The sequence below is a fragment of the Bos grunniens genome, chromosome 29 (assembly GCF_055505025.1).
Source record: "Bos grunniens cultivar Pamir isolate PY7600 chromosome 29, Bosgru_T2T1.0, whole genome shotgun sequence".
NCBI classification, from domain to species: Eukaryota; Metazoa; Chordata; class Mammalia; order Artiodactyla; family Bovidae; genus Bos; species Bos grunniens.
In genome coordinates this window covers 26,602,001-26,890,358 of record NC_141193.1, presented here as the reverse complement: position 1 = coordinate 26,890,358, position 288,358 = coordinate 26,602,001, and the positions used below count along the sequence as shown (strand labels likewise).

Here is a 288,358-nt window from a genome sequence, read left to right as displayed (position 1 = left end):
ATGTAAATTCCTCTCCTCCCGTTTACAGCACATTTGATCTTACACTTGAGGAAAAAACCCTCCTTGCACCCAACTACTAAACTCTGAGCACCTGTCGGCATGATTTGTAGTAGTCTCAGCCCCGCAGCAATTTCCCTAAAATTGACTTCGCATTATTCTCCCCTATCCGGCCCCACAGAACTTGCTTTGGCAAAAGGACACCAAAGCAGGAAGAACATAAGTACAACTTGCACAGAAAAAAGGAAAGAGGGAGAGAGAACAGGTCCTTTGCACCGCCACCTAAGTCACCCACAAATGCAAGGCTGTCCCGAGCTTTGGCCAGGTGCCTCACCATCCCTACACATCGCTTCAGGAAACGCTGAGATAATACTACACCCAAACCCTGCCCCGGGCTGGATTAGAGCGCCCCAGGAGAGGGGTCTTCAGAAGGAGGACTGGAGCAGAGGTCAAAGGGGACACTCACCATAGTGTCAAGTCCAAGAGTGAGGAGCATCAGGAAGAAGATGATGGCCCAGAAGGGAGACAGGGGCAGCCTGGTTAAGGCCTCTGGGTAAACCACAAATGCAATACCTGGCCCTGGAAAGAGCAAGACAGATGACCGCAGGCAGGTCCAGCTCCAAGACCCCTCTTCCCGGAAGCCCACAGGGTCCGTGGCAGTCCTGAGTCGTTTACAAGACAAGCTGCTCCTTCTGCGTCCTATATTTTTACTCCTCTTCATCCGTTTCCCCATTTAGACCTCAAACTAATTGAAGGGAAGGACCGGAGGAATTAGGTCCACATCTCAGGAAACTCATAGGAGAGGCTCAGAAACAGTGGCAAAGCAGAGACTCAGGGCCAGCCCAACACTACGGCCAGGCTGTGCCCCATGCAAATAAACACAAAAACCTCCGTGTCTATATTAATGGGTTGAGGAAGGATGTACTATTATCCTCTAGAACAGTGGAGATTTTGCTTCCCAGAGCATATATGGCAATATCTAGAAACATTTTTATTCTCATAACCAGGATTTTTGATTCTCATAACCAGGGTGTCTTGGAGGATGATTATTGGGGTCTGGTGTGTAGAGAGGCCAGATGCTGCTAAACATCCTTCAATGCACAGCCCCCACAGCAAAGATTTATCCAACCCAAAGGTCAAGCGTGATGAGATCCAGAAACCCTGCTATCAGGGTTAAACATTCCCAGAACGACATCATTTCCCCCTTTTGCTACCCTTCTTCTTAGTCACTCCTCCAGGCAAAGCCATTTACACAAAAGGTGAATCGTCTAATGCTTATCGGATCTTGCCCCACAAAGGCTTGGTAAACATGGGGCTGTATCAGTCCACAGGTAATTAGGTGGGGATGAGGGAAACACAAGAGTTGAGAGGGTTTGGTCTCTAATGCCTAGACAGTTCAGGGCCCAAATTCAGACTCCATGACTTGCTAACTGTGCAGCCCTAGAGAAGTCAATTTATTTCTATAAGCCTCAATCTTGCCTATCTGTAAAATGGGGATAACAACAGTTCTTCATAATAGGATAGTCATGACGAACAAACGAGGAAGTGCAGGGAAAGCACTGAGGCCAGTGCCTCACACGTCATCAACACTCTCAGAATATTAGCTCTTCTTAGGAGCAGACAAGAAACATGGAAATTAGCAGCTCTGATCTGGGTCTTCCCAAGAATATCGTGTGTGGTCTTGATAGAGGATGTCTGAGCTGCGTTTTTCTCTGCTAACATAAAACCCTACCAGCCATTCCTACCTGCCTCGTGGCCTCACTGGGAAGATGGTAAAAGACGCAGCAGTTGTGAATTTCCCTGTAAGTAGAAACCTACATGATAATGGGCAGAGACCAGGGAATGTTGGGGTAATCCACAGCCAGGGCACGTCTAGAAGCCAGAAATCGCAGCACCTGGAGTTTTTATAACTCAATCATAACAGCCCTTTTTTAAACTGGAATTTATCAGGTTGTTAGCTCCTAATGTTGCCTAGGGCTTTGGGTATTTAAAATATAAAGCCTGGAATGCCTAAGATACCCTCACCTGATACATTTATTGAACAGACGGTAGAAACAGCCTCTGAAGACTCCCTGAGTGAACCATAAAAGAAAACTCAATATTAAACTACAGTTCAAAATTGGTCCCAAATGCAGCACACCGAGGAAGCCAGTTCAGTGCCCTGAACACCAAGGAAGCCAGTTCAGTTTAGGCTCATAAAGTGGACAAGAAGGTCTTAAAATGGCCACTGCCAGAGGACCTCGGCTGATTGCTTTAACAGGATTCCAGCCATTTGGACATTACTGCTTTTTCAGGGTGGAGAAGGATTTCCAAATATCTGGCCTGTTTCTATTTTGGTGGCCTCCCTATAGTACACAGGGTAAAGGCATCATGTTCAGAAAACTCCGTTTATCCAAGATGGCTAGCAAGCGGATTTTTTAAATACATGTTTATAATATTTTGCAGAGTCCGGGAAGAGGGGCTGCCTGAGCCACGGCGGAGTTTTCCCTGGGTGAGGCCGATGTATCTGACAGAGGCTGAGTCCTGCCACTTTCAGCAAAGCCCAGGAGCTGGAGGGCAGCCTCCCCTGCCCCGGGGACCAGGAGACTCACTCTGCCTCTTTCTAGCTGCAGGACTTTAGATAAAACTTGGGTAAGACTCTGGACATACCTCAGTTTCCTTATCCATACAATGGGGATAAATAATAGTGCCTACCCTCAGGGATAGGGCTTCCCTTGTGGCTCAGCTGGTAAAGAATCCACCTGCAATGTGGGAGACCTGGGTTCGATCCCTGGGTTGGGAAGATCCCTGGGAGAAGGGAACGGCTATCCACTCCAGTATTCTGGCCTGGAGAATTCCATGGACTGTATGGTCCATGGGGGTCGCAGAGTCGGACGCAACTGAGCGACTTTCTCTTCACTCACCCTCAGGGAATCTCTGTAACGTTAAGTGTACTGATACTAGTGAAGGGCTCAGAATAATGGTCTGTGCTTACTGAGTTCTCTCCACAGCCAGGCACTATTCTGAGCCCTCCACTCAGGGCTCTTCCCGTGAAAGGGGCCCAAAGGGGCTCGGCAGGCCAGCGACTCGGCCAGGGCCCCAGAGACCTACAGTGACAGCCTCCTTGGTCCTAGAGAGCCGCTGCAGACAGAACCAGGGGCTCTGGAGCCAGCGTGGCCTGCAGCCCATGGGGAGTGCTCACTCTGCTGGTTTCCTACCACCCATGCATGCATTCTCAGAGGAGGCAGCCCTGAGCCCTGCGCCTTTGGAAGCACTGGCTTCCAGGGACAGACAGATGGTGGGACGGTCCCTTCATCTCGATCAGCAGGGTCTCTGTACTATGAGGGGGCGAGGGAGCCAGGGCGACACTTCCCAGTGGCCTGGTTACCTGGGAGTTACCACGCAGGCCCCGGAAATCTACATGCACTGTGTGTTCCCCTGCTATGTCTAATCCAGTCCTGTTGCAGGGGGGTCAGCATCTTGGTAGGGCCCTGGGTAGGATTCTGACAGTGAGTCAGCACTCCCCAGGTAGCCGTGAAGATGGCTGGGAGATGCCTCTAACAGGCTGACTTCCCAGGAAGCTGCTTTTTTGAAGTTGATGCCTGAGAAGACCATGCCCCCTTCCCTGTGCCCATCGTAAGAGCAGAAGATGGCCTGGTCTCATACCAATCCACCCTCAGTCACCCTCAGTCTGATACAGCCAAGATTTGAGGTAGTGACTTTGCTGCTGCTGCTGCTAAGTCACGTCAGTCGTGTCCGACTGTGCGACCCCATAAACGAAAGCCCACCAGGCTCCTCTGTCCCTGGGATTCTCCAGGCAAGAACACTGGAGTGGGTTGCCATTTCCTTCTCCAATGCATGAAAGTGAAAAGTGAAAGTGAAGTCGCTCAGTCATGTCCGACCCTCAGCGACCTCATGGACTACAGCCTACCAGGCTCCTCCGTCCATGGGATTTTCCAGGCAAGAGTACTGGAGTGGGGTGCCATCGCCTTCTCCGAGTGACTTTGAGCCTCTCTTAAAAGGGAGCTCTAAATAAAATGTACTAGTGTTAGGTTATTAAAGCGAACCAGCTTTGGACCGAATATCAAAGCACAGTCACTAATGCCGGATCAGCACAAATGAACTGAACGTTCACGTGCCAATGTCGCCTAGCGAGGAGGGCATGGGGCTGGCACCTAATGCAGGCCTGACCCCAAATCTCTGTCCTGTATTCTGCAGGGCCCCCATTATACCAGGGGAATCAGACAAGCCTGCAAATCACATACGATAAAGTATGTGAGTTCAAATGAGCAGGGTTAGCTGCCCGTGGGTCTGGGAGAAGACTCCAAGGGCCCCTGCCTCTCCCCAATGGGGGATGACACCCACTTCCGATGGGTCTGCTGGTGACGATGAGAAACTACCAAGTACCTGCTCCTTTAGCAACACAGGTTTGAACTGCGAGGCTCCATTCACACGTGGATTTTTCTCAGTAATAAATACAATACAAGACAGTCCACAGTTGGGCGAATCCATGAATGCAAAGCAATCTCAGATTCAGAGGAGCTGTACCTACAAAGGGCTGATTAATAAATTATAACTTGGACTTTTGACTGCTCGGAGGTTCGGCACCCCTAACCCCCCGTATCTGAGATCTGCGTTGTTCACGGGTCCACCGTATGAACACAACATGTTAGAATCCATGAGAAGAGCTTCTCTCCCTGTTAGAATCAGAGGAAATGAAAAAAATCTAGAAAGGGCAAATTCTAGAGGAAACCTGGACCATTTGTTTGATGCTTTGTACGTACAGGAAAATAAAAATTTAATTTGGGTTTTAGCAACTTGTGCCCCATATCCCTTTCCTGGGGTAGGAAAGCGCTTGAAAGAATAAATTAACATGGCCATGTCTCAGGAATCACTATCTCTGACCACTCAGCCACTGGTTCAACTGGTTCACCGGTTCACAGCTCAGTAATGTCTCAAGAATAACGAAACACCTCAGACCTGCCAGAAAGTGGGGTAGGACCCAGCTGCTCCAGGCACCCTGCTGGCAGGAAATACGGGCAGCTGGGTGTCACAGGCACCCTGGAGACAAAGCCTTCACTTCTCTCCCCACCCCCGAATCCCCCACCCCTGCCACCTCCCTCCTCCCCAGGAGTTTTAAACTCTCCAACCAGGGAAGGGCATTGGCTCAGCTCTGGGACCTTTAATTTAGTGCACTGCTGCAGGACCAAAATCCCTGGGGGTTCAACACTCTCTCCAGGGAGAGATAACTACCCCCCACCCCCCAGGAACAAGCTGGTTCTTTAACTCTTGGAGGCCCGCAGCATGCTATCAGCCCCGCTGAAGTGGTGACTACCTATCCACAGGGAGACGGCAGCCCACCAAGGAGGTGAGCTGAGGCTTAGTTCTCCCTGCGCTGCCGTCTGAGCCATTATCTGAGGTCTGCAGTGAGCTCCTTGAGGAAAGACAGCTGCACAGAGAAGCCACAAGACAGGCCCACAGTCTGGGTGGTCTAGAGCCCACAGACAGTCCCGTCCCCTCCGCCCCAGCCACAGCCCCAGCCACGGTCCTGACCCTGAGGCATCTCCTAAACGCCTGATTAGAGGGTGACCCTAGTGACAGACGATGCCACCATGAAATACCTTCATCACCAAAACCCGCTCAACACCCAAATCCTGTGTAGAATGAGGCAGGGTGGAAATACAAAGTTCAGTAAAAGTATTACATACTCTCTACAAGAGACTGTGCTAGAAATATGGATTAAATGAGCTTAAAAAATGATAGCCCTCTGTACACGCCAAAGAGACCACACAAGTGTTAGCCATTAACAGATGGATCACCTGGGCAGAGAGTAAACATTTATCCCACAGCCCTCCCTCCACCACCGTCCAACCTTTCCACCCGCCGGGGAAAACACCGCAGGTCTGCATTGCTAACTCAGCAGAAGGCCCTGAGAGCATGGCAGACCTTACGACCTGTGCTTTGTCAGCAGAAGGCCTCTCTCATTAATAAGCATTAGCTCAGTGCCTGCAGAGCCCTTGGCGAGGGATGCCACCCTGCGGCAGGCTGTGGCCACATCAGCTGCAGGAGCGCTGGTTGGCTTAGAGAATCCTCTACATATGCCTAACAGGTAGAGACCTTACATAGGCTGGAGCTTAGCTAAAACAGGAGAGGGACCAGGGACTTTCCTGGTGGCCTAGAGGTTACGAATCAGCCTGGCAATGCAGGGGACATGGGTTCAATCCCTGGTTGGAGAACTAAGATCCCACACGCCATGAGTCAACTAAGTCTGCATGGAATAATGAAGACCCCGCATACCACAATTGAGACCCGACACAGACAAATAAATAAATATTTTAAAGAGAGAGAGAGAGGAGAGGGTGGCAGGAAAGGGCTTTTATAGCCACCCCTCTAGGTAAGGACTGACCAGCTCTAACTCTGCAGGTGCTTCAATTGTTCTGGGCCCCTCCACAAAGGGGGACCGAGGCTGCCCCCTCTCCAGCCCGCCCCAGAAGGACAGCTTCCTAGCACAGCAGCACAAGTGAGAAGCTCAGGATGTGAAATGGAACCTGGCCTACAACAGCAGGGCGACGGCCGCACGGTACCTTGGTCGGCCACATTCTCGATGTTCACCTTGCGTTCGTTGGCCATGAAGCCGATGACTGAGAAGATGACGAAGCCGGCGAAGATGCTCGTGGCGCTGTTGGCGCAGGTGACAATTAGCGTGTCCCTGGGGGGAGGGACAGGTCATCAGCTGTGCTTTGTATGGAGGAAGGGACGGGAGGGACACACGAATGTGTTGGTGGACACGTGTGCGTACGCCCATTTCTAAACAGGTGCTCAGTGTAGGCTGGTCTTGTTCTCTCTTATTCACAAGGGAACAGCCTGACCACAGGCTCCCTTGGGCTGAGTGTATAAGCACCAGAACAAAGCTCTGCTATGAAAGCAGGTCTCCCCTCCTGGCTGTAGCAGAGTAAGTCTGTCCATCAGAGCAGAAATTGAAGGGATGGGGGCCTTTTGCAGAGCCTGGGACAGGAACCACATATGAGAGAAGGCAGCGGGACCACCCAATGCCCCCAAACCTTAGAACAGCCTGGGGTTCCTACACACAGGCTTAGATGGGCAAGCCTGGAGGGGAGGAGAGAGGCCAGCAACTCGGAGGCAGCGCCCTCTGCTGGCCATGCAGCTGCAATTCCCGGGCTGCCCTGTCCATCCTAGACCCAAGAGAACGGTCACAGCTAGATGGAGCCATGGGGACAAATTCCTGTCCTGGTTCTCTTCATGTTAGAGGCATGACCTTGACAAGGTCACTTTCTTTCCACTCCTATTTTAAATGGCGGCAATGACCCCACTCGCTCACAGCTTGTGAGGACAGAACCAGATGAGGCCTGAGCCACGTGCAAAGCCTGGCAGGGAGCAAGGGCTCAGGACACCATCTGCCTCGTCCAGCCCTTTGGTTTCAGTTCAGTCACTCAGTCGTGTCTGACTCTTTGTGACCCCATGGACTGCAGCACGCCAGGCTTCCCTGTCCCTCACCAACTCCCGGAGCTTGCTCAAACTCATGTCCATCCAGTTGGTGATGCCATCCAACCATCTCATCCTCTGTCATCCCCTTTTCCTCCCGCCTTCAATCTTTTCCAGTATCATGGTCTTTTACCAATGGGGAAACTGAGGCCCAGGGGAAGGTAATAGGCTCATCAACAGTAAGTTGAAGTTTGAACCCAGCTTTCCTGCCCCTCAGCCAGACCACACAGCCTCATTTCTAACATAACACAAAGCCACGCTTTCCCCTTTGAGGGTGCTCAGGTTGATTCTCGTGGGCCATAAGTCAATAAGCAGCTATGATCAAAGAAGCTCAGACTCCTTAGTCTGGCATACCAGCTGTTGTGGGCTGAACTGCGGGCCCCCAAATGTGTATGCAGAAATCACTATCCCCAGTTCTTCAGCATGTGACTGTATTTGAAAACAGGGTCTTTAAACAGGTACTTAGGGTAAGAGGAAGTCATGAGAGTGGGCGCTAATCCAATATGACTGAGGCCCAATAAGCGAGGAGATAAGGGTGCGCAGTGAGCAGGAGACCAGATGGGGACTCAGGGAGAAGACGGCCGGCCGCAAGCCAAGCAGGGAGGCCTCAGAAGACATCATCTTGGTGACGTCTTGATCTTGGACTTATGGCCTCCGGGTAATGGGGAAGTCAATTTCTATTGTTTAGGTCACTCACTCTGCACTGTTTGTTACAACAGGCCCCCAGAGACTAACACAAAGGCTCTCTCCTCAGCCGATTCTCAGGCCCCAGTTCCTTCCCATCCCCACAAGCCCACCCCTGCTGCAGTGCCGTCAGCCTGCTCCCCCCATATCTCCGTCACCCCCAGCCCCACTCAGCCCCGCCTGCAGACATGCCCTGCTCCCCTGCACCTGTTGAAATCTGGCCCGCAGAGACAGCACTTGTGTGAGGCCATTCCAGCCAACCTAGGCTACAGCTTACATGTAATCTCTTCCTCTTGGTTCATGAAAGATCTCATGCATGATTAAAAATAAGAATGATGGCTACCGCTGTTTACTGAGCTCCTACTGTGTGTAAAATATCGCCATGAGACTTTTGTATACATTATCTCTTATCCTCAACAAAATATTATAATCTGCATTTTACATATTAGAAAATGGAGATTCATGGAAGTGAAGTTTCTCACCCATGTCTTGGAGTCTTAATAAATGGTGAAGTCATAATATAAATGCAAGTCTGTCTGACTCCAAGCGTCTTTCCTTTTTTTTTTAATTAGCCCTTCAAGAGAACAAACCTTATCTTCCTACTGCTTGTCACAGACAGATTTAACTTTCAGATGTCACCTCCCCCAGGGGCTGTACGGACTCTCTCATGTCTTCAGGGTTCCGGAGCCCCCTAATATCACCCCATCCAAGTGCCACCCTGCACCAGGACCACCTGAGGATCCTGTCTGGAAATGTAGCTTCCCAATGCCCAACACTTCCTGGTTCTGTTTCTTAAACCTGGGAGGGGACTCAAAGTTTGCATGACTTTGGGTTTAACTGACAAATAAAATTGTAATATATTTTAACATATTTAAAGTATGTAATGTGATGATTTGATAAACATATGCATGAAACAGGGCTCCCACTATCGAGTTAATTAACACAGCCACCACCACGGTACTTCTTCAACTGTACCACACTGCGTTTCTCATAGGGCTCATTAGAAAAATGTCTATCAAGTGGGCGTATGACCATACTTCATCAACGACTGCCATACAGCTGTCTCCGTGGACTAGAGAGCTCACAAATGACTATGCCAGAACACAGCCAGTGGGACAGCACCTCCAGAGAAATTCAGGTCCATCCCAAGGGTCAGAATCAGGGTGCAAGTTGGGGGCCAGGCCAGGCCTTGGGGCCAGCAGCTCAGCCTTAGCAGGGGGTTTCCTCCACTCCAGAGACAACTGCCTGGCCCTATTTCAGGTGAAATGTGAGGTTGTGGCCTCAGGCACGTGATAACTCAGCCCAAGGTTCTGTCCCCAGGCCCTAGTCCCACTCACCAGCCACCTCTGGGGCTTGAAGTGCCTCCACATACCTGTAGCAGTTGTTGTGGAATTTGTTGTAAGAAGAGAGAGTGATCAGGCCTCCCCATGCAGCAGATAAAGAGAAGAAAATCTGAGTGGCAGCGTCTTTCCACACCTGGGAGGCAAGAAAGGGGAAGACTCAATGTCACTGGAGGAGGCTGGTCCGGGGGAGAGGAGGCTCCCAATGCACAGGGTCTGAGGCTTGGGAGGCGGGAGGCAATCAGGCCAGGATGACGCGGGCACCAACATAAATGGGAAACACACGCAGTTGTTTGCATTGGAAACCAAAGCGGCAGTGACTGACCTGGGAGACCCTAACTCCATTCTAATCAGAGGAGAGGAACTCAGTAAGCGATGTGCACATTTCATGCTGGCAAGCCCTACCACATAAAACCATACAGAAAGGAAAAGCCCTTTCTTCAGCTAGAAAACGTCTCAAAATAAAAAACAATTTGCAAAAGCAAAAATATTCATGGATACAAAAGCAAAATTGTTTACAGCTGACATTCTCACAGATTACAATTTACTAAAAATGTGAAATTCTGTAGCCCCCACCTTCGAAGGAAAGCATGCTCCATTGCCACCACACAGTGGATTTCACAGTGCCACCTCCGTGAACCTGCCTGACAGCACCTCTTGTTCGTCTTGGCAATTTAATCGTCCTCATAAAACTCCAGAAGGCAACTCAAGAGTTTGAGCTAGAGATTTATATGATTTGATAATGACTTCCTATCATTTTTATAAATTAAATCTGGCTTTTAAGTTGTGCTTAACATATGCAAGGTATGTGCTGGCAAAGTCTGTGCCTACCCCAACCTCTATTCTCTCACGCTCCTTGGTAACAAAGCTGTGGTTTTATTTAAAGGCAGCCATACATCCAGCCCGGAGAAGGCGATGGCAACCCACTCCAGTACTCTTGCCTGGAAAATCCCATGGACAGAGGAGCCTGGTAGGCTGCAATCCATGGGGTCATGAAGAGTCGAACACGACTGAGCAACTTCACTTTCACTTTTCACTTTCATGCATTGGAGAAGGAAATGGCAACCCACTCCAGTATTCTTGCCTGGAGAATCCCAGGGATGGGGGAGCCTGGTGGGCTGCTGTCTACGGGGTCGCAGAGTCGGACACGACTGAAGCGACTTAGCAGCAGCAGCATACATCCAGCCAAATGACCATCTCCAAGAATCAAGGGGAGGCACACCTGAGAGAGGATCATCTGACTTCGTTTCTGGCCAATGATGAGAAAAATCAAGTGTTATATGGAACTTCCAGGCTTTCTCTCTTTTAAAGAGAGAAGGAAGGTGTTCTCCCCCTTCTCTCACTATTTTGTGCTAATGCTGACATGATGGCTGGAGCCCTGGCAGCCAAATGGCAGCTATTCACTGAGGATGGTGGGGCAGAAAGGAGCCTGGGGCACTATGGAGCCACCCAACCAGTGTCTGACTATCTACCACTAGACTGCTGTAGTAGCTCCAAGTAAAATAAACTTTTGTTTAAGCTGCCATTATCTGGAGGTTTTTCTTTGTGTGCAAACTCAATTCTAGCTATGCTTTCTTAAAATCTTCTGGAAAAGCAGAATTTTCTTTACGGAGAGAAAATGCATTTCTTATTAAACAATCACCCCTTCACATGGAGTTCTAGGAGATTTTAGAGTAAGATATGCCTGTACTGGGAGAAGGCAAAGGCACCCCACTCCAGTACTCTTGCCTTGAAAATCCCATGGATGGAGGAGCCTGGTAGGCTGCAGTCCATGGGGTCGCTAAGAGTCAGACACGACTGAGCGACTTCACTTTCACTTTTCACTTTCATGCATTGGAAAAGGAAATGGCAACCCACTCCAGTGTTCTTGCCTGGAGAATCCCAGGGATGGGCTGCCATCTCTGGGGTCGCACAGAGTCGGACACGACTGAAGCAACTTAGCAGCAGCATGCCTGTACTGAATATGCCAACAGAAAGTATAAGTGTGTGCTGGCTCTTATAAATCTGTCTGAGCCCTTTAAATTATAACTGCTTGCAGTTTGTCTAAGTGCCTTTATTTTCCAACCGCAAAACCCATTTCCAACACACTATAATTAGCAACAGATAAGGGGCATGAGGCAACCCAAAGCTATTAAGGGAATTTCATTCTTCCTTTCAACTTCCACAGCAACCCCAGATGTAGGACAACTGTTCCAGCGATCTGAAACCCCCTGCTGCTCACTTCTCGTTTGTGGCGGATTCATTTTGATATTTGGCAAAACTAATACAATTATGTAAAGTTTAAAAAAAAAAAAACTTCCTGAGTACCGTAACATTTCAAAATCATCAGGAGCTTGTAAAGGCTAACAGTGAGCTGCCCTGGGAGAGGAGGTCTGACCTCTTCTGTTAAACTGAGTCCCAGAGTGGGACCCAACCCCATGTGCTGTTCCCCTGATAGGCGCTTGATGAATGAAATCGGAGGCCCACCGTGGCGTCTGTGAGTTTCTCCCACTTTGGCGTGATGAAGTACCAAATCCCAGCGCCAGCTCCAGGCAGGGTGACGCCTCGGATGAGAAGGATCACGAGCACGACGTACGGGAAGGTGGCCGTGAAGTACACCACCTGCAAAAACCACCACGCAGGGGCAGCAGTGAGCAGAGGCGCCGCAGAGAGGCAGAGTGCGATCTCCATCTGGACAAGGGCGCCTCATGGGCTATTTTCCCCTAAACTCTTCCAGGATGGGGGACGAGGTAAAGACACTGTGACCAAAGCTGAGTCAGTGAGAGCTAGAAATAAAGTCTCTAGGGGGATGTCCAAGGCTGTGAGGGTGATTCAGAAGTGGCTAACTCCCTGAGAACCAACTGAGCGAGAAATGTTATATGCCCTCTTCCTCCTGAACACCTAGCTCACCCTCAGCTTGAGGCCCCGAATCCCACCATCAGAGATTAATTTCTTTAGCTTAAGTTTTCCATCCTTATTTATGTACACTCACTAACTGAGGCAGCCCAGTGACACGAAAGAAGCATGATCTTAGAATTTGGTATATTTAGGTTCAAATGAAATTGGCCTTCTGGCACTGAGTAGCTATGAGACTTTAGACAAGCTATTCAGTTCTCTGAATCTTAATTTCTGCATCTGTAAATGGGATAATAGCACCTTTCTTAAAAAAAAAATAACTGTGAGGATTAAATGGGCCTCGAGCATAGCGCTTGATTAGTGACAGATGGTCATTAAATGCAGTTAAATTCAACAGGCATTTATCACGGGCCTACTATCAACTGGGAGTTGTGCCAAGTCCTAGATGCATAAAGATGAAGGAACTCAACCTGGGAGACCCAGAGCCAACGTCTGAATAATGGCTCAGCAGTTCCAAACAGGACACTGTGAAGTCCGGGGCAGGCACGGAGCCCCACCGGGAGCTCTGAGATGCATGGAGATGACACCCGCCTGGATCTTAGAGGCCAAGTGCAACATGAAGGAGGTGACGCCCAGTAGGAAGGCGAGGGAAGAAAGGGGGCAAGGCAGGGGTGAGGCGGGCCCTAAACTCACTGGGAGCACAGCACACAGCTGGGGCTAAGAGCCAAGGGGTGCTGGACACACGGACCAGGTCAGGGAGGCCCTGCGTCCCAGCCAACAGAGGCTCCTGGGCTCGGAACAAAGGGAAGAAGCAGAGCGAAGAAACATTTGGGAAATAATACCAACAGAACTTGGGGGCTGTGGTTGAACAGGGACAAAGAGGAAGCACCTTCCTTCTCTGTCGGTCAGACTTTGGAGTGGAGGACGGGCTTGGGACCAGGACCCAGTAGAAGAGAGCAGAGCGGGCTGGGAGAGCTCTGACTCTGCACTCCCTGAGCTCAAGTCCCAGCTGCACCACTTACGAGCTGGGCCGTCTGGTGAAGTGACTTAACCTCCCTGAGCCCGAGTGTCCACGTGGGCAAAATGGTGATAACGACTGCATATTCCTCATGGGGCTTTAGAAGAGCAGGGTGGGACAATCCAGACAACGCAGAACAGGCCTGGGGCCCTGGGAACAGAAGTGCCCCTTCCATCTTGCTCACGACTCACCAGTGCTGAATTTAATGACCCCGGCAACCCTCAGCTCATGAGCCGGTTACATCCCAAAGCGCATCAGACGACACTTGGAAGGATGAGGCTCAGCGCCCATCCCTGACCACCCAATCCTCACTCATCCATGACTGGGAGGAGGCACAGACTGAGCACTGTGGGCTCAGAGCCCCTCTGTGCCCACCCACAGTCTGCCTTCCTGGGCACCCCTGGCCTGCCCCCAGGAGGGAGACAGAGCCCCCCTCCTCACGCACTGGCTGCACAGACCCCAGGGCCTGGCAGGAGGCTCCAGCCTGGCAGCCACTGGGATTTCAGGGGACGAGACCAGACCCAAGGACTTCGGAAGGACGGCTTGGGAGACAGTTTCAGATGAAGATAAAACTCTTGTGGTTACTTAGTTCTTCAATAAATACACACACATGTGTACATTTGGACACATATTTTTGAGCATCTAATACATTCCAGGCACACGCTGGGGAGGTTGGCTGGGAACATGGCCATATTAAAGGGTGGACAGGGAAGACCTCTTTGAGAAGTTGCCCAGGACTTGAAGGAAGTGAGAGTGAGCCAACTGGATATCCGGAAGAACATTCCAGACAGAGGGAACCGCAGGAGTAAAGACCCTAAGAAGGCAGTGTGCTGACCTTCTAGGAGCAGCCAGGCAGCCAGTGTGGTGGGAATACCATGGGAGAGGAGGTCAGGGGAGGGGAGGCGGGCAGGGACAGGCCATACCTTGTAGGGCCTGGAGGCACGGGGGTGAAGACAGGGAGGATTGGGCAAAGGAATGACACAATCTAATATTTCAAGTGTCACCCGGTGGCTACGTTGAGTTTTTACTGCAGGGAGAGCAGTTAGGAGGTCATGGCTGCAATCTAGGCAGAGAACAGCAGTGGTTCCACCCAGGGCATTTCAGAGGAGCCGGGACAAATGGTCAGAAACCAGATACGCTGTGCAGCAGGACTTCCTGATCGATTTCATGTGGAGTGAGAGAGACAGGCAGGGAGGAGTTCAGGGTGACCCCAAAGGTTCTGGCCTCAGCAGCTGATGGGCAGAGGTGCCCTCAGCTAAATAGGACAGGCTGCAGGTCAAGGAAAGAAGAGGAGGTATTTCTTCCTCTAAACCCAATTCGATCCCTGGGTTGGGAAGATCCCCTGGAGAAGGGAAAGGCTATCCACTCCAGTATTCTGGCCTGGAGAATTCCATGGATTGTATAGTCCATGGGGTCGCAAAGAGTCGGACACGACTGAGCCACTTTCACTTTCTAAACCCAATTACTTGTCAAGGACAAAGTCTTCCTGTCTGTAGACCAGGCGTGGGCTGGTCTCCTTGTCTCCACACAGCTTCCACCACCCCCCAGGGGCCTCTTCCCTGCCCCCGTGACAGTGGTCCCTCCTCCGTCCTTGCCCCGAGGCACTGGCATTACCAGGGCCTGTGAGGGGGTGGCCTGCTCCCTCCTATCCCCACAGACTTGCTTCTCTCCTTCCCCTTCCACACACAGAGAGAAACCCAAAGGCATCTGATGTCTCAGGAGAAAATCACTCCCACAGGACGACCCAGGCTGTCCTCCCACCTGTCAGATGGGGCTGAGGGGAGGATCGCTACAGGGGCCAGCAGGGCCCTGAGCAGTCTGACCTCCCCACCCCACCAAGACAGCAGGGGCAGGGTGACAATTAAGGAGTATCCTTCTCACCTCCTGATCACATGGGGCCGGTGGGAGGTGCAGATGGGAGGGGGCGAGAGAGATGAGGCAAACAGTGGGGTCCGGCAGAAGAAGACCCCAAGAGTAGCACCAGTCTAACCACCTGAGATGCTGCTCCCACTTGACTGCTAGGGCTCGGACACAACCATTTCTGGAGCTTCCGCCATGGACCAGCTCTTTGCAGTCCCATTTTACAGAGGAGAAAACTGAGGCTTGGGTTAAGGCTCTCTCAAAGAGTTAAATATCTCACTCAAGGTCTTCCAGCTGGAGCCAAGATCCAGACTTGACATTTTCTAACTCCAAAACCTATCTCCTTCCTTTTAATGCCAGTCCTTGAGCCACCAGATCAGAGGCGGGGACTCAGGTGAGGCAAGGGACCACCCAGGTGCACAATTCAAGGAAGCACTCGTTCTCACCGGCCCACCCTGCACAGGCGGGAACCTGAGTGTGAACACTGCCTTAAATGTCACACCCTAGGCACTTGTCCGCCGCACCAGGTCTGGCCCTGGTGTGTGGAATGATGCACTCAGTTTGTTGATGGGGACTGCAGTGATCTGAAAGGGTGCACAGTTTCATGTCTAAATCCTGGGGATGCCTCCGGTGTGAGTCAGGTGTTTGTGGAGGTTTTATCACAGCTAGTTTTCCTGTGTCGTGTGGACTTCAGAACGCACCTGTTTCAGGATGGACTGTCAGAGGCATTAAACTTGAACAGTAATGAATTATACTTGGCCGGAGTGACAATGACGGGTTGATCCGAGCATGCTGGCTGACACCTGGCAGCATCGTCCTCACAATGGGAGCCCTGAACAGGTGGTAAGGCCACCTCCCTCCCAAGGCTGTGCCAGCTAATTAAGCAAGCTTTGTGTCCTTGCCATAACTCTCCAGCAGAGCAGCCCCAGAGGTCAGATGGGCTGCATTTGACCTTCGGGCTGCCTGCTGGTCGCACCAAACTCTGGAATTCTAGCTGCTCAAAGGGAGACTGAGGTCTCATAGAAGGCAACCAGCCACTGGTATCTCCTAGGACCCTGAACAAGAGGACCTGAGCTTATCTTGCTGCAAGAGAAGAAGGACATCTCTGTTGCTTAGAAATGACAGCCTTGGTGGAACTTCAATCACAAAGAAGCCTGCTATAATGAGGATCTGCAGCCGTGTTTCCAAACAAAGCTTCATGATTAATATCTGCACACCCCAGGGCAGGAAAATAAATCAGGACACATTATTTCTGGCAGTATTCCTCGTTTTAAAAAATTAATTACTGATCCCTAGTTGGAAATCTTTCTCAATGAAGCAGAAAGATAAGTTAGCAGACCTAAAAGAAATACTTACTTGCTGAAAGCTACTCAAAACTCATTTCAGAGAGAGAGTCCGTGATATCTGGCCCCAAGGATTAACGTCTACATCATGCCAACAACTGATTCTGACACCATCCCCCTAAAAATCAGACTGATTAACAAAGACCGGTCTAAGAGAAAATACACCTCAACCCTTGAATTTGCAGGTGTGGAAGAAGGGACAAAGTGCCTCCTGGGACTTGCCCAGCTGGCAATGAGAGCTGATGATGGCAGAACAGGGCAGGAGTGCAAGGGTCCTGATTCATAGTGGGGAGACTTTCATCCCCCCAGTGCAAACGATGAGTCTAGAATTCTGCACTTCCATATTCCTAACAGACTCTCCTTGGGAGAGGACATGTAGGGGAAAGAGTCTAGGCTTTAAAGGGAAACACCTGGGTTCAAAGCCCAGGGCTGCCTCTTAGCAGCTGTATGACCTCAGGCGACTTACTTTGATGTGCTTCAGCTTCTCCATCTGTAAAATGGGAAGAAATGTCCTGACCTAGCAGGGGGCTGGGCAGACTGAAGGCACTAACACAAGAGAAGTACACTGCCTGGCAACAAAGTTTCCTTTCTCTTCCCCTTTTCCCACCAGAGATGCTGCTTTCAAGATGTCAGTATGGCACAGTACCCACTCAATCCATCAATACCACAAAAATGAAAAGAGCTAGTGTTAATTAAGAGCTCCCTATATGCCAGGTATGCAACTTTCACCTAATCTTAGAACAGCTCTATGAGGGATGAACCATTATTCCCATTTTACAGATGAGGAAACTGAGGTTCCAACAGTTAAATAGCTCATCCACCGTTACACGATTAGAAAGTGATGAAGATGGGATTCGAACTCAGGCTGGTCTGAATCTACAGCCAGCAGGCCATCCTTCCTTGGGTCACCAAGAAGACGGTGTTATCCCCCTCACCATCACCTCTTCTCCCACCAGTCATACCTTCTAGCCTATCCTGCTAGAGACCTGTCTGGCCTTTGATTATGGTTGAAGTTGTCCTCTCTCCATTTCCAGCTATGAGTGATGGTCTTGCCAGTTCGATTTTGGCTGAGCAAAGGTGTGGTCACTCTTGCTAAGCAACCTCCTATCTGGCCCTTTATTCCCACTCGAAGCTCAGTTCCAAGTTGCAGAAGGTGAGGAGACCTGGAAACCCTTGGGACTCATGGGAAATTACTGTCAAGGTCATGTTAACATTTTCCCCATTTTCTTGTTGGCCTAGAAAAACAATTGCTCCAGTCTCATAATACTCATTCAGAGTCAGTGGGGTCCTCAGGGGTCACGTGATCCCAGCTCTCATTTTACGGAGGGGGAACTGAGGTCAGAGAGGAAAAGTGCCTGCGTCTCAGCCAGCAGGTGTTCTGACAGAATCATATTAGAGCCAGCGAGTCTTAGACATCACCCCGTCCAACTGCCTTCGCTTTGGAAATGAGAAAACCATTAGCTCCTGAAATAGCTAAGATAAAGAAAATCTGCTTTCCACTTATTGGCAAAGAGATAAATCAAAGCTAAGGGCAAATGTGAAGCCCAGACAGGTTTCATGGCCCAAGTGGAGATGTCCCTACACAGAAAACACCATGGGAAGGGCTGGGGGGCTAGAAACCCAGCCGGCTCTCTCCCCACCTGATATTCAAGGACCCCACCCGGCTCAAGTGATCCTGACCAAGCTGCCAGAATCCACCGTCCGGGCCCATGTGGAACCAGATTACACGGAGGGCACCAGAGGCCTCACAATCTTGTCCACGTGTCTGGGAGAAGACAGACCACTCCGTGTCGCTGATGGGTGTCACGTGGGGGCTTGGTGGGGGCTGGGAAGCATGCCCAGCAGGTGAAAGCTGGCACAGGCCCTCGGCCCTGTGAGGCCTGATCCTTCCAAAGTGGCTGCTTCTCATTGTGACCACACTAAGCCCTGATCCAGACAACTGGACCATGTCAAACTCCACAACCTATGGACTCAGAGACACCATCACATTCTATTCCTTAGGCCTTTGAGACAGTTTGGGTTTCACTCTGAAACATGCAAATGACTCTTAAGATAATTAAATATTATTGGTTGTCATCAAAGCGATTGGTTAGCCATTTAATGGTTTTTTCTTTTTTTCCCCCTAAAGCAGCAGGAAGATGAGGGGAAACATTGGGACCTTACTACAAGGTCCAGTGTGTCCTGAGGTTACCCACAGGCCCTGCGTGTTGTGCCCTGGAACTGAGCTTGGGGTAGGGGTTTCACCACCTCCAAAGGGCCAGCCAAGTGACTACCTAGCAAGAGGGGCCAAGCATGTGCTCGACAAAAAAAATATCCCGCTGGCAGGACCATCACCCTTTACTGCTGGGGGCACGTGGGGTGGGAGAGTGTTAGGCTCCAGACAGGAGAAAGGGTATGAAATGCGGAGGGGTCAGCAGCGAGGAGAAGGAATCCACTTTCAATTTTAATCTTATTCCAGCTCCTTGGGAGGAGCAGTGATTGAGTTGGCAGCCAGAACAAGATGCAAAAAGCCAAAGCAGTGATTCTAGAGTTTCGGGCGAGTGACTGAAGCATATCGGGGATTCCCATCTACTGAATGGAAAGCCCGAAAGGAAAGCAAGAAAACCCATCACTGAGCCCCCTGCCATCCCCTAGGAGCCCTGAGCACATCTGTTTCATTTAACCCTTAAAACCTCCTGGGCAGAAAGGCGCTATTATCCCATTTTACAGACAGGCATGAAGTCACTTGCCCAAGGCCCCCCAGCTACTCAGGGCCAGAAGGAGAATGACACCCATGACCCTGACTCTCTTCCCAGTGCCCTTCGGCTACTCCACCATACAACCTGCCCTGGGTGTCCCAGAGCTTCCTCTCGGGTAAATCCAGACTCTTACTTTTCCTGAAGTCTTGATTCCTTTTGCCAAGGAGGCATACACAATCACCCAAGCCAGGAAGAGGCAGAAGGCTAGTGGCCACCTGATCTCACCAGGATACTCAATCCCTGCAGAAATCTTCAGCACAAAGTACCTGCGAGTTGAAAGGAGAGAAGTGATGGGGGCAGGGTGGGTAGGGAGGGGAGCAGGGAAAGGAAGGAGGAGGTGGGGGAGGTGGCCGTCTGCAGGCTTTCTCTTCCTGCAGAGCCAGGGAGCATGGAACAAAATCCCAGCATCCCCCAGCCTCCCCACCAGGGGCCGGATTAGATCAGGTTGTGAGGGGTCTGCTGATCAGGGTTCCCGCCCACAGCTGTCTGCGGTGAGACCAACTGAATTTACTCTGCTTTTAATTAATTATGGCCCTAAATGACTTACTGTATAGCACAGGGAACTCAGTATTTTATAATAACCCATAAGGGAAAAGAATCTGAAAAAGAATATATATCTGTGTGTGTGTGTGTGTGTGTGTGTGTAACTGAATCGCTGTGTAGTACACCTGAAATTAACATGAGGTGGTAATACAACTATACTTCAACTTGAAAAAATTAATTATGGCCTTGGGCAGGCTCTGAACAAGACTACATCAGCTCCACCGTCATCAGCAGCTGCCCCAGAGCAGTGTAACAAATCCAACAGCCTTGGGGGTCCTGGTGCAGCCCCCCCTCCCCCAACAGGCATTACAGAGGTTGATTTTTTATATAAGAACACACCACTAACAGAAACTCTAAACTGCCAAGGATGATTTTGTATGTGCTTTTATATTGTTCTACTCTTTTATGAGAATGCATCCCAATAGATTTTTTATAACTTAAAAAAACAGTACAGAAAGAATAGAAAATGCTGCTGTGCATTTTAGTTCAGGTTGTGATGGGCCCGTCCTGGGGCTGAGGTTGGCTGAAATGGAAACACAGGGCTAGCTGGTCCTTACTCAAGGAACATATTCAAAGACAGATGACCAGCGGCAAATGGAAGGGAGCGGGCACTCATCTGTAGTGGCTGCTGGCCCCTAAAGCAGTCCCGGCCTGGTGACCCCTGAATCCCTGGACAGAGGGCAAACGGGCACCGTCATTCCTGGGGACAGGAGGCTGCATCAGGGACCATGAGTCACCATGACAGACAAGACGATCCCCTCGACTCTGCAACAAGCAAGTCACAGAGCCGTGGGCGGCGGCGGGGGCGGCGCGGGTCTTTCTGTGACCTGAACCAAGGGCCAGCCAGCATCCAGACTCTGCAGCAGGGGTTCCCAACCTCCAGAATCTAATGTCTGATGATCTGAGGTGGGGCTGATGTACCAACTATAGAAATGAAGTGCACGACAAATGTTATGCCCTTGAATCATCCTGATAGCCTGTGCAAAAACTGTCTCCCACAAAACTGGTCTCTGGCTCCAAAACAATGGGGGACCGCTGCTCTAGAGGGCTGCAGACTTGACAGCTGAGTGTCTGGACTTGCTTGGGGAAGCCAAGGGGCCAGCACCCCTCCTGGTCTAGCTGGGGCCCCCTGGGCACAAGGGTAGAGTAGAAGTCACCAAGCGTGGGACCAGCCTCGGCTCCCAAACCTCAGGGGCCGTACTTCCCAAGCACTGAAAAGGTCCCCCAGCCCCCAGGTCCCCACCCCGCAATGAGTAGGCCATCTAATCAATGATTCCACAGCCCCTTGGCCTTCTCAACCACTCCATGGTTTAATAAGGGATGTCGGACAGGCCCAGAGAAGCTCTTGATAACAGTCCCTCTGAGAAACTAAGATGGTCCCAGAGGATTTGCAAAGCCACCAAAAGCAGATGGCAACCCACTCCAGTATTCTTGCCTGGAAAATCCCACGGTCGGAGGAGCCTGGTAGGCTCCAGTCCACGGGGTCGCAAAGAGTCGGACGCTACTAAGCGACTAAACTTACTTTCTTTTCTTTTCTTTCTACAATACACATCACTTCCCAGGTGGCGCTAGAGGTAAAGAACCCGCCTGCCAATGGGTTTGATTCCTGGGTTGGGAAGATCCCCTGGAGGAGATCGACAATACACCTGACCACATGGATTATGTGATCAGATTTCAGCCAACCACAGGGTCAGGCTCCTATTTCAATGCTCAGGGTGAATCGAGGCCCACCCTCACTGATCGAGGTTATCTTTAGAGGGGATTTTTTTTTCTCATTCAGCCTAGCTGCCCCTTCTGTTCTACAGGGAATACTCATGTACCCTCAGAGTCCATACAGGAGAGGAAACTTGGAATAGGAATTCATGGTACTCGGGCAAACCAGCGGGGATATAATGGCCACTTCTTATTATCTAAGCAGAGGCTGCAAATAAGGGGCCCACTGACACATGCATCTTATTTGACATCAGTGTTTCACTTTAACTGATTTGCTAACATTTAAAATGAGAGCCATAAGAATTCGTATTTGATTTCCAGCGTCTCTTGTAAAATGGAAGCCCTGGTACACTGGCCCCATGGGCAAGGAGGGTGCAGAGAGAGGCAGCCCATCCGTCAAGTCCACAGGTTGGATATTCACTAATTTTCTGGGTTTCTCTCGGAAAGTGTTTTTTAAAAAATCTTACTTGAAATACTCTTCACTCCCACTGACGAATGTCTTATTGGCCTGGCTGGTGAAGTTAACCATTGTCAAGTTGGGATAGGCGGTCATGCAGAAAGTCGAGTTCTTGATCTGTATTTTGGGATGGTCATTGATCACACAGGAATCTGTTCAGGAGAGGACAGAATGAAAACACAGTGAAATATGTACAGAAAATAGACACTTGTCTTTCCAGCAACTTAAAGACAAAAGCTAAAATATTTCCTAAATATTGGACAGTCACTTTGGGAAGATATTAACTGAGCAAAGCTGGATGCAGATGAATCCCAAAATTGTGTGTTACTCATCCCAGAGCCCCTGGTACCCGCTTCAGCTGTGCCTGGTCCTGGTAACAACAGCGCTTCTTTCTGGAGCGCTCTCTATATGCTAAGCACTTTACATGTGTTATCTACCCTGAGGCTCACAGCAGCCTAGGCTGTGGGTACCACTGCCTCCATCTTTAAGATGAGGAAAAAGGCTCAAAGAGGGATATTAGGTGATTCTACCAAAATCACACAGCTAACGAGAAACAGAAGCAGGATTCAAACCAAGATCCTTATGATTCCACAAAGAATAAATGGCTTGTGGAAATGAATTTTAATCAGACATCAGCAAAGCTGAAGGGCTACTGCCACAGAAGACTCACTAATAAGTTCACCTTGAACCCACTGCCTGGCATGGCAGCCGACACACAGAGGTCCCCTAAATATGCATGCCACATGCTTCCTGCACACTAACATGAGCTCATGAGTCTGCAACAGGGCTTCTCAACTGGGGACAAATTTGTCCACCAGGGGGCACTTGGCAATGTCTGAGGACATAGTTGTCCCCGTTCAGGGAGCAGGGTGCTCCTGGCATCTAGTGGGCAGAGTCCAGGGATGCTGCTAATCATCAGCAACGCACGGGACAACCCCCACGACGGAGAATTATCCAGCCCCCCTTGTCAATAGTGCAGAGGCTGAGAACGCCTGACCTAGGCTGGGGTGGGGTCGGGGAACTAACCAGATGAGTCGGTGTGTCAGGCACCTTGCTGGAAGCTTTGCCAATTATTCTCTCATAAAAGCCTCCGAAAACCTGGGAGGTGCCTATGGTCATCTTCATTTTACATAGGAAGAAACTGAAGTCTTTCTGATCATGTTACAATATCTCTATGATCCCCTGATTGATATTTTAGATAGAGTCCACCAGGATTAATGCCAAAGGATATGTAATGTATAAAGATGCCAAAGTAACACTAACAACAACAACTAACACTTTCACAGCACTTAGTGAAAGTGAAAGTCGCCTAGTCGCGTCTGACTCTTTGTGACCCCGTGGACTACATGGTCCGTGGAATTCTCCAGGCCAGAATACTGGAGTGGGTAGCCTTTCCCTTCTCCAGGGGATCTTCCCGACCCAGGAATCAAACAGGGGTCTCCTGCAATACAGGCGGATTCTTTACCAACTGAGCTATCAGGGAAGCCCTCAGTTCAGTTCAGTTAGAACAACAACACTTACACAGCACTTCACCATGTACTATTTTAAATGTCTTATGTGTCTTAAATGTCTTAGATGATTTGACTTGCATCTGCAAATAAAGAAACTGGGCACAGAGAAGGGCAGTTGCTTGCCAAGGTCACACAGCAGAATCAGGAGGCAAACGGTCACTCTCTCTTTGGAGGCCATGCTCTTAGCCACTGTACTTGGAAGCAGAGAACAGGGAACATAAACTCAAACACCTTTAAGAGTCAGGCTGGTGACACAAATGAGAAAGATATAAAATGGAGGGTACAAAGTTATGATAAACAGAGAGCACGACAGAGGATGAGATGGCATCACCGACTCGATGGACATGAGTGTGAGTGAACTCCGGGAGTTGGTAATGGACAGGGAGGCCTGGCGTGCTGCAATTCATGGGGTTGCAAAGAGTCAGACGTGACTGAGCGACTGAACTGAACTGAAGCAGAGAGTATGATCTTCCCTGTGTATCTGCAGATTTAATATCCTCGGATTCAACCAACTGCAGACTGAAATGTCGATGGAGGTTGGCTGGATACAGTTTTTGTTGTCCTACACCATTTTATATCCTGCACTGGAACACCTGCAGACTTCAGTATCTGACAGGGCTCTGAACCAGTCCCATGAATATTGAGCGATGATTGCACCAGCCAATCCTGCCATGCTTTTCCAGGTGTTCCGATAAAAGATGCAGAAACCCTGGATATTTACATGAAGTCTCTCCATTTTAAAATATTGGAAATAAGGCCAAATTATCTTTAAACACTGTGGACCAAACAAACAAAAACCACGTGCAGCCTAGACATGGTGCATGGATTCCGAATGCATGTCCTCCATGGCACAGCAAAGCGGGAACTGTGGACTCAGGAATTCCACTAGCTCTGAGAGCTTGGACAAATTCCTTTATCTGGCCAAGCCTCCATTTTTCGGATCATAAAGAGTCTAGTGTGAAGGCTGTTCCGAGAACCAAATTACGTGAGATAGATCATGAATGAAACCATCTCATGCAACATCTAGCACACAGCTGGACCTGGTAAAATCTAGCCATAATGCAAATGTCATTGTTACACCTTTTCATGGGGTGAGCATCTCTGATCCTCAACATCGTCTCTCAATTCCACTTGCCAGCCATAAGGCATCTAATGCCTCCCACACAACCTCTCCAGAATATCTGAGAAAGCTGGATAAAATTTAAAGCTGTAATAATAAGAACCCCTTACCTCTGACTGGTTCTTTAGACCACAGGTTTTCTAAACAGCAGTACTACTGACACATGGGATCAGAAAATTCTCTTTGGTGGGGAGGCTGTGCTGAGTATTGCAAGGTATGAGCAACATCTCTGACCTCTGCCCACTACATGTCAGGAACATTTATCTTCCCCCTGCCCCACTTGTGACAACCAAAAATGTCTGTGAACATTGCAAAATGCCTCCCCCCAAGTCTCTGGGGTTTCAGAAGCACCGCTTTGGGAGTTCTCAAAACACCTTCTTACCCAATATTATCTTCTTTGATCAGATAACAGTTTCAGGGGGATTCTGAGCTCAAAACTATCAACTATTTACCGAGGAAGCATTTGTTTCCCCCTCGGGGACCAGAATGAAGTTAATTAAAGCACCACTCATGTCCCTTTCCTGTAAGCACAGAAGCTATTTCTCGCCCTCCTGCCAAAAAGTCCAGCCCTCTGTGACTGGAAGAGATCGCTAATGCACGGGCAAACTCCAAATCCCTTGCTTCCAAATCTGCCACAGAGGAACACGTGGGCAGCTTCCCTACAGAGCGTCTCTGGGAGTGTCTGGATTACCACTCACCGCCGCAGTGCAAGGTCACAGCGTCCCTGCGGCACTGCGGCCTCCTGCAATATCCCCTCTCACCACTGGGCGGCAGGAGCGCGCTTCCCAGTGCACTGCGCCTTCAGGTCCGCCAGCAAAGGAGCGACGGGCCCTGCCGTCAGCGAGCTCTGCGGCTCAGCAACCCTGAACAAAGAACCGTGATAAGGATCACGCTGAACTGGAAGCGGTTGGAAGGATTCTCTTTACTTGGGCAACTATGAATAAATGAGAGCACACCAAAGACTAGGTAGAAAAGGAATCGTTGAATTAAAGTTCTAATGCAAATTAAGCCATTCTAGAAATAGAAATGGTATTTATGCAATTCCTATTTTAGGTGACCCAGCTAGCTCCTAATTTCAAAAAACAGTCACTGGTCTCACTCAGCAAGCATGGATTAGCCCTTCAACATTACAAATACCCAGAGGGTTGAATGTCCTTAAGGAAAACAGCCTCTTTCACAATCTACACCTTAGAAATGTGTGGCAAGCTCTACCAGGGGACTGAGCCAGGGCAGTACCAGCGTCCTGGCATCTAGTGATGAGGGGGGGTCCCAGGCAGTGGTCCCTAGCAGAGCTCAGGGGCCATGGCATAAAGCTGTTCCTGCTGTAAGTGAAGGTCATAATGGCCAGGGAATCTATCCCGCTTTCCTGGGACCAGCTGCCTGCTATCACAGGGTAGGATGGTTATGAGGTTATAAGAGAGTGGATGAGCTTGGAAGGTCATTTGTGGAACACTGCACTAGGAGACGGAGTTTTTCCACTTCCTAAACAAGGACAGTGAAGCCTGGCATGCTGCCGCCCATGGGGTTGCAAAGAAACGGATACGACTTAGTGACTGAACAACAAAAACAAGCCTCTCTCAGAATGGCCATTTGGGAGGCAGCCTGGGACATCATTGTCTGGACTCGCTTTATTTTATTTTTTTGGTGACACTGTGCAGCATGCAGGATCTTAGTTCCCTGACCAGGGATCGAACCCGTGCCCCCTGCATAGGAGCATGGAGTCTTAGCCAGTGGATCAGCATAGAAGTCCTTGAACTCCCATCTTGTCCAGCAGAGAAATGGGGCTACAAAGTTGTCTATGTCTCTGCAAGTCATCCCCTTTTCTAAGTCACTTTAGGACCCCACAGGGTCAATACTTATGAAAAGGATAGCCTGTCCCTGGTCACGGAAAATGGTCAAGTTTACAAAGCCCAGCAAAGAACAGATGGAGGGGTTCCATTGAAAGAGGGGAAATTGAGACCTTCACTTTAAACAAACAAAAAATTTTAAACTACCGGCTAAGAATGAGATAAGATCTTCTAAGCCTGTCCACATGCTTCCAGGGAATAGAATGAAAAATGTTCATTTCTCTCTCTGCTCAGAGCTTGCATCATTTTTATGGTTTGTATCATAAGGTGCTTTGCTGTATAATGTCTTCGCTCTGCCTTTCACGTTCCCTGGGATATTATAAGCCAGAAAAAAAAATTCCACAAAACCAGCAATGCCTGCACCCACATGCCTGGCCCAGACAATGTGTTCAGGTTGCTGTAAAAACACACACACACGCTACATAAATGTATATGTACATATACATATGCATTCTCCAACCATAAAGTAAATGCATGTCCCTGATAGAAGATCTAGGGAAAGAGAAAAAAAAGAATGGCTCCAAATCTACCAGGCAATATGTGTGTGTCTCTTTCCTGTGTGTTCTACCAGCACCTTATTGTTAGTAAAAACATAATTATACTATAAATCTGTATCCTGCCTTTACATTTAACATGATGTGCTGATGATTTCCCTATGTTTTATGAATATTCATTTTTAAAGACTATGAAGCATTCTTTAGTCTTTAAAAATGCACTGTAACTTATTTGAACCATGGAATTATTGAATTTTTGTTACTGTTTCCCATGTTTTCCTAGACTATAAATGTGACTACAATGAACAATCTTGAATAGTCCTCACCTGTGTCTTTGATTTTCCTTTAACAGTAGATCCCCAGAAGTGGTATTACTAAGTCAAAACTACTGTTCAAATGAGCTTTCTTTTAAACTCCATAGAATCTCAGCTACAAACACCTAGACAGATGTCACTCTGCCGAGGCTGACAGAATAAAGCCTTCAGGGGCCCTGGATGAGCAGAGAATCAGGGGTCACTGAGACCCAAATCCTGGTGCTGGCTCTACCTAGAGACATGTGACTGGATATTTCCACCCTCTGAGGCTTTGAGTCCACTTTGTCACCTGCAACATAGTGACCATGTCATCTGCCCCTTGGGACTCATAGGGCTCTTATTAGGAATAGCAGAGACATCGTTTATGAAGCTGCTGAGTAGGCTAAGGAGCGGTTAGGACCACGGCCTTGGGAGGCAGGCAAACTTGGTATCCAATCCTAGGTCTACCACAGAGCTAGCTTATGAACTTGAGCTCTAGATTTTTCACCTATAAACTGGAAATAACAATTAAACCCATATGTTGGCTTGTTGTCCATCCTAACATTGGTAATATGAGTTATTAAAGAGTTTTAACATGGTGGTTGATGAGTAGTAAGTGATGCTTGCTATTACTGTTAAGGCTTACTGGGTTGCATAAATACTAATGGATATTGTTAGCAGAGGGAACAGCGTTTCTAAACTACCATCCCTCCCAAGGGACAGCTGCAAGACACTGATCACCATGACCCAAGAAGGCCCTGACGGAAGTGCCCAGGGAAGCTTCCCTGGAGGCTGGATCAAGGCAACAGCCCTCCCCGAGCGGGGCTCCTTCAGAAAGTGACTTCTGCCCCAGACACAATCCTGGATGGACAGTCTGGGCACTGGGATGACTTGAGGCTTTTCTCCACTCCAGACCCCAGGTCCTGGACAATGCACTTTGCCAAAATGGCAACCAGGTTCAGGAATCCATTCCAGCAGCAGATCGTCAGTGGTGAGGGGTTCTCTCAGCGGCTTTGCAAAGGTGGCTCTGAGCTGGTAGGGAGCACAGGGCAAGAAGGTGGGCACTCCATTCCAAACGTGGTTAAGGGAAGACTAATTAAGGGCTGTGGGCAAGCGCCAGCCTGGTGGTTCCTACTCCTGGGTGCGCCTGGGGAACTGTAAACATACAGTTTTACAGAGTACTAGGCTTCATCCCCGGAGAGTCCACTTTACTTGGTCTGGGCTCGACTCTAAGTGATGTCTTGATTTGCTAGTTCCCAGGTGATGCCCATGAGCAACAGCTTGGGCTGAGAACCACTGCTCCTAAATTTAGAGTTCATCCACATGGAGATTGTAAAGATGAAGGCACGGAAAGCCCAGAGAGTCTCGAGGGGCTCTCACTCCTGGTCATTCCGCGAGTGGGCCCCACACCAGCTGCTGTTCAGTCGCTAAGTAGTGTTGGGCTCTTTGGCACCCCATGGACTGCATCATGCCAGGCTTCCCTGTACTTCACCATCTCTCCGAGTTGTTCAAATTCATGTCCATGAAAGTCCCCACTCCAGGGAATCCACAAAGCCTCATTCTGAGCACTTCAGGTGCCCTGGGTTTGAATTTGATGAGCATGTCTCTCCAGTGTCAGTTCTCCTGCAACCTCGTCCAAAGGGCCGCCAGTTGGAGGCTGGGTGTGTTGTGGGCATCCACGCATGGGTGTGTAAAAGCACTCCAGTGTGAGTTCCCGCCTTTAGGAGTGTGCCTCTCTGGAGGGGGTGGGGTGGTTAGGGATGTGTCGTCTTTCTCTCTTACACACTCAAAGCATGTAAGTAACTTCCTTGTTCTGCAGCGTGCAGGCTGTCCAGGCAAAAGAGCTGGGTTGGGGGACCGACACTAAGAGACACAGGATTCTGACTGCTTAAAGGGAATAACAGACGTGCTGGGGAAAGAAGAAACTGCGTGCTAACTGGTGTTCATGAAAATGATCAGCACCTTCAAAGGCATCTGGTACTGGCACCTTCTATCTGTGTGCTTTCCAACTCGGATCACATCCTCCACTTCTTTTCTCCTTACAGCAATCCCGTGAGGTAAGCAGATGAAGAATGTTGTTAGCATTTCTGTTTTTCAAGTGAGGAAAACTGAGACCCAGAGAGAAGTTACCTGACGCAAATGCACATACCACCAGGGGCAAAACTTACACACCGGAAGCCTTGCAGCCACTCTGCCCTGCCCCTCCGCACTGCCACACTTTTGCCCTTGACCTAACAAACTGATGGTTCCCCCAAGCCCCCGAGCCCCAGAGTGTTTCAGGTCTGAACAAGTGCTCCCCAGGAACACTCCCCACCTCCCCAGATGGCCTTCCCTCTTCTAAGCACTTCGCTATGTTCCTTTCTATCAGAGGTCTGTAGGTCAAGCGTCTCATGTGTTTACCTCATGCTCTGGGCAGCATCGTGTGAAGTGTGGACCCAGGCTCACATGCCTCACTCTCCTAGACTCTAGACCTCATTGCTTTACAGACTGTACCACGTGCACGAGTCACCAGGGGACACCACTGTAGCCAAATCTAGTAAGTCAGACTACTTGGTGGACTTGTAATTCTACATTTTCAACAAAGACTCCAAGCTATTCATGAGCAAACAAGAATTTGACTACCCAGCCTAGGCCATGAGTCTCTTAAATATTAGAATTAACCATATTCAAGGGTGGTTTTCATCTCTGTACCCCCAGCATCTAGTATAGAGCCTGCAAACATAATAGGTGCTCAGTTCATCCTCCCCGAATGAATGAATGAATGAATGAACAATTCGCCTGCTGCAGGTATATCCAAACTTACCTAATAAAAGTTTGGTTTTGTCTTTGCATTCCGGCGTGTTCCAAGGGTTGTTGCAGGAGCCCCAGGGCAGCACAGACACAAAGGAGGCAAACAGGTAGAAAAGAGTGTAGCAAATAATCACATTGTAGTATATGGCTATTAGGACGGAGATGATCAGCATTGCGATGCCACAGCCTGTGGAAGCAAAAGGTTCAGGATTCGTTTCCCCCAGATCCTGTGGAATCCTTAACGGTTGGGCGCAGGGGAGGGGAATGTGGGTGCTGGCTCCCTCTTACAGACGGACACATTAATAGTGGAATAGACTCTGTGTCTACAGGGACATCAAGACATTCTGCCAGGAACAGGGTGATGCCAGAGATGATCTTGGGCCATTCTTCAGAGGGCCCCAGTGGTGAAACTGATCAAATAGAGAAGGAAGGAGTGGGTTCTCCCAATCACAGAAGCAGGTCTCACTCCCTGGGGCCCTTTGGTGCCAGAGAGGGCAGGGAAGGGCTGAGGCAGCTGGGAAGCAGGAAGCACTCACCTTGCAGGGCTGGGATGGCCTTCCACACAGACACCGGCCCCTGGCTGGCAAACTGGCCCAGGGACACCTCTAGGAAGAAGATGGGCAACCCTGCCAGAGCCAGCATCATTAGGTAAGGGATGAGGAAAGCACCTTGGAAAGAGAGAGTAGGAGGTGAGAGCTCAGAGAGGCCCAAGCGGGCAGGCTCCATCCTCCCCCTCAGGAGCGAGAGCTCCCTGCCTTCTCCAGGAAGCTTTTGATATTCCAGCTCAACCGAAGCACCCAGGGACATATAGGAACCATCCTCTAAACAATGCCAGGGTACCCTGCAACCAGACAATTTTTTTCAATTCCCCATTGGATGGGTCATTGAGGGTTGCATGCTGAGTGTGCTTTATTCTTTTCTTTTTCTTAGTCTAGTACTTCAACATTCTCAAATTAAGCCCTTCCTTCCAATGTTCAACAAATCCACACTTCTGATTCACTGCTGGACTCCATTTTGGTGAAATCTCATTGGCATCCCAGCTCTCCAAATCTGCTAAGCTAGACTGCAGGGGCCCTTGACTTGAGTCACCTGTATACCTTCTACCAACCAGATGGGTGGTAGGGACATCTTTCCCCCCTACCTCAGCCTTCACACAGATCTCCACTTCCTTCTCCATGTGAGAAGTCCCTTCCATCCTGCAAGGTCAGTCAGTGCAAATGCCTCCTCCTCCAGGAAGTCTCCCTTCTCTACTCTCCCACAGCACCTCCCCTCCCAACACCAGGTACTTGACAATATTTATGTGGGTGTCTTATCTAGACTGTGGGCTTCTGATGATGTTGATCCTTCCTTTCTGTTCTCTAGAACGCCCAGGCCAGGGCTCCGGGAGCTGGCAGGTCTCCAGAGACTGGCTGAGGGTTCCTGGGGGTTCTTCATCCTCAAGGTAGGAGCTTGGTAGGAGCTTGGGGAATAGCCATGATCTTTGAAAAGGTCTAGACCAGGGAGGGCTGTTGCACAGTCAGAACCAATTTGGGGACTCATGACAGAGTCCCAGAACACTGGGCTCCACAGAAGGAAAGCTGATCTTTCTCTTGTCAGTTCCTCCTGCTGGAAGGACCTTTCCTACCAGGGCCTCTCCAGAGGAGGAAGGCCAGGGACTGCTGGGGAGTAAAACCGGGGCTCTGGCTTTATCCTCTCCTGAATGGGTTTTTGAGAAAGATGTGGATCGTGCAACCCTTCTCTTTTGTTCCTGGGAGGGAGGAAGCAAGCGAGCCCTCCATCCCCTCCCCTCCATCTCCTTGAACGGGCTGGAGCCGCAGTGCTTGCAGAAGAGGTTGCCTCCCCTCCTGGTGGCCGGACTCAACTCCCCATGCAGCCGGGCACTTTGTTTTTCCCAGATCGTGGGCAAAGGGCGAGTAAAGCTCGTCCAGCAGAGCCTCTGGCTGCAAAGCTGCCGTGCTCCCTGGACTGGAACCCCCTCTCTCACCCACCCTGGCTGTCCGCCCCCTTTTCTGGCACTGGAAGCTTTATCACAGCACCCTGGTCTGGGGACTCCATGCAGAGAATGAGCGAAACACAGCTGGGGCGGCAGTCTTCGTGTAACCAGCGTGCTTCTTCTGTTTCCAGGGCACCCCTCCCTGATCGTAACCACCCTGCCCTCCTCATAAATACTTGTCAACAGTGTCCTAATTTGGAATCAGGGGGAGGGGTGTTAACATATTTTTCCGTTTTCATCATCACGTGGCTGCACCTGTCCCTCCTCCCTGTACCTGGAGAGCTCACCCAGAGACCAAAAAACAAAGAAAGAAAGAAACAAAACCCAAACCCTTAAGCTGCCTAACCCGATGGGGTGAGGGGCGCATTTCTTATCTCCTTGGTCCAGTTGAGAAGCTGTGAAAGAGAAACTGAGGCGCAAATTCCTATTTGTAAAGGGGGCTTGGCTTAGCCCCACCCTGTGGTGCCTCGGTGTGGCCAGGGCAAGCAAAGGGGACCCTGGATGTGCCGGGTCCCTCCTCAGTGGGTACAGGAGAGGCACAGTGGATCCTAGAGGCCTGGCAGCTGGCAAGTGAGTGACTGGCACCCACCCCATTTTAGAAACGGTTTTCCTTCCACCCAGTGAGGACAAATGCAACGGAAACCGTTTTTGCTAAAGTCAAAATTAGCCCTGCTTGCTCCCAAGAGGACGTATCTGTGTGAGCACTTCCACTGGATTCTCAAGAGCACAGCCCCTCGCCGCTCTGCACCCACCTCCTGGCTCACCTGCATCCTGTCCTCTGCACGACCCAAGTGCCCAGCAGGCTCAGATTTCCAGGTTACTATCTTACCATGTACTTAATTCGATGTCCGGGATGGCACAGCTCCTGGCTCTAAAACTATTCACGTGCGAGGAGGGCATCAGGTACCGAAATACTTGTGGGCTAAATTAGGATTTATTTGAACTCGCCTGCATCAGTGTTCACCTGAATCAGGACCCAGCCTCCCAAGTGGTCAATGGGGCCTCGTGGAAACCCATCTCTCCCCTGAGCTCCATCTCCAGATAAAAGCCTCCTGGATCTAGTACCAACCAGGTATGGTAGCTCCTGCTCTCCAGCTTCCCACAGATGCCTATAGGGGATGGAGCTGGAGTGTGAAGGGCCTGCCCAGAGCCTCCTCTCTCAGCCTGAGTCCCCAGATTTTGTATCTCCTGCTCTATGTCCCCCGCCAGCCCACAAGTGCCCGCCCAGCCTGGGGGAAAGAGCGGAAAAGCCATACCTCCCCCGTTCTGGAAGGCCAGGTAGGGAAACCTCCAGACATTGCCCAGCCCCACTGCGTACCCCACCATGGACAGGATGAAGTCCAGTTTGCTGGACCAGTTCCCTCGGGCCTTATTCTCATCCCCTTGCTCGTCCTCCTGGGGGCGGAAAAGCACATTGTCGGATCACAGCCCTAGGTAGGTCGGCAGGCAGGTCCCATTCCACCCCTCCATCCCTCCCCGCTCAAAGCTGAGGGTCCTTCCCAGCAAGCAGGCCCCCACTTTTCACACGAGGATGCATCGGCAGGCAGGGCCCTGACCCCTCAACCCTGCACGCTTTCAGCAGGCAGGCTCCCAATTCTGATGTGAAGATCCATTTCAAGAGACTCTTGAACCCCCTCTTTCCCCAAATCCCGCAGTCAAGTCACACCAGCAAGCAGCTTTCCCCAAACCTTGAACCTGTAGGTTGATTGCAAGCAGATCCCTCCATCCCTAACCCCTGACCAAGAGTTCCTTTGGCAAGCAGGCCCCAATATCATGCCTAGGGTCCCCAGCAAGCAGGTTCCTAAATAACCCCTACCTCCCCAAATTCCTCAACACACCCCTTTCTCTCTCTCTCTCTCTTTTTTTTTTGGACTCCATGCTAAGGCCAGAAAGAGAGCGGCAATTCCTGAAGCCAGCCAGAGCCCCTGCATCACTCTCTCCAAAGCCTACAGGCAGAAGCTGCCTCTCAGCTCATTAAAGGGGCGCCTTTCAGCTCTAGGGAAAGGGAGATGGGAAGGAGGGAGCTTTAGGGGTGAAACAAGAGGGGGACGGATAAAGACATGGAAAGAGACAGGACATCAAAAACCTTGAGTTCTGGTCTACACTTTATCCTACCCAGCTGGATAACCACAGGCAAGCCACTGGCTCTCTTGGAGCTTCTGTGTCCCCATCTGCAAACTGAGGGGTTCAGAATCACAGTCTTCTGAGGCACCCTCCCGCTCCTGCAGTCTATGGGTTTGAGGGTCTCACCTCTCCAAGCACACACTAAGATGCTCTATTTGGGCACTCCCTAGTTCTGGAATGCCTTACTGCAAAGCAGAAGGAAAAACTGCAAATAAACTCAGAAAGTGTTCAGGACACCCAGACATGACACAGAGCTTCCAGGGACCTGAGCCCTGGTCCTTCTCAGTCACGTTCTCCCTCCTCCGTTACCCTCCACCTCCTATTCTAGCATTCTGGCCTGTCCACATTGTTCCACAGGCCATGGAGGATAAAGAAGCAGCTGGCAAGATGGGAAGAAGATCTAGGGGAGAGAGGAGGAGGGGCAAGGTGGGTGGCAGAAAGACAAGAATCAGAAAGATGGGCAGAGCTGAAAATAGGTAAGGGCAGGGCTTGATCTACACTGCCCATCTTTAATATCCCCACTACACACCTCTCACACACATACCATCTCCAGCTCCCTCCCCCTTCAATTCTTCCAGGGCTAGAAAGGGTGGGAGTTCCGGCTCCTTTTGCCGCAGTGCGGAGGTTAAGCAAGACATGTGAGACAAATTTTCTGCCTCCACCTGGGGTCACACTCTTGGGCACATGCTGTCACAGGCAGTTAATGCAAACCCTCCAGAGGTTCACCCCAAGAGTAAGGGCGAGTGGGAAAGCCTAAGCTTACATCCATTTCTAGTTATTTCAACAGCTGAGCTCTTGCTGTGTGGATAAGCGTGTGTGTGTGTGTATGTGTGTGTGTGTGTGTGTGTATGAGTCTACAAACACTAGAATAACGAAGAAGGGCTACATAAACCCTAGATCTCACACAGGGAGGTGTGCAGGTTCAAGAACCCCCCCACTGGATACACAGGCTTAGCCCTTGAGCTAAAAGGAGAGGAGGCTGTGGAGAGGCACACAGTGGGAAAGGACGAGCTGAAGTCTATGAAACAGGATGGAGGGAAGAAATCAGAGAAGGAGGGGAGAGACTGGAGGGAGTGGGAGAAGACAAAAGCCCATATGGGAGGAGGGCCACCAGCAACAGCTGCCTCCTCCCCCACTCAGGACTGGGATTTGCTTTGTGGGTTTTTCATGCCTCTGGTTGAACCTAAAGGATCAAATGCACAGGTGAATCCAGGTTTGTAGGGCCTGGAGCTTATACAATTGAGAGGAGTACTCTAAGAAAAATATATACACGAAATTTGGTACAGGTTTTGGAAAAGATAGGCTCTGAGGCTTAAACTTCAGTAGCGGCCTCATATAAACTACTTATCAAAGGAGTTATCACGATTATTGTAACTTGCAGTACAAAGCCCACAGGACTAAACCATCATTCCTCCCTTCCCCTCGGCCCAGGTTTTTCTCTGCATTTTCTTCTCCTTTTTAAATTAATTAAAAAAAAGAAAGATCCAGTGGTTAGCAAGAAGGGGAGTCCTGTCTGCAGAAAGGGGTAGGAATCTAAATGCCTCAACTGCTTGATGAGTCTGCACCTGGATGGCCGCTACCACTGAGGCTGGGAAGGAGCAGATAATGGCAGCTCCCAAGGTTGCAAGCCCTCTGGCAGGGTTGCGGCAGCCCTCCTGCCCCTAACTAGCGACCCCTCAGCGCAGTGCGAGTTTCCGAAGCCCCAAAGCTGCCTCCCGCATCCATCACCTGGCACTGCCAACCGGTCTCCCCATCAGCACACGTGCACCCGCTTGGGCCTGGCTCGCCTCTCCTGCGGCTGGGGAGCAGGAGGCGGCGCGGCTCCAGCCCGACCTGCTTACCTGGGTGGCAGCGGTGGCCACGCTGCCCGGGAGCACGGACGTGATTCCATCCGTGCCCAGCACCACGGTGCTCTGGCTCATATTCACCCAGCCTACGGCCGGGGTATTGTTCCGCTCCAGGGTGCCCTTCCCCACACTCACATTCGCATCCCCCTCCAGGCCCCGCAGGGCCGTAATCTTACAAGGCAGCGCGTTGCCGGGCCCGGCTCCCCCTGAAGGAGGGGCGGTCTGCGCATCGTGCGCCTCGCTCCAATCCCGCAGAGCCGCCGAGGCCGCCGGCGACCGCAGGCTACTCAGTTTGCAAGCCCCCGCTCCTCCGGGCCGCTCGGCCTCGCAGGCTCGCGCGTCGGGGGCATGGAAAGTTTGTGCGCCGGTGGAAGCGGACCTGGGCACACGCGGCGGCGGCGCGGCGGCGGCCGCGGGAAGCTCCTGCTCCGGGCTCGTCCTGGGTGCGCACGGGCCATCGTGGTGGCCCGGGGGCACCGCCGCCTCCAGGCTGTTGGCTGGTTGTTTATTCATTTCCTTGGGAGCACTGCAATCCTGCGAACACAACGTGAAGTTCGTGCAAAACAAGTCACGGCAGCCTTAAAAAATACCTGTATCCACATATAGAGACGTTCACAACTCAGATCCAGACAGAAGATCCAGGGAACAAATTGGAATCTGGATTTTTTTTTTTTTTTCCCCTTCTCCAAGAAAAACTGTAATCAGTATTTCTCAATCTGTCTCCCTGATAACTAGATGACATAAGGAAGCTAATATTCTCCTCCCTGATAGAAGGTGAATTAAAAAAAGATGCAGAAGTGTTTTTTGGAAGGGGGGAGAAAAGGAGGGTGGAAATAGCCCTACAGCCATGAGCTCCTCGCCTTCTTTGGATTTCACATCATGGCTTTGGGTGCCCACAGTCCCCATCATCATTGTAGAAAGATTCTTTAATTTTCCGCCCCATTTCCTTTGTCATTCAACAATGGACATTTGCTGCTTCTTTTTTTTTTTTTAATAAGCGATAGACAAGCTGTGGCCACAAAAGCTGATGCCCTGGCACCTGCAAGTGTCTGAGCCCAAATCTGTTATGTGAATCCCAGCGATCCCAAAACTACCCACACCTGCCAGGTAGTAAAGGCAAGGATAAGGAAAACGACCAAACAGTAACAACAACCCCGCAAGAACAACAATAAGCCAGATTTAAAACACAAGACAGTAACCAGGTTTATTTTACACAGCCTACATTCACTTCCAGATTCCTAGATATGCAAAAGAACCTGAGAAGACTTTTGGTCCTCCCCACTCCCCAAGAATAGCTATTCACAAGAGTTTAATACGCATGCCCCTATACTGGCTTAGGAACTGAAACTCAGGACTACTGATTTTCACTTGCTTTCTCCCAATTGAGAATGAAAATAACTGCCAGCAATATATATATATATATATATATATATATATATATATATATATTTTATCCACTTTCTCTCTTCATGTTATCTTTCAGGGCTTCATAAATATTAGTACCACCAATTACTATTATACTGTAAGAATAATCATATTACCTTCACCTCAGCCATACCTAACCTTCTTGCACAAATGCACAGGTCAGAACTCTTTAATTTGCACCAAATTAAGTATCTCAGCTCCAGCCAGCATTCTTATCTCAGTAGCCTCTAGTACTCCGTGGCTCTCTTCAGTATTGGCACCTGGCTTTTCAGCACCAAGGACAGTTCCCAGAAGAGCGGGATTAGGAGACACTTCCAACCTCTTAGCTCCAGCGTCTCAGAAACCTCTTTCCCACCCCCAGGTGATGCTTACAACTATAATGTACCTATGGTTGTCTTCCCTTTGCCTTTCAGAATATATAGAACATTTCACAAAGAAATATCCAAAACGAATCTGCCCTTCCTACCCTCGCAGCCACCTCTCCTCTTAAAAGAACAAAAGCAAACACTCACCATGTCTGAAACGGGCAACAGAGTCAACGAGTAGCGAGTGAGACCAGCTATTGACAAGACTGGGTTTGGCTCCAGCAAGAGGCGCTTTCTATATCTCCTTGGGAAAGGCCGGGTTTGCGTCAGTGCAAAGCAAGGTGCCCTTCGTTTGACATTTTCTTGATAATACAAGTTTGATAAATCATTACCCCCTTGGATTCGAGTTTTAAAGGGACATCAGCTGAGAGTATGCTGGCCAGTTGTCATTCAGGCAGGAGGGGGCTGCGTGTTCGGCGTGACTCATGTGGGTCTGATTACTAAACCGAAGCCGGCGGGAGGAGATGACAGTTTTCCTCCTCCTAATTAAGGGAAACATGGGAGGGACACGTCCCACTGCACCCAAGCCGAGGCGCAGCCACCAATGGATCGGATTGGGCTGCTGAGGTGGGCGTAGGGGAAGGAGTTAAATCACTGTTGTGTTTCCTTCTTTCTCCTCGGCTATATCCCCTTGCCACCTCTCCAAACCTGCAGGAAGAAGATTCTGCAGTATTACGCTACAGAGATCGAAGATCAGCACGAAGCACCACAGACCTGCAATGGCTGTGCACAGGGCCCCTGCATTTAAAAGGCTGTACCAACCTTGTCTGTACCTGACTTCAGATTCCCAACCTCCCTGTCAATTGGTGTTGGGGGGATCCTTAAAAAATAGGTCTTCGCTTAAAAAATTGAGGTCCAGTGTTTGCATTTCTATGTTATCTCCATGAACACAATGAAGAGACATTCCTAAATAAAATTAGGATTATTCTCATTGCATGTTTTAAGCTCTTCTGACAATATTATAGAGAAATAAAAAAGAAATTATTCCCAGCACTGATCTGGTTCTTAGGTCACTTTCAAAGTCAAAGGAACTCCATTCTTTCTTCCTGTCCCTGTTGATAAAAATCCACCACAGGCAGGGAATGACGCACAAGGTGTAATAGACCCTCCAAATCACCATCCTCGGCAGCTGGGCAGCAGGGCTGGCCCTCCGGGTGCCAGCAGAGGACGTTCTACCATACTGAGGCTAGGGTGGCCGCGGTGAGAAAAAAAGACGGGCTTTCCTGTTGGTATAAAGCAATGACTGCAGTCATAAGACAGGAAAGACACCTTTACAAAAGGGATAGTTTGGAGACTGGCAGGGAGATCGTAGCAAACGCTCCCCGTCTGGCCGAACCGGTTCTGGGAGCTCCAGGCCTTGGAAACGGGGAGCTCCGCAAAGCATTCTGTCCCTACCCTGCTGCCTGCAGCCGTGCTCACTGCCTCGGGGTCGGCGGCGTCGCAGTCGACTGGGCTATCCCCACGCGGCGTGAGGACAATACCGCGGCGCCCGCTGGCGAGGCTGCGGCGGCAGATTGCGGTGGGCGCCCAGGGCCTTCCTGCCGGGTCCCTCCCGCCTCCTTCCGAGCCGCGCCAGTGCACGCGGATGCCTCAGCTCACTGGCTCTGCCCCTCCAAGAGCAGCCGGCTAGGGACCCACGGTCTGCAGGATGATGGAAGGGGGAGAGGTTCCCTGAAGTGCCATTCCTCCCCAAGTTTCCTGGGGGTGGGGGGAGCTTCAGGCCTCTTTCCATTGTAGTTTTGATTGAACATTTATTAAGATCTCAACACTGAACAATCGTTCAAGGGCTTTCCATGAATGGGCTTTTCCATTTAGCTTCAAAAACAGTTTTTGGGAAACTCCCAGTTAGAAAGCGGGAGACAGAGGTTCAGAAAGTCAGCTTCGAATCCTGGAGAGTCTTCCCAACCCTCCCACAAGGCCGTCTGGGGGCCCGATAGCGCTTTCCAGGAGGGAAACCCAGCTAGGTGGCAGAGAGGGGAAGAAGGCAAGTGGAGTGGGACTGTGGTGGGCTCTCGTTGCAGGAGGGTGAGAAGAGCAGGTGAGGCCAGGAATCCCACATGGGGCGCTTGCTTCGACCCTGGCGGGATCGTGGAAACACCCTGGACTCCCGGAGCCACAGGGAAATCCAATGGGCTCTGCCAGGCGCTTCTTCCCAAACAGTCCGCAAAGAGTCAAAGCCGGATTCGAGAACTTAGGTAAACGGCAGGCAAGGCAGCCCTGAATTTCTGCGCCAGGATGCGCACCCTTAGATCCGGGTAGGCCTTGCCCTCCCGGCCCTGGGCTGACTTCCAAAAGACAGTCACGACTTCTAAGTCAGTTTTCGCAATTTGCATTCGAGCCGCCCCCGCCAAGTGCCAGGTGCCAACGCATCGACGCTCCGGGGCGCACGGACGTCCCGGCCCGGGCGGGAGAGAGCAAAGTGCGCAGAGGCGGCGGCGTGCTGCTGTCCTGCCGCCCCGAGCCCTGGCTCAGCCCCCACCCCCGGGTCTGACGTTTCCTCCGCAGGCCCTCCCCGGCCAAGTGCGCACTCGGTTCCCCCGCGTGGGGCCCGACGTGCGTCAGGCCCTTTGGAGATGGTTGAAGCGGAGGCTGCAGGGCGTTAGCGGAGGCGCTGCTTTGGCTTCCCACCTCCTCCCCTTCCAGTGGCTAGATCCTGCAGAGGAGGGGCCGCGTGGAGAGGGGAGCGGGAGTGCGGAGCGGGGAGACCTAGATGGGTCGATCTGAAGTCGACTGGGGTGTGGAGTGGCGGGCATCAGCCTAGCAGCAGGGCAGGGGTGCAAGGGCTGGGGAGAGCGCGGGGCGGTGGAGGGGAGGCGAGGGAGAGGCGGGCAGCGCCGAGGAGGGAGCCGCAGTATTAAAATACGAGAAGGCTCCGGTCCTGCCATTGCGGGCCTCCATCCCCCGCCCTCTGCCGCCGCCTGTTTGGAGTGATAATCTGGCTCTGAGCACCGCCGCCGAGCAGGCCGTAAATCCGCATCCATCAACGCGCAGCCATTCGGTCGGAATTAGCCAGTCACTACGGCCTTAATTACTTTGTCAAAGATGAAAAATAGTAATTGATTTTGCCCTGGATCGCTCTGCTCCCCCTCCTCCTCTTGCAGTTAAGCAAATAAATAGCTATTTTTGAAAACTCGTGTCTCCCCGGCGGGATGTGGAGGTGGGGAAGGGGCAGAATTTAGTGAAAAAGAGGCCATCCAGTGGCAGCCCTGACGCCAGCGCTTGTATCAGTCGCAGGGGGCAAACTGGGACCCAGGCAGGGGAGGACTAGGAGCTCAGCCTTGCGCCTTCAGGATGCTGCCTTCAACCGCGCTAGAGGAGGAAAGAAACGGCAGAGGAAGCGGCGTGTAACAAGCCCTGGCTCTGGTGTTAGCCCGGCGCTTGCGGTGCCAGCTTCCTCGCGTCCGCAGGGCAGCAGGTGACAAACAGCTGCCCGGCCAGTTTGACAGAATGGCGAAGAAACTTGCCTAAGGTCAGAGCGCAGAGCCAGAATCTGGTCCATTGTCTGTATCTATGTTCAGATGATTTTGCTATGAGCCACAAAGACCTAAAACTTCTATAGATGACAGGTGCATGGACTCAGTGTGGGTTTCAGGTGACAGTGACAAAACAGTAGGAAAGCCATGCGGTATTTTTGTCCCTCTTATCTGCTACCGCGTTGTTCTACTGGAGTGTTGTTCTCGGTTAAGAATGTGGGCTCTGCCAGACACACTACACCACCTCCTGGCTCTGTGACCTTGGGGAGAAATTCTCAATCTGTAAAATGAGGATAATAAGAATATGTATTAACCTCCCTAAAGGGTTGTTTGTGGATTAAATGGAAGTATGCCTGTGAAGTACCTACACTGAGGCTGGATGCCTGGTATTCTTTCAATAAGCAATGGTTATTTTCCAGACTTCAAGAATTATCTGTTTGAAGCCCCTTAGATTTAACAAATAAATCTTTCTTTGTTTGAAGCTCCTTAGATTTAGCAAATAAATCCAGTTCTTTCTCCCTGGTCCAGAAGATTCACTGTTGGTAGACACGCACAGAATAGAAAGCCTAACAAGGGAGATAATCACTGTGCAACACTTGGCCGCCTCAGTTAGTGCTGTGGTCACGTGACAATCAAGTATTTGCCTCATTAAAAGACAATTGAGAGCATCCTGAGAAAGTACTCAAACACAGTGCCTGCTCTGCCAGGAGTGTGTCCTGCTTAGGTGAAGGCACATCTCAACGTACTCAGCAGAGCCTTAGATCTCTGTAATCAGCTTCACCGTCCAGTTCTCCCTTGAACCTTGGGTATCAGGGGGACACCAACTAATCAGGGCATGCCTCCCTCACCATAGCATTTCAGAGGAGTCTGTAAGTAACAAGTCTGTGTGTAAAATGTAGGTCCAAAATAACGAGACTCAGACAGGCAGGACGCTTGTTCCTGAGTCAGCAACAGTGGTCGTTTTCAGTTCACTGCCGCAAAACGCAGGACAGTGGGCGCAGGCGCAGAGGCAGAGGAGTTTAAAACGAGATGCAGAGGACGTTCAAGGTCATCTGTAGTCCCATATGTCTGCTTTACAGTGAGGAAACGGAGGCCCAGGGAGAAGTGAGTGTTCAAGGTCACTTGCAAATTAAGAAACAAAGTCTAGCATCATCTCTTTTTTTTTAAAGGATAAAAAAATCCACATTAGATCAAAAGTATGTCTAAGGCATGAAATGATTTTGTAGCCTTGAAAAGAATGGTTTAGAGCCATACAGTTGGTTTGGACAGATTCTCATGAGGTATTAAATAAGAATGGCAGATACACTAAAACGTGTATATCATTCCTGTGTGTGTGTGTGTGTCTGTCTGTCTGTCTATCTGTCTGTCTTCCAGTGAAATGTGGAAGCACACACACTATGTAGAACCTAGGATTACTGGTGGGCAGTGTGGGCATTGATGTGAACAGAGAGGAGAGGGCAAGAGGTGAAAAAAAAAGGAAGAAAAGGAAAGGACTATACTTTGGAAAAAATGGTTGTAATGATCACATGTGTAAATTTATGTTAAAATGTATATAAACAAGTTTTAAAAGAAAAAATTCAGTACTAAAACCTACTGCTTTAATTAATGAGACTATTCACCAGGCTACTTTCATTAGGAAGTATTAAGCCTACATCTATTTGACTGTCTTTCTCTGAGGAGTAGAACTCAGAAAAATGAATTCAGTTAATTAAGGATCTCAGCTACCGATATTTGGCTAATCCTCCTTCCTAAAGTCCTGCTGTTTGTCTCCTAGCTCTGCTGGGCTGGAACCAGGGTCTAATCAAAACCTTTAGGGGACATAGTTTTGGAAAATATGATGATTTTCTGCTCACCTACCCCCATTCTTGCAATGTCCATTAAGCTATAAGATAATTTAAACTCAAACAACACTAAACTGAAATTTTCTGATTTCTTATTCCATAGTGACATTGATATTTTCTGAACAACAACATATTCACTTCTTTCCCCTGCCTCCCCACACCCCCCCCTAATTTTTTAAATCATTCTTTTGGTAGACCTGCTTTGTGAAAAGTATGAAAGTGTTAGTCGCTCAGTCATGTCCAACTCTGTTCGATCCCATGGACTGTAGCCCAGCAAGCTCCACTGTCCATGGGATTTCCCAGGAAAGAATACTGGAGTGGGTAGCCATTCCCTTCTCCAGGGGATCTTCCTGACCCAGGGATCAAGCCTGGGTCTCCTACATTGCAGGCAGATACTTTACCTTCTGAGCCACCAGGGAAGCCCTAAGACCTACTTTAACGGTTGCATATGTTTGGGATAACTACTTAGTAATCAATATCCAAGTTTAAGTCTTCTGTGTTTATTCTGCTTTAAGTTCCCAACCAAATTTGGGGAAACACATTTTGAAAGAGATCAGGTCTCAAATATATTCACTATTAAAAAATGAAATTTTCTAATACATGCGGTGGGCTTCTCCGGTGGCTCAGACAGTAAAGAATCTGCCTGCAATGTGGGAGACTCAGGTTCAATTCCTGGGTCAGGAAGATCTTCTATAGAAGGAAATGGAAACCCACTCTAGTATTCTTGCCTGGAGAATTCCATGGACAGAGGAGTCGGGGGGCTACAGTCCATGGGTTGCAAAGAGTCAAACATGACTAGGCGACTAACATTTCACTTCAATGCATGGGGCAAGAGAACTGACATTTTATTAAATGCTAGTAAAGAAGAGTCTTTTTTCTTTCTCTCCTGAATGTCCCTAATTCCCCTGGCCTTCTGTTGCTGTCCTAATTAGTGGGGATGGGGGGAGGTGGTGAGATTTGAGTTCAATGTCATGCAAACCTAGCAGGAATTCCCACAAGTAGAGCAGAACAGATGTTGGGAAGCTTTACTGTATAGTCAGTTGATGGAGTTAACTCAAGGCTATTGAGTCAAATCTGAGCAAGGTTCAGAAAGATACGGTGGTGAGGACAGTGGCCCAGAAAGTGGGACGTTGAAAATTCAAGATCTTTTACACCAGTGGGAGCTGCCAGGCAGCATAGATAGGTTTCTGAACCTTAGATTTTGTCATTTGGTAGTGCCCTTGTAAATCAGGCCTAGGGGACATGGACATTGGCACTAAATTTGGTTCTATTGGTTCTAGTAATCTACAGCACTTGATATGGTATGAGATTATATCGAACAATGGTCTGGAAGAGCTTAGCTCAAAGAGTTCAGCTTTGATAGACAACTCAGAGTTCATTAATCATGACGGTAGTTGTCCCCTGGGATGTCACCATTAGGGCTTAGAAATGACCCATGATAGTTTAAAACTAAACTTGTGGAGTCTGCATTCCACTACAGAATGTTTCTATGTTCTATTTAAGCCTATTTCTGAGTGGAGTTAAACATGATATGCTCAATGGTGTCCGACCCCATGGACTGTAGCCTAGCTGGCTCCTCCGTCCATCCATGGGATTTTCCAGGCAAGAGTACTGGAATGGGTTGCCATTTCCTTCCCCAACCATGAAAATAGGGCTTTAGAATTAGCTGAGTCAGAAGTTTGAATCCCAGCTAAGCTACTTACTAGCTGTGTGCTCTTGGGCAGTTACTTATCCTTCAAGTCTTGCTTTCCTTTTTAATAAAATGTAGTAATTAAATGAGATTAAACATATGAAAGCTTGAGCTCTTCCTACTTTGAGATTGTGGGTTTTGATTGACACTACTTTAAGGGCCTAGATCTGATAGATAGAGTGCCTGATGAACTATGGACGGAGGTTCATGACATTGTACAGGAGACAGGGATCAAGACCATTCCCATAGAAAAGAAATGCAAAAAAGCAAAATGGCTGTCTGGGGAGGCCTTACAAATAGCTGTGAAAAGAAGAGAAGAGAAAAGCAAAGGAGAAAAGGAAAGATATAAACATCTGAATGCAGAGTTCCAAAGAATAGCAAGAAGTGATAAGAAAGCCTTCATCAGCGATCAATGCAAAGAAATAGAGGAAAACAACAGAATGGGAAAGACTAGGGATCTCTTCAAGAAAATCAGAGATACCAAAGGAACATTTCATGCAAAGATGGGCTGGATAAAAGACAGAAATGGTATGGACCTAACAGAAGCAGAAGATATTAAGAAGAGATGGCAAGAATACACAGAAGAACTGTACAAAAAAGATCTTAACGACCCAGATAATCACGATGGTGTGATCACTGACCTAGAGCCAGACATCCTGGAATGTGAAGTCAAGTGGGCCTTAGAAAGCATCACTATGAACAAAGCTAGTAGAGGTGATGGAATTCCAGTTGAGCTATTCCAAATCCTGAAAGATGATGCTGTGAAAGTGCTGCACTCAATATGCCAGCAAATTTGGAAAACTCAGCAGTGGCCACAGGACTGGAAAAGGTCAGTTTTCATTCCAATCCCAAAGAAAGGCAATGCCAAAGAATGCTCAAACTACCGCACAATTGCACTCATCTCACACGCTAGTAAAGTAATGCTCAAAATTCTCCAAGCCAGGCTTCAGCAATATGTGAACCGTGAACTTCCTGATGTTCAAACTGGTTTTAGAAAAGGCAGAGGAACCAGAGATCAAATTGCCAACATCCGCTGGAACATGGAAAAAGCAAGAGAGTTCCAGAAAAACATCTATTTCCGCTTTATTGACTATGCCAAAGCCTTTGACTGTGTGGATCACAATAAACTGTGGAAAATTCTGAAAGAGATGGGAATACCAGACCACCTGATCTGCCTCTTGAGAAATTTGTATGCAGGTCAGGAAGCAACAGTTAGAACTGGACATGGAACAACAGACTGGTTCCAAATAGGAAAAGGAGTTCATCAAGGCTGTACATTGTCACCCTGTTTATTTAACTTATATGCAGAGTACATCATGAGAAACGCTGGACTAGAAGAAACACAAGCTGGAATCAAGATTGCCCAGAGAAATATCAATCACCTCAGATATGCAGATGACACCACCCTTATGGCAGAAAGTGAAGAGGAACTAAAAAGCCTCTTGATGAAAGTGAAAGTGGAGAGTGAAAAAGCTGGCTTAAAGTCAACATTCAGAAAACGAAGATCATGGCATCTGGTCCCACCACTTCATGGGAAATAGATGGGGAAACAGTGGAAATAGTGTCAGACTTTATTTTTTTGGGCTCCAAAATCACTGCAGATGGTGACTGCAGCCATGAAATTAAAAGACGCTTACTCCTTGGAAGGAAAGTTATGACCAACCTAGATAGCATGTTCAAAAGCAGAGATATTACTTTGCCAACAAAGGTCCGTCTAGTCAAGGCTATGGTTTTTCCTGTGGTCATGTATGGATGTGAGAGTTGGACTGTGAAGGAGGCTGAGCGCTGAGGAATTGATGCTTTTGAACTGTGGTGTTGGAGAAGACTCTTGAGAGTCCCTTGGACTGCAAGGAGATCCAACCAGTCCATTCTGAAGGAGATCAGCCCTGGGATTTGTTTGGAAGGAATGATGCTAAAGCTGAAACTCCAGTACTTTGGCCACCTCATGCTAAGAGTTGACTCATTGGAAAAGACTCTGATGCTGGGAGGGATTGGGGGCAGGAGGAGAAGGGGTCGACAGAGGATGAGATGGCTGGATGGCATCACCGACTCGATGGACGTGAGTTTGAGTGAACTCCGGGAGTTGGTGATGGACAGGGAGGCCTGGCGTGCTGCGATTCATGGGGTCGCAAAGAGTCGGACAGGACTGAGCGACTGAACTGATCTGATTCCCCAAGAGATGTAACAAAAAGACTCCTTCTTCTAGAGCTTAATGTTACTGGATTTTTTGGTCAAATTGTATTTTCCCCATCCTTCTTAAGGGGACATGAGCTTTTTCTGGTGTTCTTTTCTGTTTTGCTTTGTTGTTTATTTTCTGAGCTTTTTCTGGTATCCTTTTTTTATTTGCTTTTTGTTTTCTGTCTTTCTCAAAAATGCCAGGCACAGTCATGACTCTATGCCTTTGCATCTGCAATATCCTTTGTCTGAAATTCTCTTCCCTTCAGAGTGAAATCCTAACTACACCTTTAGACTCATTGCCCAAAATGTATCTCCCCTCAGAGGCTGTTTATGAACAGAATATCTCCATGCTCTGTGCTTCTCTAGCACTGCTGCTGCTGCTAAGTCACTTCAGTCGTGTCCAACTCTGTGCGACCCCATAGACGGCAGCCCACCAGGCTCCCCTGTCCCTGGGATTCTCCAGGAAAGAACACTGGAGTGGGTTGCCATTTCCTTCTCCAATGCATGAAAGTGAAAAGTGAAAGTGAAGTCGCTCAGTCGTGTCCGACTCTTAGCGACCCCGTGGACTGCAGCCCACCAGCGTCCTCCACCCGTGGGATTTTCCAGGCGAGAGCGCTGGAGTGGGTGCCGTTGCCTTCTCCGTCTCTAGCACTAGTGTATTATAATTATTTCCATGTATGCCTTTTCTTCTATAGATGCCACTAGCCACATGTGGCTACATGCATTTAAATTAAAATTAAATATAAGATTCTATACCTCATTCACACTATTTATATTCTTAGTGCCGAATAGCTAATGTCCAATTGCATTGGACATTTCCATCATTTCAGAACATTCTATTGGACAGTGCTGTTCCAAATTGTAAAGCCTTCCAAGGCAGAAGAGCTTGATTTTTTCAAAGCCTCTACACTTCTACTTGTATGACATAGAGTAGGCCCTTAGTATTTTCGAATGAGTGACTTAAAAATCACAGGATAGCTCTTGATTTCTTATGTCACCTTACTGCATTCTCTAAATCATATTATTCTACCTTTTTGCTTTTTCATTTTGTTTTTCATATTATAAAGATAGCACAGGCTCATAACAGAAAATCTGGAAAAACCCAAAGAAGAACATGAAAGTATATATTCCCAACACCCCAAAATATAGCCTATTAATATTTTGGTATAAGGCCTTCTAGACTTTCATATTATAAAGTTTTTGTTTTCAGAAAATTGAGATCATGCTGTTCATGGCAAATAGGTGGAGAAAAAAATGGAAACAGTGACAGACTTTATTTTGGGAGCTCCAAAATCACTGTGGATGGTGACTGCAGCCATGAAATTAAAAGATGCTTACTTCTTGGGAGAAAAGCTATGACAAACCCAGAGAGTGTATTAAAAAAGCAGAGACAGCATTTTGCAACTAAGCTTGGTCCATATAGTCAAAACTATGTTTTTTCCCAGTATTCATGTATGGATATGCGAGTTGGACCATAAGGAAGGCTGAGCGCCGAGGAACTGGTGCTTTCCAACTGTGGTGTTGGAGAAGACTCTCTTGAGTGTCCCTTGGACTGTAAGGAGATCAAACCAGTCAGTCACAAAGGAAATCAACCCTGAATACTGATTGGAAGGACAGATGCTGAAACTCCAATACTTTGGCCACCTGATCCAAAGAACTGACTCACTGGAAAAGACCCAGATGCTGGGAAAGATTGAGGGCAGGAGGAGAAGGGGGAGACAGAGGATGAGATGGTTGGATGGCATCACTGAGTCAACAGACATGAGTTTGCACAAACTCTGGCAGATGATGAAGGACAGGGAAGCCTGGTGTGCTGCACTCCATGGGGTTGCAAAGAGTCGGACACAACTTAGCAACTGCCTTTTCTTTCACTTATGTTGTAGATTTAGCTCTGCCCCATTGCCATGAAATCTACATTATTTGTAATTGCTGCACAGATTTTCATGATATGAATACACTATAATTTAACTAAAAAGTAATTATTGTATATTAGAGTTTTTTCCAGTATTTATTATAAATACTACTGCATCATGTATCTATCTATATATCTTTGCTCACAGCTCTAATCTGGATTCTTAGCACAGATTTCTAAATATGGAATTATAGTTTAAAGGAATTACACATTTTTGAGAACCAGAACCATCTTATTTGGGCCAGTTTTGTTTCACTGATGCTTGCCTCAAGATACAGACATGGATCTGTGTATGAAAATGTAACCGTGCTCTGAGCAGAGGGCGACAGTACTCTGTGTTTTTCTCCATTCCTCTCCCCAGCAATACCCAGCAATCTGTGAACGCTTCTGGCTATAAAAAAGCCATAAGAACATAAAGCCTTAGTATGTTTCTGTAAAGACTAAACCAGCTTTCTCTTTAGCATAAAGGAATTTTTAAATGGAAAGAATATTACTTGGTAAATATAAATATTTGTAATTATCAGTATGCACAATATCCAGATTTTATTAATATAACTATTAGGACCAAACAAATAAGCCCATCTGTTTACACAGGATTTATAATGACTAAATAGTTGTGAGAAATAACACAAACATTGTTAAAACGTGCAGGATCAGTGAATGCTTGCTCTGCAGTGGAAATGCCTGGTTCAGGGCTCTCCCTGGATTCTGCAGATTACATGGATGATGACATGGTTTTCCAAGTCATTAACTAGGGCACAGCTTTGGGGCCAAATGAGAAGCAACATCCAAATCATTCTAAGAGTCGGGGCAATTGGTGGAGCTGACAAAGGAAACACCCTCTGTCATTCAGCACTGTGGGAGCATTTGGGGAGTGTGCTTGCCTGTGAAGACTCATGGTTCACTGAGTCCATTGTTTCACAAAGGCCTGGTTTCGCTGATACTAAGAGAAGAGGGTGAACTCTGCCCACACATGGGCTATTTAGGTAACACTGTCAAAGACATTTCCATTTTTTTTTTTCCTTAGAACCTTATTCTGCCGTTTTTTGGCATACCACACAACTTGAAGGATATCAGTTCCCCAATCAGGGACTGAACCCAAACCATGGTAGTGAAAGTGCTGAATCCTGACCACTAGACCACCAAGGAGCTCCCCTATTCTGCCCACTTTCCTTTTTTTTTTTTTTTAATAAAAAGCTTTTGTGTATTGCATTAAAGAAAAACATAAGCAAAAAGAATAAAATAAACATCACCCAACCAGGACTCTTTTGCTTGCAAGAGACAGAAACTCAATTCAAAACTAGTTGAAACTCAAGATAATTTATTGACTATGCCAAAGCCTTTGACTGTGTGGATCACAATAAACTGTGGAAAATTCTGAAAGAGATGGGAATACCAGACCACCTGATCTGCCTCTTGAGAAATTTGTATGCAGGTCAGGAAGCAACAGTTAGAACTGGACATGGAACAACAAACTGGTTCCAAATAGGAAAAGGAGTTCGTCAAGGCTGTATATTGTCACCCTGTTTATTTAACTTATATGCAGAGTATATCATGAGAAACGCTGGACTGGAAGAAACACAAGCTGGAATCAAGATTGCCCAGAGAAATATCAATCACCTCAGATATGCAGATGATACCACCCTTATGGCAGAAAGTGAAGAGGAACTCAAAAGCCTCTTGATGAAAGTGAAAGTGGAGAGTAAAAAAGTTGGCTTAAAAGCTCAACATTCAGAAAACGAAGATCATGGCATCTGGTCCCACCACTTCATGGGAAATAGATGGGGAAACAGTGGAAACAGTGTCAGACTTTATTTTTCTGGGCTCCAAAATCACTACAGATGGTGACTGCAGCCATGAAATTAAAAGATGCTTACTCCTTGGAAGGAAAGTTATGACCAACCTAGATAGCATATTCAAAAGCAGAGACATTACTTTGCCAACAAAGGTTCGTCTAGTCAAGGCTATGGTTTTTCCAGTGGTCATGTATGGATGTGAGAGTTGGACTGTGAAGAAGGCTGAGTGCCGAAGAATTGATGCTTTTGAACTGTGGTGTTGGAGAAGACTCTTGAGAGTCTCTTGGACTGCAAGGAGATCCAACCAGTCCATTCTGAAGGAGATCAGCCCTGGGATTTCTTTGGAAGGAATGATGCTACAGCTGAAACTCCAGTACTTTGGCCACCTCATGTGAAGAGTTGACTCATTGGAAAAGACTCTGATGCTGGGAGGGATTGGGGGCAGAAGGAAGAGGGGACGACAGAGGATGAGATGGCTGGATGGCATCACTGACTCAATGGACGTGAGTGTCAGTGAACTCCAGGAGTTGATGATGGACAGGGAGGCCTGGCGTGCTGCAATTCATGGGGTCGCAAAGAGTCGGACACGACTGAGCGACTGATCTGATCTGAATGTCTAGGTCAAGGTCAGAGTGGAGTTGACCTCAAGGTGGGCTGAATCCCGGGATGCTCACAGCATGAGGATTCTCTCTCTAAGTCTTGGACTCTGTTGGTCCATCTGTCACATGTTTTCAGACTCTCAGATTGCAGAAGTCATGCCACCAGAATTCTAGATTTCATGCTCATGGATTATCATCCAAGGGGAAAGAGATAGCTACATCTGTACCTCAGTTTGGGAAGTTTTGGGAACAGACCCTAATAGATTAGACCCTGAGACAAGGCTTTTGGTGCAGGTAGAGTATTTGGGAAAGGGTACAAGGGAGCACAGATGAGGGGGCAAAGAAATTTCACCAGATGGGAGAAGAGTCAACAGGGTGTTAATGAGTGAGTTACCACTGTGAGCAACTGGAGTGCAGGCCTGGTGGGTCCCTCAGGGGCACCATGTGGAACGTAGGTCAGAATTCTCCCACCAGGGGACAGGGAAGCCAGGAGGTGATTTGTCCACAGACTCTCATCCCTAATTGGCTGAGGATGGTCTCTGAGGGTGTCACTCCCCAGCACTTGTGAACACTCTGCACTTGGGTTGAGCCAGGTTTCTATAGCACTGGAAAAATGTCTGAGATAGAGAAACAAGAGTGACGTGGGTGTCGGAGGTGGGAAGCTGTCAGTGTCCTGGGAATGCCCAGCACTGCTGCAGGTGAGCTCCGAGAAGGGACAGAGCAGTGAGGGTGGGATATCAAGAGCACTTCAGTTTGCTGCACACTGAGACCGTCACGCCAGACACTGATTGGCCCAGGCTTGGTCACATGTCCATTTCTTGGGTACAGTGAGGCAGCATGCTGCGAATGGAAGCTCCATCCTGACCTCATGGAGAGGGAAGAAATTTCCCACCCAAAAAAGGAGGACAGTCAATTACAGTTATCAATATAAGTGCAGGAGAGATGATGGACATCATTATAATTATAAAAGATATTCACTTCCAAATTTTAATTATATTATAGGATTATAGCCATTGAATATCTTAGTAAATATCCTTCTAGATTGTATCTGTTTATGCATTTTTCTTTCTAAACCGGAAACATGTCATCTATGTACACCTTCGCTTTTTCTTAATAGGATGTAATCCTTTCAATATATAGTGAACACTTTTCTCTATATGAAGATATTGTAGAAATATAAAAAACATATCAGTCAATATATTAAAAAAAATTTGTACTAAATTATTTGATTAAAAGTGGAGTTGAAGGATGAATTACGAAATCCCATCCCCAGTAACCTCTCTGCCCAGATGAAGAAGTGTTAGTGAACTGAGGGTATCAGAGGAAGCAATGCTAAAAAAGCACCAATTTTGGAATTATAGGGCTTGGGGTTTGAAGTCTAATTTTTAATATGGCCTTGGTCAATGTATTTAACCTTACAAAACCTCATATCTTAATTTACACATAGTAAAGGCTAAGTATTTAGCCTTTATTAACTTCCCTAACTTTACTAACTTGGGGCTTCCCTGGTGGCTCAGAGAGTAAAGCATCTGCCTGCAGTGCAGGAGATCTGGGTTTGATCCCCAGGTCAGGAAGATCCCCTGGAGAAGGAAGTAGAAACCCACTCTAATACCCTTGCCTGGAAAATTCCATGGATGGAGGAACCTGGTAGGCTACAGTCCATCGGATCACAGAGTCGCATACAACTGAGCAACTTCACTTCTCAAAGGCTAAACAAAATGGCAGCTCTTACTATTATCATCTATAATATAAGGTCCATCACTTCTTACTGATAACATTGTTCTAAGGCTTGAATTAGGTCATTCAAATAATATGCCCAGGAGAGAGCTAGAGACATAGTGGGTCTTAATTAATGATAATATGATGCTGTGATCCCTTGATCTTACTTTAAGGCAGACTTTCCTGCCAGGAAAAAATTTTGGGCACCATAGCAATCAAAGGAGTTGTTGTTCAGTTGCTAAGTTGTGTCCGACTCTTTGTGACCCCATGGACTGCAGCACACCAGAGTTCCCTGTCCTTCACTATCGCCTGGCATTTGATCAGACTCACGTCCATTGAGTTGATAATGCCATCCAACCATCTCATCCTCTGTCACCCTCTTCTCCTCATGCCATCAGTCTTTCTCAGCATCAGGGTCTTTTCCAATGAGTCAACCCTTCACATCAGGTGGCCAAAGTATTAGAGCTTCAGCTTCAGCATCGGTCTTTCCAATAAATATTCAGGTTTGATTTCTTTTAGGATAGACTGGTTTGACCTCCTTGCAGTCCAAGAGCCTCTCAAGTCTTATCCAGCACCATAGTTTGAGAGCATCATTCTTTGGTGCTCAGCTTTCTTTATGGTCCATCTCTCACATCCGTACATGACCACTGGAAAAACCATAGCTTTGACTATACAGACCCTTATCGGTAAAAGGAGTGTGTTATGCCTAAAGAACCTTCCAAACTCAAAGATTGTTTACTTGGCTACTGACTCCCCTGAAATTCTACCAATTCAAAGTTCATTTAGGAGCATAACCAAGTTTTTTTTTTAAAAACTTTAACATACTCCATGAACAACTAATTACACATTCACATCCTGGTGTAAACTTTATTATATGGCTTTCCTCCTTACAGCTAGTTGACACCTTCTGTATCCATAAACAAAACCCTTGTTAACAAAGATAGGAGTGGACAGACAGTGTTGTACCTAAGCTATCGTAGTGGAGGCCCCAAACAGTAGGCATAGTTGTGCTGTCAGAAGAGAACATGATGTTTCTGATCCTGGTAGCTTTTGGAAGAGAGGTATCAGGAGGTGCAAAGATGCCTTAGAAAGGTTAAGTTTCTCTCTGGTTTTTCAACTACTTTCAATATGAGAAAGGTAAACTTTCTGTCTTGTCTTTCAACTATTGTCAATCCCCTAAAATTACTAATAAGAATGAATGAATTTGTTCCAATTGACTTGAGTTCCAATTTTCCATCTTTTCCCCTAGCTGTAGATGGAAATGCTCTAAATTAGGTATCAGATGCCCTGAGTCTAGCACCAATGAATTGTGCTGCCTTGGATAAATTACACATTTCTCTGAGACTCACTTTCTGCAGTTGGAAGGAGATAATAAATCTTGTTGTGCCTAACTCTCAAAGCTGAGGCAAAGATCAAATAAGATAATAGAATGGAGCAAGCTAGGTGATTATAAACTACCTTGCGATTGTGGGAATCTGAAGCTCTATATTCCAATATTTAAGGGCCTAATGCCCACACCTCTGGGCTGAATCACAAGGGTGTGTGTGTGTGTGTGTGTGTGTGTGTGTTTTGCAGGAGAAGAAAGTGAAGGTAAAAGTTGCTCAGTCATGTCTGATTGTTTGCGACCTCATAGACTGTATAATCTGTAGAATTCTCCAGGCCAGAATACTGGAGTTAGGCACAACAAGATTTATTATCTCCTTCCAACTGCAGAAAGTGAGTCTCAGAGAAATGTGTAATTTATCCCAGTGGGTAGCCTTTCCCTTCTCCAGGGGGTCTTCCCAACTCAGGGATCGAACCCAGGTCTCCCACACTGCAGGTGCATTCTTTACCAGCTGAGCCACAAGGGAAGCCCAAGAATACTGGAGTGGGTAGCCTATCCCTTCTCCTTACCTTCCCAACCCAGGAATTGAACTAGGGTCTCATGCATTGCAGGTAGATCCTTTACCAACTGAGCTATGAGGGAAGCAGGAGAAGCGTGTTTCTTAAAAAGGAGCATAATCAAGGTTACTTACCAAGGAATGGACCGTTGTCAGGCCCAGAATGAGAAAAAGATGCCATGAGCTGCATGAGGCAGTCTGCTAGATGTATTCCTCACTCTTCTTTTCCTATAATTGTTAAGTTTAGCTGGGCACATGGCAACCCAGCTAAAGATGACATATCTGAGGGACTTCCCTGGTGGGCCACTGGTTAAGAGTTTGCACTTCCAATGCAGAGAGCACGGGGAATTGGTCAGGGAACTAAGATCCCACACACCATGCAGTACAGCCAGAAAAACAACAACAAAAAGCCAACTATATCATGTGTTTGTATGACTGAATCCCTTTGCTGTCCACCTGAAACTGTCAGAACATTGTTAATAAGCTATACTCCAATAAAAAACAAAAAGTTAAAAATAAAAGAAATCCACCTGCCCCCCACCCAAACACAACAGCAACAACAAAAAAAGGATGTATCTACGCCTTCCTTATACTCGGTGGGCCCTTGTCACTAACTTCTGGCCAAATGAGATATAAGCTAATGATGGGTGAACTCAGGGTCTTAACTTAAAACCTTGAGCATACGCTCTCTGTTCCTGCGAGATAAGAGACGATGACCACCACTTTGCGCCTACAAGGAAGAAAGCCACATGTCAAGAACAGCGGGGCTGCCTATCAACTTAGCACCCCTTCTCTCATGTCTCTACTATGACATAAAGACAAATTCTTATCTAGTTTAAGGTACTGATATTTGGGGTCTGTTGGTTACAGCAGCTCAGACTTTACCCTAGCACACTGGACATTCCATACAACATCAACAGGCCCCTGCTCCCAGTGGGAGCAAAAGTCTTTTGTCAAATTGAGGCAGTGTCCATGCAACTGACTGAAGGATTCTTTGCCTCCTTGATTTACTGGAAGACTGATGAGACATTTTTCTTGAAAGCAATATCTGTCAGGATGGCCTGCCAAGGTCACATCCACGAGGCGAGCAGCATCTGCCTCAGATTGAAAGCAGAGCCTGAGTCGCCGCCTCTGCTCCTTTATTCTGTGCTGCTGTTGAGCTGGACTCCCAGGGGCAGAGTGGAGTATGTGTTCATTAATTGTATCCACCCATAATGATAATGCATCTCTGCATGCCTGCTAGCATCCAGACAGAGTTTGGTACTTTATATCCATATCATTCCCGGGTAGCTCAGCTGATAAAGAATCCACCTGCAATGCAGGAGACCCTGGTTTGATTCCTGGGTTGGGATGATCCCCTGGAGAAGGGATAGGCTACCCACTGCAGAATTCTTGGGCTTCCCTGGTAGCTTAGACCATAAAGAATCTGCAATGCAGGAGACATGGGTTTGATCCCTGGGTTGGGAAGATCCCCTGGAGAAGGGAACAGCTACCCACTCCAGTATTCTGGTCTAGAGAATCCCATGGACTGTAATTCATCATCATTTAAGCTTCCCTGGAGGCTCAGATGATAAAGAGTCTGCCTGCAATGTGGGAGACCCAAGTTCAATCTCTGGGTGGAGAAGATCCATAGAGAAGGAAATGGCAACCCACTCCAGTACTGTTGCCTGGAGAATTCCATGGACAGAGAAGCCTGGTGGGCTGCAGTCCATCAGGTCACAAAGAGTCAGACACAACTGAGTGACTAACACTTTTACTTTCATCCATAGCCTTAAGGTAAGTGATATTTTTTGGACCAAGAAACAGTCTCAGAGACGCTGAGTGAGTTCCCTGAGGCAACACAGAGCCTAGATGATGTCAAGGCAGATTGGACTCATTCTATAGCCTCTGCTTCTTCCACTCCATGGACTGCCTTCAGACAAGCTGTCTACTTCAAAACATGGTTTAAGGGTTGCTGAGCAAAGCTGGCCTCTTCCTATTGGGATAAGAATCCAGGGGTCTGGACGCCTTTTCTCACCATCATTCACTACCTGCTGCCCACAGTTTGGGCTTTGACCTTTTCAGAGGGTTTTAATCTTTGTGAGCATGTGTGCCTGGGCATGCATGAATGTGTATGCTGGACACTTCTGAGATCTGATGAAAGCTCTGAAAATATCCACAGCATTATGGATTGAATTGTGTCCCTCATCTCCCAAATATGTTGGAGTCCTAAGCCTCAGAATCGCAGAATGTGGTCTTACTGGAAGACAGGGTCTTGAACAGAAGTGATCAAGTTAAAATGAGGGTGGCCCTAACTTGATACGATCTGTATCCTTGTAAAATGGGGACATTTGGACACAGAGATAGACATACATACAGGGATGGTGCTGTGAGAGATGCAGCAAAGACAGCCATCTACAAGGAGGGCGGCCCAGGACAGACTCTTCCTACCCCACCAGCAGCGCTGTGCTGCTGCTGTCCTGGCAAATGAATGCATCACTCAGTTTATGTACATACACACCAAATATCACACACAAATTCTGGGGATTCATAATTCACCCCAGAATATCCACAGACCCTTATTGAAGGACCCTAGCAGAGTTCTCGGAGAAGGCGATGGCACCCCACTCCAGTACTCTTGCCTGGAAAATCCCATGGATGGAGGAGCCTGGTGGGCTGCAGTCCATGGGGTCACGAAGAGTTGGACACGACTGAGTGACTTCACTTTCACTTTTCATGCACTGGAGAACGAAATGGCAACCCACTCCAGTGTTCTTGCCTGGAGAATCCCAGGGACAGGGGAGCCTGGTGGGCTGCTGTCTATGGGGTCGCACAGAGTCAGAAACGACTGAAGCGACTTAGCAGCAGCAGCAGCAGAGTCCTATTTCCTGAAAACCTTCCAATGCCTACAATGATAATACTATCAAAAACAAACAAAAAGCATTTAGGCCTACCTTGATAATCCAGGATAATCTTTCCATCTCAAAACTCTCAATCATATCTGCAAAGTTCTCTGTCTCTCTCTCTCTCTCTCTCTCGTCATATGATAACATTCACAGTTTCCAGGAATTAGACAAGGGCATCTTTTAGGGGAACACCATTCAGTCTACTGTGATCTGTCTTCTGGGCTCCAAAGATGCATGCCTGTCCCACACAGGCAAAAGGCATTGACCCCCATCCCTACATTCCCCCAAATTTCAACCCATTAAAGCATCAGTGCATTGAAACTCCCATCTAAATATCATCAACTCAGACTTCCCTGGTGGGCCAGTGATTAAGAATCTGCCTGCCTGTGCAGCTAACATGAATTTGGTCCCTGATTCAGGTGGATCCCACATACTGTGGGGCAAGTGAGCCATGCACCATACATAACTATTGGGCCCCCATGCTCTAGAGCCTGTACTCTGCAACAAGTGACACCACGAGAAGCCACCGTGATGAGAAGCCCTCACACTGCAACTAGAGTAGCTCCTGCTCACTACAACCACAGAAAGTCCACATGCAGTCGCAGCAAAGACCCAGCGCAGCCAAAACTAAATACATACATAAGTTAATTAAAAAATAAATATCATCAGCTCAAAATCCCCAAATCTCATCGTTTAAATCATCTAAATCAAGCATGAGACTCTGTATGATAACATCCTAGGCCAGAATTCCCCTCTACCTGTGAACCTATGAAATTAGAAAGCCAGTCACCTGCTCCCAAAATGCTGGGGTGGGCAGTGACGGACATTCCCATTCCAAAGGGAGAAAAGGCAAAGAAGAAAGAGTCAAAACCCAGCAGGGCAAATTCCATTAGGTTTCAAGGCTTGGGGATGATCCTCTGGGTTGGAAGCTCTGTTCTCGGGGCCCATGACTTGAGGCAGGTGCTATTATTATGTTCACTTTACAGATAAGAGCAAGGAGGTGAGGAACCTGGAGAAGATCCTACAGCTAGGGACAGCGGACAGAGGAGATGTTACCAGCAGTCTGAGGACAGGGCCTCGGTCCACAGAGGTTCTCTGCGTTTACAGAGGGCCCCAGAAAGGCATGGGGAGTTTGGCTGTTGCAACTTACAAACATTTGCCTAGACATAGAAAATAGACTTGTGGGTGCAGTGGGGGAAGGAGAGGGTGGGACAAATTAAAAGAGTAGCGTGGAAACAGATACACTACCATATGTATAGAGAAGAGCCAGCCAGTGGGAATTTGCTATAGGGTGGGAAGTGGGAGGGAGTTTCAAGAGGGAGGGGACAAGTGTATACCTATGGCTGACTCATGCTGATGTGTGGCAGAAATCAACACAATATTGTGAAGCAATTATCCTTCAATTAAAAATATTTTTTTAAAACTTAAAAAAAAAAGCCCTGCCCAATTACATAGTCTTTAAAAATGTTTCTGAACTCAGCAAAGCATATGCGGAGCTGTACTTTGCCCTCTCTGCCTAAACACTTTCTTTGCGGCTATCATTTTGACCAAAACCAGGCTTCTCAAACCATGAGAACTTGAATGGGAGACCCCTGACAAAATGGAGGCAGTTTTGCAATCGTCCAGAAAACCTTCCCATACTGGTCATGCATGTTTTGAGTTTTCAGGCTGGTTGATATTGTAGGCTTTCGAGTCAGACCTAGTTTGGGGGTCTTAGCTCGTCTACTTTTTAGTTCCATGACCATAGGTAAGTTATTCTTAACCTCTCTCGGCTTTAGTTTCATTTTTTGAAAGTGAGGTAATAACAGAACCTACTTCTGGGTTTGCTGGCAATGAATAATGTAATGACATATGCAGTACTTAGCATGATCCTTAATAAACATGATCAATTGCTAATATTATTACTGCTGCTGTTGTTATTTCTCTGTTATGGAAAGATCTCTGGAGCTGACATCCTTCCAGAAGGATAGTTCAAAGTCTCTGGTCCAGAGACTAAAAATCTTTTTTAAATACTTTTTTTTTTCTTGTTTCTGGCCATGCTGCACACGTGGCATGGAAGACCTTAGTTCCCTGACCAAGGATGAACCCAAGCCCCTGCACTGGAAGAGCAGAGTTTTAACTGACATGGGCCTTGAGGGAAATCTCTAAAACAGATTTTTGAAAAAAACTCCCTCATGTAGCTTTAGCAGTGTATTATTCAAAATACCAAATCCCTGTGCCCTTTTCACATTCTTCCTGAAAAACAGCAACTAGAAATATTAAATAAATTCAATTTTCATACTTTTAGATTTCACGAAAATGTGTACTTTCCCCCTTCCTCTTCTCTTTCCCCCCTTCCTCTTCTCTTTTCCTTGGTTCTATGTGTGATAAGGAAAAACACTTTTAGTGAATAAAAAGTTAGCAGACTGGTAAACAGGTTTTCCAGTTACTGAGCTTCTATAATAACAACCAAAAAAGAAGCCATAATAGCTCAAGGTGAATGGAAAAGAGATAAGAAAGTAAATTATCATGAAGATCGATGATAGCAGCTTTCTGAAGACCCAGCTAGTACTTTTCCCATCTTACTTGTCAGCAGACATGAGGGAATAAAACTGCACACTCACCACAAAATACACACATGCAATCATTCTTGCGCTAGATCTTCCTTCACTGCTTTTACACAAACACACATACATACAAACACACACTACAAAGAATAGCTTGGTCAGGTGGTTCCAGCACAGGTGAAGGTTAAGGATGAACTGAAAGTTCCGAGAGTGGAAATGGCCCTGCTAACAGTGTGAGTGGCAAGAGGAAGCATCCTGAGTCAAAATGAAAGACGGAAGATCCTGGGGGAGTGATTATCTGGAATCAGCATGCTTTGATTCGTTGGTATTTCCCCCGTTCCGTCTTTGATTACAGACTCCATCTTCAGAAGGCCAGATCTGGACAAGGACAGGGAGAACGGCTAAGGCTCAGCACTGACTGCTGAATAGCTCTTGACGGCTCTACTGATTATCTTTTTGACTGAGTGAAGTTGGATAGCCAGGGGCTTTACGAGTACACGGGTATTTGTCCTTTGAGCCAACTATGGAAATTTTCCTGCAGTAGCCCTCTAGACTAGGTATGACCTAAATCAAATCCTTTATGATTATACACTAGAAGTTAGAAATAGATTAAAGGGACTAGATCTGATAGAGTGCCTGATGAACTATGGATGGAGGTTCATGACATTGTACCGGAAACAGGGATCAAGACCATCCCCATGGAAAAGAAATGCAAAAAAGCAAATTGGCTGTCTGAGGAAGCCTTACAAATAGCTGTGAAGAGAAGTGAAAAGCAAAGGAGAAAAGGAAAGATATAAGCATCTGAAGGCAGAGTTCCAAAGAATAGCAAGGAGAGATAAGAAAGCCTCCCTCAGCAATCAATGCAAAGAAATAGAGGAAAACAACAGAATGGGAAAGACTAGAGATCTCTTCAAGAAAATTAGAGATACCAAGGGAACATTTCATGCAAAGATGGGCTCGATAAAGGACAGAAGTGGTATGGACCTAACAGAAGCAGAAGATATTAAGAAGAGGTGGCAAGAATACACAGAAAAACTGTACAAAAAGAGCTTCACGTCCCAGATAATCACGATGGTGTGATCACTGACCTAGAGCCAGACATCCTGGAATGTGAAGTCAAGTGGGCCTTAGGAAGCATCACTACAAACAAAGCTAGTGGAGGTGATGGAATTCCAGTTGAGCTCTTTCAAATCCTGAAAGATGATGCTGTGAAAGTGCTGCACTCAATATGCCAGCAAATTTGGAAAACTCAGCAGTGGCCACAGGACTGGAAAAGGTCAGTTTTCATTCCAGTCTCAAAGAATGCTCAAACTACCACACAATTGCACTCATCTCACACGCTAGTAAAGTAATGCTCAAAATTCTCCAAGCCAGGCTTCAGCAATACATGAACCGTGAACTTCCTGATGTTCAAGCTGGTTTTAGAAAAGGCAGAGGAACCAGAGATCTAATTGCCAACATCCGCTGGATCATCAAAAAAGCAGGAGAGTTCCAGAAAAACATCTATTTCTGCTGTATTGACTATGCCAAAGCCTTTGACTGTGTGGATCACAATAAACTGTGGAAAATTCTGAAAGAGATGGGAATACCAGAACACCTGACCTGACTCTTGAGAAATTTGTTTGCAGGTCAGGAAGCGACAGTTAGAACTGGACATGGAACAACAGACTGGTTCCAAATAGGAAAAGGAGTACGTCAAGGCTGTATATTGTCACCCTGCTTATTTAACTTATATGCAGAGTACATCATGAGAAACACTGGGCTGGAAGAAGCACAAGCTGGAATCAAGATTGCCGGGAGAAATATCAATAACCTCAGATATGCAGATGACACCACCCTTATGGAAGAAAGTGAAGAGGAACTCAAAAGCCTCTTGATGAAAGTGAAAGAGGAGAGTGAAAAAGTTGGCTTAAAGCTCAACATTCAGAAAACGAAGATCATGGCATCTGGTCCCATCACTTCATGGGAAATAGATGGGGAAACAGTGTCAGACTTTATTTTTTTGGGCTCCAAAATCACTGCAGATGGTGACTGCAGTCATGAAATTAAAAGATGTTTACTTCTTGCAAGGAAAGTTATGACCTACCTAGATAGCATATTAAAAAGCAGAGACATTACTTTGCCAACAAAGTACCATCTAGTCAAGGCTATGGTTTTTCCAGTGGTCATGTATGGATGTGAGAGTTGGACTGTGAAGAAAGGTGAGCACCACAGAATTGATGCTTTTGAACTGTGGTGTTGGAGAAGACTCTTGAGAGTCCCTTGGACTGCAAGGAGATACAACCAGTCCATCCTAAAGGATATCAGTCCTGGGTTTTCATTGGAAGGGCTGATGCTAAAGCTGAAACTCCAATATTTTGGAAAGGACTGGGGGCAGGACAAGAGGATGACAGAGGATGAGATGGCTGGATGGCATCATCGACTCGAAGGACATGAGTTTGAGTAGGCTCTGGGATTTGGTGATGGACAGGGAGGCCTGGCGTGCTGTGATTCATGGGGTCGCAAAGAGTTGGACACGACTGAACGACTGAACTGAACTGAACTGAACTGAACTCCTCTCTTGGCCTCATGTTAAAAAGTGAAAGTGAAAGTGAAGTCACTCAGTCGTGTCCGACTCTTAGTGACCCCATGGACTGCAGCCAACCAGGCTCCTCTGTCCATGGGATTTTCCAGGCAAGAGTACTGGAGTGGGGTGCCATTGCCTTCACATGTTAAAAAAACCCATCCCAACTGGATTAATACTGCCCTCTTTTTTAAAATAGAAGGTAAGTGTTTCACAGTGTTGTGTTGTGTTGGTTTCTGGTGTACAACAAGGTGAATCAGCCATAAGTATATATACATTCCGTCCCTGTTGAGCCTCCCTGCCATTGAGAGAGTCAGGCAGGTTGATAAGAAGTCCGAGGTCCCTGAGGTGGAGAAAGGGGTCTGGGGCTCTTGAAGTGGAGTAGGGGTCTGGGGTTTTCAAGGAGAAGGAAAGGACAAACTTTTTTTTCCTTTACATTCCTTAGTCTTAGCCACATTTTCTTTAAGCCTGGAACTGATGATTATACAACAAACAACTCAGTTTAAACTCTGTACTAGGGATTATATAACAACAGTGTATCCTGCTTGAGGACAGTTTCTCCTTCCTGAAAACCTTCTGGCTAATCCTGTTACCTTAAAATGTATATTATGGGAGTGGGTCTAATAAGATCTTTACAACCTTGAGACATTCTTTTGATTTATTGTAATAACTAATTAAAACAGTATGTAACTCCCTTGCTAACACTAGTGAGGGGGCACTCTGCACCCCACTTCTGATGTCTGTGTCAGAAGCTTTCTCTGTCCCTTTTTATACTTTAATAAAACTCTGCTACACAGAAGCTCTTGAGTGATCAATCCTGGTCTCTGGTCCTGAAGTTAAACCTTCTTCGGAGGTCACAAACCCAATGCCATTCACCATAAGCTGCCACCACCCTGCCTCATCTCACACCTCTTTGACTTGGTTTACCTTCATACACAGTTCACTTTGTGTGACACATATTTATTCAGTAAATGTTACTGAATGCAGTGTTCCAGAGAATAGTAAGGAGAGATAAGGAAGCCTTCTTAAGTGAACAATGCAAAAAAAAAAGAAAACAATAGAATGGGAAAGACTAGAGATCTCTTCAAGAAAACTGGAAATACCAAGGGAATATTTCATGCAAAGATGGGCACAATAAAGGACAGGAATGGCAAGACTTAACATAAGCAGAACTATACAAAAAAGGTCTTTATGACCCAGATGACCATGGTGGTGTGATCACTCACCTAGAGCCAGACATCCTGGAGTGTGAAGTCAAGTGGGCCTTAGGAAGCATTACTATGAATAAAGCTAGTGGAGGTGATGGAATTCTAGCTGAGCTATTTCAAACCCTACATGATGATGCTGTTAAAGTGCTGCACTCACATGTCAGCAAATTCAGAAAACTCAGCAGTGGCCACAGGATTGGAGAAAGTCAGTTTTCTTTCCAATCTCAAAGGAGGCCAAGGCCAAAGAATGTTCAAACTACTGTACAACTGTGCTCATTTTACATGCTAGCAAGTTAACGCTCAAAATCCTTCAAGCCAGGCTTCAACAGTACGTGAACCAAGCACTTCCAGATGTACAAGCTGGATGTAGAAAAGGCAGAAGAACCAGAGATCAAATTGCCAACATTCACTGGATCACAGAGAAAGCAAGGGAATTCCAGAAAAAAATCTACTTCTGCTTCATTGACTAGGCTAAAGCCTTTCGTTGTTTGGATTGCAACAGACTGCAAAACTCTTAAAGAGATGGGAATACTAGGCAACCTTACCTGCCTTCTGAGAAACCTGGATGCAGGTCAAGAAGCAGTAGTTAGAACTGGACATGGAACAATGGATTGGTTCAAAATTGGGAAAGGAGTACATCCAGGCTGTATACTGTCACCCTGTTTATTTAACTAATATGCAGGACATCATGATAAATGCCGGGCTCGATGAATCACAAGCTAGAAGCAAGACTGCCAGGAGAAATAGCAACAACCTCAGATACGCAGATGATACTCGCTCTAGTGACAAAAAGGGAAGAGGAACTAAAGAGCCTCTCGATAAGGGTGAAAGAGGAAAGTGAAAAATATAGCTTTGAACTCAACATTCAAAAAACCAAGATCAGGGCATCCAGTCCCATCACTTGATGGCAAATAAAAGGGAGAAAAGAGGAAACAGTGACAGATTTTATCTTCTTGGACTCCAAAATCACTGCAGATGGTGACTGTAGCTATAAAACAAAAAGATACCTGCTCCTTGGAAGGAAAGCTATGACAAACGTAGACAGCATATTAAAAGCAGAGACATTACTTTGCCAACAAAGGTCTGTATAGTTAAAGCTATGGTTTTTCCAGTAGTCATGTACAGATGTGAGAGCTGGACAATAAAAAAGGCTGAGTGCCAAAGAGTTGATCCTTTGAACTGTGGTGCTGGAGAAGACTCTTGAGAGTCCCTTGGACTGCAAGGGGGTCAAACCAGTCAATCCTAAAGGAAATCAGTCCTGAATAGTCATTGGAAGGACTGATGCTGAAGCTGAAGCTCCAATAATTTGGTCATCTGATGAGAAGAGCCATTGGAAAAGACCCTGGTACTGAGAAAGACTGAGGGTAGGAGGAGAAGTGGGGGGTGGCAGAAGATGAGATGGTTGGATGGCATCACTGACTCAACGGACAAGAGTTTAAGCAAACTCCGGGAGATGGTGAAGGACAGGGAAGTCTGGTGTGCTGCAGTCCATGGGGTGGCAAAGAGTTGGACACAACTGAGCAACTGAACAACTCCTTTGATTGCTGTGGTGCCCAAAATCTTTTCCTGGCAGGAAAGTCTGCCTTAAAGTAAGATCAAGGGATCACATCAACATATTATCATTAATTAAGCACCTATTGTGCTGCAGTCCATGGGGTCTTGAAGAGTCAGACACAACTTAGCGACTGAACAAGAAAATATTACTGGGCAGTATCTCTAGGCAAAGTATCCCTGGGAATACAATAAACGTGACAGATGCCTCTCTTCATTCATTAACCTTATTCATACACTGAAGAAAATTCACTCATTAATCTCAGGGAAGATGACTCTTAGGCTATTGTAATACAGTATGATGAAGCTTGTATTAAAAATAACAAACATTAATTGAATGATTATCGGAAGACAGATACGAAGTATATTACATACATTAACTCATTTAACCCCTATGACAATTAGATGAAGTTTGTAACATTCTCACCCCTATTAAATAGATAAGGAAACTGAGGCAGAGAGAAGGCAAATAACTTGTCCAAGGTGACCAACTAGTAGGTAGGAGAGCTGGGCTCTGAACCTAGACAGCATGGCTTCAGAGCTGGTGCTTTTTCCATTATGTTAGTACATAGAGAAGCTCTAGGCGCACAGGGTCAGGGGACAGAGTGTTTCAATCTGGTTCAGGTGGTAACTTTGCTGAGTATGGTAGGATGAGCAAGATTTAGTTTGGGAAGGTAGGTATATCCAGAATAAATGCTTTAGGCTTTAAGAAATGCCCAGTGAACAGTGTCCTAAACAAAGAGGAGGTTATTTTTCAACATAACAAAATGTCTGGGAGTCAGGGGTTTCTGACATTGATGCGGAAGCTCTATGAAGTCTGGGTTCTAGTCACCTTCCCTCTCCTTTCTCCCACTGGTCAACAGCAGGTCCAGTTTCCAGGGAAGAAAGCTAAGAGAGCACGGAGTTGAGAGTTTTGACTGACATACCTTCCTCTTAGCAGGAAAGGAAAATCTTTCCATGTGTTCCATTGTGACTTCCTCTAATAAACATTGAGAATTAGCCAGAACTAGGTTACATGCCCACCCCTAGACCAGGGCTAAGGCTCATCTTCAAGGGGTCTTCAGGATTCTGTAGGCAAAAATCAAAGAGTTTTGAGTAGGCAACCAACAAAGTCTGCCAGAGGGAATCCAATATGCAAAAACTTGACAGAAAAGCAGAGCATGGCAAAAATGAGAGGTGGGAAGAGGCTCACTATCTGGAGATGAGCTTGACAGTGGGCAAGAGGTGAGTCTGGAGAGGTGAGAGCCCAGAGCATGAGGGACCACGTGTGCCATCCTATGGAGCTTACCCTTCGTCCTGTAGACAAAGGAGAATCAATAACCGATTTTAGACAGGGCCACGAACCCAGATGACTTGTTTAGAAAGATCATTCTGGGATCTCAGTGAAGATTAATGGAGGGGAAGAAGGAAGATGAGAGGCAGGGAAACTAGTTCAGAAGATGCTGCAGTGGTTCCGAAGAGCGACGGCATCCTGTGCTCTTGCAGGGGCATGGTGGTGGAGAGAGGTGGACTGCCGTGGTTAGGAAGTAGAATCAAAGATGACGACTGGATTTGGGAATGAGGGCCCAAGCAGCATGATGAGAGCTACTGATGAATACTGCTCCATTTCCACCAGTGAAAACAGCAGTCATGAAAAGACGAGATTGCTGAAACCAAGCCTGAGGATGCAAGTCCAGGATCGTGAGTTGGCAGTCACCACAGAAGGAAATCCAAAAGGTCCATTCATTTTTGTAAATCTGAATTTTATTTCTGTTACCCATACCCACAGCTCACATCGAGTATTTTCACCAGGTTTACAATAAGAAGCCTCAAGCCTTTGTCCCAACTCATCCCACCACCTTCAGAAGAACGCATTTGCTTCTTTAATGATATCACTTTATTCTTGAATACATCTGGTCCTTCTGGTCCAGTGTGGAGTGGTTATTCTCTCAGTCTGTGGATCAGTTACCTGTTTCTACATACTAAATCATCCTGACATTTAGTGGTTAAAAACAATAATCATTTGTTTAGCTCACAATTCTGCAGGTTGGATTTAGGCCTGAATTCAGCTGGATGGTCCTCCTGATCTCAGAAGGAGCTGAACTCCTTCAGGCATCCGTAGTTAACTGCAACTCTGCCCAGGGAAAGGCTGGGTAGCTGGCTATTGGACAGCATGCCTCATGGTCTCTTATCCTCTAGTAGGTTAGGCAAGACTTCATGGAGGAAATAAGGATCCAAGACAGAGAAAGGAAATATGCACGCCTTCTCGAGAGCAGGATTGCTCCTGGCTCATCACAACTCCTATCACATTTCATTGGCCAAACAAGTCACAAGATCAGAATCAAGAACAGAAATAGATCCCCCTTCTTGATGGAAGAATCTGAAAAGCCACTCTGCAAAGAAGATGGATACAGGAAGGTCATGAACTGGGGCCCTCAACTCAAGCGACCCACCAGTCTGATGCATAGCTATTGCCCTGGAATCTCCTGTCACTATTATCCTTGGAGTTCTTATTTTTTATTGTTGGATCCACCATATATCAGTCAGGCTTCAGAAGCCATACCAGTTATTTTATCTGTGTGTATGGGACGTGAAGGAGGTGGCTTAGCCAGTGCTGGTATCTCTAAAGGGCCATAGTAAAGTTGCTTCTGCAAGTGTTGGGAAAGCTGCAAACTGGACTCAACTGTTGCTACAGGAAGGAACTGGTTCTGCCGGGGTGAGGCCAGTGTGATTCTCTCAGGAACTACAAGCACACAGGAAGCAAACAGGAAGGAGCAAGTTCCTTCTTCCTTCTCCAGTCTCCCTCTAGTAACCGCTCCCCATTATCGAGCTTAACAGGGAGCTAGCTGGCCAAGGCAAAGAGGTTTTTAGAGCCTTGGCCTCAGCACCACACAGCACACTATAGAAGTGGGGTTGAAACTGAGGGTCAATAAGCTAATACCTGGCACACCTGTTCTCAGATTTCTAGGTCTTCCTCATCTCTTGTAACTCTGTAAGAAAGCATGCATGTAAGGTATATTTCCTCACATCTTTAATGTCTAAAATATGCTTAGTCTACCATCACAATTCTGGTTTGGCTAAGTATGGCACTCCAGTGTGCAAATTATTTCCACTCCTTATTTTGAAGGCATTGCTCCATTATTTTCCAGCATCTCCTGTGGCCACTAAGTCTGATGCCATGTGGATTTCTGAACTTTTGTATGTCACCTGTTTTCCTTCTTGTCTCTTGGATCTTTTCTCTGTGGAAGCTTTCAGGATTTTCTCTTTATCCTATCCCTGGTATCCTAATACCCTGGTATCCACTTCACAATGATTTGCCTTAGTTCTGTTCGTTTTTTTGTTTTTTTTTTTTTTTAATTCATCTGCAAAGTGCACTAGGTCTTTTCCAACTCATTTCCTTAAGTTCTGGAAATTTTTATTGAAATGTATTCAAGTCTTTGATAACCTCTTCACCTCCTTTTTTCTCTGTCTTCTTGTTCTTTGGAATTACTATTAATCAGTTGTTGCTGCTGCTGCTGCTGCTAAATCGCTTCAGTCGTGTCCGACTCTGTGCGACCCCATAGACAGCAGCTTACCAGGCTCCGCCGTCCCTGGGATTCTCCAGGCAAGAATACTGGAGTGGGTTGCCATTTCCTTCTCCAATGCATGAAAGTGAAAAGTGAAAGTGAAGTCGCTCAGTCGTGTCCGACTCTTAGCGACCACATGGACTGCAGCCTACCAGGCTCCTCCGTCCATGGGATTTTCCAGGCAAGAGTACTGGAGTGGGGTGCCATTGCCTTCTCCGTTAATCAGTTGTGGAATCATCTAATTTTCTCAGTGTCATCTGGCTTATCTCCCTGTTTTCAGTATGGTCCCCCTACCTTTAGCAATGCCTGATATCCCAATATAAGAATCTTTCCATTTTTACCTCTCCAGACTATCCCTCAATCCTGGGATATGGAAGAGTATTCAGTTGATCGTGTGGGGACAGCAATAAAGAAGGTCAAGACACTACCTCTTACACAGACTTTCAGCTTATTCTTCTGTTTTTAGTCACACTTGCACTCTGAATTTCAGATGCATTTGGTGCCTTCAATTTCTGAGTCTTTAGGATTCTATAGAATGAACCGGTCAGGCTTTGGTTTCCATTTTCTCTGATCTGCTAAGTTGGTCTTTCTTGCCCAACTTTTTTCTACTTTTCATCTCTTTTAATCTAGCTTTGACTGTCAGAAACACTGGGTAGCATCACCATTAAAAAGAGACAAGAGACATGATCATCTCAATTGGGGAAGATGGTATATGTGGTTCATAGCTTGTGGTAGACTGCTGCAGTAATGAACCAGAGTATCTGTGACCTTGTGTAGATCCCTCCCATATTGAGTCTGGGCTTGTTCCCTGAATCTGTGACTTGCTAATGGGATATTAGCAAATGTGAGGCACACAGAGGCTAGTATACTGAGTTTTATCCTCTGGTGAACTGGGTGGAGAAGCAAAAGCCAGCATCCTGGATGGTGAGACCACACGGAGGGAGAAGTCAAATCATCCCAGCAGAGCCCAGCACTCAGTCATACCAGCTCCCAGCTGACTGCAAATGTGTGAGCTAGTTAATTCCAACAGAAGATCCACTTACCTGAGCCTAGCCCAAATCACTGACTCACACATTTGTGAGCAAATAAAATGATACTTATTTTAAACTATTAAGTTTTGGGGTGGTTTGTTACAGACGTGATACTGAATCAGAGGTGTTACACTGAGGTTCTCTTTAGGTCCCTTTGCATTTGTAGGCTTCGCATATCAAGGCTGTGCTGCTTTTGTTCTATGGGTCCTTGCAGGTTAAGCCTTTTTTTAGCTCTGTAATACCACTTTAGTGTGGTTTGCTAAAGGAGTGGGCTTCTCCGATAGCTCAGTTGGTAAAGAATCCACCTGCAATGCAGAAGACCCCAGTCCATTTCCTGGGCTGGGAAGATCCCCTGGAGAAGGGATTACTCATATATGTAAATTATGCCACATTTAATTGGAAGTCTCCACTCCTACTTCATCAGCACAACAGGTTATTTATTGAGCATCTAGTAGGTATCAGCAGCAACAGGCACTTGTAATGTGACTCTCGCTTAATCTTTACAATAACATTCATTTGTCTCTGGTTTCTTCCTTAAACTGTTATGACCACGTCTCAAAATTAAGTGACTTGCTGGAAGTCAACAATTAGAAAGCATTGTTAGGATTTGTGCCCTCGGCTGAGTGTTGACAGAACTCCAATAGTTGCAGTAAACTCTGTTGATCTAGGAAATACACATTAGCAATGCACAGAGTGGGATGAACAGAAGACCCATCACTGAGTAGACCTGACCCACAGCTCATTAGATATCCTGGCTTCCCTTGTAGCTCAGTTGGTAAAGAATCTGCCTGCAGTGCAGGAGACCTGGGTTCAATTCCTAGGTAGGGAAGATTCCCCAGAGAAGGAAATGGCAACCTACTCCAATATTCTTGCCTGGAGAATCCCATGGACATATAAGACCCATCGTTGAGTAGACCCGACCCATAGCCAACTAGATATGAGAGATGATAGTAACAGTGTCTGTGATTCCAGCTCCTACAGATCTGCCTTTAACCCCATGATTGCTCAGGGACAGCACCGCCAACAAAATGTAACAACAGAGGCATGGACATCTTAATTGGGGAAGATGGGGGAATTTGCTTCTAAGGGGCTTTCTTGGGTCTTTCTCTCTGTTCTCCTCGGCATGTTCAGATGAAGGCCCCTCTGAGCATTGTCAGCATTGCTTGCGGTCTGCCCTTATTGGGGGAAGATTGGTTGGTGATACTTACAGGGCATTTTCCCAGGGTAAATGGTAGTTTCCGATCGAGCTCCTCAGTGGTGGGTGGGGAGCTAAGCCCTGTGAGGCTCAATATGGTTAATAGCTGTCGAATGGTTAAAACCCCAGGCGTTGCCTGGGAAGTATTCCCAGAAGGCCGCCAAAATGCCTTCAGTGCTCCATGTAAGGGAAATTAAGTGCCGAGAAAAGAGTGTTCAATTTAGATCCATCTGGTTTGTGTTGTTTCTTTTCCTTCTTTTTCTCCAGGAAAGAGACCTATTCAAAGATACTTGTGATCACTCTAATCTGCTAGGAAGCTAGGGTATTGCCAGCCCAGCAAAATGAAGAGCAGAGAGAGAAACTGCTCTGATTCCAGATTAGCAAGGAGACCTCTCTGAGTCGTAGGGGTGGGGTTTGAGCAGAGGGCAGTATCAAGCCTGTCTTGCTCACCACTCTAACCTAGTATCTAGCACCAGGTCTGGTCACATAATAGGAACTCCTAGGGGTTGATGTGGACTTCTGTAAGGGCATTTTTCAGTGTCACAGTGATTAGAGGCTGCTTCTGGAATTTAGTGGGCAGGGCACAAGAATGTTAGATATCCTACAGTGTCCAGGAAAGTCCCTCACAGTGAAGAATTATCCCATACCCAACACAGCTGTCATAGGTGCTACTGGACACAGGGAGCTGAAGAACTTGTTCATAGTTATCTGACTCTGGAATGTAGCTCTGCTTTAAATATGAACGCAGGACTTCCCTCTCCCAATGCAGGGGACGCGGGTTTGATCCCTGGTCTGGGAAGATTCTACATGCTGCCAGGCAACTAAGTCCATGTGCCACGATTACTGAGCCCACGCCCTAAAGCTCACCAGTTACCAAAGCCCAAGCACCCTAGCGCCTAGGCACCGCCAGAAGCCACTTCAGTCAGAAGCCCGTGCACCATGAGGGAGCAGCCCCGGCTCGCCACAACCAGAGGAAAGCTCGAGCGCGGCAACAGAGACCCAGTGCAGCCGAAAACCAACAAAAATAACCGCTGGGATTTAAAAATGAATCCATCTTTGAAAAATTAGGAACACAATTCATTTTTTCACAACCTGTACACACTTAATTTTTAAAAAACAGAATTACCATGTAAATCAAGGATAAAGTACACTTACAGTATGTAAATCATAACTATTTTTCTTTCTAATTGAAATATAGTTTCAATTAGAAAGAAAAATTAGAGAAACACAAAAGACTACATACTGTATGATTCTATGTGAAACTCTAAAAAATAAAAGAGAAGACAACTAAATTCATTCATTTTACATACTATAAAATCCACTCATTTTTAAAGAGTTAGCAATTCAGGCAAGTTTTTAATCAATTCAGTGATTTGGTAAAGTTGATAAGTTGGGCTACCATCACCAAAAGGCGATTTCAGAACATTTCCATCCTCCTAAAATGTTCTCTTTGGTCTCTTTACAGTTAATTTTCATGCCCACCTTCAGCCCCAGGAAGTCACTGATCTGATTACTGTCTCTATAGAGTTGTCTTCTTTTTTTTCCCCAAGTCGTCTTTTCTAAAATTTCACATAAATAGAATCATACAGTATATATGGTCTTTTGCGTTTCTCTTCTTTTACTGAGCATATTTTTTTTGAGGTTCATCCATACTGTGCCATGGATCATTATATATAAATAAGGATATAATAGTGATTTTTTAAGAATTATGTACACAGGTGAGTTTCACTTCAGGATTGTAAGGAGGGTATTATAAAGAAAGAGTTTCAGGACTGGTGATTTTAAGGACTTTGATACCTGTGAACTTTTAAATCCTGTCCTCAGAAAGGCTTAATTAGAAGGGTAACTGGTAATCCAGATTTGAAGCAAACAACAAATCTAAGCAATTGTCTTGCACCAGTTGCTTTGATCATCAGACTGTGGCCTAGATTCAGATTCAGGCCAGAGTCAGAGAGACAAAGAGGGATAAGCAAACCCATGAGAACCATCATGCAACTCACAGAAAGAGCTTCAGATTCTATAACTCAACCTGGGTTTCAGCGTGAATAACAGCTCAGACAGGCTGGTGCAAGAAGTCCAACCCTGAGAGACCCCTGTGGGGGTCTGTCTATATTCCACACATCAGAAAGGGAGGGCTGGAAGAGGAGTGGGGTTGGGGGGATGGACCAGCCCCACAGCCAGACCAGGTCTGGGGGCTCCAGGGGGGCCTGGTAATTAGATGCCTCTTCAGTCAGACATTCTGCAGTCATTTAGAGAAGAGTCTGAGCAGGAGACCCAGGTTTGATCCCTGGGTCGGGACGATCTCCAGGAGAAGGAAATGACCATCCACTCCAGTATTCTTGCCTGAAAAAGAAGCCCAGTGGGCTATACTCCATGAGGTCGCAAAGAGTCGGACATGACTTAGCAACAAAACCACTAACACTGAGCCATGTGGGGGATGGCTGAGATGGAGAACGCGGAGAGCAGAGCTGTGTCCCCTTCCTTCCTCAAGCAGCCCCAGCTCAGGCTTGCGTCTCCTCCAGTTAACCTGACCCACCTTTCCAGCCCAGAAGGCAACACTTATCTGCTGTTACTCTGGAAATGGTGTTAAGGTCTCCCCACCTGCACCCACTCTTGGTGATTTATCAGAGTATGCCTGTGTTCCTTTACCTCCATGGAGTCCTGGAAGAATATACAGAATGTTCTCCATTCCCTTAGGTTTACTGCTGCTTTCTGGGCACTCCTTGTTGCAGGGACTGGAGACAGTAGATTTGCCTTTTGACCTGGCTCTGTGCCCAGTCAGGCTCTTCTCTCTCCCAGCAGCCTCGACAGTTAAAGCAGAGATGAGCATTCATTAGAACAGTAAATCTGACTCTGAGGAGATCAGGCCATGCAACAAGGTAGGTCAAGGGTAGCCCTGGAACCCTCTCTCGACCACCCCTTAAATCTGTGGTAGACAAGGAGTCCCACGGCTGGGCTCAGCCCTTCCCGGGGGGGCCCTCACTGGAAGTGAGGTGTGTGGAGGGGCTGAAATCCAGTGCTCCAGGCTGTTTTGACATCCCAGATGACATCATGATGTAACTTCAGTTGTGGGGTTTTGGAATTTTTAGAAAACACAGACCTTGGCACTTCGTTCACATAACCTGTAGCTATCTTCAAAGGAGGCATCATTCCGAAGAGACCTCTGGTACCCAGAGCAGTCCATGGAGAGCCTGTGACTGTGGCTGCACAGAGATGCAGGCGAGGATGGGGCAGGATGGCAGACTCATCTCACCTGACAGACCGCCCACTGGGTGCAGACCCAGATACCTGTATGGAGCTGGCAGTTCCTGCCCAGGCTTGGGCACCGACCTTCCATATAGCCACAGCAAGCTCCAAAGCTGGACTGGAGTTAAAAGCAGACATGCAAGTCCTTTTGTGGGTTTAAGTCCTTTGTTGGGTTTAAGCTTTGGCCCCTGGGTGAGCAGCAAGAGGTGGGCGGAGAGGCAAGTGCCCTGCAGCCTGGGCTCTGATGCCAGGACAGCCCACGGCAAGGGCTGGCAGCACAATTCCTGTCTCCTGAGTCATTTTCCATGAGTCATTTTCCATGTGTTTATGATGGAGGAATCACTGGCTGTGGAACAGTCACTGTCTTGCAAACAAAGCATTATGTTTGGAGGTGAGAGGCAAAACAAATAGCACATTCCCAGAGTCATTTTCCATGTGTTTATGATGGAGGAATCACTGGCTGTGGAACAGTCACTGTCTTGCAAACAAAGCATTATGTTTGGAGGTGAGAGGCAAAACAAATAGCAGGCACTTTAAAATCTGGCTCTTGTAATGCATCTGTAGCAAACTTCCCAGGTATGGGGCAATTGGAGTTCCTGGAGCCCAGCAGGAAGCTGCTGGATTAAAGACATTTGCACAGGAAAGAGAACAGTCATCCTGGTTTAGATGAGCAGCACACATCTAGCTCTGGGAAGCCTGGAGCGTGTGCCTTGCAAGCAAACAGCAGTGCCTGTTTGAGCACCGAGAAAGCTGAATACAGGGCTTTTAAAAATGAAATGATCATACCCATTGCTTTCAAGAACTAGAGCAAGAAACAATAAGGTTATTTTTAACTCAGTTATTTGCTCACTGCTGATGAAGCACACGCTTCCCTGCACCCAGGTGGATGTAGACAGAAAGCAGTAGAGAGAAAGCTGGGCAGGATGGAGGGAGATTAGGACCATAGGCCTGGGACCACCGGTCAAGCTGTCTGCATTTGCATCTGACCCCTCAACTTTCTATCTTTGCAATCCTCTGATACTGTTTCTCATCTGAAGCCTCAAAGGGCTTTCGTGAGGATTAAATGAGATCCACAGAAAATGCTTGTGTGTGTTAGTCACTCAGTCATGTCTGACCCTTTGCAACCCCACAGATTGTAGCCTGCCAGTGTCCTCTGTCCATCAGAGTCTCCAGGCAAGAATACTGGAGTGGGTTGCCATGCCTCCACGAGGGGATCTTCCCAACCCAGGGATTGAACCTGGGTCTCCAGCATTGCAGGCAGATTCTTTACCATATGAGCGACCAGAAAATGCTTCAGTTCATTTCAGTCGCTCAGTCGTGTCTGACTCTTTGGGACCCCATGAACCACAGCAGGCCAGGCCTTCCTGTCCATCACCAACTCCCGGAGTCCACCCAAACCTATGGCCATTGAGTCGGTGATGCCATCCAACCATCACATCCTCTGTCGTCCCCTTCTCCTCCTGCCTTCAATCTTTCCCAGCATCAGGGTCTTTTCAAATGAGTCAGCTCCATCAAGTGGCCAAAGTATTGGAGTTTCAGCTTCAGCATCATTCCTTCCAATGAACACCCAGGACTGATCTCCTTTAGGATGGACTGGTTGGATCTCCTTGCAGTCCAAGGGACTCTCAAGAGTCTTCTCCAACACCACAGTTCAAAAGCATCAGTTCTTTGACACTTAGCTTTCTTCACAGTCCAACTCTCACATCCATACATGACCACTGGAAAAACCATAGCCTTGACTATACAGACCTTTGTTGGCAAAGTAACGTCTCTGCTTTTTAATATGATGTCTAGATTGGTCATAACTTTCCTTCCAAGGAGTAAGCGTCTTTTAATTTCATGGCTGCGGTCACCATCTGCAGTGATTTTGGAGCCCAAAAAAATAAAGTCTGACACTGTTTCCACTGTTTCCCCATCTATTTCCCATGAAGTGATGGGACCGGATGCCATGATCTTCGTTTTCTGAATGTTGAGCTTTAAGCCAACTTTTTCACTCTCCTCTTTCACTTTCATCAAGAGGCTTTTGAGTTCCTCTTCACTTTCTGCCATAAGGGTGGTGTCATCTGCATATCTGAGGTTACTGATATTTCTCCCAGCAATCTTGATTCCGGCTTGTGCTTCTTCCAGCCCAGCGTTTTTCATGATGTACTCTGCATATAAGTTAAATAAGCAGGGTGACAATATACAACCTTGACGTACTCCTTTTCCTATTTGGAACCAGTCTGTTGTTCCATGTCCAGTTCTAACTGTCGCTTCCTGACCTGCATACAGATTTCTCAAGAGGCAGATCAAGTGGTCTGGTATTCCCATCTCTTTCAGAATTTTCCACAGTTTATTGTGATCCACACAGTCAAAGGCTTTGGCATAGTCAATAAAGCAGAAATAGATGTTTTTCTGGAACTCTCTTGCTTTTTCCATGTTCCAGCGGATGTTGGCAATTTGATCTCTGGTTCCTCTGCCTTTTCTAAAACCAGCTTGAACATCAGGAAGTTCACAGTTCACGTATTGCTGAAGCCTGGCTTGGAGAATTTTGTGCATTACTTTACTAGCATGTGAGATGAGTGCAATTGTGCAGTAGTTTGAGCATTCTTTGGCATAGTCAATAAAGCATTCCAATCCCCTGTATTTGGGGTTGGAATGAAAACTGACCTTTTCCAGTCCTGTGGCCATTGCTGAGTTTTCCAAATTTGCTGGCATATTGAGTGCAGCACTTTCATAGCATCATCTTTCAGGATTTGAAAGAGTTCAACTGGAATTCCATCACCTCCACTAGCTTTGTTCGTAGTGATGCTTCCTAAGGCCCACTTGACTTCACATTCCAGGATGTCTGGCTCTAGGTGAGTGATCACATCATCGTGATTATCTGGGTCGTGAAGCTCTTTTTTGTACAGTTTTTCTGTGTATTCTTGCCACCTCTTCTTAATATCTTCTGCTTCTGTTAGGTCCATACCATTTCTGTCCTTTATCGAGCCCATCTTTGCATGAAATGTTCCCTTGGTATCTCTAATTTTCTTGAAGAGATCTCTAGTCTTTCCCATTCTGTTGTTTTCCTCTATTTCTTTGCATTGAACTCTGAGGAAGGCTTTCTTATCTCTTCTTGCTATTCTTTGGAACTCTGCATTCAGATGTTTATATCTTTCCTTTTCTCCTTTGCTTTTCTCTTCTCTTCTTTTCACAGCTATTTGTAAGCCCTCCCCAGACAGCCATTTTGCTATTTTTGCATTTCTTTTCCATGGGGATGGTCTTGATCCCTGTCCCCTGTACAATGTCATGAACCTCATTCCATTGTTCATCAGGCACTCTATCTATCAGATCTAGGCCCTTAAATCTATTTCTCACTTCCACTGTATAATCATAAGGGATTTGATTTAGGTCATACCTGAATGGTCTAGTCACCATGAAGCATTGGTGACTGTCAATCACGTGACCACTAATTTGTATACTTGGCAGCTAGCTTGTGAATTATCTAATGCTTACAGAGGTGGCATCCTGTCATGTACGCAGGTGAAGTTACCCACCCTTTCTCCCTTCTTGATGCATTCACATGGCCAGGGTCATTCTTTTCCAGTAGGGCCTGGCTCCATTCTAAGATGTGCTTCTCATCCAGAAAATGTTAAATTGGGCAAGATCCAAATGAATCATCATGTCCAGACCATTTAGTTTTTTAAATGTACAATTCAGTGGTTTTTAGTATATTTTCAGAGTTGATCAACTATTACCATAATCTAATTTTGAAACATTTTCATCACACCACCCCACAAAAATGGTACCTGGGAGCAGTCATTTTCTAGTTCCTCTCCTCACCAGCCCCCAGCCCTGGGCAACCACCCATCTACTTCTGTCCCTATAGATTTGCCTATTCTGAACACTTGATAAAAATAGAATCATATAATATGTAGTTTTTTGTCACTGACTTCTTCACTTAGCCTAATGCTTTCAAGAGTCATCGTCACTTTACACCCATCGGTTCGGTTCAGTTCAGTCACTCAGTCGTGTCTGACTCTTTGCGACCCCATGAATCGCAATAAAAAAGACAATAACAAGTGTTGGTGATGATGTGGAGAAATTGGGACATTCATACATTGCAAGTGTTAAGTAAAATGTCTCAGCCACTTTTGGAAAAGTTTGGAAGTTCCTCAAAGGATGAACGTAGAGTTACTATAAGCCCTAGCAGTTCCAATCCTGGTACCTAAGAGAAATGAAGACATACGTCCACACAGAATCTTGTACACGAATATTCACAGCAGCAATATTCATAATAGCCAAAAAGTAGAAACAACCAAATGTCCGTTGACAGACGACTACTCTTTTATTTTCTTGATGGTGTCCTTTGAAGCACAAAATTTTCAATTCAGATATAGTCCCAATTTCTCTTTTATCACTTACACACTTTTTGTCATATCTAAGAAATCATTGCCTAATCCAAGATCATGAAAATTTACTCCATTGTTTTCTTCTAGGAATTTTATAGTTTTAGCTTCAACTATTTAATTTAAACCAACAGGGAAACTAAGACCAAGTGAAGGTATGATTTGCTCCAAATTACATTGCTGCTGCTGCTGCTGCTGCTGCTAAGTCGCTTCAGTCGTGTCCGACTCTGTGCGACCCCATAGACGGCAGCCCACCAGGCTCCCCCGTCCCTGGGACTCTCCAGGCAAGAACACTGGAGTGGGTTGCCATTTCCTTCTCCAATGCATGAAAGTGAAAAGTGAAAGTGAAGTCACTCAGTCGTGTCCGACTCTGAGCGACCCCATAGACTGCAGCCTACCAGGGTCCTCTGTCCACGGGATTTTCCAGGCAAGAGTACTGGAGTGGGGTGCCATTGCCTTCTCCAAATTACATTGCTAATAAGTGTCAGATAAGTAATTTTAAAAAATAGTTTAATTTTGTACAATCTTAAATCAATATAACTTTAAGACCAAAGAGGGTCTCAAGTCATGTGAAAAAGAAAAAAAAAATCAGAGTCTAAAACCCAATTTATATTCACCCTTAAATAGAATCAACCTTTTATTTGAGGCCAATAATGATAAGAACATAACCCATTTCTTGAGCAATCAGTCTGGGTCACGCACTGTGCAACATGTATTCTCTAATTCTCAAAGCCACATAGTATGTAAATGCTATTATTATCCTTATTTTAAAGATGGGGAAATGCATGCTCAGAAAGCTTTTTAAGTAAGCTTTCTTAAAATTCCCACAGTTAATAAGAGGCAGAGCTGGGTTTTAAACTCATGGCTCCTGCTCTTCTTGTAGGGTGTCCTATTAGAAAAACTAATGATGGTTGCTGAAACCCTAATAAGTGGCTTCTAACAAGACAGGAATCTCCTGATGACTTGAACTGGACCCCAACTGTCATGCCCATTCTTTGTCACATCTGTGGTAATTTCTCTTGGTGGGGTTGTGTTGATTTGTGGAGGTGAGAACCCAGACACAACAAGCATTTGGGTTGCCATGAAGTCTTGATCCTTTTCCTTTAAATCCAATTTTCCACTTGGTTTGGCCAGGGCAGGAGGATGTCAAATTCTGTGGCAGAGGTCAGTCCTATAAGGTGTTTATCTCTATTTACATAATTCATTAGAACATTTCATGAGGGGAAAATCCATCTTCCCTGACATGAGTCTTAGGATGGAGAGAAGCAATCCTAGGCTTAGCCATGCACAGAGGTCTAGGTTTGCAGTTTCAATCAGGCATATTATTTACATGTGGAAATTCCCAGTGGGAAGCTGAAGAACACAACTTAGGAGTGGTCCCCAAGTGAGAAATTGAACAGTACACTGAGCTCCTTTTATTTCCATTTAATTTACCATCGGTATCATTACCATTATTTTCTTAATCATTTCACTAGCAATGCTGTAACTTGGGACCAAGGTAATTGCAGTCAAATGGGGAAGATGCTTATCTGCAGTATTTAGTTAGCAAAGGCTTTCATTCACCTTTTTAGGGATGGGTATTAGTTCTTTCCTTTATTCATGGAGCATAGAGCTGCCTGGAAATGCCGAAGATATTAAGAGCTCCCTGCAGCTTAATGAACTCTATATTTGGTAGAAGAGAGATTTCTGTAATTTTTAGCTCACTGCTGCCTGAAAATGTATCACAATACACAGGAAGTGGCTTCCTAAGACTCTAAGAAGCCTGTGTGAAACAGGCCAGGGCTGCCACATGGTCAGAGCAACGTGGAGTCAATGATCATAACGTTGCCTTCAGTGACCTGACTCTACTATTTGACCGCTGTGTGACTTTGGGCAAGTGACTTGTGCTCTCTGAGTCTCTATTTTCTTGGTACTACTACTTATCTCACAGATTGTTGGGCAGTAAATGAAGTAAGATGGGTAAAGACTCAGAGCATTCCTTGGCCCATAACAGGTGTCCATTAAATGCTCTTTCTTTCCTGAGAAAGTGCTGGTGTGGAGGACTTTTCTGCTGAGTCTCAGGATTCTTTGAGAGCCAAAGGAAAGAAAAGTTTTGAGGACTGACTAGATAGGAGGTACCTTTTGGTTGGCAAGAATGAAGACCTTGGCAAGGCGACAGATGTGTTGGTGAGGGGACTTGGTCTCCATACTCACCATTAGACTCCAGGGATCATCTTGGCTGGGGAGCTGGAAACTCCATGGGACCCAGCCCCACCCACCTCTGCACGTCACCCTTGACCTCTCCCCCACTTGCTCCACGCATTCCCCTCACTGTCCACCCCTGCCCCCCATTTCCTCTGATGTGTTAGACATCCCTTCTCAGGGTCTTTGCATGCATAGGCTCTCCCTCAGCCTGGTCTATTCTCTTCCTTCACTCCCTCCACTTGGCTGGAGCCTCCTCATCCCCTTGGTCTTGTCTTCTTTGTCATTTTCTTTGTCATGTCCTCATTGAACAAGCCCCTGATGGGCTCTCAGAGATCACCCTGTGCTTCTCAACAGGGCACAGATTGGGTTTGTAGCTAAATGGCTTCTGTTTGTCTGGGATTTTTCATTTGAAACCCCTTCACCACCACCTAGCACTCCATTACGAGGCATATACCCTGAGCAAATCATAACAGAAAAGGACACATATACCCCAACGTTCACTGAAGCAATATTTACAGTATCCAAGACATGGAAGTAACCTAGATGTCCAATGACAGATGAATAGATAAAGTTATGGTACATATACACAATGGAATATTACTCAGCCATAAAAGGAACAAATCTGAGTCAGTTCTAAAAAGGCAGGTGGACCTACAGCCTGTTCTACAGAGTGAAATAAGTCAGAAGAGAAAAACCAATATCATATAGTAACACATATATATGGAATTTAGAAAAATGGTACTGATGAACCTATTTGCAGGGCAGGAATAGAAACTCAGACGGAGAGAACAGACTTATGGACACAGCAGGGGAAGGTGGGGTGAACTGAGAGAGTAGCATTGAAACATATACATTCCCACATGTAAAACAGATAGCTAGTGGTTATATAGCTATATAGCACATATAGCTACATAACACAGAGACCTCCGCCTGGGGCTCTGTGACAGCCTAAAGGAGTGGGATGGCAGGGGGTAGGAGGGAGGTTCAGGAGGGAGGGAACATATGTATACCTATGGTTGATTCATGTTACTGTGTGGCAGAAACCAACACAATACTGTAAGGCAATTATTCTCCAATTAAAAATAGACAAATTTAAAGTAAAAAAATACCTTCACCACTAGCCAGTTTGTTCCTTGAAGGGTGGGTCTGGGAGGATTTTCCTTACAACATCTCCCTTAGAGGTGTTCAGTCATACTCCTTGAATGGATGAGTTCAATATTGGGGAAAATGACAAGGGGCCTTTGATGCTGTTGAACCCTCACAGTCTTGGGCTAAGACTTTTAAGCAAAGGCAGAATGAAATGATTGATGTTAATGGACACAGTGCACTTTCTATCCAGCCAGGACTCTTCTAAGTACTTCTGTGCGTTATCTTTGTCGATCTTCATAACCATCCCATTGTTACTAGTGCCCCCACTGTGAAGATGAGGAAGCTGAGCACAGACGTCTTTCTCAGGTAATAAGTGGCTGAGCCATGACTTAGACCTGGACACTCTGGCTGCCCAACGCACGCGCTTCACCCCTACATTCTACTGCTCAACAGGCATTCCTTCTCCCCTAGAATATGTTCTCCTTCTCCAATTCTCCCCTTCCCACCACACCCACACATTTTAGGCCTCAGGTTTGAGGTGAAATAGCCCTTCCTCAGGGAGACATTCTCACCTCCTGAATTTCCCATCCACAAATCCTAACTGGTTATTTCCTTGCTGATGTCAGGGCATGTCTTGTTTATCTTTGGACTCTCTGTAGCGCCTAGAACAAGGCTCAGCACACAGTAGGTGCTCAAAAACTTGCTGTCAATGTGCAATGCTCCAGTGTTCCCAGAAACCAGCTGTTAATAATACTGTACCCACTTTTGGTGATATGTCAATACATGTTAAATATGTGTAGGTTTGACCCAGCAAGCCCACATCTAGGAATTTATCCTAAGGGGATAATCAAGCAAGTTCAAAAGGATGTGGATGCAGGAATTGTTGACACTGGGAAAAAACCAGGAACAATCTAAGATGGTGATCAATGGGGGACTAGTTGAATAAATTATGTTCTCGCCATATAATGAAAGCATATGCAGCTATTGAAAAGGATAATATAATACAGGTGATAACACAGAACTTTACCCATGTTATACTGGTGTTTTAAAAAAAGCAGACTAACAACTCATGCTGAAAGATTACTGCCAGGCGCCATGCTAAGCCCTTTTATATACATTAGCTCATTCAATCCTCACATTGGTCCTGTGAAGTAGGTTTGTTCTATTATGATCCCTAATTTATAAACCAGTGAACTGAAAAGTAACTGGTGAAGCCAGATTTCAGTCCATAGTCATCTTCAGAGCCTGTAATCTATATTATACTGTCTCTGTGATCCTGTTAAATAATATTGCATAAACAGTATGACAAAGACTGCAAGATACCCCTTCATATCCCACTTGCTGGGCACATGGCTGTCAGAATAAGGACTACATTTCCCAAAGTCCCTTGCAGCTGGGTATAACCATGTAACTTAGTTCTGGCCAATGGGATATAAACAGAAATATTATGTATTCCTTTGGCATTTTTCCCTCTCTCTCTCTCTCAATCTCTCTTTTGTTGCTTCCTCTTCCTGCTTTCTAGAATGCAGATGCTGTCCTTTGGACCATGAGGTGGAGGCCATAAACAGTATAATAAGAAGATGGCACAAGCCTGTACAACCAACATCAGGGAGAACCTTGCCATCCTGAACCACCCACCGAGAGCTGCGTGTGAGAGAGGAATGAGCTGCTATCCTATTTCCATCATCAATATTCTGGTTATCCATCATTTGTAGCCAAGCATAACCTAACGTGTGCACACGCCTAAAAACACGCCTGCAAGGATGTCCATCATCATGTTGACAGTGACTGCCATAGGAGTGCAGGGTTTGTAGTGATTTTTATGTTATCTTTATCGTTCTCTGGGTACATGGGCCACTTCTTACAAAAGCACTACATCAAAGAAAAATATAGCATAATAACCTCTACCTTCTGCCCTACAGTTTTGGTTCAGTGGCCAAATTCTCACCTGCCCTCAGCCCATCCGTAGCATTGTGACTCTGGCTGACAGCTCACTGTGACTCTGGGTGACAGCTCACCGTGACTCTGGCTGACAGCTCACCATGACTCCGGGTGACAGCTCACCATCACGCTGGGTGACAGCTCTCTGGGGCACACTTCTGTCTTGCCTCCATTGAGGTTCAAGTTCACATCTGCAAAAATACATTTGCAGTACACCATCATTTTAGGAGGGAGAAGAAATATTAGTTCCATGCCCTCCTCCCCAAGGAGGGGAAGAAAACCAGAAAATCAAGCTAGTGTCTCCAAAGAGAAGACAGATGGAAATATGCTTGGAGTTCATTCATTTATTCAATAAATATTGAACAAGGGCCTATATCTGTCCCAAGCTCTGCTCTAGGTGTGGGGATACAGCAGTAAGCAGGAAGGAGTTTTTGTTTTCATGAGTGCACAGCCTACAGAAAGGGACAAATGTCACTCAGCGCACACTGAGAGGCCTCCATGTTACCCTGCCATGTCGAGCTGGTCTGTGTTTGAACCCATCTGTTGGTGACAGTTCTGCTTTCCAGAAGATCTCAATGTCTCATTGCCTCCTTCAATCACTGGAAAAACCTTTTCTGTGTGCCTAGAAGCTCCAGGTTGTAAACTGGGAATTTAAAAGGCAAGCAGGATAATCTGTTCTCAAGATGCAGCCAGTCTGATGGGAGTGGCAGCACTAAAAATGGCAGCAGCTGGGACTTTCCTGGTGGTCCAGTGGTTAAGAATCCACCTTGCAATTCAGGGGACAAGGGTTTGATACCTGATCGGGGAACTAAGATCCCACATCCTGTGGAGCAACTAAGCCTGAGCACCACAACTACCGAGCCCCCGAGTCACAACTAGAGTCTGTGCGCTGCAATGTTTAACATCCCACATTATGCAGTGAAGAAAATTAATTTAAAAATTAAAACATGAGTGGCTGCCACCAAGTCAGACAGGAGTCAGATCCCCCACAGGCCTCTGTCTGAAGATCAAAAGGAGCCCTCCACTCGTCTGGAGAAGGGGTGCCAAAAAGGCTTTGGGGCCACAGGGGCTGAGCTAAGTTCTGAGAGTGAATGAAAGCCACTGGGCTATGTCTCAGGGCCAGTGAAAATGATTCCACCTGAAGCACAGGCATCAGCAGTTGCAAAATTCCTGGGGACCCTTTATCAGTCAGGTATGCCAAAGCCTTTGACTGTGTGGATCACAATAAACTGGAAAATTCTAAAAGAGATGGGAATACCAGACCACCTGACCTGACTCTTGAGAAATTTGTATGCAGGTCAGGAAGCAACAGTTAAAACTGGACATGGAACAACAGACTGGTTCCAAATAGGAAAAGGAGTACGTCAAGGCTGTATATTGTCACCCTGCTTATTTAACTTATATGCAGAGTACATCATGAGAAACGCTGGGCTGGAAGAAACACAAGCTGGAATCAAGATTGCCGGGAGAAATATCAATAACCTCAGATATGCAGATGATACCACCCTTATGGCAGAAAGTGAAGAGGAACTCAAAAGCCTCTTGATGAAAGTGAAAGAGGAGAGTGAAAAAGTTGGCTTAAAGCTCAACATTCAGAAAACAAAGATCATGGCATCTGGTCCCATCACCTCATGGGAAATAGATGGGGAAACAGTGGAAACAGTGTCAGACTTTATTTTTTTGGGCTTCAAAATCACTGCAGATGGTGACTACAGCCATGAAATTAAAAGACGCTTACTCCTTAAAAGGAAAGTTATGACCAACCTGGATAGCATATTCAAAAGCAGAGACATTACTTTGCCAACAAAGGTCCGTCTAGTCAAGGCTATGGTTTTTCCAGTGGTCATGTATGGCTGTGAGAGTTGGACTGTGAAGAAAGCTGAGTGCCGAAGAATTAATGCTTTTGAACTGTGGTGTTGGAGAAGACTCTTGAGAGTCCCTTGGACTGCAAGGAGATCCAACCAGTCCATTCTGAAGGAGATCAGCCCTGGGATTTCTTTGGAAGGAATGATGCTACAGCTGAAACTCCAGTACTTTGGCCACCTCATGCGAAGAGTTGACTCATTGGAAAAGACCCTGATGCTGGGAGAGATTGGGGGCAGGAGGAGAAGGGGATGACAGAGGATGAGATGGGTGGATGGCATCACTGACTCGATGGACGTGAGTCTGAGTGAACTCCGGGAGTTGGTGATGGACAGGGAGGCCTGGCGTGCTGCGATTCATGGGGTCACAAAGAGTCGGACACGACTGAGCGACTGAACTGAACTGATACCAGAAGACTCAGCTGAAGTCTAAAGATAGGATTCTGCCATCCATGAGATGAACAGATGAGCTGGGCTTCCTAATCCTGAAATGTGGCTGGAGTTAAGGGGGAAAAACAGGGTTGGGGGAGGGGGTCTGCTCAGCTGCTCGTCCCCGCCTGGTCCTGCAGACTCACGTGTGAGCCCTACAGGACAGGCAGAGGCTGGAGGAGTGGTTTTCCTGGGGCTGCGTGAAACCTGGGGAAAGAGGAGCTTGCTGAATGGACAAGCAGTGACCCCGCTGGTGGGAGGGGGAGACAGTTTGGCAGTAGCTGTTAAAATGTAAAACCTTCAAATATCGGGACTCAGTGGTTCTGTTTCTCAATATGTCCCTTGGAGGAGCACCCACACTAGCCTATAGGGATGCCCATAAAGCACGGTGACTCCAGCATTGTTTGTCATTTCTACACAAACAAGACAAAACAGCAACAAATATAGAAGGACAGGAAGCTGCTTCAAGGCTGGTCTATAAATAAACCTGTGTTTGATATTATGCAGTAATATGCAAAACAAGAAGAGTGTGAAACTAACATTGTAAAGTAGCTATACTCCAGCAGGGGGAAAAAAAAAATTAAAAACCCTCATGAAACATAAAATAAGTTCCATATGTTACTACATTTCAAAAAAAAAAAAAAGAAAAGTGTGGTAGTGTTATGTACTGACATGGAAAAATCCATAACACACACCCATGGGTAAAAAAAAGGGTAAGTTGTGGAATAAAAGAGTATGATACCGTCACAGGAAACAGTAATCAATTGTTCCCATAGAAACTGTATAGAAGAGAGCCTGGAAACATAAATGCCAAATTGACAGCATAAATTTGTGCTGGGGAAAGGGAGACAAGAATCACTGCTGGGGAACCCCTGTCTTTACTGCTCTGGCTTGTTTAGAAAGGCAATGTATTTGTGCATGACTTGTGTAACCTTAAAGATTTTTTTTTCAAATATTAAAATATATTAGCAGTCGATGGCTGGCAGTCTCCCCTTTTCCTAGGCTCCAAGGAACAGAATTCCTACTCCAGGATCACCCCAGACCACCCGCTCCCCCACAGCATGGGCCTCGCCTGGCTCTGCACTCAGGCCTCTGCCTCCCACGCCCATCCCAGAGGCCAGGCCCTCACTGTCCCCTTTCAAAGATTCCATTACAGTTGTTGGCAGCGCCTTGACATTTGTTCACCCAGAGCTAACTGCAGGGCAATTCTACAATTACAGTGGAGTCTTATTTTTTCAATCAAGAGAAAGGTTGAACTTGTAATGTTAACATTCAACCTGGTGTAAAAACATTTCAACCCAAAGACTTTGGAAATTGATTTTTGTGGTGAGCAACCTGGGAAACATTTGTTAAAAAGTTGCTCATGTTTTGAACTATGAACTGGTAAGAGGTGGTGTGGGTGTTCATTGAGAGCAGTGGTTCTCAAAGGGTGGCCCCCAGATCAGCAGTATCTGGGAATCTGTTAGATATGCACATAGTCAGGCCCCACCCAGACATATGGAATCAGAAACTCAGAGAGGGACGGTCCAGCAGTCGGTGTATTAACAGGCCCTCCCGGATGATTCAAGGGCACACCAAGTTTGAGAATCTCTGATTTATACAGCGAGATATAAATGGCCTCTGGGACAGCTGATCTGTGCATCTACGGAGTAATAGCCTGAGCTAAACTCTGGTCACATTTCTACTCTCCTTCAGATCTCAGCTGAATCATCACTTTCCCAGGAAACATTTTCCAGGTCTATGCTTCCATCACCTCCTGTATCACAGGCATATGTTACATTTATTTGTATGCACATTAGATTCATATTTGTCCCTCACTAAGTCACACACACACACCCTAATCTACTTGAGGAGACTAGCGTGCCAGGCACATGGCAAGCACTTCACACATTTGTGAATAAATGAATGAATGAACAAATGCTTCATAGAGAGTTTTCTCCTGACTTTTCAATACATTTCAACAAACAGATAATGAAGATCATCACTATTTTGCCTGACCAGCATTCCCACTGCCGGCCGTAAGCCAAGCTTATCACTACACTCACAGGTCAGGCGAGCAGGCTTTCAGTCGACTCCAATCTCATGTCAGCCTACTTGGTGAATTTCCTTTAACTACTGTATTCACTCAAATTACAGATCACAACGATTAGTATCTGATTAGCATTTTACAATGGCACCCAACTCCAGTACCCTTGCCTGGAAAATCCCATGGACAGAGGAGCCTGGTAGGCTGCAGTCCATGGGGTCGCTAAGAGTCGGACATGACTGAGCAACTTCACTCTGACTTTTCACTTTCATGCATTGGAGAAGGAAATGGCAACCCACTCCAGTGTTCTTGCCTAGAGAATCCCAGGGATGGGGGAGCCTGGTGGGCTGCGGTCTATGGGGTTGCACAGGGTCGAACACGACTGAAGTGACTTAGCAGCAGCAGCAGCATTTTACAGTTTCCAGAGTGCCTCTACTTAAATGAAAATATTAGCAATCATCTATTGGTGTCTTTCGTGCCAGGTGCTGAAGTGATTCCTACGAGTATGACAGAGATATTTGTTATTTATGTCTTCATGGAAGGAGAAAGCCAGAGGTGGAGGGGCTGAAGTAACTGGAGGTGCACAATTTCTCAGCTCCTAAGTGCAGGTGTGGGATTTGACCCCTGATTCTGGCTGATTCTGTGACCTATGCCCTGTGCTCTAATGCTCTCTACTTATCTCTTATTCACAGACCCTCAGGTATTTGGATTCCATAACTGCTGCTTCCAGGTCACTTCTCCATGTCACTCCTTCTTCTCACAGCATGCAATGAGAAAAAGTGTGTATTCCAGAGAGAAGATGAGCTCTGGACACAGACTGGGTTTAAATCCAAGCTGTGTGAAAGTACAAGTCGCTCAGTCATGTCCGACTCTTTGCAACCCACAGATAATAGTCCATGGAATTCTCCAGGCCAGAATACTGGAGTGGGTAGCCTTTCCCTTCTCCAGGGGATCTTCACAATCCAGGGATTGAAGCAGGGTCTCCCACATTACAGGAAGATTCTTTACCAGCTGAGACACAAGAGAAGCCCGAGAATACTGGAGTGGGTAACCTATCCCTTTTCCAGAGGATCTTCCGAACCTAGGAATTGAACCGGGGTCTCCTGCATTGCAGGCAGATTTTTTACCACTGAGTCACCAGGGAGTCCCCTCAAATGGTTGCTATGAGAACCAAATGTGGCTGTGTATGTACTGGCATACTTAGCATAAGCAATAATCAATGCTAACTATATTACTGTATCTATTTCGAGTTCTTTATACATCAACTCTGATCTCTAGACACCTTTCAAGGCTGCATGTAATCTAGGCTCCTCTTTTCCTAACATTTCTCTTTATTCTACAGAGGTTCATCTTTTTGTTCTCCCAGGACAGGACATATGATAATCATTGCCATTGCCCTATTTCCAACTATAAAATGGGTGGATGCACTTTGAGAAATAAAATCAAACAACACACAAAACTACAGAGGAAAGGAAAAAAATTTCCAGATTCCAGCCCCTCACCCACCTAAGAAATAACCACTATAAAACATCCTTTCTTACTTCTGTGTGTGTATGTTTGTGTGTGTAATTGTGCCTAGATAGTGTTCTGAAATCTGGTTTCTTTCACTTAATAATATTGACTAGACATCTTTTTATGTCAGTAAATATTGATCATATCACCATTTATAACAGTTGCATAGTATGGTTTACTAAACTATGTTCTACTGATAGACTATTGGATAACTAGTGCTACATAACCATCCTTAAACTCAGTGACTTACAACAATTATAAGCAATATACATATTCTGTATAAATTATACACATTCTATGTAAATTTCATTTATATATCACATGTCTGCAGGTTGGCTGGAGTTTGGCTGACCTAGCCTGGCCTCAGCTGGGCAACTCTGCTTCCATCTATAGCTGCTCTATTTATAGATTAGCAAGGATGGCTCTTCTCCGTGTATCTCTTTATCCTCTCTCTGGGGCCAAAGAGCCAACTGAGGAATGCTAGAGGATACAAAAACACAAGCGGGAAAGCAGAAACACTTGAAGCCTCTTAAAATTTAGGCTTAATGTCACTTCTGCCCACGTATCACTGATCAAAGCATACACATGGCCAAGCCCAAAGTCACGGGGTGGGGAAACAGATATTGCTTACAATGACGACATATACAGATGGAGGTGAAGAGGCCAACCATTCAATCTATTATACAGATAACTAGTATGGTTGTTCAGTTGCTACGCTGTGTATGACTCTTTGTGACCCCATGGACTGCACCACGCCAGGTTCCTCTGTCCTTTACTCTCTCTCAGAGTTTGTTCAAACTCATATCCACTGAGGTGGTGATGCTATCTAATCAGCTCATCCTCTGCTGCCCCCTTCTCCTGTTGCCTTCAACCTTTCCCAATATCAGGGCTTTTTCCAATGAGTCAGATCTTCACATCAGTGGCCAAAGTACTGGAGCTTCAGCTTCAGTATCAGCTCTTCCAGTGAGTATTCAGGGTTGATTTCCTTTAGGATCGATTGGTTTGATCTCCTTGCAGTCCAAGGGACTCATAGTTTCCAATTTTTTTCTTATTATGAGCCACTACGAACCTCTTTGAATGTATATTTTTGTTTACATGTTCAATTTCTTCTTGTAGTAAATTTCTAAAGACCAATTGTTATGTCAAAGTGCATATGCATTTTAAATACTGAGACATATTATCTAATATTATTCCAAAAAGGTTGTATACTCCAAATAACACTGTATAAGGTGCTAATTTTCTCACTTTTGCCACTGCTAGGTTTTGTCATCTAAAAAAAAAACTTTGCTCTGATAGAGGAAATACGACATCCTAATTTTATTACATTTCTCTGATGATTAGTGAGGTTAGAAATATTTTTATGTTTGTTGGCCTTTTAGATATATATATATATTTTGAATGACTTCTTCGTTGTCTTTACTTCAACTCACTCCTTTTTGAATAAAATCATTTTCACAAAACTAGGATGAAGTCACTTAAGCTTCTCTTAACCCAGCCCTTATGGAATTCTGTATACTGTCACCTCACCACCATCTCCTTTACTGAGAAGAATGCAATCAGCCAAGTTGGCAAGAAGACAAAGCACTGGAGCGTTCATGCCCTTCATTTGACTGGGAAAAAGTCAAGGATATGAGATAGCTATGGGTCTGAACCTGGAACCAATCCCCTATGAAGGGTAACAATTCTTGCTCCTGATGATGCTGACTCAGAAGGAAGAGGCCTGCTAAAAATCACAATTTTATTTTTTTTTCAAAGGAAGGGAAAATTCCTCTATAACCAGTGTCATGGGATATCTAAATGGTTTCCAGTTAAGGGCATTTTTATTTAAATATATGCACATCTAAAACCACAGTCCCAGTTGGCAGGTTCTAGAAAGAAACTGGTAAATCCTATATCCTAGTGTGGTTAGAAATGCTTTGAACTCAGAAAAGAATGTCAAGAGATGCTTCCTTCCCATCCCTCTGCCTTCTTCCAGATCGCTTGACAGGAGATCTGAGAGTTGGGGAGACTGGAATGATTGGGCTGGAAGCTGAATGGCATGAGAATGACAACGAGAATACAAGCTTATACCAACACAGCACTTTTTAGATGCCTGGCATTGCTCTAAGAATTTTACTTGTATGTTAACTCATTTAATCTTAACAACCATATGAAATAGGTACTACAGGCAGACCTCATTTTTTTTCCTTCAAAAAGTAGAATTCTTTTTTGTGTGTGTGTGATTCAATTATACATATACACATATATTATTTTTGAAATTATTTTCCATTATAGGCTATTATAAGATATTGACTGTCATTCCCTGTGCTATACAGTAAACCTTTGTTGCTTGTTGCATATCTATTCTTCTAAATTAGAAATCTAGCATTCTATTCATACTAAGTCAAACAAGTGGCATCAAAATGTCATAAATTTTTAGTTAGGCAAAAATTTATAAGTTTTCTAAAATATATTATCATACATATCATTTATATATATGTATACAAAAGTTTTTCTATTATGCTTGATAAAGGCTTGAGAAAGAACATCATAAAAGGAGAGATGGAGAAATTGGAAAACATAAACTAAATGAAATGGGAGCACTGAATGTAAAATAGCACTGAATGTAAAATAGAAAAAGTGAAACAAACTAGATAAAAGATTCTCATATAGTCCAGTTGTTTTTAAACATGGCTGCTCATAAGAAACATATCTTGAGCTCTGGAGGAAAAAAAGCAATACCTGGGACATTTGTACTTTGCAAAGAATTTCAAGATATTTCTGCTATGTATCTGGATTTTAAAAAGTGATTACAGGTTTTTCTACTGAATGGTAGTTTTGGTGATATAGAATTCTACTATTTTTCCATTGACCAATCATGATACAATGGCACTGAGTAATAGTTACATAATCACAATAGTTAAATCTTTTACTATTTAGTAATAGTATTTTCAGTTGAGTTCAGTTCAGTTCAGTCGCTCAGTCATGTCCGACTCTTTGAGACCCCATGAACTGCAGCACGCCAGGCCTCCCTGCCCATCACCAACTCCCGGAGTTCACTCAGACTCACGTCCATCGAGTCGGTGATGCCATCCAGCCATCTAATCCTCTGACATCCCCTTTTCCTCCTGCCCCCAACCCCTCCCAGCATCAGAGTCTTTTCCAATGAGTCAACTCTTTGCATGAGGTGGCCAAAGTACTGGAGTTTCAGCTTCAGCATCATTCCCTCCAAAGTAATCCCAGGGCTAATCTCCTTTAGAATGGACTGGTTGGATCTCCTTGCAGTCCAAGAGACTCTCAAGAGTCTTCTCCAACACCACAGTTCAAAAGCATCAATTCTTCGGCACTCAGCTTTCTTCACAGTCCAACTCTCGCATCCATACATGACTTTACTATTTACTATTATTACTATCACTATCAGTTTTCATATAGTCAATAGCCAGAAAAAAAAAAGATAATTACAATTGCAAGCCATAATGGGAACATGATTAACCTAACAATATAAATTACATATAATTTGTGGGGGGGAGTGGTCAAGTAGAGTGATGTGGTAAGTAGAATTGCTTACAAGCACATGTTTTCATCTGCTCAGCCGGTCTATGTCTTTTGGTTGCAGACCTCATTTTATTTTACTTCACTTTATTGTGCTTTGCATATAGTGCATTTTTTTTTTCAAACTGAAGGTTTGAGGCAGCCCTGTGCTGAGTAAATCAATGGGTGCCATTTTTCCAACAGCATTTGCTCCCTTCATGTCTGTGTCATGTTTTGGATAATTCTCACAATATTTCAAACTTCATTATTATTCTATTTGTTATAGTGGCCTGTGATCAGAGATCTTTGACATTACTCCTTCAACTTGCTGAAGCCTCAGATGATAGCTTTTTTAGCAATAAAGTATTTTTAAAACATACACATTTTTTTAGACATTATACTATTGCACTCTTAATAGACTACATTATGGCATAAACATAACTTTTATGCCCTGGGAAACCAAAATATTCATGCAACATGCTTTTATTGCAGTGGTGTGGAACAATACCTGCAGCATATCTGAGATATGCTTATAATTATTATACCTATTTTATGGCTGAGGAACCGAGACAAGAAGGTTTTATTTGCCCAAAGACCCACAACTCGTAAATGGTGGAGCCAAGATTCAAACTCAAGTTGTCTGGTTGGCTCCAGAGTCTATGCTTTAATCAACCTGCTAGATTTTGCCCAAATGCAAAGCCTGTCTCCAAGGGAGTTCTAAGGAACAGAAAGGAATCTTTGGGTTGAGGTTATCAGGCCTCTTTTCCTTGGCACTTCTTAGGACTCAGTGGTAGATTTTAAAGAAGCAAATTAACCTTGCAGCATTTCCCTAACACATTTGATCCTTTAAAATCTTGTTTCAGGAGATTCTCAAGAACTCATATTCCATAGACCACGTGGTATTAAACACTAGGATAGAGGGTTTTGGGGTCAGATGCATGAGGCCACTGGAGCTGGTTGGCATCAGCTCATGAGAGCCAACTGTTAAATTTTCAGAAACTGTGAAAGCCAGTTGTTAAACTCAATCATTATTAAAAATTAAAATGGATAAAGGGCTTCCTTTGTGGCTCAGCTAGTAAAAAATCTGCCTGCAATGCAGGAGACCTGGGTTCAATCCCTGCATTGGGAAAATGCCCTGGAGAAGGGAAAAACTAAACACTCCAGTATTCTAGCCTAGAGAATTCCATGGACTGTATAGTCCATGGGGTTACAAAGAGCTGGACACAACTGAGCGACTTTCACTTTACTTTTTACAGTTAGATTATATAACACAGGTAATGGACACTCAAAATTTACCACTTCCTAATTATTTTATTATACCTTAATCTGTGCTCTTATGGTTATTTCTGTCTATATGTCTATTTATGTTGTCATATCTACAGGATAGAAATATCTGTGATCTCTTGGGCATCTCTTCCCACCTCCAAGTGCAGTGATGTCATGCTAATAGCTTGAAGTAAGCCATGGAAGAGCATCACGCCATGGAAGAGCATCACTAAAAAGCAAGAGAATTCCAGAAAAATGTCTACTTCGGTTTCATTGACTATGCTAAAGCCTTTGACTGTGTGGACCATAACAAATTGTGGAAAATTCTTAAAGAGACAGGAATATCAGACCATCTTACCTGTCTCCTGAGAAACCTATATGTGGGTCAAGAAGCAATTGAAAGTGAAGTCACTCAGTCATGTCCGACTCTTTGCGACCCCACGGACTGTAGCCTACCAGGCTTCTCTGTCCATGGGATTCTCCAGGCAAGAAACTGGAATGGGTTGCCATTTCCTTCTCCAGAAGATCTTCCCGACCCAGGGATTGAACCCAGGTCCTCTGCATTGTAGGCAGATGCTTTATCATCTGAGCCACCAGGGAAGTCAAGAAGCAATAGTTAGAACCTCATATGGAACAACTGACTGGTTCAATATTGAGAAAGGAGTATATAATTCTATATATTGTCACCCTGTTTATTTAACTTACATGCAGAGCACATCATGCAAAATGTCAGGCTGGATGAGTGAAAAGCTGGAATCAAGATTGCTGAGAGAAATATCAACAACCTCAGGTATGCAGATAATACCACTCAAATGGCAGAAAGCAAAGAGGAACTAAAGACCCTCTTGATGAGCGTGAAAGAGGAGAGTGAAAAAGCTGGCTTAAAATTCAGTATTAAAAAACTAAGATCATGGTATCCAGTCCCATCACTTCATGGCAAATTGAAGAGGAAAAGGTGGAAGCAGTGACAGATTTCCTCTTCTTGGGCTCTAAAATCACTGCAGATGGTGGCTGCAGCCAGAAAATGATTGACTCTTCAAAAGAAGGCTATAATAAATCTAGACAGTATATTAAAAAGCGGACATCACTTAGCCAACAAAGATCCATATAGTCAAAGTTATGGTTTTTTCAGTAGTCATGTACAGATGTGAGAGTTGGACCATAAAGAAGGTTGAGTGCCAAAGAATTGATGGTTTCAAATTGTGGTGTTGGAGAAGACTCTTGAGAGTCCCACTGACAGCAAGGAGGTCAAACCAGTCCATCCTAAAAGAAATCAACCCTGAATACTCATTGGAAGGACTGATGCTGAAGCTCCAATACTTTGGCCACCTGATGCAAAGAGCCAACTCATTGGAAAAGACCCTGATACTGGGAAAGATTGAAGGCAGAAGGAGAAAAGGGCGACAGAGGATGAGATGATTGGATGGCATCACCAATTCAATGGACATGAACTTGGGCAAACTTTAAGAGATGTCGAGGGACAGGGAGGTCTGGCATGCTGCAGTCTATGGGGTCTCAAAGAATTGGACATGACTTGGCAACTAAATAACAACAGAGCTGAGGCAGAGACAGAGTCCCCCTGCTCCTCACAGCTACTTTGTGTCTATTATTCTCTGTAGTAACCAAACTAGGCCAGGACCATTTCTCTATGCCATCTAAAGGATGTGCAAATACACAGTTTTGAAATTGTATTTAATAATGTTTTTTTTTTTTTTTTTTTACTATCAGGAGCTTTTTAACTTGTCTTGCAAACAAATCTCAACAGCAAGGCTGAGACACCAGGATTTAAGTACTACTGCTGCTGCTGCTGCTGCCAAGTCGCTTCAGTTGTGTCCGACTCAGTGCGACCCCATAGACGGCAGCCCACCAGGCTCCCCCACCCCTGGGATTCTCCAGGCAAGAATACTGGAGTGGGTTGCCATTTCCTTCTCCAATGCATGAAAGTAAAAGTGAAAGTGAAGGCGCTCAGTAGTGTCCGACTCTTAGTGATCCCATGGACTGCAGCCCACCAGGCTCCTCTGTCCATGGCATTTTCCAGGCATTTAAGTACAGGCAGCTCTAATTCCCCATGCATCACTCACACCGGAAAGTGCAAGTTGCTCAGTTGTGTCCGACTCTGCGACCCCGTGGACTACACAGTCCATGGAATTCTCCAGGCCAGAATACTGGAGTGGGTAGCCTTTCCCTTCTCCAGGGGATCTTTCCAACCCGGGGATCAAACCCAGGTCTCCCAGATTGCAGGTGGATTTTTACCAGCTGAGTCACCAGGGAAGCCCAAGAATACTGAATGGGTTGCCTTTCCCTTCTCCAGGAGATCTTCCCAACCCAGGGATCGAACCAGGGTCCCCTACATCACAGGTGGATTCTTTACCAACTGAGCCATCAGGGAAGCTCCTGAACAAGGCCAAAAGCCAACCAAAGCTGATGCACTGAACCAGACCCCTGACCCAGACATCCCAGAAATCATCCTGCCTCTCCAGCCCATCCCAGCCTCATTTTCAGAGGGGTCACTAGTTTTGGCTCAATTTTAAATGTTTTATTACATAGAAGATATATCTATATGACCATACACATTGGTTACAAAATAGAAAACTATAAGAGATCATTGTAAGAAGACTCCATTTTCCCATTCCGCTTCAACTCCACCCCTCCTTCCCAGAACCGACCTATTTTAACTAGTTTAACAATTGGCTTTAAAATTTTCTTGCCATCATCTTTAAATCCTTAAATAATGTAACTGTTTTTTGACACAACCATTTTAGGCAATATCCGTTACTGTCTTTCTCTACAGTAGGAGAGGACTTTAACCTTCATAGCATCTAATATTCTTCCTATGTCCATAATTGATTACTTCAAACACCTTTACACATAAAGTTTTTTTGGCTTATCCCATTGACACTAGATTGTGTTTTGAGTTACTTCAGCAGAATTTTAGTGTCCCTGCTTTCTCCTCTGCTTTCCTGCACACACTCCTTTCTGCTCCCAGCTTGTGGCTTGTCTTTGCACGTTATGAAGGCTAGGTGGGCTTTTGCGAGATATAACCTGCCCAGCCACGGCTGAGATTTGAACTTAAGTAACCACTGTGATCTTCCGAGCTCAACATATTCAGGCCCGTCAGCAAATATTGGTCACATATAATGGCAGGAAACAGAGAACATAATTTTGAATTTCCTCAGCTATCTATTTAAGGAAAAAGGCTTTTATTTTTTTTTTCCTGGATCACAGGAGTTGACTCATTAAACCAAACATCATAGCACAGCATGAGAAGCCAGGGCAGATGAAGGTGTAAGGGGAAGAAATCCTATTAGGGTTCCCAGCAGGAGGCTCCTTGGAGAGACACACATGCTAATGAAATAAAGACCTGGGGCTGTATTCACATTCACGCAGACTCAGCTCCAGTCCCCGAGGAGGAAAAAACGTGCTGTCTGCTTCCAAAAAGCACTCCAAAGGCCCTGCTTAAACCACACAAGACCTTCTGTCTTTCTAGGGGTAAACATCCTCTAGGGTACAGATGGGGACAAAAATTTGACTTAAAAAATTCCTTGCTGTCACTGTTATAAAACTCAAAATTTCTCATTAGCTAAAATGTTCCTAATTATTAATGTCATTAGTTTATGTAGCTGTGTGCTGAAGAGATTTTGAGTCACTCATAATTGTGTCCTTATTCTTTAGCTATTAATTCCTAATGAAGAAAAACCGTATTGTTTTAGAAATGACTTATTGGATTTTTTTAAATGTTTTAAAAGAAGTTTAAACTACATCTGTGTGCTGTTTCCACACACTCACTGAAACACCAGAGTTAGCCTTTGCCAAATCTAAATTACACAAAATTATCTACTTTTTGAAAAGGATCAACATACAAATCAATTACAAACTATGTGAATGTGTATATGTCGATTAAACGACTTAACCATTTGCAAACCCAGGGTTCTGTGGGCTCAAAACCATGTGATGGTCACAGGCTCTGAAATTTTAAAACATCCAAGTGGTTGAGAAAAATAAACATTTAAATATGTAAAAATGATATGCAAGAGATTTCCTAATTCAGAAAAGCAAAAATAAATTCATAGATAATAAAATAATTAAGTAGAAGAAATTGGCATAGTATCATTGGTTAATTACAGTAAACCACTCATCTAGATGATCAGCCCGTTAGATGATGCATTCCTTTTTTTGTTTCTTGATTTTAGTTCTCCAATCAGGGATTGAACCCAGGTCACAGCAGTGAAAGTACCAAGTCCTAACCACTGGACCACAAGGTAATTACCTGCATTCATTTTTAAATTCAACAGATACTTATTGAGCTCCTACTATATGCCAGGGCACAATACAGCAGTTAATAAAATACACAAAAATCCTTTTTCTTCTGGAACTTACATTTCTGGACTAATTCTATTGAATAACAAACACACACATTGACAGGAATAACATTTTTTAATGAAAATAACTTTTGCAAAATAGTATTTAATGATGAGTGGTATTATGTAACATGTTTACAAATCTCTATTATCAGGTTTGGAATAGCACACAGCTGGATTATCATAGTGGCTTCTGCATTCGGTCTGCTATGACACACTGTTTTGGTTGAACTATATGAAGAAAATATGTGCTGTGTGCCTAGACACTCAGTTGTCTCCAACTCTTTGTGACCCCATGGACTGTAGCCCACAAGACTCCTCTGTCTATGGGATTCTCCAGGCAAGGATACTGGAGTGGGGTGTCACTTCTTCCTCCAGGGGATCTTCCCTACAGCCTCATATAATCTTCAATACTAAAGCCAAACAGGACCAACAGTTTATCCTTTGAAAGAATATTTGTCAACATTATGCAATTTGGTGCTGGTGGGGGGTATAGTTTTAGCTCATCGAATCATGCAGATCTTCCAAGATTGATGTTTTATTATACAGCATCAAAATCAGTTATTACACCACTGTTACTGGTTCACCATATGTGACCTCCAAATATGGCATCTTGGCATAGTGAGTATTTCAAGCTGAAGAAATCTGAGAGATGGCATGTGAGGGGAAGAGTCTTTTTTTTTTTTTTCTATTTGCTTGTCTGTTTGACTCATTGCTTCTCAGTAAACAGGTGACCTGAAACCCACAGTGTCCAACAGAGGCCATTAGAATAAACATTGATTTGTTCTGGTGATTTCTTTCATCTTCAGGAAGGACTTCCTAGGCTTCCCCTGAAGCAGGTCATAACACCCTCACGTCAGAGTCGTGCTCCCAGTGCCCAGGGGAAAGGCATGTCCTTATCTCCAAAGACACTGGGATGCCAGTAAGAACCTGGTCAGGTCTTGCAAAGTGTCCCCATCTACTAAGCTCAGCTCATCTTTGTCCTATGAGGTCTTCCCGACTTTCCACTCCTCATTCAGCCTAACATAAAACCACTTGGGTTTTTTTCTTCTTCAGGTCTTCATTCACTTCCTTGTGAAGGTTTGTGTGTCATATAAAAACTTCTGTTAAATACGTCCATATGCTTTTGTTAATCTGTCTTTTGTTACAGAGGTTTCAGTTGAGAACTTCAAGTGGTAGCTGCTGCTGCTGCTAAGTCGCATCAGTTGTGTCCAACTCTGTGCGACCCCATAGACGGCAGCCCACCAGGATCCCCCATCCCTGGGATTCTCCAGGCAAAAATGCTGGAGTGCGTTGCCATTTCCTTCTCCATCAAGTAGTAGAGGAAGAGGTTTTCCTTCCTTTTCCCACTTACATACTTTCCAAAATTATAACTTCAGCTTAAAAACTGGAAACTAGAAACAAATTATATTAGTTGTCTTCACTTAAGTGATGTCACTTTTTTTCTTTCCAGGACAATGTATGTCATAGATATTCTTTCCAAGTAAAAATGTTACATTAAAAAGTGGCCAGATCAGCTTGCAACTGTGTCACACAAATGCTTTTGTGGAGACAGATATTTTTATTGCCATATGCAATAAAGTGCTTTATTAGTATATCATATAGAATGTTAACAAGATGAGTACTCAAGGGTCAAGATTTAATGGTTTTTTTTTTAATCAAGGACATTTTAAATAGAGTATGTGGCAGTGAAGAATACAATGACTATTAGTATAGTTTGGTGCCTTGATCTGTGCTAGAGCCAGCAATTTTACACGATTGCTTTTGTACCATCGGTGTAAATATGAATACAGTGAAAAAGGCAAATACCTTAGTACTATTGCAAAAATAGTTTTCATTTCCTGGACTTCCTCTAAGAGGTTTTCAGGAGTCATGAGGGGTCCGCTGACCACAGTTTGAGAACCAGTGACGGAGGTAAAACATGATGGCAGCTTGGACTAGCATGGCGTAGTGAGGTCTGTTTTGGTTCTGGACATATTTTGAAGGTAGATTATGTAAGACTTGCTGCCTAACTTGGATGCAGAGGGAAAGAAACGGGTCAAGGATGTCTCTCAGTTTTCTGTCCTAGTAAGATGGAGGAAAATAGCAGGGTTTGGAGAAGATCAGAAATTTAGTTTTGAATGTTATTTTGGAGATGCTCAGGAGGCATCTCGGAAAAGGCAATGGCACCCCACTCCAGTACTCTTGCCTGGAAAATCCCATGGACGGAGGAGCCTGGTGGGCTGTAGTCCATGGGATCGCTGAGTCAGACACGACTGAGCGACTTCACTTTCACTTTCATGCATCGGAGAAGGAAATGGCAACCCACTCCAGTGTTCTTGCCTGGAGAATCCCAGGGACGGGGGAGCCTGGTGGGCTGCAGTCTATGGGGTCACACAGAGTCGGACACGACTGAAGCGACCTAGCAGCAGCAGCAGCAGGAGGCATCTATATAGACATGTTATGTGAGAAGTTGGATACAGACTGCCATGGTGATAGTTTTAGGAATCATCAGTGTCTTGGTATTTATAATCTTAAGTCTGGATGAAATCACCAAGGGAGGGAAGATGGACAGAAAAACATTCCCAAGACTAAGGTGCCAACATGTAAAAGGTGAAAAGGTGAGAAAAAGCCAACAAAGGAAACTGAAGACTGGCCAAAAAGGAAGGAGTGGGGAAAGCCAAGCCCAATGTTTCCAGAAGGGTGATCATCAGCATTGAGTACTACTGGTGGGGCAAGTAAAACCAGGGCTGAAAATTGGTCACAAGCTAACTGGATGGAATTGGCAACATGCAGTTCACTGGTGACTTTGATAAGAGTAGTTTCAATGGAGTTGTGGAGGCAAAAGTCCTGGTGAGGGTGGGCTCAAGCAAAGAGTTGTACACAAATGTTCATAGCAGCTTTATTCACAATACCTACAACCTGGAAACAATCCAAGTGTTCACCAACAGATGAATGGATAAACAAAGGAGCAGAATTCCATTTATAAAGTGGAATATCCAGTAATAAAAAAAACATACTACACACACACATCAACATAGATGAATCTCAAAAAAAACTATGCTGGAAATGAAAGTACATACTATATGATTCCATTTATATGAAGTACTAAACCAGGCAAAACAAATTTATATTGATAGAAATCAATTAGTGTTTGCCTAGGGAGGGGATGGGGGAGAAGTGTTGGCAGCATAACTTTTTGATACTTAGGAAATTTCCATGAACTGCAGCACGCCAGGCTTCCCTGTCCTTCACTATCTACTGGAGTTTGCTCAAACTCAAGTCTACTGAGTCGGTGATGCCATTCCACCATCTCATCCTCTGTTGCCCCCTTCTAATCCTGCCCTCAATCGTTCCCAGCATCAGGGTCTTTTCCAATGAGTTGGCTCTTTGCCATCAGGTGGCCCAAGTATTGAAGCTTCCACATCAGACCTTCCGATGAATATTCAGACTTGACTTCCTTTAGGATTGACTGGTTTGATCTCCTTGCTGTTCAAGAGACTCTCAAGAGTCTTCTCCAGCACAACAATTCAAAAGCATCAATTCCTCGGTGCTCAGCCTTCTATATGGTCCAACTCTTTATAGTTGTTTAAATAATGGGAAGAGAGAAAACACTGAACACTGTCAAATACTTTCTGTGTAGTCTCAATGTAAAGGGAAGGTAGAACTGTGACAACAGTGGGAGGTAGAAGTGGGAGCTGAAATTTTTTTTTTTACTGTAGGAGAAACAATATCCTTTCTGAACGCTGATCATATCTGGACAATGGCTCAGACAGTAAAGAATCTGCCTGCAATGCAGGAGACCTGGGTTTAATCTCTGGGTCAGGAAGATCCCCTTGGAGAAGAGAATGCAATCCACTCCAGTATCCTTGCCTGGGAAGTCCCATGGACAGAGGATTCTGGTGGGCTACAATCCACGGGGTTGCAACAGGTTGGACAAGACTGAGTAACACTTTTCACTTTCATGCTGATCATGGAGCAGCAGAGGGAAAACCTGGTGACACCAGAGACACGCTGAAGCAGTATCTGAGTGACTGAGGGAATGGGCTGTGAGGCACAGGGCGAGGAGCTGGCTTGGCCAGATGTGGTGAAAGTTCACTCAGTGGGAAGCCCGTACATGGGCATCAAGGTTGGCTGGGGAGTATAGTATGGAAACCTGTTAAGTTCTCCTCAGACTGGCTCGATTTTCTTAATAAAATAGGAAACAAGGACTTGAGCTGGAAGAATGAGGTTTAGACTACTGTTGATTACCTTAATTTTAAATAACTCAGTGATAGACAATCTTTATGTATGTATTTAACTATACTCTAGATGTAAATGAATCTTAACCTATTTCATCATTCTGTGTGGAGAAGTTTACCTTTTTGGCAAGGAAACAGACACAAGATCTTAAAGCAACATGGTTTTGGGTTTTCCCTGGTGGCCCAGTGATTAAGAATCCACCTTCCAACACAGGGACGTGGGCTCAATCCCTGACCCAGGAAGATTTCACATGAGGAGGAGCAACTAAGTCCATGCGCCTCAACTACTGAGCATGCACACTGCAAGTACTGAAGCCGGCGCACCTAGAGCCTGCGGTCCACGAGAGAGCCGGCACTCCACAACGAAGAGCAGCCCCGGCTCGCTGCTGAAACTACAGGAGGCCCACGGACAGCAACGAAGACCCAGTGCAACCAAAAATAACTAAATGAACACATCTTGGGGAAAAAAAAGCAACCTGGCCTTATCTGATAGCTGGCAAGGGACTTCACATACCTTCCCAGGATGTCTAGTACCTTAGTACAAAAGCAATGCCACATTTTAGGCTAAAACCAAGCAAGGAAGGCACCGAGGAGCCTCAAGCATGTTGAAAAGTACTGATATAAGGCCATTCCCCCAACTGTCTTTCCTACGGTTGACAGTTAGGGGCCCTAAGTCTCTTAAAAACCCAGAGGTTAATGAGCTGCATGCGAATTCTTTTAGGCTCAGAAGTCATTCATTAGCTGACTCTGCTTGCAGCTTGTGGGTAAGGTTCAACCATCTCTAACTGTGAAAATTTGTCCATTTCTCTACTCTTTTTTAAAACTTTCTACATGAAGCTGATAATCAGCTAGTTTCAACTTATTGATTCCTGTTGCAGAGCATTAAATGTTACAGTTTAAGACATCAGTCTCATTAATACTGTAATGTTAGGTACATCTTGGTCAATGCTTGAAGTCTTCATAAATGGAAGTCTCCATATTTTAAGAAATAGTCCTTATAAGCTATAACTTATTGTATCTTCTCTGCCATGGCTGTTAGTGAGTCATATGAAGAAATATGATTTCTAAAATATTGCCTATCTCAGGTTCAGTAAAATTTTATTTACCGAAATGAACAACATGGTGGAGTTGGCTCTGGCCTGTAGCTCACCAATCCAATAGTAGACAACACTTGACTTCCGCTGTATCTTACTTACCTAACCTTTCATAATAGGCTGAAACTCCATGACAGTAACTGCGTAAGAGATATGCATTTTGAGGTATTTCACTACACAGAAAAAGTCTGAATACCGTAACGTTTAGATTTGTTATGGTCCAGCAGCTTAATATATGGCCAGCAGAAGCTAAACAGGGCCTCATCCTGCTTCAATTTTTTCTGTTGGATGCTCTTAGAGCACTGTTATCCTACTTCCTCTACTTGATAGCATGGGCATGATCAGTGAGATGAGTATAAAGTGATCTCAAATCCATAAGGTCACACAGTACATATAAAATATTCCATTCTAATACGTGATAGGGGTAGAATGCTGAAAGACACAGGTGAACCAGACTACAATTCAGATTAAGTGATAAGAAAGAAAAAAACTCAATATTTAGACAGTATTACTTACTCACCTCCACAAAGAGGAATTATTTCAAAGTTATCTGACAGCTCCCTGATTCACTATGAAGTGTGTTCCTAGCATTCAGGGCTACTCACTAGACCACCTTGTCTATGCAATGTGAAGTGTGTTCCTAGCATTCAGGGCTACTCACTAGACCACCTTGTCTATGCAATGCTGTACACCTGCAGTTCTGTTTTCTTGGAACACTGCTTCCAAAGTCCTCTGTTTAGAAAATACCACTCTACCAGAGATGACTATTAACCTTGGATGAACCCCACACATTATAACATTAGTTTTCACAAAGAAAAATAGGAGAAAAATGTATTTTCTTAATGGGAATAAGATTCTTGGGACAGAGCAAACTGCTATCCCTAAGTGCCCATCTGCCACAGCAGGAAAGAACGCTGTATTTATCACTATAAAGAGCTACAAAGTACTTATTTTCTATAGCAGTTTAATGGCTGAAATTCTAACCAAAGAGCTAATATTCAGACTCTCACATCTCAGAAAATGTTTAGGTACACAAATTAGGATGTTCCAGCCTGGGGAGGCTACCAGGAGGAGAATATCAAAAGAGACACTGGCTGAAAATCCCCTGAAAATCAAACAAGACTTTTAATGAGAAATCATTTTTGAGAAGTACTTTTTTAAATAGTAAAAAATACTTGTTAAGAAAGAAAAACAAACAAACAAAAAAAGTTTTTTGGTTACTTTAAAAATTTAATGGTAAATCTTCATATATGGTAAATCGGACATATATATACCACCACTAGATAGCTAGTGGGAAGCTGCTGTGTAAGCACCAGGAGCTCAGCTCGGGGCTCTGTGATGACCCAGAGGGGGATGGGGGGCAGGAGGGAGCAGACAGACATATATACATATAGCCGATTCACGCTGTTGTACAGCAGAAACTAACACAACATTGTAAAGGAAGTATATGCTATTAAAAATTTTTTAAAAATTAATGGTAAGTCTTTTTACTTTTGACCCATCATCCCATTACTCAAATTGTTACATGAAACACCCTAGACAGAAATTTAAAACATTTTGAGCTGTATTAGCAGCAGTACACATTTCCAGTAGTGGCCGGAATCCAAACCATGGTGAAAACAAGCTGACTAGTTTGGCTCAGTGAAAAAAGAAACCATGCTTATGAAGAAGAAAGACTTACATTAAGGTCTGAAATACCATCGTTTGATGGGGCTATTTTTCCTATTGCTGGAACTCCAGTTTTCTACTGAAGACCAAAAGACAGTTTATTTTTGATGCATTTTTTTGCTAAATAAATATTAAATTCTCTTGTAATCTTCCCACTCACTCACACACTACAGTAGTATCTCATAAGGTTGACAATTCTCAAACTGATCTAATGCAGATGCCACTACAGTCTTTGGAAGGGGTCCTTGACTGGTGATGATGATATCACTGAGCACGGACTAAGTGTTTTCTATGCACTAGGCACATAGAAGTTGTTGAAATGTATCAGTTGAAATGTACACATTTCAGTAGTTGAAATGTATCAGCTCATGAATTGGCACATTTATGGAGGGAGAGAGAGGTTAAGGAACATAGGATTACACAGCAAGTAAGAGCTGCAGCCAAGGCTTGAACTGGCTCCAGAATTCATGCTTCTCAACACAATGCTATGCTGCTTTGTGTGTGTGTTGTTGTGAAAATGAACCAGCTGATGAATGGAAATGAACCATGTGATCCACCTCGCCTTAAAATTCCTATTTTCTTAAAAACGATTCCTTTGCTAAGACTTGTTGTAAATGCTTCTAATTTTGTAAACGGCTTTGGTATGTGGAAATGCCACTTTATAATACTAATGGCTGTTGTATACATTTATTTGAATGTTTTCTGTATTTCAAACTGGGTCAATAATTGTAAATTACACAAGTGTATAAAGTGATAAAAGTACATTAACAGTTACATGTTTAACTTTGTACATAAATCTAGTTTGAAAAAAACGATTAGTAAATAAATACATATTTATCCCAATCTTTAAAAATTTTTTTTAAATCTAGGGCAAATGTATTGAAACTAGATGTCCTGGGCAGTAATAGAAAACTATATGACTGAAGAATATTTGCAAAGAGAGAAGAAGCTAAAAAATGAGAACAGAATTATATACAACAATCAACTAAGCTGATTTCAAATACAGTTTGTGTGGTCTCTTTTCCACATTTTAGTTCCTTACACTTGCTCTACATTATATCCTGATATTCTAGCAGATACAATTAAGGCTATTTCTTAGAAAGGAAATTTTCAATAAAATGTGTAATACCTTGTGTACAGTTACTAGTTTCATAAAACATTATCCAAATAACAATTACTAGTGCTTAAAATTTATAGTAAGAAAATTATTAAAAACAACAAAAGATTATACCTCTGTTCCAAATTTAGGCCAATTTGAATGACTTTCAATACAGCTGAACTCAATGCAGGGATTACATTTTGTTAAATCTCACTGACCAGACTTTCAAGAATGTGATTCCAGAGGTGGATCACGAGGATCAGTTCCCTCTGTAGCTGAATTACCAGATTCAAAGATTCAACATCCATGTGTTCACATAAGCTTCCTCCCCTACTGCCCGCCCCTCCCCGACCATAAAAGCTGCAGATTAGTTGGCGCATTTGTAGCCTTTTTACTGGAGACCATAAGTTTGAGTTGTATTGTTCAATGTGAGGGCCACAATGAGAGAACGTGGATCTTTCTTATTCTTGTGCACTGTGATCTTTCCTTTCAAGGCTTCACCTATAGAAGAAAGGCAAAAATTGGGTTTCAGAATTCAAGGAATACAGTGCAGCAGAAAAGCAACATGGTATACTTAGAATTGATACTTCTTATTTTTTGTTGTGAGATGTTTCACTTTTTTTTTAACTTAAAAAATTTCAGGACAATTTTATGTTTAATTTTTGAAGAAAGCAGATCTAACTTAGCTAGCATGGGTGTCAAATGCTTGTGAAAAAGCATAACTACAGCAGTCACTGCAGGGTTGGGGACTGTTTACTGGACTCTTCAATATGAGGCCCTGAGGTATGTCCTGGGCATATTATAAAAGAGACGTGGTCCCTGACCTCAAAGCGTTCACAGTTCAGGGCGAAGAAAATAGAGGTGCTGACAACTATGCAAGAGGTCTAACAGGGTATGCTGGCACAGAGGCCTGGGGATGGCTGGAAGGCAGTAAACGGTAAGGTTTCACAAGACTTAATTCACATGCTAGCAAGGTAGTGCTCAAAATCCTTCAAGCTAGGCTTCAACAGTATGTGAACTGAGTATTATCTAGATGTACAATCTGGATTTAGAAAAGGCAGAGGAACCACAACAGATCAATTGCCAACATCCGTTGGATCACAGAAAAAGCAAGAGAATTCCAGAAAAATATCTACTTCTGCTTCACTGACTATACTAAAGCCTTTGACTGTGTGGACCACAGTCATAATCTGGAAATTCTTAAAGAGATGGGAATACGACACCACCATAACTGCCTCCTGAGAAACCTGTATGCAGGTCAAGAAGCAACAGTTAGATATGGAACAATGGACTGGTTCAAAATTGGGAAAGGAGTACGTCAAGGCTACATATTGTCACTTATTTCACTTACTTGCAGAGTACATCATGTGAAATGCAGGGCTGAATGAAGCACAAGCTGGCAAAGATTGCCGGGAGAAATACCAACAACCTCAGATATGCAGATGACACCACTCTTATGGCAGAAAGCAAATAGGAACTAAAGAGCCTCTTGATGAAAGTGAAAGAAAAGTGTGAAAAAGCTGCCTTAAAACTCAACATTCAAAAAATGAAGATCATGGTATCTGGTCCCATCACTTCATGTCAAATAGATGGGGAAAGAATGGAAGCAGTGTCAGACTTTATTTTTTTGGATTCCAATCACTATGGATGGTGACTGCACCCATGAAATTAAAAAACGCTTGCTCCTTGAAAGAAAAGCTATAACAAACCTAGACAGCGTATCAAAAAGCAGAGATATTACTTTGCTGATAAAGGTCCCTAAGGTCAAAGCTATGGTTTTTCCAGTAGTCATGTACGGATGTGAGAGTTGGACCATAAAGGCTGAGTGTTGAAGAATTGATGCTTTTGAATTGTGATGCTGGAGAAGACTCTTGAGAGTCCCTTGGACTGCAAGGAGAACAAACCAGTCAATCCTAAAGGAAATTAATCCTGAACACTGATTGGAAGGACTGATGCTGAAGCTCCAATACTTTGGCCACCTGACGCAAAGGACTGACTCCTTGGAAAACACCCTGATGCTGGGAAAGACTGATGGCAGGAGGAGAAGGGGGCAATAGAGGATGAGATGGTTTGATGGCATCACTGACTCAATGGATACGAGTTTGAGCAAACTTCAGGAGATAGCAAAGGTCAGGGAAGCATGGTGAGCTGCAGTTCATGGGGTCGCAAAGAGTCAGACATGACTGAATGAATGAACAACAAGAAAGGGATAAATCATCTGAGGACTCAAGCAGCCAGAATAGAAGACTGCTGAACACTTAGGATGATTCACTAGAGACTCCAGGTTACAGTTTAGTGTTAAACCGCCCTAAGAGTAAAGTCAACACCAGTGCTCCTTAACAAAGCTTTAAAACATTTTTTTGGGTAAAGATCAAGGTAATCTTTAAATAACTTAACTGTCTGCCTAAGCAAACTTCAACGCTTTTAAAAGAAAATAACCAAAATCCAAACATTCAGCAAAACAATATTTCTAGTGTTTGACATTCATTTAAAATGTCTAGATTTTTAAATAGCTGCAAATTGAGGCTTATAAGCAGGAAAAAAAAAGTTACAGCAATAACAAAAACACATTTAGGCATATCTTAATTAAATTCCTGAAAACCAGTGATAAAAACAATAATCTTTAAAACTTCCAGAGGGGAAAAATGAAGATATTACATATAAGAGAAAAAAGAGCAACCTCAAAATTTTCATCAGCTAGACATATTTTTGAAGTGATGAAAGAAAACCTATTAAGAATTTGATATCTAGCAAAAATCCTTAAAAAAATGAAAACTAAGAACAAGTTTTTATTTTTATTTTTTTCAAAGAAACAAAAGCATTCTTTTCTGGGAGGCCTGCACTATAAGAAATGTTAAAGGAAGTTCTTTAGACAGGCGGAAAATGACACCAAAAAGACACCTGAATCTACACAAAGGAATAAATGGTGCTAGACTATAGTAAATATCTGGTCAATAAAAGATGTTTTTTCCTTTTGAAAACTTATTTAATAGATACAGATCTTAATACATTTCAACATACAGACATCATATAGATTACGTTCTCTGACCAAAACAGAATGAAAGTAAAAATCAGTAAATCCCAAAATATTTAGAAATTAAACAACAGATTTCTAAATAGTCCATAAATCAGGGACCTCCCTGGTGGTCCAGTGGGTAAGACTCCATGCTTCTACTACATGGGGTGCAGGTGCAATCCCTAGTCAGGGAACTAAAATACTACATGCCATGTGGTAAAAAAAAAAAAATTTTCATAAATCAAAATAAAAATCGAGAAGAAAGTTAGATGACATTTGATTTGAATGATTATGAAACCAACATATAAAAATAGGTGGCCTATAACTACAACACTGCTGAAAAACCGTTAACTTTAAATGCTTATATTAGAAAAGAAGACAGACACAAATGTCTTCACTGGGGTAATTCTATCCAACGGTTAAGGAAAAATAATAACAAATGTATAAAAAACAGAGGAAGGAATACTCCTCAGTTCATCTTTTAAGGGCAGCATTACCCTTATACCAAAATTAGATAAAGTTATTTGAAGAAAACTACAGAGATATATATCCCTCATGAACAAAGATTCAAAAATTCTTTGAACAAAAGAGAAAAAACATGATTGTGTCACACAAATGTAGAAAAAGCCTCTGCTGCTGCTGCTAAGTCGCTTCAGTCGTGTCCAACTCTGTGAGACCCCAAAGACAGTAGCCCACCAGGCTCCCCCATCCCTGGGACTCTCCAGGCAAGAACACTGGAGTGGGTTGCCATTTCCTTCTCCAATGCAGGAAAGTGAAAAGTGAAAGTGAAGTCGCTCAGTCGTGTCTGACTCCTAGTGACCCCATGGACTGCAGCCTACCAGGCTCTTCTGTCCATGGGATTTGCCAGGCAAGAGTACTGGAGTGGGTTGCTAAGCCTCTGACAAAGTTAATTTCTAACAACTTTCAGCAAGCTAGGAATAGAAGGAAACTTCTTTAACCTGATAAAGAAAATCAATGAGAAACTATAGATAACATCATTATTAACTGAAGAACTGAAAGGTTTCTTCCTAAGACTGGGACTGAAGTAAGGATCTTCATTCTGACTGCCTCTAATTAGTATTCTATTGGATGTCCTGGTCAGGGCATTAAGATGCAGAGGAAGAAAAAAAATATAGATTGGGGGAAAAAATGGTAAAATGGTCTTTATTTGCAGACCATATGGTCTTACACATAAAAAATTCTTAAGCACTATGCAAAAAAAAAAAAAAAAAAAAGGAAAACAGCTACTAAAACTCTCAGAAGGTTTAGCAATCTCGGAACATTAAGATCCATATAAAAAATTAACTGCATTTCTATACATGAGCACTGAAGAATTAGAAACTGAAATAACAATAGCATTTATAATAGCATTGAAAAAGCGTATAATTCTTGAGATAAATGTAACAACATATACGCACCATTTAGTTATATCAAATTATGAAACACTGCTAAAGATGATCTAAGTAAATGAGACATATTGTTTGTGGATGACACTCAATACTGTTTTAAGATGTTAATTCTCCCCAAAGTAATCTATAGATTCAACACGGTCTCAATCAAAATCCTAGCAGGACTGTTTTATTTGGGCAGAATTTAAGTTGACTTTAAAACGCATATGCAAATTTAAAGAGCCCAGAATAGTGAGAGAACAGAATAAAGCAGGAGGATTTATATCATCTTACAGTGTCTTACTGGCGTAAGAAAAGACACACAGATCAAGGAAACAAAGTTCAGAAACAGACATGCATACATGGTTAGTTAATTTCTGACAAAAGAGCCAAGGTAATTAAACGGGAAAAGAAAAGTCTTTTCAAGAAATGATGATGAAACAACCTAATATAAATTTGGAAAAAGATGAAAATTACTTTTAAAATCAACATGAAATAGTTTATAATCCTAAATGTACAGGCAAAAATATAAAGCTTTTAGAAGAACCGTATAGGAAAAGCTGTGATGTTAGAGTAGCAAAGATTTCTTAACTTAGGCCACAATAGCACAAAGTTTAAAAGACCTTAAGAAAATGAAAGGAAAAACTAGGATTGAGACATAAATATCAGCAATGCATATATCGGACAAACAACTTGTACCTTATTAAGATTCTTATAACCCAGTAAGATGACAACCCAACCAAAATTGAGCAAAATATCTTAAAAGAAACCTCACCAAAGAAGACATACAAATGACCAATGAACATATGAAAAGATGCTCAACATCATTAGTCATGAGGTAAATGCAAATTAAAAACACAGCTGTCACTACATACACTTATAACACAATGACATATTAAAACATATTAAAATGACTGCCCTTTTATGTAAGTGTTGACAAAGATGTGGAGCAAACAAACCCACAACAGTGTAGGAACCTTGAATAGTATAGTCATTGTGAAAAAGTTCGCCAGCTTCTTATGAAGTATTTATTTATTGTAAGACCTAATAATTCCACTCCTACATATCTGCCTAGGAGAAATGAAAACATATGTCCACACAAAAACTTTTACAAAAATGTTCATATTAATTTTATCCATAATGGTACCTGACTGAAAACAATCTAAAAGTCTATCAGCAAGTGAAAGCCTATGTACATTACAGTAAGTCCATACAAAGGAACACTACCTGGCAATAAAAAGGAACAAATTACTGATTCACAGATGCACTTTAAAATATGCTAAAAGCAAAGCTGGAGTATGTTCTATATAGTAATTTTGATATAAAATTCTAAAAGAATACTAATGCCTTACTATTATTAATAGTAATATAATACATAGTGACAGAAAGCAGATCAATGGTTGTCCAGTCTGAAAACTGAAGATGGGGATGACTGACTGCACAAGGGATCAACAAGGAAACTTTTTAGGGTGAAGTAAATATTCTATATCTTGAAAGACATGGGAATACCAGACCACCTGACCTGCCTCTTGAGAAACCTGTATACAGGTCAGGAAGCAACAGTTAGAACTGGACATGGAACAACAGACTGGTTCCAAATAGGAAAAGGAGTACGCCAAGGCTGTATATTGTCACCTTGCTTATTTAACTTTTTTGCAGAGTACATCATGAGAAATGCCAGGCTGGAAGAAGCACAAGTTGGAATCAAGATTGCCGGGAGAAATATCAATAACCTCAGATATACAGATGATACCACCCTTATGGCAGAAAGTGAAGAAGAACTAATTTAGTCTCTTGATGGAAGTGAAAGAGTGAAAAAGTTGGCTTAAAGCTCAACATTCAGAAAACGAAGATCATGGCATCTGGTCCCACCACTTCATGGGAAATAGATGGGGAAACAGTGGAAACTATAGCTGACTATTTTTTGGGCTCCAAAATCACTGCAAATGGTGACTGCAGCCATGAAATTAAAAGATGCTTGCTCCTTGGAAGGAAAGTTATGACCAACCTAGACAGCATATTAAAAAGCAGAGACATTACTTTGCCAACAAAGGTCCGTCTAGTCAAGGCTATGGTTTTTCCAGTAGTTAAGTATGGATGTGAGAGTTAGACAATAAAAAAGCTGAGCGCTGAAGAATTGATGCTTTTGAACTGTGGTGTTGGAGAAGACTCTTGAGAGTCCCTTGGACTGCAAGGAGATCCAACCAGTCCATCCTAAAGGAAATCAGTCCTGGGTGTTCATTGTAGGGACTGATGTTGAAGCTGAAACTTCAATACTTTGGCCACCTGATGAGGAGAGCTGATTCATTTGAAAAGACTCTGATGCTGGGAAAGATTGAGGGCAGGAGGAGAAGGGGACGACAGAGGATGAGATGGCTGGATGGCATCACCGACACAATGGATATGGGTTTCGGTGAACTCTGGGAGTTGGTGATGGACAGGGAGGCCTGGCGTGCTGCGGTTCATGGGGTCACAAAATGTCGGACACAACTGAGCAACTGAACTGAACTGAATAGAGTGGAACATACATTTGCCAAAATTTATTAAACTGTATAAATAAAATGCGTAAATCTTTACTGTATGTAAATATAGAATAAAGTGTTTTTTAAATTGTGATGGCTTAGGAATAAATTCATAGATAAATGGGATAAAGATTCATTATAGAGATTCAGTACATTTTAATTGGGGCATTTTACATCACTGAGGAAAGAAAGGAGTCAAAAGAAATGTATAAATATAGTAACACAGTATTTCTTAATATGGAAAAAAAGTTAGAAACCAAAAGGAAAAGGCTGATGATTTGTTTATACAAAAATGAAACAAATTCTATAAAGCCAAGATACTTTAAAAAGGCATAAAATGTGTTCAATTTTTACATTCTAGCCATCTTTACCAAAATTTGGCTGTTAGAATCCAACCACAACAGAAAAAGAATGAAAGAAACCAGTAACAAACAACAACCAGTATCTGACTGCTCTGATTTGCATTTTGGTGATTATCAGTAGTGATGCTATTATTTCAAATGTTTAACTACCATCTAAAAAGATTCTTTGAGCATTTTATTTAACTCAGTGATTTTCTTGTTGATGTGCCCTAAGGGTAGTTGCTCTTTAAGCGGCTTTAGACATGTTAAAAATGTTAAGTTCACTTGTTTATAAATGTCCTATTCAATCCTTAGTGTAGGGTCAAAATGGAAATGTTCTCTGGTGCCTATAAAGCAGGTTATCAAATACTGCATTTCAAGTTTAAAAAATATGTTTAAAAAGAAGAATGTATTTAAGAGGTTTATGTATCCCTTAACTTAAAATACAGCTCAAGATGCATGAATAGCAGATAATTTTGTTAAATTTTCACAGAAGAAAAAATTTTCAGCATCAATATTAAATATTTGAGTAATTAAAAAGTCTTAACACTGTCTTATAAGCTGATATTGTAATTTTCATGTTTTAAAACAAAATACAAGCAAAATAACTCTTGCTGTAATAGTTATTTTGTAAGCTTAATTTCAAAATGGAGATGTAAAACAATACTTAATTATACAGCATGAAGGGTCACAGTAATAAATACACAGTTCACACTGCTGCACCCACTTCAATTGTTCAAGCCTGGCAAAAGTGCCAAGGTAACAGCTCTAATGCAGTAGAGATAGGAGTAATTAATCAGTGTCAAATAGATATAAAATGACTGATGTTGTTAAGTGTGTAAACTGGTGAGAGCTGCAAAGGACAGTCTCTATGCAGCTGAGCTGTATCACCTTGTTTTTATCATCAGCAGACAGCTATTAGTATATCACAAAGCAGCACTGCAGTTCAATCAAGAACAAAACTGATTTCATTTCAATTTGGTCCTAGTGGTTTTTTCAAATTAGTTTCTTCCAGAGCAATAAAATTTCATTCCCCACAAGGGAGATAAATAAAAATCAGTATTATCACTACCAAAGCTTAGAGTTAAAAAAATGAAAAGAAAAAAAAAAAGAAAAGAAAAGGATGCTCCATCACATAAAAGCTTACTAATAACATGTAAGCGACTGAACTGAACTGAATAACATATAAAGAGATCTAAAGAGTATGATTTTAATAATATTTTTCAAAGCCAAACCACAAGAAAAAAAAATCTGGATCTTTAAAATAAATACTGTCACATAAGTTTGTACAATAAAATTGTACATTATTTTTTAAAGGAAAAGGGGGAAAAAACACTCTGAATTTAAACTTTAAAATTGACCTTTAAATCCTTTAAAAGTATTCATTCTAGGAGGCTAGTCTCTAACTCCCACAATGCTGGAAATGCTCAAATGTTGTAGAATATTTCTTTGGAAACTATTGTTAGAACTATGTTGTGAAAGTAACAGCAACAAACAAAATCCCAAACCAAAGCAAAAACACATTAGGTTCATCATCGTATAGTTACCTTGTGCTTTTGGTCAAGTGTAAAATTCCTATTCTGAGAAATTTCCTATTCACACTGTCTTTTCCTTTGCTTTCCAAATATCCTGTCTGCCCTCAATGATAGATTTTGTTGTTGTTTAGTAGATAAGTTGTGTTCAACTCTTTGTGACCCCACAGACTACAGCCTGCCAGGCTCCACTGTCCATGGGATTTCCCAGGCAAGAATACGGGAGTGGGTTGCCATTTCCTTTTCCAAGGGATCTTCCCAACACAAGGATCAAACCCATGTCTTCTGCATTGTCAGGTGGATTCTTTACCACTGAGCTGCCAGGGAAGTCCAATGGTAGATTTACCATTACCAAAAAAAGACTTAACATTATTCAAAATATTAACATGTACACATACACACACACACACAAGCTGGGTGGAATAACTGTATAGGTATGTTCACAATATTTTGTTAAAAAAATCTTGTCACATTACTGTTTGGACAGTAAAATAAACTTTATGCACAACAGCAAATTGTCATGATTAGACACTTGGCTTTATTTATCTAAAAATTGTACACCATATTAAGTCAAAAAGTAGTTTTTGACTCAAGCTATTTTTCGACTCAACAATACTCTCCTCAGCCATGCCACAATTTAAGAGAACATCAGAGTTGACAAAATGGGGCAACCAAATACAGCAACTAGATAATTGCCCCTGGCATGTGTCACCCACGGTGATGAAAGGAAGTTATATTTCAATGACAATGCATATTACTGTACTTATTCATTCATTCAGGAGGGTATTTATGACATGCCAAATACTGCACCAGATAAAAAAGAAGTGAGAGGGGCAAATAACTCATCTATGAGAACCCCTTATCAGAGCACACTGGTATGTTATAACACAGATATACGTATGAATTGATCTGGGAGAAAAAAATAACAGAACAGTTAACTTTTTAAGAGAATGAGGAAAGATGTACAGAAATAAGCTGGGTTATAAAGCGAAAAGTGTAATTCATCAAGTGAAAGAGGTCAAAGTAGTTTCCTAGGTAGAAAAGTATCTCAGATAAAGGCAATGAGGAAGAAAAGATGGGAAAACTAGCTAAAAAATGAGCAGTACAGCTGGAGCATATGATGGGCTTCTGTGGGGTTCTGACAGGTTAGGGCTGGAAACGATGAAAAACGGTCAGACTGTAAAGGGTCATGGAAAGAATCTGGATTTTATCCTGGATATACTTAGGGTCCAGTGAGGGCTTTTTTTAAAATTTTAAATTAATTAATTAATTTTAATGGAGGCTAATTACAATATTGTAGTGGTTTTTGCCATACATTGACATGAATCAGCCATGGGTGCACATGCGTTCCCCATTCCGAACCCCCTCCCACCTCCCTCCCCATCCTATCCCTCAGGGTCTTCCCAGTGCACCAGCCCTGAGCACCCTGTATCATGCATCAAACCTGGACTGACGACCTATTTCAGATATGATAATATACATGTTTCAGTGCTTTTCTCTCAAGTTAAGGCACCCTCGCCTTAACTTTAGTAAGGTGTAGTTTATATATAATAAAACTATAACATGTAAAATTGCAGTTCAGTGAGTTTTACTTAATATTTCACTTTTGTAAACTTTCACCTACCTCAAGTATCAAGATGCCCTCTTATGTTATCTAGAAATTTCACAGTTTTAAGCTTTTATGTTTATGTCTATTATCCATTTAAAGTAAGTTTTTATATATTTGGTATCAGATAAGAAGAGTCATTATTTTCCTTTATAAATATTCAGTTGTTCTAACACAATTTTCTGAGAAGACTATCCTTTTCCAATTAAATTTATATTGGCACTTTGAAAAAACTTAATTGACTATACAAAAATGAGGCTATTTCTGGATTTTCTATCAGTGTATTAATCTATATATTCATCTTTTATATGTCAATACTATACTGCTTGTGTTAACATAATTTTTAAGTTCAGAATTTACATAGTGTAAGAAGTACAATATGGTTCTTAAAATTGTTTGGCTACAATAGTCTAGATCATTTGTATATAAATTTTAGAATCAGCACATTAATTTCTCTTGCTAAATTCACTTACTAGCTCTGTATTTTTTTTTTTTTTGGTAGATTTCCTAGAATTTTCTATGTATACATTATCTATAAATAATAACAGCTTTATTTCTTCCTTCCCAATGCTTTTTAATTCTTCTTCATTTCTTATCGCACTGGCTAAGAGTTCCAGTTTAAGAGTGCAGGAGTGCAGACATACACACCGTGGTCACAGTGTATTTTCTTGTTACACATCACTGGATTCAATTTGCTACTATTTTGTTGAGGATTTATTCCTGAGGGACATTGGTCTGTAGTTTCATTTTCTTGTACCATCTTTGTTTAATTTTTGCTTAGGCTAATATACAAATGAAAAGATGCTCAACATCACTTATTATTATATAAATGCAAATCAAAACCACAATGAGGTATCATCTCACACCAGTCAGAATGGCCATCATCAAAAAGTCTACAAATAAATGCTGGAGAGGGTGTGGAGAAAAGGGAACCTTGTTGCACTGTTGAATGCAAACTGATACAACCACTACGGAGAACACTAGGAAGATTCCTTAAAAAACTAGGAATAAAACTACCATACGACCCAGCAATCCCATTTCTGGGCATATACTCTAAGGAAACCAGAACTGAAAAAGACACATGTACCTGAACGTTCAATGCAGCACTATTTACAACAGCTAGGATATGGAAGCAACCTAATGTCCATCAGCAGATGAATGGATAAGGAAGTTGTGGTATATATACACAACGGAATATTACTCAGCCTTTATAAAAAGGAACGCATTTGAGTCAGTTCTAATGAAGTGGATGAACAGAGTGAAGTAAGTCAGAAAGAGAAGGACAAATACTGCATATTAATGCATATATATGGAATCTAGAAAGATGGTACCAATGATCCTACATAAACAGCAGCAAAGGAGACCCAGATGTAAAAGAAGAGACTTTTGGACTCAGTGGGAAAAGAAGGTGGGATGATTTGAGAGAAAACCATTCAAACATATACATTGTCATATGTAAAACAGATAACCAGTGCGAGTTTGATGCATGAAGCAGGGCACCCAAAACTGGTGCTCCGTGACAACCTAGAGGGATAGGGTAGGGAGGGAGGCAGGAGGAGGTTCAGGATGGAGGGAACACATGTACTACCTATGGCCGATTCATACTGATACACGGAAAAAACCATCACAATACTGTACAGTAGTTATCCTCCAAATAAAATAAATTTTAAGAAAAAAAAACCAGTGTAGGAGTGGAGCAAGTAGACACCATTGCCTTATTTAGTCTTTCTTTATTCAGCATGATGCTAGCGATAGGCTGTATGGATGCCTTCTGTCAGGATGATGAAGCTCTCTTTTGTTTCTAGTTTGCTGTATTTGTCATGAATTGATATTACGTTTTGTCAAACTTTTTTTTTTTCTGCATCCACTGATACAATCATGTAGCTTTTCTTCTTTAGACTGCTAGCATGGTGGACTACATTATATGATTTTAAAATACTGAATCAGCCTTGAATTCTTGGAATAAAACCCATTTGGTCACAGTGTATTTTCTACACATCATTGGATTCAATTTGCTACTATTTCGTTGAGGATTTATTCATGAGAGACACTGGTTTGTAGTTTAATTTTATTGTACTCTCTTTGTCTAATTTTTGATATCAAAGAAATACTACCCTCATAAAATCAGTTCTTTTCTTTTTTCTGGAAGAGACTGTGTAGAGTTGGTGTTATTTCTCTAAGTGGTTGGCTTCTTTCACTCAGCAATATGGGTTTAAGATTCCTCCATGTTTTTTCACAGGTTGATAGTTCATTTCTTTTTAGCACTGAATGAAATTTCATCTTCTAGATGTACGGACCATTTATACTTAATACAATTATCAACATGTCCCTAGAGCTCTTTTTTCTGACTAGCTTCTATCCCAATACTCTGCCCCACAGCTTCTGGCTTCTATTTATCAGTAATACCATCAGAGGCTAATGATTAGTAGAGTTAAAAAAAATTCTTATAACTGAGAATGACTATTTTTTCTTTCTTTGAAATTTTGTTTTCACAAACTTTCCTCAGGTTATACTCTTTTAGGAGAGCCTATTGGACTTATGTAAGTACACACAATGGCAATAAAAGAAATATAGAATGTAGATGGTGCCACGGGGCAACATTAGAATCATATATCTTCTTCACAGTATTCTGAGAAATCAATTACTCGAAGGATTACTGTGTAAAGAATAGTTAGGCTTTCAAATTTTCACTAGGTATAAATAATATTGTGTTGCAATTAGGTAGGAGAAAATTCAAAGGCTATCTTAAATCTCTCTCAAGATTAAAACATGAAAGAATTAGTATAGCCTTTAGAATTCTAGTAGTAAGACAACAAATGGTCACAGTGGGGAAAAAGCAGTATTTTCAATTTTCCCAAAGTTAATCCAAATATCAGAGTTAAAAAAAAAGCAAAGAAACATAAATGAAGATGTCTTTGCTTCATTTCAGTTTTGCTGTGCTATAGCTTTCCAGAGAAAGAGAAAATGACACCATCAAAGTTTTATTTCCATAGCATTACAACCTCAAAGTGAAAGAATGACAACACAGTGCTGCTTTACTCTAATGGTGTTAATTTGCATCTACTAAATTCCTTTACGCTTCAACAGTGAAATAAAAACTACATTACAATTTTATGAAATATTTTAAACATGGAGAATGATATAACGACCACTTGCTCAGTTGTGTCAAATCTTGACATTCTGCATAGTTCCTTCAGTTTTTCAAAGAAATAGTTCAGATATACAGCACTAAAGCCCCTTTCTGCAATCTTATTTCTATCCTTCTCTAGAGGTGACCACGTCAATGAATTCAGTGGTTATCATAAGTGTTGCTTCTTAATTTACTATGTGCGTGTATAGAGTGTTGTTTTACATGTTTTTAAAACTTCATATAAATCAAAATCATATATTTTAGAAATCCTTCTGCAAATCTTTGCTCAATGTTGCTTTTAAGAGACATACAAATAATCTGATGTTGAGTATCTCTGCACTGAAGTTTGGTGTGCATTCAGTTTTCCCACAGTCAAGATGCTTTCAGTGAAGATGGGACAAGACATACGTGTAACAAGCAGTTAAAAAAAAAAAGTCCATAATCAAATTCTAACTTTTGGTGTTAGATGTGTAGATATATAAGAACTATAGGTGCTCATGTAAGTGAACAATCAACGAGATGTAAGACAAAGGAATGCAGCATTGGATCAGTCTTTAAACACTAGGCTAGATCTGAGGAGGTGGACCCAGTGGAGAGCATTCTAAACAAATATATTTTGAATATAATAACTACTGAATGACATTCTCTTTTAATTTACACTTTACTTCTATTGGTAATATTTCTGTTTAGTCACTTGGGAAATTAAAATATTTTCTTTTAGTTATAGTTTCAACTTAGTATATACTAGTTAATGCTTTACGAAAAATTTTCTGAATTACTCTGTAGTACTCAACATAAGAGCTACATAATGGCACATACATTGTAACTGGCAGACATTAGATTCAAATAAAAGTTTTCTTTAACTTACTTCTTTAATGAAATGATATGCCACCTAAACTTTATGTACATGGTAAACTCTAAGAACTACTTACCTTAGTATGCTATATTGCTTCAAATACAGTGGGCACAGAAAAAGTGTTTGTAGAATGGATGAATACTGTTTATTTCAGAATGAATAAGACACCCACCCCCCTTTCTTACCTGCTTTAACTGAAAATGGCTTTTCCAATAGAAATACTGTTTGCTTCCAGTGTGTTTTGGTGCTCAGTGGGCCCGTAGAAAACACAACCTGCATCGGTAGAGTTCAAAAATGTCTGATGAAGTACAAGATTTTTAATATCACGGTACATTAATTTACTACATCAAATACAAGCTCCAACTACTTACAAAAGCAAAATGCTTATGATCAAATGCCTTGGGGCACAAAGATAAAATACTTGCCTAGTTATGAAATACCTACCTTGTTGTGGCAATTCTTCTCAAAATATATATCAAAGTAGCCAGCAATTGCCTGTTTTTTTAAAAAGAAGTAATATAAATAATTATTAAACAAATCATGTAACAATTGATTTCATGGTCTTTTAAGTCAAGGCAAGTAAGAAACCATTTCAAAGATCAGACACTCTTATATAAATGGCAGGTCACTATTTTCTCTAGAAAAGATGTTATAAATAAAAATAATGTAACTTGGCTTTTCCCCATATAAACAAGATAATATGGGTAACAAGGCTAATCAGATACTCAATATGTGTTCACTTAGAGAAACGACAGTGCTGGACCACTGAAAAGTGAGAATCTACACGGAGCGAGGCTCACCCGGCCCCTTACCCATCCAGACTCCCCCACTGAGACGCTGCCGTGTGAGTCAAGTCTCCATACAGCCGCAGCAGTGTGAGACAGCCCAGGAGAGACCAGGAGAACTAGGATTGAACTAGACCAGCAGAACAATCCAGACTACAGAAACACAGACAAATAAATCTACGTGATTTTGACATCAAGACACTAAGTTTTGGGGTGGTCTGCTACACAGAAATAAATAATTGACACATACTCTTTTGTACAAACCCAGTTCACTTCATTTCTTCTGATTTAATTCATCCAATTTTAAAGTAAAGTAGTATGATTATTTTTATGATGAGATAAATGAAATTTTAAAATATTACATATTTTGTTTCTGAAAATAAAAATTACATCATTCAATAAAACTTATGTTTTAGGTATACACACAAAGAAGAAATCTGATGTAACTCTAAGGTTCACTGTAATTATATAAAAGGCTGCTAGAAGAAATTAATATGTTAATCAAATATAAATTTTAATTTCTTTTTGTTTAAAATTTAAATGATCATTCCTTTTTCTTTCACTAGTGGGACAGGCTTGACTCAACCTATTTTAAAACTGGCATTAAATAAAGCATATAAAGTGTTAAAAATTAGAAACTGATTATCAAAAAGTCATATAAAGCTGATTTGTGTACTTTCCTGCTTTTGTTAAAAACGTGGAGTTTTACTGATTCCACAGGGTTAATGCAGATTGGGCCCAAACCAAATTCATATTTAACCTTGAGGTTCATTATGCTTCAGATACCAAAAGAGAATCAAAATACTATTTATAATTTTGTCAAACAGAAAAAAACATTGGTCTCAGACCAATTCCTAAACTGTGTTCCTGCAGGAGAGAACCCCAAAACAGAAAGAACAGCACACTCTTAGAGAGCAGAAATGAGGTTTGAACCACTGTCTGCTGAGACACTGCTGACAGAATTTATGTCCTGACTTTAACTGCACTGATCGCCTGTTAACATCAAACATCAATAAGGTCCAGATGACGATAAGTCAGCGAAGAGTCCACAATACCCAGGATACAATCCAATACTACTCAGCATACAAAGTCCAGGAAAATGGAACCAACTGTCAAGAGGAAAGACAGTCAACAGATGTCAGTGCTGAGATGACCCAGATGCTGGACTATCAGACAAAGACTTAAAGCAGAAACTATAACTATGTTGGTATGCGTTAACAGCAAAGCCACAGCAGAGACACACTGAAATGAATCAAAAGAGAGATTCTCAGTGGAGAAACAGAAATGACAAAAAGAGAACCTAAAGGGAATTTCAGAACTGAAAAACACAATTAACTGAAACAAAAAAACTTCCTAGGATGAATTGTAGAATGGAGAAGATACAGGGGAAAAAGTCTGAATTTGAAGTGAAACCAATAGAAACGAACCAATTTTTAAAAACAAGGGGAAAAGACTGAAATAAAATTCCCAGAGACTCGGGGACCTATGGAATTAACAAACATCTGACTGGAGGTCCAGACTGAAAAGAAAAATATGATGGAACAGGAGGGGAAAAAAAAAAAAACACTTAAAATTCTATATCCAGGAAAAACATCCTTTAGAGAATGAAGGATAAAAATATTTCCAAGTGAAGGAAAATTACAGAATCCATTGCCAACAGGCTTTTTAGAAGACATTTTAAAGGAAGTTCTTTAGGCTGACAGGCAATAATATCGGAAGGAAACCTGAAATATCAAAAATAAGAAACCAAAAGAAATGATAAATAGTTGGGTTAACTATAATCCCCTCTGAATTTGATACCTATGATTATTTAAGGCAAAAATTATAACATCATCTGGTGGGGTTTTCAATGTAAGCACACATAAGCACAAAGATCAGTGCAGGGGCTGGAGGGTAGGAGGAAGAATGAAATCTAAACAATAAATAATGTCTATAAAGTCTGCAAATAAAGAAGGCTCTTAAGCATCATACACAAGGCAGAAACTTAATATAAGAAAAATTTAAATTTTAGAATCAAAACTAAAAGATAAGCAAGAGATCAGAGAATATTTGCCACACATATAACAAAGGGTCACTGTTCTTTGTATATTAAACTACTACAAATTAGTAAGACAGCAATGTATCAAAAGAAGCTAACAAAAGACAAAGCAAGAGATTTACAAAAGAAAAACAAATGATTAATAGACATATTAAAAAAACCTGTTTCACCTACTTAGAAAAAAATAAGTAAATTAAGACAACTGGATACAATTTTCCTTGACTGTGTTTTTTAAATGACAGTATTCACAGCTAGTGGAGAAAGAAGCATTCATGCTGGGAAAATAAAATGAAATAACTTTTCTACGGAAAATAACTAACACATATTACAAAGAAATCAGATGCAAAATAGCACACGTGATATGACTGTTTATATACAGAAATCCAAAAATAGCAAACCTAATTCATAGTGTTACAAGTCAGAAGAGGAGTTATCCTTGCAACAAGGATAGAAACTGGAAAGGATTCCATGGTGGGCTCCTGGGTTTCTGGTAGTATTCTGTTTCTTAAGTTGAACGCTGGGTATATATACATGAGGGAAAAATCACTTTGTGTAATTTTATTAAACTATTTATGACTTGTATACTTTTCTGTTTTCATTCACTCAATTAAGATTTTTTACAATGTAATACTGGTTGACCCAGTAATTCAAAACTTCCAAAAAGTTATTCTAAGGAAATTATTAAGAATGCTTGCAAAGATTTAACTATGTCAATTTTAGCCCAAATTTTCAACAACAGGTAATCAGTTACTAAATCATAAAATCTACAAATAATAGAATACTATTTGGCCATCAAAAGTAAACCTACAGATAAGTATTTACTGATTTGGAAAATGAGTTGTGGTATACTATTAAGTGAAAAAAATAATATATATTTGTTTGGGGCACTTATTCTGTGTTACACAAATGTGAATATATAACTATCTGGAAAGATCTGACCAAGCTATTGAAAGTGACAGATTTGGAATATCGATATTCTTCATGTTTATCTATCCATTTCTCACAAATATGAAGAACTGTGATAAGTTATTTTTAATAGGACTTGAGCTAAATAATCCATAGTATTGCACGGAGAAGCAGTCAATTCAGCTGTTATCTCTGATTATTTCCCTTAGTGACTCTCAAAAAAATCAGTCCTCTCTGTACCCCAAAGGCTAGGGTAGTGTCTAACATGTAAAAGGAACTAAACTAATTTAAATAAAAAGAATGACAAGTTTTCCCCAGCTAGTAATTCTAGAAAAATAACATTTTCCAGGGCTTCCCTGGTGACTGAGATGGTAAAGAATCTGCTTGTAATGCAGGAGACCTGGGTTTGACCCCTGAGTCAGGAAGATCCCGTGGAGAAGGGAATGGCCACCCAGTTCAGTATTCTTGCCTGGAGAATTCCATGGATAGAGGAGCCTGGTGGGCTACAGTCCACAGGTCACAAAGAGTTGGATATGACTGAACGACTAACACACACACACACACACACACATTTTCCAATGAGGAGAGTAGCAAAAGTGAAAGTTTAGTCACTGAGTCGTGTCCGACTCTTTGTGACCCTACAGATTGTAGACTGACAGGCTCCTCCGCCCATGGGATTTTCCAGGCAAGAGTACTGGAGTGGGTTGCCAATGCCTTCTCCAGAGGATCTTCCCGACCCAGGGACTGAATCCGAGTCTCACACACTGTAGGCAGACACTTTACCGTCTGAGCCACCAGGGAAGTCCCTAAAATTGCAAATAGAGACGAAAAGATGCAAATGGGAAAGCAACAGTAATAGAAATTATTGAAACCCTCTCTATATGTATATATTTTATTATAAAATCGTTGAAAAATGAAAATTTTTATTTGTATTGGTTTGCATTAATTTTTATTGAAGAATAGTTGCTTTACAATGTTATATTTGTTTCTGCTATACAGCAAACTGAAACAGTTACATGTATACATATATCCCCTCTTTTTGGATTTCCATCTCATTTAGGTCTCCACAGAGCACTGAGCAGAGTTCCCTCTGCTATCTAGTAGGCTCTCATTAGTTACCTATTTTATACATAGCAGTGTATATATGGGGATGGGCTTTCCAGGTGGCTTAGTGGTAAAGAATCTGCCTGCCAGTGCAGGAGATGCAGGTTCAATCCCTGTGCTGGAAAGATTCCCCTGGAGTAGGAAATGGCACTTCACACCACTATTCTTGTCTAGATAATTCCATGGACAGAGGAGTCTGTCGGGCTGCAAAGAGTCAGACATGACTGAACAACTGAGCAAGCACACAGTGTATATATGAAAACATTATGAAGACTTCTAGGGTTCTAGAGGGAGAGGGTTACTTTATAATTATTCTTTAAGTTATACATACGTTGTATACTCTATGTTACCAAAAATGGAAGTGAAGAAAGAAAAACTTCAGTGACCTAATAAAACCTTTTGTGGAAACAACAAATTTGGGCTGAAAAGCAGCTCTTACAACGTTATCAGAAATGCGACCAGAGTTTGAAATATATAAACTATATGAAGAGAAATGGCCTATTTAACTCTGGTTTAAAAAAAGGCAAAAACAGGCCGGTAATGTTAATATAACAGAACATTACATAACTATAATCATGGAGTATAGGTCTTAATGAACACAAGAGGCTGATACACAAGTTTACAAAAAGTTAAAAAATAAAAAAGATCTGAGAATATAAAGGCATTTTAGAACTGTCTTTCAATCCCTAAATATAATTTTCTGTGAAATTTAGTTCTCAAAAAAGAAAACTAACCCAAAAATACAGTGAAAGAAATACTGGGTAGTTTAGCATAACCAAAAAACAAATAGTTTATAAACCCAAAGCAAATAAATAAAATAAGAAAGAAAAATAGAAGACATATCTATATCGTAGTTCCCTGTGAAGGACATTATAGGATCTCCAACTCTTCATGCAGATCTACCTTCCTAATGATGTTTGTTTAAGGGTAGTGTTAAGATCAGTTCCACAGCAAACATTAAGCAGAAGCTTGAGAAGTCAGGAAAAAATTCACCTGGGATTTAAAATCACATGCACATAATGTACTCATCAGAGAACTAAATGGTATTTACCCTCTAATACAAGCAATGCCTAGAATGCCACTTTAAGGAAAGAGCTTTTTTTTCTTTTTAAATATATAAGTGATCCTTGATAATTAAAATAGAGATGAGGAAAAAAGAGGAAAAAAATCCTTAAACTTGAAACATCATATAAACTAGTTGAACTATGATTGCTGTTTTTATTTCTGCAAGGATATTATAAACAGTCAAATATGTCAGCTGATTTGGGGACAAAACTATTCATTTCGCTGCAGAATATAAACATGCAGCTGTTTTTCAATTACAGTTTAACCTCCTTGTTACCACCACTTTGACACGATATCTCTAGGTGTTTTAAATGTTAATTTCAATGAACTCACACTCTCTCTGTGGAAGTCATTCAAATACAAGAATAAACAATCAGCACAGGAAATTGAAAATGATGCCAAACAGGCAATGGCGATAAATAACTGGAGCACAACTTGACATGTGCTTAACAAAGATCAGATAGATTGGAAGACCTGGCCACAGAATGAATTTCCCTTTTGTTCCATATATATCTCTAATTAGGGGCAAGGGGAATGCTAAGGAGAGAAATAAGCATTGAAATTAAGTATCTATAGGAGCTAGGTTAGTTTGCAAAGGCAAGGTCACAATGAAATAAATAAAATTCGCTGCCTTATACCACAGGCAGAAAAATACAGGTATAAAGTCACTAAGACTGAGAGAAAGTTAATAGTAATTAAGAACAACAGTGATAACAACATAAACAGAATGAAAGGAAAACATATGCATACAGTAAATTTCTGGGATAGTTTGATCATGCTTATAATTTGGTGAGAATCTTCCATAATTACTCTGAAGTACATAGGAAAATAATACAGACATGTAGCTTTTTTGGGCATCTTAAATATTCTGAAGTATTACAAGAGAGTTTCAGAATGAGCTATTTGTTTCTGCTTTGTGGATTTCACAAATCATTTCATGTGTACATTGAACCATTTAAAAAATCTGTTTTAAGCTACATTTTGTTTTTTCATCCCATACATACAAAGTATGATACATGCTCATTTGAAGAACAATGACATGGAATAAAAATGAATTGCTTTCTCATGTATTTTAGTGTGATGAGTATTTCTTTAAAGAGGACATATCATGTGTGTATATAACAGGATGGCAGCCAATGAAGTGAGATCAGACTAGACCTTATGAGGAAGAAGGAAATTAAAAATTATCATTATCACTATCACCTGCAGGGAGTAATTTATCATTTCTGTTCTTCATTGGTAACATGTTCCAGCAGCGTGTGGTTACAGCAGATACAATTAGGCAGCTGGCCACAGAAATAGGAGGATAATGTGCTTTTGATGGAGTTTATCCAAGCATGGAGATAGAGTGCTTGTAATCCATGCAGCAGAATCACTATAACAAAAATACAATTCATTTTTTGTTGGAGTATTTCTTTCAAAACCTTAACATGGAATTCAAAAGCTAACTGATGATGAGTCTGAAGCAAGTAAAGCAAGAGTAAGAAGATAATGCATAAAAAAGATTATACATTTTAACTTACATCATTGTCTATAAACCAATCAGATGAAAATACAAATACAGGCCATAAAAAGCTGCTGCATAGAGAGCATGAACTCTGCTGGTGATAACTGGTATTTAAGAAGACATAACCAAGAAAATGAACCAAGAAAATGAAAATTACATATTACATTATTCTCCCAGTATTAACTATAGCTTAAATTATAGACTCTTCCCTCTTCAATTAATTTTCTATTCTATCCCAGGAGGAAATTTGCATCTTTTCTTTCTTTCATGATTCCTCTAGGGAACAATACACATTAAGTGCCATATACTTCTCAAGGGTATCATCAAACTGAGTATCATTTAGAAATGGATCAAGCAATATGGAAAGCATCAAAACAGACAATAGGTCTAAGAATATTTTTAAAAGGTACTTTTACTAAAAGAAACTCAACATAAATCATTTTTGATCTACTAAAATATTCCCAAAGTACAACTGAAATTCCTTTAAAATTTACTAAGATTGCTCCCTTGTAGTTTACCTACAAAATTACCTAAAAAGGCAGTTTTAGAGAGCAGAAGGGATCACTGCTTCAGAGACTAAAACATAGGTACTTGAATTCTGACATTTCATAAATCAATAGCTTATATGGCCTTACTCAACACTTCTTCCTAGCTAGAAACACAAGATACTATTAATTTATACAGTCAATGATGTAACCAACCTAACAATATATAATGTAAGGTGTGCCATGTGTTGATTTGATACACTTGCATACCGCAAAACGACTACCACCAGAGCATTAACTAAATCTCCATCATGCCACGATTATCAATTTTTTTTTTGCAATGAGAGCATTTAAAATCTACTTTTAGTAATCAACTATATAATATAGCATCATTAACTACGGTATAATAACCTTGATGTACAATGGATCCCCAGAACTTCCTCAACTTCTAACTAGAAGTCTGTACTCTTAACCAACATTTCCCCCTTTTTCCCAGTTCCCAACCCACTGGTAACCACCATTCTGTTCTCTGTTTCTGAGTCTGGCCTTTTTATTTAGGTTCTATGTATAAGAGTTATTTGTTTCCTTCTGACTTCTTTCACTTAGCCTAATACCCTCAAGATCCATCCATGCTGTGGTAAATGGCAAGATTTCCTTCTTTTTACAGTGGAATAATACTCCACTGCATGTGTGTGTGTATATATAATCTCGTATCTTCTTTATCTAGTCCATTGTACACACTTTGGATGTTTCTGTATCTCGACTATTGTGAATAATCAAGACCCTGTTTTCACTTCCTCTGGATATACACCCAGAAGCAGGATTGCTGGGTCATATGGTGTTTCTATTTTTAATTTTCTGAGGAACCTCTGTACTGTTCCTATAGTGGTTGTACCAATTTACATTTCCACTAAAAGTGTACAGTTCCCTTTTCTCTACGTCCTTGCCAAGATTTCTCTCTCCAATTTCTAAGCCCAGATTCATTTTCCCTATTACATGCTTCACCAATATCATAGTCTTTTGTGCCTAGCTAATTTTATTATTGTTTTTGACATTCACTTATACGATTGCATATTACCTAAATAGTTATATGGCTCTAAGACATATGTGACTATACAATTTATTTATCCAGTCTACTGTTGCCAAGTACTAGGTGCCGTTTTTATGAACATTCTTTTATGAACGTACTTTGATGAACTTAAGCACTCAGTGCTGTTGGGTACATACCTAGGAGTGGAACTACTGCTATATGCACATACACCACTTTTGTTCACTTTCACTGCTTCCTGTATTTCTGGACTTCCATCTAGGATCACTTTTTGTTTGCTTTTATTCCCTTCATTAATCACTTTCCTGGGGCAAATTCTTTTTTGTTGTTGTTCACCTTAAGTATCTATTTCAGCTTCGTTCTTCATTTTTCAGGTTTGTTTTTGGCCGTGCTGGGTTTCAGTGCTGCATGCGAGCTTTCTCCAGCTGCAGTGAGTGGGGCTACTCTTTGTTGCAGTGCACAGGCTTCTCACTGAGGTGGCTTCCCTTGTTGTGAAGCACAGGCTCTAGGGGTGCAGGCTCAGTAGCTGTGGCACATGGGCTCAGCTGCTCCGTGGCATGTGGGATCTTCCCAGACCAGGGATAGAACCCATGTCTCCTGCACTGGCAGGTGGGTTCCAATCCACTGTTCCACCAGGGAAGCTCTCAGCTTCATTCTTAAATGTTACTTTCAGTTCAGTTCAGTTCACTCAGTCGTGTCTGACTCTTTGTGACCCCATGGACTGCAGCATGCCAGGCTTCCCTGACCATCACCAACTCCCAAAGCTTATTCAAACTCATGTCATCCAGTCAGTGATGCCATCCAACCATCTCATCCTCTGTCGTTCCCTTCTCCTCCTGCCGTCAATCTTTCCCAGCAGCAGGGTCTTTTCCAATGAGTCCGTTCTTTGCATCAGGTGGCCAAAGTATTGGAGCTTCAGCACCAGTCCTTCCAATGAATATTCAGGACTGATTTCCTTTAGGATTGATTGGTTGATCTTGCAGTCCAAGGGACTCAAGAGTCTTCTCCAACACCACAGTTCAAAAGTATCACTCTTGGCGTTCAGCTTTCTTTACAGTCCAACTCTCACATTCACACATGACTACTGGAAACATCACAGCTTTGACTAGATGGACCTTTGTTGGCAAAGTTATTTCAGTTGGGTAAAATTCAGGGTTGGCAGTTATTTTCTTTCAGCACAGTGAGGATGTGATCACTGAATTACCTTTTGTCTTTCCAATTCTATTGTTCCTGCGGAGAAATCATCTATTTATTGTTCTTTTGAAGATAATTTCAATGTTCTTCTTACAACCCCACTGAGGCTTCTAAGATGTTCTCTTTGGTTTTAGTAGAATGTATCTAGGGATATTCTAGGGAAAGTTTTCTCCCTTTTTAGATTAAAATACAATTCACATACCATAAAAATTTTCCCATTTAAGTAAACTGTATAATTCAGTTTTTAAAAAGTATATTCTGAATTGTACAACCATCACCACAATCTAATTTTAGATTTCTATCAAACCCAAAGAAACCTTGTGTCCATACTGCTCCTTTTCTCCTCAGTTCTCAGATTCGCCTACTATGAACATTTCAGATAAGTGGAATCATAGAACTGGAACATCATATAAATGGAATCCTCTCACAGCAGGCCTTTTTTACTTAGCATTTTCACTCATTATCTCAGGGTTCATACATTCTGCAGCATGTATCAGGATTTCACTGTTTTCTATACCCACATAATATTTTGAAGTTGGTCTCAGTAAAAGGGTTACTCCATTTTACACAGTCTGCTGTTATAGGAGGCAGATTCATCACTGGACTGTTTTAGGTTTTTTTCCTAAGGTCTGTCATCGTCTAAACTAGCTTCTTTTCACTTGTTATGTCTCAGTTTAAATGTTACTTTCCCTGAGCAGCCTTCCCTAATTCCGCAGAGATCATAACACACTCATTAAATGTTCCTGTGTGTCCTGTAACAATATTCATCATATTCATAATGCTTTCTGTTCGACTGAAAATCCCAATAGGCCCTTTAGGGCAATCTCTCTGTATCTGTGCTTACCTCCCTATATTCACTGCCTAGGCACAATGACCGGGTGTTCAATCTAAACATTTAGTGAAAACAGCCATGCAATTACAAGGGCATGAAATAGCCTGGGATGTTCAGGGACCACAGGAAATTAATAAAGATTTGTTAATTGAGAGAACAATTAAAGAATGAAATGATATAATATGCTCCACTCCTATCAACCTTCAGGAAAAGAAAACTACGATGCTTTACTTCTCTTATAATTTCTTACTTTTTATTCAAAACTGGAATTTGATGTCAACTGCTCTAGAGGAATATTTCTTGATGTCTATACTAACAATTAATCACTCTGCACTAATTTAGTGCAAACTGTATGATGAAGGCTTTTTGGAAGAAAGTTATGCCTAAGGTAAAACCTTAAATGTGAGTGAGAGTTTGTCAGGTCAAGGGTACCTTTTACATATGCCTGTATCATTAAAATTCTATTACAGAGCACATAGTACAATTATCTGTTTATATGCTGACCTCTCCTACTAAGTGAAGCTCTCTGGCATCAGAGACTATATTTTCTGTTGCCCTCACGATGCCTAATACAGCACTAGAATCCAATACATGTGTGAATAAAAAGTCATCGTGAAAAGGTGTGTGTGTGTGTGTGTGCTTGCTTGCTTGCCATTTAAGAACTCTTGCAGCAACTGCTTCTCGAGCTTTCTATCTCTTGGTTCCTCACGTCATCAGTTTCTCACAGCTCAATGTCAATGGTTACTGTTTCATTATATTCCATCTTTCATGCTGCTTTCCAATATTCCGTAAAAGCTGTAAGAACTACATGGCCCATTACTCATTCTTCAAATGCCAGAAAATACTATCAATGGTAAGAAAACATTAAATTTAAAAGTTTAAGAACAAAATAGTAGATAAACTGAATTTAAAAAATCAATGCAGAACAAAAAAAATTAGTTTTCTGACTGCTACAGAGGTTTAAAATTGAAAACTATTAAAACTCATTTTTGTGGCAGGGAGATCAAGCTCTACAAGATACTTCTTGTCTTTATAAACCTTCAGAAGTATAAACTAAGAGATGGAATACTGAAAGAAATCCTGACAGATAGGAAAGAAAAAGGAGGGGCAGGTAGAAGATGTGATATACTTTAATTTCCAGGAATGAATAGGGCTGTTTTTTCTCTCTTGAAATGTGAACTAAAAAGATAGCTATTACCGTTCCATTAGAGCCCTTCTAAGAAGCATCCAACATCTGAGGTGAGAACTAAAAATCTAGTTAGTAGACATTCAGATTTCTTTTTTTATTGTGATCTTTGAATACTAAGTGAGACTAGCCCATCCCATATTCATGGGGTTGGATGCTGAATAAAAGGATGAGAAGAAGAGAAAAAAGAAATCAGATTTAAGGCTATGGTACAGTCTTCAGGGACAGCCAGGACATATCACCTACTGTAATAGTTATGTCACTGTCTTAGTGACCTAGAGGGGAAAACTGTGACTCTGAAAAACCGTAGGCATTAAAGAGTGATTTTGCTTTGAGAAGCACCTGGCTTGCATAAATGTGGCATTTTGAAAGAATGTCTCATTTCTCGAATACATTAGGTATTCAGGGATATGAACAGCTTACAAAGTTTACTGCATATCTCTGGCTGTGAAGAAACTGGTACTGACAGACACATCAGGGCTTCCCAGGTGGCACTAGCGGTAAGGAACCCACCTGCAGTGCAGGAGACATAATGAGATGTGGATTCGATCCCTGGGTGGGGAAGATACCCTGGAGGAGGGCCTGGCAACCCATGCCAGTATTCTTGCCTGAAGAATTCCACAGAGGAGCCTGGTGGGCAACAGTCCAATGGGGTGCAAAGAGTCGGACATAACTGGAGCAACTTAGCACGCACGATAGACAAACCAGTGACACTTATTTAATCCTGATGGAGTAAATAAATTCAGCCTATGAAATCACACTCCCCATAAACAAATGAATAAGTTAAAAATAAATAAACAATCCCTTCTTTAAAAAGATAGGGAAGTGAATGGAAATATTAATCAGATCATTTTATAAGCATTTTCTATGTGTCAGACATAGTGGTAAATGCTTTTATGCACTGCCTCATTTCACCCTCAAAATAACACCCAGGAGGTAATTATTGGCGTTATAATCTCCACTTTTCACATGAGAAATTTCAAGGTCAGGTGAAGTTAAATGCCTTTTCTAAAGTCATTCCGGGAAAAAAAAATCATACTGGTAAACGTGGCCCACTGGGTTTAAAGCTTGAAGTTTTTAACTGCGGCACTATGTTACCATCGTCTAAACTTTCCTCTTTGATTTACATTATTCTTTAGAAAACTCTATTTTAAGACTGGTCCTTTTCTCATCTAGTCTTCTAGAAAAGAGAAAGACAGATTAAGGTAAATATTAAGTTCTGAGCCATCTGGTATATAGAACAAAAATTTATTTTTCCAATTCTTGACTCATCTTTCCACAAGGACTGATCGTTCCTATGAATACATACATACATACATACATATATATGTCTGGAAACATTGGATGTTCTAGGATTTTTTGAAGACCTGGATGCCAATATTAATGATGGTTTCTGCCAGAACATAAGTCAAAGGGAATTTGAACTGAGAAAATTACTTAGAGGTCATTACTCCAGGGATAACTGCCTGAATCAGAGAGGAAAATACCTGGTCAAACTCATTTACTATCACAACATAACAATGCTAATTGGCAGCCTCTGAGATAAGAGTGGGGAGAACTCCCCTGACATCTCTAATCAAGAGTTCACTAATACTGATTATTTCATTTTTATGCTTATTGCTGTGCTGAAGACAATATTTTAGTCCTGCTTCAGTGTGATTATTTCTCTCATAAATGTATTCTCTCCCTGGGCTAACTTCAAGCATGACCCTATACCTATTTAGAATTAAACTGTGATTGTAATGTAGCTTAAGATTTTAACATTGCACTCAAATTGTATTTCAGAACTGATGTTAGAATCCTTTACTCTTATTTCAGGGTTCCTCATTTTGTGGACTTCTGCACTCTGTCTGCGTTGGTTAAATAATGGTTTAATATTGCTGATTATCCCTTCCAATATTCTATTCAATGAACGTGAAAAGACTTTAATAGGATGCTTTGTCTCTTATTTGAAGGGATTCAAAGTTAATATGAAGTGTGAAAGATAACTTTTTAAAATTAAGTTTTTATTAATGATATGTTTCCAAGGACAGAGAATGGAAGTAGGTAAGAAGGCAACTAAACATAGAGAATGGGTTTAAGAAATCTAGATTTTAAAAGGTTAAAACCCTCAGGGGTCCAGTTTCCCTCTGTGGCTGGGAAGACTGAAAACTAAGAGAGGATTAAGTGGAAATGTCCAAAATTTTGTAGACAATGCGTAGGGTACACCTGGATTTTAATCAAATATAAAAAAATGAGAACTAACTAGAATCCCTTCAAATAAGAGACAAAGCATCCTATTACAGTATAGTCATATATTATATAATGGGTAAGTCACATAAGGAAAAATCTTAAGATAATCAAAATCACTCAGGAAAATCCCTTAAGGTTTTGCACTGGAGAGTGAAATATAAACCATTCTTCAGTATGTTCAAGACAACCAGTTCTCCTGGCAATGGCAAAAATCAACATTTCTATGGTTGGAATCCAGATGAAGTAGATGGCTTTCGGGGTGTCATGCTGTATTAAAAATACAGTACTCCCCACTTACCTGCAATTTTTCTTTCTTTGGTTATCTGCTACCCAGGAAAGTACTGAATGAAAATTTCCAGAAAGCAGCAGAAAGTTTTAAATTTCAAGACCTTCTGAGTAGTGCGACAAAACCTCATGCTTTCCTGCTCCATTTCGCTCAGGCTGACAATAATCCTTCTGTCCACAGTATCACTGCAGTTTACCCTACTTATTAATTAAAGTGTCATTAATCACTTTAATAAACAACTCAGTTATCAGATTGTTGAGTAAACCTTACAGTATTTAGTAATGGCCTCGAAGTGCAAGAGTATGATGCAGACAGTTTGAACATTCCCTTATTAGGTCTAGTTATAAATCAAAGTTTACCACAGGTATGTATATATAAGAAAAAACACAGTGTATATAAAAAGTATGGTACAATCCTTGATTTTAGGCATGTCTTAGAATGTGTCCTGAGCATGAAGGTGACTACTGCAAATACTTTGAGACAAGAATCACATGCAATCCAGCAAGATATTCATACTACTGATAAACTTGCAAACTGAACATAACTGAAGAAAGAACATATGTGTTTCCCACCTCAGGCTCATTCTAAGGCACATATTCATTAAGTAAAATGGAGGGTAGTATCATCTGCACTAATTAGACCATTATTTCTCTCATGGACTCTTTTTCTTCTACTTGAATAGTTAATTTGGATTAAGTTCTATTTGCACATGATGCTACTCCACTGGATTTGATTATTAAAAAGAAAAAAGAGGAAAAAAAACTTCTAGAGCCTATCAACCTTGAGAAGTACCACAGGTTAGAAAATGCATCCTAGGTCAAGAGCAATTTGTGTAATTTTATGATTGCTTTTGCTTCCACTATCATATATCATATCTGGATGGAATATGTCACAAGTCTGACTTGACAGAACCGACCATGGAAGAGTATCCTAATTTTCAACTGGAAATCACCACTTGGATATCTCAGAGGCATTTCAAATTCAACACACCAATAAATGAGCTCTTATCCTTAACTCTAAACCTGTTCTTCTTCCAGGTTTCTTTGTCTTACAAAATAGTATCATCATTCTCCAAACAGTAAAAGAGAGAAACCACAGAGTCACCATTGTGAATTCCTTCCTTCATCCCTCCCTATCTAATCCATCCTCAAGTCTGGACATTTTACCTTCTGCTGCTGCTGCTGCTAAGTCACTTCAGTCATGTCCGACTCTGTGTGACCCCATGGACTGCAGCCCACCAGGCTCCCCTGTCCCTGGGATTCTCCAGGCAAGAACACTGGAGTGGGCTGCCATTGCCTTCTCCAGTGCATGAAAGTGAAAAGTGAAAGTGAAGTCACTCAGTCGTGTCCGACTCTTAGCGACCCCATGGACTGCAGCCCACCAGGCTCCTCTGTCCATGGGATTTTCCAGGCAAGAGTACTGGAGTGGGGTGCCATGGCCTTCTCCATTTTACCTTCTAGGTAGCTCTCAAACACATACACTTTTCTCCATCTCCACTAAAGCTATCTTTACGTAAGTCTATTTCTTGTCTGAGGTACTGTGACAGCTGACCCATCAGTTCAGTTCAGTCACTCAGTCATGTCCAATTCTTTGCGGCCCCAGGGACTGCAGCATGCCAGGTTTCCCTGTCCATCACCAACACCCAGAGCTTACTCAAACTCATGTCCATCGCGTCAGTGATGCCATCCAACCATCCCATCCCGTCATCCCCTTGTACTCCTGCCGTCAATCTTTCCCAGCAGCAGGGTCTTTTCCAATGAGTCCGTTCTTTGCATCAGGTGGCCAAAGTATTGGAGCTTCAGCTTCAGCATCAGTCCTTCCAATGAATATTCAGGACTAATTTCCTTTAGGATGGACTGGTTTCAACTCCTTGCAGCACAAGGAACTCTCAAGAGTCTTCTCCAACATGACAGTTCAAAAGCATCAACTCTTTGGTGCTCAGTTTTCTTTACAATCCAACTCTCACATCCATATATATACTCTAGTCTCCTAATTGTTCTTCATATTCCATCCATGATCTTTTCAATGTGCCCTTCAGGTCACATCATTCTCTTTAACAAAAACCTCCATTATTTCCCACTGATTTAAGGAAAAGTGTGAACAGCACAGGTGCTAAATGACCTGGACGCTTACCACTTTTCTTCAACAGCAGTCTACGTCTTCCAGCCACACTGGGCTTCTCTGAGCTCCTTTCACTCGCCAAGTTTCAGACCAAAGGGGGCCCTTTTGTGGTTTGTTCTTTATAAACTTTTTAACCGAAATATTATATACATGCACAACTAGAGATGTTTCTTTTAGCTCAATGTAAGAATCACTTATTTTAAAAAAATATTTTACTGAAGAATACAAGAATAAAATATACAACACACATCTAAGAGTAAGGAAATCATTGATAGAGCCCAGTGAACTTTACAGTGAGCCTTTACAAAGTAAAGACACTCAACTGTTACCCAGATCAAGATGCAGGGCCTCTATTATTCCCCTTCCAATGATTAAGCTATTTCAAATCCTAAAAGATGATGCTGTGAAAGTGCTATACTCAATATGCCAGTAAATTTGGGAAACTCAGCAGTGGCCACAGGACTGGTAAAGGTCAGTTTTCAGTCTAATCCCAAAGAAAGGCAATGCCAAAGAGTGTTCAAACTACCACACAATTGCACTCATTTCACATGCCAGCAGAGTAATGCTCAAAATCCTTCAAGCCAGGCTTCAACAGTACATGAACCAAAAACTTCCAGATGTTCAAGCCGGATTTAGAAAAGGCAGAGGAACTAAAGAACAAATTGCAAACATCTGGATCATAGAAAAAATAAGAGAATTCCAGAAAAGTATGTACTTCTGCTTTATTGACTATGCCAAAGACTTTGTGTGGATCATAACAAACTCTGGAAAATTCTGAAAGAGATGGGAATACCAGACCACCTGACCTGCCTTCTCAGAAATCTGTATGCAGGTCAAGAAGCAACAGTTAAAACTAGACATGGAACAACGGACTGGTTCCAAATTGGGAAAGAAGTATGTCAAGGCTGTTTACTGTAACCATGCTTATTTAACTTATATGCAGAGTATATCATGCGAAATGCCAGGCTGGATAAAGCACAAGCTGGAATCAAGACTGCCGGGGAAAACATCAATAAGCTCAAATATGCAGATGACAACACCCTTATGGCAGAAAGTGAAGAGGAACTAAAGAGCCTTTTGATGAAGGTGAAAGAAGAGAGTGAAAAAGATGGCTTAAAACTCAACATTCAAAAAACAAGTATCATGGCATCCAATCCCATCACTTCATGGCAAACAGATGGGGAAAGAATGGAAACAGTGACAGACTTTATTTTCTTGGACTCCAAAATCACTGCAGACAGTCACTGCAGCCATGAAATTAAAAGATACTCGTTCCTTGGAAGAAAAGCTATGACAACACAGAAAGCCTATTAAAAGCAGAGATATTACTTTGCCAACAAAGGTCCATCTAGTCAAAGCTATGGTTCGCTAGGGTTTTTCCAGTAGTCATGTACAGATGTGAGAATTGGACCATAAAGAAAGCTGAGCACTGAAGAATTGATGCTTTTGAATTGTGGCATTGAAGAAAACTCTTGGGAGTCCCTTGGACTGCAAGGAGATCAAACGAGTCAATTCTAAAGGAAATCAATCGTGAATATTCATTGGAATATGATGCTAAAGCTGAAGCTCCAACACTTTGGCCACCTGATGCAAAGAACAGACTCACTGGAAAAGACCCTGCTGCTGAGAAAGATTGATGGCAGGAGGAGAAGGGGAGGACAGAGGATGAGATGGTTGGATGGCATCACCGACTCGACAGACATGAATCTGAGCAAGCTACAGGAGTTGGTGATGGACAGGGAAGCCTGGTGTGCTGCAGTCCATGGGGTCACAAAGAGTCGGACATGACTGAGCGATTGAACTGAACTGAATCATTAAGTCCTCCCACAAAATGTAACCATTATTCTGATGTTTATCACTATACTAATTTAGCTTTTTATGAAAATTTAAAGGCAAAAGCTTTTGTGTATTTGGCTTTCTCCCCTCCTTTTTCATGAATGTTCTATTCATGAAATTCATCCATGTCATAGTGTACAGCCAAGATCCCATTTTTCTCCCCACTGATGTATATTACTTCATAAATATACTGCACCATTTATCCATTCTACTACTGATGAATGTCTGGCTTACTCCTAGTCTAGGTTTCCAGAAACAATGCTGCAACAGAGTTCTTGTATAGGTCTTTTTGGTGAACATATGAACACATGTCTAAGTGTGAAAACGTGAAGCACAGTGCAAGCATGTGTTTAGCCTTGGTAGCTATAGCAGAAAGCTGAGTTTTGCAGAAACAATGTAGGCTAACACCTTTGCCTCATCACTCTTACGCATTTCTTAGAATACTGTTGTTAGTATGATTGTTTAAAAAGATCGGACTATGAAAAAACTTCAAACATATACACGATTATAGAACCTGAGCACCTATCACCTATATACAACAGTGACCAATATTTGGCACGTTTGCTCCATATACTCTCCCTCTGCTTCCCCCTTTGTTGCTCAACTATCTTGAAGCAAATGCCTGACACGTCATTTCTCCCTTACCTGTGTACATCTCTAAAAAATATGAACATTTCCTTATATAACTACAATACCTTTATCACATTTAACTAAATTTTCAATAATTCCTTGGTATTATCTAATATCCACAAAGTGAACTTTAACATCTATCTCCCCCATTAATGCCTCATGAAGAGAAGAGTTGCTTTTTCTGGCTTATTACTATATTCCCAATGCCGTGTAGCTCTTAACACATCCTACTACTCAAAAACCAGTTCATGGAAATAGATTTAAGTATTCTCAACATCATCTAAGCCTAACTCCAAAGGTTCACAGAGAGAACAGGAAGTTCAGGACCAGGCTCTAGACTGTATGGTCATTCATTAAAGTAGAAACCTAAAACTGACTGTAGAGGTGGCATCTCATTATAAATGCTCTCCCTCTAAGACATAAAACTTACTTAATGAAGCCTGTTAAAATATATAGCAGATGTCCCATTAAAATCTATGATGCAAGTTCAAGACAAATCTTACTATTTTGAAGCAGTGCAGATGTGTTTTAATAATTAGTTTCTTTAGCTGATTAGCTCTGCTGGGTCAAAATTAGGTCAATTTGCACCCAAAAGTACTAAGAACTGATTCAATACCAAGGAATGAGTTTAAAATTAGTAGGCTTCAAGTGTCAGGAATTTTTCAAAAGCTTTAAAAGAAGACTTAAAGAATACAATTGCAAATAAATGGGCTCATTTTCATGTTTCTTCTTAAACCATTAGAAAAATTTAAAGCTTAATTAAAACATAAAATGAAATCAAGGAGTACCATGAGTACTCCTTGAGAACCATGAAAGTTTGAATGGCAAACATTTTAAAGTTTCTTTTATAACATCTATATTATCCTTAAAAAACTGTAACTCAAGACCTGTTCTAAGTACCAGTGACTCTTAAATATGTTTCTACTGTTTATCAAGTATATCATACTTTTTTAAAATAGAAAAAAAAAAAGAACTGAGAGATAACACATAATTCAGTTTCAGTTAACTTTTATTTCATAAAATTCTACTTTTCCTAACTTAAAATCGTAAATACCGTAACTTTAAAAAAATTTTTTATTTACTCTTCCTAACTTAAAAAAAAAAAAAGTTAAATAAGCAGACACAGATTTATCTTCCAGATTTTTAAAGATTTATCTTTAAAAACCCAAGGTTTTTAAAACAAAGCTTTCAGGGACTTCTCTTTCCAGTGTACAAAAGACCCTCTTCTCAATCTGATATAGCTACTACAACAAAACACTGAGTAAATGGAACAACTATATTTTTCAACCATCAAAGAGCTTTGGATACAAATAAGTAAAAGTAAGGGATTAGCACTTCCTAGTCGAGCAAACAGTTGCTTTCACCTGAGAGCATCTATCCAATGCAGGGGCAAAGAAGCAAAAATGTCACGGCATAGCAACCTTGCTGGTTCAAGGAAAAACCAACCAATTTTTAATGTCCAAGTCTGGGATAGTATGGTGCAGTGGCTTCTGGAAAATTCTCAAAGGCTTGGCTAGTCCTCTCTGCAAGCTAAGAAAGCTGATGAAGCTGGTGCTTATACTAGAAAGTAGGAAGAGAGAGGTTTTCTTGTGGTGTTTAGATCACAAAGCCAAAATCATCTGCAACCACACGGTTCACGGGCACCATTAGCATGGTCTTGCTATTCAGCTCTCTTGTTATTCCACAAACTCTTGTCCAGGAAGATGAGGCAGTTTGTTTCAGGTACCTCAAGAAAATCCATGTATATGAACAATAACCCTGTTTCCAACTAACCCTGACAGTAAAATACCCTCTTCTCAAACAGAAGGCTCAACTACACTGTTAACTCTTCAAAACTCAAGCTGAAACCCAACCATTACTATGTCTATGGTCAACCAAAAAAAAAGCACAATGTGAAAGTTGCTGCTGCTAAGTCACTTCAGTCGTGTCTGACTCTGTGCGACCCCACAGACAGCAGCCCACCAGGCTCCCCCGTCCCTGGGATTCTCCAGGCAAGAACACTGGAGTGGGTTGCCATTTCCTTCTCCAATGCATGAAAGTGAAAAGTGAAAGTGAAGTCGCTCAGTTGTGTCCGACTCTTAGCGACCCTATGGACTACAGCCTACCAGGCTCCTCCATCCATGGGATTTTCCAGACAAGAGTATCGGAGTGGGGTGCCACTGCCTTCTCCTGTGAGAGTTGTGAGTTATCTTATTTGGGGCAAAATGAGGACTAAAGCCCAGGAGACAGCATCTTAAGACAGCTCTGAGGAATTGCTTTGAAGAGATGGGGTGGGGAGGGTTAGTGCAACCTGTCATTTTGGTGAAGGGGGACATGTGCAGTCAAGGACACATTTGGGCAGAGGGTTGCTGCTAGTCACGAGAAAGCTGTTGCTAGCCATGAGGAACAGATGTCTCCTTCAATGATTTTAGTGCTTCTCTAGATAAGAGGGATGCAAGCAACTGGTCTCATAAAATCTTACCAAAATATCTATCTGCACACCCCTGTTTTTCCCAGAGCACGGAGGGCATCATTCCACTCTGAACTCTTTTTATAGAGTGTTAAAGGTCAGCGACTGCAGTAGCTAGTGACCTTGAGGAGGCAGAAGGCAATTGACAATTTTTGACTGGCATCATGAACCATGCCAAACCCAGAGCAGAACCTTTCCTCTCCCCTCTAATCCCTTGCTCTGAAATGAGAGATCCTTCAAAAATCAGATCTCCTAAACCTTACAAATATCCTGATTTTGTTCTCCTCCCTGAAGTCAGTTTCATTTTGATGGTCTTTCTATGAAGTTGGAAAAAGGCAGAAGTCTAATTTTATGCTCAAGACCAAGTAAATTAACTGCAGTGGAATCTAGACCCAATCAAGCTCAACTTCAGATAAGATAAAAGGGATCAGGTCCTCAGAGTAGCTACCAGACAGAGGTAAGTAAAGGTCCTTCTAGGTGAAAATATTAGATAAGTCTGTACTATCTTTTAACTTGTGTTGGTCAAAAAGTTGGTTCAGATTTTTCTATGTGATCTTATGAAAAAAACTAGAGCAAAGTTTTTGGCCAACCGAACACAATGACTAGCATAAAATACAAAGGTATGAAAAATGAGAAGAAACAGGAAAATCTGACCCACAGTCAAAAGAAAAAGCAATAGAAGTACAATCACAGGCAGCTCATAGAATCAGTAAACAGGTCTTAAAAGAATTATTATATATATGTTAAGCAATTAAGATAAAAAGATTAACCAAAGTGGTTAGAAAGACAAAATATAACTCAAAAAAATCAAAATAAGAATGCTAGAACTAAAAAACATGATATTTAAAATGAAAATATTTATTGGTGACCTTAGCAATAGAAAGAATACAGATAAAGAAAAGACTAGCGAATTAAAAATTAGGTGAACAAAAATTATCCCAAAGTCAAGTTATTACATGGCTACCGTACCTCAGCTTTCTATCAGTCTTTTCATCCTTGGAAACAGAATAGACTTTCTTATTTAAAATACAAATCTTTTTTTTTTTTTGAGGGGGCAATGATCTTTATCTTTCTTTGTCATGAAATCTTGGCTATAAAATCTGATCACCAACTGTAACTTTTCCATCAGAAAAATACCTCACTTCTGAGCCCCCAAACTCAGACCACCCTATTCATCCCTCTATATTACTATCTTCACTTTTCATACTAAAATCTAGTCAGTCAGTACCTGCCTCCTCTCCCTTAAGTGTCTTTTCAGGATACAGGAGAGATTTTTTGGTTGTTGTTATCTGTGACCAAACATTTCAAACAAGTATCTGGCACATGGTCAGCATTTCATATTTGTTTAACAAACTGAAATATCTGTTGATACAAAATTTTACATTGTTATAAAGATTTTAAAAAGTTACATTAAAAACCAAATAGCTCTCAAATGCCACTGAACTCTTGCACTTTGATAAAATTCAAAATAAAGACTTTATTGTAAGAGATCATTAAATCCAAAATAAAGGTTACTAAATCCAAATATTTAAAAAGTCTGATTTTTTAAATTTAATCCACTGTTTTATGTTTAACAAGTGCAGTAAAAAAATGGCTGGAAAAATATTCTTCTTTAAATGAGGTTTAAAATCATATTAAGGAAAGTTTATACAAACTGAACATTATTCTAGTCCATGCCAATATAGAGGTAGAATAAAAGAAAGCATAATGCTAAAATTAAGATGTAAAAATGATCGCTTTAAGAGATGATGCATTAAATAAAAAATCTTTACATGTCAAAGACATTATGTATGTGAGCATGTATAACTAGCTTAAGTATTTTCATTTTTAAGGTATAAACAACTCATTTTTATATGAAAGGAACTATGAGAAGTCATTTAATGTATACCCAGGATTAGGAAAAAGGATGCTTTTCTGTATCTTTATGGAGCTTATTCAAACCGATATCAATATAAATGCTGCTAGAATACAGAGTAAGAGAACATCACACAATTATATAAATGGCATTAAAAAATAAACCTTAACTCACAAGATAAAACACACTGGTTCTAAATTATATAGCCTTAAATCATTTGCTTCTGAACACCTATGAAATTTCCATGAAAATAATGGACTTTATTGTTCATTTACTGCAAGGTTAGACAAGCTGATATGATAGGAAGTCAGTTGCTAACTAAAGCTGCATTCAGTTCAGTTCAGTCTCTCAGTCGTGTCCAACTCTTTGCGACCCTATGAATCACAGCACACCAGGCCTCCCTGTCCATCGAGTCAGTGATGCCATCCAGCCATCTCATCCTCTGTCATCCCCTTCTCCTCCTTGCCCCCAATCCCTCCCAGCATCAAAGTCTTTTCCAATGAGTCAACTCTTCGCATGAGGTGGCCAAAGTACTGGAGTTTCAGCTTTAGCTGAAACTTTGGATTTCCTTCCAAAGAAATCCCAGGGCTGATCTCCTTCAGAATGGACTGGTTGGATCTCCTTGCAGTCCAAGGGACTCTCAAGAGCCTTCTCCAACACCACAGTTCAAAAGCATCAATTCTTTGGCACTCAGCTTTCTTCACAGTCCAACTCTCACAGCCACATGACCACTGGAAAAACCATAGCCTTGACTAGACAGACCTTTGTTGGCAAAGTAATGTCTCTGCTTTTGAATATGCTATCTAGGTTGGTCATAACTTTTCTTCCAAGGAGTAAGCGTCTGTTAATTTCATGGCTGCAGTCACCATCTGCAGTGATTTTGGAGCCCCCCAAAATAAACTCTGACACTGTTTTCCCATCTATTTCCCATGAAGTGATGGGGCCAGATGCCATGATCTTCGTTTTCTGAATGTTTAGCTTTATGGGCTTAACTACTCAGAGAAATTCTCTATCTTATTTTTTAGCTACGCATTCAGGTTTCAAGCACAGGAAAGAAAGCGTTTAATGTATTTAAAGGTTTGTACTTAGCAATACAAAACTCGGTACCTTTCTCTTAACTCTAAGAAAAGCACACCTTTTCCTCCCAGAGCAACTTTCTCCACAAAATCGGGTACCTTTTTCTTCACTAAGAAAGCCATACCTCTTCCTCCCCAGAGTAACTTTTTCCATCTCTTTACCAGACATTGCTTTTTATTTCCCATATTTTTAATTAATTCTTCTGATTATGTAACAGAATAACTAAATTCCAATTAGGCACTCATCCTCTCTTAATACCTTTATTAATGGATTATTACCAAGTAACCAGGCAAATAATCTAAAAAGTAGCCTTGAAGACTAGGCTTGCAGAGTAGCTCCAGACAGTTGTTAAGTGAAGAGGTTAAGGAGTTGGCACTCTGTCAAAGAGCAAATGCTAAATGCCAGGCTGGATGAAGCATAAGCTGGAATCAAGATTGCCAGAGAAATACCAATAACCTCAGATATGCAGATGATACCACCCTTATGGCAGAAAGCAAAGAGGAACAAAGGAGCCTCTTAATGAAGGTGAAAAGGAGAATGAAATAGCTGGCTTAAAACAACATTCAAAAAACTAAGATTATGGCATCTCGTCCCATCTCATAGCAAGTAGATGGGGAAACAATGGAAACAGTGACAGACTTTATTTTCTTGGGCTCTAAAATTACTGTAGACTGTAACTGCAGCCATGACATTTAAAGACTCTTACTCCCTGGAAGAAGAGCTATGACAAACCTAGACAGCGTATTAAGACAGCATATTAAAAAGCAGAGATATCACTTTAATGACAAGGGTCCATATAGTCAAAGTTAAGGTTTATGCACTAGTCTCATATGGATATGAGACTTGGACCATAAAGAAGGATAAGCACCAAAGAAGTGATGCTTTCAAATTGTGCTGTTGGAGAAGGCTTTTGAGAGTCCCTTGGATTGCAAGGAGATCCAAGCAGTCCATCCTAAAAGAAATCAGTCCTGAATATTCATTGGAAGGACTGATGCTGAAGCTGAAGCCCCGATACTTTGGCCACCCGATGTGAAGAGCCGACTCATTGGAAAAGACCCTGATGCTGGGAAAGATTGAAGGCAGGAGGGGAAGGGGATGCAAGAGGACGAGAAGGCTGGATGGCATCACTGATGCAATGGACATGAGTTTGAACAAGCTCTGGGAGATGGTGAAGGACAGGGAAGCCTGGTGTGCTGCAGTCCATGGGGTGGCAAAAGTCGGATACGACTGAGTGACTAAACAACGACAACAGCAAAAGAGCCAAAGATACCTGGAGTAGATACGGGTGGATGGTTGAGATTCACAAACAATAAAAATGCAATACAAGCATTAGGCCATAAAATCTCACTCAAGTCAGGTTCATGTTAGAGTAACATACTTGGAAGCAAAGGCGGGTTTTACGAAATGTACGTGATTAATCAAACAACTATAAGCTTACTCTGACAGCGTAAAGAAAAGATTTTTCTAAGATATACTTTTTCTTTGCTGCAAAGAGGATGGACTATGGGGCTTATTGTAGCCTATGAGTCTGTCAGTCCTACCCCGGATAAAGAGCACACTGTGATCATACACATTCTCTTCCCTCTCCCTCTCAACAACTGCTAGACTACTAGCTGGGAATAAGATTTTTCAAACCTGTTTCAAATAGAGAACATGCAACCTCCTGTCTTTCACACCTGGAAGAACTCATAACGTTTCTCAATGTTCCTTTAATAGTTTGTATGATCCCACTATGAAAGTTTCTTTGGGTTAGGAAAGAGTAAGTGTATTGCTCAAAATATTACAGTGATTTATCTTTTTCTTCACCCATAAAATGGGAATATTAGTATCCATGTAAACTAGTCATTATGCAAACTAAATGAAATAATGCTTTTAAAGTGATTAGCACATTGCCTGACATACAAATGTTCAATGCCTGCTGGATATTATCACCATCAAAGATAATTTATATTGACTATTTGACCACATAGTATCAGAGGAGTTAGCATAAACGCTGAGTACTAAACTTTTTTTCTTCAAAATTTGGCACGCAACCAATAAATATGATTTAAGACTATACATTCCTCTCAAGGTGAGTTACAGAACTATGTTATTTAGCAGTGTGATCACACACATACGGGTCCCTTCCAATCTCCTGCCACCTTTCTCTCAAACTCTGGGCCAGTCTCAATCCAGACTTTTACATTACAATCATTCAGGCAAGTTGGGAATAAAAATGTAATTCTAAATGGTTCTTCACAGATATGGAACTCCAAATGTACAAGGACAAATGCAGTAACACCTATTTGACACATTATTTTTCAACATAAACATTTTGATTACAATCTTTGGATTAAACAGACTACCAGTTTTTTCCCTTTTTTCATTCTATTTTACTCTTTTAAATATACAAAATAAAACTAAGATCATCAAAGGATAAATACAATTTCTTTTAACATAAAGCTTCTTTCTTGTGCTCTATCCCAAATAACAATAGAAATAATTCTATATAGGTATCTCCTGCTTTTCAAAAGTTCACTTTACACCATCTCCCTTTTAAAAAAGACCTACGTTACTATGTTTTCCCTAACAGAAATAAATTTGAAGAGGATTTTTGCTTTTACAAAAAACGGTGAAAAGCAAAAGTAGCATTCAGTGTTTGTTCTGGAGAGAGTGCCACACTTCTTTCCCAGGATTTACACTAGGCATCTCAGCATCAAGCCACCAGAGCTATGAATTGCATCTACACTTTATACCAATTTAGCTTATGCATCTTTAGCAAGATGTGGTTCTAAGGTAGCTTTCTTTGCTTTACACCACTTCAGTTTACAAAAAGTTTCACAGAACACTCTACTTTCAGATAGCAAGGGAACCCAGCTTATGTGTTATGATACTTTCTCCAGCCTAACACTTCTGTGGCTAAAAGTATTTTCCAAGACTTTCTGTAACTAGGGTACAACATAATCTGCATTCAGCTATGTAGAGGTGTTGAATAAAGATTTGTAAGGAGGAACTGGACAGCATGAGTTGGGTGGTGGGTAGAGGACAGGAACAGAATGGTAGTGAAGTGGTTATGCATCTGGGGCTGTCAGTGGTGGTACCTCAGTGGGCCAGGGGTACTGGGGCTTATTGGGCCTGCAGTGGGGAAGACAGCTTTTGTAGCAGGCCAGTTCTAAGGTGGTGTGGTTCTATAAGTTGTTTCTGGAAGTTCAAAATGTAGCCTATCCTTTAGCTCTGCCACTGTGTCTGGAAATCCTTTTATTTTCTTTAGCAAATTCTTTCTGCTTGAACAAGCTTATCTGGATTCCGTTGTCTGAAACTAAGAACCTCAACCCATACCCAGAAAATAAAAAACATTTCAATAAACTCATATAAATAAAGTTCAAAAATATGCACAACTAAAAACAAACACAGTCTTGAGGTCTTCACCAGTTTCATATTTGCTCTACTTTGATTTGTGTGGAGATCACTGCAAGTAGATTTGAAATAATATTATTTAATAGTAGTGGTAATACAACAAGTAACTTCTAAGAGTTACTTTATAGATCAATGGCCATTAATCAAGGTCTCTTTTAGACAGTCTCTCTTCAGCAAGCAGTGTAGGCAAAGTTGGACAGTCAAATGTAAATCAATGAAATTAGAACATATCCTCACACCATACTCAAAAATAAACTGAAAACGGCTTAAAGATTTAAACATAAGACATGACCCCATAAAACCAGAAGGGAATATAGGCAAGATATTCTCTCACATAAATTGTACCACTGTTTTCTTAGGGCAGTCTCCCAAGGCAATAGAAGTAAAAGGAAAAATAAACAAATGGGACCTAATCAAACATAAGCTTTTGCACAGCAAAGGAAACCATAAGCAAAAGAAAACACAACCTACAGACTGGGAGGAAAGATGACCACCACCACCACCACCACCACCACCACCAAGGGACTAATATCCAAACTATACAACAGCTCATGCAACTCAGGAACAAAAAACAACTCAACCAAAAAAGGGGCAGAAGACCTAAATAAACGACCTAAATAAGGACCTAAATTTCTCCAAAGAACAAATACAGATGGCCGACAGGCACATGAAAAGATGCTCAATATCACTAATTACTAAAGGAATGTAAATCAAATCTCAGTCGGTGAAGAGTCTACCTGCAATGCAGGTGCCCTGGGTTTGATCCCTGCGTTGGGAAGATCCCCTGGAGAAGGGAACGAGTACACACTCCAGAATTCTCGCCTGGAGAATTCCATGGACAGAGGAGGCTGGTGGGCTCAGTCCATGGGGTCACAAAGAGTCGGACATGACTGAATGACTAACTTTCACTTTTCAAACCAAAACTACAACAAGGTACCACCTCACACCAGTCAGAATGGTCACCATTAAAAATCAACAAATAACAAATGCTGGAGAGGGTGTGGAGAAAAGGGAATCCTCCTACATTGTTGGTGGGAATGTACATTGGTATAGCTACTATGGAAAGCCATATGGAGGTTGCTAAAAAAACTAAAAATAGAGCTACCATGTGATTCAGCAATCCCACTCCTAGGCACATATCTAGAAAAAACTATAACTCAAAAAGATACACGTACCCCTATGTTCATAATAGCACTATTCATAATAACCGAAACATGAAAGCAACCTAAATGTTAACAGATGAATGGATAAAAAAGATGAGGTACAGATATACACAACGGAATACTCCTTAGCCATAGAAAAAGAATGAGATAATGCCATTTGCAGCAACAAGGATGGACCCAGAGATGATCGTACTAACTGAAGTAAGTCAGAGGACAAACATAATATGACAGCAATTGTATGTGGAATCTAAAATATGACACAAATGAAATTACCTACAAAACAGAAACAGACCCATGGATACAGAGAACAGACTGTGGTTTGGTGTAGTGGGGAGGGATGGAGTGGGTGGTTGGGATTAGCAGATGCAAAGTATTATATACAGAAGGGATAAACAAGGTCCTACTGTATACCACAGGGAACTATATTCAATATTGTATAATAAACCATAATGAAAAAGAGTATGAAAAAGAATGTATATATATGTATAACTGAATCACTCTGCTGTACAGCAGAAATTAACACATTTGTAAATCAACCACACTTTAATATTTTTTTTAAAACCGAGATCATTTTTAACACTCAAGGATTATGAATATCAAAACACAGAGTAAGTCTAGGAGTTAAAGGCTGTAGTCTGTAATTTCAACTGACCAAATAACTTCAGTTTCTATTAATAAAAAGCAGAATTAGAAAGTCTGGGATAAACAAATGGGAAAAATGAAATTTTGCTTTTCACCAATTAAATACATTAATATAATGGGTGCTTAACAATCATAAGTCTGGGATTTAGATATTTTTTTAAACTATAAAACCAACTTTGATGAAAAAAAGACTTTCTCATAACATCAAAGAATAGCTAAAACATTTTTGGATATAAAATAATTATTGGCTCAAAATGAACTGAAAAAACTCTTAAAGAAATCATATAATCTTTGTACGTTGATCTGAGCAAAGTATTTAAAAGAATCAGGTTGAAGAGTCAAAGTTTACATGACCATAATCTGTTTCACAGTTTCTGACGATACGGTTTTCAATAAAATTTTTCATTTTGAAGATATAGTTAGTATTTTTTAAACCATGTAATTAAATTTTAAGATGATAAAAATATACCTATAATACCTATGTAAATTTATACGTTGGTAAGGAAAGGTCCACATTTTGTTAACATTCTAAGTCTCCTGGTAAAGGTATATACTGTAAACTTAGTGTTAATACACATTTAGAAATTATTTAAGAAAAATTAATGTATTTTAGTAATAACATTTCTGGATACATTGTAGGTGTTTTCACATGTTGTATCTCACTAATCTATATAATTAGTCTTCAACACAGAAAGAATAACCATTTTTCTTAAAGTAGTTAATTAGTCTGCAGTACTTATTACCTAGGTAAGCTGAACAAAGTAACAAACTATGGAGTGGCAGAACCAAATGTGAATCTAGATTTGTCTAACTTTTCTAAAACATCTACTTATTTCTATTAGAGCAGGCTGAATCTTTCAAGACAGGTACACCATCAGTTTCTTCATTATTTTTCTCACAGGAATATAAAATATTATACCAAATGATCATCTTATTTCCATCTAAATTGAGTGTTAAGAGTCAGTGAGAGGAGCAGGGCATTTCACTTTTATCTATGAAGATAAAGTTGAGTGTTCTCCATTAATTATATAAGTAACAGTGAAGAGTTTATAAAGAAATATCACTATGTAAACATGGTTTCCTAATACTCTCTCTTCTCAACTTTCTGAAGTCTACTGACTTATTAAAACAGATCTATTCAACAGACAGATTCGATAGACTGTCAAAGGCAATAGTCTTTTTCATTTATCACAAGTCTGGTAATTAATTCATTAGCCTGCCAATCAACCACACTACTAGAGAGATTTGTGAAAGTAGAATGAAACAGCTTACCGTGCACAATGATGTCTCTGTGATTTTTAGGGTAAAATCTGAAGAAAATTCCAAATCTGAGACAGATGTCGTATGACAATCTATATGCTACCCATGAAAAAAAAAGAGTAGAGGGAAGGATTTAGTAAAAATAGTAAAAACAAAATCAGAAACACATAAATATTTCTTTTTATGCAAAAAAATTACTGTAAACCAATGCTTTGCAAACTTTAATCACCCACACTCCACTTTGGGGATTATTTCTAAACTTAAGGGCTACTAGCACTAATATATAATTATATCTTCTTTTAATCAAATTAGTATTTTTTACTTAGACTTGTTATATGAATAATATGTATCAAATCATGGCTCTGTTGTGCTAAAGTTTTTTCTAAGATAGATTAAGATACTCTCAAATAAAAAGTGTTTTCCTTGTTCCAACCAAAATCATTTTGTAAACCACCAGTAGTACACATTCACAATAAATTATGTGGTAAGTCAATCTTTTTTGTAGGAAATGCCAACTTGAAAACATATGCTATTTAGAAGAACAAGATGTTTTAGAATTCATTTTTGTAAGTGCATTTGAAGTTTGTTAGACATTAAGAACAACCATAACAATTCCAAACAATGAACAAAATCAACTATGAAGATTCACTTCAGGGAAAAAAATGGCCAAATATCCTTATTTTCCTGTTCTGTCCTAGTTCAAAGCTTTCTCCATTTCACTATGGAGAGTAGATGGACTTGGGTACAGCAGTGTGACCAAAGGATGCTGCGCTGTGAAGGCTGTCATTGGCATTTGGCTGACCATGAATAGGTTGTAACACAGTGAACACAATTCACACGACTACTTGAGGCATGACTCTATTTTAAACAGTGAGAAAATTTTAAAGAAGCTACATTGTGGTTGCCTTTTATTTATAACAGGATTAGGGAATACAGAACAGGCAACATTTACCTAAACAAACAAAAAGAAAAAGGATATGTATACTTTTTAAACACCTTGGTTTATCAGTCCTAAATTTTCTATTTCAACTATCTTATTTACCCATAGCATTTTGGGGAATTAAGCCAAGAAATAACTAGAAAGAGAAATTAGCACCACGACACGGGACCCTTCTCTTTCTGTTCCATCTTAAGACTGAATTGGCTATAACCATACACCCTTCCCTGAGTGGAAGAATCCAAATAGATCCTTTACACTCAGTGTACCAGGGCACTGAACAGTCCTATAGTCATTAACCATGCTATATTTTTTTTTCTTAAATGAACGCAATTTTAATCAGCTTGTTTTCTTGTTGAAAAACTTTACATATTAAGACTTTATCCACTTAAGAAAATTAATGAACTTTTACTGAGTATCTACTGAATATTTTGTGCCAAGAATAATTATTGATACTATGAAAGTAACAGTGTGACTAAAAAGAGACAGTGTTCTGAATTTAATACTAAACAAGCTATATTTATTTAATTATACAATTGAAATAGATAAATTAAGGAGTCTTTCACCAAAACCAACAGTACTATCACTAACGGCAAAATTACTCAACCTATGCAAATTCGACATAGCAAATTGTCAATAAAACTAGAGATTAACATGGTGAAAAATATAAAATTTAAAACAGCAGGGTTTTAGTCTCATGGACATAGTCACTATAATTACTTAATCTGAACGGAGGAAATCTGAATGAGAAGTTAAACTGTGTGAAACATACATGAATGAATAACCTGGCTGTAAATAAGAAGCTTAGAACTAAGGGCAGGAGGTGGTGGCAAAGCAGAAATGACACTACAACAGGACTTTCTGCCTTTACTAAGTCAATGATTCAAGCCTTCAGTGTAAGAAACTTTACTACATAAAGAGAAGTGATTCCAAACGCATGGCACAGTCAACTGGTAAATATTATGACATCAAGTTGCTTTAATTAAAATGAAGAATGATTAGTTTTGAAGACCCATACTTAAAATCAATTCATTAATTTGAAATACTAACCTCATAAATGAAAAATAATAAAAAGCCACATCGTTAAAGAAAATTAGGTAAGTACCCACCTTAACACTACAGGCGTCTGAAATAAGTGTCTTTGGATCTAAAATATCCACCACAGCCTCCGGAATGACTGCCTTCTTCATGCAGGACATGTTGAAGCCATAGACGTCATCCCAAAAAGCAATTCTATCAGCATGCTTATTCATATCACTTACTGCCACAAGGCTGATAGTGCAAATATCAGGGTAGACTGTAACAAATAAAACACCCAACAATTTAGTGTTATCTGCCTTTATAACAAAATATAATCATTAGGCTAAACAGAAATACCAAATCCAAAGTAGAGATTACTAGCAATTGATTACTAGCAATGGAGGGTAGTAAGATTAAAATAAGGATTTCAATGATGAGCTCCTATTCAAATTATTTTAAAAGGATGACACAATCTTGAAATTATTAATATTAAACATGCTAACTGTAAAGAGGTACTAGATTTTTACCTTATATGTTCTTTTGAAACGTGTAAAGACAAGTCATTTCTAAAGATGTTATGTGACATGTAAAGAAAATTATGGGACAGAATTTTATAGTTGTGCAGGAGACCAGTTCATATTACCCTCTCTTATTTATTATAAAAGGTAAATATTTATGAGCACTAAATATGTGCCAGTAAGTTACTCTAATTTACAGACTGTGGATACATGACCCTACTCAAACTTACATTTATATAATTTTGACAAATAAACTGACAATTATTTGTGATGTAATAAATACTAAGAAAGGGGAAGCATAAGGTACTAAGAGACCTAAAGAAAAAAAAAAAAAAAAAAACCCAGCTAACTCAGGTTTGTTTATGGCAGGGAAACAAATTATTACGATGAGAGCTGAAGAACAAGTAAGTTTGGAATGTTTGGGGGGGAGGGGGAAGATATGTTCTAGATAGGGTGGGCAGTGGGCACCTAGGGACATAGTACACTCCAACTTGAGAGGAATAAGTAAGGAATACTAAGCTACAAAGCTAAGTAAAACCAAAAAAAATAAAGCCAGGGCTGAGTAAACCACATTAATAAACTGGACTTTATTCTGAGAATAAGGATAAGCCAGTGAAAAATTTTCTGAGGAAGCACCTGGTCAAATTTTGGTTTCAGAAAAGCCACCTGGAGTGCAATGTGGAGAATAAATGGTAGGAAGCAAGACTTAAAGAGGCACTTGTAATAATTCAGCTGATCTGAAGCAGAGTGACAGCTGTGGGAATGGAAATGAGGAGATACAGTCAAGGTAAGTTTAGGAGGCAGAACTTACAGACTATAAGACAGGCTGGCTAAGAAAGCGAGAAAACAGGAAAGAGGCAAGGACGACACGATTTATACTTAGTGACTCGGCAAACTATGGTACTAACCAGGGAAACAGCAAATAAAATAAGGGCAGATTCAAGAGGAATATGGGAGTTTAATGCTTAGACAAATAGGTAAAAATATCCAAATACCAGCTGACACATAGGCCTGGATCACAAAAGAGGTGATCTGGATTCAATACCAAGAGAGTAAGTGTTAAGAGAGGTAGGGGAATAGTGTGTTCAGAGAGACTCTCTTCTTTTTTTTTAGTTTTGGCTGTTCTGGTCTTCATTGCTGTGTGTAGTTTCGGAGAACAGAGGCTACTCTCTAGTTGTGGTGAGTGGGCTTCTCACGGTGGGGGCCTCTTTTGTTGCACAGCATGAGCTCTAGCTCAGCAGTTGTGGCGCATGGACTTAGTAGCTCCATGGCATGTACGATCTTCTCGGATAAGGGAATGAACCTGTGTCCTTTGCATTGCCAGGGGGATTCTTTACTACTGAGCCACCAGGGAAGCTGAGAGAAACCCTCTTCTAGTAACAAGTAAAAGTCTACAGCACAAAAATTTTAAAACAATACTGATGCTTTTTGGACTAACAATAAAATTAACTTTGTCCTTCAAATGTCAACATTTAGGGAATTTGCGAATTAAAATATAAAGTACACATTACTGTATCAACACACTGAAAGCAAGTACATGTGTGCCACAGAAACAAAAGAAATAATTTCACTATTATTAACTTGGCCTTCAGACTTAAACATCAGAGAAAAAACCTCCTTCCTCCAAACTTTCTCTCCACAGCTGTAGGAATTTTATTATTCAATGACAGCAGTACTAAATTATCTTCTAAATAAAGCCCATGATAAGATCTGTTGACAACAAAGCAACTGCTTCTTCCAAACCTGACATCTGAGATACCCAGAAACAAAAACCTGGTGCTATGATACTGATATGTTTCCCAAGTCTTGTCTAAAGCAGCAAGTGAGTCAGGTGTGACAGCTCCCCCGGGCTGGAGTTGACTGCTGGGTAACCTGGATTACTTCTATTTTCCTCTTCCTCCACTAATGTGGTAAGCCTCTTGACTTGTGTTTAAATTTCTGACTGATATAAATTCTTCAAAGTAAAAGATATGCTACTGCAAACGGTGATTCAGCAAGAGTTATCTGCTATAGGAAAGGTATGCATGTTTAGTTTCTGAACCAGGTCCTTATGATAAGGAACACTGAAGAAGAAATAGAAGCAACTTTAGATATCTGGGTCAGGAAGATCCCCTGGAGAAGGAAATGGCATCCCACTCCAGTATTCTCGCCTGGAGAATGCCATGGACTGAGAAGACCGGTAGGCTATAGTCCATGGGGCTGCAAGAGCTGGACACAACCTAGCAACTAAACCAAAACCAAGTTTTTTATGTACACTTTGTCAGACTTAATATGACCATCACAGAAGCTTTCCAACATTATGTCCTGTAGTTTCACCCTTAAAGAGGAACATAATAGATCAGGGGTCAAAAAACATTTTATATAAAGTGACTGTATTAGGTTTTGTAAGCTATATGGTCTTTACTGAAACTATTAATCTCTGGTGTGCTATGATGTAAAAGCCCCACAGATAATTATAAATACATGAGCATGGCTATTTTCTAATAAAACTTTATCTACAAAAATTAGCAGGACACTAGCTATCAGTTCAGTTCAGTCCCTCACTCATTTCCAACTCTCTGCAAACCCATGGACTGCAGTCCTGCACACCAGGCTTCCCTGTCCATCATCACCAACTCCCGGAGCTTGCTCAAAATCATGTCCATTGAGTCAGTGATGCCATCCAACCGTCTCATTCTCTGTCATCCCCTTCTTCTCCCACCTTCAATCTTTCCCAGCATCAGGGTATTATCAAATGACTCAGTTCTTCGCATCAGGTGGCCAAAGTATTGGAGTTTCAGCTTCAGCATCAGTCCTTCCAATGAATATTCAGGACTGATCTCCTTTAGAATGGACTGGTTGGATCTCCTTGCAGTCCAAGGGACTCTCAAGAGTCTTCTCCAACACCACAGTTCAAAAGCATCAATTCTTCGGTGCTCAGCTTTCTTCATAATCCAACTCTCACACCCATACATGACTACTGGAAACACCACAGCTTTGACTAGACGGACCTTTGTTACAGGCAAAGTAATGTCTCTGCTTTTTAACATGCTCTCTAGGTTGGTCATAACTTTTCTTCCAAGGAGCAAGAGTCTTACGGATATTCCTAATACAGATGAGGCAGTGTATAATTCTTCGATTTTAGAATATTATTAAAAATCTAGTGGACTTAAAATACTATCTAGCCTTTTCTAGAAATGTCCAAAATCAGGCACTGAATCAAGTAATATGATGTACTCATTAGTAATAGCATTAAGAAATAAGGATAACTTTCCCACTGTTTTTATAAGGAAAAACTCAGTTACTAAACTAATTAAAAAGCAATTCTGATATTAGAGAAATGCAAATCAAAACTACAATGAGGTATCACCTCACACTAGTCAGAATGACCATCATTAAAGATTCTACAAATGATAAATTCTGGAGTGGATGTGGAGAGAAGGGAACCCTCTTGCTACTGGTGGGAATATAAATTGATACAGTCACTATGGAGAACAGTATGGAGATTCCTTAAACAACTAGGAATAGAACTACCGTATGACACAAAAATCCCACTACTGGGCATATACCCTGAGAAAACCATAACTGAAAAAGATGCAAGTACCCAAATGTTTGTGGCAGCACTTTTTACAACAGCCAGTACATGGAAGCAACCTAGATGTCCATCGACAGATGCATCTTACAGAAATCGTGGTGTGTGTGTGTGTGTGTGTGCGTGTGTGTGTGTGTAATGGAATATTACTCAACTATAAAAAAGAACACATTAGAGTCAATCCTAATGAGGTGGTTGAACCTAGCCTATTATACAGAGTAAAGTAAGTCAGAAAGACATTGTATATTAACACATGCGTATGGAATCTAGAAAGACAGTACTGATGAACCTATCTGCAGGGCAGCAAGGGAGACAGAGACATAGGGAACAGACTTGTGGACGCAGCTGGAGAAAGAGAGGGTGGGACGAATCGAGAGAACAGCATGGAAACATATATATCACCATATGTAAAATAGATAGCAAGTGGGAATTTGCTGTGTGACACAGGAGCTCAACTCAGTGCTCAGGGACAACCCAGAGATGTGGGATGGAGAGGGAGATGGAAGGGGAGTTGAGGAGGGAGGGGATATATGTATATCTGGGGCCGATTCATGTTGATGTATGGCAAAAACCAACACAATACTGTAAAGCCATTATTCTCCAATTTAAAAAAATTGCTCACACAATTAGCAGATTATAGGAAGTAACAATAACATATTTTAACTGTTAAACAATTTAAAAAATATGTTGGTAATAAGAAGAAACAGACTAAAGAGGAATATGATTTAATTTTTTGAAGTTTATTTTTCAAGCTAATTAACGAATATATTTCACAAAGATATAAAAAATCATGGCCTCTGTATGTGTTAGAATTTAGAAATAAGTTTTTATCTTTCAGTTAGTAAGATATATGAATATTCATGAAAGACCTACTATCAGTGCTATAGGTCAATTTGATTCTTTATCCACCTCCTCACAGCTGGCTAACATTTTGGGCCACCTGCCAGAATCCTGACTAACCCTTTACCTTCACATTCTGACACATTTGTCATCTGATTTTTGTCAGATGGAAGCATAATTGAATAATTATTCCCTCTTGTAGGTGAAATTAACAAAGCACTGACTGGACAAAAGCCTTCTCTTAGCAGACCATTTATAAATTCATGGCTTTGACATCTGTGTCCTTCTCGATTCATTGCCCAGAATTCATTTGTCACTAGAACAGCTCACATGGTGAACAGATAAAGATGGGAACTCCTTTATCCCTTAGAAATGCCTCACAAACTTTTGAACACTAAAGGATAAGACTGAGACGCATGAAGAAACTACTCCTAGTAAACACTAGCATCATTGTTTGTATGTAAGTAACCAGAGAAGGAAAAGGTTTATAACAAAAAGGAGATAATAAATAAGTCAATATAGACTGTTCTTTTCACAGTATATGAACCACATAGAGGAAAACTTCAGTGAAATAATAGTCAATGATAAAATGACTATCATACATCAAGGAAAATGTACTACTAGGTAACTACATCATCAAATTATCGCAGAGTTTTAAAACATTAATTTCAATTTATATAATAAGGTTATCTTAAAAATCAACTGTTTATTTGGAAATTGCAACTTTTCTCATCATTAACTTATAATAAATACTGACTGGGTCCACTCTAAAGCTTAGCTAGGCTAAATTGTGGCTGTAATATACACTGAAAAAATTATACTAAAAAAGGTAGAAAATGACAGTACTGCAATATCACTGAACAAAACCAAAATAATAAATGTGGGCAAAATGAATCTGAAGATGAGGAAGTACACAGTGAATTATGGAAATACTGAAGGAAACCTCTAAGCACTATGACACAGACTCAGTGACTGATTATACTGAGATAAGTTATGTAAAAGTACTAGACAAAAGACAGGTGAAAATGCCTAAACTGATTGCAAACTTTTATAATGTATAAACTTAACATGAATCTCATGTTTATCAGCTAAAACTCAGGAGTGGAATTAACTTTTATTGAGCAACTACTTTATGTCAAGCACCTCATTTAGACTTTTGACTGATTCTATAAAGCTAGATTATAATCTTCATTTTTAAGATAAGGAACCTGAAGTTCAAAGGAATAAAGTAACTTTCCAAAATTACTGTTAATCAGCTAACTAGGTAACTAGTCATCTGATGAAGCAGGAATTTAATTCGAGGTCTGACTGCAAAATTTTGTGCTTTCCATTATTCATGATGCCACATTTTGTGCTTTTCAAACAGAGAAAAAGTAAAGAGGAACTCAACGGCCCTAATGAGCCCCTGTTGGAAAAGAATGAGGAAAGAGAAAAGTGTTGAGGAAGATTAGAGATAATAAAAACTTCAGGGCAAAGTGAGGAAAATGGGAATGTTCTGCCTTACCCATTCCATCTGAGTAAAGGAATAAGGTGATAAAGCAAAAAGAGACACTAAAAAGGAGAGCAACCAAGCAGAAATGGGGGAGGAGTCAATACACTCTAGAGTTCAGCTTGCAAGGGAAAGGCATTTGTAAACCTGGAACTCATAACAGAGGCAATTTCTTATTAGCATAGACCAGGATTCCAATGTATGTATCTGCCACTCTGTTCTGCTGCCCTCTTCTGAACTGTGCATGAGATTTCCTGTTATGAGACAGATCTGCTTTCTTTTACAGAAGCTGAAAATGAGAAAAAGTTGCTTTCCCTCCTTTGCAAGTTAGGCACGAGTCCATGACTGAGGCTCCACTAATGATACACACCTAAATCTCTGCCTACTTTTCAGAGGCAGCAATACCTACTACTGTGTATTGTTGCTGTTTACTTGCTAAATCATGTCAGACTCTGCAATCCCATGCACAGTAGCCCTCCAGGCTCCTCTGTCCATGGGATTACCCAGGCAAGAATACTGGAGTGGGATGCCACTTCCTTCTCCAGGGCATCTTTCCGACCCTGGGACCCAACCTGAGTCTCCTGCTAGGCAGGCGGATTCTTTACCACTGAACCACCACGGAAGTCCACTACTGTGTACACCGTAAATAAATTTGAAAAACAGGATGATTCCCCAAGTTTTGGGTCAAAAGTATCTGATGTGGTTTTTGGTTCCAAAGTATCCGGAATTCTAATAAAAGGTCCCAGACATTGTGATGGTCTGTCAAGGTCAGGAAATGACGACTTAGGAAACGGCTGTCTTAAAACTCTGCTTTGCATAAACAAAGTTCTCAACTTGATAATCCTGACAATTTATAAATTAGAGAAGCGGTATACTGAGAAGGACCTCATAAGGAAGTTGAGTTTTGTTCTGACTGTATGAGAGGGGAAGAAAACTTTCATTTTCCTTGTAATGAAAGGCAATGAAAATAACATTCTTTTCCAATACCAGAGAAGATGTCTCCTTTAATGGGCCTCTACATTTCTACCCAACATTATAATTTTACAAAACCGTTACCAGTTCTGAGGATATTTCAAAGAAACAAATTATTTCTTCATGCTCCAACAGTATTAATTAGTCCAATTCTCGAGGATGCGAACTCTGATTACGACTAAAAGTGGAGTCTTCTAGGCTTCTACAGATAAATTTACTATTTTCCCTTTTATAATGAGAAGATATTTCATGGGGGAGATTCTCAGAAACAAACAACTTAAGTATGCCATTCTTAACCAAATTTTCAGATTGTTTACGTATTTTATATACATCAACCTTTTCAGTAGCTATGAAGATGGGCATGATTTTGCTCCTTAGTGCTAAGCCCTATTTTTATGAATAATTATATATTTTGCCCATATTCCCTTTTGTTAGGTATCAATAATGTAACTGTATTTTCCTCTTTGCTTGAGTATCTTTTTTTTGTCCTGACTTTTCTATGTAATTTTGTTTTAAGTGTACCACAGAATCAGGGTTTCTCTTGTGTTCCAACGTAAAAATTTTTTTCTTTTATAAATTAGTTTAGTCCATGTACATTATTGATATGAAAACTTTTCTTGTTCCTATCATGTTACTCTGTATCTACAGTTTTTGTTTTATTGTTTTTTAAGCAGTTCAACTGCACAGTCTTTTTCCTTTTTTCTTAAATATTCTTTTATTTACGAAGTCTGCCTTTTTTGTGCTAATAGCTAACTTTATAATTACAACCTTACAGAATATCTTCTGTTTCTCTTTTTAATAGTATTTACTAATCTCCTATCACGAGTAATGATAAACAGTGTATTTACTTGGTTCTTCCCTTTCCTTTCCACTTCTTAATCACCCAATTATTTTTTAGTTATAGAGAGATACATTGATAATACTAACAAAAATTACAGAAGTGGGCATAAAGTTAGTACATAGCTTTATTTTTCAAAACAGCTAGAAATCATATTATATCATGATTCATTTGACCTGACGGAGGTAATACTGCTTCATTTTTTTTTAAGTCAATTCTACTGAGGTAAAATTTATATGCAGTAAAACTCACTCTCTTTGCCCTTTTCGGTGTATAATCCTATGTGATTTGATAAATACTCCAGTTATACAATCACCACCACAATCAAGACACAGACAGGACTGATGACCACAAGCCTCACCATTCAATTTTAATCAACAGTATCATTTTAACATTACCTTTGTAGTACTAAATGTACTTATAATGCTATGATGTGAGTTGTCATTTTTAAATGACATAAAACAGCCAACCCTTGAACAATGAAATAATGAATTACATAAATTCCTATTAAAGATAAATCTGTGTAGGTATTTTGACACTTTTAGTGTATAAAACATTTATATCTATGCTTCAATCCTAAAATATACACTGGTTTTCAAATTCAGTTCAGTTGCTCAGTCCTGTCCGATTCTTCGCTTAATTTCTTGTAAAAATATGCACTGGTCATGACCTAACATTTTCCTGGTGTTCCTCCTGAGTTTTTGGTTGGTTGAATGTAAAAACACTACGTTTCTGATATACAATTGGTAAACTGATAATAAGCAGAAAGTAGTAAACCCACTTTCAGTAACTTTACAAAACTTAAAAAAAATTATTTTATTTTTAATTATTTTATTTGGCCTCACCACATGGCATGTGGAATCTTAGTTCCCCAACCGAGGACTGAACAAGGGAACAAGGCAGTGAATGCACCGCGTCAGCCTAACCACTGGACTGCCAGGGAATCCCCACCAAGTTTTATTAGTGATAACAGCAGAAAATGAACACCTCTAAAGTACTGTGGATTACTTGGTGACTAGGAGAGTGACTACTTAAGCTATTGGCTGACTATGTTTTATGAAGGCCTTGCCATTATATATAAAGTGAGACACAAATTGAACTAAGATTCCTGTAAAAATAAATTGTGGTCCCTTCATGCTTATATAGTCTTCAATAGTCTGTTTCTCATAATTCAGTTATTCTTTCTTAAATCTTTACACTACTAATAGCTTACTAAATCTTTCATTAAGAAAAACATAAAACTCTTATTTGCAATAAAAGAATGAGCATCTAGATGACCAATGATATTCATCAAAGCATGCTCAAATACACAAAATAGGCTAAACCACTTCATGTTACTCATTTCTGTCTTTTCCTACTTTTTTAATTCTGTTGACAAGTAACATTCAATAGCACCACTGATGCAGTTGAATGCTGACCTCTCTTTAATACACCCCTAGAATATCTGAGTGCTAAAAGCAGCTATATAAAAATATGGAAAGAGATAGATTTATGTGTCTCTACTTTATCCCTCCGATGATGGAAAATAGCTCTGCCACTGTTTCAGCTACAACCTCTTTATTCACATGGCTGTAAGTTCTTAATGAATTTCATCAAGAATTCAATTTAAATGTATTAAACTGCTGTCAGTCCCTCAGTAAGATCAATGAACACCACTCAGGGAGGTATGGAAACAGTTTTCTGAATCTTCCCCTGAAACAACTTCAAGGCAAGAATGAGATTCAATAAAATGCACTTTAGTAAAGAAACAACAAGGAACAGTCAATAGAACATGAATACTAGAGTCTGGCAGATCTGTGTTTAGAAAAACAAGTTCAAGGCTTGGATATTTAAATGTACCATCCAGGACATCTATGTTTCTAAAATCTCAAAGGGCTGTTGTGACGATTATATGTAATACAATAAATAAAGGTAGACTGTATTATTTGGCTGCTAGTAGACAAAAGTAGCGGAGAAGGCAAGGGCACCCCACTCCAGTACTCTTGCCTGGAAAATCCCATGGACGGAGGAGCCTCGTAGGCAGCAGTCCATGGGGTCATACAGAGTCGGACACGACTGAGTGACTTCACTTTCACTTTTCACTTTCATGCATTGGAGAAGGAAATGGCAACCCACTCCAGTGTTCTTGCCTGGAGAATCCCAGGGATCGGGAAGCCTGGTGGTTTGCTGTCTATGGGGTCGCAGAGAGTCGGACACGACTGAAGTGACTTAGCAGCAGCAGACAAAAGTAGATAATATTAGTTTCTAGTCATTAAATATAGTTGTCATAAAAAAAACACTGCAATTATTACAAGATATAGCCAATTATTACAGGGTAAAATATATCTAAAACATTCTAGCCATATTCATGTCACAGATCAGAAACATATCTTGCAATGGTTGCAGAAAATACAGCGATAAAATGAGAGCATTCTGCAAAAGAAAGGCAATCCACTTAAATGCTATTATAAAAAGACCTCAATTGTCCTGGAGAATTTTCTGTGCATTTTCTGTTTTGGCCTTACTGATTTTTACTGCCAAAGTAATTTCATAGAACACGAATGCGCAGGAGGCATACGTACGCTCAAGTGCTTTTATGGTATCAGTTCAAAATGTATCCTCCTTTTCATCTACTTTTATATAGCAGTTTTATCAACTATACTCTGACCACAGAAATGACTTACTAATTCTAAAGCTTTGAGAAAGGGAAGGTCCAGGGAAAGGTGAGTGAAGGGAGACAGATGCTATTCAACTCAGTTTTAATGATTCAATGCAATAAACATGTATTATGATCTATCTATAGTCCAGGAGCTGTAGAGCTCAGTAGAAAGCCAAAGATGAGCAAAACATAATCCTGAGGACACTCTATTTGTATACAGCTGTTTACAGCAGAAAGCCTATAAAACACAAATCTCACCAAGTATGCAGATAATGTGAGTGAAAGTTCACTACAGACATGAAAAGGAAGCCTTCCACATTTATTGGGATCTATTTAAAAATACTGACTGGTATGCGGTGCTTTATAAATTTAACAGAAACCAATATTTAAATGTTCCTGTTAAATCACAGAGAAGACAGGTTTATACATTTAGTGAAGTCATGGAAAATTTGCTACCAAAGTGAATGATTTCCAACCTAGTATGAAACATTCTTTTGGGGAAAAACAACAACTAAATGTCATAAAAACAAACAAATCAAAAGACTCAAGTGTTCACGAGAATAGCATTAACTTGGGAGTCCTGCATATCTTATATTAATACAATGTTCTACTACCAACAGTACACTAAACAAATGTCTTAAAGCTTCCTCTAATGGAAACATCTTTCATCTCTATTGGGAACTTTCTCAGTCATGCATAGTTTATTTGAAATCCAAAGGTTCATTTGGTTCTGCCAGACTAAAATTAGATTACTAAAACTAGAATTTTATACTCACCCGATCCTCCTTTTGCCAAGTATTTGTTCTTTGCATAAAGGACAGAATCTAACATAGACTCAAAGAGAAGAAAATAGCCCTATATAAATAAAAAGGAAAAAGTGGTTTTCAGAAATGTGCAATATCATAAGCAGATAACTTTAAATATCTAGGCTAGTATTTCAGCAAAAAATAATTTTTTGTCTCTACCATATAATAGTCTTCAAAGTTTGAAATTACCTTTTGCAGGAAATTCCCCATGTAATAATTAAATCAAGCCAGGGTACTAAGTGGATCGAGAATGTTTATTACAGTAGAATGTAATGAACCTTCTCTACCTGTGCTTCCACTTCCTAGACTATTGTTTCTTCCCCATTAAAAGCAAAGTTTCACATAGAAATTGCTAATGTATTGTATAACTTCCTGGAATACTGCAGTATGAATCTAGACCAATTGTTCTATTTGCCCCCAGAGAACATTTTTGATTGTCACAACTATTTAGGAGGTAAACATCCTTTACTGATAAACATCTTTTACTGACACAGGATGGCCCCCCAAATAAACAAATGTCTGATCTCAAATGTCTATAGGGTTAAGGCTGAGAAACTGGTCTAGAATATCTTTTCCCAAAGTTATTTTCTGCCCAAAGACATTCTCTTTGAAGAGTTTTTTTTAAAAAAAAGAGGGCAGGGGACTTTTAATCAAAGAGGTGAGGAAGATCAGATGTTCTATTCTCCTCGGAGAGATTTATAATGCACAACAGCACATTAACAAGTTCTGAAAAGTGTTACAGTGAAGAGTATGGCTGAACATATTTTAAATAAGTATTGTCCCCTTTCTGACTAGAGACCTTTCTTTTCCTATGTAACATATATCAACATCTTGCACAACTCTGTTGTCTGAAACACACTGCGTGAAACTTGGCTCCAGTGCACTCCAGATTCTGGAGAACACCGCTGACTCCTTCACCAAAAAAGGATAATCACATATATATGCGTTAGAATACTGTATTTATGTTTTATATATGTGATTATCCTTTTTTGGTGAAGGAGTCAGCGGTGTTCTCCAGAATCTGGAGTGCACTGGAGCCAAGTTTCACGCAGTGTGTTTCAGACAACAGAGTTGTGCAAGATGTGTATTCTAACGCATATATATGGAATTTAGAAAGATGGTAAGAATAACCCGGTGTACGAGACAACAAAAGAGACACTGATGTATAGAACAGTCTTATGGACTCTGTGGGAGAGGGAGAGGGTGGGAAGATTTGGGAGAATGGCAATGAAACATGTAAAATATCATGTAGGAAACGAGTTGCCAGTCCAGGTTCGATGCATGATGCTGGATGCTTGGGGCTGGTGCACTGGGAAGGCCCAGAGGGATGGTATGGGGAGGGAGGAGGGAGGAGGGTTCGGGATGGGGAACACATGTATACCTGTGGCGGATTCATTTTGATATTTGGCAAAACTAATACAATTATGTAAAGTTTAAAAATAAAATAAAATTGGAAGATTTAAAAAAAAAAAAAGGATAATCACAGCACAAATGAAAAGATAACCCACCACTTCAGTAAGTCCCCTACATATGAACCAGTTCCATTCTGAGAGCACAGCTGTAAGTCCGATTTGTAAATCCAACAAAGTTAGCCTAAGTAACAAGCTACACAACTGGCTATATAGTACTGTACTGTAACAGGTTTATAATACATTTCATACAAATAAAACATAAAAAACAAAAAATTAAGGAAACATTTTTACTCTTACAGTAAAGCAACTTGAAAAGTACAGTAGTACAGTGTGCTAGCTTGGCACACTTGAATCTTTCAAAGTTCGCTACTTGAAGGTTCGTATGTAGGGGGCTTACTGTATCGGTGTCACATACACAGCACATTCTAGTAGTATGCTACACAGTTTATTATAGAAATGATACAGTAATTATAAGTGAGAGATCAAAGCCAGTTTCTATTAGTCTTTTTCTGGGGCCTATCTCCCAATAGCCCTGAACAGTAGGGAAAGTTAAGTCTTCAGTACAGTGCTTATTAGCACACAGTAAACACTATTATTGCTAAAGGTGAATGAATATGAGTGTTACCCTCACTCAGCATTGTGAAACAAAACTGTTTTCATTCATTTGCTCTGTGCACAAATTAAGTGTCTAATAAAATCAATATACAACACAATGAACAATGTTTCAAAGGTTTCTGCTGCTGCTGCTGCTAAGTCGCTTCAGTCGTATCCGATTCTATGCGACCCCGTAGATGGCAGCCCACCAGGCTCCCCCATCCCTGGGATTCTCCAGGCAAGAACACTGGAGTGGGTTGCCATTTCAAAAGTTTCTATACAACCAGAAAAACCTGTAAAACCAGAATGCGTAATTTTCCCAAGAGATTAACAACAAATTTAAATTTACAGAAAATACAGCTCTCATGTTTGAATCACTTATAACGGAACCTAATTAAATTGCTGCTAGCAACTCTACACTGGCATTTACCTTTTCCCCCCAACTCACTAATTTATTGATAAGAAAATAACTGCCTACAAAACACAGACTTAGCAACGAAACTCTTTTATTAATGTGTTTACTTAGGAAAATTAAGGATTTGGACTTCCCTAGTGGCTCAGACAGTAAAGACCTGCCTGCAATGGAGGAGACCCAGGTTCAATCCCTGGGTCCAGAAGACCCCCTGGAGAGGAAATGGCAACCCACTCCAGTATTCTTGCCTGGGAAATCCCATGGACAGAGGAGCCTGGCAGGCTACAGCCTGTGGGGTCTCAAGGAGTTGGACACAACTGAGTATGCATGTATACATGCATGATAACAAAAGCGACAATAACAACGGTATTCTGTATCATAGTGCTGTTGAGAGATCTAAATATGTTAATAAATGTAAAAGGGTTTACAGCAGTAAATCTTATCAGTTTAACTAAATAAGTACTTAAAATTATATTTGTAAAGGCTACGGAGATTTTTTGAAATTATGTTTAATACATTAGAAGGAAGGTTTACCAGATTCTTCAGAATCATATAGTATTTACTTAGTGAATGGTCCTTTATTCAAATCCTTGAGTCAGAACTAAAATTCCTTTTCTTTTTTTCCCCAGGAGTCACTTTTTCCCAGACTATCCAAGACTACGTATATGCGTGTGCATACAAAAAATAAAAAGACTCTTTTTAAAATCCTTGAAATTTCTTTAAAATTCATAAACAAAATTTTAAACCCAATCAAAATAATCTGATCAGGTTGGCCAAATTAGTGCCAATTCCAACTTCAAGGTTCTCAGAGAGATTTTTTTCCCCTGGGTTAAAAACGTCAACTTTTCTTAATCCTCTGAAGTTTGGTATTTATACTTAAAAGAATTTCCTATATGTCTACTTCTATTCAAAATAAAAAATATCAATAAGCCCTTTTCCACATAACCCATAATGATTACCCAGAATCCTGATCAAACAATATTAGAGAGAGCTTCTGAGGTTCTAACTATTTAAACAACATAATTTTCACATCAGAGAAATCAGCACCAGCGAGGTTAAGTGACTTATTTTAGGATATGTAGCTGGAAAAATAACTCTGGACAATCTTCAAATCCCATCATAAACACTGGCTTTAAGATTCAATTCCAAATGCTGCTAACCAAACTCAACCTGAGATAGAGGGCAAGCAAACAAAAGAAGGATAATCATCCCTCGAAGCTTGAACATCCTTTCCTAGATGCCATGCCTTTATGTCAAAATTTTTAGAGTGAGCCACCATTATTAGGTAGGAGAATTTCTGAAAGCAAATAATCAAATGTTTTTGTTGATACATGTAAAGGATTTAGCACAGTGCCTGGCACAGAGTTAACACATAAAACCTACTAAAGACTGTATCACACGACTCTATTTTGGCAGAAGTCATATGGGGTCTACTACTATGGGATAGAACTGGGCTACAACGGTAGAAGCAAAAGGTTTTCTTCTTTCCCCATTCCTTCCCCCCCCTCCTTTTTCTCTCTTCATTGGTGTATAATTAAAAACAATACTTTAAATCTATTTCTTTAACTTTTTAAAAATAATTTTATTTTGGTTGTGCTAGATGTTCAATGCTGCACTTTTCCCTAGTTACAGCAAACAGAGTCCACTCTCCAGCTGTGGTACACGGTCTCACTGTGGTGGCTCTGTTACAGAGCACGGGCTCAGGGGCAGGGGGTGTGGGGGGCTTCAGTAGTTTTGGATCCTGGGCTCTAGAGCACAGGCTCAACAGTTGTGGCAAATGGGCCTAATTGCTCTGTGGCATGTGGGATCTTCCCAAAACAGGGATCAAACCTCTCTCCAGCACTGGCAGGCGAACTCCTCACCACTGAACCACCAATAGACCCTATATCTATTTCTGATACCACCTTTCTTCATTTCTGTAGCAAGATATTTGAATGGACATGAACTTGGGCAAACTCCAGGAGATGATGAGGGACAGGGAAGCCTGGCTTGCTGCAGTCCATGGGGTCACAAAGAATCAGATACGACTTGGCAACTGAACAACAAGTAAGATATTTCTAGTGTAAGTATACGACAAGGGCTCTATTCTGTCAGAGTACTTTTCTAAACTTTATGAACTAGCAAATCAGTAGAACAGCATTTCTTCAAAACAACAACGGATTACACATATTCATATTTAGCCTATCTACTAAATATGCCACATTATTATTATTATGGTCTAATTTTGCAGCTAGTGGGCTCTTAGTTCCCCTATCAGGGATCAAACTTAGGCCCTGGCAGTGAAAATGCTGAGTCCTAACCACTGGCGTATGTGCGTGCTCAGTTGGGTCTGGCTCTTTGCAAACCCATGGACTGTTTAGTCCACAAGGCTCCTCAAGACATGAGATTATCCTGGCAAGAATACTGGACTGGGTTGCCACTTCCTCCTCCAGGGGAATCTGCCTGACCCAGAGACTGAACCTGTGTCTCCTGCACTGGCAGGCAGATTCTTTACCACTGAGCCACCTGGGAAGCCCCTCTAACCACTGGACCACCAGGGGAAACTCAAGCCACATTATTTAATACTTGATGAAGACTGACAATTTTACTAGTCATTTATTTCACTTAGTATCTGGATATCTGTTCAACTACTACCTCCTCAAAAAGGATTTTCTTGATTCTCCATATTAAATATCTTCTTTCCCCACCAAACTCCATCTCTTTATTCTGCTTTGTACTCCAACATGGCACTTGAACGAAAACTGGTTATTTTTAAATGCTGTTTTGCTTTCTAAAATTAATTTTCAAATGTTAATAGTGGTAAATATCATCACAGTAATATTAAGTGTCCTTTATGGAATATCTTATTTAATTCATCCCTAAAGCACATGTTATTATTTTCATTCAGCTGACAAGGAAACTAAGGCTTAGAAATGTTAAATAACCTAAAATCATAAGACTTAAAAAAAACAGCTCACAGTTAAAGAAACAGAATGAGTCAGAATTTGAATCCTTGTCTATCTGACTATAGAGGCCAAGTTCTGAGTAACTATTCTCTGTTGCTTCTTGCTGATTTACCTGAGTAAAAGTAAGACTTGGTATTCATATTATGGGACTTCCCAGGTGGCTCAGTGGTAAAGAATCCCCCTGCCAATACAGAAGATGCAGGTTTGATCCCTGGGTCAGGAAGATCCCCTGGAGGAGGAAATGGCAGCAGTGTCCAGTATTCTTGCCTGGAAAATCCCATGGACATAGAAGCTCAGTGGCTACAGTCCATGGAACTGCAAAGAGTCAGACATGACTTATCACACACATTTGTATTATATTATACTACATTTGTAATTAAGGACTCAAGTGTTCTGAAATAAAAAATACCCAGCACATATTAAACAAGATTAGATTTACAACAGGTACCTGATTGATAATATTTCAGAGTGAAAGCTTAGTTGGCAAGTGGCTGTTAGCCAGCATTCACTGTGAAAAATATTACTTTAGAAAATCCATAAATATATGTAGAAACAAAACTTAATTGTGAGATAAATTAAAATGTCTAGTTAAGTATATTAGCAGATGAAAAGATTCATATATGGACTGCTTGCAGTTATTGTCCTTTCTTGCAACTTTCCACTTTGCTAAACTTCATTTTACTATAGGCTCCCTACGTGACAGAATGGGCTTTAATTTCCTGGGAATTGTCCTTGGTTCTGAACCAAGTCATTTATTACTGATATCAGAAGGCTTTGCTCCAAATGCCCTGCTTGTCTGCAGTGTGATTCAGACTGTAATTTCACAGGCTGCTGCCTCACCTGTAGGGGTGCCATCTGGAAGAGAATTATACTCCATACTTTCTCCCATGATGCTCATGGAGCACTCTTCTTCCCAAATTGACATTCATTTTTTAAAATTAAAATTTGCATTTACACTTCAAAAATTAATTACTACTAAAGGAACACACTGGATCAAATCTGGAACTAAAAGAGCCATTAACATTATTCACTGAAATAGGAACCTTATTTTAAAATGCCTGTTCATGTGATACCTTCAGAAGAAGGTGCTTCTCCTGACTCATTTTTTTTTTTCAGTTCAAATAACTCAATTACTGATACACTCTTAGGCAGAACTAACTAGTTAAAAAAGTGAGGCTAGGGGAAAGCAAAAATAAAACAAAAAGCTAGTCTGTAGAAAGTCTAGTGACAAACAGGCAATAATATGGATTTAAAGATAAAAATAAAAGATTATTCCAAAAACTAAACAAGCCTATAAAATCTAATCCCAAATTCTTTTTCATATTCTTTTCCATTACAGATTATTACAAGATACTGAATATAGTTCCTTGTGTTATGGGCTTCCGAGGTAGCTCAGTGGTAAAGAATACTCCTGTCAACGCTGGAGATGCAGGTTCAATCTCTGGGTCAGAAAGACCACTGGAGGAGAAAATGAACCCATTCCAGGATTCTTGCCTGGAAAATCCCATGGCAGAGGAGCCTGGCAGGCTACAGTCTATAGGGCTGCCAAGAGTCTTACGTGACTGGGCGTGTGCGTGCACACACCTTGCGTTATACAGGAGGCCCCTGTGGTGTATCTATTGTATATACAGTAGTGTGTATATGTCAGTCCAAAACTCCCTATTTATCACATTCCCCCTTTCCTCTCTGGTAACCATAAGTTTGTTTTCTATGAGTCACTGCTGTTTTGTAAGTAAGTTCACTTGCCCCATTTCTTTTAGACTGCACATATAAATAATATCATGATTAGCTGTCTTTATCTGACTTACTTCAGTTACTATGATAATCTCTAGGTTCATCCATACTGCTGCAAATAGCATTATTATTTCTTTCTTTTTTATGGCTAATATCCCATTGTGTGTATACACACACACACACAGTTTTTTCTTTTTCCATTTATCTGTCAATGGACATTTAGGTTGCTTCCATGACTTGGCTATTATAAACAGTGCTGCTATAAACACTGGGGTACACGTATCTTTTCAAATTAGAATTTTCTCCAGATTTATTAGCCCAAGAGTGGAATAGCTGGATCGTATGGTAACCCTATTTTTAGTTTCCTAAGGAATTTTCATACTATTCTCCATAGGAGCTGCACCAATTTCATTCCCACCAACAGTGTAGTAGAGTTCCTTTTTCTCCATACCTTCTCCAGTATTTTTATTTGTAAACTTTTTGATAATGGCCATTCTGATCTGTGTGAGGTGTACTTCATTGTGGTTATGATTTTCATTTCTCTAATAATTAATGATACTGAGCATTTTTTCATGTGCCTGCTGGCCACTTGTATGTCTTCTTTGGAGAAAGATATATGTGTATTTCTGAAACAATATTCCCAATCCCCACAGTGATTGAAGAAAATTGTGAATTTTAACTGGATATTCTACTTATAAAAATAATTACTTGCTAGCACTTTTATTAAAGAGAATTATTGACATATTAAGTTACATTTATATAACAGGGTAGTCATACAATATTCATAAGTTATAGATATTTGAGACTACAGGAAAGATGAACTCTATTAACAGTATGATTCAAGGCTTGAAGAACAAGATCACACTCTGTTTCCTGCAAAAATGCATTTTAGGAGCTACTGATCCTCTGAGTTCAACAATATCAGAAGAAAGAAAACAGACCATCTAGTTAGATGCATCAGTAAGCTGGTTGTCACCCTGAGAGTCATTTGCTAAAGCTATTATAAACTGAATAAACTGGGAAACAGGAGATACAACCTATCATCCAGCCAAAGTGAGGAAGAGAAGAGGCAATGACCCTAAGTAACAAAACAGAGACAACCAAATATATCTGCAGAGTAAATATAAACTTAAAATCTCATCTGCTGCCAACCCAGTTGAGAACCGTGGTCAAACATGTATCTCCTCCCCACCCCAACACCATTTCCAATAATTAACTTAAGCTAGTCCTCTTGTTAATTCACCACGCTAATTTACAATGTCCAGGTGACAAGAAAAACTTCAATCATTTAAAAGTAATTCTGCAACACACTTTGTTGGTAAGACTGAAAAAACAGGAATTCTCATACTACTGTTGGCAAGAAAGCAGAATAGTAAGATAAGTGCTAAGAAGAATTTGGTAAAAATTGTTAATACTGCATATGCATTGAGTCTTTGACCCATCAATCCCACCTCCGGGAACATGAAATAAAATGAATAATGTATAAGAATATGCAATACATTATTATTTGTAATAGCAAAAGAATGATAGACATTTTCATGAATGTTAGTTATTTACATTACATTTATCTAGACAATGGAATATTATCCAGCCATAGAAAAGAATGAGGAGTATTTCTCTATAATGATATAGAATGATGGTCAAGATATAATTTTAAATTAAAAAGCACAAAGCATAGAACAATACATAGAGTGTGTTAACTCTGCATAACACAAGGGTAAAAATGTAAATATATACATATCTAATATCTCAAAAATAAGCCAAAAGCTAAAAAGGAAACAAAAATTTATCTATTAACTAATGGGCAGAAGAATGCAATCACTGAACTTTTTTGTAATTAAAACATAAATTTAAACTAAAAAGAGAAAAAAGAAGCAATTCTTCCAAACTGAAGAAAAAGAAAACAAATACATCTGAAGGTACGTCAGGTTGGTTACATAACCAAAGGAAACTAATTACTTCAAATAACTTTGTGTGTGTATGCTCAGTTTTGCCTGACTCTTTATGACTCCACGGATTATACCCCGCCAGGCTCCTCTGTACATGAAATTTCCAGGCAAGAATACCGAAGCAGGTTGCCATTTTCTACTCCAGGGATTGAACCCATGTCTCTTGCACCTCCTGCACTGGCAGGCAGATTCTTTACCACTGCGTCACCTGGAAAGTCCCCCTCAAGTAACTTTAAAACACAGTATTTAGACTATATATTTCTCATGAGATATATATTCTAGGACAAAAGAAAATATAAGGAAATCATAAATGAAGTTATAAAACTTCATTTACAAATTCTTTTACTAGTAAAATTCATGTAAATTTTTTGAAACTATTATACAGATATATGATAGAACAAATAAGCAATTATTATTCTAAGAATCAAGATTTTTCTACAAAGAGATACAGTATAAAATTAAAGAATTAAAAATTCCATAATCTTAAATTGGAAATATCAGTGTAAACTCATGGCTTTTTTAATATTAAAAAAAATAGCTATATCTGTCTACTAAGAATAACATACAACGAACCCAGACTGTGATCTCTAGATACTGTTTCCCAATGAAAGAATCAGGATTCTTTGGTTCCTTCCAAGTTTAGGCAGTATAAAGTGACTGTAAAGAGTGTTATACTATCACAAAGTATAATCTGAAATATAAACATACATTTTTTTCTTCTCATCATTATACCGAGGATAACTAGAAATTGTTAAAGGAATCTAAGAGGTTAATTCAAATGCTTATCATTAGCTAAACATGGGCCAATTCAAAAATCAAAATAATAATTACAATGGTTCAAAACACACCAAATGAGTTCATAATGACACTGCAAAAAAAAAACAAAAACAAAAAAAACCCCTCCAAAAATCTCTTTAGAAAATGCTGCAGAATAATTCATTATTCTAAAAATGTTAGGTAGAAAATATCCAGCATTTATCGCCCTTTCAACTATAAGCTATAGTTCATAACCAAGTACTTGATGAAAGTACTTAGAAACAAATAAAGAAAAAATGATAGAATACCACAATTTTGTAACTTCTAATGAAATAATGAATCTAAGAGATCATTTTCAATGAATTTTAAACTCTTTAAGTCAAACACTGATAGGGAACTTTTTTTTCCTGTTCTGAATTCCAACTAAGATCCTGAGAACAGAAAAAGGGAGGGAAGGAAGGGGAGAGTGTTCCACCATGACAACCCCACTAAAGCCACATGGAACAGAGAGAAATGTTGTGATGGGCAAGTGGTGACTTCTGAGAACTAAATCCATGACTAGTTTGTATGATTCAATTTTAAAAGAACTGAAGAATTAAAACAAACAAATCCAATTAAAAAATGGGCAGAAGATCTGAATAGATATTTTTCCAAATAAGACATACAGATGGCTAACAAGCACATGAAAAGATGTTCAATACTGCTAATTATTAGAGAAATGCAAATCAAAATCACAATGAAATAAATATCACTCACATCTGTTACAATGGCTATCATCAAAAAGTCTACAAATAAAAAATGCTGAAGAGGATGTGAAGAAAAGGGAACCCTTCTACACTGTTGCTGGGAACGTACATTGGTGCAGCCATTATACAAAACAGACTGCAGGCTCCTTAAATTACAAACAGAACTACCATAAGATCCAGCAATTCCACTCCTGGGTGTCTATCCGGAAAAAACAGAAACACTAATTGAACAGGATACATGTACTCCAACGTTCACAGCAGCACCATCTGTAATACTTCAGACATAGATAGTGAAGGACAGGGAAGCCTGGAGTGCTGCAGTCCATGGGGTTGCAAATATCAGACATGACTTAGAGACTCAACAACAATAAGACATAGAAGCAACTCAAGTGCCCAGCACTAGATGACTGGCCTAGGAAGATGTGAAACACACACACACGACTATTACTCAGCCATAAAAAATAACGTAACACTGCCATTTGCAGCAATGTGAACAGACCTAAAGAATTTTATGCTTAGTGAAATGTCAGAGAAAGAAATACTATATAATATCATCTATCTGTGGAACCTAAAAAATAGCACAAATGAATGTACATGTACAACAGAAATAGACTCACAAACTTGTAATCACCAAAGGGGAGAGAAAAAGGAGAAGGGACAAGTTAGGGGTACAGACTAACAGGTACAAATTGTGAAGTGTTAGTCACTCAGTCCAGTCCCACTATTTGTGACCCCATGAACTGCAGCCTGCCAGGCTCCTCTGTCCATGGAGTTCTCCAGGCAAGAATACTGGAGTGGGTAGCCACTTCCTTCTCCAGGGGATCTTCCTGAACCAGGGATCGAACTCAGGTCTCCTGCATTGGCAGGCAAATTCTCTACCGTATGAGCCACCAGATACATATAAGCAACAAGGAAATACTATATAACAGATGAATTATACCCATTATCTTATAGTAACCTGTAATGGAATATAATCTGCAAAAATCATGAATCACCATGCTGAAAGTAACACAATATTGTAAATAACACACATATTTTAAATAGCACAATATTGTACATCAAACTATCCTTCAATTAAAAAAAAAATATCTAGAGAAGAGGCTATAAAAAATGGATGAGTTTAACAGATGGTGAAAAATAACTTCAGAAAAAAACAGGTGGACTGAAAAATTATCCAGAGTGCAGTTCAGAAAACCAAAACATTAGAAAATATGAAAGAGGTGAAGAGGCATGCAAAGTGGAGAAGTCTAATAAGTATACAATGGTAATTTTAGAAAGATTTATTAAAACAAGATACAAAAAACTCAAACCATAAAGAAGTTTGATAAATTTGATACACAAAGTTAAGAATGTCTATTCATCAAATTACACCAAAAAAAGAGAGAAATGACAAGCCACACACTGCCAACAAATAGAGAATAATGTATCTGTTAAGACAAGCTAGGTTACTCTGCACTAACAAACACCCAAATAACCAACTAAAACCAAAACAGACTTCTTTCTGATATGACAGATTGACAAGAAACATTGCTTATTATAATCACTCAGGGATCAGGGAAGTCACAGGGCCATACCTAACTTCAAAGGAGACAGAAAAAACATTCTATTATGTGCCTCAAAACAAAGAGAAGCAAAAGATATGAGAGTAGGCCAAGTAACAGTTTGATAATTATAACAGATAAGACACTCTTTCAGAAAATAAAAAGACAAAAGTCACAAACAGAATGATAAGCAAAAGAAATGAACAGAAATTTTATAGAAGAAAATGCTGAAATGAACTATAAGTTCATTTAAAACTGTTGTAGTTTTGATTTCCATTTATCTAATAATGAGCAATCTTGAGCATCTTTTCATGTGTCTACTAGCCATCTGTATGTCTTCTTCAGAGAAATGTCTGTTGAGGTCTTCTGCCCATTTTTTGATTGGGTTGTTTGTTTTTCTGATGCTAAGCTATATGAGCTGCTTATATATTTTGGAGATTAATCCTCTGTCAACTGCTTCATTTGCAATTATATCCTCCCATTCTGAGGGCTGCCTTTTTATCTTGTTTTTTGCCTTCCTTGGCTGCAATTTTTTTTAAGAGGTAAAACTCTGTTTGCAGATGACATGATACTATACAGAGAAAACCCTAAAGATACTATCAGAAAATTACTAGAGCTAATAAGTGAATATAGTGAAGTCCCAGGATACAAAATCAGTACACAAATATCCTTTGCATTCCTAGACACTAACAGTGAAAAATCAGAAAGAGAAATTAAGGAAATCAACTCACTCACCACTGCAACAACCAAAAAAAGATACCTAGGAGAAGAGTTGGACTATAAAGCTGAGCGCCAAACAACTGATGCTTCTGAACTGTGGTGTTGAAGACTCTTGAGAGTCCCTTGGACTGCAAGGAGATCCAACCAGTCAATCCTAAAGGAAATGAGTCCTGAATATTCACCTGAAAGACTGATGCTGAAGCTGGAACTCCAATACTTTGGCCACCTGATGCAAAGAACTGACTCCTTGGAAAAGACCTGACGCTGGGAAAGATTGAAAGTGGAAGAAGGGGACGACAGAGAATGAGATGGTTGGATGGCATCACCAACTCAATGGACATGAGTTTGAGTATGCTCCAGGAACTGGTGATGGACAGGGAAGCCTGGAGTGCAGTCCACAGGGTCGCAAAGAGTCGGACACTACTGAGTGACTGAACTGAACTGAGGAATAAACCTATCTATGGAGACAAAAGAGCTGTATACAGAAAACTGTAAGACGTGAATGAACAGGTGGACAGACATATGATGTTCTTGGATTGGAAGAATCAATATCATGAAAATGACTACAACCCAAACCAATCTACAGATTCAATGCAATCTGTATCAAATTACAATGGCATTTTTTCACAGAACTAGAATGAAAATTTCACAATTTGTATGGAAATGCAAAAGACCACAAATATCCAGAGCAATCTTGAGAAAGAAGAATCAAGTTGGTTTTCGTGACTTCAGACTATACTACAAAGTTACAGTCATCAGGAGAGTACAATACTGGCACAAAACAAAATACAGACCAATGGAACACAATAGAAAGCCCAGAGATAAATTCACATACCTAGGGGCACCCTGTCTTTGACAAAGGAGGTAAGAATATATTAAGACAATGGAGAAAACATAGTCTCTTCAATAAGTACTGCTGGGAAAACTGGACAACTATGTGTAAAAGAATGAAATTAGAACATTTCCTAACACCATACACAAAGATAAACTCAAAATGGATTAAAGACCTAAATGTAAGACCAGAAACTATAAAACTATTTGAGAGAAACATAAGCAGAACACTCTTGGACATAAATCACAGAAAGATCCTCTATGACCCACCTTCTAAGGTAATGAAAATCATGGCTTCTTTAACTTGTCCCTTGAAGTACTAAGGGAATGAATTGAAATTCCAAGCAATTAGGGAATACTTAACTAAAATCAGCTCTGCAAGGGCTCAAAAAAGTATGGAAGGCAGGTGTTTTATCTTAAGAATCTGTGAGAATTTTGTATTTCACTCCATAAAAATAATAACGATGCCCCCCTTGAAGCTTCATACAGATATAATTTGTCATTTCTCAAACACATGATTAGGGGTTTTCTAAAGCCATGTTGTGAAGCACTGGATCAAGAGTATTTATTATAAACTGGTGCAATTTATATGATTACTCATGGCATATGAATCAAATATCTGTCCCAGGATAATTCTTTAGTAGAACCACTTCATACTAATTATTATAATAATTATGACTGAGCCAACTCAGTTACATGAAACAGAGCTTGTAATGAACACCCATCTGCTTGCAAATCCAAACTGTTAAATTTTAGGAGCTTACTTTCATTCTCTGGCAGAGGTAAACAGTATTATTGGAAAAAAAATGTTTTAAATTGCTATACAATGTTAGAGTTTGAAATCAAAATTAACAAAAACTTCCTGTTCTCTGGCTAATATACTGAAAAATTTTTGTAAGGACAGTTGATTCATACTTTTGAGTAACTTATGCCCTTTACCTTCATAATTAGAATAATTTACAACTTATTGAGCAAACATTTTTTTTTTAAAGTAATGCATACAGGACTTAAGCACAACTAGAATCCAACATGGCACAGGGAATTATGGAGAGCCAAAAACAAATAAACCAATCAAATCAATCATATATCATATATGAGCACAGAATCTCTTGGTAAATGCAACTTTCAGAACTTTGATGAAAGAGACATAAAACATCTAAAATATATTTCAAAAGCAAAACCTTTATCCACAATACATAAGTGTTTCAATATAAACACTTTGCTTAAGGGACTAAATATTTTCACTTACATTTGGTCTCAAGCCCCAAAGTGTTAAATTTCTCCTATAGCTTTCAAGATTACAAAACAGCCTCCTCTCTAGAGTAAGAAATAAAATGGCTGCAGAGTGTGATCTAAACTTTAAACAAATATTAAGATTAAATAAAGGAGAGGCTGAGGAGTGATTAAGAATGCAAGTAAGAACATATATAAAGATTATAAAACAAATAATTGAACATAAGAGGCCTATTCTTAATTATATTTTTACTGTTTTCATTTTATTCTTAATTCAGAATAAAGAAAAAAAATACTTACAAACCACAATTTTCGATTCAGCATTCAAGTACTGTAACTATTTCTCTGTTAATATTTAAAATACTAAAAAAAAAAAGCCTATTGAATGTGTATTTTATACTTTACCTGAAATCATTATGTAATATTAGTACTGTCTCTAATTTATTTACAGAGCAGCAAACTCAGAATTATTCTTGAAATAGACATATAATACATTTTAATATGAAGAAAAATACAAAAAACCCCAACCCCAATAATCCACATTCATCAGCTGATGTTTGTATTTCTTTGCATTCATTATAGGCAGAGTCAATTAGTAAATACTAGCCATTGAAATAGAGGGTCTTCTGCTTTTACAAAGGGCTCAAAAGCCAAGAGAGAAGCACCAAGTATGTTCTTCCCTCAAGTATTAATATTCCTGATTTCACATATATTATCATTTCCAGCTTTTATTAACTGAATAATCTACTCAAGTAGCCCATTCTTTAGTTAAAGAGTCCTTAAAAGTTTGTACAACTTTCAAAATGAGTGGCTAATTACTGAGATCTTATTATGTGCCAGAATGTTTTATGAAATTTCCATGTATTAATTCATTTAATCCTCACAAAATCCATATAAAGTAGGTACTATTGCTGTCCTCATTTTAGAGAGAAGGAAACTGAGGCACAGACAGGTTCAGTAATAGACCCAAGGTAACAAACCAAGATGCAGCAAAAGAGCACCAAGAATTCAGGTGGCCTGACTCTAGAGCAATAAATACTCTTAACTCTGTCTCATCTGTGCCTTCCTCTGATGTAGAGAAAATTATAAATAAGATTGTGTCTGTGGCCAGTGAATTTCTATCTGGAAAAGTTCTCTTATATATTCTCTCATCATTTATTCATACTGATCCCTTTGACAAATTCTGACCATATCAAGTAAAACCTGGTTCCCAATCTTAGAGAATGGAGAAAGGTTTATCAACAATGAATTCTAATACACTGTAAAAGTATATAATAGAAGCTTAAACTAAATTGCAAAGAAAGGGGGAAAGAGATTTTTTATGTGATCAAGGGGCAAAAAGGGAAAGCTGCACAGGTGAGGTGATGTCTGAAATGAGTCGTGCAGAAATTGTGGCAGGTTGCCAGACAGGGACAGTAGAACACATTAAAAGAAATAAGTCAATCTGCTAACACATATTTCTCTCATCATCAGTATATTCCATTAAAAGACAAATTATTTGTCAAAAATATAAACAACATGATTTTAGAAAGAGAAATAAAGGATACTAAAACAACAGTAGTCTCTGTAATCAAAAGAACATGTTTTACAATGAATTTTATGTATCTTATTTTTTATTCTGAAGCATTTATTGGCTTCCCAATGGTAAAGAACATGCCTGCCAATGCAGGACACACAGACATGGCAACCCACTCCAGTATTCTTACGTGGAGAATCTCATGGACAGAGGAGCCTGGCAGGTTACAGTCCAAAGGGCTGCACAGAGTCAGACACGACTGAAGTGATTAAGCATTTGTTTTTTTAATTATTATCATATTGACTGATTTTAAAAAATACCACAAGTCGGGCAATAAAAAGATGACTTTTTCTCTGATGGAACAACAACAAAAAAATAAGAAATATAAGGGAAAAAACTAACCAGAGAATATAGAGTTGAAAGTTACATCTTACATTTCCTTATCTTGAACCACTAGACATTAGATTATATCTACTCTTAAGTAAACAAAATACATACTAGACATAGACAATTTTATTTTGCTTAAAATTTTCAGGGTAATATACATAAAAGAGAAAAAAGAAGACTAAAAAAACCCTTAAATTCAGGTCATAAGCATATTTCTTATCAACAACTGGAAAGGCAAAAATGTACCTGTACGATTAAAAATTTGTGTTGCAAATCAATCTCTTATGCTTTCCCTAGCACTAAGATTAATTTAGCTTATATAACTTACTAAACTACTTACATAATTATTATTACGTCATTTAAGGTAAGAAGACAAATCAGGAAAGGCCACCTAATCTTCATGGCAGTTGGCTGACATGGCATGGCTTCATTGCCAGACCAAACTAAAAACAACAAAAACATTCCAACAGTTGAAAATGTAACCTATGACACACTTCACGGCCCAGATTCTAGTGTTGATAAACCAAATGACAAGTCATGTTTCTAAGTGATAAATTCTAAAGTGATAAAAGCCTGAAAAGCTATTTACCAACAATAAAGAGTATTAAATGTGAACGAAAGATACCCCATCATTGTGGGTGTGGGCGGCACATGCATGCACATTACATAGACACCGATGCTGGTGAAATGGGATGGGAAAGCTGAGAAAATTTTAGGTCACTTCTGTGAAAAGCAAGTCTAGACAGAAAAATTACAAAGGACAATCTGAATGTATACAATACGTGATCGTGACAATGTAACTTAAAGTTCACCTAATGTATAATTTTGCTGATGGTCCTGATGATAGAAAATAACATGTCCAAACAAGATTCATCTCTGGCAATTGTATTATGCAGTGCCAGGATCTTATCTATGTAAATATTTGTAAGGAGACCATGCTGAAAACTTAGATGGCAAACAACAACATCAAATCAGTCTATCTGGGCTTACTGGCTCACAGGACAAGAATCAGGGATGCTTACTTTGAACAGCATCATTAGGCCATCAGAAATGAGAGGTCATAAAGAATGGCTCTATTGGTACAGTAAAATGTAAAATATGAGAACAGATATTCATAGGCATACATAGTAATATTCTATAGAAATTAAACTTTCTATTTAACTGATAACAATTTTATCAAATAGAAATTTCATTCAATAAAAATGAAAATGTAAAAGTAAAGAGAGGCCTAAATATGGAAACTTCTAAATCTAAGAGGCAAGTTTATTAAATGACATGCTAACAACAATGATTTAGGTTTTAAAAACACATTCTTATCTGAGAACATCTTGCAAAATAAAAGCAAAGTTCGTGAACAGCTGCAGACAAAAAACATATCTAAATTAAGCCATGAAACAGTTAGCGGACCATAGTCGAAGCAAACAGATGTACATCTCTACAATATATGATGCCTACATTGCTATATTGGATTACAAGTTCATTAAACATCTGTGTCCAATTCTTCAAGGTACTTTTTTTTTGTTTTTTGGTTCTTTCTGGTTCAAAATACTTTTAAAAAGAAAAAAAAAACACTATGCCATAGTTTAAATTTTAATTATTCTGATTTTTGAATCCCTACTGCTATATGTAAAAAAAAAGAAAAGAAACTTCCAAAGACAGGATTCTATGCAAGGTATTTTAATTCTAAAATGCTGGTCCAAGAAAACATGGCTTTAAAAATCATTGTTTAAACAACTTGGGTTTAAGTAGGAAAATGCACTGGTCATAACAAACACCCTCTTCCCAACAACACAAGAGAAGACTCTATACATGGACATCACCAGATGGTCAACACCGAAATCAGACTGATTATATTCTTTGCAGCCAAAGATGGAGAAGCTCTATACAGTCAACAAAAACAAGACCAGGAGCTGACTGTGGCTCAGATCATGAACTCCTTATTGCCAAATTCAGACTTAAATTGAAGAAAGTAGGGAAAACCACTAGACCATTAAGGTATGACCTAAATCAAATCCCTTATGATTATGCAGTGGAAGTGAGAAACAGATTTAAGGGCCTAGATCTGATAGATAGAGTGCCTGATGAACTATGGAATGAGGTTCGTGACACTGTACAGGAGACAGGGATCAAGACCATCCCCATGGAAAAGAAATGCAAAAAAGTAAAATGGCTGTCTGGGGAGGCCTTACAAATAGCTGTGAAAAGAAGAGAAGCGAAAAGCAAAGGAGAAAGGGAAAGATATAAACATCTGAATGCAGAGTTCCAAAGAATATCAAGAAGAGATAAGAAAGCCTTCTTCAGCTATCAATGCAAAGAAATAGAGGAAAACAACAGAATGGAAAAGACTAGAGATCTCTTCAAGAAAATTAGAGATACCAAGGGAACATTTCATGCAAAGATGGGCTCAATAAAGGACAGAAGTGGTATGGACCTAACAGAAGCAGAAGATATTAAGAAGAGGTGGCAAGAATACACAGAACTGTACAAAAAAGATCTTCACGACCCAGATAATCACGATGGTGCGATAACTGACCTAGAGCCAGACATCCTGGAATGTGAAGTCAAGTGGGCCTTAGGAAGCATCACTACGAACAAAGCTAGTGGAGGTGATGGAATTCCAGTTGAGCTATTCCAAATTCTGAAAGATGATGCTGTGAAAGTGCTACACTCAATATGCCAGCAAATTTGGAAAACTCAGCAGTGGCCACAGGACTGGAAAAGGTCAGTTTTCATTCCAATCCCAAAGAAAGGCAATGCCAAAGAATGCTCAAACTACCGCACAACTGCACTCATCTCACACGCTAGTAATGTTCAAAATTCTCCAAGCCAGGCTTCAGCTGTATGTGAACTGTGAACTTCCTGATGTTCAAGCTGGTTTTAGAAAAGGCAGAGGAACCAGAGATCAAATTGCCAACATCCGCTGGATCATGGAAAAAGCAAGAGAGTTCCAGAAAAGCATCTATTTCTGCTTTATTGACTATGTCAAAGCTTTTGACTGTGTGGATCACAATCAACTGGAAAATTCTGAAAGAGATGGGAATACCAGACCACTTGATCTGCCTCTTGAGAAATCTGTATGCAGGTCAGGAAGCAACAGTTAGAACTGGACATGGAACAACAGACTGGTTCCAAATAGGAAAAGGAGTTCGTCAAGGCTGTACACTGTCACCCTGTTTATTTAACTTCTATGCAGAGTACATCATGAGAAACGCTGGACTAGAAGAAACACAAGCTGGAATCAAGATTGCTGGGAGAAATATCAATCACCTCAGATATGCAGATGACACCACCCTTATGGCAGAAAGTGAAGAGGAACTCAAAAGCCTCTTGATGAAAGTGAAAGAAAAGTTGGCTTAAAGCTCAACATTCAGAAAACTAAGATCATGGCATCTGGTCCCACGACTTCATGGGAAATAGATGGGGAAACAGTGGAAACAGTGTCAGACTTTATTTTTCTGGGCTCCAAAATCACTACAGATGGTGACTGCAGCCATGAAATTAAAAGACGCTTACTCCTTGGAAGGAAAGTTATGACCAACCTGGATAGCATATTCAAAAGCAGAGACATTACTTTGCCAACAAAGGTCTGTCTAGTCAAGGCTACGGTTTTTCCTGTGGTCATGTATGGATGTGAGAGTTGGACTGTGAAGAAGGCTGAGCGCCGAAGAATTGATGCTTTTGAACTGTGGTGTTGGAGAAGACTCTTGAGAGTCCCTTGGATTGCAAGGAGATCCAACCAGTCCATTCTGAAGGAGATCAGCCCTGGGATTTCTTTGGAAGGAATGATGCTAAAGCTGAAACTCCAGTACTTTGGCCACCTCATGCCAAGAGTTGACTCATTGGAAAAAGACTCTGATGCTGGGAGGGACTGGGGGCAGGAGGAGAAGGGGACGACAGAGGATGAGATGGCTGGATGGCATCACCGACTCGATGGACGTGAGTTTGAGTGAACTCCGGGAGTTGGTGATGGACAGGGAGGCCTGGCATGCTGCGATTCATGGGGTCGCAAAGAGTCAGACACGACTGAGTGACTGATCTGATCTGATCTGAAAAAATGTTGGATATATTTTAGGAAGCATACTTGCTTCTTGTTTAATTACGTAATTAGAATTTTCCAGCATCCAGGCTCAGAAATTCTAGTATATGTACCGAAGTTAGGAGAGGATCTAGAATATATTATAAATGATATTGCCAAGCCACAAAGATGACTCTATAACTGCTGTAAGTTACAGTGTCTAATGCTCCTTCTAATGTGTTTAACAAATCTACTAGACACCAACCTCACTGATGCATACAAGGAAAGGCTGACAGCAAGATGATGCAAACTCTAAAATTACACCTTTGTGCAGAAAAAAAGAAATTTCTTAGCCATCACATGCTGGACATATGTTTTTTTTCCCCTTTCTGAAGGGTTTCTGAAAGAACGTTTGTGAAAGCATCTCAGAATGCACCTTTTCATCTCGGGTTCCAGTGACTCAGTATTGCTTATGTGACGCTGCCTTCCTGATAGAGGCAGAGATCATTCCTGACCAAACCCCCAAAATAAAAAAGTACTGCAACAAGAGCCCAGGGTCAGGGTCACACAGTGGATGCTGGAATTATGAGTGGTTTGTCAGGTAGGAATTGGAGCCACAAAACAAACAATTTCTGCCAGCAACACCACCAGAGGCAAAAAAAAGAAAATGCCCTGGCTTCTCCTTTCATAAATCTCCCATTAGATTTCCCAAGCCAGCTGAAGTTGGCTGTCACAGGAGCCGAGGAAAAGCCACCTGCAGTGTTAGCCCTTCTCCATCAGACAGCAGAAAACAGAAGGGTGTAAAATGAGTCTTAGGGAAACAAGCCCAAGACCAGCACACCTTTCCATAAAGCTCACATCATACCTGTGACAATCTCATAAATTCACTCAACCTAGCTAGGTTTTTGTTATTATACCAACTGGCTCTAAGATTTCAATTTCATATTAATACTTCTCTTGAGAGTCCCTTGGACTGCAAGGAGATCAAACCAGTCCATCCTAAAGGAAATCAGTCCTGAATATTCATTGAAAGGACTGATGATGAAGCTGAAAGTCATATACTTTTGGCCACCTGATGCGAAGAGCAGACTCACTGGGAAAGACTCTGATGCTGGGAAAGACTGAGGGCACGAGGAGAAGGGGACAACACACGACAAGATGGTTGGATGGCATCACCAACTCAATGGGCAAGAGTTTGAGCAAACTCCCACAGTTAAGGAGGGAAGCCTGGTGTGCTGCAGTCTGTGGGGTTGCAAAGAGTCAGAAATGACTGAGCGACTGAATGACAATACTTCTAGACAGTGTTTCAAGTTTCAAAATGAAAGTTCCTGAAACATCAATATCCAGAAGGATAATTCTGCTAACCTGGTCAAGAACTACCAGCTAGTTAACTGAGGTGACAGGAAGTTTTAGTAAGGTCTATCTTTTAGTTTGCTTACAGTGTAATTTGGGGTAATTTAAAAGATGCATTTCCCAAGAAAAATAAAATGATTCTTAGAGAAGTAAGGACTACATTAGGCAATATTTAGTACAAACTACTTAAAGCTGCTGTCAAGCAGATGCCTCATATGCACTTTTTCCAAAGCACCTTTTTGTGGTCTTTAAAGAGATGTTAGATTTTCAGTTATATATAACTAAATTACTTCTCACTCAATTTTAAAGGGAAATCAGAGTACTGATACACATTACTTGGTTAAGAAGAACAAGGGTATTATGATCAAGAATTGTTAGAAGCCAACCTTAGCATGAAAAAACTCAACATACTGTTTCAGATGCAAAAGAGTAACTGCCAACAACAGTGACTGTCATAGGGTTAGGGTCTATGTCATAGGCTCTGAACTGAAATCACGACATTAAATCTGAACACTGCAAAAGCACTCTAATTCTAGCTATTTTGCTAGAATTGTTATTCAAAAGTTATAGATAATTACAAAGCAAAACTCATTCTTTTCAAGAAATTTTGATAAATTCACTTAATTAAAATACAGGTATCAAATACAGTTTCTTTAAAAAAAAAAAAAAAAAACCTTAACACTTTCCAAATGGCTATCCAGAACTACTATATACTAGTCTTAACAGAAGTGGCGTATCAACAGGTCAAATCAGTTGACAAATGCCATTAATTTTACTTTACAGACACTTTAAATACTCTGACCTTGATTTGTGGTTTCAAAAGCAAACTATAAAGCTATATAATAATATACCTTTACTTCATTATTTTAATAATGCCAATAAATACTATTTTATGTGGTATAGGTGGAAAAGCAAATGGCAACCCACTCCAGTATTCTTGCCTGGAGAATCCCATGGACGGAGGAGCCTGGTCGGATACAGTCCACGGGGTCACAAAGAGTCGGACACGACTGAGTGACTTTACTTCAATAACTCATGGAGAAGGCAGTGGCAACTCACTCCAGTACTCTTGCCTGGAAAATCCCATGGATGGAGGAGCCTGGTAGGCTGCAGTCCATGGGGTTGCTAGGAGTCATAACTAAGTGACTTCACTTTCACTTTCACTTTATGTGGTATAGGACACATGACTAAAGAGATCAGAAAGATAGGCTATTCGATATGACAACAACAGTAGCAACATCACATTATTTTGACATGAACAGTCTTAGTAAATCCTTAAAGAATCCTTGCAGGCTTTTAGGCAAACACAGTTAGGTCTCAACAAATCTAGAAAGTAATATTAAGACTTTAAAATTAAAAAAGATAATTTATTCTCTTCTTAAAGATTACAAATTGCCAGTAAATAAGTGCCGCTGCAGAATAAACTACCATAAAAACACTGTAGCTATTTTTAAAATAATGCTATCATTCTGCCATTTATCAAATATAATAAAATGCATAATACTTGCTACTTTATTCATTGCCTTTAAAAAAAATTAATAAAAGTAGTTCTGTGTGCAAACACTTACCATCCACTCGGATATAATAACATCCACTTTTTCTACAGGAAGACGAACTTCTTCAATTTTTCCTTTAATTAGTGTAACAGTATCTTCAAGTTTATTTAATCTGAAAAATGCCATAATGAACAAATTGAAACAAATTCTGAAAACTAGTCAAACTACAAAAATTCTTGGCAACTGTTATTACTTTATAGAACTCAAAGTATGTTTGTTCAAAGTTTTCTTACTCCCTGGCATTATAATCGCTCTTTGGTCACTTCATGAATCCCCAAGAATGTTTGTGGTTAATACCACAATACAGCTGAACCAGTGTTTAAAAGTACAGCATGAAAAGAAACTCAAACCCTATTAAGAATACATATCAATAAAGTTAAAAAAAAAAAAAAAAGTTTTTAAAGGGAGAGGTGGAAACAGACCAGTATATTTTAAAGAGAAGTAGCTTGCCATAGCAGCAGAGAGTTAGGCCCAGAAGCTTTACTCTTAATTCCAGGTCCTCTAGCACTTGTCAGCTAAGTGATTTTCAACAAATTATGTAACATCTCATTGAGCCTGAAATCAAGTGTAAAACAGAAATAGATACCTTCCCAAACTATTAACACTTCTATTAACAGTCTATTATGAAGATGAGACATTTGTGAAAGCTATGTACACATCCTCTAGCACTATACAACAGCAAGGTATTATCATGAATAACAATAATATTGCATGTTACATAAACTTGAAACTTTCCTCCAATCATAAATTATTTAACTTTGTCCAACAGCATTCATTAGATACTTTTATATGCTTGGTCATAAGATTAGCACATATTTTTCATCCCCTTCTTTTGCAATTTCAAATAAATAACAGAGAATTTCAAAAAGCTAAAAGTAATCTACTAAGTTTGTATCTAGTTAAATAAATTTGCAGTCTTCAAAGGCTGTATATCTGAATTACAAAAGATTTTTTTCTGCAAACAATGGAGCGATTTTCCTCCTGTAAATTTCACTGAAGTATTATATACATAAAACTAAATGCATTTTTAAGGGTAAATTTTTCTGAACTAAAAAAAGAAAAAAACAAGAGATATCTGAGTGGCCACCATCATCATATGGATTATTTTATGTAGAATATTACAATTTTCTCAAAAAGATGCATTACTGCTCTTTCCCACAAAACCCTCCTATCCACACCCAACTACTGATTTCTTTCTTTTACTACATATTATGATTTGTATTTTGTAGAGTTTTATATAAACAGATCATATTGAATGTACTCCTTTGTGTCTGGTTTCTTTCAATAAGTGTACTTTTTAAATTAATGCCTATTTTTCTGTATATTGGAAGTTCAATCCCTAGTTATTGTTGAGTAGTATCCCACTATATGAATAAAACACTTTTTGTCTATCCACACATCTGACGATGGATTTCTGGATTTCCACTTTTGGACTACAATGAATAAAGCTGCTATAAATATGTATGTACAAGAAGTACTCCGTCAAATGGAAGTGATAGAGCTTTTTAAGAAATTGCCAGTTTGTTTTACAAAGTTCATATATGATTTTACATTCTTACAAGCAATATGTGAGCATTTCTATTGTTTCACATCCTTGTAAACTTAGTATGAAGTGAAGTGAAATGAAGTTGCGCAGTTGTGTCGGACTCTTTGCAACCCCATGGACTGTAGCCTACCAGGTTCCTCAGTCCATGGAATTTTCCAGGCAAGAATACTGGAGTGGGCTGCCATTTCCTTCTCCAGGGGAATCTTCCCAACCCAGGGATCGAATCCGGGTCTTCCGCATTGTAGGCAGACGCTTTACCATCTGAGCCACCAGGGAAGCCAGTATAGGATCTTTTTAATATTAACTTTTTGGTAAGATCTCATTATGGTTAAAAATTGAACTTTCCTAATGCAAGTCTTTTTTCCATATGCTTACTAGTCATAATTCCCTATTATCTTTTGCTCAAACATTTTAACCATTTAAAAACTGGATCAGTTGTATTCTTATTTTTGAATTTAAAAAATTCTTTACATTTCTGGATAAAAACTCTGGAAGAAAATAGTGAATATTTTCTTCCAACCTGTGGCTTCTTTTTATTTCTGTAATAATATGTTTTAAAGGCTAAAGTTTTTTAATTTCGATAAAGACCAATTTATCATTTTTTTTCTTTCATGGTTCATGCTTTTGGTGCTTTTCATATCCAAGAAATTTTTGCCTACATCAAGTATTTTGACCTATGCTTTCTTCTAAATTTTTTTAGTTTCCATTTTGAGTTGATTTTTCCAATATATCATCATGATCTTTTTCCCGTATATAATGAAAAAACTTTGTTAGAAAAACTATCATGAGTGATAGCTGCAACTCTGTTGAAGAAAAAGTTTCACCAACCCACGGAATTACTTCAGAATCATTGTCAAAAACCAGCTAAGCATAGATGTGTAAGCTTATCTCTGGACTTTCAATTCTGCGCCAAGATTTAGATGCACGTCCTCGCACTAATACAACATTTTCTTGATTCTTATACTTAAAGTCATAAAGTCTGACAGAATATATCCTTTAACTTCATTCTTCTTTTAAAATTCTTTTGGATATTCTAGGCCATTTGTTTCCATATGAATTTTAGAATCAGCTCATGGTATCATTCTACATTTTTTAGTGTTTATGTCTTCAACATATTTTGCTAAATTTACCCCTAAATGTTTAATGATTTTGATTGCATTGTAATGGTATGTACTTTTTAAGTTTCAATTTCTAGTTGTTTACAGATAATAACAGAAGCATAACTGATTTTCATATTTTGACCCTGAATCCCACTGACTGTCATAAAGGGTTTAGCTTTAGCACAGTTTTAGTGGCTATATTAGAGATTTCTTAGGATTTTTACGTGTACTTGATCATGTCACTTGGGAGTAATGAGTCTTAGTTCTATTGTATTTACTGCCATTTATTGCCTTCCTTTAAATGTATTTATGGCACTTGTTAGATCCCCCGAGACAATGCTGAATAGAATTGGCAAGAGTGGACATTCCTTGTTTTATTTTCAGTTATAAGGGGGCAGCATTCATTAACTGTTACTTAAGATACATTTCCTAATGGTCCAGTGGTTAAGAATCCATCTGCCAATACAGGATCCCTGGTTCGGGAAGATTCCACGTGCTGCAGAGCATCTAAGCCCACGTGTCGTAACTACTGAAGCCAGCCTGCCTAGAGAGTGCAAGCTGCAGCTACTGAGCCTGCACGCTGCGACTAGGGAAACCTGTGCGCCTGGAGCTTGTCCTCTGCAACGAGAGAGGCGCTTCAGTGAGGAGCCCCGCACCACAAGGGAGAGCAGCCCCTGCCTGCCACAACCAGGGAAAGTCCGTGCACAGCAACAAAGACCCAGTGCAGGCAAAAATAAGTATTTAAAATAGCCTCAAAAAAAAAAAAAAATCAGAAAACATTTCTACTGAGTTATTAATAAGTTTTGTAGGGAATGGTTCAAATCCTGGTGACCATGAGCATCTTCACAGGCTTTTTCTTTGCAGGTATCACTGTAGAAAATGTTGCAAGATACCAGAGAAATACATGGCAAGGAAATATTGACCAATGTCAGAGGGTACACTGGGGAAGAAGCTGTTAAAACAGTTCATGCACAGCACCTACTGGGGGACATTCATTTCATGGATGTGACTTAGCATCCTAGCATTGTCTGAAAGATTGTTAGAAATATGAGAAATACACTTTGATATGCTTTAATTTTCACTGTCTTGTTTTGTGTTTTTTATAGAAATACAACCAATTTTTACATACTATGTTTTCATACTATGAACAATTATATGCCAACAAACTGAACAACCTAGAAGAAATGGACAAGTTTCTAGCAATATATGCCTATCAAAACTAAATCAAGAAGAAATAGATAATCTGAACAGACCAACCACTAGAAGTTTAACAGAATCTGCAAAAATAATAAAAAATTCCCTGCAAACAAAAGTCCAGGAACAGATGGCTTCACTGAGGAACTCTACCAAACATACAAAGAAGAATTTACATTGATCCGTCTCAAACTCTTCCAAAAGACTAAAGTGGAGGGAGCACCCCCAAAGTCATTCTATGAAGCCATCAACGCAGTGATATCAAAATCAAAGACAATACTTAATATATATATATATAAATAAAATTAGAGGCCAGAATACCTAATATATATATATTTGATCTCTAATATCTTTGATGAATTCATCAAAGAAGCCAATATCTTTAACGAATATAGATGCAAAAAATTTTCAACAAACTATTAGTAAACTAAATCCAAAAACATATAAAAAAGATCATACGCCATGATCAAGCTGGATTCATCCCAGGGTCAAAAGGATATTTCAACACACTCAAATCAATCAATGTGATACACCACATCAACAAAAGACAAGACAAAACCACATGATCATCTCAATAGATGTAGAAAAAGCATCTACTGAAAAAAATTCAACATAAATTCACAATAAAAACTCTTATCAACGTGGTGACAGAGAGAACATATTTCAAATAATAAAAGCCATTTATGAGAAATCTACAGCCAACATATACTCAATGGTGGAAAAGCTGAAAGCCTTCCAACTGACTACAGGAAGAAGACAAGAATGTCCACTCTCATTGCTTCTGTTTAGCATAGTATTAGAAGTCCTAGACACAGCAATGAAACAAGAAATAAAAGGTATCCAAATTGGAAGGGAAGAGGTAAAACTGTCATGATATACAGATGATATGATACTTAACTCTAAAGCCTTCACACAAAAACTACTAGAACTGATAAACAAATTCAGGAAAGTAGCAGATTAATATACAAAAATCCACTGCATTTCTTTACACTGAAATAGGAAAAAAAAATCTCTAGAAATACTGAGGATAAACTTGATCAAGGTGAAAGACTTATACACTGTGAACTATAAAACACTGATAAAGGAAACTGAAGACAATTTAAAGAAATGGAAAGATATCCCATGCTCTTGGACTGGAAGAACTAATATTGTTAAAATGGTCATACTACCCAAAGCAAGCCAAAGATTTAATGTGATCCCTATCAAATTACCCATGACATTTTTCAAAGAACTAGACAAATAATTCTAAAATTTATATGGAATCACAAAAGGCTCAGAATTGCCAAAGAAATCCTGAGGAAAAAGAACAAAGCTGGAGTTCCTGAAATTCAGACTATGCTATAAAGCTACAGCCATCAAAACATAGTATTGGCACAAAAAGAGACATATGGGTCAAGGGAACCGAAAAGAGCCCCAAAATAAACCACATACCTTCAGTCAATGAATCTCTGACGTAAGAGGCAAGAATATACAATGGAGAAAAGAAAGACTCTTCAGCAAGTGGTGGTGGGAAAGGTGAATAACAACATATGTATCAATGAAGTCAGAATACTCCCTCACAGCATATATAAAAATAAACTCAAAATGGCTTAAAGACTCAAAGACATGACACCATAAAATTCCTAAGAGAAAACATAGGCAAAACAATCTCTGACATACATAACAATGTTTTCTTAGGTCAGTCTTCCAAGGCAATAGAAATAAAAGCAAAAATAAACAAATGGGACCTAATCAAACTGATAACCTTTGCACAGCAAAGGAAACCATAAATAAAACAGAAAGACCACCTACAGACTGGGAGAAAATATTTGCAAATGATGCAGCAGACAAGGGCTTAATTCCCAGAATATACAAACAGCTCATACAATGACCAAAAAAAAAAAAAAACCCAAAAAACAATTCAATAAAAAAAATAGAGAGAAGACCTAAATAGGCATTTCTCTGAAGAGATACAGATGGTCAACAGGCACATTAAAAGATGCTCATTATCACTACTAATTATTAGAGAAATATAAATCAAAACTATATTATACTACCTCTTTGATCAGAATGACCATCATTAAAAATTCTACAATTAACAAATGCTGAAGAGGGTGTGGAGAAATGGGAACCCTCCTACACTGCTGGTGGGAATGTGAACTGGTGCAGCCACTATGGAAAACATTATGGAGGTTCCTTTAAAAATTAAAAATAGAACTACCATATGATCCAGTAATTCCACTCTTAGGTAAATATTAAAAAAAAAGAAACATTAATTCAAAAAGATACATTCACCATCATGTTCACAGCAGTACTATACACAGAAGCCAGGACATGGAAGCTACCCAAGTGTCCATCAACAGATCACTGGATTAATAAGATATGGCAGGGACTTTCCTCATGGTCCAGTGATTAAGAATCTGCCTTGTAATGCAGGCTCGATCCCTGGTCGGGGAACTAAGATCTCACATGCCGCAGAACAACTAAGCCTATGTGCCATGACAACTGGGCCCTCACACTGTGGAGCCCGTGTGCCACAGCTTTTGAAGGTCGAGCACTCTGCAGTCTACGCGCGGCAACTATTGAGCCCTCGTGCCACAACCAGAGTCTCTAGGCCACAACAAAAGATCCCATGTGCTACAACTGAGTCCAGGGGCAGCCAAATAAATTTTTTTTTTTAAGATCTCACACACACAGAGATACACACAATGAAATATTACCCAGCCATTAAAATATGAAATGTGGATGGACCTAGAGCATACCACGCTTAGTGAAGTCAGAGAAAGACACTGTATGACATCATTCATATGTGAAATTTAGAAAGTAACAGAAATGAATGTATACACAAAACAGAAACAGATTCACATAAATAGAATTCAAACTTATGGTTACCAAAGGGGAAAGGCGGCACGAGGAGAGGGCAGGAATAAATTAGGAGTTTGGGATTAGCAGATACAAACTGCTATATATAAAATAGATACAAACAAGGTCCTACTGAATAGCACAGAGAACTATACTCAATATCTTATAATAAACCATAATGGAAAAGAATATATATATGTATAACTGATTCACTCTGCTGTACACCAGGAACTAATACAGCACTGTAAATCATATCAATTTAAAAATTATGTATCACATTTAAAAATACATAATAAAATATTAAGCACCTTAATACTTTTACTGCTGTAATAACTTATTTATAGTTTATTTCTGATATCTATATTCATAAACATACTACTAGGGAACATGAAAAGTCTTGATCCTTCATTTCCAATTCTTGTATCTTTCTTTTATTGCCTTGTTCCATTGTCCAGGATCTCCTTTACACTGCTGAATAGAAGAGATGATGGCAAGTGTCCCTGTCCTGTTCCTGAACTTAAACTTTCAAAGCTTCATCAAGCTGTGGGCTGTAGTTTTTGTTTTTGGATATACACTGTATCATGTTATGATATAACACATTCCAATTCTAGTTTGCTAAGAGTTTAATATATAGACTGAAAGGATATGGAATTTTATCAAACTTTCTCTCCTGAGATACATCAATAAATTTTTATGGTTAATTTTCTCAAATTAACCAAACTTGTATTCCTGGGATAAACTTTATCTTCCAGTATATTGCTTGATAGGCTTTCCCAATAGCTCAGAAGGTACAGAATCTGCTTGCAATGTAGGAAACCCAGGTAGGGAAGATCCCCTGGAGAAGGGCTTGGCAACCCACTCCAGTATTCTTACCTGGAGAATTCCATGGACAAAGGAGCCTGGTGGGCTACAGTCCAAGGGCTTGCAAGAGTCAGACACAACTGAGCAACTAAGCACACACTGCTCAATTAAGTTTTCTAATAGTTTGAATAGGATGTTCTCCATATATGTTCATAAATGATTGACCTGTAAGTTTTTGTCCTGCCTTAGCAGAGTTCTGGTATAAAGGTTATACTGGCCTCATATATGTACGCTTGATTCCTGACAAAGATGACAGTACAAAGTAGAGGGGATAAAATGGTCTTTGGAACAACTAGGTCATTTTTAAACAGATTAATACTACTATTACTACTGCTACTAAGTTTTAAAAAGTTGGACCACTACCTCATACCATATACAAAAACAATGCCAAGTAGATTACAAATCTAAATATTTTTTAAAAAACTATAAAATTTTACACAAGAATACAGGAAAACACCTCCATAAGGATTTTTACCCAATTCACATATAGTGATAACCATAAACAATGATGATGATACATGAAAACTGAGAATTTCAGTACATCAAAAGATACTTGGAGAGAGTAAAAAAGCAAGATAGAAGAATTTTTTCATTACATAAAGCTTACAAACATTTCAAACACACATACAAAATAAAGACTGTCTACAAATAAATAAGAAAAAGGCCCAAGTCAATGGAAACGCAAACAAAAGACAAACACATACTTCACAGAAAAGGAAATCCAAATGCCAATAATCACAGGAAAAAGTGCTCAGTCACATTAACAATCACAGAAATGCAAATTTAAATTTCAATGAGACACTGCTATACAACCAACTGGAATAAGTTCTTAAAGGTAGGCAATACCAACCCAAACTGTTACATACTACTGGTAGAAGTATAAATTGGTATTACCACCATATTGCCAAGTATAAATTGGCAATACCAGGGAAATCTGAAGACATGTATTCCCTAAAGTCTGCACTATTTTTTAAACATATACCTCACAGATGTGTACCAAGCACATGGACAAAAAGGTTCATAACAAAATCGTTCTAAATAGACCTAAACCGGAAAACACAAAAATTCCCGTCAAGAATAGAAAAGATAAATTGGGATATACTAATCAATACCATTCTATGTAACAATAAACATAAATGAACGCTAAAAATGTTGAACAAAACAAGCTAGACTAAAATAATGCATAATAAATGATTAAAGTGAAATATAAAGCAATATTAAGGAAGTGATTACTACAAAAGCCAGGATGGTCATTACCCAATCAAGCATGGAGAGCATCTTACTGAGAAAGGACAGATGGAGAGGGGAGGAAATCTAAAGTGCTGGAAATATTCTTTCCTATTACTTATTTGTACTTATGTTACCACGTAATTTATGTGCTATGTACTTTTTAATATGTGCATTTCAGACAAAGGTTAAAAAGGATGCTTATATCATATTTGAGCTTTTTAAAAGAGGTATTCAATAAAATTCTCTATGATGAAATTGCTGTAGTTGATTACATTTACTGAAATATTTTATTAAGGCTTAATAAGTACAAACACTTCAAAAGAAACAAAGAGCAATATTCTTGGAAGATCACAATGTTCCTACAGCCTTAGAAATATTTTCAGGATGCTCATGCTGAAACAAGACATGTCCTGTAAAAGGCCATCTGCTCAGGCTGTTTATTGTCTACTACAAGTCATAATCCTATCTGCCTCAGTAATTACTTGTTGGAATATAAATACAACTGGAAAGATTAAGATTTCAGGGAATACACAGAAAAACAGACAAAAGGCCATAATTCCCAGTGATTCTGTATTAAAACATTGCAACACAGACGTGATTCACAGAGATAATCCCATTTGCGAGCCTGCTCATCTTAATCACCACCTGATTTTACCATTCATGAAAAAAACTATAGATTTTTACTTACTTTTCTTCTCTCAAGAGGCCAATCACTAAACATTACTTTAGCATAAAAAGCATTCCAAATGAATTCTATCTCTGAAAACACCTGCTCAAAAAGTAGCATAGCTTTAATTTTCAGAAATACAACACCATAATATAAAGGGTATGTTAAGTAAGTCTCTTAACTAATCCAATAAACACTGAAATTATTTTTCCGAGTGGATATTTTGTTAGAGCAATAATCACTATCTTATATTATTTCCTATCTCAGAAGCAGCAATTTAACTTTTATCTCATGATACAGGGACATCATCATGAGTAATTACCTGATACTGGGCTTACAGAGATAAGAGAGAGAGAGTTCATGCACTTAAGAACATGGTCTAAGGCACTGAGAAAGGTAAAGAACACAGGCTTCATAGGAGCTAATATAAGAAGACCTTAACTGAATGACATTCGATTTTAATCAGAAAAAGACAGAGCATCCATAAAGATATGTATGAATATGGGGGTAAAAAAGGGTGCCTCATCTATGTATGCACAAACTGCCTGTGTGTGTGTGTGTGTGTGTGTGTGTGTGTGTGTGTGTGTGTGTATGGAAGACAAATTGCAAATGTGAAGAGCTAAAAATAGTTTAGTATGATTAGAGCAGCAAGAGGCAGTATGTAGTGACAAAGATGGGAAGTAGTCAGAGGTAATGCTAAGGAGTCTAGTTTTTAGAGGCAATGAGGAGCCATTTCAGGATTTTTAGAATGAGAAAGGAGAAGGCAATGGCAACACACTCCAGTACGCTTGCCTGGAAAATCCCATTGGATGGAGGAGCCTGGTAGGCTGCAGTCCATAGGGTCGCAAAGAGTCAGACACGACTGAGCGACTTCACTTTCTCTTTTCACTTTCATGCACTGGAGAAGGAAATAGCAACCCACTCCAGTGTTCTTGCCTGGAGAATCGCAGGGATAAGGGAGCCTGGTGGGCTGCTGTCTATGGGATTGCACAGAGTCAGACACGACTGAAGCGACTTAGCAGCAGCAGCAACAGCAGAATGAGAAAACAGGATCAAATTTGTAATGTACTTCTGCCCAATGCAATTTTGATTTAAAAAAGACACAGTCTAGATTCTAACGAAGAACAGGGTCTAGCAGGGAGACAGATGTGTAAACAGCATAAAGTACCAAGTGTTCATACAATGAACATCTTATCAATTAAATGACATTTAAAGTTGGTGACAAAATGACTATAAAATTCACCTAGAAGAATACCTAGGTAATAATTTTTTCAAAATGCATATGGGGGTGGGGTGGGGGGAATACTGTAATACAAAAATATACAAGGCATAATATTGTTTTCAGTTCACTATGGCACCCAAACATACATGTTTCTCCCGTTCCCCAAGCATGCCAAAATGACAACAAAGTAATACAAAATGTAACAAACTGATAAATGCATGGAGATTTTAGATGGTACTATCAAAGAACCAAAGATATAATTCAGTGGAGGAAAAAAGGGTAATCAAACCATTTTGGTAAACGTGTGAGGAAGGATCCAGTGCTCAGTGCACACATCAGAGAAGACTCAAGTGTTGCCCAGAACAGATCTCCCTCTTTTCTTCTGAGGCAGATAACAGAAAACACATACCAATTTCCTTTATTAAGTGTATTTCATGAGCTGTCTCCCTCCCAAATGTATAATTTTTGTTTATAGGTTTTAGGCGTGTAGCTAACACTGAGGACATTTACTGTTTTAAGTTAGCAATAGCTTAGCTTCTAATAAAATGGGGGGGTGCGGGGGAAGGTTAGAGAATAATGCAAATTCAAGCAGAAAGATAATGGGTTTTCAGCAAGCTTTGACTATTTCATGTCCTGGGTCTTGAAAACCCATTCACTAATTCAACAAGTATTTACACTGAATACCTGCATGCCTGGTACCCTTCCAGATGGTTGGGGTATGTCCATGAATAAGAAAAAAATCCCTGTCTAACCCTGGAGAGCTGATATTCTAGTAAAGCTTACATTTTCATGTGATAAGTCTTTAAAAAGCCCTACCAAAGTGCTGATAGTGAGATCTCATACCAGGATCAGAGGTAATTTTTAGTCTCTCCATTTTCCTCTCACATCTTCCCAACACAAAAATATCTTTTCACTCCCTTTCTTCCTTTATTTATTTAAAAGAGATGAGAAATGGTAGGAAATCAACCTGGCCACACTAAGAGAGTAGATAACAGAGAGCCAAATAACTCAGCTACTTATATACAAACGCATTAATTCAGATAAGTATATAAAAAATACAAGAATGTGAATGAAGGCATAAATTTAAGCTACATCAAGGAGTAGAAGAAGGATGGATTTGAGAAACAGCAAGGATTCTCACGAGGACTCTATCTCCAGTAAGTCTGCTGGTAAAAGAGAAGGAGAGGTCAAGTATCAGCCCCAGGTTTTCAATTTTAACCTGTGAGAAGAGTTAATGCAGGTCTGTTCTCTTGGTTATCTCTGTAACCATGGCAATAATTCTTGATCAAATCCTAAAAACAAAACTCCTGAACACTCTTATATTTACTGGTTAATGATGCTATTCAATACACCTGAAGATGTGCTGCTGCTGCTGCTAAGTAGCTTCAGTCATGTCTGATTCTGTGCAACCCCACAGACAGAAGCCCACCAGGCTCTGCCACCCCTGGGATTCTCTAGGCAAGAACACTGGAGTGGGTTGCCATGTCCTTCTCCAATGCATTAAAGTGAAAAGTCAAAGTGAAGTTGCTCAGTCGTGTCCGACTCTTCGAGACCCCATGGACTGCAGCCTACCAGGCTCCTCCGTCCAATGGGATTTTCCAGGCAAGAGTACTGGAGTGGGTTGCTATTGCTTTCAACACCTGAAGATGTGAACCAAGACAAATCAGGAGAACAGCATGTGTGAAGTTAACAGAAGATTCCTGATACGCACCTGGCATCTGACACCACTGCACAATGGCTGATCACACAGCGGTCATGTGCCTATGCCACCAGTTAGTTCTCTTTGAGAACCATAAACTGTTAAGACTCGAACTTGCTTGGGTTGAGGCATCTCTTAAGAATCTCTGAGGTTCACAGCTAGAGGGAAAATCACATCTTGCGTGACTCTTGCAAAGAAAGGATTTTGTGGGAGCCTGCAATGTGACCTCTTTACTGATGGGTATCTTTTCTTTGCTGTCCCTGGACTGTATTCTTTGCTATCATAAATCTTAGCAGTGAAGCTGTGAATACAACTTTATACTGAATCATGTGAGTTCTTTCAGTGAATCACTGTAGTCATGGGATCCCCAAGACAGGACCATTAAGTAGACAGGAAATTAAGGAGGTGGCAAGATGTGAGAAAAACAGAATTTAGTCTCCATGTAAACCATCTTAATCACCTTCATTAGAAGACTTTTGAGCAGCAAATTGTTTTTAACCATTTTTATCCTCATCACTGCTTCAAAGTTTCCTTCAGCTTTTACTTCCTTTTTTATTATTTCTATTAAATTTAGAGGACTTCCTGGTTGTTCAGTGGTTAAGAATATGCCTGCCAGGGCAGGAGAGATTCAGACAGAAGAGACTTATGGACACAGGAGGGGAAGGAGAGGGAGGGAGGAATTGAGAGAGTGGCAGAAACATATACATTACCATGTGTAAAACAGGGAACTAAAGGGAAGTTGCTGTGTAGCACAAGGGCTCACCTGGTGCTCTGTGACAGCCTAGAGGGGTGGGACGGGGCAGCAGGTGGGAGGGAGGTTCAAGGAGGAGGGGACATGTGTGTACCTATGGTTGATGTAGGGAGAAACCAACACAACACTGTAAAGCAGAGTTAACCTCTAAGTTAAAAAAAAAAAAAGAATCCACCCGCCAATGCTGTTAACAAGGGTTCGATCCCTGGTCCGGGAAGATTCCACATGCCACGGAGCACCTAAGCCTGTGCACCACAATAACTAAGCCCACACCCTAGAGCCCGCAAGCAACTCCTGAAGCTAGTGCACTCTACAGCAAGAGATGTGCCCACAGTAAGAAGCTGCCACCTCCATGAAGAGTAGCCCCGACTTGAGCAACTAGAGAAAGCCTGCACACGGCAGCAAAGACCTAGCAGAGCTAAAAATAAATAAATAAATGAACAAAAATAAATGAATTCAGAAACAAGATATGACAGAATATCCCTTAATTCAAGAATATATCCTAGTGTATTTTGTGATCTTGTTCCAAATCTTATATATACCACCACTATCTTTAAATTCATTGTGTTAAGTTACTAAGTGCCTAAAAATACTAAGAAGATAAAGCTCTTGTCCTGGAATCTAGAGAAGAACACTTACATGAATATGACAACAGATCTAAGCATAAAAATGAAACAGATCTGTTTCATTTCTAACAGTATTCTAGGCACAGGTAACATAAAAGATTGCATCTTTAAAGTCATAGTGAGACTGAAAGTACTGCATTACAGTCATATGACAGATCAACCTTCTCATGAAAATTTTGCAAAAACATCCAAAAAGCTGAATAATGAGCTTTCCACTGCAGAGTCAAGGCGAAACCAAAGGCAGTCAGAGTAAAGGTAAATATTACCAGAAGCTACCTTTGCTTCCTGAGGGTGAACACTGGATACGATAGCCTGCCAACTGAATAGCTTTGCTATCCTCAGGACATTTATGCTTCTGGAATGATTATTCACCGGAGAGTGAGAGTAAGAAAAAGAAACAATTTTTCATTCCTCCCACGTATGACTTTGAGTTCTATTTGCCCCTACTAATAAAACGTCTTTCATTGCTTTAGAAATGCTACATCTCCCTTTTAAATAAAAGAGATAAAATTATTTTATCATCTTTTTGAGCACAATTCAAGGATTGTTAAGTTGAATATGCTTAAAAGAATATGAAACATGTAATTATTCATCTTTTATGTATGGCAGGAACCAACACAATTCTATAAAACAATTATCCTCCAATTAAAATAAATATATTTAAAAACAAAACAAATCTCTTTCAATCAGTTTGACTTAAAATAGCCAGTGGTAGATTTTATTGGTTGAAATCTAGTTCCATGACTGGTACAATAAAAATTTTTTCCTACTTAAAGAGGGGGGAAAAAAAAACTATCCATCTTTTAGAATTTAAAGTATCTTGTTACAGATGTAAGCTTAGGGAGTTTTACAGAAATTCTGCTGTGTACAAATTTCTAGCAGCAAAAGCAGCCTCAGAATTGCTAAAGACAATTCACAGCCTGCTAATCAGAAGAGCTGCTTTCACTGATTGATGATGGTTCTAGAAAGCCCCAGTGCAATAATAGACAAGTATAAGAGAAGCTAAGAGTAGATTTCAAGGGAGGAGAGTGAATACATAATAAAGCTGACTAAAGCTTGAAACTTTATGGTATAAAAGAATAGAGATCATGAAACAGAATACAGAAAAGAGAGTCAGCATATGTTGGTGGGATAGCGGCAAGAAATGATCATTTCAGAAACATAACCAATCAAATGTAAAGTATTATTGGAGGCATTGGTGCCAAATCAAACATATCACTGTAATTATCTATTAATATTATCATAATTACTACTAACATTTAGTAAGCAGTTACATGTCAACCGGGCTGCTCTGGTGGCTCAGACTGTAAAGAATCCGCCTGCAATGCAGGAGACCTGGGTTCAATTCCTGGGTTGGTAAGATCCCCTGGAGAAGGGCAACAGCTACCCACTGCCAGTATTCTGGCCTGGAGAATTCCACAGACGGAGGAGCCTGGGGTCCATGGGGTCACATTTGAGTCCGTGGGGTCGCAAAGAGTCGGACACGACCGAGAAACTTTCACTTCACTTCACTTACATGTCAGCCACTTTGCAAAACACTATAAGTGGATTCAATCTTTATAACAATCTTATGAGACAGATACTACCATCAACCTCATTTTATAAATGAAGAAACCAGGGTTAAAGAAGTTAAGCAATTTTCCATTAGCATAAAGCTAGTCAAAAAGCCAAAGTTAGAAATCAAGTCATATGGTTCTAGATGCTGAGAGAAGTATGCTATTCTGCTTTCTCATCTGGTAGAAAAATGAGCCAGAAAATGCTGCAGACATTAACAATAAACTGTTTCATGAAAATTCTTTTATAGATAAATCCACAAACAGAAGAACAGAGGTTATTTCATCCACAGTGTACATTTCAAGTTTTTGAATGGAAAACAACGGAGAGATACTATGAACACTACGGAAATAGCTATCTTATCTTTTCACAATATAAAAAAGGCAAAGGAGAACATCTTTGAAGTAAAGTATAATGTTGGCTCATCCAAAACATAAAGGTCTAATATTCAAACGCTATAGGTTCTAAGTAAAGCAAACTACTGGCCACAATAAATATGTGCCCTGTGAGCAGTGCAGTGGAGACACAGCATAGTAGACTGGCTGTCAGGATCAACTATGGGATCCAATCCTGGCACTACTACAAATAAGGAAACGGATGTGCTCTCCATGTCTCAATTGCTTAATCTCTACTAAAAAAAAAATATTATACTGTTTTTGTACCTACCTCAAAAAAAAAATTCAATACAAAGTACTAAGTTAATGTTAGCAACTTTTATTATTAAGTTGAAGTGCCTAAAACTGAATACTAAGTCACTTTCAATAAATGCTCTCATGTAAAATTTCTATATATTCCAGCACTAACTTTTATACACAAAGAATCTGAATATAATCATTGTAAAAATGTATTTCTAAAACATCACTAGGAATTAGGGCTTCTGTGAAATAAAATGAAAACCAAATGAGTGGTATCACCATCTTTTTCTTCCACAGAGGAATTACAGTGAGAGTACATTGGACCCTCCTGGTAGTGCAGTGGTGAAGAACCCGCCTGCCAACGCAGGGGACATGGGTTCAATCCCTGGACGGGGAAGATCCCACATACCACGGGGCAACTAAGCTCATGCACCTCAACTACTGAGCCCGAGCTCTAGAGCCTACGAGTACCAACTACAAAGCCCAAAAACCTAGAGGCCATGCGCCACAAGAGAAGCCACCACACTGAGAAGCCTGCACACCACAACAAAGACAGACCCCACTCAAGGCAACTCAAGTCGGCACACAGCAACAAAGACCCAGAGCAGCCAAAAATAAATAATTTTTTTAAAGTATTCTTAAAAAAAAATGAGAGCACATCTAGTCTCACAGAAATCAAAAATGACAAATAAATATATACATGAACATGGGTCTCCCATATTTCTAATAGAAATATCTTACCATAATCTAACTATCAACAATAAATTTTGTTAATTTACGTAAAACAATCTCTTCTCTGGGATATCAGTTCTCATACCTGTTTGGAAAGCAAGGTGCAAGCAAGACAGGGTGCTATTTACAGAATCTGCAAAATGATGTTGTAGTTAATGGTAACAAAAACTAAAAAAAAACTTTCTCAGATTATGGAATTGTATACACACATGCAACACATATGCACATTCTCCAATATGAAAATAATAACCACCATCCTCTATCTATGAAAAAAATCTAAGCAAGAGCAATGTCATTTTTTCATTAACATTCATTTGGTGCTTGTTAACAGTAACAGTTGTTAACTTCTGAATACCTACTACATGTCAGGTCAGGCAATATGCCAAAGAGACTGAGGTGTGTATTTTACTTACCACTTATTTACCTTGTTCATAACCATTACTGACTCCTTATCATCATTACTCTCATTTTTACAATGAAACAGCTGAGGTTTCAAAGAGGTTAGATATTTAATCGAAGTTCAAACAATGGGGAAGGCGCAGAGCAAGGACTCAAAACTGTCCAACTGAAACTTTTCATGTATGTGCTTAGTTGCTCAGTCATGTCTGACTCTTTGCAACCCCATGGACTGTAGCCAGCCAGGCTCCTCTGTCCATGGGATTCTCCAGGCAAGAATACTGGAGTGGGTTGCCATGCTCTCCTCCAGGGGATCTTCCCAAGCCAGGGATCAAACCCAGGTCTCTTGCCTGCAAGCGGTTTCTTAACCTCTGAGCCATGAGGGAAGCCTGAAACTTTGCATGCTTAACCACAACACTACACTCTACACTATGCAATAAAATTGTAAATTTAAACATTTTACACAATTGTATTTATTTAAATGTTATACAAACCAGAAAAGATCAACATTAATCAATTTTAAGAATAAAATATACACATCAGTGAGAGGACCATTGAAGGATCACTGCCAAGAATGTAACGTAAGCATGGTGAAAGTTGTTTAGAGAGTATACCTTTAATGTTCTCCTTCTAAAATAGAAATGGTAATTATTGGGTTGGCCAAGAAGTTGATTTGGGATTTTCTGTAAGATGTAAGGGAAAACCGGAACAAACTTTTTGGCCAACCCAATATTTCCTGTGACACAATGGAGATGCTAAGTAACACTACGGTGGCAGCTGTTATGTTAATACATTAATGTAGCAAAGAAATACACTTATAATTCGTTTTCATTAAAGTCACACAATGTTATGTGTCAATTATATCTTAATAACCCTGGGGGGAAAAAGAATTGCTGAGAAGCCTGTTATTAAAATTATTTTGGAAATTACTCAAGAGTTGCAAATGTAACATGCTTTGGTTAAGTACACAACTAACCAAATCTAGTTTTATAAGTTGTAATTCAAATAAAGGTCTTCTTACTAGAATATAAACCAACTGTAAAATCAACCACTGGTCAATTAACCTAACTTAATTCCTCAAAGAGAGGATGTATTTTTAGAGAATAAAATTAAGTTTTAGGGGATAAACTAAATCCACTCTAATCTGTGTGTAGCCATTTTGGACTTCACATTTTAATTTGAGGAGGCACAGGGCTACCAGTACTGTTAAAAGGAAAATGATAACCTTTAGTTTTCTTTTAGCTGAACTGTTATCTGGTAAACAAAATACTGATATATTGACTTTTGTAGCCCATTTTCTAACATTACCCTATACATCCATGATTTCTAATTTAATATTATTATAATTAGCATATCCATAGTCATAATTGAAAAGATAGAAAACTATATAAAAATAATTCTCATAATAAGGAAAGTGAAAAGACTGTTCATACTTCAAACATGTTTAGGTCAATTCAACTTAAAATCTTACTGTGCTGGAATGAAATTTTACTCAAAGATAAGGGCTTTAGGTCTGCACTGGACAGCTCTTAAAGACAAGAAAATCTCCTAATCATCAAATTTAAAAATAATCTTAACTCAAGCCTTAAAATGCATTTACCTAATGATATCCATTGCCTGGTAAAGTATTTCAGACTGATCAACTCCAAGAACCTTCTTTGCCCCTGCTTTAGCAGCAAACATAGAGAGAATTCCAGTTCCACAACCAACATCCAAAACTACCTGGTATAAAAATAAAAGAAAAAGAATACATGTTATTGAGAAGGTCTAGTACTCTTGCCTGGAAAATCCCATGGACGGAGGAGCCTGGTGGGCTGCAGTCCATGGGGTCGCAAAGAGTCAGACACGACTGAACGACTTCACTTTCACTTTTCACTTTCATGCACTGGAGAAGGAAATGGCAACCCACTCCAGTGTTCTTGCCTGGAGAATCCCAGGAACGGGGGAGCCTGGTGGGCTGCCATTTATGGGGTTGCACAGAGTCGGACACGACTGAAGTGACTTAGCAGCCTTAGCAGCAACACTTTAAATCCTATTCATACGTGATGATGTTTCTGGCTAGGAATAGACAACAAAATTTAAACTTCACCAAACATGGTAATAATTTCTACTTGGGTAAATGGAACATATAATTACATTATTTTAAATTCATAACTGTTTTGGCCACAGTTTATTGTAATCATATGCAACAATGTAAATTTAAGAAATGTTTTATATGAAATGAGCAATTTCCACAGACTTACTAGGGAAGTTGTCTGTCTTTTATTTCCTTATTGTATGCATGCTCTAATTTAGGTTCAGTAATCCTAAATTTTAACAGAAATAAGCTTTCTCAAGTTTGAGTACCAGAAGTTAACCTAAGCAGGATAGTCTGATCCAAACAATTTAAAAATGGTTATAATATAGAATATTGTCATACCCACTCCACTTCCAAAGTTTAATATTTAACTCATTTAATTATAGAGATACAATAAAAAATAGGCTTTTAAGAATTCAGTAACTTGAGAATTTAAGTTTTCAAAAGATATTCATTACCAATGGTAGTAACAGTAAGAAGAATGAAATTTAATATGTTATTGGGATTGGAATGTAATAATTATTTCTAATCAAGAATTTCATATGGTTCTTCCCAGAATAATAATAATGAAACCTGCATGGTTCACAGTAAAATAAATAAATAAATAAACAAAACAAATTACCAAGGAAACACATTAAGCAAAATACTCAGAAACAACCAAGAATAGACAGTAATAGGGAATAGTAGTGTGATAAAGAAAACTCAAGCACAGAGCAGAGCTTAGGGCAAGGGGAGAGGACACACACACTCTTTTAGAATTTTAAATAGGTCCATGAAGCGCTTTTCCTAGCAAGAATATTGGAATGGATTTCCATTTCCTTCTCCAGGGGATCTTTCCGACCCAGGGATCAAACCCATGAGACGTCTCCTGCTTGGCAGTAGATTCTTTACCACTGCACCACCGGGGAAGCCACTGTTAGAAAAACACACCTAAAATTTACCTATCGTGTTGTTCAATCTACAGGGCTTCCCTCGTGGCTCAACAGTAAAGAATCTGCCAGCAATGCAGGAGATGCAGGTTCAATCCCTGGGTTGGGAAGATCTGAAGGAGGAATTGGCAACCCACTCCAGTATTCTAGCCTGGGAAATCCCACTGACAGAGGAGCCTGGTGGGCTATAGTTCACGGGATTGCAAAGAGTCAGACAAGACTGAGCAACTGAGCAATGTTCAATCTATGTAAATGAATCTTTGTAAATGAACTTATTTACAAAACAGAAACAGACTCACATGCTTAAAGAACAAACTTATGGTTGCCAGAGCAGGGCGAATTGGGGGAAGAGATAGTCAGGAAGTTTGGGATGGACATGTACACACTGCTTTATTTAAAATGGAAACCAATAAGGACCTACCGTATAGCACAGGGAACTGTGCTCAATCAAACAGCCTGGATGGGAGAGGAGTTTGGGGGAGAATGGACACATGTATATGTATGGCTGAGTCCCTTTGCTATCTATCTGAAACTATCATAACATTGTTAACTGGCTGCTGCTGCTGCTGCTGCTGCTGCTGCTAAGTCGCTTCAGTCGTGTCCAACTCTGTGCGATCCCATAGATGGCAGCCCATCAGGCTTCCCCATCCCTGAGATTCTCCAGGCAAGAACACTGGAGTGGGTTGTCATTTCCTTCTCCAATGCATGAAAGTGAAAAGTGAAAGTGAAGTTGCTCAGTCGTCTCCGACTCCTAGCAACCCCATGGACTGCAGCCTACCAGGCTCCTCTGTCCGTGGGATTTTTCAGGCAAGAGTATTGAGTGGGGTGCCATCGCCTTCTCCGTTAACTGGCTATACTCCAACATAAAATAAAATTTTTTTAAAAAGAATCTATTACATTGTTCAACAACTACTTTTTCACTAGGTAATATATTCATTTTTCCACAAGCCTAAGAGAATCAGCTTGTCTATTTTTTTTTTAAGTCTTAGTATTTTTATGGGGACTGAACTAAAACATAAATTTATAGAACACAATTTCATTTTGTGTTTTCTATTCAGGAACATGGTAAGAACTTCAATTTGTTTTAATCATCTTTTATGTTCCTCAGGAGTGTGGCATTTTTTAAAAATCTTTTTCATTTAAGTCCTGCATACTCAAGTCTGTTCCTATGCATTTTATCTTCTGCACTGTTTACTAGTATAAGGGAAGTCTGTTTCATTACATTTTTAAAATATACCAGAACTGACTCCAGAGGAGAGAATCTAAATAGTCTTAATTTCTATTGAAGAAATAAGGTTGTCAAAAGGCTGCTACTCTGTGTCCCCTATCCTCTCTGCCCCTCTTAGAAGGTTGAGGCTGCTTAGGGAGAATGCGACTGTCCCTGACCGTAATGTTACCTGTTTGGGTGAGTCAGCACATTTTAACATAACCACTTCATACATTAAGAGAGTTCAAAACTGTAAAATGAAATCTATAAAATACCACTGCAAAACCATTTTTTTAAGTTACAAATAAATATACTAACCACACCATCAAGTAAATACTGTAACGCAGAGCATATATATTTACAGCATGGTTATAGTATATCAACCTGAAATGTTACATGGCATAAAATAATAAAATGTAAAAATATATACAACACAACAGTAAGTGATGACTTCCCAGAAACTTTCACTGAAATATTTGCAAAGTTAAAAATAAAAGATCAGTGTAGAATTTACCAAGTTTGACAGCACAGTGCTTTGGCAATGGTGCTTGGGAATATTGAATATCAACATTCATGCAGTTTCTGGAAAGACAAGCTGGCAGCACGAACTCCATCCAGGGTAGAACCTTTCTGAACCAGAGAGTTCTCTGCAAGAATTTATCTTATTATTCTATTCCTACATTTATAAAAAGATTTTTAATATTTTATATTTTTACATGCATTATTTCTAATATAAAAAATTAGAACTATGACCAATTTACACTGAATTTTTGAGCCATTAAAATAACATTAAATAAGGGATTATCTTAGAGAAACTGCCAAGTGACAACAACGAAGTACAGCAGGATATATATCATGTACTCCAATTAGAGTATGTATTATCTTGTAAAACTACACACACACATAATTTATATGCATATATATATATAAAATCTTAATTCTTTCTGAAGGAAAGAGAGCTTTAGAGAAAGAAACAGATTCAGGATCATACAGTGGGTAATTTAAAGCCTGACTCAAACATAGGTCAAGCTGCTTTTTTAAAAGTGCATACTTAAATTATATTTTTAGTTGCATACTAATTATTTATTACATCTAGCTCAGAGTTAGGTATTTGGGCAAATAAACTAAAACTTGATAGAACCAATAAAGAGGGAGAATGATAATAAAATACACTATTTTATAAAACAATGAAGGAATGTATATAAAACATTTTAACTGTAGATAATAATCAAAAGCATAAAAAAGGCACCAAACTGTGAATGTCTTCAATGAACTACAAATAGAAATTAATTATAAGTGAGCGATAACAAGATTATGCCACCGAAAGTTAAATTAAATCTGAGAAACCATATGGCCTCCACAGGAGCTTTGTGAATTAAAACAATATTAAGAAAGGAAAGAAGGAAAGGAAGCAGGAAGGATGGAGGGAGAGGAAAAGAAATTTTAATCCCTTTTCTGAAAAATCAACTTCTACCATGCCCTAAACAATATATAATACAGAAGCTAGAGCTGTGATATGAAATTTATCTACCTAATGAAGAAAAATGAAAACAAAAACAATGGTATAAAACTTAAGAAGACATATTATTCCATACATTTTTAAAAAGAACTATATTTAAGAAATTTCATGAACATGTTCTGTCATGCCACACAGGACCTATGCATGAAAAATAATGAGAATTAAAAAGTCATTAATGAATCCCACCCTAATTATTTTCTCCTTAAAGTACAGGGGCACAGGGTTAAGGGCACTAGACTAGGACTAAAACCTTCAAGTCCTGTTTTTTTAGTTGCCTATTTTAGGACAAGTCTTAAACCTATTGGTTTCAAATTCCTCATGTATTAAATGGAGATAAATACCTACCATCCCTAGTTACGGTATATTATACAGCAAAGAGACAACACATTTGAAAATCTATAAATTATCCAACACTATTTAAATGTATGGTAGTATATTTTCCACATCTGCAGCCATAGTATAATACAAAGAAGAGTATTCCAAATCACATAAAATCTCCAGATTACTACTGTTAATTACGGAGAATTATATCCTGAATATGCTTTAAAGAGTTAGAAATTGATACATATTTGATCAATTTTTGAATTACATAAGAAAATAGTGAAAAGACAAAAGTATTAGTAATCATAAGATTAATCAGGAAATTAAGTAATTATGAATATTTCTATGTATATGAAACACATCGTACTGGGTTCATAGACCTGTACACAGTCATTATCTGCTTTTAATTTTTTATTTGTAACTTATAGAAATACCATATATATTATACACTTTTGGACAAAATACATGACCATGGAAAATATATAAAGTTTATTTTATGTTGTACCTACTGCTTTTACTGAAGAGATTAAATCTGCCACAGTTAGGAGAGGGCTTCTTAATAAATTAGAAGTATTTTTCCTTAGTATTTTGGCTAACATGCTTTCTTTTATCAATGTGTGGTTAGGTTTGCTTGGCATTTATGGTTTCTCAAGAGTATATATGTGTTACTCCAACCAACATAAAACTCAGGAAAACAGTCTTTTCAATATATTAAGGTTGTGGGTCACTACTGCAATATCATATAAGGTCCATGAAATAACTTTAGAAAAGTATCTTTTAAAATGAAGGCAAACTACGAAAACCTGATGTTACCAGTATACATAGTCTTGAAGTAGAAAGTGTGTGTGTATGTTAGTCACTCAGTCATGTCTGACTCTTTGCAATCTCATGAACTGTAGCCCACCAGGCTCCTCTGTCCATGGGATTCTCCAGGCAAAAATGCTGGAGTGGGTTGCCATACCCTTCTTCAGGGGATCCTCCCGACCCAGGGATCGAACCCAGGTCTCCCACACTGCAGGCAGATACTTTACCATCTGAGCCACCTGGGAAGACCCTGAAGGAGAAAGAGAGGGGGAAAATTTCCAAGCAAAGGTATGTGAGTGGCAGAGACAATCATATACTAGACTAAATTAGTGGACTAACTTCCAGTAAGGTGGAACAAATAGAAAACCTGAACTCTTAGGTACCATGCCAATGTAGAGAAGGAGGTAAAGAGAAAGTGAAGAAAAAATGGAAAAATTCACAAGGGACGAAAAAATATATGACACAAATTTCACACATATACTCATACACACCATGAAAGATCATCTCTGAAATAACCAGAGGCAATATAAAGACTAATTGTAAAATATAAAGTATCTCATAAAATGGTCTCAAAAAAGAGCACATAATATAAATTCTACCTGAAAATATTTGACCCTATTTACCAAGTGAGTTTTTAAACTAAGTTTTAACTAATTAATGTGAACTAAAATAATAATTAAATGCTTTGATATGGGGTTTATCTTGTACATTTGAAATTAACAAGAATCACAGTAAATCAAAAACATGGTTTAAGAAAAACTTTCCTGACTGAGCAAAGTTTAAGTTAAATCACTATAATTAATGAATTTCAATTAAAAAAGTGTAATGAATAACACCAATCAGCATTTCTGTTATCAGTATTCTGCACCACAGATCAGCATCACAAAAGTCTTCCATGAAATAAAGCCATTATACATGAAATTGGGCTTCCCTGGTAGCTCAGCTGGTAAAGAATACACCTGCAATGCAGGAGACCTTGGTTCAATTTCTGGGACAGGAAGATCCTCTTGAGAAGGGATAGGCTACCCACTCCAGTCTTCTTGGGCTTTCCTTGTGGCTCAGATGGTAAAGAATCCACCTGCGATGCGTGAGATCTGGGTTTGATCCCTGGGTTGGGAAGAACCCCTGGAGGAGGGCATGGCAACCCACTCCAGTATTCTTGCCTGGAGAATCCCTGTGAACAGAGGAGCCTGGCGGGCTACAGTCCATGGGGTCGCAAAGAGTGGGACACGACTGAGTGACTAAGCACAGTACACACATGAAATCAACTGCTGTCACAATGACCCAAGAGAGTATTTCTGCTACCCAAAATCCACATGAAACATGTAATTCTATAGCCTATGCTACTCACCTTGTCTTTGAAGATATGTGGGTTTTGGTATATAAAATCTCGGTAACTTTCTGTTCGTACTCTGTCCTAGGGCAGAGAAAGGAAAACATCACATTATACTTACAAATAAAATTTTTTAAGGAAGATATCTGCTAATTATCACATACGTTTCTATAGCTACTTCTTGCCTGGAAACCCATGTTTAACCTTTTTTTGCTAGAAGAAAATAATAGGGACTTCCCTGCTGGTCCACTGGCTAAGACTCCAAGCTCTCAATGCAGGGGACTCAGGTTCGATCCCTGGTGGGGGAACTAGATCCCGTAAGCCACAACTAAAGATCTCATGTGGTGAAACTAACACCCAGCACAGACAAATAACTATTTTTTCAAACAGAAAATAAGAACAGTAACAGCAACAACACACAAAGAAAACATTTAATAACATCACTGAAAGTCAAAGAAGACCTAAGTTCTTAAAAATGTACATATTTTTGTCTTGACGTGCACCATCACTATAAGACTTCAAGTGATGATTAATACTAATGGGCCTGATTCCCTGTAGTAGAACTAGGTTAAAATATGAGAGAAAAAAGACAAAACAGACAGATGTGAAAATTACAGTTACATAATGAAAAATGACGGAGAAGGCAATGGCACCCCACTCCAGTACTCTTGCCTGGAAAATCCCACGGATGAAGGAGCCTGGTAGGCTACAGTCCATGGGGTCGCGAAGAGTCGGACACGACTGAGCGACTTCACTTTCACTTTTCTCTTTCCTGCATTGGAGAAGGAAATGGCAACCCACTCCAGTGTTCTTGCCTGGAGAGCCTGGTGGGCTACCGTCTCTGGGGTCGTACAGAGTCAGACACGACTGAAGTGACTTAGCAGCAGCAATGAAAAATGAAGCTAAACTGAGTACAGTTTTCTAAGAAAGTCATCGATCAGCACCTACGTGATTTATAATCCTGTTTTGTTTCTAGAACGGTCTGTAGTAGGAAATGATGCTTAAAAGCCTATAAGCCTAAAAGTAAATCATTGGAGCCCTACAGCCCACATTATGAGACTTCACTCCAGAGTCTCACATGACCTGTAACTCAGGCAGGCACTGAACGTTAACATTTATGTTGGTTCCTGAAGAGTGCAGATTCCCTTTTAAATCACCTCAGCTGAGGCATGTACTGACAGCAAATTAAGCAATAAGGGCACAGTTGCTAAGGGAGTAAAACGAGTCTGATAAAAATATCTCAAACCGGGAATTTTAAATTTCACACTTAGTAAAAAGTAGTTAACATCAAATACTACAACATTTATACCATTCACATCCCTGACAAAACCATGTTCATGCCAATATTGGAATTAAAAAAAAAAGATATATGTCTTAAATTAGAAGCTGTTTTACAGGGGGAATTCCATAATTAATTCCATGTTTTATGATAGTATTAGTTCTAACTGCTTTACAAACAAAATTTTAAATCAGGTTTATTAAATTTATGTATTTTAAGATTATGAGAATCTAATACTCAAATTAATTTAAACATACTATTAAGTAATTAATTTTACAAATCTTTAAAAAAAATACCATTTCCTACATTCTTACTATTTTTATACTCCTCTTACACTATAACCAGTGATTTTTGCTGACACAACAAAACCCACAAAGGGTGAACACGTCAAGAAGGCAGTCATTCAGAAAGCTCTCACCAATCACACTGCTCTAATTTAATCACTAGCGCCCCAACTCCTGTCCTAAGTCCATGCACTGCTGCTCAGCTCAACCATAATCCTTCATCCAGCTCTTCCTACACATCCATTTGCTTTCACTCATATGCTCACCCTGGTGCAATGGAATTCAAAGTATACTAAACACAGTGCTTTGGACATAGCAGAGCTTTGATTTAATACATGAATGTTTGAGAAGAAAATCCACTGAATGTGAAAATCCAAACAAATTAAAGACAAGCCCTCAAACCATTCCTAAAAATTTATTCTAACAAAAGACTAAAACTGTTCAATATAAAGTAAGGTAATAAACAAAAATAAAATAATCTTTTGCACTCACCTATTAAAACTAAGAAACACAAAAGAACGAGAGGTTCTTCTGCTTCTCAATATTAAGAAGCAAAATAATCTTTTAAGACTAGGACATGGTGTCATGGAATTATTCCTACAAATATTTTAAAAATTTAAGTATGAGACTAAAGACAACAGAAAAATTATATACTATAAATTTTACTGATATAAGTAACAGCATGTTTTAAAATACAGGCTCATGAAGGTGGACAGAATGCCTGAGTCAGCTACAAATACAATGAGGAAAATGAAGTAAAGAAAAATTATTTAATGGTATTATAGTTTGGATAAATGTTCACCAGGATAAACAATGTTTTTCTTGGGGGGAAAAAACAGAGAGAGAGAGAGATACATCTCAGATTTAAAACATCAGCAGCAACTCCTATCAGAAAGATAAAGTGGCAAAGGATTTTGAAAGTTCATGTCATCTATTCTGCGATCAAATACATCTCTGGAATTCAAAGTTACCTTCATCTTGATTCTAAAAAATAAGATTACAAACTATCCTTATTTATAATCACTAAATAAGGCATATCCAAAATAGTGTCATTAAAATACTGTATCTGAGACTAAGCAACAAAAAAATCCAAATAATATTTTTATAAAAGCCAGGCCAATTCTAAGCATAAAAATAAGTCCTGTATGTATGACTTCTCAATTTTAAATGATTTGTAAAGATCATGTGAGATTCTGGTAGTAGCACAACCTTGAACAAATTGTATGTGCTAAGAATTGTTTTGATAGGAAACAGAAGAAATACTGTGTGACATAAGGCAATATTTCATATTTGCCCACAGTATGTAACTCAGCAAAATATAAAATGGACAAATAGTCTTTTTGAATGAACTATATCCATATTTCCTATGATCCAAGGAGAGGTGATTATACTATATATCAGCTAAGGGGAATTAAGGCATGGGAAGTTATATTAATAAGAATTCTTAAGTGATTCCAGATCTAAAAGTGAAAAGACAGCACTGGGAACTTTCAGCTGGAACTTCTTAATGTATATCAAAAGGACTTAAAGATACTCTATCAGGTATGAAATCCTCTAGTTACTGAAATATAGCTACAAGGGTCCAGGAGAGAGATTTGGAAATAAGTCCAAACTGGATTTCCCAGATGACTGAACCAAGAGCACTCAGATGTACTATCTTCTAGGAGTCTCAGTAACTTACCAGTCTGAAAAATCCAATACAATTTCCCTATCAAAAGCATTAAAGGTTCATGGCATTGAAACTGACGGGGTGATTTAAAATGACGAACATGGGCAAAGAAAAACTCCTTTAAAGAAAATATTCTAGACACAATAAAATTAATTTTAATGAGGAAAAGAGTGTATGTCCATTTCTTTTAAATAAATTCATCCTGGACTTAAAATAATTTATTACTTATAACTGTTATTTGCAATCCTATGCAACTACCCAAGTAACAACAAAAAGCACAACCAACCATGACAAGTCATTAGTGAAGAAATGACATGACATTGCTTTAAAAGACTCCAAATAATTACAATTACTGTTAATCAGCAAACCTCCAACTCTGCAATCCTGCAAAACTGACTCAACAAAATATATACATGTTATTAAATATTCCTGGTTATTTTAAATAGGTATGTTTCAAGGAACACAGTCTTCAGAAGAAATAAATCTTCTGAGGAAGGATTCAAAAGGGAATTTTTCTTTTGTTGGTTTTAAGAAAGAAAAAAAAAAAAAAAAAGGTAGTGACATCTAAAATTGACAGAGATAAACACTGAAAATTTTCAATAATTTTTAAACTCCAACTATTTGTTAGATATTTTCACTTTTACTAAATTAAAAAATTACACTTTGATATTTTATAATTTATAATAGATGATAAAATGTATCTATTATACCACGTACAGCTAGAAATCTACTTATAGTTTATATAAACATTACCATTACAAAAATTAAAACCAAGTTCAAGTATCTGATCTGACTTAGGAAATTCTATCATTGATTTCAAATGTAAAAAAGTTATAACTGTGAGAATTATCTACAAGTAACTTTGTACCAAATAATTATTCTTTGCCTAAACTAATGACAGTACTGCCAATTAAAACACTAATTTCTCCTTCACACATTAAAAGGCAAACATAGAATTTATTTCTTCCTACTTAAAAGTTGCTCATGAGAAACCTAAAATCATTAGAAATTTTTCCCATTGTTCTATTTTAAGCAAAAGTAATCTCACAACAAAGATTAATAATGATCTTCAGTAGAATTTACAGTAATTCTGATGCTTCTATAATCTTTTCAACGTAAGATGAGCTATCAAGTACCAAAAAGATCTAAAAAGCAGTTCTCAAAAAAAAGAAAAAGGCAGTTCTACCACAGCATGTGTGTTAAGAACCAGTTTCACTCGATCTTTCCTTCAGTATGGACTTTGCACATTTGTGCTCTTTTCTAACCTTGAGCATTTCTTCGTGTATCCCATAATGCCCGTAGGAGCTGAAATAAACACCATCCTCATCCTCCAGGAGATCTGCAATGGCAGTGGTAGATGACGGGCAGGCTCTGACATCTGCGTTCATCACAAAATCCTGAGCAAATTGTCTGTAATCAATTTGAAATACACCCTTGAGACAAGTTTATTGGACCATGAAAAAAGGAAAGGCTGAGGCAGAGGTAGGAGGGGAGTGTGGAGTGTGATGAGCCTCTAAATCACGCTCCACCTTAAGCAACGAAAAGCTCCCCCTGCTGGATTTTAAGCAACGGGCATATTCAAACCCAGCTGGAAGCATTCCTTCTGCAAACCACAAAAGCATAGCCAACTGCAAATTATGGCTGTTGATACCTTTCAACCAACAAAATAAGCATACTATGACTCTATTCACTTTTCTACTGTTCCAAAATCTTATTATATCGTGGAAGGGTTATATGGGCAAATCCAAACTGGAAATTATTTACACACACCAACACCATCCACTCAGGCTCTAACTCAGTTCCCTCTCTGATCACAACACATCAGGAACCTATAACGTATACATGGGAAAGAAGTGTAAAGATGCAGATAAAAGAGTTGTTGGTTACTAGGTTACTCAGCATAAAATATCAGAAAAGGGGAAGGGAAACTACAATTCACTTGACTGTTTTTCCTGCTGGACATTCTGGCAAATGGGTACTCAGGCAGTAGCAACCAACTTACAAATCTAACAGGTTAAGCTGGAGGTATATATACATGATAGAAAGGCAGAATCTCAGACTCTATTCAAGGCCTCCTGAATCAGAATTTGTAGCTTATTGTGTTACCCAGGTGATCTATATACACGTAAAATTCTGACAAGTACTAAGCCAGCAGAATGCTAATTTACCCACTGTAGAAAACCATCTTATGGAGCTAGTTTTCTGATTACATACTTCACCATAATTATCATTTGATTCTTTAAAAACAAATACTTGAACTGTGTATTTTCCCCAAGTCTAAAAAGTACTAATCCCTATACTTTAAAAAGCCCAGGAAAAGAAAAGTAAAGTGGAGAAAGCTATTAGAAAGAAAGTAGTATTAAGGAACAAAAGCACTCAAGAGGAAAACACTCCTGAGGACAATTACCATTAATATAAAAGTAATTATATAGAAGTATATGAGAATAGAATTTTATGTTAATTAGTTGTAGCCACAATGTACAAAAATACTGCATATCCTCAATATTACTAAAATTAAATATCTACACTGTGCTTTCTAGTACATGAAATATTTTACTGTATTTCACTTGAACTGTATTATTTGGGGGATCTAAACCATTAATTTTCTGTAAGATTGATAAATTACTTCATTTTTTGCAGGTCCTCACGTGCTCCAGCCAATGCAGCTTCAGCAGATAGTGCCCTAGTTTCCATGTGTTTCAATTTTTCAAGAAGAGACGCATTTTCACTGAGCCCATTGGGATATGAGAATGGGACTGAGACCGGTTCATAAAGATCTTCTACATCTAAAAAAATGAATGGACATTATTTTCAGGCCATCTTATAACAACGAAGCACATATACATGTGTTACAAATAAATATATACTAAGTGCCTATTACGCAGCCAACTGAGAAAAATCAGTACAAGTACATTTAATTACTTAATATCCAAATTGTCTTGAGTTTATAAAGAACATGCTATTAGTCTAAGTTTTTCACTAGTTGGCTAAACTGAACACACAAACAAACAGTAATTGCACTGAATCAAACCCAGGACAAAGCAAAAAAGTAGAAGAAAAAAAAATGCTAATATTTACTGATCGGGTATGTTTCAAATTCATGTATCACATCTCGTTTCATCTTCAAAACAACCCTAAAATATAAACATTTATCCCTGTTTTAAGACATGGGAAAAATAAATTTCAGAGAAATTGACTAGCCCAAAGTCATACAGCTGTTTAATAAGGGAACTATGATTCAAACCCATTCCTGCTTCTAGCCCATGTCCTGCCACCACAGAGGGCCACCTCTAGTTTCTGGGTCTTGACCTGTAGAAAAACAGGTATTACATTTAGATATTCCTTAAGAACAGCATGGAGGTAAGGAATTTTATACATTCATTAAGTTTTTCATCTTGGGTAAGGTGTTATGCAATCTATACACTGCCTTAGTGCTGATATTGTTAAATATCCTAATTCCTAATATTATTAAAAATTGATTTAAATTTAATTTCCCTATATGTAAATTAGTAACTTCTGCTATAGAAGTTAATGTATATAAATCATTAATTCTGAAAACAGAAATTAATATACGGAGCTAGTGAGTTGTATAGAACTTCAATGTCCATTGACTAGTCTAATTAACTTTCACATCAACCTAAAGCTATAAAAACAATGCAGGTATTATACTGTTTCCTCAAAGCAGCACTGAGGGAAACAGGACTTTTTTTTTCCCCATTCAGTCTTTACTTGCAACAATTCTTTAGAGCTGGGACAAAATACTAAGTTTAACAAATTCACAATGGTATGTAACTTAAAGACTAACGCATAAATTGAACTTGTTATAAAAGCAGTGCAGGATAATCAGTCTGGCAGAATACTGACTCTTTGCTTTAAAAACTATAGATTCAAAAAAAACACAAAACTATAGATTCATCCACTATTTAATTCACCCAAAATTAACAACAGCAACAAAATACTGCCCAACTGTTAAAGGATGGTGTGCCATTTCTCTACTTCCTACTACAACTCTCATTGTGTATCTTCTCTTCAGAATTCTTTGAACTGTTTGCAAACCACCTTGTTAAAGAACTGAACAAAGAAATTGACTTGTTTCAGCTAGTTTCTCTGTTTTGCTTTCTGCTGCAATAAGTTAGTCAGAATAAAAACTTTAAGTATTAATAATACAGTTGTCCCTTGCTATCTGCAGGGGCTCTGTTTCAGGACCTCTCTCAGGTACCAAAACCCACAGATGCTCAAGTCCCTGTATAAAATGGCAATTTACACTTAGCACTTTAAATCATCTCTAGATTCCTTATAGTAACTAGTAAAATATAAATGCTATACAAATAGTTGTAAATACAATGTAAGTAGTTGCCACTGGGCAGCAAATTCAAGTTTTTTTTTTTTAATTTTCTGGAATTTTTTTCCCTGAATATTTTTGATCCAAGGTGGGTTGAATCCAAAGATGTACAACTCCTGGATATAACAGGCCAGTTGCACACAGATAATTATAAATTAAAGGTTAAGTGTACAGCTTTGAAAATGAGAAAGGATTCAGTAAACATTAACATTCATACCTATAGTATACCAAAACAGTCTAATTCAAAGTCCTAAACCACACTCAGGAAGGACTGCCACATCTGTATTCTATCTGAGGAAGTTCAAATCACCTGGACACTCCATCTTGGCAGCTGGAAACTACCACAGAAGACAGTCAGTTTATCACAAAGACCTAACAATTATGAGAATAAATCTCACAAGAGAGCTTCAAAATACATGAAGCCAAAGCTGACAGAATTAATGGTAAAAGCAGAAAATCCTCTAATAATGGTCAGGGATTCAAATATACCTCAATCAACAATTGATACGGGCAGATTTTTAAAACTCCAAAAAGACATAAAAGATCTGAAGAAAAATACTAGCACTGTGACCCATTTATACAATAATGTGCCCAATAACTATCTTGACACTTGTGAAGAACACTCATCAGTAATTTTGTAGAATGTCCCTCAGCCTGGGACTGTCTGACGAGCTTTTCACTACCGGAATGAGGTTATACACTTTGGGCAAGGACAACAGAGAAACAATGCTGTCTCCTCAGAGCATTACACAAAGGGGTTCATGATGTCAATATGGTTATTACTGGTGATGTTAACCTTGATCACTCGGTCGTGGTGGGGTCTGCTTGGCTTTTCCACAAAAGTTAACATCTCCTTTGTAACAGATTTCTTAGGGGAGATACTTTGAGCTATGCAAATCCTATCTCACCCACCTAACAACAGCTCTGTAAATTAGGTATCTTAAGAAAAGTCAATTATCTGATGATGTAAAAACAGCAAATATTGCTAAATTTACTTAAATCTATTAAATATTATATCTGATTTAAATTTTTTAATTTAGATTTAAAAGTTGTCAATTTGAGTTACATTAAAAATTAGTCTGCCAACTAAAAATTACTCTAAACTTTCCTATGTTTCCAAACATCTTATACACAATGTTTATCCCAAGCTCATAGCCCTCCCTGGTAATTGTTAGCGTGACTCACTTTTCAAGTGACTTAACTTACCTACTGAAACCAACTACCCAAAAGGTCTTTCGAGAATCAAGGACGTTACATATCTCCTGTAAAACCTAACCACTATTCTGCCGTAACAAATGACCCTACTTTAAAGTAGATGTCGTATGTTCAGCTTACCAAATTGAAGTAAAAGGTCATCTTCTAATACTGGCTTTAAATATTCTTCTTTTTCCCAAGGCACTGGGTTGTATATGGAATTCATATATTCAACTGTAGGATTCTGGAAATAAAATCAATTGCATATTTTTTCACTGCACATAATCACACAATCCCCCTACCAAAAGAAAATTAAACAAAAAAGGAAAGCATGTCTACATTAACACAATTGCTATTTAAAAAGAACCTGGGTTAACCTGCCATTTCATTAACTTGACTGAATGATTGCTTAATTGTGTCAGTGCACAGTTTTATGCAGTTTGGATTTGGGGGAAATGGCAATATAAATATCAAGTGACCAGAACAAAAAAAGAGCAACCAAAGCACTTAAAAATCACACTAGAAATCAGAAATTTCTGCTTTTACAGAAAGACTGTATTCTTTATCTGACACTGAATTACTTTGCCACATAATACTGATTCATCTCTCACATGCAATTAAAAACCATACTCAAGCATGGTAAGTACGTATGGTACCACACGTAAGTACGGTACTTGTGTATGTATGTAAGCACCACGCACTTACCTGGTGCTACGTGTTGTGCTAGTTCCTAATGTCCAAGATTCCAATATGATGAGTGTCAAATTTAAAACACTTCCTTATACAGCAGCTCTTTATGGTCTCTTAAAAATGGGTGCACTGATAATCACTGCAGTATTTCTTTAGGTTTTAAACGAAATTGTAAATTAAGCTACCATCTTACCTTAAGTCTAATAAAATTTATCAGTTTAATGTATCCATAAAATTCAAGTCCTAAAAGGGAAAAAAAAATTCACTTATTTCAACATGAATTTTGTTTCATTGACTTGCTCCAGAGATGCTTCTCTGGTGAGACAACAGCCATAGATAACAAATTTCTAAATGCCTTCCTTGCATTTCTAGAAAATGGGAATTTTTAGAATTCTACTCTTCTCAGAAAAATACCAATAAGGAAAATTAGGCCCTAGATTTTACCAAGTATTTGGCAGTTGACACTAGAGCCAAATTTTCTAATTTCCCAATTTTTATAGTATCTACCAAACACAGAGTACACAAAGTCTACTAGCTTTTACATTAAGTTAAATGATACAAATGAAAAAACAATAAGGCTTGTATCTGGTTCTCATCTTTTCAGAAATGAAGCAGCATTTAAAATAAGGGAGAGCAAATAGCATGCCCAACCAATTATTATTTGTCATGAGAAAGACTGTTACGAGAACATGTGCTGTGCTCAGTCACTTCTCATGTCTGACTCTGTGCAACGCTACGGACTGCAGCCAGCCTTCCAGGTTCCTCTGTCCGTGGGGTTCTCCAGGCAAGAACACTGGAGTGGGTTGCCATGCCCTCCCCCAGGGGATCTTCCCGACCCAGGGATTGAACATGCAGCTCCTGTGCCTCCTGCACTGCAGGCAGATTCTTTACTGCTGAGCCACCAGGAAAGCCCTGGCAAAAGACTGTTATGAGAACATACTGGTATATGAAAGTGTTTCATATGCATAACATACAAAACCCCCATTTGATAAGTGAAAACATAAAATTATATTAAACATGATTCCAATTTAAAAAGGCACATTAGAAATATAAAAAAAACAAACAATGCAACAGTAGTTTATGTCTTACAAAAATAGTTGCGGTTGAACTTACGGTTCACAAACATAACTGCATCATGTGTGTATCCAAGACCTAAAATCTGCCTATTTGCTATTCTTCAGTAACGTCCTTTCTAGTTATTAGTAAATACAGGGACCAAAAAGTCAATTCTCTACTGAATTAATTTTAGTACCATACTGTAGCTCTTCAATATTTATTTAAAGTAGAAGGCTTTAAGTATGTCTAGTACTCTTGCCTGGAAAATCCCATGGACAGAGGAGCCCGGTAGGCTGCAGTCCATGGGGTCACTCAGAGTCGGACACGACTGAGCGACTTCACTTTCACTTTTCACCTTCATGCACTGGAGAAAGAAATGGCAACCCACTCCAGTGTTATTGCCTGGAGGATCCCAGGGACAGGGGAGCCTGGTGGGCTGCCGTCTATGGGGTCGCACAGAGTCGGACACAGCTGAAGCGACTTAGCAGCAACAGCAGATCCAAGTTAGAACAGAATCATCATCTGAACCTCTTGCTACCACCTTAAGTTTACCACTCCCTACTTCCATACTCTCTTATCGAACTCCTTATGAAACCCAATCTTCTGTGCCCTGAAGTCTACGTTACGCTCTGAGCCGGTAAGTTGTCTCTTTTCATAACCATCTGCCTCCTTTTCCCAAGTCCACCTTTACCCTTGTTCTCCCTAATTCTAACATCCCCCCTTCTCTTAAAATGATTACAATGCAATCACGTGCCAAGGGTGTTTTTTTCCTTTTTAGCTGTGAAGCCAATTTAAGCTTAAAAACAGTGACTCTTATCTAGAAGAATGACTTATTAATCTTTCCTCAAAAGCCACTTGCCAAAAACACCTCATAAACTGTTACTATATGTTTCACTATATTAGACTTGTATAGAAAAAGAAGAGATGTGGAAAAACAAAGTTTGAATTTGAATTTCATTACTAAAATTTTCTTTATTCTAAAAAATACTTACCATGTTTATGAACCATGTTATCAATACTAAATTGATGCTCCAACTTACAGTGTGAAAATGTTTCTTCAGCAGATGTAAATAACCTGAAAAACCAAGCAACAGCTTCATGGAATAGTCCCCTAACAACTCTCAGTATTGATTTCATACTTAATCAGATATAAACTTTTCCCCCTCACTCTACAAGTTTTCAGTTTTACTTCCAATTAATAATAATAAAAACCACCTGTAAAGAGGATCCCAGCACTTCTAAAGGGAATTAGTACTTCTGAGTTCCACTGTACACCTAAAACTATCCTTTAGAGGTCAAGATTAATTTGCCAAACAATAGCAATGAATTTATCACAAAGCTTTTGAGAGAAATCCCTTTGATAATCTCTCTCTCTCAAGACATGAACATTCCCCATGTAAGACTCTTTTTTCCTCAAAGTATCAACTCTTGTTTTCAGAGGCTCTGAACTGGCACAGCTCCAACATCTTTTAGAAATAAAGCATAAAATGTAATTTTATAACTGGCAAATTTCCAAAGCGCCATATTTCAAAAAGTGGTCTTATCGTGCTCCACAAGGATTTGCATTACAGACACTAAGAGGCCCAAGCTTCTTTATTTTGTTATCTGCAAAACTGAAGGATGCACAATAAGTTAGGAATTTACAACAGAGACACATCTTTATGCTTAGCACATAGGCAGCAGTTTTAAATAAACATTTACCAAGACAGGTTATTTTTGTAGTATTTACGAAGCCTACCACAAAGAAGCACCTCCCTGATACTCAATAAATATTATTTTGTGACTAGAGTATATGCACACATCCCTTATTTACCCAAATGAGGCTACATGTGGAAACTGACGAAATCAAGAGAAGCTAATATACCATCAATCAGCACCATACACAAACTCAGGGGGAACTAGTAAAATGTTTATTAAAATAATACTAGTCAATGGCAATCAGTCCTCTTTGATCTCCACTTGCCCAGAGAAGCAGCCAAAGTTTGTTGAGATGAAGAGGCAGAATTTTAAATGTAAAGAACACTGTTTTGGATATAAGACAAACCACAGCTCTGCAACTCTGAACAAGTTACTGGTATTGCAATGTCTTTCTCTCAAAGCGAAAAAGGCATCAATTTCCTTCACCTTCTACAGGTGGGGATCCTATAACAAAGGTGATTTTTAAATGGTTCAAATGGAACTATTTACACCTGAAAAGCTTTCTACTTGTCAAACAAATATAGAAAGGGAGAGTTGGAAGGATTCTGAGGGATTAATCTAGTTTAGTGACTGCCTTGTTATTCTTTAGAATCACTTCGGACAGTGTCATTGTTAAAAAGCAGATTCCGAGACACTAACCCTGATTTAGAAGGGCGGAGGTGCAAAATCTAGCATGTTACTTTTTTTTCTTAAGTGTTTTAGGTGACAACCAGACTAGGGAACCATAGATCCAGTCCAGAACACTTTTTACACAAGGGGAAACTAAGGCCCGTCGAAGATCAATAGTGTAACCTGGCTTCCAGTTCATGGCTCCTCCCTCTGGACAAACCCTCACTCCCAAACACGGGTTCCACATTTCCAGGGCAGCCACTCGGGTTACAGACTCCAGCTGAACCGACCACGAAAACCCACGTGGCTCGGCCACCTTGGGCTTTGGCCTGGCGCTGAGATGGACGAACCTGTCACAGAACAGGCAAGGGGTCTGCTGCTCGGCGTGGGGGAGATCTGCGTCGTCCTCATCCTCCCAGCTGGCCTCATCTCCGCTGTCTGACAGGCCTGGCGGGTCCTCCTCCTCCGCGGCGCCTAGCACACGCAAACGGTCAGACGGCCTCGGACACCAGTGCTAAACGGGCGCACGAGGGGCAGGGAGCGGAGAAGGCTTTGGGCCTGGACGGCCCTCCCCCACCCCCGCACCTCCCCGTCCATCTCCGCTGGGCCCCTCCGCCCCGACCAGGGCGCAGGGGGAGAAGGGGGCTCTCAATGGCCCCACAGCGGCGCGGCCTGCGCGCTGAGGGGTCGGGGTACCCACCGGTAGCGCCTGACGCTAACGAGCACATAGCTAAGGCGGCCCTGGGAGACCAGCGTGCCTCGGGGAGGGGAACGGCCGGAGCAGCGCGCGCGTAGCCGCCTCAAAGAAACGCCGGTCCGGGAACTCCGGAAGTACCGTGAGCGCCCAGCGGCGCCGTTGCTCGGGGAAACCTCGAGGAAACCTCGGGGACGCCAGGAAACGCGAGAGCGCGCGCGCCGGCTCGCGAGAGCTTCCGGCCTCAGGAGCGCGGCGTCGTTCGCGTGAGCTGGGGTGGGCGGGGCGAGGGCGGGGCTCCGCCCCCCCAACGCAGGGTGGGCTCAGCGCGCGCCGAATGTGCGTGGAAGCCTGGGCTGGGCCTTGCAGCTTGTACGTACTTTTTGTGTTCTCCTCGGACTGCGGCAGACATTAGCGTTGACGCCCTCGCCTACAGCCCAGAGCCAACAGCGGCTTCGCTCCCCTAGTCCATTCCTTATTCGAGGGAAGACCAGCTAGTGGAGGACGATCTGCTTGCAGCGCCCTCTGGTGGCGGAGAAGGTCAAGCGCAGGCGAGAGCCTGGGACTCCACCCTGGTTCGGGGCCTGAGGCGCCTCTGGGGTGCGCCTCGGGAAAGGGAACTGCAGAGACCACTGAATGGAATGTACCAGGGGCCAAAGCCTGAAGGGCTGTTTTAAGCAGTTTTGTCTTTGAAGTATATGTCCCAAGTTCTAGTACCAAATGTTAGCACTGGGCTTGAATGTGGCACAAATTTATCCAGTTAAACTGACCGCTATGGCCTGCCCAGGCTCTTATTTTGTCTAACATCTCAACTCATGCCTCCTCCTTGGGCCCTGCTCTCCAGGGACTTCCCTGGTGGCTCAGATGGTAAAGAGTCTGCCTACAGTGTGAGAGACCTGGGTTCTTCCCTCAGTTGGGAAGATCCTCTGGAGAAGGAAATGGAAACCCACTCCAGTACTCTTGCCTGGAAAATCCTGTAGACGGAGGAGCCTGGTAGTCTACAATCCAACACGACTGAGCGACTAAACTTTCACTCCAGCCTTTCATTTGGTGCCACCCTTTTTCCCACCTGGTAGGTACTTTTTGTCTTCGCAAGCAAGTCTCCTCAGACCATTTTTCTAAAGTAGTTTCCACTGTCATCCTAGCAGCCTCCAGTTTCTTAGCACCTGCGTGTGTGCTAAGTCTCTTCAGTCGCCTCCGACTCTTTGCGACCCCATGGACTGTAGCCCACCAGGTTCCTCTGTCCATGGGATTCTTCAGGCAAGAACACTGGAGTGGGTTGCCATTTCTTTCTCCGGGGGATATTCCAGACCCAGGGATCGAACCCTTGTCTCCTACATTGCAGGTGGGTTCTTTACCACTAGCGCCACCTGGGAAGCCCTTTTTCCTTTCTTCTTTCAGTCTTTAGCCACAGTACTGTTTGAGCATGAGGGAAGGGCCATGTCTCTACTTTCATTTCTCTGGCACATAATATGTGGCCTAACTTATAATAGATATTCAATAAATTTACTGAGTGAATAAAAAAAATTCCTTAATGAGAATTCCTTGTATTATTGCTACACTCTTCTGAAGTTTACTCCTTTTACTGTAACCTCTAGGGGACAGAATCCATCAAATACTAGTTTTGAGGTCCCCTTATATCAGGATGTGCCACTCTGCCATGCTTAGTCGCTCAGCCGTGTCCAGCTCTTTGCAAACCCCAATGGACTATAGGCTGCCAGGCTCCTCTGTCCATGGAATTATCCAGGCAGGAATACTGGAGTGGGTTGCCATTCCCTTCTCTAGGGGATCTTCCAAACCCAGGGATTGAACCCAGGTCTCTGGCATTGCAGGCAGATTCTTTACCGTCTGAGCCAGCAGAGAAGCCCAAGAAAACTGGAGTGGCCTATCCCTTCTCCAGGGGATCTTCCTGACCCACAAATCAAACCGGGGTCTCCTGCATTGCAGGTGGATTCTTTACCAGCTGAGCTACCAGGGAAGCCCATGTTGTAGGATACTGCCAGACTATCTGCTGGCTTCGCTAGGTTAGACTTACTGTTTACTGTTGTAAACCCACTGCCTACATGTCCAGTGGCACATAGGAGTGCCACATATTACTGAATGAACTAATGAATTCAAAGTCATTTGTTACCTGGGCTCATTCAGCTTTTTCCTTCATCCTTCCAACACGCTCTCCAGCAAGGCTTATCTTTTCCCTGTCTGCATAACATTTGGAGGAAAACGTGCTAAATCCCATTAACACCCCAGGTAGCTCACTGGAGCCACAGGTTTGATCCCTGGATTGGGAAGACCCCCTGCAGAAGGAAATGGCAACCCATTCCAGTATTCTTGCCTGGAAAATTCCATGAACAGAGGAGCCTGGCAGACTACAGTCCATGGAGTTGCATAAGAGTCGGACATGAACAACATAAGAGACTGAACAACTCCATGTTAACAGTAATCAAAATAACACCCAGTCTAGAGGGGTGACAGGGTCAGAAGTTTATCTGTCACCACAATGCTGGGCTTAGCAGGGAGCAGCTTTTTTCTTTACTCGAAAGATAAAACACAGACCATCTCCCATCACCCTGCTTCACTACTGAGATCAGAATAGAATGTTGAAGACCCGACAAAAGGTTTGTGGGTAAGGAAATAACAAACAGAATAATTTAAAACTGGGCACTGGGCATAGCTGCTTTTAGAGCCCACCAGCCTCAAGATATCCTCATGGGGTCCTCTCACTTCACGCCACACTTCTTGCAGCCCATGCTTGTTATCACCCACACAGACTCTTCAAGATTTCAGCCCCAAAAGAAACCAACCCTCCATGAAGAAGGAAGATGTTCTACCTCCTTCTTAAAGCCCACATTCCAAAATCTTTTCTCATCCTAAAATATGCCTCTTTCCCAGATGATTGACATTGGGCTTATCTCATCCTAAGATATGCCTCTTTCCTAGATGACTAACATTGGGAATGTCCATACCCTCTTAAGACAGACACATGCACGCATGCGTGCGCACTTCCCTTATGGATCAGATGGTAAAGAATCCACCTGCATCTCGGGAGACCTGGGTTCCATCCCTGGGTTGGGAAGATCCCCTGGAGGAGGGCACGGCAACCCACTTGAATATTCTGGCCTGGAGAATCCCCGTGGACAGAGGAGCCTGGCGGGCTACAGTCCGTGGAGTCGCAAAGAGTCCAACATGATTGAGCAAATAAGCACAACACACACACACACATTAAAGGGGATAGCCTGTATCTTCTGGCGTCCACTGAAGCTTGAGATTCACTACTTGGCTTCCCCCAGCACAGAAGTTAAGACGAATTTCACTGCTATCCTTTGCCCCATGATGTGTGCTCCTCTTGACTCTGACCTTTCCTTCTGCATCTTCCTTTCCTTCTCCATAGTTTTTAAAGTGAAGCACTTTGAGACATGTTAACTGGCTATGTGAACATTTTGTGGTTAATCATTAGAGAAATCCTAGACCAATAGAGAAACTCAAATATTTCTATCTTATGCATCCATGGCATGTACTGATCCAGTAACAATTAGGTGGAATTTCCTGGAAATACACGGACACTGGACCCTCTTGCCGAGTGGCTGAAAACAGAAGCTATGGATTCAGGCTGACTTGGGTTAGAATCCTGGTTCTGCTATTTCCTGGCTTTAGCTTTGGGCCTTTGGGCAAGGCACTTAGCCACAGTGAGCCTCAGTTTCCCCATCTGAGATATGGGGATGATGTGAATTATAAGGATTGCTTGGAGGGTTAAAGGACAGACAGCATGTATAAAAGTTGGCATTTCGCAATCCCCTGATAAATATTAGCTGCTATTCTATCACCCCACTGGTCAATGCACTGCATATTCTGAATGAAACCTGGGCATTTTCTAACAATCTAAGGGTACCCACGACTTATCCATTCATATTAATTATTCTATTTAATTCTCCCATGAATTATATAAGCTCGGCTACATAGTAACTTTTATTATATATCCAAAAGAAGTAGTAAGGCACAATATTCACTTACACATTGAACACTCAGTCAGCACAGGGTAACTCAAAGACACAAATGTAAACAATTTTAGTTCAGAACTCATCTGCATGATACATAAAGTGTGCACTGCTGCTGTGACTTTGCAGAAAAGCATTTCAAAGCTGGCCTCTGTGCCAGCGGCATCAGAACATTAAGCTTCAACAACAGATTCCTGTGCCCATAACGCAAAAGTTCTGAGTCAGAAAATTCTGACTCGGGCCCTCCTATGAACCCCTTATTTCTGTGCAGAATATCAGACACTAGGCCACCAGAGAGCTGGTGGATCTCTATTTTTGAAAGGCTCCCCAGGTGATGTCTACTTATGTACAAGCAAGCAAATGTTAGTTGCTCAGTCATGTCTGACTTTTTGCAACCCCATGGACTGTAGCCCACCAGGTTCCTCTGTCCTTGGAATTCTCTAGGCAAGAATACTGGAGTGGGTAGCCATTTCTTTCTCCAGGGATCTTCACCACCCAGGGACTGAACCTGGGTCTCCCACATTGCAAGCAGGTTCTTCACCATCTGAGCCATGAGGTAAGCCCCAGGTTCTAAAACACTGAGGCAGAGCACAATAATTTTTTGACTGGACAAAAACTGAAAACCATAGTCAAAGCACATTTTTTTTTAAGACTCTGAAATTACCAATTAGCTGGTAGGTGTTGAATCTGACAATAAAAAAAAAAACATTTCTCCAGTGTGGTCATGGCTTGAGAGAGTCATCAGCTTTCCCCAGGTCATGGATGGCCTTGTTATCCAGCAGTTCCTTCTTCTTGTCACTTGGTCTCACGACGTTGTTCAGCATTGCTCTGACCACAGTTATCACTGGCACAGAGTGCCCATTGGCCCAAGATTCTGGTAAGGAGCCAAAGAACTTCCTAACCAGCCATTCACCTGGGCGAGATTCCTGCCTATCACATAAGAGAACTCTAAAGAGAAAAAGAAAAGCAGGGGAAGAGATGGTAAATTGCATTCAGACCATTGTTGTTGTTGCTCAGTCACTAAGTCCTGTCCAACTCTTTGCGACCCCATGGACTGCAGCACACCAGGCTTCCCCTTCCTCCCCTATCTCCCGGAGTCTCACACCATACAGGATGTTAATTGAACTGTGTCTCCCCAGATTCATGATAAAGCCCTAATCCCCAGTGTGACGTCACCCAACACTAACCCTGATGGTACCTTGATCTTGGACTGGTAACCTCCCATTCTGTGGTGTTACTCTGTTAGGACAGCCCAAACACCAATCCAGTGTGAAAACAGTCTTATTTGGGCATGAAGAGGATTCTGAAGAAGGCAGCAAACGCTACCCAGGAAATTCCAGACTATTCTGAACGTGGCACCAACAACGTGGCATCTACCCCTTTCTTGAAAGCCCAAAGCTGGGTTCTTCGAGGAAGTGCTCTCCCTCCATACAACTTCTATTCACATCATAGATATCTTATTTGTCAGTCTCTTCAAACGAAAAACCAGCTCCTAGAGAATAACTAACTTAAAGGGGTACTCCTAGGCAGTAGGAATACTTACCCAGGCCTAAATATGGAATAACGATCAAATTTTAACTCTTCAACTCTAGCTTCCACTTCCCCCTGTTAGCAAAAGACACATTTATTATGTAATCAAGACCGACTTGCTGTAATGCTAACAAGAGTAACTTGGGGTTTTGAAGACAATCTGCTTCTGCAGGTCTCAATATTTGTAAATATCCTCTTCCAGAGTTTTAGATTCTAGAGTCTGGAGAGTGAAGGAAGAGATGACATGCAGTAGAAAATGAAAAAAGATGTGCTGAACTATCTCAAAGTCTCTTCTAATGCTAGAGTTCTGAGGATCTTTAATACCAGAGATGGCAACATTTCATTTCATGCTTACCAGATAATCAACAAAGGGGAAGACACTGGAAATTATCTTTCAAATCACTCTTGATTACTAAATATAACCCTGCAAAAGAGCAGTCCCTGCAGCTATAAAAAATGCAAAACATAATGCATTTAATGCATTTTGGTATTACCTAGCATTTTTATATTATTACTGCCAAAAAGCCAGGGTTCCCCAAAGTACATAAAAGACAGAAACATGCACAAACCTTGACTTGCAGATATAAAAAATTGCTTGACTTATCAGCTCCCTTAGAGGAGAGCAAGTTGAAATGCTTGCACCCTCCAGACTTCGCCAGCTCTGCAGACTTCAGGACATAATCACGATCAACACGGACAAATCCCTCCTAAGGGCAAAAAGAATGAGTTTTTCCAAACAGCTGTGAGTTCATCTTAAAAATTACTCCTCAGCTTGGGTGGCAGGTAAGCAGTCAGCGGTGGGGAGGGGAGGGGATCCAAGCAAAATGAATCAGAGTAAAACATGAACATCCGGCTCAGACCCTGGGAAGGGCTCCGATATGACGCTCAGGATGGATGTTCCAGCTTCGGTAGCAAGACCAGACTGTGATGAAAAACAAGGACAGTGACACTGAAACACAGACACCGAGCAAATCTGCAACCAACAAAAGGAACGATAATATCATGAGGCTTGCAAACGGTGTTTAGCCTCATGTTTCTGTGTCTTTGGTCACTTACAGTCTTACCACCCTCCTCCTGTCTTCTCTGTTTTTTTCAGTGTTAACTTTAACATGGTAGTGTCTCAGAAGAATGGCTGCCAACACTATCCAGGCACTATGAGAATGACGTCTATTTAACTTCCAACTTTTATGTTTTACAACATACTTTACTTCCCGGGTGGCTCAGACGGTAAAGCATCTGCCTGCAATGTGGGAGACCCTGGTTCGATTCCTGGGTCGAGAAGATCCCCTGGAGAAGGAAATGGCAATCCACTCCAGCACTATTGCCTGGAAAATCCCATGGATGGAGGAACCTGATAGGCTACAGTCCATGGGGTCGCAAAGAGTCGGACATGACTGAGCGACTTCACTTTCACTTTACATGTTAGTAAGGAGTACATCTGCAAATTTTTTACTGACAGGTGTATAATCAAGGGGGTTTCCCAGGTGGCTCAGTGTTAAAGAATCTACCTGACAGGCAGGAGACATAGGTTCGATCCCTGGGATGGGAAGATCCCCTGGAGAAGGCAATGACAACATGCTCCAGTATTCTTGCTTGGGAAATTCCATGGACAGAGGAGCCTAGTAGCCTACAGTCCATGGAGTCACAAAAAAGCTGAATAAACAACAACATATAATTAAGAATGTTGGGAGACCCCTGATCTAGACTCAGTCCAGTGAGGGTAGCAGTTGGGTCTTTCTTAGTTCACATCTCAGCATCTGTACACACCCAGTACATGGTAGGTGCTCCAAAAATACTGGAATGAATAAAAGTCCAGTGAAAGCAGAAAAAAGGCAAATCCAACTAGGAAAAAAATAAGAGGCAGTCAAAGGAGGAGGGGAGAGGATGCTGTAAACAAGAGAATACGGATTCATTTTTATTTTTAGGGTCTAACTGAAGGACACATGCCTGTATCCAGAAAAGAGAATTCCGTGTAATAGCTTCTTGGGACCACCACAAAGCCAGGCATCTTCAAATTCAGGACAGCTGAAAAGAAGTCTAAAATCCACTGAAGTTGAACTTCACAAGTACCCACAATTATATAATGAGGTTACACATAAGGAAGATTCCAAATCTGAAGGCTGGATTACTGTCCCAGTGATTTTTTGTTTGTTTGTTTTTAATTAAAAATCTGCTCAAACAGAGTCTCTGTAACCATTTACAGGGATGCGACGGGGAGAGAGATGGGAGGGAGGTTTGGGAGGGAGGGCACATGGGTGTGCCTAAGGTTGATTCTTGCTGATGCTTGACAACAAAACTCTGTAAAGCAGTTATCCTTCAATTAAGAGTAAATGAATTTTACAAAATCTGCCCTCTCGTAGTTTTTGACCCTAAATGTATGTATCTTTCATAGGATAGATAGAAGGCACTTTTGGAAACATCACAGCCAACCCCCTCACTGTGGAGATGTGACCGACCACAAGGTCCAGCAATCCAAGAACTCCCAGCTAATAAGGGAGAGAGCTGAGAGCAGGATGCAAATTCCCGACTCTCTAAGCAGGGCTTCCCACTTGTACCCATGTTCCTTCTTACCTCACACCATCTCCAGCTAATGACAGGACTAATCCATTGTTGTGGCAGGCAGAATACTGGCCCCTCAAAGATGCCTACATCCTAATCCCCACACCTGTGAATGTGCTCGAGGCTGCACGGCCAAGGTGAATGAAGGGTGCAGGTGGACTTACGGCTGCTAACCAGCTTTTTCAGTCTCGTCTTTCACCCTCATCAAGAGGCTCTTTAGTTCCTCTTCACTTTCTGCCATTAAAGTGGTATCATCTGTGTATCTGAGGTTGTTGATGTTTCTCCCAGCAATCTTGATTCCAGCTTATTATTCACCCCAGCCTGGGCTTTTGCATGATTTATTCTGCATATAAATCAAATAAGTGGGGTGACAATACACAGGCTTGAGGTACTCCTTTCCCAATTCTGAAACAGTCCTTTGTTCCATGTCCGGTTCTAACTGTTGACCTGTATACAGGATTCTCAGGAGATATGGAAGGTGGCCTGGTATTCCCATCTCTTTAAGAATTTTCCACAGTTTGATGGGGTCGCAAAGAGTCGGACACGACTTAGCGCCTGAACAACAACATTCAGTAACAACAACCTTGACGCTGAAAAAGCTTATTCTGTATTATCCAAGTGGGCCCAATGTAATCACAAGAGTCCTTATAGTGGAAAAGGGTAGCAGAAAAGGAGATTGGAGTCAGGCAGTGTGAGGGGCACTGGATCCCTCATTGCTGGCCTTAAAGATAGAGGAAGGGACCATGAACCCCCGCAGCCTCTAGAGCCAGAAACGGTAAAGAAATGGATTCTTCCCTAGAGCCGCAGAAGAGAATGCAGCCCTGTCAACACCTTGATTTTATCTCAGCAAAATCCACATCAGCCTGCTAACCAGAAGATGATAAATTTACATTGTTTTAAGCCACTAACTTTGAGGGAATTTGTTACAGCAGCAATAGGAAACTAATACAGAATTCAATTCTAAAACAAGGGGCCCAAGCGAACTTTCCAGACTTTGTATGGCAGTAGATCATAAAAGAAAACATATTCTCAGTATAGGACTGGCTATAAAGTGTTCATAAGCTAAACGTCTTCTGCAACCAGCTCCCAGACCCTGAAACAGAGCATCACTGTTACCCCAGAATCCTGTTTTGTCCTCTCTTCTCATCACTCCCCACAGAGAATCTTTGACTATGTCCACGACCTGCAGGACAGGTCTGTTGTTCCTTTGCCTTTCCTTTTTCTAGATGATATAACCTTAACTCTTAGCCAGGTTATCATCCCCATCTCCTTTTGGGTTGTAGACTTTGAGATTCAATCCTAATACTGGACTCGAAGACCCACCCTACACACTGATCGCAGTTCCCTCTTGCTGCTTTTCTTAATGGGTGTGCAGCACGCTGACTTTAATACTCAGCACACTCTGACAGTGGGATGAGACTGATCTCCTCGGAGCCATTCTCTGAATTGAGATTTTACATGTGCTGAAAATGTGCCAAGAACCACCCAAAATGACACCAAAAAATTCGAAAACACTCTACTTCTCTTCCATATCTATTTTCTTCCCCTCACTCCAATTCAGCAGAACTCTGATTTTGGTAACAGGTCCATGATTTCCAATAAAATTACATTGGTGACTAGTGAAATTCCTTTTTGTTGCTGCTGCTGGTTTAGCACTATTTCTTAGAAGGATTATTAGAACTATCTGTTAAAAAAGGTTTCTTCTTTCATCAGCGTCTTTAAAAATAAGGGAAAGCTTCAGCCAATCACAAGGCTCTAGACCGACGCCGTGCCTCTCACTTAATCCAGGGCCAGTAAAGGGATAATTTGATTAAACTGAGACCCCAATTTATTTGGCTTTAGTTCTGGATCAACCTCTCCTTAATAGAGTCCTGTCGTCTCTGATTGTTTGATGAAAATTAAAGTGACATAAATACCATGGGACTTTTTTCAATCTGATTAGTCAGCTAAGGCACATCAATAGCACCCCAGCCATCAGCCTCTGGCGTCCCTCCTGTCACCCGCCTGGCAAAGGGCTGACAAGGGCTCCTTGCGGGACGAGCACCCACGCTGCTGCTGCTGCGACCCCCACGCTTGGCCCATCAGCCCTGCTCAATGGGCCCTGTTGACAAGGTGCCCATACCTTTCTCCACCGCTGTTCTCTGGACAAAGCGAAATACTGTTTTATTAGCAATCAATGGCTGTTAATCCAAAACGATTTCACAAATCCTCTGAGCCCTCAAGCTGATTATAAATACGCATTTTTCCAAGCCCACAAACTTTGAATTTCACTTCCCCCACCCTGATGCGTGGCCTTTTAGCTGGTGAATGAAACTCAAAAGCAAAGGGGTCAACGGCTTTCAAGGACTTGGAAACCAAACTAAACGTGGATCCCAGCGACGGAGTCAGAGACACCGACACACAACTGGTTTTCTCTGGAGTGAGGAAGATGCTGTTTATAGACCGATGGGAGCTATCTTTAAAATCTAATTATTAACACCCTTTCTTGTTCTCTAGCAACTCAAATAAAAACGCAATAGAAAAAGAAACCAAAACACGCTACTCCATATCCCAGAAACACAATTTTCAGAAAAATCATATTTAGTTTCCCTAACCATATAGCAGGAAAAAAAAGACGTCTCTTCTGAGAGCATTAAGTCCATTATATTATTGTGTCTTTACGATCCACAGTCGGTGTGTTTTACCCTAAGAGAGGAATCAGAGTCCTTCTAGAAAAAGGAATTGATTAAATAAATTGCCACTATAAATTTCCTTTTCCAGTACCAGCTCAAAAGAATAAACACAATGTACTGATATGACACAGCAGAGAGAGCTTTGTGAGCTCCACAAACATCTAAGGAGATAAATTCTCTAATTACTCTTTAAGTCTTATGACAATCCAAAGCTACTAAGTATTCTTTCTAATCTGCCAACGCCTGCACACTGGGAACACTGTGCCTTAGGAATAATTCCTCCTGACACAGTATTTCAATTCTGACTGATACGACAAGCAAGCAGCGGGAATGACGCAAGGTCAAGAAGAATCTTTTCCAAGAAAGGAGGATCTATCATCCCGCAAAGGGTCCCACTTGGCCGTATTTCTGCTTCAGATTCTTTCTCCTCCACTCCCTTTTCAATCCAACCCTACAAATCAGACTAGAAAACAAAGAGATGCTGACCAACAATGGACGGTATGACCTGAGACCCCATTTGTTCCTGTCCTGGAGAGCACATCTGTACTTCATGTACAGAGTAGGAAGCAAGGTCTTGGTGAGCAAAGGAGCTCTGGAGAGAAAAACAAAATCTTACAGATTCCTGAGTCAATCTCCATGTTCTCACACATTTTTTTTTTCCATTCGGAGCACTCTTTTCTCTGTGTTTTAAAAGTCAAAGAATTTTGCAGGCCAAAGGAGCTGCAGTGGTCATCTCCCTCTCAGCACAGACAAGGAGGCCGTGGTCCACAGGAGCTAACTGGCATACCCAAGGCCCCATAGCCACTCGGTATCCAAACAGAGCCTATAATCTGGGTTCCCTGAACCATCTGGGACCTCACCACTTCACAAGTCCCCTTCTAGACATCAAAGAAAACAGTAGAGGTGACAACAGGGGCTGGCAAACTTTCCCTCTATAGGATAAGACAGTAAATATTTGCAGATTTACAACTGTAATTACACAGCTCTGCCATCACTGTGCAAATGTAGCCATTAATAATAGATAAAGTAATGAGAATATTTCAATAAAATTTTACTTATGGATACAGAAATTTGAATTTCTTACATCCTCATGTGTCATGACACATTTTTCCTCTTTGAAAATTTTTAACCACTTAAAAATATAAAAACATTCGTAGCTCAAGGGCTATTCAAAAACAGGCAGGCTGTATTCGGCCCACAGCAGTGTGCAAGCGCCTGGTTTAGAAGAGTGTATTATTAGAATCAGAAGCCCAGAGATTCAATGATGCCTAATAAACGTGACAGTAGCTGTGTTAATCACATTAATGGCACCGTTCATTTGACAGACTCCAAAAGCCTGGACTTCGGAATCCTGTGCTGAGCTGGTGAGGAGATAAATGAAAAGAAGAAACTACAATAACACCCCCTTCAAACTCACTAACCAAATCCTTCTCTTAATAAGGAGAAAGCCCCATTCTCAGTGGCACCTGTGAGTTTTTTGCACTTCACTTACAGCCAATGTAGATCTGGTTTTCAAGGGATATTTCAAAGTTCACTGGCACGTAAGTTACATACCAAAGCAATGTGAAGGTCACCTGGGTCAACAGTTCCTGGAAAACCAGCAGGTGAGGAGGACTAACACTGCCCAACGCCTCCTGAAAGCAGGCCCAGCACGAGGAAGAGAGTTGGCTGCATCAGAACCCCCCAAGAAGCCTATTAAAAACACGCTTTCAGATACAACACATCTGGATTAGGGCCAGGTCATGAAGTCAACCTCTGATACAACACATCTGGATTAGGTCATGAAGTCCCTGCACTGATTAGACAACTATGGCGTGTGAATGTGAAAAGAAGATCAGCATCTCACCAGCTGCTGCTAAAGGAAATGGTTTTGCAAACAGCTCAAGACGGGCTAACAGACCCTAGCACCAGTGTCAGTAGAAATCTTGGTAGACTGTATTTGAGGTTGCAACCTCAAAATTCATATGTTGAAGGCCTAATCCCCAGTTAATGTACCCTTGTTTGCAGATGTAATTAGTTCAGATGAGGTCATACTGAGTAGTTGCTCAGTCATGTCCAACTCCTTGCAACCCCATGGACTATAGCCAGCCAGGCTCCTCTATCCACAGAATTCTGCAGGCAAGAATCCTGGAGTGGGTAGCTGTACCCTTCTCCAGGGGATACCCTCCAGGAAGCTATACCCTTCTGACCCAGGGACTGAACCCAGGTCTCCCGCATTGCAGGCAGATTCTTTACAGTCTGAGCCACAAGGGAAGCCCCATACTGAGTATGGTGGTTCTTAATTCAGTTCGACTAGACTTGTTATAAAAAGGAGAAATTTGAACACTGCCACAGGCAGTGGCACTAGTGGTAAAGAACCCACCTGCCAGTGCAGGAGACATTGACTCCAGTTTGACCCCTGGGTCAGGAAGATCCCTTGGAGAGGGGCCTGGCAACTCACTCCAGTATTCTTGCCTGGAGAATCCCACGGACCGAGGAGCCTGGCAGGCTATAGTCCATAGGGTCGCATAGAGTCAGACAGACTGAAGTGACTTAGCATGCACACACAAGTACGTAGGAAAAACGCTATGAGAAGAGACACAGGGAGAAGTCAGCCATCTGCAGGTCAAAGAGAGAAGCCTGGAAAGCATCCTTCCTTCCCAGCCCTCAAAAGCGACCAACACTGTCAATACCCCAATCTCAGATGTGCAGGCTTCAGGCCTGGGAGATAGGAAATTCCTGTTGTTTCAGCCACGGGGGTTATCATTTTTTGTTATGACAGCCCTAGCAAACTAATACAATGAAGGTCAGAGGGAAATAAGTGGGCTACTCTGATGACCTCAACACTAGAGATAGAAACCCTGAATTTCTTGAAGTTCCTGTACTGGGAACTCGGGTTCTAGATGAAAATGTGGGCTATTTCAGTTACAAAACAGCTACAGAATGACACTTAGCTAGCCACCAACTTTGCAAAAGCCATCCAATGACCTTTTTAAAAAAAAAACCAAACTGACAGGGTTCCTGACCAGAATACCAGGTAGGGTGAGGCCCCCATCAAACAAGTACCTAGCCACTTGTGAACTGGCACTTCTTTTAAACTGCCTTAAGTCATCACAACCTCCAAGCTTCATACTGCATCCAATCTAAATTAGTTTCAAATTAAAAACAAAAAAGACTTTCTGGAAGAAATGTCAGCTTATTTCCTGTCACTATCTTAAAACATTTATGCCTTAACTAATTTCTGAGATTATATATTTGGTTTACTAGTCTTTTCCTTACTCATTAGTTACTTTTATCTTTTCAAACTGTTTGGAGAATGAAAGGTATTGAGCAGCCTGTGGGGTGGAGAAAAAACTCCCTCCCCCAAAAAAATATTCTAGATAGGGAACACACCCAAATCCTGATTAAAATTGCATTATGCAATTTGAATGCAATAAAACAATTTAGACCTTCCCCTGGAGAGCCCTATGAGATTTGCCTTCTGTCATGAAAATCAACCGCTCTATGCCTAATGCAGTGTTTTTTATTTTGCTGAGTCACCACCAAAGTCAGGTTGGCAGTTGAGACCGTGGAACCTGCAGTGTACTAGAACAAAAATTTTTCCATGCTTTTAGAGGACACAAGGCTTGTGACTGTCCCTGGGAAAGAAAAGACTGCATGAGCTGCTCGGCAGGAAAATGACCCTTCGTTGGAGAGATGATATGCCAATTCCTGGGAGAGTCAAACTTCTTGATAATCCTCACTTCTCAGCAAAGAACTCATAAACCAGACTGTTCCTCTGGGCACATGGCAAAACTACAGAAAATCTGGAAATTCATCCCTAATGAAAGCATAAATACAATTATTCTTTGGATCGTCCAGAGAAATATATCTGAGCCTAACTTCTTGGTTGATATAAATCAATAGTTCTTAACTGTGTGTTCTCTGAATGATTCTGATGCCTGGGCCTGTTTATAAACCTATGGTAAGCCCACATGGGACCATCGTCGTCCTGCATATTAATAGACATGTTTAACTCCAGCAAGTAAATTCTGTCAGAGAGATAAACTATAGTCAAGGTATGAATCAAATAAGATGTATGCATTAACACTTGCCCAGGATCTACATAGTAAGCTTTGATTTCTAACTGTATAGTAAAGTTTGACTTCTAGATAGAGGTCAATGCAATTTAGAATGCAATTTATCATTAAAAAGCAAATAAAATGTGTGTAAAGACAGTTCCGAGTCAGTTAAGGCTGAATCACCACAGGGGTTGAATCATCGCTGGAGGCTGAGTCATCACTGGAAGCTAGCTGAATCGTGCCTCTGTTCTGATGTTCTAGCACAGAAGCTTAAGGCTCTGCATGGAAATAGGTTGAAGCAAATCACTCAAGTGAGAGAGATCAATTTAAATCATTTATAAAGAAACAAAAACACTTACTGCTAAGAGCATGAGCCAGTTACTTTTACTCAAACCTTAGTTAGAGGATGGAGTGACCACAATATTTGCAAAAGGCAAGACCATGAAATATCTATGATGGGATATGAACTCAAGGATTATGTTGAAGGAAAGATGAATTTATCAGTACTATTCAAAGTATAGCAAATACTAGGGCAGCACATGGAATCTTAAGTGTTAAGTGCTAATATTAGCTAATTAATGTGCTAATTAAGCACAGCAAATAGAAAGCAAAAGGGGGAGCAAAAACAGAATCTTTGACGTGACTGACAAGAGAAAAGGGAAAAGGGTGTATTTCTTCCTTACCGCCCCAGCTTTTTTTCTGGTGGTACCCAGGCAACAGAATCCAACATCATGACCTTGAAAGGCAGAAGCATAGTCATCCAGTTTCTCAAAGTCCACCACTTCTTGATTCTAGACAACAGAGACATAGTTGTATATTACTTGATGTTATTAAAACAAAACAAACAGGAAAAAAATACCCCCTCTAGATTTAAAGAATAAATGAGAGAATATTAGTAGAGTCAATTCACTTAACATCACATTTTGCAAGCTCATTTTCTTCCAGAAAAAGCAATAAATCTAAATTTAAACATCAACAATGTACTTAAATGTCTACACTACACACAACTGGACTACAGGTGATCTAGCTCTCTTAAGCCAGGTTCAAATATAATTTTCTCTCTGGAAAAATAAAAGACTTCTCTGTATATTACCAGGAGAAATACCAATGAGGTATAATGTCAAGGAAGGAAATGGTTTCTGGAATCTCAAAACCTAGGTTTGAGTCTTAGGTTTGCTGCTTACTAGGCATGATAATCATTTTGGCCAAGTTATTCATATGCCTTAGCAATAAAATGTGTTCCTTCGGCAATAAAATGTGAAAGATAATCTTTCTTTCAGTCTAAACCAGCACTACAATCAGGCAGCAGGTGCTTGACAAAAAGCCATATTCCTAGGTCTCATGCCAACACTGCACTTTTGATAAGCACCCTTGCTAATTCTCACACTCATGAACATTCATGAAACTCCATCTAACCTCTTAAGTTTGCTGTGAAATTTAAAAAAGAAAAGTTTCAGAAGTTCCCATCATCCAGGAGTTTACATAAAATGTTGCTTTTCCCTCTCTTTCAAAAGCATTTTCCTGGCACTGTACCCAGTGCTGAAGAAAAGAATGCTTACAGAAAGTGCCTGAGCAAAAGAAGTGCCACCAAAACTCGACCATCAAAGCTCAGAACTCCATTTGTTTCTAACGGCCAGAAGTGTCCAACTTCATGCCCCATGAAGTCAGACTATGAAGATCACATATTACCTGCCTACGTCTGAACAAAGATGTCCATTTGGAACAGAAAAATCCTGAGACCAAAAACATATGCAAAATGACCTGCAGGAGTCAAGGACATTCATCTGTTAGACAGTTGTTAACTGGAATGTTCTGCCTGTGAAACCTGTGGCAACAGTTGGAGATATCAGAATTACACCACAGTTTAATTTACCACAGTTTACAAATTACTCCCTTTACAAATTTCCACCAAGATCAAGCTTCAGATATTTAGAGAATTAGCACCAGACTGCAATCTGCTGTGTCAGTGGGTCAACCAAGAAAGTGTAAGTGACAGGAAAAGGATGATTCAACTTACAGACACAAGCCTGCAGCCCTAAGTCAGGCAGGGCAAATTCTTGCAGCTGAAAAACCGCACCTCTCAGTGCCAGAAAGTGTTTCCCACTCCAGAAACTGATTCACTGACATTAGTGTGGAGTGGACAGGTAAACAAAACAAGCAATGGGGTTGAGAAAATTGCCCAAGGACTGTTTTCTCTAGAAGCCATGGCAACGTGGCTCTTCTCTTCCTCCCTGGCCTCCCTTTCACCTAGGCTCCACCTTATGGGGGTCTGGACTGAAAGAAGGGCTTTGTTCAAGTGAGGAGGAAGCCCACTCAGACATACAATCCAGCTTCCAGTAAAGCCTCTCATAGACCAATCGTGGTCACACTTGCACACCTCTTGAGGTGAAGTGAAAGTTGCTCAGTCGTGTCCGACTCTTTGCGACCCCATGGATTATACAGTCAATGGAATTCTCCAGGCCAGAATACTGGAGTGGGTAGCCTTTCCCTTCTCCAGGGGATCTTCCCAACACAGGAACTGAACCGGGGTCTCCTGCATTGCAGGCAGATTCTTTACCAACTGAGCTATGAGGGAAGTCCGAACACCTCCTGGGGCCACCGCAAGCCATCCCGCAGAAAATACCCTCACCCTGCAGAAACACTGCGGGGACACTTTTGAGTCACAGCGCAAATACCCACCACGTTTTTATAAGCTTCCTCGTCCAACGTGAGCTTCCTCCGGCCAATCAGCGTGACTTTGGAAAACAGGCCCTGTTCCAGAATTTCTTTCAAGAGCACTCTGCCGGTTTCCCCGCTGGCGCCCAGAATAAAGACGGATTTATTCTGCATCCTGAAGTCTTCCCGAAGCTTCGGCAGGGCTTCTGTCTCGGCCATGCTGCAAAAATAACATTAACAGGTGCTGGTCTCGGGACGTTTAAGGGGCGGCCGTGCTTTCCCCGGAACAAAGGTGGGTGGGTTGGTCTGGAGGAAGGTACGGTTCTTCTCCGCAGTCGGGGCCCAGGGGAAAGTGCAGAGTCACCGGCAGGGCGTGGCTCCCTGGCCGTTCCCCAGCACCTGAGCCAATCCACACCTCAGAAGGGGCTGGAACAGGGGCTGCGCCAGGTGCCACAAATTGCCGTTACAAATTGTCCCCGACTCTGGCCCCTCCTTCTTCCAACCACAGGGGGTACGGAGCCCACCTCGGTCCCCCAAGCGGAGGGGTTACCTCAGGCTGGCCCCCTGCCCCACGTCCTCGGGCTGCAGCAGGAGCAAGGCGGCTACTAGCGCCGCCACCCCCGCCGCAGCCGCGGCGCTCAGCGCTGCGCACCGGGACATCTGGCCATCCCTCCAGCCCCGAGTTCCTCGTCCCCTGGCACGCCTCGGCGGGGCCCCTCCCAGCTCGACGCCTACCGGGACTTCGTCTTCCGGGTGACTTCCGGGTATCGCTGCTCGCCCCGCCCAGAGGGATGGGGCCCTGTGGGGCCGGAGGGTGCGGCCCAGGCGCTCCTTGAGCACGTGGCTGCGCCCATCTGGGTAGAAAGCTCGGAGACCTCTACCTCAATGTCGGGGATCTCTGGGCTCCTCTCTCCAGCGTTCTTCCTCACCCTCTGGGCTGAGCTGGCCTGAATCCAAGGTCTCCGGCCAGTCGCTTTGACCTGCGTTTGACCCTTTTCAAAACCTATAATGTCAACTGCGTGTTGAACATCTTCATCTTGAATTCACATTGAAACGTAACCCTTCCCTTCCAGCGGCCCCCAAACAGCAGTAAAACCAGTTTGCTCCTTGCCTCTCTTGGGTGTCACTGTCTATTCATTTGCACAATCTTCACCCCTTCCCTCTCAAGTCAGAAATTCCGACTCTCCCCTTTGACTCCTTTGGCAGGCCTTTCCACATTCTAGATTAATCACCAAGGCCTCCATCCTCTCTGCCTTTTAATTATTTCTCTTATGCAATTCTGGCTCTCACCTTATCTCACCAGTACAACTGGTTTCCCTGCTTAGGTTCTAGATGGTTGAGCCAAAGCAACCTTCTACACCCGTTCCCCTGTACACTCTTCGTAGCCAAGATCCATGGATTAGAACATAGCTATCTACACTGGGACTGTCCCAGATTTTGGAAGTCCTGGACAGGAGTTAGAATCATAAGCCAGAACCTGTACAACAGAGATAGATTGTGTTGTGGACTTTGGTCATTTTTGGCTGCCCAGCATTCAAATACTAGTCTTATTTTGTGCTGTGCTTAGTCATTCAGTTGTGTCCAACTCTTGGCGACCCCATAGACTGTAGCCTGTCAGGCTCCTCTGTCCATGGGATTCTCCAGGCAAGAATACTAGAATGGGTTGCCATTTCCTTCTCCGAGTCTTATTTTAGGGAATTCCAAAATTAATGGGATACAGGGCTCTACCTCCTACTCTAGAAGTCAAGTAAAACATGTTTCCTCTCCCAACTGCCAGGGAATTATTTTACATGCAGGTGAGACCTAGGCTCAGCCAGTCAGACACTTCTCATCCAAGTTTTTCACTTTGGAAGGTTATACAATGATGCTGTGGGAAGCTGAGATAGAGTTTGGTTGGACAGAGCAACTGTATAGGGTAATGGCATCCTGGGGTCTGCCAGTGATCTGATGGTCTGATTGTTTGCTTCACTTTCTTTAATTCCTGCCTGTGTTCAAAGGCTGTTTATTATACTTCCTCTTATTCTTTCCTTTCTTTCCTTTCTATTTTTTTGGCAATAGTTTCATTTTCTGCTTTAGCTAACCAGAGCTATTTTCTGTTGCTTGCAACCAAAAACCTTAACTGATACAGAGCAAAGTGTTTCCTTCCCTGCTGGTCTGCCACAGTGTTGAATTCTTTTATTAGAGTTCCTAGAGCTTTTCTGCTAAAAGGCAACTTAAAACCATGCCAGCTAACACTGTCTCAAGAATTCATTAATCAAATCTGTTGCAGAGATGATTAGCATTGTAGTGTTAATTCTCTTTAAAAAATGTGTCATAATTAATATACAATAAAATCAGTTAAGTTCAGTTGTTCAGTTGTGTCTGACTCTTGGCAACCCCACGGACTACAGCATGCCAGGCTTCCCTGTCCATCACCAACTCCCAGAGCTTGCTCGAATTTATGAGCAAGTCAGTGATGCCTTCTAACCATCTCATCCTCTGTCATCCCTTTCTCCTGCCTTCAATCTTTCCCAGCATCAGGGTCTTTTCCAATGACTCAGCTCTTCACATCGGGTGGCCAAAGTATCGGAGTTTCAGCTTCAGCATCAGTCTATCCAATGAATGTTCAGGACTAATTTCTTTTAGGATTGACTGGTTGGATCTCCTTGCAGTCCAAGGGACTCTCAAGAGTCTTCTCCAACACCACAGTTCAAAAGCATCAATTCTTCAGCATGGATACATAGAATAAAATGCATGGATGGAAAAGGTCCTGTTTCATGCTTTTAGATAATTCTGTATTCATCTTCACAACCACCACTAGAAACAAGATACAGAACATTTCTGTCACCCCAGAAAGTGCCTTCAATCCCCGCCATCCCAAAGGCAACCATTTTCTAAGCTATCAGTGGTTAGTTTTGTCTGTTATAGGACTTCATTAAATATAATCATACAGCACATACTCTTTTCTGTCTCAAGTTTTTTGCTCAGCATAATGTTTTTAAGATTCAACTCTATTGTTTGTAGGTCTGTGTTATGACTTTCATGGATCCTATGCACTTCAATGAGCCCCTTCCTTCATAAAAAATAAAATTTATCTCTTATAACTGTGTTGCTATAATGACAAATATATATTATGTAATAAAACATTTTCATCAACCTAAAAGTTCATTTTTTCCTTCTGATTTTAAAAGAAATTAAAACATTTTCATGGGCCTGGGCACTGTGCCTACAATGCTAAATGGGTAAGTCAACCTTGGTTGCTTCATGTATCAGCAGTTTTGTTCCTTTTTAATTGCTGAGTAATAGTCCATTGGATGAATAGCCCATGACATGTTTAAACATTCTGTTGATGAACATTTGGTCTGTTTCCTGTTTTTGGCTATTATGACTAAGACTCCCATGAACATTTATCTCCTTGTCTTTCTGTGGACACAGGTTTGATTACTCTTAGGTAAATACCTAGGACAGGAATGACCAAGGATTTCTCCCACCCGCTCTTTTAAAAATTTAGTCATTTCACTGGATATTACATGGTCTTTCTTGTCTTTAACAATAGAGCTCTGAGTTTTATCAAGCCACACGGCTGACCATTTATATTCTATATTTCCCAACATCACTTGCAAGTCCGTTTGAACATGTGACAATGTTTTAGCCAATTAGCTACAAGCGGAGATAATATGTGCGCACTCAAGTCACATTTTAATAAGAAAACTACCTGCTTTCCCTTCCCTTTCCCTTTCCTCCTTTCCTTATGCCAAGATGTGAACGTGGTATGAGTGAGCCAGCTCTAACCATAAGCAGAATGGCAGAGTAAGAAGCTGGACCCGGAGTCCCTGCATCAATTCATAGAACAGAGCTACCTGCCTACTACCCTGGACTGTTCGCCCACTTCCGGGCTGTGGGGTAGGTCAACTTCTGTCATGTTGGAGCCACTATCATGTGTCACAGCAGCTTCCTCAGCATTTTGCCTAATATAAGATGCTTTGAGTCAATCATGTCGATGGATACTCACTGGATACTGGACACTGATTCTCTAATGTGAACTAAATACTGTTCTAGGTACTAGAGACTTTTCCAGGATGAATCCGATACAAGATAAATGTACTCTCACCTGAGATGGTAAGTTATGAATACTTGGGGAGCTAAATAAAAGTACAAGTTAACATTATCTAACATCTCCCAAACTTTCATAGGGTAGCACGTGCTAAATGCAAATGAGTGACAAGGGATGGAAACTCAGAAAAAGATAAGCCCATGGAGAAGGCAATGGCACCCCACTCCAGTAGTCTTGCCTGGAAAATCCCATGGACGGAAGAGCCTGGTAGGCTGCAGTCCATGGGGTCGCTGAGTCAGACACAACTGAGCGACTTCACTTTCACTTTTCACTTTCATGCATTGGAGAAGGAAATGGGAACCCACTCCAGTGTTCTTGCCTGGAGAATCCCAGGGACGGGGGAGCCTGGTGGGCTGCTGTCTCTGGGGTCGCACAGAGTCGGACACGACTGAAGCGACTTAGCAGCATGACTTTTCTTCTCTGACAGTTGGTGAGCATCAGTGCCCTTAGATAAACGGACACAACCTAGACTACTAAGGCAGCAGGGCCACATTTCAGAGCAAATAGGAAGGGGAAAGCATAAGGGAAGGAGACAAGGGAACACAAGAAAGCTGGGGTAGCATGGAAAGGCCCTGGGCCAGAAGACCTGCCTGCCAAGTCCACGTTTGACATTACCTTTGACTTAGATGAAGTTTCTTCATTTATCTTGGCATCCATTTTCTTATGTGTAAAATGGGAACTGTTTTATGATGTTCACTTTGCTCCAAGAAACAGAGACTCACTAATGCTAACTACAGTAAAGACAATGAATATTGTAATACCCACGTAGTGTGTATGGGAGACAGAATCTCAGAGAAATCTGAAAACAGAATCAGCTGTAGGATCAGGCCTCAGGGAGAATGGAACTAGAAGGTAGTTCTGCATTTAAGTCATATGTAGAGTCTTTACCATCAGGGATCCAGGTGTCTTCTCTTTAGAGCTATATTTTTAGTAACACCTTCATTAAGACTTCTGTTTCAAGCTATTGAAACGTCAGCTCAAGATGTTTTGAGCAAAGAAAAATATATATACTGGATTACATAATAAAAAACAAAAATTCTGTGTGTGAAAGCCTTGGGCATCACTGAAGTCAGGTGGTCAGCCAGTGGAGCCAGGACTCAGTCCCTCTTCCTCCCTTGGCTCCTCTCTCCTTCATGTTGGCCTGACTCTCAGACCTCACAAGGTGACTCAAAGGTGGTGGTAAGGTCCAGCCTATCACCCCCCGTTTTAGTCAAGGTTCAAGATAGGAAAGACATGGCACTCAAAATGGGTAATTGAAGGCAAGAGTACTAAATGGATGATGTTTCAAAGAGCAAAAGAGAAGAGGGGATCAGTTCATCAAAACTTAGACAGAGATGCCCAAGGCTTTCACACACAGGCAAGAACACTGGAGTAGGCTGCCATTTCCTTCTCCAATGCATGAAAGTGAAAAGTGAAAGTGAAGTCGCTCAGTCTTGTCCGACCCTCAGCGACCCCATGGACTATAGCCTACCAGGCTCCTCTGTCCATGGGATTTTCCAGGCAAGACTACTGGAGTGGGGTGCCATTGCCTTCTCCAGAATGAAGCCTAGATGAGGTCAGCTCCTCATGTCTGAAAGTACCACCTCAAGGAAAGCAGCAATTTGGATTCCTTTCTTTTCTTCTCTGATTGCTGTGGCTAGAAAATAGAGGTCACTATTAAAAAAGAAAGAAGAATGGGTTTAAACAGTATTCAAGGTGGCCATACTTCTTCCCCATTTATTATCCCATTTATTCATAAATATGTATGCTGGATGACTTTTTTTTACAAAGGAGAGCTATAGATAAATGTAGCACTATTAAGATATCTGGTGGGGTACAAAGAATTTAGATTTGGTAAAGGTAGGTGTTTAGAAGAAAATTTTGCTATATTCCTGTCACAGAACAAATACAGGCATGAACTGCATTCAGCAATTTAGGTGCTGATTTGGTATATTTATCATGTTCTTGACAGTAACTTTTTTCCTTTTTGGAAGTTGTAGAAGTGAAGAGATGCTGGCATATGTACCCACATGTTCCTGCTACCATGCTAATTTTTGTTTCATTTTATAGATGAAAACTGAGTCACATTTCTGTTAAATATTTTATGTAAGATCATAGAATTAAAGTTTGATACCAGGACAAGACCTTGGATACCCAGATCAATGACCAAATGTTTAGTGATTCCAGTGAAATTCTAGAATAGTCTTCAGGAAAGCGTAGTTTCTCTTGTTTTTAGCTGATTGTCCTGTATGTGTTGTATTATTCAGTTCCCTAGCATTTTTAAGAGTGTTCTCTCATTGACCAATGCTAAAGAATAATCAATGCAAAGACACTGTAGTTGGTGAGAGTATGGCTGGTTTTGAGGGGCCAAAAATCAATATGGCTGAACTGGAGGGATAAACACCTGCAGCAGGGGTGGGGACAGGATAAGCAGGCAGGGCCAGATGGTACCTGACCTCAAAAGATAAACAATCACTTATAATTATTAATTTTAATTTTTAAGTTTGGGGAAATGATTTCTTTTCATTATATTTTTATTGGTTTTCTTCTATTTAAGGTAGCCACATATTACCTGAATTACTAGTAATACATTTATTAGTTGTTGTTGTTCAGTCTCTGAGTCATGTCTGACTCTTTGTGACCTATTAATACACTTAATAAGGTATTTAAAAGTGACGACATTTAAAAAATATTAAGAATAGATGATTATATGGGATACATGGGATACGATGAATTCAAAAAGGTAATATCTGAATGGGAAAAGTTTGTGAAATACTGGTGTACTGGGCATTTCTCATTTGCCCCATCATATCCACTTTCCACCCTCCATACCCTTCTCTCTGTGACGGCAGAGCTGACCTCTAAAGCCTGTAACATTCTGGCTTGTCCTCTAGTTTCTAGTTGGATTTGGCCAATGGGAGGCACTGGTTATCTGAAAGGGGGAAGAGAGTGAGCTAAGGGTCTTTATTTCCCCATCTCCTTCTCTACAGAGTCACTGGGGTTGGTCCTCTGCCAAGAGGCACAACTCCCATCATTCAGATCTCCCTCACAGATACAGACACCCTCTCCAAGTTCCTGTAACCACCTCCCTGCCACACCTCTTCAGACCCGCCACACCTCTTCAGACCCAGCTATTGTTAGCACTGGGACACAGCACCATTCCCTGTTGGATTTTCCTTAACTCTCCCCAAACTTATAAATCTTCTCTTATTAAATTCTCCTCCACTGTCCCATTTGAACAACTCTCTGTCCATGGGGTTCTCCAGGCAAGAATACTGGAGTGGGTTGCCACTTTGTTCTCCAGGGAATCTTCCCAACCCAGGGATTGAACTCAGGCCTCCCACATTGCAGGCAGACGCTTTAACCTCTGAGCCACCAGAGAAGCCCTGGTCCTGCCAGAACACTGATCAATAGGCCTGATGTGGTGGAAAGCGTGAACTTTGAAATCAGACAGAAGACTTGAATCTTGGCCACTTAAATAGCTTATGTGACCTTGGGCAAGTCCAGGTAGATAAGCATGGTATTCATCAACCCAGGAAGACTACCCTGTGAGTCCAGGCACCACATCTATCTCACTGATATAGTCCTGGTTCTTGGGGTAGTGTTTAATACTTATGTTAACTAAAAAAGATGTGCAACTTGAGAGTTGTGAGTTAAGTTTTATTTGGGGCAAAATGAGGACTGCAGCCCGGGAGGCAGCATCTCAGATAGCTCTGAGAGACTGCTCCAAAGAGGCAGTGGGGGAAAGTCTATAAGGTTTTGGTAAAGGGGCAGTTCAGTACCATGAAGCACTCATTTTACAAAAGGCTTTTTGTTAGTCATGATGTCACCATTAAGGGATTTAGTGCTTCTCTAGATGCAAGGATTAAGATCATAAAATCTATTCCTAAAAACATCCAACTGTCTAAAGACCTGTCCCACCAGATTCCCTGGAGCACAGAGTGTCTCACTCCACCCTGAACTCCCTCAGGGGTTGCTGAAGGTCAACAGCTAGAGCAGCAAGGGGTTCAATCTCCATAGAGGCAGGTGGCAAATGCCTTTGTTGTTCAGTTATTGGCAATGCTCTTGGTTAAGTGCGGATTTGTAGTTGACACTTAGCTGGTACTCATGAAAAACTTTCGTTTTTTATCTTTTATTTCATCTTTTATGTGACCCCTAAGAAGAGGAAGGAGTCAACTTGTCAAACATTCTTACTTTGCAGTACCCAAAAATGAGGTATAAATTGTGCAGGTAGTAACCCTCAGATGTGCTCTTTAATGGAAACAATACAGAGAGGGATTAAAGTGGGGAGGGGGGGGTGCCCTTTCCTGATGGTCTAGTGGTAAAGAATCCTCCTGCCAATGCAAGGGACACGGTTTTGATCCCTGGTCTGAGAAGACCTCACATGCTGCAGGCAACTAAGCCCATGCATCACAGCTACTGAGCCAGCACGCCTAGAGACCACGCTCTGAAACAAGAGACACCACCACCATGAGAAGAGTGGCCCCCACAACTAGAGAATAGCCCACGTGCAGCAATGAAGATCCAGCCAAAAGTAAATAAACTTTTTTTTTTTTTTAAGAAAGGAGAAAACATAGAAAGGAACTCATGGGCAAATGGTGCTCTGCTTACACACCGTCTGTCCTTAGAGTTCATCTCCTTCCCTATGTTACCCAAAAGCCAGTTCCCTTCTGAGGGGGGACTTCTGTTGCCATGGCATGTCTTCTTTCCAACAAAGAAGCGACATGAGGGATATCACATAAAGGACCCGAGGGTCCCACGCAGAAGGCAGTGAAGGAGTCCCAGAAGGGCTGAGGGTTTATTTGAGACACAGAGCCAGATGAGCAGGGAAGCCAGCGATGTCATGAACCCTCAAAGTCAAGAAGAGGTAAAGAAATGGTATATTAGGTTCCTACAGCTGCCATAACAAATTCACTCTGAGTGGCTTATAACAACAGCAGTGTATTCTGTCACAGTTCTGGAGGCTCGAAGTCTGAAATCAAGGTGCTGGTGGGGTCCTTCTAGAGCTCTTTGCTTCTTCCAGCTTCTGGTGGCTTCAGGGATCCCTTGGCTTATGGCTGCGGACATCAGTCTTTGCCTCTGTCTTCACATGGCCTTCTCTTCTGCCTTACAAGGATACTTAAGGCTGGACTTAGGGCCAACCCAGAAAAATACAGAATGATCTCACCTAGAGATCTGTAACTTAGCTACACTTTTTATCTTTCCCAAAACAACAAAACATTTCGAGATTTGAGAATAATGGGAAAATTAAGTAATGGGAATTGGACCCTTATCGGGGTCTTCTGGGAAATTAGAAGCACCACCCTCTTCTGCAGCTCGACGCTTCTCCAGTTTGGCGATCAATTCTTTCGCTGGATTGAAGACTCCGTTGGTCTGCTGGTCACAGATGTAGCAGCGCGAGGTGGTGCGGAAATGCTGAAGCGCACAGCCCTCGCAGAAATAATGCCTGCATTTGGTGACCACAGGGTTTTGGAAGGTCTGGCGACAGATGAAACACTTGAATGGTAGTTCCTCCTCATCCCTTGCCACTTCATAGTTTTCATCCTCGTCGACGCCATAGCGACCTTCGTCGAGCTCGCGTTGGATCTGCCACCCGTGCTTGTAATCTGAGCGGTCATGGAGGAATTTGCAACTGTCTCCGAAGCCGCAAAAGCCGGTCTCTTTGTAGTCCTTACAAATGTCGGGCTGGTAATCCCAGCGCACGGTGGCACGCAGATGCTCGGGAGCTCGAATGGGGCCCTTCCTCGCCATTCCTGAGGAATCACTACCCGCAGACGCGTCTTTGGGCCTCATGTATTTCTGATAATTATTCATTCCCCGGTAGATCTTATCATCTTCCTTGCCTCTCAACTCCTCCCGGATCTTCCGGCTGCGCTCAAAGATGGCTTGTGCGTCACGCTCCTTCTCCGTGTCTAGCTCGTACACAGCGGTCGCCCCCATGTCCTCCGGCCCCACGGGTTTCGCCGAGCGAGTGGACTTATAGACCACGCCGAGACTCTCGGGCTCCTCTACTTCCTCCTCGCTACTCCGGTTCCCGGAAGCCCCTTTCTGTTTACCACCGCCCCAGGTCTTCTGGATCATCGGAGTGTGGATCGCCCGCTTCTTTTCAGGACGAACCACCCTGTTGCCTTCGTCACCGCTGCTGCTGCTGCTGCTGCTGCTGCTTCTGCCGCCGCCGCCTCCGCCTCCGGACTCTTGGTCGCAGATCCGGCGTTTTCTGCGGCCTGCACCCCCCTTTCGTCCAGGCTTTCTAAAAAGAAAGGTGCACACCTGGTCCGTCGTCTTTCCCGGGGAAAGCTGCTCTGCCATTTTAAAGAGTCGCGAGCTCTGAAACTGTTGTGGCCTACTGGGTGGCGCGGGGCTTCTGCGCGTCACTGCACTCGTGCGCTCCACCACTAGGTGGATGCAAAGCCGGTTGCGCAAAGAGGACTGTGGGAGCAAGGGTGCGCGAGAGCGTGCGCGTGCCACTCCTTAGCTACATTTTCAAAGACTCCCCCCGCCCCCCAGTAAGGTCACGCTCACAGGTCCCGGGGCTTTATTTATTTATTTATTTTGGAGGCACCATTCAACCTACTGCAAATGGCAGACAAAACAGATGTTAGCCAAATTTTAATCTAAAGAGTTGATTAATGAGCTCTGCATTTTGGAGAAGGAAATGGCAACCCACTCCAGTGTTCTTGCCTGGAGAATCCCAGGGACAAGGGAGCCTGGTGGGCTGCCGTCTATGGGGTTGCACAGAGTCGGACACGACTGAAACAACTTAGCAGCAGCAGGAGCGGCAGCAACCCCTGAATAAATATTACCTTATTATGGAAAAGATCTTTGTCAACATCTAAGTACTACAGCAGTGACTTGTAGTTTTGGCTATAGATGAGCATCTCTTAAAACTTCAGAAAAATAAAGATGCTTGAGCTTTGCCCTAGACCTGTTGAATTGGGATCAGTAGTTTTTAAAGATCTTAGATGACTGTGCTGCACCCAGAAGAAATTCACCTTGGCTAGACATGTTATTAGGATCCATTTCATAACAATATCCATTAAGAGAAAAAGCATAATCTTCATCTTAGTGAGACTGTATGGTAGTCTGAACCAACCTAGGCTTCACTTCCTTTTGTAAAAGTACTTTTATAGCACTTAACGATATGCTAAGGAAGGCAATGGCACCCCACTCCAGTACTCTTGCCTGGAAAATCCCATGGATGGAGGAGCCTGGTGGGCTACAGTCCATGGGGTCGCTAAGAGTCGGACACGACTGAGCGACTTCACTTTCACTTTTCACTTTCATGCATTGGAGAAGGAAATGGCAACCCACTCCCGTGTTCTTGCCTGGAGAATCCCAGGGTTGGGGAAGCCTCTGGTGGGCTGCCGTCTATGGGGTCGCATAGAGTCGGACACGACTGAAGCGACTTAGCAGCAGCAGCAGCAAGGACCATTAGCTCATTTAATACCTGCAATATGCTTCTGAAGCAGGAGTTATTAGATAAGGAAACTGAGGCACAGAGAGATTAAGCAAATAACTGAAAGTCACACAGTTAGAAAGTAGTAGAGCCAGCATTGGAACTGTAGTCTTGTGGCTCGGACAATTACAGCAGACAGATTCTCTCAAAGCTATAGTGTCTCTCAAAGTATGTAACTTCTCTGCATCTCAGTTTTCTTATCTGTGCATGACAATTATAACACTACTTACTTCCTAGGAGACTTGTGAAAATGAAGCAAGATGCTGCCTGTAAAACATGAAGCAATGAATTTAGTGTTTATTGCTTAACTATTAAGCACTAAATAAAATTCAGTCATTATTATTAATAATTTTAATATCATCATTATTCAGTTTCATGGAAATATAATGCAGGTTCCAGCTAAAGTGTAATAATCTGAAACATCTGAGCCTGTTTAGCCAACTCCTGGGGCAGGACAGCTCGTTTAAGGCAGTGTAGAATCTATCACTTGCGTTTTTACCTCCTGAGCCTCTACTCCTTTCCAGTGCTCACATGTCAGAGTCCACTGATGCAGGGGGACATGAAAGGGGGACTTGAAAAGTGGTACCAGTGAACCAATGAAAACTCTGCAAGACTTTGATGAATAAGCAGCACCACCTCAGGGGGCCCTTTAGGTCAAGGACACGTAGATGGACTGCCCTCTTCCAAAGACAGCTTCTTGCAGCTTTAAATTTTTTTAAGGAAATCAGAGCCTTGACCCAAGGATGAGAGAGAGAGAGAAGGCAGTCCTGCCAGATAACTCAAGTCACACATGCTTCCAAAAAACACGTAAGTTCATTTTACAGGTTGTATGAATCTCTAGGAATAAGAGCTGGAGGAAATTCAAACTGGTTAGGTAAATTACAGCCTACCTGGTTAGGTAAAACCAGGTTACACAATATTTTACAATTCCTGACACAAGCACTGATTAGTGTAACATGGAAAGATGGGCAGAAAAGAGTTTAATCTCTAAGAGTGTGTGTGTTGAATTTTTTAAGATTGTTTGACTTCTCAAGTCCTGGAAGCATCGGCACTTTGGATTAGTTTCCATGACAAAGCACAAGAGGGCGCCAGAGAAGATGGAAAGTTTTGTTTTCCAGGGACCCACTTTAGAAAGTCCTTTCCGATCTCAATATAGGGGTGTTTACTATTAGTTCTTTCCGAGTTTTTTAAAATGAAATAACTATGTGCCTAAGTTTGTTGGCTAATACTTTTGATCAAGGTGCTGCTGCTGCTAAGTCACTTCAGTCATGTCCAACTCTGTGCGACCCCATAGACGGCAGCCCACCAGGCTTCCTTGTCCCTGGGATTCTCCAGGCAAGAACACTGGAGTGGGTTGCCATTTCCTTCTCCAATGCAGGAAAGTGAAAAGTGAAAGTGAAGTCGCTCAGTTGTGTCCGACTTTTAGCGACCCCATGGACTGCAGCCCACCAGGCTCCTCCGTCCATGGGATTTTCCAGGCAAGAGTATTGGAGTGGGGTGCCATTGCCTTGAGTAGTTAGCAAATGCAAAGCTAAAATACTTAAACATTGTTGGAGAAAGCAGAGAGTAAAGAAGATTGCTAATGCTGAATCAGTTCAGTTGTGAAATATTTATTAGTTGCTTTCTGTGTGCACACTGGTTAGATGCTTTGGGTGCCAAGATAAATGAGCCCACAATTTTTCATTGAATTTATTAGTCACATGAGAAGTCAAAATTATCTATAATACTTTACTTTTCCTTATTTGAAACTCTATCCTCTTCACCTATTAATTTCTTCAGAAGGAATCTGTGTAATGGTTAAGCACAAAGGTTCTAAAGTAAAACAGTTTTTTGCTCTTTCCAGCTATTAACCTCCCTGTGTCCCAGTTTCCTCACTTGTAAAATGAGATGGTTATATCACCTACCTCACTGAGTGTTGTGACGATTAAATAATACAATCCATACGAAGTGCTTGGAACCGTGTCATATTTAAGAGCTCAATATTTATGAATTTTTACTCAGATATTACTTGTTCTTGGGAACACAGCTGAACTTACAGACAGAATGATTGGGTCCAAAGGCATTGTTTGATATAACTATGTGGACCAGTAACTTTTTTATTTCTGTCACCTGCAACAGAAAGCATCCTGACTGACACAGCAGTTATATGTAATTTCTTGATTTGTGTTAGTTACTGTGCTAAAATTTCCATATCTTATCTATCTTTTTAGTTTTCATAGTAGCTCTAGAGGTAGAGATATGATAGGTACTAATATTACTTCCATTTTACAGATGAGAAAACAGTAAAAACCACTGAGTAACACATCTCAGATCACACAACTAACAAAGAGAGGAATCAAGATCTGCATCCATTTCTAGTCTTACTCTTATAATAAAACTGATATTCCCCAAATGGCACAAATACCCTCTGGTATAACACACTTTAAAAAGTTTGACCTCAGTCACTGTGGTTCCATGTAACAGCAACATACTTCCTTGAACCTTCATTGACTTCTCCTTTTCCTGAGTATGGGCCATGGTCACTATGAAAAGCCATCTAATTTATCCCTCAAATACCCACTGTGCTATATACTACTTACTGTCTTGCTAGAATGAACAGTCTATGAAGTAGGACTTTGTTTTGCTCACTGTTATATCCCCAACACCTAGGATGGTACCTGACACAGCACAGACGTTAAATAAATATTTCCTGAATGGATGAACAAACAAATGTGGCTTTCCTTGATCATATTGCACAACTTGGAGAGCAAAATGTTTGAGAACATTACACACTTGGTAGCGCTGGTCAAAAATCCTTGTGTGTTTTTGTATATTGTCGTATCATAGGAGCTAAACACACATACACACACAGAAATTGACTGATAGATATATCAACTCTACCCTAAAAACAAGTTCAATTCCCTCAGATTCCACAGCAAAATTCTGTGAACACCTGGTTTGTACGTTGAAACTGAGTGTAAAAGTTCCTAAACTCTGTTCTAGGGTCCACCCCTGAGGGCAAGGCAGGGTCTACATTCTTGCCACTATTGTGATGGAATTGGTCCCAGTATACAGCCTAAAGAAGCTTCGCTGGTGGCTCAGTGGTAAAGAACCCACCTGACATTGCAGGAGACTTAAGAGGATCAAAATCAGGTTTGATCCCTGGGTTGGGAAGATCCCCTGGAAAGGGCATGACAACCCACTCCAGTATTCTGCCTGGAGAATCCCATGGACAGAGGAGCCTGGTGGGCTGCAGTCCATGGGGTCGCAAAGAGTTGGATGCAACTGAGCACGCACACATAGAACCTAAAAGATCTGGGGTCTCTAACTTGTCCACTAGCGAACCATGTGGCCTTGGACAAATCCTTTAGCCTCATTGAAACTTCATTTCCTCCCATGTAAAACAGAAATTATCTCCTAGCTTTTTGTGAGGATCAAATTACATGGTTATGAAAACACTAAAAAGTCAAGCAGTATATATAAGGGAAGACAAATTGAATTCATACATTTCTAGGTAAAAGGTTAAAAAAAAACCCTCATTTTGATGACTGAATTCCTTGTATTGGCTTGTGTGGGTAGCAAGGGATTTAGCCAAAGACAAATTAGAAACAAGTTCTCAAAATATGATTTGGAAGAAACAAGTTTGGTTGAAATCAAACTAGCTCAGGGGACAATTAGGTCAAAATAATAGTTTGAAGAAGCAAGTTTCTTAGTTTTTTTTTTTTTTTTTTTTAATGGTTATTTTGGTTTACTTTGGGAGTCTTTTACATGTCAGCATTTTTATCAGTCTAAAGAATTTCTCAGAGTTTTTTTCTTTCTTTTTAAAGTCATTTTAAGGATGCCTTGAATTAGGTTTCTCATTGGTTTGACCATTTGTCAAATGTGTTTCCTCTCAGATCTGATAACATTGATTAATTATTTATAACTGGGAATTCATAATTGTCTAATTATAAAAATGAAATACTGGAACACACACAACTTTGCAGCTCAATAGATAACGGCAGTTTCTCTTTCGAACATTTGAGCTCTTGGAAACTGGCTGCTTTGCTGTCTTTTTACCTCTTTTATACAATTTAGTATTAAGAGAGAGCAATGAAGAGGAGAAAATCTTGAGTGCAGGGGAGGAAGTGTTCAGGATTCCAGTGTGGACAAAGACACCATTCTCTGCCAAGAGCCTTCATAAACCTTCATTTAAATTTAAAACAAGCGGGCAAATTCAACTGTTGAAGTGCAAGAGGGAAGACTGAGTGCAAAGAAGGCAGTGAGGTTTTAATCGCCTTCATGCTGTGAATGCGGTCCAAAGCACAAGAGGGCAGTGCAGCGCTAAATATCTCAGCATCGACCTTGAAACGTACACTGACTTGCATCTAAACAGGCAATAAGCACAGGAAAAAAGCCGAGCTCGTAGAAACAAAAAGTAAACACATGTTTATCAGGGGCTGGGAGGTTGGAGGAATGGGGAGGGGTACAAGCATTCTGTAAAATGGATATTTTGGGAACACAGGAGTCTTGGGAGGATTATCTAAGACAGTGTACGGGAAGCGCCTGGGATCTAAAAGCTGCAGCATAACTGGTAACTCTTATTATTGCCAAACATTAATTTCATAGTACCTACCATTTCTGAACAAGTCAGGTAATACACAATCTGATTACAACAGCCAATAGTTCACTTTTGTCCTCATCACAGGTGAAAATTATAATTAGTTTAGCCCCTCCACATTCATTCTCATGCTAAAAAATCATCTAATGATGATAGAGATCAGTATAATTCATTCAAATATAGAAATCAGAGTTCTAACAGAGCCACAGCAGATAAAAATGTCCAATTGTGTATTAAGATGATGTTAAGGAAAAGTTTCTGAGTAGAACCCATCAAGCCAAGAATCTATAATCCAGTTTTCTGTCAAATCCCAATACCCGATTCAATAACAAGAGCCATGATAATGACAATAGGTCCTGTTTGTCCAGTCAACAAAACTACTAAGCCTTAATTGGTGAGAAGAATTCACCTGGGCATCCAACAGTTATTCTGCACATAATGTCAGTCATGATAAATCACTGTGCTATGGTTAAATCACTCAGCAAATAAATATTGGCTGGTAAGAGTATAGAGAAAAAAGCACCAAGAAATAGAAGGAGTCATGGAAGCTTCCTAGTTCATTAGAGATTATTGCATGAGAATCTAAAATTTAATAGCAGTTCAGAAAGATTTCTACCATCACTGCTGACCTGGACAAATTCAGTGTTCAATCCAGTTTCATGTGGAATATTACTCAGCCATTAAAAAGAACACGAGAATGTCATTTGCAGCAACATGGATGGATCTAGAGATTGTGATACTGAGCAAAGAAAATCCGAAACAGAAAGACGAATATCGTACACTATGACTTATACATAGAATCTGAAAAAGGAGTACAAATGAACTTATTTACAAAATAGAAGTAGGGTCACAGATGTAGAAAACAAACTTATGGTTACTAAGGGATAATGCAGGGGAGGGATAAATTGGGAGATCGGGACTGACATATACACACTGCTATATATAAAATAGATAACTAGTAAGAACATACTGTATAGCACAGGGAACTATACTCCATACTCTGCAATGGACTATTATGGGAAAAGAATCTTTAAACAGAGAGTATATGTGTATATGTATAACTGATTCACTTTGTATACACTGGAAATCAACACAACATGGTAAATCAACTCTATTGCAATAAACATTTTTTTAAAAATTTCAGAAAGTATAGTTGGACCCAAAGACTGAATAAATACTCCGGACAGTAATCAGTGAGGTGGTATATATAGAATATAGAAAACACCTGTGTATGTGTGTTGAGTTGCTCAGTCATGTCCAACTCTTTGCGGCTCAATGAACTGTAGCCCACCAGGCTCCTCTGTTCACGGAACTTTCCAGGCAAGAATACTGGAGCGGGTTGCCATTTCCTACTCCAGGGGATCTTCCTGACCCAGGGATGGAACTTGCGTCTCCTGCATTGGAAAGCAGATTCTTTACCACTAGGCCACCAGGAAGCCCAGAAAACACCTTAGCTGGAAATTATTCATGTCCATTCAAGCTGGATTTTCCTTAAATTGTTACTTTTACATTTGGTTACTATTTCTTTCTCAGGGAAATATGTGTACCTTTTTGAACATGGAGGCTGAACTAGCCTGAATAGCTCCTGGAAAAGTTTTTTGTATACATGAAAGTGAACTCATTAAAAAAAAAAAAAGGAATTCATTTGGGAATTGAAAAGTGGAAAGACTCAGGTTTACTTTCAAATTGTATATAAACAAAAAGAAGAGAGTGAAGTTAGCTGATAGTATTTTAAATTTATTTTGTTAATCTGAAATAATCTTTGTAAATTCATTTAAAAATCTTTTAAATTAAAAGACAGAATTCTGTGTTATGGAGTTTCCCAGGTGGCTCAGTAGTAAAGAATCTGCCTGCCAGTGCAGGAGATGCTAGAGATGCAGGTTCGATCCCTGGGTCAGGAAATCCCCTGGAGCAGGAAATGGCAACCCACTCCAGTATTCTTGCCTGGTAAAGTCCATAGACAGAGGAGGAGCCTGGCAGGCTACAGTCCATGGGGTCACAAAGAGTTGGACACCACTGAGTGACTGAGCACGGTTAACATTTTGCTTCATATTCTCTTTGGTATAAATCTAGCTATATGTAAAGAAATGAAATTAAATGAAAACATAGTAATTACATTTTAAAATAAACATGTGCTTGTTGTGTTAAAATAATTACATATGCTGATTAAGAAAAAACATCCAAAATACAAGTACGTATTCAAAGATAATGTATTTTGGTAATAGTTTCACTTTGCAAACACAACAAAAAATAACCCTCATATCTCCACTTTGAAGATGATTCAACATCTTCTCCAGTAACTTCAAATCCATCTGCTACAATTAGCTCTGCTTGTTAAAAGATTATCCTTCTGTTTTCTGCTACAAAAATGGGATATCAAAATTACTGCCTTAAATCTATTGTGCTTTTGTAATGAAATGCATGCTATAACTATCTAACTTTCAAGGACTGTTATATAGGATTATACAACAAAAAACAAAACTGTGCTCTTTGTAGGAAAACTAGTGATTTAAATCAAACCTACTCGAATTCAAAGAGAGGCACGGTTATCAATTGGATAACTGTGGTTAGTAGCCACAAGATGAATGACTTCATCTGCAAACCAAATTCCTCAGTTTAAAATTGGATGGCCTTTTCCCTTGAAATTGCTTGGAGGGGATCACTCACTTTCTACAGAGCCAGCATGAATTCATTTGGTTGGTATTACTCTCTTTTTCCAAGATAAGATGGACTGCCTGAGAACATTTGTTCCTTCTGTAGTCATGGTTCAAAAGTGGACCTGATTGTTAGTAAAACCTGCCAGTTGTCAGAAACAGATGCTTTAATACGGGTAAGTTATTCTTAACAGTGTAATCAAAACTCTTGGAATGATGATCTGCCCTTGAAATATGGATTCTCAAATTTAAGAGTTGAAGGAGCCTTTAAGTCATTTAGCTCTTCCTGTAGCCTCTGTTCGGATTAGGCTGGAGATTCTTCTGACTTGTAAAACTCTCTAAGGACGAAGATTCTACTTCTATCTTACTAATTGATTCTAAGTGCTTTTTAACACAGATGTCTAAGTCCTTTCCTAGAGTCTAAAGTGAAACTGATATTTTGGGGTCCCCATAAATTTCCAAATGTATATGCCATGCTGTTGTAGAAAGAGTATTGGACTTGGAATCAAAAAACCGAGACTTGACACTGCTTATTTGATCTTCAGCAAGTCCTTTATCCTTTCTGGGGTTCAGTTTCCTCATCTGCAAAGCTAATAACCCTTACCTGTCTCAAAAGAGGTTGGAAGGATCAAATAAGCTAAGACATATAAAAACCTGAAATAATTATAAAACTGCAGATTTTATCTTATGTCTTATGATAATTAGGAAGTTCAGAAAGAAATAAAGATTTAGGGTTTTTAGATCTTAAATACCTATGCTATTAGGAATCTTGGTTATGTCAGTTCTCAGGCTACCCTAGACATATCACTCTCTTAGGGGCCTGACCCCAGGCTCAAAATCTACAAAATTTCAGCATCCATTGCTCTCAGACTCTTCTCAAACAGTTTACGAACTGTAAGTCATCATACACATTAAGCTGTTACAAAAAAGCCAGTGAGTCACCTGTTTCAGAAAAGCCTGGGGTTAGATTGTCCAATAAGAGCTGGGCTGAGTTTTTTCTTGGAACCCTTAAGGTTTGCTGTTGTTCAGTTGCTAAGTCATGTCTGACTCTTTGTGAACTCATGGACTGTAGCCCACCAGGCTCTCTGTCCATGGGGATTTTCCAGGCAAGAATACTGGAATAGCTTGCCATTTTCTTCTCCAAGGGATCTTCCTAGATCATGGATCAAATTTGTGTCTCCTGCACTGGCAGGCAGATTCTTTACCACCAAGCCACCAGGGAAGCCCATAAAGTTTATCCTTTATGAATCGATCTCGTTACTGAGGAACTCAACTGTTCAGAGAATCACATAATCCTAACATACTTGCTAGTATCTCCATTCTGACAAGCAAAGTAGCAAGAAAAGTATCTGCTATTTGCATAGTTGCTTTACATTTCTCTGCTGCTAAGTCACTTCAGTCGTGTCCGACTCTGTGCAACCCCATAGACAGCAGCCCACCAGGCTCCCCCATCCCTGGGATTCTCCAGGCAAGAACACTGGAGTGGGTTGCCATTTCCTTCTCCAATGCATGAAAGTGAAAAAGTGCAAGTGAAGTCACTCAGTCGTGTCTGACTCTTAGCGACCCCATGGACTGCAGCCCACCAGGCTCCTCCATCCATGGGATTTTCCAGACAAGAGTACTGGAGTGGGGTGCCATTGCCTTCTCCACCACCTTCAGCTGAGGTGACAGCAAACCCCGCAAAAAGCCTCAGAACACATGGGATCTCCCCAAAGACGCGGCTGCCGACTGTTGGGTCCTAAACAAGATCCCACATCTTATAGTTCTCTAAGCTCTTCTATATATTACAAACCAAATATATAATTACTTTCATCATGGCAGTAGTCTCAGGCATTTGAGAGGTGGCAACAAAAAGGAAAGAATGAAAGATCATGAATTAAACCACTTAAATATCTTAAAACTATAAAATAAATATACAGATGTATGCCAAACTGAGCTATGGTACTACCATCCACCAGAATGTAAATCTGTGCCATTCATACAAAGGATTTGTGCCCACTCAGCATTTATTTTCTTTTTTTTTCCCCCATTCTTAACTTTTCTCATTGGGAAAACATCACTCGTTGTCCAGAATCTACGTATTGGGTTATCCAAAAAGTTTATTTGGGTTTTTCCTTAAGATATTACAAATTTGTGTGTGTGTGTGTGTGTGTGTGTGAAGTTGTTTTTTGTCATGTCCAGCTCTTTGTAACGCTATGGACTATAGCCCACTAAGCTCCTCTGTCCATGGGATTCTCCAGACAAGAATACTGGAATGGGTTGCCATGTCCTCTTCCAGATATCTTCCCAACCCAGGGATCGAACCAGCATCTCTTACATCTCCTGCATTAGCCGGTGGGTTCTCTACCACTAGCACTACCTAAGAATTTGACCAACCCAGTATTTTGTGTGGTACTGGAGAACTTTACTCTCCAGTAGAGCTGGAGAAAATAAAAGAAATATTGAAATAAACTATTTAAAAATAATTAAATTCTATGTCTGTAGCACTGAATCTGTTTACATAATGAATATCAATGTGGGTCCAATTTTCAGAAAGACTTAAAGAAGGTGGTGAAACATGAATCCAGTAAAAATAGGGGCAAATTTTTAATTTTCCTTAACAGAGGGTCCCTCTGCCTTGATAAGATTCACCTCCATGCATCTGACTCTAACTGCTTTAAATTAAGCAAAGATTCCAGCTTTTAAAGCTGATGTCATCATCCATAAAATAGGAATAAAACTACAATCTTCTTCATTGGGTGGTGATGACTATCCAATCATATGATGTCTGAAATGAAGGTATTTTTATATCAGTTGGGGTGCGTTCAGTTACAAGTAAGAGAAAACCAATTTTAATTTTGGCATACATACTACAAGGAATTTATTCTCTTTCCGAAAGAGAAATACATTAAAACTATAGTAGATCAAGCAAGCTTCAGGCACAGCTTGATTGGGGCTCTAACTTCATTTTTCTCTGAATTTCTCTAATTTTTCCTTCTTTGTATAATGGATTTATCCTCAGGCTGGCTTCCAGATTTCTTCAGAGTATGGTTCTGAGACCATCTTCATCAGACTCTATTGAACCAGAATCTTGGGGTATATAGTAGGGAACGGATGTCCAGGAATCTTATGTTTGAACAATATTTCAGATAACTCAGACATGGTAAAAATTAGAAACCAATGGAGAGCCCTGAAAGAGGAAGGCAGAAAGCACATTGTCCTATTCCAGATTTCCCAATCACAGCCTACAACGATTATAGGGCTTCAGCTAACTACTTACTAAAGCACAATCCATTCATTCTTATTCCAAAGGCCTCAGAGAGAAACTGAGGTTTGAGACTCTGTTAACATGATGTTTCACTCAGGTCTCTTTTGCCTGTGTCCTTCCCTTCAGACATTTGACACATACACCACTGTCTTCACAGAGGAATCTACAGAGGGAGAGGCAGATGGAAAGTGAATTTGCAGAGCATATCACTGGGATATTTTATTGCAGCAATAAAAACAGATTCTGGCTGTATTAGAAAAAAGGGGGGTTCATTAGCTAGATATTATTAATAGGTAGAGATGATGAGAAGGTGTTTGATCAAATGATCAAATGAAAATCACATGTCTGTTCTTTTGCACATGAGATAGAGAATGAAATCTGGCATTTGGAGATTCTGAATTAAAAGCTACTCTCTTCTAAGAAGACTATATATATAAAAGGGAAGTATCCAGAGAAGAAATAAGAAATGAGGCCTTCTTACCTATAAGAAGGTAAGAAGGAAAAAAAAATTACCTGATTAAAACATGGGCAAAGGAAATAGGTATTTCTCCAAAGAGGACATATGAACGGCCACCAGGTACATGAAAAAGTGCTCAGCATCACGAATCAACAGGAAGATGCAGATCAAAACCACAATGAGATATCACCTTACACCCTACTTAGGATAGCTATTTTAAAAAAAAGATAAATATTGGCAAGAATGTACAGAAATCAGAACACTTGTACACTGTAGATGGGAATGTAAAATAGTATAGCTCCTATGGAAAACAGCATGGAGGTTCCTCAAAAAAATAAAAATAGAACTAACATGTTTAGCAATTTCACTTCTCCGTATTTACTCAGAAAAATTTAAATCAGGATCTTGAAGAGGAATCTACTTTCCCATGTTCAATGGAACATTATTTACCATAACCAAGATATGCAAACAACACAAATTGTCCAAAAACAGATGAACTGATAAAGAAAAGGTGGCATATAAACACAAAAGAATATTACTCAGCTTAAAAAAGAAACCTTACCATTTACAACAACATGGATAAAATTGGGACAAATGATAAGCTAAATAAGCCAATCCCAGAAAGACAAATACCATAGGATTCCACTAATATAAATAGTCAAACTTATAGTCAACCTTCTAAAAGCAGAGAGTGGAATGGTGGTTGCCAGGAACTTAAGATGGGGAGTTGGTGTTCAATGGATATAAAGTTTTAATTATGCAAGATGAATAAGTTCTAGAGAACTTCTGGGCAACGTTTGCAACCCCAAGGACTGTATCCTGCCAGATTCCTCTGTCCATGGAATCTCCAGGCAAGAATACTAGACTGGGTAGCCATTCCCTTCTCTGAGGGATCTTCCCAATCCAGGTATCAAATATGGTTCTCCTGCATTGCAGGCTGAGCCACCAGGGATGTCCACAGCAACATTAAGAAGGCACATCTTGCATTAGGCATTCTTACCACAAAAAAGGATGAGGGAACACAAGGAAACTTTTGAAAGTTAAGAATATGCTTATTACCTTGATTATGGGGATAGTATCATGGGTATATGCTCATATCCAAAGTCATCAAACTGTATACATTAAACGTGCCTTTTTTGTATATAAATTATATCTAGTCATTTTTTTAAAGTTTTGTTACTTTTCCCATAAAATTTTTTTATTTTTATTTATTTTTTTAATTTAATTTTATTTTTTAACTTTACAATATTATATTGGTTTTGCCATATATCGAAATGAATCTGCCACAGGTATACATGTGTTTCCCATCCTGAACCCTCCTCCCTCTTCCCTCCCCATACCATCCCTCTGGGTCGTCCCAGTGTTTTCATTTTTATGCAGTTCAAGAATTTTTTCTTTTTGGCTGAATGCCATGTGTTGGGATCAGTTTCCCAACCAGGGATCGAACCTGTGGCCCCTGCAGTGGAAGCACAAAGACTTAATCACAGGACCTCCAAGGAAGTCCCAATAAAGTCATTTTTTTTAAAAGGAATGCGACTACATGCTGGGTAGCCAAATAATGACAAATGCCCACTGCAGAGATCTCTGGACTAAAGCATTTTCCAAGGAAAACTGAGCCTGCTTCTGGAAAACATCTCCCTGGGTGTTAAAAGCAGATGATATGGGTGATCAGACAGCACCACCAATGAATATCAAGAAGGAGCCAGAAGAAGTTCCAAATTCATATTCTTCCCATTTATATGACATGCAGGGGCTCTACTGTGCAAGCAAAACCTCTACAGCTCAGGAAAGATCCAGTAGGTAGGGATGGGTGAATGTCCTTACAATATTTATGTCTGAGATTCACACTTACCTTCAGTGAGATCTAAATTAAGAACCTGGGAGTTTTCAGAGATTCCTAGAAACTCCAGTCTGTAAAAATCACTAGAAATCAAATAGCACACTGGTTTGAAAACATTTTTGCTGCAGACACACTTCTTCAGAGCCTGATACGGAAAGCAGACAAAAGTGGGGTCACTACAGCTGATTCTTGTTGATATTTGACAGAAAACAACAAAATTCTATAAAGCAATTATCCTTCAATTAAAAAAGTGGTAAAAAGACTCAATAAAAAGTGGGGTACAATTCTAAGCCATCTGTTCAGCTTCCCCTACTTCATCCACACTCTCCCCACTCCCCAGACAACTCTCTTGAGTCACCTGTGTGATGCTATGAGAGTCATCTATTATTGCCGGATAGCTGGCCTAATAAGCCTGTCCTCAAACTCAATGGTTTCTAACAATGAGCATTTATTTTAAATCGTGCAGTTCTACAGAAAGCATGGGGTGTGGCATGGATTAGGTGAAGGAAGGGTAGCTGGTTAGAGTTTAATGGGAGCAAAGAAGGCCCTGCTAGCTTAATATACATTGCAAATTGTTCCACCGATAATGCCCACCTTTGGGTCCTCTGCCGCCCCTCCTATTTCTATCACATTCTGCAAGTTTATAGACTAACTGTTCAGTGCTTGACCCTACCTTGTATACTTGAGAAGCAGAATTCAACCAGTGGTGGGAGCTTTTGGCACTAATTTACGCTAAAGAATAAATGACTTCTTGGATCTGTTCTCTGCATGACTGGTAGGACTTGTAACCACAGACAGCAAGGATGTCCAAGTAGACGAAAGCAGTAAGAAAAGACACTATTGCGTAGAAGTTGTTATTTAGTCACTCAGTCACATCCGACTCTTTGCGACTCCATGGACTGTAGCCTGCCAGATTCTTCTGTCTGTGGGATTTCCCAGGCAAGAATACTGGGGTGGGTTGCCGTTTCCTTCTCCAAGGAATCTTCCCTGACCATGTCCTGCATTGCCAGGCATACTTTACCACTGAGCCACCTGGGAAGCCCATTGTGTGGAAGGGCAGGACACAAACAGGGTGGCCGAAAGTCAAGTGAGCCTATTTTGCCAAATTCTGTATCTTACACTTTTTTAAAAAAGATATTTCCCAGGACCTGTAATGCAGAGCTGTATATTCAAATCATGAAATAAACACTTCATTAACTTGTTCATTCATCAAATATTCATGCACCTCCTCTTTCCCGGGCAGCTGGAACTTGTCAGCTGATTGATCTGCTAGCAAAACAGTGATTCCAAGAGATTATCATCATTTTTCTTCACCCACTACTTTCAAAGGGCATTGAAAACACAGATCTGACAGGGTAGTTAAAGGGCCAGGCTCTGTGAACTAGAGGGTTCAGTGCAAATATCAGAGATTTCCATTATCATCAGTATCACTGTAGATAGAGGAGGAAGGGGCTTTACACATGATCCCTGCTTCAGGTTCCAAGAATATAGAGTCTTGGAGGATGATCAAAGCTATTTTTTGATCATGTGATCATTTACTGTATCTCCAGGTACTATTTAAGTGCTAAGGATACAGCAGTGAATGAGACCGATGCATTCTGTGTCCTTGTGGAAATAAACTCTAGTGGATCGAGGGTTAAGGGCCATGTGGTGATTGTAATTTCTTTGAGTCAATATTTACTGAGTGTTTTTTCTGTACCAGCCTTGTGCTAGACATATAAAGATTAAAAAACAAAGCAAACCAATAACAACCATCCATCGTAACTTGCTGGGTACTCACAGACACAAAGACAGTAGCTAGGCTGACATGTGAAAATCGCTATCATCCAAGAAGTACTTTAGAGCTCCAGGGCACAGGTGCAGTTGCTATTATTTCTAACTGGGGAGAAGGAGTCAGAGAAAACCACAAGGATGTATTGACATGGAAGAGCTTGGAAGGACAGAGTAGAGTCCACCAGATGGATCTGTGAAGGCTGGGTTAAGATTTCATCCTTAGGGTTAACAATGGGCCATTCAAAATGTTACCGCTTCTGAAAACATACCAAGAGAAACAGAAACAACTGCAGCAAAGCAGATTTAGGCTTCATTTGATTCATTTACAAGCACAGTTACTTAAAAATTAGCTTTCCCTCTGATTTTGTTATAATGTCCCCAGTGAGACCACTCCAGTACCAGTCCAGATATTGGGTGGATGTTGACAAGACTGGCTGATGTACTGACTCTTCTACTTATTTCTTTAAACTTACATGTTGTTTACCAATTTGAAAAAGAGAGAGAGGGAGGATGGAGAGAGAGAGAGAGGGAGGGAGGATAGAGAAGGAAGGGAGGGGAGGGAGTAAAGGATAGAGGTTGATTCTGGGGGCTCATTAATTTGAGATTAGAATCTAGTACAAAAGAGACACTAGTTTTTTTTTTTTTTCATGACTTTTTGTAAGTGATATTCTTTTTTTGTTGTTTTGTTTTTAATTTTATTTTATTTTTAAACTTTACAATATTGTATTAGTTTTGCCAAATAGCGAAATGAATCCGCCACAGGTATACCTGTGTTCCCCATCCTGAACCCTCCTCCGTCCTCCCTCCCCATACCCGCTCTCTGGGTCGTCCCAGTGCACCAGCCCCAAGCATCCAGTATCGTGCATCGAACCTGGACTGGCGACTCGTTTCATACATGATATTATACATGTTTCAATGCCATTCTCCCAAATCTCCCCACCCTCTCCCTCTCCCACAGAGTCCCTAAGACTGATCTATACATCAGGAGACACTAGTTTTAGAAAGGAACAGCACAGACTGGCACCAAATGAGAAAAAGCATGTGGAAAAGGTGGAAAAAATAACAATCAAGTAAGGGACTGAAAAGCTCTGAGAGGAGTAAGCCAGAGAAGAAAGGTGACAAGCAGCACGTGGTACAGATGACCTAATTCCCCAAACAGCAGGCTGGGCTGTGGCTCTACTTACTAGGAAAAAAGGTAAAAAAAGAAAAAAAAAGTAAAATGTTACTTCTTTGCACACAATCACCTACAGCTAAAAACTGCTTCAGCAGAGTGAAGTCAATTAAATATTGGCAGTTTATAGGGTGGGAGTTGGGAGGGAGGTTTAAGAGGGAGAGGATGAGTGTATACTTACAGCTGATTCACCTTGTTGTATGGCAGAAACCAACACAACATTGTAAAGCAATTATCCTCCAATCAAAAAAAAAAAAAAAACACTGGCAGTTTGCAGAGAAAGAAAATTAAAATTTCACATTTTGTGTGAAGTGAGCAGTCTGCAAATGGGCTCCTCTAAGCCAGCTGAGATTGTGCTCTGGGGGTCGTTGCCTTTAAAGGTCTACCAGGCTCATCTCCTGACCTCTCTGGAGCCTTAGGCCCAGAGAAATCTCCTACTTTGATGGTGATTCCTACTTGTCATTCTCTCTGGTTCCATTCAAAAATCTCCTTCGGCCTTTTTTTTTTTTTACAAGAAAACAGTGGAAATAGGCTCCTGGGGAAGATGAAGCTATTGTATTTTTGATTGCTATGGCTGAGTCCTAGAAAGTTCCATTCCTTGAAATGTCTGGCTTATAGGCAGCTGCACATGACCTGATTTTCAAATAGAGTCCCAGACCACCTCTTCCCCAGGGGATTTGCCCTTTAAGCTGCACAGCCGACAGGCATCAAATGATACTCATCCCGACGCTGGGAGCCCAGAGAGAATTTTTCCGTTTCGCAGCTGAACCAAACTTCACAAATGCACCAGGGGAAGAACTGGTAAAAGGCTGAGCTGGAGTGACTGTCTTCACATTGGAATACTAATGATGACCTTTAATGAAGCCTGACAGTACAATCTGCTTCTCGTTGTTGTTTAAGTGCCGGCTCCCAAGCACACCCTGGTTTTCAAGGAAGGGACAGACTGGGATAAATGGGCCCTGCTGGTGTGCAGGCCTGAATACAGCTGATCTTTCAGCTGGGATTAAATTAATTAAAGTGATTCTCTTGGCCACAGAATTCGTCTTTTTATCTGTCATTATTGTATTGTTGAGTAATCTCCAGTGGAGGCTAATTGGAATCTGAGCTTTCGGAGGCAAGGGATCTTGGAGTGATTGGGATGAAATTGCCCTCATTTGGAATGGCGAGACCAGGAAGGGTTGTCTTAGTTCTAGATGTGAAATGAGTTTGTTAATTTAAGACCTCCATCAGAAGACTACAACAGCCCAAGGCAAGAACAGTAAGGCAAAATGAACCTATATGGAGAAAGCTTTAGCTGTGTGGGCTTTGCCCCAGATTAATAATCAATAGAACAGTCGCTAAGAAACCTACTATAAGCATGGCTTTGTGCCAGGAAATTAGAGGGACCCCTTCATACGCCATGGCTCCTTAAATCGGGTGCACTTTAGTTAATGAGATGCCTGAGCCCTGTGCCCTAGAGGAATCTGGAAAAAACTTGAAAACTCATCTAGTTCAAACTCTCATTTTACACATAAGATGGAAACTACAGTCAGCAGTGACGATGCTCATCAAAGCTAGGGTATTTCTTGAAGTGGGAGAAAGGTGCCAGGTGCCAGGTCATGACTGGAACATCAAGATATCAGCTGGGTTCAAAGAGAACACCATTTCCCCTTCTACTCCGAAGGCTGGGATGAAACTGGAAGGATGACCCAAGGAGGGATATTGAGACTGGGAATCTATGAGAGAAAACAAGACAATCTGAGACAACTTGCAAGGGAAAAAGAGAACCAAAGTTCTGTTTCTATTAGTAAAGGCTTTTTAAGTTGCAAGTGGCAGAAATTTGATTGTTCTTTGCCTCCATGGCCACTCCAGGGAGGTATATTCTAGTGGAATTCCTATTCTGAAGGCTCTACTGTTAAGCCATTCTCTCCCATAAGTTTGAATTCTGGCGTCTAGGTATTGACCAAAAAAGCTGATTGACAAGGGGATACACACACACGTACACACACACATAAAATTATGACTGATTCACATTGTTGTGTGGCAGAAACCAACACAACACTATAAAGCAATTTTCCTCCAACTAAAAAACAAAAAGCTGATTGATTTCAAGACATTATTCTGCAAGCTTCTGACCTCTCTGGCAATAACAAAACGTAAAATTGCAGTTGGCTGCTCCCGTTAGTATTCTGTGACCGTGAACTCAGGTCCAAAGTCCGAGATCTTATCTGTGATCCTTAAATGTAGACGTTACCAATGTGGTTTCTGTCTCTTAGCAACAGTCTTCCCACTTTAACGAATTCCCACTCTGATCAGTAGGTGACACTTCAGCCTCTTCTAAGCAAAATAAAAGCCTAAGGTAGGAAACAGTTGATGTTTTCTTACCTCCAGGCTGCATCTCAGTCAATGGCTGTCTCCGACAGAGCCAGATGGAGGGTACTCAGCAGGAAGAAAGAATAGAGCAGGTCAAGCTTCCCTGTGCTATGGTTATACCTGCATCCCAATATTATTTTCTATTCTGTATTCCATCTCCTTCCTTTTTAAATTTATTTTTGCTCTTTTATTTTTGGTTGCAAAGGGTCTTCGTTGTTGAGTGTGGGCTTTCTCTAGTTGTAGAGAACAGGGTCTACTCTGGTTGTGGTGTAGGGGCTTCTCACTGCTGTAGTTTCTCCTATTGCAGAGCACAGTCTCTAAGTGCATGGGTTTTGTAGTTGTGGATTCCTCCCGATCCAGGGATCAAACCCATATCCCTCGCATTGGCAGGTGGATTCCTAACCACTGGGCCACCAGGAAAGTCTTGTCCCCTTCCTTTGTTTGTACAACCTAAAGAGTTGATAAAAGATTCATGTTTTCCACCTCAGGCAGATACAACCACCTTGAATGGCTGGCCACAGCAAAAAGAGTATCTCAATAATGTACCTGTGTTGCACTTGGTGTATGTCAGAAACTCACAAGGGCTCAGTCCTGAAGCAGCCACCTCCACCACATGAATGTGGGGAAAAGGAAGTCCCTTCTTTGCTGGAACTCACCTGGTAGAGGGTGGGGAGAATCCCAAGAGCTTCACCCTCCTGGGGCCACTTCCGTTGCTGCTGCTGCCACACAGGTGGGGAGAGAGGTCTGCTGTTTCCTTACTGGCCTGGAGTAAGCCAGGGAACATTAAAAGACCTCTGTCCCACAGGATTCTCTCCTACAGGTCCTTGAAAGCATGGGCTTTCCTCAAAGCCTTTTACATCTGTATCTACTTGTAGGTTTCAGGGTGCTCCCGAGTCTGAGACAGGCTGTCCAGGAGGGACAAAGGCAGCAATCTAGGAGATCCACAGCTGGGCTGTCCCTCAAGGACTGGGTTCCCTACCCAGTCCTCCTGCTCTGATCCCCCTCGCAGAGTCCTCTGACAGTTGCTTTACACGTTCTACCCACAAGTTTTAGTTGTAGTCAAAGAAAACAATGGGGTGTATTATGTTTATTCCATTATGACCAAAACCAGAAATCTTCTGTGTTTTTTCATCATGTCTCCGTTAGTCTTTGAATACATCTTTGCTTTTGGATTCAATAAGGTGTTCCAGGGTCAACTTATATTTTTCTTGTCCAGCTCTTGAATCAGTCATTTCTCAAAAGAGTTCTGGTTCCGTTTTATAGAGAATGGTATTTAGGAGCCAAGATCTGGGCACTAGATCGCTATTTGCTGTTGCTTCTACTTTGGGGTTTTGCTTCTTCCAGACCCTTTCATGGCTCTTGGGTCCTCTCAGTGATCAGACCTTAAAAGAAGCAGCCATGGTACCACAGATAATAGTGCTACCTGGCTATTTATATAAGTTTAAAAGAAATAAAATTTAAAATTTAATACCTCAGTTGCATGAGCTACATTTCAAGTGCTCAACAGTCACGTGTGGCTGGTGACAACAACCTAAGACATTGTAGATATGGAACATTTCTATCATTGCAGTGCCCACCTAGATAATTTCTGCCCCAAGTTGTCTGCATTATTTATTTCAGTTTGCTTGTGAAAATGAAGCATAAAACTCAAGTCAAACTTTTCATAACATCGATAAATTAAATACACAAAAAGTTATAGTTATCAAAGGAGAAAGAAGGGAGAGATAAATTAGGGGAAAGGGGGCGGGATTAACCAATATAAACTATTTTACATAAAATAGGTAAGCAACAAGGATTTACTGTAAAACACAGGGAACTGTAATATCTTAGTCTATAATGGGAAGTAATCTTTAAAAATATATACATATAACTCAATCACTTTGCCATACACCTGAAACTAACATGATCTTGTAAATCAATTATACTTCAATTAAAAAACTAAATATACAACGCCACCTGTAACAAGCATACAAACAACCCAGGATGGGCTTTAGAGCAAAAGAAAGAACAATGCCTTCAAAGTTGCCTTCCAGGCTAGCAGTTTATCTACTTAAAGTCAGTTTTAGCTTTCAAAGGACACCAGAGATTCTAACAGAAACTTCTTAAGGATTCCCTCCAAGCTGTATTACCAACTAAAATGAGAAATTTTAATTTTCCTTCTCCATCTGTACTTTTTCCACTTACCCAATGAGGGAGGGAAGGATACTAAGTGAACACACTGTTGATTACAGAAGATGTATTCTATTAACAGCAGTTTGATGCATAATGCCCTTCCTCACCAGGGGACTGTAGGATGGACTTTGTCTTGATGAGCTGCTGAAGAAGCTAACATGGCTCTCACTATTTTAGCATTCGTACTCAAGTGTCATAAGTCTAGGCCTGCTGACAATGATTGGCCAGAGAGAAAAACAGAGGGAAAAAATGACATCAAAATTGTGTCAGAGATAAAAGAGGTATATGTCTATGTGTTCAGTAGCATCAGTCATGTCCAACTCTAGGGACTGTAGCCTGCCTGCCTATTCTATCCATGGGATTCTCCAGGCAAGAGTACTGGAATTGGTTGCCATGCCCTCCTCCAGGGGATCTTCCAAACCCAGAGATAGAACCCAGGTCTCTTGCTTCTTTTGCATTGCAGGTGGATTCTTTACCACTGAGCCACTGGGGAAGCCCCCCAAATGAGGTATATATGCAATATATATATTTATCAATAATATCACATATGTTATTGTATATGTAATATATAATACTATTATAACAATATAATTAAGGGAGATAATGCACATACAGAGTTTAGCATAAGACTCAGCACAAATAGTAAGCACCTGTTACACTTTAGCTATTCTTTTGATTGCCTTTTTTTAAAACATGAAAACTGGGTACAAGTATACTTCTCTTCCTCCTTCTTCTCCTATGATGACTAAGAGAAATTCCATAACTACTTGGCAACCATTTTGGCAAATGTTTTGATTGTATTATCTCACTTAACCCTGAAAACAACCCAGTGGGATAGGTAACATTGTTATACTCAGCCTCAGGAAGATTAAATAACTTGCTCAAGATCACACAGCTTGAAAATCATAGAGGAAAAATTCTGTGCATGTCATCTGGCTCTCAAACCAGGACTCTTAATCTCAGTGTAAGAAATTCTAAACCAAGTTGCAAAATACTTTCACACCAATTTTGTGTGAAAAGGTTCAGAAAATATTGATCTCAAGCTTTGAAGCCTTGGACATCATAACACAATACTCTATATACATATAACATGCATATTCTAATATCTAGTGAAAAGAGAGGCTGGGGACATAGATTCACAAACAATGAAGATGATAGCAGTCCTCCTTTGGGTGTTCAAGTCTCTCATATAAATGGCATAGTATTTGTATATAACCTACATATATCCTCCTGATACTTTAAATCATCTCTAGGTTATTTATAATTCTCAATACAATGCAAATGTTATGTAATAGTTGCCACTGGTTGGCAAGTTCAAGTTTTGCTCTTTGGAACTGTATGAAAAAATATATTTTGTAATATTTTTGATCTATGATTGGTTAAATCTGCAGACTCAGAACCCGCAGATACTGAGGGCGGAATGTATAGTACTTACTTTGTGTCAGACTGTTCTCAGCCCTTTATTAATATTCATCCCATTTTCACAATAACCCTATTAGGTAGGTATTATTATTATGCCCATTTTTCAGGAAAGGAAACCAGGCAGCAAGATTTAGTGCCTCACACAACATCTCACACAACTAGTAAGTTTTAGATGTGGGATTTGAACTCAGATACTCTGATTCCAGAAGCCATAGTATATTGTCCCAAATGTGTGCTATCACATAGCTGGTGATGTCAGTTACTAAAGAAGTGATCCAACCACAACAACCACGGCCACAACTTAAAAATTCCCTAAAACTGAAGCTACAAAGTCTTTAGCTTTATCTTAAGAGAAGCATAAAAATAGAAAATTTAAAACAGTAAATCCAGTTGCTGTGGGTTTTCTAGTCCCATAGGCTACCAGGATTCTCATTCACTACTCCACTCCCACATTTTCTTGTTTTATCATTTCTTTATCAATTCACATAAACACACACACACACAGCTCCTTCAGAAAAACTCGACCACTATGTTTGTCTTTCTGAATTATTCTGACCCTTCACACTTGAGACTTGTAGCTCCTTGAGTAGCAATATGCCTGAAACAAAAGAGGAGATCAGTTGAAAAACATGAGTGGATTTTCTGAGAAAATTGCATGCTTCCATCACAGGGCTGTTGTGAGGATCAAAGTGGGAATGTGTGTGATCTCGCTTTGAAAATTCTGAAGGCCTTCAGAAATGGAAGGAGTCATTATTATCACCATACTAAAACCAAAACCCTAAGCTCTCTTCCCAAAACAATTCCTGCAATCACAAAATCAATGGGAAGGCCAGGTCTGTGGTTCATGGTTTTTCTTTATATTGTGTCAGACTTCAGAGTTTTTGTGGTTCTTTAGTTGTTAATATTTGTTTCACTGGCATTGCATAAGACTTGCACAAGCTCATGAAAAGTGTGCAGTAAGATTCATTTATGAATGGCCCAACAGATGACACTTTTTTTTTCAGGCAAATTTGCATTTGTCATTGCAATAATTGAATTCACTGCTCAACACACAAGTAAATTCCTCAAAGAAGCCTTTGTGTTGTGCTTGGGATTAAGAGTATTTCTTTCTATCAAAGCAAGGCAAGTTTTGTCTGAAATGAGTTTCTTTTTGCAGCACACACACACAAAAGTAAATTAGAAAAAGATGCTAAGATGATCCTTTGGATATGATGACCTCAGTTGAACCAACTTGCCCTGTGGCCCAAGTAAAGTCATACAATTTATCTGGACCTTGGTTTTCCTCACTACAAAATGGGGAGGGTGAACTAGGATTCTGTGATCTGTTCTAACTCTTATTTTATGATTCTTCCCTTCTGATGTGCCCAAAAGATTAAATGTGGTGCACCTAGCACCTAACGATTGATAAACCCTAGTGTTTCAGAAGGAAAAGTGAGACTTATTCCACCTTCATTCTAATCAAAATACATTGTATCCCTCACTTTATAGTTAACAGTGTTTCACATATATTATTTCATTCAATCCTGGCCATAAGCCTTTGCAGTAGCAATTTTTATTCAGTTTTATAGACGATGATGGAATTGAAACTCAGAGGAAGTGGTTCAGTGTCTCTTTCAAAATTCCACATCTAATGAATGGTGAGCCCATTCATATAGGTCTGGAGTAGTGTAATTTCTACTACTCTATGATGCTGGATTATTTATTATAGGAGGAGAATTTTACTCCCTCCCTATGGATTGCAAATGTTGGTATTGAAAATTATGCTGGTGACCCATATCTTTTCTCATGAAATGATAGTAAGAAACTAGTTGAGCCAGAAAGTTTGAAATCCTATTAGGTCTATTTCATAAACACTGTAAATGTAAAATGCAAAAAATAAATAAATACTATATCTTGACATTCATTCATCCATTATTTCTTTCATAAATTAAGCACATATTTTTCAAGTGTCTATGATTGCTAGGCATGGTGTTAGGAGGCATACTTAATAAGGCCAAGCTCCTGCTCTCATAAAATGTATAACTTAACAGAAAAAAACATAAGCATTGTCATGAGTGTTCAGCTAGGAAATGGTTAGGGTGCTGTAGGAGCATACAAAACAGGGTTGTGACTATCTGAAACAGTTAGAATTGCTGCTGCTGCTAAGTCACTTTAGTCGTGTCCAACTCTGTGCGACCCCAGAGACGGCAGCCCACCAGGCTCCCCCATCCCTGGGATTCTCCAGGCAAGAACACTGGAGTGGGTTGCCATTTCCTTCTCCAATGCAGGAAAGTGAAAAGTGAAAGTGAAGTCTCTCAGTCGTGTCCAACTCTTAGCGACCCCATGGACTGCAGCCTGCCAGGCTCCTCCATCCATGGGATTTCCCAGGCAAGAGCACTGGAGTGGGGTGCCATTGCCTTCTCCAAGACTTCCCAAAGGATGTAGGGTATAAACTGAGAACTGAAGGAGGAAGAGACTCCTGATAATATAAATGGTGACGGAGAAGTTCCATCTGGAAGAAAGAACATGTGCAAAGGCAATTGTGCTTTTATATTTGTAAAGTTATTGCATCTTTTTAAAACATGTTTCTAAGATTTTAAAAGTACAAAAATAATATAAGTATGTTGTGCCACATGAAACAACATCAGATCAGATCAGATCAGATCAGTTGCTCAGTCGTGTCCGACTCTTTGCAACCCCATGAATCGCAGCACGCCAGGCCTCCCTGTCCATCACCAACTCCCGGAGTTCACCCAGACTCACGTCCATCGAGTCAGTGATGCCATCCAGCCATCTCATCCTCTGTCGTCCCCTTCTCCTCCTGCCCCCAATCCCTCCCAGCATCAGAGTCTTTTCCAATGAGTCAACTCTTCGCATGAGGTGGCCAAAGTACTGGAGTTTCAGCTTTAGCATCATTCCTTCCAAAGAAATCCCAGGGCTGATCTCCTTCAGAATGGGACTGGTTGGATCTCCTTGCAGTCCAAGGGACTCTCAAGAGTCTTCTCCAACACCACAGTTCAAAAGCATCAATTCTTCGGCACTCAGCCTTCTTCACAGTCCAACTCTCACATCCATACACGACCACAGAAAAAACCATAGCCTTGACTAGACGAACCTTTGTTGGCAAAGTAATATCTCTGCTTTTGAATATGCTGTCTAGGTTGGTCATAACTTTCCTTCCAAGGAGTAAGCGTCTTTTAATTTCATGGCTGCAGTCACCATCTGTAGTGATTTTGGAGCCCAGAAAAACAAAGTCTGACACTGTTACCCCATCTATTTCCCATGAAGTGGTGGGACCAGATGCCATGATCTTAGTTTTCTGAATGTTGAGCTTTAAGCCAACTTTTTCACTCTCCACTTTCACTTTCATCAAGAGGCTTTTGAGTTCCTCTTCACTTTCTGCCATAAAGGTGGTGTCATCTGCATATCTGAGGTTATTGATATTTCTCCCAGCAATCTTGATTCCACCTTGTGCTTCTTGAAGCCCAGCGTTTCTCATGATGTACTCTGCATAGAAGTTAAATAAGCAGGGTGACAATAGACAGCCTTGACGTACTCCTTTTCCTATTTGGAACCAGTCTGTTGTTTCATGTCCAGTTCTAACTGTTGCTTCCTGACCTGCATACAAATTTCTCAAGAGGCAGATCAGGTGGTATGGTATTCCCATCTCTTTCAGAATTTTCCACAGTTTATTGTGATCCACACAGTCAAAGGCTTTGGCATAGTCAATAAAGCAGAAATAGATGTTTTTCTGGAACTCTCTTGATTTTTCTATGATCCAGCGGATGTTGACAATTTGATCTCTGGTTCCTCTGCCTTTTCTAAAACCAGCTTGAACATCAGAAAGTTCACGGTTCACATATTGCTGAAGCCTGGCTTAGAGAACTTTGAGCATTACTTTACTAGCGTGTGAGATGAGTGCAATTGTGTGGTAGTTTGAGCATTCTCTGGCATTGCCTTTCTTTGGGATTGGAATGAAAACTGACCTTTTCCAGTCCTGTGGCCACTGCTGAGTTTTCCAAATTTGCTGGCATATTGAGTGCAGCACTTTCACAGCATCATCTTTCAGGATTTGAAAGAGCTCCACTGGAATTCCATCACCTCCACTAGCTTTGATCATAGTGATGCTTTCTAAGGCCCACTTGACTTCACATTCCAGGATGTCTGGCTCTAGGTGAGTGATCACACCATCGTGATTATCTGGGTCATGAAGATCTTTTTTGTACAGTTCTTCTCTGTATTCTTGCCATCTCAATATCTTCTGCTTCTGTTAGGTTCATACCATTTCTGTCCTTTATCGAGCTCATCTTTACATGAATTGTTCCTTTGGTATCTCTGACTTTCTTGAAGAGATCCCTAGTCTTTCCCATTCTGTTGTTTTCCTCTATTTCTTTGCATTGATCGCTGAAGAAGGCTTTCTTATCTCTTCTTGCTATTCTTTGGAACTCTGCATTCAGATGTTTATATCTTCCCTTTTCTCCTTTGCTTTTCGCTTCTCTTCTTTTCACAGCTATTTGTAAGGCCTCCCCAGACAGCCATTTTGCTTTTTTGCATTTCTTTTCTACGGGAATGGTCTTGATCCCTGTCTCCTGTACAATGTTACGAATCTCATTCCATAGTTCATCAGGCACTCTATCTATCAGATCTAGGCCCTTAAATCTATTTCTCACTTCCACTGTATAATCATAAAGGATTTGATTTAGGTCATACCTTAATGGTCTAGTGGTTTTCCCTACTTTCTTCAATTTAAGTCTGAATCTGGCAATAAGGAGTCCGTGGTCTGAGCCACAGTCAGCTCCTGGTCTTGTTTTTGCTGACTGTATAAAGGTCTATAAATGATAAAGTTAAAAGACTTCCCTGGTGGTCCAGTGGTTAAGACTGCTCGCTCCAGGGGCAGAGGGTACAGGTTCCATCCCTGATGGAGGAAGCTCTGTATGCCATGCAGCTCAGCCAAAAACAACAGAATGGATAAACAACAAAGTCCTACTGTATGGCACAGGGAACTATATCCAATCTCCAGGATAAACCATAATGGAAAATAATATAAAAAAAAAAGTACATATGTGTATAACTGAGTCACTTGTTGTATAGCAGAAATTAACAAACATTGTAAATCAGCTATACTTCAATTTAAAAAGATAATGGAACACTCTTTAAAAAAAGAATAAGTTAATATTCTCTTTATCTCCATTCTCTTTCCATTTCTACCCAGCCAATATGAATTACTTTTATGTGGAATCTTCTTCTTCCTCTCTATGAAACAGTTAATATATAGCTAAATTGTTTCATAATGCTTGGACCCAGACAGGATGGTATTATGCGTGTGTTGGTTGGTTGAAGTCACAAGCCAAGAACAGCTAGTTGCTGTGACCCAGATGTGGCTATTATAACTGCTTCAGTGATTTTCATCTTCTTTATGGACACAAGGACATCTGATTAATTGTTTAGCAAAAGTCAGGAATGGATTTTTCACAGGTAAAATGAGTAGATTTTAACATCATAGATGTTAAAATCGCCTCTTATTGGTGAAATTGGTGGTATTCAATTGTATATGGCTTATCCAAAGTCTTTTAGAGACACTCCATTTCCTTGAATGGACAGAGATTAAGGCTCCAGCAAGGTCTGCAGCCGGCTTCCTTAGGGATGGTGTCTGAGGCCTGATCCTAAAGGGTACTGTCCAGTGTGTTCTGGGGGATTTCTGATGACCCGAAAGACCATAAAGAGAACAGAATCCCAGCCCTGCAGTATTGTCACATCTGGCTCAAGGGAGCCTGCTGTGCAAGACAGTGAGTAAAGCAACTACTAAGCTTCCAGAACTAGCGATAGGCTCTGTTTATGCTTGTTTGCTAAAAGCGTTTATGCAGCAGAATTGAGTCAGACACTTGCTTTTACTATAGCCCAGTAGTGAGATTATCTGAGACTACCTGCCTTTACCTGCCTGGAACTACTAAGAAGCTAGTATTGACTTCCTAGACCGATATGACCCTAAGAGTGGTGCATGTCTAAGTTGACTTAGATAAGTTCAAAATACATATAGATATACACACATACACACACACGTGTAAAGTTTTAAAAAGTAAAAATATGGCATGCCATATTCATTTCTGTTTTTTACTAAATACATCATGGTTCACCTGGGTTAAAGGATAAAGACAATCTACTTTTTTTAGAGGCTGAAAAATAGTCTATAGAGTAGACACACTCACTTATTTGACCATTCACCATATACCACTATATTGAATATTTCTAATTTTATTTCATTTTTGTTTTTATGATTATAAGCATTGTTATAATAAACACCCTTGAACTTTAAATCTTATTTTTGTTTTTGTTTCTGTGGAATGTATTTTTCTAAAGTAAGATTGTCAGGCCAAATGCCATTCTAACATGAAAATGAAGAATATTTTAATAGATATTGCCAGACTGCCTTCCCAAAAGGTTGCAGTAATTGACAAATTTCCATACCGCATAAATTTATGGGAATGCTAGTTCTCTAGCATCTTCTCCAATTCACAACAGTATTGTTTTTTTTAGTCTTTGTCAATTTTATGGGTCAAAATGGTACATCATTGTTATTATATTTGGCATCTTCCTGACTATTAAGGTTAAGCCTTTTTTTCCTCGTGTTTTGAGACTTTGGGATTCCCTCTTACGTGAATTTCCTGTTCATATTATTTGGTAAATTTTAAGGTGCCTTTTAAAATTCGTAGGACTGTTTAGTGTGGTAGAAATATTGGTTTTGTTTGCCATACACTTCATATTTTTTCTAAGCTACTACTTGCTTTTTGATTTTGTCATGGTGTCTTTTGCCATGTTAAAAAAAACATTTCTTTTCCTTCATGGCTTCCTGGTTTCCTGTGATGAAGATGGTCTCCCATATAACAGGTTTCCTTCAAATATTTTTCACATTTTTCCACTTTATTTTAAAATGTTGAAATATTTAATCCACCTGTAATTCTTACATAAGGTACGAGTTAAGGGGTCTTTTTCTTCTGAGAGGAGAGCAAATACCATTTATAAAATGGAATATCTGTGTTTACTGAGATGGAATGCTACGTCTCACATAATAAGCTCTCAAATGCACTGTATCTTTTTTTTTAGATTTTTCTATTTGGCTCCAACACTGTAGTTTTCTTTTTCTATGCGCTTGCCAATTCTCTGTTGTTAGAACAGGAGACTTATGGTAAATTTTGCTTTCCTTGGTTAGCTGTTGTTTATTAATAAAAATAAGTTAATCAAGTGAAAAAGCAAAGTATTGAAATTTTAAAGCTTATTATTCATATGGTGAAAAAACCAAGTGGAAACAGGCAATAAAATCAGTTTTACCTAACCAAACAACTTCGGAAATGCCCTTTACTTCCCTCAACTTCAATTTGCTCATTTGTAAAATGGGCATTTATAATTATCACCTACTCCACAGGTTCGTTGTAAGGAGCTAAATAAATCAGACATAGAAAACAGCTTGTAAATTCTAAAGCATGTTACAAATGCCAGTTATTGTTGTTCACATATGTGTTGTTGTAATACATGTGACCCCTATTTCTTTATGGACTATTTCTGAGTATGTAAACATAAGGACATTTATAAATCATGAGCCTACTCTGGTTTCTCCCACTTAAAATAGAGGAACAGCCTACAAGGCCTTAAAAATCACATGTGTTTTCAAAGCCCTGGCCAATTAATTGGAAGAACTATAGAAAACAAATGGAGATGATGAACAATGCATTGTGGAAAAGCCGCCTCCCCAAATCCCCAGGTTAAATAGACTTAAGCATCATCCTATGTTGCAGCCTTCTCTGGGGAGGACTCTAAGAGGATCACTGCCCCATGGCAGGCTGGGTAAAGGGTGAAAGGTTAACAGGCCAATCCCAGGACAAGGTGTTGGCCCAAACGAGGTGTTTGAAACATTTGCTGAAGGACTTAGTCTGCCGAGTTCTTTATTTCCAACAGCAAAAGTATTTAGGGAACAAAAAAAGACTTTTGTGTGGAAGAATTCGGGAAATTTAGTTAGGTCCTCTCTTCTCCAAGGGAACCAAAAAGATTAAAAAGTTTCCCTGTATTTTGAGGACATTATTACAGATAAACACACACACAGCAGCTCATTTGTGTTCTGAGAACCAACATCATGCTGCAAGACTCCCTGTTCAATAACTTTTATTTGGAATTACTTTTCCTGAGAGCAAACAGAACCACCAAGAATACAAGTGATTGCCTGATACCCTGACATCTGAATACTTTTAATAGCTCTTTTACTTTTAAGAGCAATGAATTTTTCAGTAAAAACTAGGTTTGAGGCAAGGGCAGGTAAGAAGCGAACAATTTCAGAGTACGAGGAAAGAAACTCATTGGACGCCTGCCCTTCCCCCACCCTCTAACCCTACACATTCCAAGGCCAGAAAAATTGTCTTCAGTCATGCATCGAAGTCCTTAAGCATTGGCTTTGGCCACATTGTTATTCAAAAGCGGTTCTGTAGGAATGAGATCAGGAACCTGGAAAATGACATTTTGAAGGGAGAAAACAGTATTTCTTTAGATGTTTGTACAACATACTCTGAAAAGGCCTCTGGTCAAATTTATCCGGAGCCAGAATGTTCATATCACCTTTCTGAATTCTGAAGATGTTAGCAGTGATGGAATGCAAAGGATCACATGGCAAATTCATACGAACATGGCACCAATCAGGTAGGAGTTCAGCTTGATTTTACAATGATAGGCCAGAAAATTTGTAAAACCAAAGTGACTATACAAGAAACTAATTCCAAACCCCATAAACTACAGAATTTAACTGTATGGACCTGGAAGAAAGGTGCCATTTGTGGGGAGAGGGTTGCTGGAAGCATTAGTGGCAATTATTC

The 288,358-nt window shown here is 40.9% G+C and overlaps 4 protein-coding genes across 19 annotated transcripts in view; all 4 read right to left on the bottom strand.

Annotated features, from left to right (window-relative positions):
- The window catches only part of SLC6A5 (solute carrier family 6 member 5), a 55,809-nt gene extending 19,252 nt beyond the window's left edge, over positions 1–36,557 (bottom strand). Inside the window, exons 1-10 of one of the 8 annotated variants that reach the window (XR_015158059.1) lie at positions 36,024–36,393; positions 33,315–33,453; positions 30,602–30,733; positions 30,079–30,252; positions 22,021–22,162; positions 19,431–19,563; positions 11,970–12,104; positions 9,536–9,639; positions 6,561–6,685; positions 464–576 (exon numbers count right to left, since the gene is read on the bottom strand). Coding sequence is in view for 7 of the 8 variants with exons in the window: in XM_086385543.1 (XP_086241669.1) it covers positions 464–576; positions 6,561–6,685; positions 9,536–9,639; positions 11,970–12,104; positions 19,431–19,563; positions 22,021–22,162; positions 30,079–30,252; positions 30,602–30,733; positions 33,315–33,453; positions 36,024–36,542 (1,716 nt within the window). In the remaining variant the exon portion in view is untranslated. Of the gene's footprint in view, positions 1–463; positions 577–6,560; positions 6,686–9,535; positions 9,640–11,969; positions 12,105–19,430; positions 19,564–22,020; positions 22,163–30,078; positions 30,253–30,601; positions 30,734–33,314; positions 33,454–34,726; positions 34,746–36,023 lie in introns of those variants that run through there. The other 7 variants (XM_086385543.1, XM_086385546.1, XM_086385544.1 and 4 more) reach the window with 7 other exon arrangements.
- A 69,190-nt stretch (positions 36,558–105,747) lies between these two features.
- On the bottom strand, positions 105,748–229,060 carry PRMT3 (protein arginine methyltransferase 3). Of its 5 annotated transcripts, XM_086385533.1 has the most exons (16): positions 228,888–229,060; positions 228,538–228,661; positions 226,873–226,955; positions 225,018–225,067; positions 224,276–224,378; positions 221,225–221,384; positions 219,864–220,008; positions 215,385–215,450; positions 208,777–208,898; positions 190,135–190,234; positions 166,393–166,471; positions 154,840–155,027; positions 152,806–152,892; positions 122,141–122,191; positions 121,882–121,969; positions 105,748–107,806 (listed from the first exon to the last, which is right to left on the bottom strand). In XM_086385533.1, exons 1-16 carry the CDS (start codon positions 228,913–228,915, stop codon positions 107,697–107,699), a joined length of 1,584 nt encoding a protein of 527 aa, XP_086241659.1. In that variant the 5' UTR covers positions 228,916–229,060; the 3' UTR covers positions 105,748–107,696. The 5 variants fall into 5 exon arrangements, 4 of the variants coding, with proteins under 4 accessions (XP_086241659.1, XP_086241662.1, XP_086241661.1 ...); XR_015158058.1 differs by lacking the exon at positions 166,393–166,471; XM_086385536.1 differs by lacking the exon at positions 208,777–208,898.
- A 4,442-nt stretch (positions 229,061–233,502) lies between these two features.
- Positions 233,503–247,698, bottom strand: HTATIP2 (HIV-1 Tat interactive protein 2). Of its 5 annotated transcripts, none has more exons than XM_086385538.1 (6): positions 247,065–247,698; positions 246,354–246,549; positions 244,358–244,465; positions 234,973–235,110; positions 234,417–234,478; positions 233,503–233,821 (listed from the first exon to the last, which is right to left on the bottom strand). In XM_086385538.1, the coding sequence occupies exons 1-6, from the start codon at positions 247,181–247,183 to the stop codon at positions 233,596–233,598; spliced, it is 849 nt and encodes a 282-aa protein (XP_086241664.1). In that variant the 5' UTR covers positions 247,184–247,698; the 3' UTR covers positions 233,503–233,595. The 5 variants fall into 5 exon arrangements, with proteins under 5 accessions (XP_086241664.1, XP_086241668.1, XP_086241667.1 ...); XM_086385542.1 differs by lacking the exon at positions 247,065–247,698 and adding an exon at positions 246,745–247,030; XM_086385541.1 differs by lacking the exon at positions 247,065–247,698 and adding an exon at positions 246,854–247,030.
- Positions 247,699–254,936: 7,238 nt separating this feature from the next.
- LOC147342439 (E3 ubiquitin-protein ligase RNF113A-like) lies at positions 254,937–257,349 on the bottom strand. Its single transcript, XM_086385532.1, has one exon. The coding sequence runs from the start codon at positions 256,708–256,710 to the stop codon at positions 255,649–255,651; it is 1,062 nt and encodes a 353-aa protein (XP_086241658.1). The 5' UTR covers positions 256,711–257,349; the 3' UTR covers positions 254,937–255,648.
- Between the last annotated feature and the right edge of the window lie 31,009 nt (positions 257,350–288,358).

Excerpts from the sequence above, each read along its gene's own strand:
- HTATIP2 (XM_086385538.1), bottom strand. The coding sequence starts at position 247,183 with ATGGGCGCAGCCACGTGCTCAAGGAGCGCCTGGGCCGCACCCTCCGGC. Across the intron at positions 235,111-244,357 it reads CCAGAAAAAAAGCTGGGGCG|GAGGGATTTGTCCGTGTTGA; the intron begins GTAAGGAAGAAA and ends TTTTGCCCTTAG. Across the intron at positions 233,822-234,416 it reads TATTCCATATTTAGGCCTGG|AGTTCTCTTATGTGATAGGC; the intron begins GTAAGTATTCCT and ends TTTTCTCTTTAG.
- PRMT3 (XM_086385533.1), bottom strand. The coding sequence starts at position 228,915 with ATGTGCTCGTTAGCGTCAGGCGCTACCG. Across the intron at positions 220,009-221,224 it reads GAGGACCTGCAAAAAATGAA|ACAATTTGCTCAGGATTTTG; the intron begins GTAATTTATCAA and ends AATTGATTACAG. Across the intron at positions 107,807-121,881 it reads GCCATTTTCAGTTAAAGCAG|GTGAAGCCTTGAAAGGAAAG; the intron begins GTAAGAAAGGGG and ends TTTCTTCTATAG.
- LOC147342439 (XM_086385532.1), bottom strand. The coding sequence starts at position 256,710 with ATGGCAGAGCAGCTTTCCCCGGGAAAGACGACGGACCAGGTGTGCACC.